Source organism: Pagrus pagrus, assembly GCF_965226575.1.
Source record: "Pagrus pagrus genome assembly, chromosome: 3".
Lineage (NCBI taxonomy): Eukaryota > Metazoa > Chordata > Actinopteri > Spariformes > Sparidae > Pagrus > Pagrus pagrus.
The window spans coordinates 8701627-8971834 of record NC_140187.1 but is presented as its reverse complement, the minus strand read 5'-3'; the positions used below and the strand labels follow the sequence as shown (position 1 = coordinate 8971834).

At 39.9% G+C, this 270208-nt stretch overlaps 3 protein-coding genes and 2 long non-coding RNA genes across 9 annotated transcripts; 2 read left to right on the top strand and 3 right to left on the bottom strand.

Moving 5' to 3' along the window:
- Positions 1-11422: 11422 nt before the first annotated feature.
- Positions 11423-15510, top strand: LOC311255329. The gene is made up of 4 exons (XR_014622355.1): positions 11423-11489; positions 11618-11741; positions 13012-13085; positions 15046-15510. It is a non-coding gene; the product is annotated as an uncharacterized lncRNA (long non-coding RNA).
- Positions 15511-45788: 30278 nt separating this feature from the next.
- On the bottom strand, positions 45789-240455 carry LOC311254554 (metabotropic glutamate receptor 4-like). Of its 3 annotated transcripts, XM_084348390.1 has the most exons (12): positions 208498-208905; positions 194486-194899; positions 193834-194405; positions 134901-135117; positions 90407-90542; positions 90047-90201; positions 89588-89728; positions 77092-77292; positions 63803-63939; positions 61555-62490; positions 51619-51865; positions 45789-48063 (listed from the first exon to the last, which is right to left on the bottom strand). In XM_084348390.1, the coding sequence occupies exons 3-12, from the start codon at positions 194398-194400 to the stop codon at positions 48014-48016; spliced, it is 2787 nt and encodes a 928-aa protein (XP_084204516.1). In that variant the 5' UTR covers positions 194401-194405; positions 194486-194899; positions 208498-208905; the 3' UTR covers positions 45789-48013. The 3 variants fall into 3 exon arrangements, with proteins under 3 accessions (XP_084204516.1, XP_084204515.1, XP_084204517.1); XM_084348389.1 differs by lacking the exon at positions 208498-208905 and adding an exon at positions 240022-240455 and having other exon boundaries at positions 193834-194899; XM_084348391.1 differs by lacking the exons at positions 194486-194899; positions 208498-208905 and adding an exon at positions 148827-148884 and having other exon boundaries at positions 193834-194060.
- Positions 240456-248549: 8094 nt separating this feature from the next.
- LOC311254567 lies at positions 248550-252491 on the bottom strand. Of its 2 annotated transcripts, none has more exons than XR_014622266.1 (3): positions 252410-252491; positions 248836-248930; positions 248550-248704 (listed from the first exon to the last, which is right to left on the bottom strand). It is a non-coding gene; the product is annotated as an uncharacterized lncRNA (long non-coding RNA). The 2 variants fall into 2 exon arrangements; XR_014622267.1 differs by lacking the exon at positions 252410-252491 and adding an exon at positions 251697-251785.
- Positions 251935-263241, top strand: nudt3b (nudix (nucleoside diphosphate linked moiety X)-type motif 3b). Its single transcript, XM_084348409.1, has 5 exons — positions 251935-252199; positions 253589-253699; positions 256906-256950; positions 257058-257142; positions 257438-263241. Exons 1-5 carry the CDS (start codon positions 252101-252103, stop codon positions 257632-257634), a joined length of 537 nt encoding a protein of 178 aa, XP_084204535.1. The 5' UTR covers positions 251935-252100; the 3' UTR covers positions 257635-263241.
- A 1443-nt stretch (positions 263242-264684) lies between these two features.
- rps10 (ribosomal protein S10) lies at positions 264685-268800 on the bottom strand. 2 transcript variants are annotated; one of them, XM_084349972.1, is made up of 6 exons: positions 268692-268800; positions 268071-268220; positions 266880-267054; positions 265435-265512; positions 265073-265128; positions 264685-264769 (listed from the first exon to the last, which is right to left on the bottom strand). In XM_084349972.1, exons 2-6 carry the CDS (start codon positions 268218-268220, stop codon positions 264728-264730), a joined length of 501 nt encoding a protein of 166 aa, XP_084206098.1. In that variant the 5' UTR covers positions 268692-268800; the 3' UTR covers positions 264685-264727. The 2 variants fall into 2 exon arrangements, with proteins under 2 accessions (XP_084206098.1, XP_084206097.1); XM_084349971.1 differs by lacking the exon at positions 268692-268800 and adding an exon at positions 268441-268465.
- Positions 268801-270208: the final 1408 nt, after the last annotated feature.

The following is a 270208-nucleotide window of genomic DNA, read 5'->3' as shown; positions in this document are numbered from 1 at the left end:
GGGTGTCGTGAGAAAAGCGCTGCAGCTGTTACGAGTTTATGTTCTTATGACAATCTGAAACATGATCAAGAGTATTAGCCTGTGCTAATAACGCCAATGAAAACATCCTTACCAGAAATACACTTGGATTGGATTACTGGTGGCACTTTTACAGGAAAACGCCGCCATCTTTCTATTAACGTTGTGTTTTTATGTATGTTGGCCAAATAAACCAAATTTATACCGAACAAATTTATTTCCTGAACAGACAGGTACAACCGACCTCCCTGAAAAGTGTTTTCTACCACATGCCGGTTGTCACGACGACCCAAACCTTTCCTGCCCTGACAGTTAAGGCAGTGAACTTTACCCCCGGCAATAACAACAGCCATAAACATGTCACACGTAAAGAAACACAGCCTCAGCTATCATTTCGATCCTGGATCTTTAACTGTTTACGTCATACAGTATGTAAAGTAAACATAAAGATCATGTGCTGATCTGCTTTTATGTTTTATTTTGAAATAAAATGTTTTAGAGAAGATTTGTTGTTGTTTTTTTTTTTCTAAGGAACCTTTGTTTATTCTGTTTTGATGTCGATGGTGTTTAATGACTCCGCCATCTGTATATCAGAATCTACACCAGTAGCTTACATGTTTCTACATTTCATACAATCATAAGTGCTTAACACTCAAGCTTACATACATTTTCACCAGCTACTTAACTGGCTTACTGGTTCACTTACACGGTAATATGACACCGAAGGCATGTCATGGTCCATTGGCCGGAGGTTTAGCCATGTCATCTGGTCAGGTCGAGGTCTGGGAGGAGTTGATGGAGAGCATAAAAACTGTCCCAGGCTATATTTGGGTTAGTGTGATGTCGTTAACCACAAAAAAGTCATGATGGTGTCGGATACCAAGATGCCTGTAGATAATGTTTGAGGAGTAAGGCTTGCAACAGTTTTCAAAACAATTGAGTTATTTTATTAAATCATTATATAGTATAAGTGAATCTAACATGAATATTGAGAGTTGATTGTGATTTTAATCGTTTTGTAAGAAAGTCTTCTTTTCTTCAATTTGTTGTTTTCAAAAAACTTTTGGCCACTGAGCCGTACTCACAGGCACATAAGTAATAATAATAACCAGTTTCCTGGGGACAGCTAGCTTAAACTAATGCAGTCTAATACAACAGTCATGCAGTAAATCCAATCTTCATGAAGGCTGTAATATTATCATAGAGGTGAGGATCCAACTGTGTGGTTATTTTGGAGGCTGCAGCTTGTGGTGATGTTGAATTGCATTGTTAAAGAACAGTGGCATAGTGTTACCAAGGAGTGATTCGTCAAGTGGCAGCATTTTTTTATTCACATTGTGAACTTTCACGTGTTAAAGTACTGGGCCACATTTTTGTGGTCTGTTTTAAAACATTACGTGCCCACAAGTACAGTTTTTGTACTTGTGGTTGCTGTAATCATACCGGCCATAATGAGATTCTCTCCGAACATACTTGGTAAACTAAATGGAGGAAATGGGGGACAAAAGGTTCTCCTTATTGGTTCTGGTAAGTTTAAGTTGATGTGCGTATCAAATACCTCATATGGTCCTCATGCATTTCCAATCTTTTGCATCCTTATTCTACCTCTAGTAAGCAAGTAAGTAAACTTTATTTAATTAGGCACCTTTCACAGAACAAGGCCACAAAGTGCCTGACAGGTAGAACTATTGAACATATTGAACAACAGTAAGCAGAACATTCAATTAAAACATAGACAGCAACATATGTTAGCCAGACACCATGCTGTGATGGGATCACACCAGCTGTGGCGCCTGTCAACATGGTCATGTTCTGACCCATGCATAGGCTACTCAGTAGTTACGTCATTACTCAGTACTCATGGGACGGACAACTCCCGTCTTCGAACTCAGCCTTTAATTTTTATCTCAACTGCACACTTGTAAAGTTTTTTGACTGCATCTTGTACGGTGGGTACGATGTACGAGGGACAACCAGTTCCCGCCTGTGAGAACAGCTGACTGTGTATACAGCTAAAAAAACCTTCCATTTCTACCAACTTGTCATATGTAGTTTTAATTTTCTCTATCTGTATCCTGCTCAGCACTTTGTAACTGCTTTAAAAGGTGCTATCGTGATAAAATCTCACTCACGGGGTCGTCGTTCTGTGAAAAATGTATTCCAAAGTTTATTTAAAGCCATTATGAGTCTGCAGCCGCCTGAGTGAGACAAATCAAGCTGATATCTGCCAAAGTTTTCAGTACCAAAATCCCTGTTTTTGTTTCCCCAGACAGCGCTTGCCTGCTGAACCGCGGTGGATGGATAGGAACACAAAGAAGGGATTTGCAGTAAAAAAGACTGCTCGTCTTAGATAACATGCTTGTCCAAGTTCTGTCCTCGTGTGCCGTGTCTCTGCTGTTAACTGTGTTCCTGACTAAAGCTTTCAGGTATATGTGTACCGTGAAGACTTAGTATTCTCCAAATTCCTTGACCTACTTGCCAGCTGGCTTCTCACAACTGTCTGCATCTGTTTCTAATGGTCTTTCTCATCATTCACACTCCACCTCTTCTGGCTCCCTGTTGCCTCCCTTCCACTTCATTTACCGTCTGTATCTACCTATTCTTTGATATTCCAGTCCTTCCTTTGAGTCTGTTCCTTCGAGCCATGTCTTATCTCACTCTTTCATTTTGATTCTCCTCCGTCGATGTAGTATTTTACCGCCACATTATTGCCACACATAGGGAGCTTTATTTGATATTGGTCTGTGGCTCATCGATTGCTTTGCATCATTTTGACACGAAACTGCTTTGTGAGTTGCCAGTTGTAATTTTTTGAGTGTTTCTTTGCGTTAAGAGCAGCAGGCAACTGCAGACATTCAATTTTCCCAGGCATCAGTGCGCGGGCCACCAAACTCTCCTGCTCACATGTCTGTGGCTGCACTATTTTCATCCAGATAGTGTCAGTATCAGGGAGACATTTTTATCAACTGTGGATAATGTTTTGGAGCTTCGGGGAGTGCACCATGCGATCAGGAAAGGTAATGCCCCCAATCCTTGTAAAGGGCGAGTGGCTGATGAGGTCACACCATGTGTCTGATTTACTGCTCTAAGAGCTTTGCTATGCTGATACACCCTGGTCAGAACTAAGCCCACAGCAGCATATATAAATCAGGAGATATATTTGATACCTTTGGATGCAAAATGCCTCAGTTTTGCTCCTTTTTCAGCGCTCAGTTCATAGCTTTGTACAGGCTTGTCAGGGAGTTTTCTCTTTTCTAAGCGCACCACACATGGCTTTCTGTAGTTTTTGGCGCACGTAAATGTTGTCAAGAAGGTGAAAAAAAGTGTTCTTATGTTATTTTTGAGTTTTATTGGCAACAGTCACACAAGAGAGAAAATGGTTTTGTCTCCGACTCTGGCGTCTTGTTGAGACTGGCTTCTATCTGACCTCTGAACCAAGTAAATAAAACCTTTTCAAAACACTTTACACCTCTTCAAAGCTTGCACACACACGCACGTCCAGCCAGTGAGGTAGAAGAGGCAGCTAGACTTCTTCCTTTTCCTCCAGAGTAATTGAATGCTTACTTTTCACACTTCTCTGACTCTAAAGTGGCGTTCATCATGTCCCCGTCATGGACTCAACAGCGTGGAAAACTCAATTTTGGCTGAATTATACTTTCAGAGGAATACTTAAACTGGAAAATGTACAGGGAGACATTGAGTCGCTCTCATAGCGAAATGCTTATCGCACCCAGAAAACCTGTGGTCTGATGTGAATCAAGCAGAAGCAAGTGGTACTGTACATGCGATAGTACCTTCACCTGACTGTCAGTTAAGCACAAATTCAGAAAGGCAGGGGGACAGATTTCAGCTGCCATCATAACTCTTAAGAGTAGTCAGCCTTATATTGTATTATCACTGTGATCAATGGTGCAGTGAGAAACATGCTGTTCAGTCTCAGATAGATGTGAAGCTGCTGAGTGGAGCCAGTCTCGTGGAGTCTAAATATGTTAACCACTGCAGAATAAACCACAGAAGGCTTTCTCTTTTCTTTTAATAAAATAAAACTGACCCAGGTGAAAGAAGTGCTCGGATCCTTTAAGAGAGTAAAAGCGGGAAGACCTAAAAATACTCCATTACAAGATGAGGTCCTGCATTTGAATAATATTTAAAGGTCCCATACTATAGAATTGATTATGAGGCAGCGCTATATAAATACTGTTAAACTATCAAAATGCTCCATCCCCAGAGAAATACGCACTGCACGTTGTCAGAATCTGTGCCTTCAAACGAGCTGTAAGGTTATGATGTCACAAATATATAGTCACTGCCCTCAGCCACGCCCCCAGCATGGCCATGGTTAAGAAAACACTGGCCGAACTGATATGGAAATATGGTGGGCAGTGCCCTCTCAGGCCTGTGAGAAGTGACCAATCAGAGCAGACTGAGCTTTTTTAGGATGGACGTTTCCCCCCCAGCATTTTTAAGTAGTATTATCGTTGGCGCCACTGTTGCAAAGACAACTGGATCATTTCTTTTCCTTTAGAGTTGCAAAGAACAACAACACAGAACAAAAGGGTAAAAGGAGGTTAGTCAATCATTTAGTCTATGATAGAAATGGATCTCCAGTCGACCTTACTTTTTCCTGGGTGACAGCGTTTCCAGATAGTGACGTTTATAGGGAACCATTGTAGACGCAGATGGTTTCGATATTCTTGTGGAAGCAGCAATTATTTCATAACAATACGTTGAAGCGAGTCTATTCTAATTGATGCTAAAGATGGCACTATATTAGGTGTTAAATATATTGCACAATTTAAAGATATGGCTGTGCCAAGGTGTGAACCTTTGAATCATTCATTGAAACTTTTACACCCACGAGGAGACAAGTGTGTGAAGCAGAAACTGAAATCTCTCAGCCTGTATGGCCCATACACAGCCCTGGCATGATGCAGTTAACAGATGGTTGAACAGACGTGTGCAGCGCTCCGATGTTAGAGATAATGCCGTCTTCATACATGTTAATTGACAATTTAGCAGGACTGTGAAATGGTCACATCTTGGCGTGTTGCCCTCACAGGAGTGGGGGCTGGTGTCAACCTGTCAACATAGCATGTTGAGCTAAATTGGTTTTCACAGCACTGTTGGCGCACAAATGAATTTTAACGAACTTGAAATTAGGTATTAATAACACGGTGGGTGTGATCAAGGCTATGGTAATTAGATGTTCTTTAAAGAGCAACTGCTGTGTTGAACTTGAAGAGTTGAAGAGCTGTATAGATGTGCTTTTAGAGAAAAAAAAAATCACTTTATCAGACTTTTATAAGTGTTGTTTTCGATTCCTGCACATAATAAGAGCTGCAGATGAATTATACTTTATGCACAAGACCCGCTTATCACCTCTGCAATAATTTATTAAAAAAGCTTGACTTTTCAGTCACAGGGATCGTTCCCAAGACACATCCAAACTGACCGAAATGCTGACCCTCCGTGCAGAAGTGGTAAGTGTGTTAGGAATTGACTTTTTTCAGTCTTTGGAAAAAAAATTTGGGGGGGCATCTGATTCCCTGCGCCGCACAAGAGACAAAGCTAGTGGTGTGCTTTTTGCCTTTTACTCATGTAGTATTTCTTTGATCAGGCAAGTGTTTTGAACTTGAGTCACTCACTCAACAGCAGAGATGGATATGAGTGTGGATATGGGTCAGCTCAGCCTGCAGTGTCAGGAGTAATTGAGCTTGACCTCTTCTGTCAGGATTGCGTCCTACATTTGATGAATATTCAAGTCACTACAGCCTCATCCATCGCAAAATATAAATTCAAATCTGTTGAACTGTCAGAATGAAGTGATACTTGAAGTGATGCTTGTTATTTTGTTCATCTGTGGACAAGAAAATCCATGAACTCTAACTGGTGGAGGTGGATGTTGTACGCTGACTAAAGTATAATGCTCATTTCTTTGCAGGTCAAAAGGAATTAAGAGTTGTGATTGGTTGAGACTCCCCGGAGTCGTCCCACTGGCTTGAGTCACGATCACGGGCTCTTTTAGCTCAGAGGGAGGCGTGGGGTCGAGGTTAGCGTGGCCTCCCTGGAATTCTCTGTCCATCATGTGATTCGGCTGCTGAGGGAGCGTTTGGAATAACTGAGAAGTCTCTATTTCCAGCTGAGGAGTGATCTGCCTCATCCCTTCACACCATAATTGAAAAGAGAAAGTAATGCTTAAAACTTTTTTTTTTTTTTCTTCAGACGCCATTTGTCTCTCCTTATCTCTCACACCTTGCTATGTCACACTTGTACTGTCTCATCCACTGACATTCAACTCCCGTTCCCTCGCCCCCTCGCCTGTCTGTCCCCTTGACCATGGTGATAAACCCATAGCTGTCGCTGTCATGCAACACCCAGAGCGCTCATGAAGGCGCCACCTGTCGCTGGTGCATGCCGGGTCGCTTAACTTGGAATACTGCAAACTTGGCGCTCCTCAGTCGTTTACCCCCACCTCACCTCCCTCAACCCAGGATCGTTTTACTGGTGACATGTGTCCAATTAATTTTGCTCAATCTTCTGCGAACAGAAGGTAGGTATAATTCAGAAAAGCAGGAGGAAGGTGACTCAAGCTACAAAGTTTAGGATCAACACAGTGTTTGTCTTGAATCTTCATTGTGTCATACTAGTGCTTTACAGTATAGTGGGTTGTATTCAAAGCTTACATGACAATAATATACATAGGGCTTTCCTACTGCACCATCTGACTCTGCTGTAACACCAACAGGCTGTTAAATGCACCATTGTATTCCACAATAAAGAAAATATGTAGGTTTCTTGGGTTGTTTATCTTTCTGTCTACTGCACCCACTTAAATCTGCCAGATGAAATTACTTAACAAGAAAAATGACGGTGTTTGTTGTTTGTTACAATGCCATATACAACCTGTGTGTACATTTACCTCACAAGGACCTCTAGGGCCTGCGTGAATTATGACTGTCAGGGTTAACGGCGGGACAAAACCATGACATCGTTTTTAGCAGCGGCAGACGTCATAGCTCAGGGAGGATGGGTTGGGGAACAAACCATGTGAGTCAATCATAGAAGAGCACTGTGAGTTTCTTCGCTGGTTTGCCAATAACTGTGTCCTGTGTTAACCTTAACCAGTCACCTCTAGCTTTAACCATGACCTGTGTTATTTCTTAACAATAACCAAGTAGTTTTTGAGCCGAAATCTAACCAAACCTGTACCATGATGGCAGCAGATCAACAAACCTCTAAACCTCTGCGGGTCGGAAAGTGAGATCAGATAATGATCACTTGTCATTTTTGAAAGCGATGATAAATGATGATTGTCATATAGTTTGGAGGACTTGTACTGAACTGCCAAACACTGCAATGAACAACAAATTAAATTATTTAGTTGTTAAAAAACTGCTAGGAGGGTAAAATTAAATGTACAGTGAAGATTATAAACGATAGAAATAATCACCAACACTCACTTAGGGCCAAAGAGCAGATCAACAGCTTAAATTAATAAATGTAATTTAAATAGTTGCCACAATATTCACTTCCCTGATGCCTCTGACCTTGCCATTAGTCGGCTAAGTCTTCATAATTTATCCAAGCTGCTCTTTCTTTGAGGCCGTACTGATGAGGATGTTGTTGTAATTTACCGGTGTAATGTTTTAATGCTCAGCGGGCTCAATGAACTTAACGTGGATACCCAAGATTAGATTGAGCTAAATTGTTTTGCAAAAGCTTTTAGCAACGGGGGAAACATGTTTTTGAAAGTGAATTAGGAGTTGAATTTGTATTTCACAGCTGCTGGGGAGTAATTATGATTACCTTAGGTAAATTCCTAAGTAGAAAATGTGTTTACAAATCAAAATAGATCTGAAGTGGCTCTCACAATTTGTCCCCCTTGCTCTGTTTTCCGTCGCATTTGATAAGTTTACAAAGGGCACTTGATGTGAAATACTAAAGTGTAATTGCACGTGAAATCCTATATACTTCAGATCCTCAGCTCAGCTTTAATTGTACGCTCTGTCGCCCAGCCTCAGTGATAATCACAGTACGTTTGGTTGTAATTATTCATCTCGGATCCATTGAAACATTAAAGCTAGTAATACAAGCCTGTCCAGTGAAAAGCTCCCATCCAACTGTTAATTAATGGCCATTAATCATGCTGCAGGGATGTAATTTACTGTAGGACCCGGTGGCTTATGGCCACTGCCATCGACCATATTCGCACGGCAACTATTTACCTGTGACGTCACAGTCGAGGTGGGAAGCTCAATTGTTGGGATAATGTTATGCTGCTGTGTTTCAAGGAGCCTAAAAGAGAAGGAAGGGTCATTATGTCACCAAATCTTGCGTAGGTGCCAGCTGTATTGAAGTCTATGGGAGATGCATGAAGAAACACAGTAAAACCCAACATATCTATGTCTTATGACTTCTGATGAAGAAATGCCTCCAGAAAATGAAAGAACACTCTTTAGAGAGAAGGTTAATGACCTGATGAGACTGCAATTACACTGCCAACAGGAGCCTTTCCCAAACTAAATGGGGGAGGAACGAACAACGTGTCGATGAAAAACAAATCGGTAACCTACTCTCTGAAGTGTGTTCTTTCATTTGCTGGTGTTTCTTCATCAGAAGTCAAACGATGTAGAGATGTCAGGTTTTAGTGTGTTTCTCCATGCATCTCCTATAGACTTCAATTATTACATCCAATGTTTTTCACTTCCAAGATTTAATAAATCTGTCCAAGATGTGCGTTGATATTTTAGGATTAATTTATGCTTTTTCTATTGAATCAAGTAACACTGTCATATGGAAATGTCGGCTGGAAAGCGGTTGAATGCAACGTTGGTTGTTGTCGAACAAAAGCTAATAGATTATAAACCTTGAAGTACAGCCTCCATCAGAAAGCAGTGAAATGAAACAGTTTATCAGATTCCCAGTGCTTATAGGACTCGCAACCTGTAACACAGCAGTACGACATTTGAGCTTCCCACACTGAGCATGACGGTAGAGGGAAGTGGCTGCTGTGTGACTATGGTCTGTAAGGTGACCATGAGAATTAGTTTGAACTCCAGCCATACAACAAGAAAACTATTACCTGGAAAGGCTTCGTTGTGCTCTCGTTTCTCTCTCAGGTGCTGTGAGAGAAATTAAGTTTTAATTGCATCTTATTTCATACAGTTATCGTCACCCCCTCCCTCCTCAAAAGGCCAAATTTAGAATGACTCCTCTCCACATAATATGAACCAGTTCAGAACCACTCTTAGCAAATAATATCAATTAATATGCTTTAGCAAGCCGTCTTTGTTAATACAGTTATGTTCAGTCAATAGACCTCCCAAAGAAATCTGCTCTTTTTGCCATGCTGCTGTACACATTGGCCCCAACAAGCTTCACACATTCATTGATCTTACTGTATGTTATTGTAAACATCTCCAGCCGCTTCATTGATGGAGGATGCTGAGAGTTTGCTCAGTCACACCTTTACAGAAAACTGGCATCAGAGCAGAATGCTCACAGACTGGTCGTTTTTATCTACAACAATAAAATATTTTTTGCTCATACTTTTGTTTTGTTCTTCTATTTGTTATCTCTGGGGGGTTTTTTATAGCTTCTTCCCCACTGGCCTGCCGTTTCTAAACAAACAGTTATGGAGTGATTAATCTTTTGGCATCTTGATGATTTTTTATCATCAGCTGGAATAGCCCGGGTGTCACCAGTTTCCCCTTGTCCTACCCTCCCCAGTAGATGATGGATGATCTGCTGGTCTAAAGCGTCTGACCCGTTTCAACCTGACTCTTCTGCAACAGTAAACAGAGACGCCTTCAGTCACTGGAGCCGCCAGCACATTCTCACATGAAGGGCCTCCATTTTTCTGCAGGATTTCTTTAAGATGCTGCCACAGAGTTAAAGTGAAAACCATCAACGTTTTTCTTCGAAATGAGTGTACTGTCAAGCATTTTCAGATGTTGGGTGGTCCAGTCTATGTCCAGTTCACGACAGCTTTTGTTGGTACTGCTTAGCAGCCTCTGCTGTTTCATCTTCCATGTATACATTTCTTCAAGTTTTCTGATTTTTATGAGCGAGGCATTAGTAGCGAGTGTGGTCGATCAGACATAGAATTTACAAATCATCAATGGATAATCAATGGAAAGAAAGGTCCCAATATTGACACAGTGTTTATGTTCTTTCCTTTGGAAGAGGAGTGTAAAACAAGTCTGCAAAGTCTGAAGTCTCCTCGATGCTTATATACTGTACAACTTAACATTTACTTGCCATTAACAAAGAAAAATATCCACCTAAAAGTGCTTAGATAGCATTTATTTCCTCATGATCTAATTTAGGGTTTCTGCTTCAACGTATCATTATGAAGTAAATGTTTATTACACATTGTAATGGATATAGAATAATGACACTATCTGCGTTTATATTATGTTCCCTATAAACCTCCCTATCATTATACAGTTTTGTCTGCACGCAGTCACTCAGGAAAAGGAAGTTTAACTTGGGATCCATTCTATTCTATTTTATTATAGTGTTGTGTTATTTGTTATTTGTGACTCTGAGGCAAACAGAAACGATCCAGTTGTCTTTGCAGCAGCGGCAACAATAATTCCACTTGGAAACAAGATGGAGCGAAAGTTGTCTGTTGCCGCTTTTAACGATTAATCTGCAAATTATCTGCAAAAATTGGTCATCATCACTTCTTCCCAAACTGATGTCTTCATATTGCTTCTTTTGTCCAAACAACTCTAAAACCCAAAGACTTTTCATTTTCTATCATAAATGACAAAAAGGTAGCAAATCACAACATTGCAGAAGCTGGAACCAGCAAATATTTGACATTTTTACTGAAACGTATAATCAATTTTCAAATCAGCTGACGATGATTTTCTTTTGACCAACTAATCGATCAATTGACTAATCATTGCAGCTTCAATCTAATTCTGTGAACAGCAGATTAAACCGTTCTGTGAAATGATTAGACAGAGAAAATTAGTTATTTTGCCTTAAAGTCACAATCTGTGGTCCAAATGTGACAAAATGGCGGCTCTTGGCAAAGTGTTATATATATATATATATATATATATATATATAATATTTACATCAGTCAGTTTAAGGTGATCTGGAAACCACACAAAATCAATTCAGATGTACAGTTAACGCAAAAACATTTGTATCTTTCATTATCAAAAGATGTGATTTGAGCTGTTTTGACTGTCTGGCCCTTGAAACAAACACAGTCTGGCCTTGTGTTTCACTGTAACAGGCAGCAGTTCACTATTCGAATATTGTTCCTCTTCTTATTATTAAATTACATATCACATCTTTCTCTTTAACTCCTCTCAGTCTCCATGGCTACATGTCACACTCCTCATCCCCTTGTCTTTTTCTCACAGACTTAATTAGGCAGAAATACAGATGAATGTACAGAAGAGAGGCAGACAAATACAGATGAGTAGAAACAACTTCTGAATTTTCTCAGGGTACAATTCTCTTCTTAATTCTGTACTATATACTGTGTAATACAAAATGTATAATGTATTGCACATTAAAGCCCTGATGGACATGAAAATGTTTTTGAACTTTGGAACTGATCTGGCTGTTGATGCAGGTCACCAGATCCTGGAGGTTCAGGAGGAACTGAAGATGACCCCATGTGACTCGTCAGGATTAACTCGTGCATTTGGGAAACATTCATCTCTGTGTGGCCTCATCCATCACGCGCTTACATAAACGTAAGATCTGTTTTGTGTCGTATCTGTGGTATTTCATTTCATCGATTGCCCCGTCATCCCTAGATGGCAACATCAACAGACATTAAACCTGATGTGGAGAAAATGGATGAATGCTTTCATAAAGAACAAACTCAGGCGTTGAACCTGCAGAGTTGCGACCTATCAGCACCAGACGAGGGCCCGAGGCATGTCCTGGTGTCGGTGGCCTGTGTGTGGCCAGCAGGGTTTAAAATAGGTCCTGTGAAACTGATCGTCAGTGCTGAGCTGCAGCGAAAACCACATGGATCATATTTCTACTCCATATTAGAGTGTGGACAAGACATAAAGGGCCTTGTCAGCGTTATGAAACAACATTGCGGATTACTTGTTGAAGCGGAGTGATTGAAAGATGATTAATTTATCTTTTCTTTTCAGTGACGATCTCACCACACAGACTCACAGGACTGACTTGATTCCTTGAGATGTACTGCTCAGTGTTATATTGTGTATGGTGTAGCCACTAGATGGCATTGTTACACTTTATTGTGGCACCGCCCTCTGAGGACAGGCCTCCCTTAAAAACAGGGCATAAGCTAAATAAATTAAAAAATATATAAAGTTGTGGAGTCATCTGGAGCACCCGGTTTGGATTTATAGACCCTGGATTGCAATGCAGTATTGAGGTTCAACTCCCATTGTGTTGATGCAGACTTGTGACCATGAAGTATTGATTGCATTATGAAATTCACTTAGATGATAAGTGGTGTCTCGGAATATGTTTATTCATAAACAGAGAGACCTCCATTTCTTAATGGCCATCCATTTCTTAGCAGTGTGTTTGAAGGCAGAGGTAAAATTGGATTGCATCGCCAGGGGGAAATCTTTTTATTTTTCCTACTGTTCTGAGCCTTCATCGAGGGGAAACTAACACAATTACTTTTTTTTTATATCACCTTAACCATTTCTCATGTGGATGACATACTGGAGGCGGCATTGAATGACAATTTATGAATTAAGTTTGAATAAAATGAAAATATGAAGATTACCAGCTGTCGCAGAACATTTCTGTCTTCATAATGGGAAGAAAGCGACAAAAGAATAAAACATACTTTACTGAAAGAGACAAAAGCTTTAATTGTCAAAGTCTCAATCAGTGATACAAGTGTTTTAACATTTGTAAACATGTCTATTCATGATTTGTGCATTAGGAACATCCTTTCCAGCTACAGTAAGGGCTTAGATGGATTGGATGAAAGGATTTTCTTTTATATGTTTTTATTTTTTTATTTAGTTTTCGGAGACTCTCGAGGCAACATTTTGAAGCATGAAGCTTCAAAGCGGGGGCCATCCGGGGACGTGACAGAGGTACAAGTAAAGATGCTTTTTGAGAGCACTCAAATGTGGTCATGCATTCATCCTAATGTGTGAGCAAACAATAGGATGATTCACAGACGCATCATGAATTACCCTACAGCGCACTTTTAAGAAGATTAGCATATTATTTTCTAAGAAGCTGATTTTAAGCATGAACTCCAAAATTGCCTCCTCTGAAAAGCGAGCGTTGAATAGAAAATATGACATATTTCTCTTCACCTGAAACAGCAGTTTGCTGATGTTTTATTAGGCCAAAGAAAGTTCTTCTCTGAACTTCAAGGTACGAATGTCCAACTTGAAGAAATGTAATTATATTAAAAATAGCAACATATTCAGACTCTAGAAGTATTTTACACTGCCTACCAATATAGTGTTGTCTCTCTTCAAGATGACATAATAAAGCCACAGCTACTCCATTTTGTTGAACTGTTTGGTGACATGTTCCCGTCATACGATCTCAATCTCAACTGATGGTGTGTTTCAACAGTCAATGTTGGTTTATTTCATTCACGACCTGTTAATGCTCATATGTGATGATTGTACTGTATGGTGAACGCATTAAACGCTGATAATAACTGGTATATTTCAAAGTATGAATACACAGAGATGTAATGAAGTATAAATACTTTGTTACTTAAGTAGATTTGTCAGGAGTTTGTGCTTTACTCGACTATTCTATTTATTTTTCTCACAACTTTGTACGTTTACTCCATACAATTTTAACACAAGTATCTGTACTCTCTACTACTACTGGGTGCTTTATTAACCCAAAATGTCAGAATATTAGACGTCCGGGGAATGTAAGTCAATAATCAACTATCCTTCTGGTGTGTTTCCGTGTCTACCTTTGAGTTTAATAGCCTTTTAAGTATATTAATACGATGTGAGGTTCAGTTAGTTTTACACAGAAATGGCCGGTAGTTTACACTTAGAGTACATTTCAGTGCCTGTACTTTCTTACTTTTACTTGGGTAAATAAGTTGAAGCAGTACTTCTACTTTTACCAGTCTTTTTTTTTTACACAAGTATCTGCACTTTAAAGAATGTGTGTACTTTTGCCACTTCTGTATATACAGCAAATATGTAAATAAATGCATGCCAGTATAACAAATCTGTTTACACTATACTCGGTGCCAAAAGTTGCATTTCCATCCACCTGCTTTAATGAGCATTCTCAATTTGTTCTTGAAAAACATCCAGAAAAAGTCAAAATATCGCAAAAACTTTTTGTTTATGCTTGGCTGGAGTAGAAAAGTTGATGTATGGATAAAAATGCAAAGTACCATGGAGAAAAAAAAGCAAATAAGTCGTGATGAACGTGACTTAATCATCCATTAAAGCCTCCCACTCTATTGGCATAAATATTAAATAGCGTCAGACAAAAACACAAGACCTGTGAGGAAACTTCGACATTCCTCACATGTTGCATTTTCCACATTGTTCTCCATCATCTGAGGTTTGACTGGTGCTCTTCTAACTGCATCATCTCATTACGCCTTTCTTCTGGCACCCAACTGGAGATTCAGGTGCTGGATGGAAACACACTGTAATTTGCATTTTCTTCTGCCTTATTTCCCTGTAAATTCTGTTCTACTTTGTGCTCCATTTAGATTGAAACCTGACCAGTAATATATATATTTTCTGTAATACATTGCACATACATTATTCAGTACGAGTCGGTATACTGTATCTGATCAAAAAATATCCACCTGTCCATTTTTCACACTTATTCTCTGCATGACTAGAAGGAAATATACATTTATGGAAAATAAAGTATGTCTTGACGCTTTAGTATAATGGTCATATGTATGAATCTCCACTAAAGTGTTGTACATTTTCTGTATGGTTTAGTGATGGATGACAGGATTAGAAGAAAGATTACACTTGTTATGTTGTGTGAACCAAAAATAATCATCATGTTCTGTTTTTCTCATCTTCCTCTTTCTCATAGCTCAGCAGCCTGTCTGATACCCAACTACCCTGACAGACTACCTCAAACTGCCCCCATATCAGCCCACAGCTTTTTGGTATATATCACAGCCAACCCTAAGTACTAACAAATAAGCCCAGGCAAAGCAGTAATTCATCATGTGATGCGTGCCTGTAATATCTCTCTCAGTCTTGGTCACCATAACTCTTCCTTATAGTAGCCGTTTGAACACTGCAGTGTTACCAGGGACAGGAGTGATAACTCTGGCTGTAATAATGGACCTCTGCACAGCCATGATGATGGACGAGCCCCCCTTGTAGGAATATATTCTTAATAAAACACACTTCTTTAATAAAGGTCTTTTCTGTTGGAGGTCTCATGTGGTATAAAGCTCAGGAGGCTGAAGTCCCCGCACACCTCCGCTGTGTGCCTGAGCTGCCCAAGGTTGTCTCTGTGCAGGATAATATGATGTCCAATAGCAATGAAGAGATGAAAGTGTCAATGTATTTCATTCAACAGTCGATGGCACCTCGCAATGCCAGAGGTCAACTTTAGAAAAAGCTCAGCCGTAGTCATGCGAGCAGTGTCCGTCCACGCATCGGTCCACACTGAAATGTCTCAACAACTATAACATGGATGGACCGCCATTAAAACTTGTACACATCTTCACTGTGCTCAGAGGACGGACTGCATGAACTTTGGTCATCTCTGACTTTTCATTTCGAGGCATCATCGGGTCAACATTTTTATTTCTGTAACACTACGGTTTATGACTAAATACCTCCAAAACTAATGACATTCCTGTCATCCTCAGCTTGGACTGTTTGTTAAACATGTCATCGTGTTCAACATTTATGAAAGTGACAAAATTAATTATTAATATTGTCACAATCTCGATATTGAGGTATCTGGTCAAAAATACTCTATGTGATTTATGTGACCTAGTCTTTACATTCATAAAGTGCTTGAGAGGAGATTTAATGCAGTGTATCGTGTATCGTGATATAGGCTAAAATATAAAATATTGCAATATTTTAAGGCCTTAAGTTACTTTCTATTTAGTTCTAATTTGCTAATGTTAGGATGTCAACACACTAAACTAAGCACTTTTACTTTATCATTGTAAGCGTGTCAGCTTGCTGAGGTTCACATTTGGTTCAGCCTCACAGAGCTGCTTGTGTGACTGCAGACTGTTTTATTGCATTTGTGTGCTGTAGGAAAGGTCGGAGAAAATGAGTTCCCGAGTGGCAAATTTCAAGTAAACACGTCTTCAAATAGGAACAACAACGCTGAAAATTTCAGCCGGTTGTCAGCTGTGACATCAGATATGCAGCTGGTTGGTTGATGTTTGGAAACTTTTCATGTTAAGCATAAATTTTTAGCTCACATGTAATTTGCAATATGGTTTGAAGTTTTAACCATTAATTGCTGACTACACAGACTGACCAAGATTAGTTAGAAAAGTTAATAGCATTAGCTTTAACCCTGACAAGTCCGGCAAACAGGGTTTGAGCATTAAGCACTGCCAAGGGAGGTGAAATCCTACTTGGGTTTGGTAAATCCAGCGTTTGCCAGATCATACAAGCTGTAAAGTAGTTAAGCGCTGAACAAACCAGCTTCCTTCTCAGCTCTCTTGACAGTTTATATGTGCGGTACTGAGAAAACAATCATGAGAAATTGGCAATGATTAGCGATGTTTATTAGCTGGAGCGCAAACAAACATTACAATAACAGGAGTTAACATTTCTGATATGCAAGAATGTTTGTCGCTCAGCATATATGACACACTGTGTCCTTGTTCTGTTTGTATTGGGGCAGGTAAAAGTGGATTTCTGGACCGCTTTCTCAACAGGGCAAGTGGAAAAAAAACATTAATATTGAACCCTGGGTAAAGCAATAATTTAATGGTTTGGGGGAACGTACTGGTGCAGTAACAGCTGAAGAAGCACCTGAATGCAGGCTTTGTCTTCTTATTTCTAAATCCTGTTTGTGATCATTTCAGTGGTCCTTTTTGTTTTTAAATGTAGGCCTATTCTTCTAAACATACATTGTCATTGCAAAATATTTAAGCAGCCCATTTGCCAGGATAAAATGTTTCCATTTAATATTCCTGCAAACTGATTCATTCACATTCACATCACATCCACGTTACATGTTTATGAACTGACGGTCATAACATCAGGTGGAGGGGGTGGCGGTGGAGTTGCAGGAGAGAAGGCTGCCAAGCCAGTGACCACAGCTCGAGACTGTGTTTCAACATTTGTAAGCGTGAAACCACTGAATATTTCTCAGGAGACCTCAGGACAGTATCCAGATGCGTTTTGGGTGACAAAACCAGGTATTGTAAGCCCAAACATGATGTTTCCTGACCATAACCAAGTGGTTTTTGTGTGCAGTGTTATTATAACATAAAATAGAAAATTCAACCTAAAGAACATAAAGTTGCAGGTTTGCAGAAACATTGCCAACATCAATTCTGGCAATTAGGTTGATATAAAAACATTCATTATCCTTCCATCGTTGTCAAAACATAGGAGGAAGTATGCCAAACTCCTCTGCAGTCATTTCTTGTTTTTGCTGCTGTTGCCTTTAGTCCTCTGCAGGGGAAATAATGGTCATCATTTAGGTGAATATCTTAAAGTCCCCATCTCAGACTTTGCTTACGCTGAATGCCATTCATCTGCCTGCCTGATAAGCCTCATAGTAATGGCTCTGTGAGATACTTCCCCCACCTCTGCTTCTTGCTGTGGATCAGGTGGAGAAAAGGGCAATTAGAATGTGAATGAGAAATCAGACGGCCCTTTTGTTGCTTGACCTGTGATCCCTATTGAGCAATTCAGGCATTTGAGTCATTTTTTTTTTTTTGGTAGTTACAGAGTTTGTAGCACGGCAAAAAAGGCTGAAATAACCATACAGTACAGAAGCTCGGATTAGATTGTACATTTACTCTTAAGAAGAAAGCAAAGAAATAAAACCTTGACGAAAGTGGAAGTCTCCTTTTGCCTGAAGTGTGATTGATTACTGCTCTAAAAGAGTAACTCTGGTATGCGGAAAGAATTAGACAGGAAGAAAAAAAACTCACGCACAAGTTGAGTTCTTATATGTGAAGTAGAATTGCTCATTTAATGCTTTCTGCTGTCTGTGCTGTTTCTGACCTTGGAAACAGCCAATAAGGAAGAAAAACTAACTATGTTTGTGCAGACTATCACCTCCCATCATAACAGCCATTCATCCTCCAGTCGGGCCGATCCAACCCAAACTTCTCCCACTGTATCTAACAAAACAAACCGAAAAAAAAAAAAAAGCCACAAGTTCCACAATAATATACAATCGCAGTAAGTCAGAGGAAGCAGAGCAAAAGATGTGTGCAGAATATGATCAGCCAAGCTCTTACTCAGATGAACTACTGTGTGCATACATTTTAGACATTAAATATATATATGACATCCACGTCTATTCAGTAGGTGAGAGTGGCAAGTGTAGCCCCGAGGTCGGAGCGTAAGAAGCCACGATATTACGTTATTGTAGACAGCAGCGAGAAAGTAATCTCTCCAGGCTCTCCACTTGTCACAACGTACGAGCAGCGGTGCTTCACTTATTTTAAGCTCCTCCAGCTAAAAAGAAAAAGAAAAGAAGAAAAAGGGTAACATTAATACAGAAACTCCCCCAAATCCAGGATTCCAATGGATGATTCCCCCGCGAGAAAGTGACTTTGACTCATCGCAGGAATATGATATTGGCGGCGCTGCTCAGACTGATAACTCAGTGTGTATAAGAAGCAGGAGGCTGCACCGCCTTCAGTGTCGACCCTTTCACTATCACTCACATTTCCTCTACATTACCTTGTTATCAGTGTGTGGGCATCATGTTACCAGTCTGCAGTGCATGCACTTACCATAATTGTTTGGTATTTTCCGTTTTTTTTATGCTCTCTCAGCCTTGATACTCGGCTCTGACACATTTACTGTGAAGCACAATTTCAGGATGTGAGACGTGAAAATTGTGAGTGAGTCTTGTGACACCTTTTAGCAGGTTCACGGTGCAGGGATTTACAACGTATTATTAGCCTTAATGTTTGAAATGCTCAGTTTGCGCTTTGGAAATGGTTGGCCATTACCCTGTTAAAAAAACATTATTTTATCAGCTTGGTATTTCCTGGCGTTTCATAATTTCAAAAGATTATAAACATGATTGTGAACTGATCTCTGAGGTCTTATTAACCCCTAACATAATGCCACCAAGTACGAATGCCAGACGCACCAGACCAATAAACACTCCTGCTGATGGATGATGTACTGCTACTGAATCGGGCGGTGCTTGGTTTTGGCTTTGCGTTTTCAGGCGAGAAATAGACAATGATCAGGATTAGGGTTCATATTTGATCAGCGTTGCCTTGTTTTACAATACAGAAACAACATGGCAGCCACTTCTGGTTCAAAATCTTCTTCTATTGCAGATAAACAGTGTGCTTAATTATGTTTCTGAAGGCATCGGTGAGAAATAGGCAGTATAGTAACAGAATCTCGGTTTATAGTTTATCATCACTGCCTAGCTTAGTTTGGCGAGAGACACCGAACTCGATCCAAGAGAGAGTGAGAGCGGCGGCTCTCTCTCTCGACCCGAGTATACTCTTTGTGTCCGTGGATGCGGCATAAAATAAATGAACACAATCTGTAGTTGATACAGACAATAGCCCCGAGATCCTCCAGATGATGCAGTGTGCATTGTCTGGAGGATTTTTACCAGAAAACGAGTGGAGGGCTCTGGGTGAAGGCCGAGTGGAGAGAACTTTAACAGTGTTCAGCTGCATATACGACCAACACTGTAGTGATACAAAGCTGGTTGAGATAGATTATCAGTTAAAGCATTAGCATGAAAATATACTTTAAGTACGTATTTCAGAATAATGTGTATGATGTTAGTGGATCCTAACCATTGATGGATAATGTTTTCATCACTTAAATGTTGAAGCTGGTCATTTCTAGCCCTGTTTGTGGCGGCCAAAGCAGGTATTTTAACCGAAAACACGATCTTTTCAGAAGACTAACCCAGAATATCTATGAGTTGCAGAAACATACATTGCCAACATTTATTGTGGCAATTGGGTTGAGCATACAGTGTACCTCATATAACATAACATTAGCAAACAAGACAGATTTGAAAGTATTCAGTGTGGGGTAAAGGGATTCTCACATTTTTTCTAGGTTGAGTAGTTACGCAATATACTCGATTCCAGATCAAGTAATTGCACGGAGAAGAAATCTACTGAATTTTCTCCATTATTACATGACTTAAGTTATGTGAGATGAAAAAGTAAAATATGAAACACTTGTCACATATCTGTAGCCTATAACACCTCAAACAAACTCTCCTGTCAGGCTCTTTAAAGCAGTCAGGATGATTTTTGCTGACAGTTTCCATTTTTTAGACTGTCTTTTAAAGCTTCTCGTCGTCTGTGACAGTGGTAATTTGACAGACGATCCGGTCCTCAGTCTATTTCTACAGTTAAGACATCTGCCGACTATTTTCACTCATTTTCACTCATGAGGAATTTTGTGATTTAGGGCCGGCTCAGGAGGCAGAGCGGTCCACTAATCACAGGGCTGGCGGTTCGATCCCAACCTCCCACTGTCCACGTCTCAAAGCGTGTCCTTCGGCAAGACACTCGACCCCAAATTGCTCCCGATGGTCAAGGCCAGCGCCTTTTGCACCAGATCACCGCTCTCAGCGTGAGCGTGTGCTTGAATGGGCGATAGAGCAGCCGAAACCTTGTAAAGCGCTTTGGATAAAAGCACTACATAAATGTATTCATTAACATTGTTCCTCCATGGAAGTAAAGTTATTACAGGAACCATCACAAACATCTGTACGTTGACCTGGACTTCCTGTACATTTTGGCTGAATAACTCTAATAATTGTCTAGTCCCCAAACATAATTTCTTGGAAACAATAACATCATATATTCAGGCCAGTCCAGTATGTTTAGAAAGGCATCTTGGCTGTGTGTTACCATGTTTTCCCGACCTGTTCTCACTCCCACTGTGTCAGATACAGCTGCCTGGGCAGTGGCCCTACACTTACACATTTGACGCTGTAGTTAACCACTTAGCACCACTTCTTGAAGCCCCTTTCTAGTGTGGCAGAGAAAAGTCTGGGGTGGTCGGGGTTGTTGGATGGGTCATACGCTGGGCTTTCCCCACAGGAAAGTTTGCACTCCAAGGCCCAATCCCAATGTCACCCTAAAGCCTTGAATCCTGAGCTGACATCCCCGGTAAGTGTTTGAGTGAGAGAGTCTGCAAGGGGCTGAAATGGTAAAATAGGTACGCGTTTAATCTTCCCCTTTAGATTTTGGACTTTTTATTTCATGTTTTTGAAATATATAGCCTTATAATAAATACAAACACCAGGAGTAGACATAAATACAAATAGAAACACAGAGTCAGAGGTTTATTTCTTTTTTCTTGTTTAATAAACTGAGCGATTTAAGGAAAGAATCAGTTCTAAGAGAAAATGCCAGCTTTTAGGTCATGACTTAGAAATCTTCCATTTGTTAATAAAAAAAATGTTGCATATAGAATAATGAAAGCAACCGGATTATCGTTGGTTTCTGGGGAGTTTTTTTAAAATCTTTTCATTCAGTTTTTGCAGACGGTACAGAATACTGTGCCAAATACAGGGTGCACCAGAGCGTCTGCATAAACCCTCCCAACATCCACCCTCTAAACTTCCCATGGTGGTAGTGGCCACAGTAGGTGACAGATTAGATAAATGAACATACAGACTGTTGTTTTTATTAAACACGGTGGTAACCCACCCCGAGTATTTAACATTACAACACTATGAACTGTGGGTAATGTCCCTGAAGAAATGCAGACTTACAGAAAGTGCCCATAAAGGGCTCAAGATGTCTGTGAGTGAGCTGTCATGGACTTAACAGTTTGACAGTTGGACAGCCCTAAACCCTCAAAGACTTACCGGGAACGCACCTCAAAGTCTGTCAGTCTGTGAGTGTGGACATTTGGATTGGGCCCTGATGTGACGAAAAGGAGTCAAGATTGATTTGCACAAGTAAGTTAAAGTATGTAAACGATGTAACTAGTATTATGTGAGTTTTGTGAGTGAACGTAGTTATTTTATTCCAAAGTATGATCTTCTCCTGAAGCTAACCAAGTAGTATTTTGTATCTTACCCTATTCAACTGCAACGTTTTCACAACGTTAATAAGTCCAAAAGTCAAAATGTGTAAATACCTTGCAGGTGTTGCATATTTATTAATGCTAACTTGACCGCAGAGCCTTTCACATACTAAACTGACACTAGAGGGGGAGGTAAGGCATTATAGATCGAAGCCTAAGGACACTGACCAAGCATCCGTATTTGACGAGTTGAGAGTGAGAAGGTTTTGCTTTTTTCCATACATGTGTGCATGCTCACAATCCATCGACACTTAAAAATAAACTCAAATAGCAGAAAGAATGATCAGTCAGGTGCTGTGTGATTAGTTATTGATTGTCAATTAGTTATATCTATCCTTAGAAACCTCTTCAGTACTTCATACGGTTTTCATTAATAGACAATTTGTTTTCTTTTCTTATTATTCTCACACATACAGTGGAGTCTGTGTGGCTCCAAACAATAAGAAACAGAGGAAAATGGGTGAATATTGAGTAGTCGGTGCAGTTTAGTTTTACTGATTCGGTTCATTGTTTTTTGGTCACAATCCTCGTTGTCAGTGATTATTCAGTTTTTTTAACAAAAGATATTCCCTGTGCTCTGCACCACTAATTACCACAACAGTGATATTAATCACACATGCAAGTTTTGTTTTTCAACACGGTCGTTTTTCAAATTTAACAGTGCAGAGGAAATAAAATCACCCTGGAGACCTCATCACTGTGTACTGTGGCCTCCCTGATGAATACGGACTTCAGTGCCTTCATCAAGGGCAATTTGACAGTAATTTGCGAGGAAAGGGACAGTATTACTCACTCACCTCACCCACCTATGTCTGTAGATTATGAATCATGACCCCGCGTGATGAGGTTCATTCATTTCACTGTACTTGCAAGACGGAGGTGCACCTTCCTCTCGTGTTGTTTGTTTCCTTGTCGACTTGTCTTCCGTCATTAGAGGCGGATGGAGGCAGTTTGTCAGCCTCAAGGACTCATGATTGTACTAAAACAAAAGCAGCGGGGAGGCTCTCCAAAGAGCTGACAGGCAGTGCGGTGAATTACCCAAACACCTGCAGGCTGTTAAAGTGATATACTCCACCCAGAGCCAGAGTATCTTCTGAGTATGAAACACTTAAAGTGTAGACTTCAGACGTGGTTGTAAAAAAGTTTGCCTTTTCGTGGAGAAGAGGCTGTGGTCATCTTAAAAGTTTACACTTTTTTCCTCCTGCAGCATATTCTACTTCTGTCTATCCTGTATGTTCAACTCGTCCTCAGCTACTCCTTTCACCAGTATCTGTTTAATCACTCTGCTTCCTTCTCATTCCTGACACAAAGCACTGCTGATCTCACAAGCAGGCGTGTGCATGGTTGGATTAACCCATCCTCCACTGCCCAGGGCAAAAATGAGCTGCAGGTCCCCCCTGACATCCCTCCTCTTCCCACTCTCTGTGCACTGTGTATGTAACCCAGTCACCTTCAAATACCTATTATGTGTAGTGCACACAGCACACTTCACATGATAGCTTCATTATGTTTGCCAGAAGCTCAAGATACTCCTTTGCTGGGATATTACTGTACCTATCACCAAGGTAAGATTGGTTCTTGATACGTGGGTTAAACAAAATGTATTTAAGAATGTTTACCATCTAAGCACAATTTCAACTAAAACAATGAAGGTTGTGTGACACAGGGCCTCGGTAAAGGGCGAGAAATAATGACACATCCGCATATACAGTAGATTGGTCCCTGTGAACCTCACATTCACTGTGCTGTTCGATCTGCCATCGGGCTTGAATTTTCCTGGAAAAATGAAGGTTACATTATGGCATGAAGGAAGCTCGTCTGTCACCGCGCAGCCGAAACAGGAAGATGTATGAAGATGTGGAAACTCTACCCTGCAAATGAAAAAGAACCCCGCTGATGGAGGCGAAGAGGGAAAGTATGAGATCCGAGGTAATACAAGAGTGAACGGACGGGCATTCACTCAACGGAGAGCACTGGTGTTGTGTCAAAGTCTGTTCCCCTGCCGATATGTGTTTCGCCTCACCAGCGGGACTAGAGACAATTCAATACCAGCATTCTTTGTACTTCAGTAAGTAACAAAACCTCTCTATTTATTAATACAACCGGGTGTTTTACTCTGCCTTTTTGAAAACCTGAGATCAGGATTTCTGGGTCAAATTGGGATTCCTTTGTTTATTTTTTGCTTTGTGAAGTAGCCATGTTGCTAACCGCACCAACAACAGGGAAGCGCGGGGGGAATTTAAAAAGTTGTCTATTGTCTCCCTCCAATCAAACATGGGTTTCGTTTGCTGTCGGTCCACATGGATGTTTGAGCTTCACTCTGCAGAACGATGTCCGTGCAGATTTTGTTTTCAGGTTCATCTGCTGAAGAGGGAAAGTTTCTTCATGAGTTTAAGACAATGGTGGTCTAAAATGCAGCCTGCCCAAGTTTGACGTGGAAATTTGAAATGTCCTGTCTGTAATCACCGAGCGTACACCTTTCATTAAAGTAGGAACCATTTTGCGTCTAGCAGTGAGAGTTTAAACTGAAAATTTCTGCTTATTGATCGATTCTAATTAAAGGAGGAGGGAATAGTGTTTCTGGAAAAACCCCAAAAGACACAAGTGTTCATTCCAGAGTACTTTTATACGTCTTAAAAACACGTCTGATGAGGATCCTTTGAATCACAAATCAAGGGACACACAGCCGAGCATCGAGCTTTTGGGGGTCCCGATGCTGCTGCCTGCTGTGCCAAGTTTTGGGTTTGTGCACGTCACAGCGCTTTTCTGCTGGTTAGAACCTTTCAATCTTAACCCACTTATTGAATAAACAGTTTCATGCCTTCAAAAACAAAATGGAGTGTGAGGATTTTCATTTTTAACCAACCAAGAAAAATTATGAATTATCTCTCAAGAGCGTCATGGTTTTTGCTTTTAGTAAAACAATACTGCTGCTGTGTGTTTCTGTGAATTATTTGTCATTTCTAGCCTCTAATTGGAGGATGAGGATGCTTTTAGACTACTGGCTGTTTTTCCTCAGCTGGTTTAATCTGTTCTTCTATCGGCAGGACTTGTTGTCGAAGTCGGCTGACACACATTTTATCACCTGTCCACCAATTACTGTATCAGTCAGCAGGCCGGACGTGTCAGATCCCAGAAGATAGAGGTTCTGTTGTGAAGGCAGACGGAGACAGGAAGGAAGGGAGGAAGAGCTGGAGGAAAACAGGAATAGAAAACATTTATTTTGTTTGGCCTTAGAACAGATACTTCTGTGTCTCTTTGACACGTACTCCCTGTGCGAGTCTCTAAAGCAGGTCTTTAGGACTTAATTTCTATTGGCAGCACAATTTTCAGACTGAAATCAGACGGATAGAGTGCCAGGAAAACATGTGTAGGTTGTCACACCATATAAGAGGGAGTGGAGTGAGCTGCAATGATTTCCTATGCTGTCTCAACTTTCGCACACATGCAGAGCAGGTCCCTGGACTCATTTCCTTGAGTGCTCTCAACAATTCTGTAAGATTTGTTTGGCTTGTAGAGTGCATGTTTTGAACCGCTCCAGAGGCGTCGTTTGACTCTTCTGCACTGCATAAGAACTTGGCTCAGAACCTGTTGAAATGCTGAAGATCGTTGCCGTGAACATTATTTACAGGCTCACGGGATGCTTAATATATACAATGGGACCAATTTTTGAATTGTGAAACATCGTAGACATTATGTTGCAAATACATTTCTGTTATGCGCTTCCCCTTCTTCTCCTTTCTTTGCGTATGGGTCTTTGTAGGAGCACTGATATTATAGTCATAAAGAAATGGTTAATTTTGGGCAAAATATGCCTATTTATCTTCTTTCCAAGAGTTAGGTGTTGCATTAATACCAATCTCATGTCTGTGAGTTAACTGTGGAACAGGAGCCATGAGACAATTGGCTTAGCATAAAGACTGTAAGCAGGGGGAAACAGTTAGTCTGGCTTTTAGCATTTTAGCATCTTTCAGCTTGTAGTTTTGGTTTGCATTAAGCAGCTTCCTGTATTCTTTAATCTTATGTTGTTCTCCATAAGCTTCCACAAACTGGTTGCTACACTTCCTTGGTTCCTAATTAACATAGCAGCCACAAAAAGTGCACATTAAAATTGCACAGTATCAGGGTGTTTTAACACTCTGGGTCTTTTCAGCCCTCCAAATGAACTCAAAGCAGTAAGTCAACATGTTTTGCACATATTTGAAAGAACTCAGGTGGTGCGCTTTAAGTCTGGTCTGTCTGTCTTGGTTTGCTCAACCTGTGCATTGAGAACACAAGTGTTTGCTTGGCCTTTTTGCCATTGTGTTGTAGCCCTCTAGCCCTGCCGAAGGCAACACTGGGACGCTGGCAAAAAAACAGAAAACACATAACCATGGCCACTAACGCAAGCAAGGTTTGTGCTGGAGTAGTAGTTTAGTCCAAGGATGAAACTACTACACTTCTTTAGATATGGAGCAAAGAACACATTCAACAGCAACCGTCAACAACACACAGAAACGTGAAGGTTTACCTCCAATTTTCTGTAAATATGAAAGCGAGAGATTTCGCGGGACCATGTTGCACTGTCGCAGTTCGATCCACTTTAAGAGGACTGGGTTTGGTTAATTTAAAAAGGACTATATATATGAACCCTCAATCAGTGTAATAACTCTACACATGAAACAACCAACAAAATTGTGTATCTATGCACAAACAATAACCTGAAACAAAAGGAACATTCTCAAAATCTCATGACTCAAAAAATAAATCAAAACAAACAAAAAGATAACAAAACTACTCTGACAACAGTAATATCTATGTTGGCTTTTTCAGTATTTGTTGCCGTAAACACGCCTCGAAATTAATGCTAACGTTGCTTAGTGTCTTCTGACACGTTACAATCCAGCCACTTGCTGTCAATTAGCCTCCTTTCACCCATTTCATGATGTGGCGTGCATCACTTTCTTCACATGGACAGCAGCAGCATGGATCTTTATTGTGATATTAATATCTTATGAATGCAGTAGCACACATCTAAAATATATTATTGGTTTTCTATGTGCCACAGTTTGTTTCTATGGGCTCATTGTTTTGGATTCCCCAAACAAATCTTCATAATCCCTCAGACACTATGCAGATGGCGGTTGATAATTAGGAGGCGGAAATATGTCACTTTTATGAGCATTGTATTTGGCTCTGCTGTAGAAGTGTTGCACTCACTGGATGAAGCAGACTGCACCTTCGTATTCCTCACAATTAATTGACACATCGGTGAGAACTGGTGTGGTTAAGATCGTGATGAAAGATACTGTGTGGTTACCTCGAGTATGCCCATTACCTCCACAGTAGATTTCTCATTTTGGCTCAGCACCTCAGCTTATAGCCTAATCAGCTGTTTGTATTGGCCTTTGATTGGTGCAGGATATCTGCTTTCATGAGACATTATGAGCCCAGAATTCTGGTTGTTTTGTTCAGTACTGAATGTCTTCCCATGTGAGAAGAAATAGAAACAATCCAGCTCTCTTATTTTTATATTTTTTTTCCCCCGCCATGATCCTAAGAGCTCAGTGTGTGGCCTCAAGGCAACAAATAAAGTGAGCGGGAAGGAGGCAGTTTGCGGCTTTGTGCACTCATCAAGACTTAAAACTCCAAGAGATTCAGTTCGATAAGGCCTGATGAGACCCTGTATCAGACCCTCTACATCAGAGGGACTTTGTGACTAATAGCATTTGTCACAGGTTGTTGAACGTGCATTTGGTTTCGCATTTGGAGAATTTGTTCAGACCCAGTGGTGAATTTAAAATTTGCCTTGAGGCTGAAAGCAATAGTATCGTGTGTTTTTTTGCAGCACTGGGAACAAAATTACAGTATAAATTGTGATTCCCAGCAGCTATGTTAACTTAGGTTTGACAGTTGCATTGAGATTATATTATCGTGGAAAAGGAAAAGTTAAAGTTGTCACTTTTGTTCAGCATGAGGTTTAGCAGGTCCATTAGGAATGGAGTGTCAGGTCCATTAGGAATGGAGCTGTACCCCGAGGGAGAGGTCATGAAACCACAGGCCACCGGTGGAGTATTGTTGGGTTGACTGTACTCAGAAAATCACAAAGCAGATTTTAAAAGTTTGGTTAAGAATTTGAAAGGTCATGAAAGCTTCAGCTTTAATTCGAAATATAATGAATAGGATTTTGAATGTTTGTGTTGATTCAACATACAACAGGGTTCCCACGCATCCTGCAAACCTGAAAGATCATTGAAAACTTAATGTCTTGTGTTGTTCTGGAACATTATTTAAAACTCCAAACTACACAATGCAGTACAGTATTAGTAGTATACTGTATTATAAAGACATAGATTTTGAGTTGTTCATTTTAAGAGACTTGCCTTATTTTGTCTTTTGTATATTCACTATTGATCTTGATGAAAGCAAAACTTTCAGTAACCCTTGGTTACCGGTGTTCATGCTATTCAATTATTAATGTTTGGGCAGCCATGGATACAACACTAATTCACAAGAGAAAAAGGCAGTGGGGTTATAAATTGATTAATTAAGGAACATATTAGTGTAGTTGTCGCTGAACATGGAGCTCACCTCTGCAGATCACTGCTAGAGTCAGGTTGATAAATAGGAGGGAGGATAAATCCACTTTTTAATCCCATCTGGATCAGAGCCGAATCCGAAGCGACTCCAGGTGTTTATTCTTCCAGAAGGTCCAGCTCTTCATCCGACTCTGTCACCCAGAGTTGCCAAAGTTCGATATTTTGAACTCGCATGAATATGGGAATTAGGCGAATTGTGCGCGATCTCATCGTCCATGTTGCCCGGCATGAATCGAATCAAATTTGCGTCTGTTTCCCTCTTTGAATTGACTCTGTGTGTAATTTATATGAGTAAAAAATGGCCTTTCTGTAGGATTACACGGTGATAGAGCTCTGCTGCTCCCATCCTCCTCCAAATAAAAGAGTCGGCTTGTGTAGATCTATTTATGTTGAATTGGTCATTTGAACTATGTCACTTTACCTTTATAGTACACATTTTGATATGATATGAAACATAGACATTGAATGTATCAGAGGTTTCAGATGTGTACAATACCAACATTTCATTCTGGTGACTGGGCTGAACAGTTACCTAAATAAAGTATAAATCAGTAACCTAATGTTTAGTTTCTCGCCAAAATCTACATAAACATTTGCGTATTGTTTGTCATGCCTTGGGGACGGGTTGTGAGGAGGACTTGTAAGATTAGTATTTTTTAAATCCTGGGAATGTTCAAACAACATAAAAAAAGGATTTGCAGTAAAGAACAGAACAGACCAATCACTTGTGCTCCACTGAAGTAAAACATCTACAAACGTTTGGGTTTTAATATTTCAAAGCACAGATTAAAGTTGCAAAACTGTATTTCAACTGTGCATATCTTCAGTTTAGTTTTATGAATTGTGAATGTGATTTTCTTCTCTCTCTTTTTTTTTTTTTTCTTCTTGCTGCCACACTCAGAAACAGACGCAAACGCATAGACCGAGTCAAAAACGAAAAACTTTTGGGTTTTTTTTAGTTGATTTTGATTAAGAGTGGAGAATAATCATCACAGATATATTTTTCTCCCAACAAAAATCCTGTATCAACACTTTTTGGCTTGAAGAGTGATGTACTAAGCCATTTTAAGTTGATCTTTATTAATGGGTACAAGACTCTCCTGGTTCTGAAAATATGTGTATTTAATATTAATCTCAATAGAAGGTTTAACAGCCCAATTGCTCCTGTGAAATTATAGTTTCTGTGGTAGAAAAGCGAGTCTGCTGGAGATAAACATTCCCCGGTAGCTCATAATCTTTGCATTTTGTTGACAACTTGCCTCAAAGGACAAGCAGATATTCTCAGTCGTTGGTTGTTTCCGATGGGAAGAAACAACGAATCATGGACATAATCAAAGCAAGTGTTGCTCAGCGTGGACCATATTTGTTGAAATGTGAGTGGTCATACAGCATTAGGAAGGGCCGTGCGGACTATCTGCCTGCAAACTGGAAGTGCATTAAGAATGAGGAGCAATTTCCTCTCCTGCATCTTCTGCTTTCTGTTCAGATCTATTACAGTATGAGCTCTCATCCTGTGTGTGACCAGACACCCTTCTGTGCTTATAAAAAGTAGAATGTTTTTAGCCTATGCATCACATTTACCTACAGTGTCATCCGCAGTGTCACTGTGGTGAGGGGGTTTGAATGGCTCGCAATAAATCATGATTTTTAACAGCTTCAGGGATTGAGTTCACCTCTGTCTAGACTTGACCTACTTCTCGGCAAAGTCGGCCTGAACTAAGTCGATGTGGAGTCTCTCATGGGAAAAGACAAATGTGGATCTTCCCCGATACTTAATATCCACTTTGTCATTTCATTTGTTATACAAACCGTGCAATCACCGCCCCGATCCAGCTCCCTTTTGCTATTTTAACTCACATCCTTACTGGATCTAACCACTACTTGTGTTACCTGAAGCATGGCTGATTGTACAAATCGTTTTTTAGACATTTAAACAGAATTTGTAATGAAATCAAATGTGATGTTAACCTGAGACGATTCAATGGAGAAAGGAAGGTGGCAAATGTGACTTCACATAAAAATCAAACTTTAATACATTACCCTGTCTGTGAACATGATTTCTGTCTGGATCTGGAAGACTTCAACTCCCATAATCCCACACTGCTTCACAACATCATCAAGCTACGTCTGTCGATTTCATTGTTTTGATTGAGGGTGTCAGAAAATATACACTGTGCGTTGGCTTGTTCAACTGTCGCGACAATTATTTTCATTGTAGATCTAGAAAAATAGTTAGTTGTAGTTTCTCAGGGTAGAAGAAAATGTCCTGTTCGTGTTCCCAACAAACTAAAAATCCAAAGATATTCCTGCAAATGTTGTCAGAATTGTTGCTTGTTCATTCTCAGTTGCTCGACTCATTGCTTAAATGTGCATTCATCATCTTCACTGCAGTTAAGGTTATTTTGTCAAACTATTGCTGCCTTTAAAGGGCATCGTGTTAGCTGCGCTCATGTGGACGTCTCCCTCTGATGGTATTCACAACCTCAGATTTTCAGAAAGCTCCGAGTTCACGAGTTGTGACATGTTTGCTGACATTTTTGGAAACGGCAGAGGCCGTGGAAGTTCATCTTTTTGTGGATCTCAAGTTCATACATTCACACCTCTAATGGCCTCATCCTTTTCCTCTGGCATTATACTTTTGCACTTCCTGCATCATATTACCCGCTCACTAGCCTGCTTAATTGTTTCCCTCATCTGTCTATGGTAGCACGTTGGTTCTCAACTTGGGGGTCGGATCATTTCCAGGGGTCACCAGATAGTAGTGTAGAAAGAAATAAACTATTTTAGACCAGAGATTAGTTTTTACATTACATTGCCTGTACCAGTGATATAATTTGTTTTGAGTGTGTTTGTAAGAGTGAAACTGTGCGCACAAAAAAAGAAATCCTCTTTTTTTCACTTTCAGGATGTTGTGAGTTAAAATCCCAGTGCAAGGGGTTCGTGAAAACCAACCTGATTTTTCTTTCAGGACTTAACAATGTTAAGCATAACGTGTACATGACTTCCCATGTCTGACCACGAGCTCCACTAGTACTGTATACGTGAGTTTTAGTTTTGCTCCAGGGCCTCCTGGAAGATATTACCACTATTGGCCACTTCCAAGATTGCTAGAAAAAATCTAAATAAAAAATGTGCCTAGGATATTCCTTATAGCCCTCGAAAGGGCCGTTTTATTACTTTCTCTTGGTTGTAAAAAAGATCAATTTTATGTAAAGCAGCAAGAAGACATATGATTTTTAATGCTCCATAGCACCATCTCTGGGGTAGGACTGCTGATCAATACCAGTGCCTCAACAGTTTCTTCACCTGGCTTTTCTGGGTTTAGACTTCTGAAACAACTCCCTCCTTCCAGCAGCTCCTGTTATTTTCACCGTGCTCAGCAAAGACGGGAAGTGCAACAGAAGAACGAGAGACGTCCTGAGAGACTTCAACAAGAAAAGCAAAAAATAAAAATCCATGTTCTCCAGCCGGTCGACGGTATTATACTAAGAGGAAAGTGTTTGCATGCTGATACTCTGTGCTACTGTACTCTGACTGAAGGCTTCTGTCGGAGCTTAAATAAGGTTGTCTAATCTTGTAAAAGTGTGGATGTAGTTTTCTGTCAGTTACATAATTCTGTAATACAGTGAGGGAAGTTGTTGAAATAACTGTAATACTGCTGACCAAAACAGGACAGGAAGAACAATGCTCATCTGCTCTTTTCATCGCGTTTATGTAATATTTTTATGCGTTTCGTCTGAACATCTGGTCTGTTTCTCCAGTCTTTTCCTCGAGGCCAGCGGATATAATAAGTCAGTGAGATGATGACTCACTGTTTCTGCAATTGCAGCCTTTCAAGACTTCTGGCTGGTTTGCTGAATCACTGGTTCAGTCTTGTTGGTAAATCAAACAGTAGTTCAACGATTCAGAATATGTGAATAAATTGAATATGTGTGACGTCAGGGTCTACAGCCCTGCTAGTGACTCTACTATGAGGAAAGAGCTGACAATAGCATGTGGACAATGACGATGCTACTGTAACATGCTGATGTCCAGCAGCTGTAATGTTTTGTTAGTTTAGGTTGAGATAACAGTGGTCTAATGAATGAAAGTCCTGTGCTTGTTAACCCCAACTATCCACCCTGACCTCCTCTCTATGCAGACTGTTTCGTTCTTTCTGTGCGTTCATGTGCCGCCAGGATTACAGGACAAAACGTTTACGCGACTGGGAACAACAACTCGGAAAGTCTGAGAACATTTTGAGAACATGGCGGACGAAAAGTAAAGATCGGGTTCATGGTGAGAAGCTTTTACCAAAGTCATGTATTGTACCGTCATTGCGTTGTTTCCTTTGGTCGTCCTTGCCGCTCAAATACTGGAAACAGCTGTCAGCGCGTTGTTTAAACATCTGAGTGATAAAATGAAAAACAACTTCTTTTTGGCGTCCATGTTGTTCCCAAATTCCAACGTTACGCACATGAGGACACCGAAGAATGAGTACATGAATGCAGCATTTATACCACTAGAGGTCGTCGCCTAACAAGAAGCGTCAATATGAGTCGCAAAAAGATGCTTTTACAGTCGAGCTGTATGGTTATTTTCCTGATGAAAGTTTTAAGTTGCTGCAAATTTAAAAGCTTGTTCCAAGCTGACTGGAGAATTATTGTTATTTACAAGTGTAGAACAATTAAAAAAAATATATGTTGGTTATGTCACACTCGATACCATGCGGCCTCTCTTTTAAAAGAAGAATTTAAAAAAGGTAAATGAGAGCTGTCAGTTAAAAACTTGATCGAATCACGACCTTTAATCTTGGATTTGTAGAATCGTGACACCCCTGTGTAAGGTGTCATTTCTCCAATCCACATGAGTAAATGTCGGATACCCAAAAAGAGAAGTGGAAGTTCAGAAATGTGAAGTCAGTTGTTATTAAATATGAATATTGAAGCAGGAAACATCTTAGAAATGAATAAAATATTAGAAAAAAAGATTTAAGGAACACCATACCTCTGTTGTCAAATCAGTCACATTTCTCCGCAATGATTTGAAAAAAACAAGATCCAGATACTTGAAGTGAAACAGCACCCTGACAGAACGCCTAAAGAAATAATTCACCATACGACATCCTAATGCATTTGAGGTCGGCAGAGCTTAAAGCAGAGAGTGAAATGGTGCATGGCAAATGAAAGCAATATTGGCAGTGAATATGAGAGACCCTGGCTGCGGTACGCTCGGCTCTGTATTCTACTGTCACAGTGTTTCCCAGTCCTTGTTAGGATGGCCTACTTTCATTGTAAAGGCTCTACCCACCTCCTCGCACTTGTTTCGTTAGCTCCCTGAAGGAAACATGTTACCCAAGCGTCTCTCTAACCTGGGGAGCTCTACATGCAGCACTCGTCTGGTTCCCCGTGCCTTCCCTCGGGCTCAATTAGAAGCGTCGTTCAGTGGACTTCACAGTCGAGATGATCGCCGGCTGCGTGTTACAGACGGCAGAGTGTGTTCTCTTTAAAAACACAACCTTGGAGATAACATGACTAATGACATCTTCGTCTGCAGTGGGTGACAGTTACATATTGTTCATTGCGACGGAAGCAGACAAGTGCCTCAGCACACTTAATGAAATAAATTCAATCTGAATCAACTTTATTGGTTAAGTGAAAGGAGAAGTAAATTGTTATGACTCATCACACACAGGAACGCAGTGTCTGAACAACAAGTATTGGATGGTGATCACTTATTTGTGTTGTCTACAAGCATCAGGAGTGATCGAGTTACAGTTTTAATGATCATCATGAAAATGCTTCCACTTCTACAAGAGGATAAGATGGAAACGCATTTATCCCAAAGGTTATTTTTGGCCCTAAAACCACAGTACATACTGGTGTGAATCCTTGGAAAGGGTGATCTTGTGCCCTGGAGATCCGCTTTCTAAGTCTGATCTAAATTGTTTTCTCTCTTGCTGTTTTGCCAGGATCATCTTTCTAGGTTACTAAAAAAAGATTTCCATCTGTGAAAACGTTTTTTCAAGAGATTTTTTTTTTGTTGCAATGTGTAAACAAAACTGTTTGTTTTTTTGGGAAATACATTTTTTGGTAAGGCTCATTTTGTGCTTGTTTTTGTATTATCTGCCTGAATTTTTTTTTTTTTTTTTTTTTTTTTTTAAATTGCACCTGAACATATTTTTTGCTATTTAGTTTTCACAGATGGAAACTAAATCTAAGGAACACAGAAAGATTATCCTAGTAAAACTTGACAATTGAACAACAGAACAAAAAAAGTCTTCACCAGCCTCTCAGGGCTTCCGTACTTTAAACACAACTATGTACATTCAATAATATCAATAACACACAATAAAAGCAGTAGTGTCCTTATAGCCCTAACCGAATACAATGAAATACATTTACAATCATCACCTGTCTTCATTTGCTCTCCTCTGAGTTACAGATCAGTCTTCATGATGCTATGGTTAGCTGACGTTTGGTAGCGAGCCACAGTAACTCTGTGTTGCAGTTACAAAAGCAGCACTGTAGTTTTCCTTCGGCTTGGCAGGTTGATGGAGTGTTTGTTAGCAGAGTCACAGAATTACTTTTGGTGTTCCCCTCAGGAATTGCTCTTGAGAAAATGTGATGTAAGGTTTTCGCCCCTGATGGCACACATTGTAAATATGTGTAATTGCACCGCTGCCTGTGAGCACTTTCCAGGAAAATCTGGTGATATTCTATTTTTATTTTTTTTTCTTGCCAGCTAATCCCATTAAAAGACCAAAACTAAAACTGAGCCCGGTGCAGCTAATCCCTCTGTTCCTCTGACCTTCATTGTTGTCCAGTAAACACATTAATGAGCAACTCTTCACTGGGTGCCGTGCTCCTTCATCACAATGAACAGGCGAACTGTAGTTTATGTGGAGTCAAGCCTACAAACATCGTCCTGCTGCCTTTAAAGGCACATTATGTCACTTCCGTCTCTTAATCACGGGAGTTGTTCACTTCATTGTAAAATAACCACCATTCCCGATGGCAATCTATAAAAAAAACTTTCAAATGTTGTTGAAGTACTGACTTTAGATCCGTTACACAAAAAAATTATTCACTGTGCGAACATTAACTGTAGAATCTTGTGAAGTGTACAGAAGTAGCCTTAATTGTCCTCGTCACGATTTTGCAATTGCAAGATTAATGTGATGTAATTTTACCCATATGTAACAACCCAACAGTAAAAGACATGATTTCTGATTTCTGGACTAAAATGTGTAAAAACAACTCCACCTTTGTTATACAGTTTGTTGAGTTTTCTCATTATCACAAATGTTTCCAATAATGTTCAAACCCAGAGAAATCCACAAGTTTACTCATGATAACATGTGACCTGACACTATAACTGCTGGGATAACATAAAACATTTAAAAAAAAAAAAAAAAAGAAAATTCTGGAGAGCAAACTCTTTTTCTCGTGTGTGAAACCGAATAAAAAATATTTTTTCAAGGAGAAAAAAAAAGTTTTGGCAGGAGAAAAAGAAATGATGTGTATTATTTTGTTGTCAAAATTTGTATTGCAAAAACTTTAAAAAATGCACCTTACAAATAAAAAAAAAAACTCAGTTGAAGGAATTTAAAAAGATTATCCTGGCAAAACCTTTTTTCCCACCCGTTCTCAAATTATAGACACAAGAGAGAAAATAAATAGATCAGATTTTGAAAATGGATCACCAGAAAAAAAAAAAAAGTTAAAAGATTTTCTTTAGGAAAAAAAGATTTTTTTTAGGGAAACAAAAAACCTAGGAAAAAAGTTTTTAAAAAAATAGGAAAAAAAGATTTTTTGGGGGGGCAAAAAAGCTTTTTTTTTAGGAAAAAAAGTTATTTTTTTAGGAAAAAAGTTTTTTTTTTAGGGAAAAAAGTTTCTTTTTAGGAAAAAAGATTTTTTTAGGAAAAAAAGATTTTTTTAGGAAAAAAAGATTTTTTAGGAAAAAAAGGTTTTTTTTTTGGCAAAAAATTCTTTTTTTTAGGAAAAAAAAATCTTTTTTTAGGCAAAAAAATGTTTTGGGGGGGTTTAGGAAAAAAAGGGTTTTTCAGGATTTTTTTTTTCTTTTGGAAAAAAAGTCTTTTTTTTTAGGAAAAAATATTTTTTTTTAGGAAAAAATATTTTTTTTTTAGGAAAAAATATTTTTTTTTTAGGAAAAAAAGTTTTTTTTTTTAGGAAAAAAGTTTTTTTTTTTAGGAAAAAAAGTTTCTTTTTAGGAAAAAAGATTTTTTTAGGAAAAAAAGATTTTTTTAGGAAAAAAAGATTTTTTAGGAAAAAAAGGTTTTTTTTTTGGCAAAAAAATCTTTTTTTAGGCAAAAAAATGTTTTGGGGGGGTTTAGGAAAAAAAGGGTTTTTTAGGATTTTTTTTTTCTTTTGGAAAAAAAGTTTTTTTTAGGAAAAAAAGTTTTTTTTTTTTAGGAAAAAAAGTTTTTTTTTTTAGGAAAAAAGTTTTTTTTTTAGGAAAAAAAGTTTCTTTTTAGGAAAAAAGATTTTTTTAGGAAAAAAAGATTTTTTTAGGAAAAAAAGATTTTTTAGGAAAAAAAGGTTTTTTTTTTGGCAAAAAAATCTTTTTTTTAGGAAAAAAAAATCTTATTTTTAGGAAAAAAAAATCTTTTTTTAGGCAAAAAAATGTTTTGGGGGGGTTTAGGAAAAAAAGGGTTTTTTAGGATTTTTTTTTTCTTTTGGAAAAAAAGTTTTTTTTAGGAAAAAAAGTTTTTTTCAGGAAAAAAAAAAAAAAAAAGGACAAAAAGAATTTTTTAGGAAAAAAAGTTTTTTTTTTTTTAGGAAAAACAATTTTTTTTAGGAAAAAAAGAATTTTTAAAACTTAGTTTCAGACATGACAAAAAAAATCTTTGGAATTTTTAAATTTCACGTTTTCACAGATGTTTTCCCTACCCGTTCTCAAGTCATAGACACAGAAGAGAAAACAAATTAGATCAGATTTTGAAAATGGATCACCAGAAAAATCTATCTATGTCCCACAGGGCTCAGCACTCACCAGAGACGCCGGTTGTCTCTTCTTTTTTCACTCTCCTTTCTGTGACATTATGTTCATGAAGTAAAGCACATTTCTCTTCCAGCTCCAGTCAACAGTACAGAACATAAACACCTCGACGGACGACTGCTGTGGTCAGGTTGATAAACTGGAGTGAAGATGAATAAAATAAATGAATCCACTTTTTTTGTATGGCTTTATTGATAGGACAGCTTCAGAGAGATGACGGGAAACAGGGTGAGAGAGAGGGGGTTGGACATGCCAGCAAAGGGCCCAGGCTGGACTCAAACCCTGGGCTGCTGCTGCAGTGAGGGCTAAGCCTCTACACATAGGACGCCTGTTCTACCAACTGAGCTAATGGGCGCCCCATTAATCCACTTTTTAATCCCAAAAGTTCAAAAAGTAGCTCTCTGGATCAGAACAGAATCTAATGTCACTGCGGGTGTTTATTCCTCCAGAACGTCTGGCTCTGCACCCAGCTCTCTCTTCAGGAGCTGCACTAATGAGCATTCAGCAAACATTCTGGTTTTGTTCTGATATTACATATTGCATATTGAGTGTTTAACGGGTATAAATGTGGCCAAGACATCCTGAAATAAAATAGAACAAATGGAAACGTAGAAAATGTACGAATGATGGTGAAAAGCAGAATACTGGTAAGAGTGTATCACAAAGACAAACTGTACAGAAAGGTTAATCTGTACTGTATGTATAAAATACTATGTGACAACCGCATTGAAATGTGCATTTGTGTATGTTCACAAAGAAGTATATGTGCGTTTCATTATTCCTCAGCGTTGTTCCTTCAGGGAGGAACCCTTCCAACATTTTGCTTTTACGCAGTCACTGAACTATCAGAACATTACTCCTTTGATTGTGCAATAACTGCAGGATATTCATGAGGTACTGTTTCCTAGCAACATAGTGTATGCACTGTGTATAAGCTACAGTACCGCCTCATCTCTGATCACTCATCACTATCAAAGACAATAGGTGAATGAAATATTAATTGAATATTCGTGAAAATGTTCGGCTGTGATTCTCCGTGTCGTCCTGAGCGCCTGCACTGTTTTCTTTCTTGTTTTTTTCTTTGTGTTTGTGCTTCATGCATACGTTAAGAGTCACTTCTCTCCCTTTAAGCTCCCTCTCCTATCGCCGTCCACAGTGAATTGTTTGAGGCTTTGCGACTGGCGCTGTCTCTTCTCTCAGAAAATCACTCCTCTCCATCAGACTTTTTTCTTTTTTAAAAAAAAAAAAAGCAAAGCAGGCGCTGTCAGTGTTGAGTCTGTTTATGATGGTTCGCAGTGCTGCACAGCTGAGAGAGCTCAGTCAAAGGACCCTTGAGAGGAGCACCGCTGCATTGCTTCTCTCGATCCTGCTGTATGTCGGTGCTCAGTTCTGGACAAATGTGCTCCAGTGCTCTTTCTGTCACATGAGGGCAGTTGTGTTGTATTATCTTTAGGCGCATTCGAGAAAGGTCTCCACTGTGTGGACTCATCTGTCCGCGCAGATCGTCCAAGCGTCGGTGCTTTACTGCTGCAGTTAGCTTTGACTCAGTTCCCATCCTCTGCAATAAGCTACAGTTGAAGTGGTTAATGAAATTAAATTGTTATTTAATGACCAAAACCAAATTTAAATTACTTTTTAAAAAGCTTTCTCGCAAGAAGAGACGTTTCCGGACTCTGACACGGTCCAATTGTCTTAGGACGGTGCGCTAACACCATTCGAAGACCACATGAAAGGATTAATAATTGGACCGCGTGTGATGGGTTTTGTGGGTGTGTATCATAATATTCCCCTCTGTGGGCAAGCAGTATTTGAATTAATCCACTCCACTCTCGCTCTAATCTGAAGGGGCTGTCATTGTCACTGTGATCACAGAGCAGATGAGGACGCCCAGGAGGAATATGGATTTTGTTGTCTGCCATCACATCATGACCACCTCATCGACAACGTGGTGTAGTAGCAACGTTTATAGTGTCATCAGTTCATGTGGATAAACCTCTTCACCTCTATCGGAGCATTTGCATTTCCCTATCTGCAATTACACAGTCGAGTAGATCGCATTGAACCCTTTAATACTCGTGTCGTCACGAGCGCCCGCAGAAATTTGTTTCTCAATGTATTTTGCCATTACGCCGCCGAACAACATCTCAAGTCGTCCTAAATTCTTCTTCACTTTTATTGAAAATTGCCGGCTTTCAGGCTCGGAGTCACTGAAGCGAGGAGACGCCAGGTGTTGGAGGAAAAAAAATACACACTCACCTGTCTTCTCCACAATCGAGAGGGAAGCCCTCAGTTATAGAAACTGAATGTCTCTGCTGGCTGGAGCTGATGAGCACAGTGAGAATTCTGGTGGAAGTCATTTCAGGAAAAGTAGTTTTTTCTCCTGTTTTTAAATCTGATATTTCACGTTATACGTTACAGGATCCCTTCATCCATCTGTCGTGTCTATTGTTTCTCACCCAGAATGAATTGTTTCCTTGTCGAGTGTGTTTTCCTTCCTCATCAAAAATTTATAGATCAGATTCTTGGAATAATTTGAAAACTAAATTGTTTACATCAGCACGTAGCCATACTCCACATCTGGAGAAAGAGCTGACTCAACCCTTTATCATTCTGGTTCAGGGTATAAAAAAGCAAGCACTTAACAGTGTCCCTGTGAAACAGCATCATGCGGGCAGGTGTTTTGCAGGTGTGGAGTCGAGTCCTGGCACTAAACTGACTCAGTCTCGGCAAAAGAATAGAAAAGGTAAGAGCTGCAGGCTTGTTTGGGTTTTTACCAACTAAGTTGGGGTTAGGATAACTTGACATTTTCAGCATTGTAGGTTGCTTGCCTACACACTTGTTGTTGTTGTTGTTGTTGTTGTTGTTGTTGTTTGCCATAGCTACATGGATTTTTGAAAACAGTAACACTGAGATAACAGCAGGGAGAAGAATGCTGACAATGGCAGGCTCACACCAACTCAAACTACATCTGTATTTATACTGCAACACACTGCAAGTCGAAAGTTTATAAATATTTCCGACTTCCAGCATCACAGTTCATCTGCCCGAGAAAGCATCGACGCCCACAGCAAACTGAAGTCTCTGAACTTCACAAGCAGCTACAGCTGACTGTACAGATTACAAGAGAGGGGAGGAGTTGTTTCCAAGTAATTACTAAACGCTTGCAAAGACTTGAATCAGGCATGAACCACCTGAATGAAAATGAAAATACACACTTCACAACACAAACACCACATTAATACTGCTGTGGCATCATGTACAGTGGAACGCAGCAGTAGGCCGCGAAATAAACATTTGGATCACTTTCATTCAGTGCGCACAGAAAAAAAAGCAATTTGCATCTGGTGGTGAAGCGAATCTTTGACCAGCGAAGTCGCGACCAGAACCGACAGTGAAGACGTGTGTGTGGTCGACCGTGCAAACTGAGCAGCAAACTGAGATCTGACGTCCTCACAGAAGCCCTGAGGGGGCTGATCTGAAAGATCTGATCTAAAGTGTGTTAATGAGAAACACACTTAGAGGCAAAAGGTTTTTTTCTTGTGTGAATGTGTATATTTTCATGCGTAGAAATGTTTTTTTCATGTGTAGAAATGTTTTTTTCATGTGAAAAAAACAAAAATGTATGTGATTTTTTTTTTTTTTTGTGAAAAAAGGTTTTTCATGTGTTAAACTGGGTGATTTTTTTTATGAGGAAGGAAAAATCAAGGTGAAGCTGAAAAAAAGGTGATTTTTTGTTGGCCTGCAATTTGTACGTGTCACTGCGACCTTGCTCACTTCTTCTTCGATGCCTTAGTCGGCAAATTGAGAAGTTTACTGGCATGATTCTCTCATTAGTTTTCAATAAATAGAGTAGCATGACTGTGCAGGACTGTGCATTGGGTCAAAAATTAATTGAGTCCAACAGACAAAATGTGCACCCACACATGAGAACTTTTCTTTTTTTTTTTCCATGTGTAAACATTTTTTTTTCATGTAAAATTTTTTTTATTTTTCATGTGAAAAATGTTTTTTTTTTATGTGTAAAAAATTCATTTTTTCATATGTAGAAATTAAACTAAACTTTTTGGGTCTAAAACAAATTGGGTCAAACAGACAAAATGTGGACCCAATCATGAAAACTTTCCCCCATTAAGAAAAAAATGTACCTTTAATGTATTTTGAGTCCCTGTAAGATTTTGTGAAATATACAGTAAACACTCAAATAAAGAATGGTCACAGATAATAGACGTCAGTAACTGCAGAAGAAGTGACTTTAGGTTTTTAACATCCTGTACAGTTCTACTGATTCATCATGATCTGGTCCCATTTGCTGCTTCACGGTTAAAGATTGTCGGCAGGATTCAGAAACTGCAGGGTTTGCATTGACATTATGGGAGAGGATCATCTGAATGATTAATCAGTAGTAGTAGTCCATCAGTGTGGTTCTCCTATGTTGGGTTATTTAGTGTTGTCATATGGAAAATGTTGGAGTTGTTGAATCTAATGAGTGGAGCGATAGATGGAGTAAACATCACAGGAAATCTAGATTTTTTAAAAATGTTTAACTTTCAAGATCTGGCAAAAGATGTTACAGATGTTTCATCTGCGTTGCCTGTTGGTAAATTCAAGCCTTTCTACTGAGCTGAAGTTACATAAACTGTAATTAGTTCTTTAATTTATTAACACACAGCTATGCATTTGTATAAATCTACATGCAGTATGTGTTGTTTGTTAGTAGCGTAATAATGTGGTATTCTCCTCATTATGTCTTGATATTTTGTTTGTGGATGTCTTCCAGAGAGGCAACTACTAATTCACACGTTTGAGCCAATAACCACAAAAAAAAACCCCCTTCAGTAAGATCCAGGTGGGACTGATTACTGCAGTTTGTAGGTCTCGAGGAAACAACATTGAAATTATTTGCAGCTTGTGTTAGCCGTAGCCAAGTGTTGTTTATTAATAATGTATTGATTTGCTGATTTATTCAGCCGGTATCCCACATCAGCGTCCTGTGCTGTCTCCCATACATAGATTTGATTTGGCAGCCGACCAAAAAGTGTGTCTGTTTTTGTTTTAATAATTTTCGGTGTGGTCTAGCAGTGGAAAGAGAAGATGAACTGAAGTGTTTGCTTCATATTGAATTCTCAATACTGTTTGACGCATTAGTATTGAAATATGATACTGAGGCTTCCTTTTTTTTTGACGATTGTGATTCTGATAAGATACTTTAAATGCTCTGGACTTACTTTTTATATTTAAATAATCTTTCATTCATTTTGTGAGTAGCACAAACTAGGGGTGCTGAGGGAGCTGCATTATACAAACCATCAAGCGATAAAAAAGTGTGATGCAGACTCACTGTGGAGAGAGAGTGACCACTTGTGATCAGATCTCACTTTCCTGCTCTATATTCCAAACACATATAACATATGCCGAATTTACAAGAAGGCCCAAATAATTAAGAATTTGTCACAGAAAGCGTTTCACAAAGTTGTCAAAGCTCCTCCAAACTCAACAACTCGCAAAATTGAGTGATTTTGTAAGGGAGTCTGGGGAAATTCTCTCCCTCTTCATCTCCTTGCTGTTGTTGACTGTAGTTGCTGTGGCTTCTTTGACCTAAAGTATGTTGGCGTTCTCAAATTGTCATAAATGTGTCACTAACTGTTAGATATAACTAATCCTGGCGTTTTAAATTAAAACAAAAAGTATGAGCCCTCAACTGTGACAGACTTCCCGAGCTGCTCAGGGACTACCACTAATATCTCATTGTACAGCCTGTCCTACATGAATCTTGTGTCTTAAAAGGCTTCATCATTTTCTGATATTGTGTGTTCTTTATTGTTGCTGCCACAGTAGCATGATATACTTGTTCAAGGAAAAAGGGGAAAAAAAGCATGTTTCATGCAAAGCCTGGTAATCTCAGGAGACTACACGTTGCAGACACCTCATTCTGTCTCCGCCGTGTGAAGATGATGTATACCCTGCTCTCCACGTTGCAGTAATCTGGTACTTGGACGTGCATTTAGCACACTTGCTATGCAACAACTGTTATTTTCGGAGCCTTTTGTACAGTGGGCTGCGGGTATCAGGGAGGCGTGGTGAAGATGATAGATCCTGAGAGCTCGCTGCACACAGAGGCCTTGGATTCAAGTAGCTGCAAACCATTCATTTAAAATAATTTCATGTTTCCCTCCACCAATTCTCCGTCCTTCCAGTGTTATTATCAGAGCAACTGTGGCACCATATTATTCAGAGGAAGGCAGCCATTGTCTTTTTTTTCTTGAGGGCTGACAAACTGGTTTTTAATTAGTATTATTATTCACAACAGGAATAAAAAACAGTCAGACAGAAGGTACCGAGCTGAAGATTGTGTACGCTTTCTGACGAATTACTTGTTTTTTCTAATCATGTATTGAAAGTTTTTCCTCCCTTTCATTTTTAAAGAGGCGTCACATTGTTTAAAGCAACATTATGTAGAAATAGAAATAGTAAACACAAATTCCAGGCATGTAACAATTTGTCAGATGTAATGTAGGTGTTGACTGTATGTAACGCTGTGATCCTAGCCTCTCACTGAAGTTACATACTGCAGAAACAAGTGATGGCGGGATGAAGATGCTGAGACAGAGACACTGTACCATCACAATGAATTTGAAGCCGTTATTTTAGGTAAAAATGTTACATAATGTTGCTTTAATGATAATAATCCTGACCAAAAGTTGTTGTAATCCTGTGGGGGAACTCCGACTGTCAAAGTTACGTCCAGTAAGTGCTTATTTTTGCGACTGACAGGCTGACGTTGTTATTTTACGTGTCTGATGATGTTACGATAAAATTATTCCCACAGAGCTTTTTGTTACACAAGATTATTTTTGTCACCAGGGACACAAGTCTCACTCTGACATGTCATGAGATGTGAGCTGTTGCAAGAAGACGACGGTGGAGAAGTCACCAGCACTAGTTTATAGCCAAAGTCAAGATGGCTGACTATTTCATTTCATTTTTTTCATTTCAACATCCAAGATGAGGCAACAAGTGAACATGTAACACCTCACCTCTCGTGATATTTTAGAGCGAGACTTCTCCTTAAACGACAGCTGTACCAAGGCAGCTAGACTTGCTTGAGTTTCTTGAAGACGTTTCACCTCTCATCCAAAAGGCTTCACTGACTGGTGGGGAGTTTCAAGCTTTTAACCCTTGTGGGGTCATCGCCCTTTCAGAGTCGTTGAGCACTTAGATATGCCCTGACCTGGATGACTATCAAATCTCCAAAAACAACCTTGAACAAGGCTTGTTTTTTCGGTTACACACGGTTGCAGAAAGGTCTATCTCCATAGGAATCTTCTCTGTAATGTTGTCAGACACTGAGGATAACAATGGCAGCCTGTCACAAAAACAAGCACTTACGGTGGAAGTAACTTTGACGGTCCGAGTTGCAAAGTATCCTTCTGATTACGTTGGAGCTGAGGCGATCTACTGAACCGATTCCAAAACTTTAGTATGAATCATCTACATAATAAAACATGTAAATACAGGGCCCAGGCTTAAAAATACTGGAATTACCCTTTAAACATGGAAGGAAACTACTTCTGGTTTCCGTCATGGGACCTTATTTTCGGAAAAAAATATGAATGGTAGTGAATGAAGAGAGAAATAATATTTTGATCTCGCCTGAATGGTGACAGTATTTACACGTGAGGTTTGTCAATTTAAAAGATAATTTTTCATCTTGAGACTACACAGCCAACAGTTGCGTTAGTGATGTCATCCCATTGAACAGCTTAACTTAAACCTCGTGCAGCTGGTCCTGTATATTAGCAGCTCGCAGAGCTGACAAACTAACCTTACTACATAACTGCAGTTGTCAATATGAGCAGATTTAATGTGATTTTCATCCTTTTTAGTACCTTTTCTGTGTCGAGTTGGTGACCATGTTCGTGTTGGTGACGTGTGCTGAGCGTTTAACACAAAACCAGATGGTATTTTACTTTATTTACAACAAACTGACTTTATTGACTTGAAAAAAATATCTTTTAAATTGACAAACATCATTTGTGTGATTCATGGAACAATTCAAACAAAAACTCTTTCTCCATTCTCTACCGTACAAAGATCTTCCGAAATAAGGCCCCATGAGGGAAACCAGAGAGGGCGTGACTTCAGCGCTCCATAACAGATTTATAAGAGCAATCCATGATTCAAATAACAGATTGGTACAGAAAAATCTTCAACTCGGTGATTGGCAGCGGTTCTGAGTTGCCCCGAAGAATTACGCTGCAGCTGCGATGAGGCTGCCGGCTGAGGCTGGATCTACTGGACCAAGAATTTTGGTAAGAATGAATCATTTACACACCTGGACATGTAAATATACAGGGCCCGGTTTGAAAATACAAATAATCCCAGAAGTTATCTTTAATGTAAGGGTTGCAACCAAGAACAAACTGATCGATTTTCCACACAAACCTGAAAAAAAAAAAATGTCTGTTGGAAGTTTGAAAACATTTTTAATAGAAATAAAATTTTGTATAAAAAAAACTAAACATGCTTCACACACTTCATTAGTTTTTCATGAGGTTTTACAAATACATAGTCAGATAGCCAGGCACTGTATCTTTTTGTACATTTTCCCCAATTTTAGGATATGTCAGGACATAAAGCAGACATCATCAATCTATTTAATAACATACATTAACTTGCCATTTAATTTGGTCAGCACTCACATTTTATTCTGCAACACAAATGGTGTTGAAAGTAATACAGAGGGAGGCATGAAAAGCAGCATTGAATTCACAACACAAATGACCCCACAATGTTTTTCCCCCCCAAGACATTAGAGGGCTTTTATACTGCACGAAGCCAACTATTAATCTGTTCAGCGAGCTCTGGGTGATTGATAGATATATTGTATACTTTTGCAATTAGATTTTCATTTGTTGAAGAGCCTTACAACTTCCTGACACCTCCTTCTTATCATGAGACTGCCCGGGGAGGACATGTATAGTAATGAATTTCCTCAGTAGCTTCCCCATTATGGATATCACCTTAAGGGCGTATCGCACAAGCCTCTCAAGGGCATACTTCATCTTAATTCCCCTGCTAATGGATCTGTACAGCTAAGCTTTACCCTTACACTATGTGTGACCAAGAGAATAGCTGGTGGCAGTGATGGGGGGGCAGGGTCATCCTGGATGACAGCTTACAGTAAGATCTCCTGGTTAGAATACCGTCTATTTTAACCACGAGCCTGTTTCAAAGCACATACAGGTATGCGGAGGGCAGTGGCAGCCTTAGGCTAGCTGGTAATACAAATCATGGCCTCACTTAAGCACAGATAAATAATCACTCACTAGACCTTCACCATTTGAGAACAGTTTTTAACGCACAATAGGCCCGGGCCCAAACAATTGTTAACAACGCTGCAACAGAGTTTAAACGCATTCCAAAGATATTATTTTTTCTTTTTCTTATATATTTTTTTTAACAACACAACACAGGATGTTGAAACTGGCATGCTCAAAATCGGCAGAGACCATCTTATACGTGGAGTCATTTCTTTTTAACTGAGCTGCAAGAGGGTTTTTAAAAAAAAAAAAAAAAATTAATACATGTCTGGTACAGATTTGTTGCATTGTTGAGATGATCACCAGTCGTTTGACTCATGAGGCCGGAATAAAAACAAACACGAGCTCCTCTTAGAAATCCATGGACCATGTTTTCATGCCTTTTTGGTGTTGATTAATCCCTTGTGATGCCTTGGAGGTTTGAAGATTAATTATAGTTTGAGAAAAAAACTGGCAGACAACATTGAGAACACCTGAACAGATTTCTTGATTTTTAGTTCAGTTTCAGTCAGCGCTGCTCGAGATGACAGAGAAGTCTTTGAAAGAGGGCATAGCTGAAATGTAAACACTCAAAAGGAAAGCTCCATCCTTCAATCCTCAGGCCTCTGCCATGCAAGTATTTTTCATTTTTCATTTTTTTTTTTTTCTGTGTGTATTCTTGTGAGGCAGACAGAAGATGGAACTTTACAATTGCGCTGTTATCTGCTCTGGTCCCCTGTTTTGTCCGTCCCTGTGGTCTCCCCTCGCCGTGTCACGTCTTTGGGCAACGCTTCTGTGATCTCCGCGCGAACAATAACACATCCATTTTTTCTGTGTGTGTATGTGAAATCCCACTTTGTGTTTTTTCCTCCATCAGGGTGAAAATCCTGAATTATGATAAGAGCGCCTTTGTCCCTTAGATTGCGTGGTTGCTGTAGCTGATGTAGGTCTGCTTTGTCGAGAAAGCTGAAAGAGAAGAATGAGAGGGGAGATTGAGAGTCCAATGGAGTCAAGGTTAAGTATTGTGACACATGAGATGAGGCAGGCGAGGGTGTTTGTTTGGACATGTTTTCCCAGTGTAACTAAGGGTAAGATAGAGTATAATGGCTAAAACTGAGTGTTCAGGTGCTGTTTAGTCTTCGTGCTGCAGTGTAGCAGAAACGCCAATAATTCCCATAAATTCTTGAGTCTCTAGCTACATTTCTACCCTGTATTACTTTCACCAGAGGTTTCAGTAAAGCCCGCTGCCCACCCCACCACAACAACCACCATCACAACAACCACCACCCTTTCCTTCAGCTATCAGGCCTCAACTTTCCAGTTGTCTCCCCAGACTGTGTTAGCTGATTCGCTGAGGTGGAGCAGATAAATCCTGACATATCACCACCAGATCTCGGCAGTTGCGGGGAGCTGGCCCAGACAGGAATTTTTCAATTTCATCAAGCCGTATATTCACAGCGGCGATGACAATGACAAATGGCGCTTATTCAAATAGCCATGCACTGTGCGGGCCCCTGTAAACGCTAACCCCATCAGGATAAATTGCTGCTGGCTATCAATTCTGTGCCTTTGCCTTCTCGCCACTTATTGTAACAAAAGGCCCTATTAACCCTCCACAGAAATTTAAAGTAAGATGGGAATTAATGTATGTTTACACGTCGCTATTTTGATGGCCTTCACTGCAGTGCGCCATTGTTACTCCAGCGCATTGTCACATATCGATTTCAGTTTTCTGTGTTAACAGTAAATACAATGTTGGCTCTATTATTCTCCCATGAAGGGAAAGATTTCTCACGACTGTTCGGTATGAAAAGTGAGGAGTAAACACAGCTTTAAAATGAGTGACAACAGGCTCGATTCCTGGTTAGTGCGAGCCAGATGGAAGGGCTGTATCTCTGGTGACAGACGTGACCGATTGAAACCTGTTCCTGCCCGAGGCGAGCCGGGTGGGGAGAGCATTCTGGACGTCACATGAGTAATTTCTGCTGACTCAATCGCCAAAATCATTATTTACTTCACTTGTATAAATCCAGGGTGTGTTACTGATACAGTAGAGCCAAGCACTTTTATTGGTATTGAGAGTAGGAGGAGGCACACGCTGGGAGGTGCAGCTGCCTCAGAAAGGAGAGTCGGATGCCTCGTGATTATTTACAGCGTGTTAAAGCTCTGGCTGCAACCAGTGTTTTTCATGACTGATGTCTCGATTGTTATTTCAATTGATTGGTTAATGTCAATAAACTGTGAAAAATGCCAGTTTCCCAGAACACAAGATGAGGTCTAGAAATTGAGTGTTTTGTTCAAAGATATTTAACGTACTGAAAGAAACTTTTAACTGGTTATGAAACAGTCGCAGATTAATACTGATGTCTCTCTATGACCACAAGACCATCAGAGAGTAGATTGTTTTGTTCTTTATGGTTATTATACTACCCTATGAATGCTAACCACAGTAACTAGGCTACCTGTGAAACTGAGAAAAATAGCTTTTTTGACAGTTCAGCCAAAAGTGTTATACGTAGAGCAGCGGTTATCTTATTAAATAAGTTATTAAAAATCATGTCCAATTATTTGACATATGACCCTAAAAATGCAGATACTGCACTCTATCTTTGTATTACCTGAAAACAATATATAGGTAATGTAATGACAAAGTGCAGCACCTACAATCTTCATCTTGTCTTCTTCCTGAGAAAATCTAAATCTGAGATATTTAAGAAAAAATCCTGCAATCCTCAAGTGATGTCTCACTTACTAAGATGGCTTGATATATTTAGTGTCATTGCAACATTTATGTAAACCTATTTTTAGAATTGTATGTAAGATTGAAAAAGAAATTTAAGATAGAGATAAAGACAAACAGGCATTTAAAAGTTCAATTTCAGCTGTATAATTTTGGTCAAAATTGTGATTACAGTGCTTTGGCCCTGTGGGACAGTATAGTTGTTCCTAATGCCTGTCACTGGGTTGGACACCAACCTTTTGGGTGCAGTGCTGTGGATGAACTGAGGCGTCTCACAGCTTTAGGTTTCATTTGTTTCATGGTCTTCACAGAAGCAGCCAGAATCAACAAAATCTGCAGCTGCTTTGAATTCATATCAGTGTTGGACCAAGACGATATTTGACTTCAGAGTAGTTTCCCTGTTATTGAGATCAATTAATTAGTGACTTAAACTCATTAAAGTTGGAAGTCATTTATCTTGACTGCAAATTAGTTTCTTCTTTTTTAGTTATGAATTAATTTTCTATCAAAGAAACGTTCTCTTTATTTCTAAACTAGAAGGAAACCGAGTAGAGCGCATACCTCTGCCAAGGGCCAACAGTCACCTTTAATTCAATCAGACCTAATCCGATATCAAACTCAATCGCCCCGTAACAATAATTTAAAGCTCACCATGTATAGGATCTACATCAAATTTAACTCACTTATAGATACCAGCCACCTAAATATGTTTTTTATATCAAGATCGATGCATTATTCCCTGAGAAATGAAGAAAAAATGTCTTGCTTTGTTGAAGAAAGTGAGTAAAAATTCCTGGATCCATCTCTTTATCTGAATCTGCACCAAAAGTTAATGAGGTCTATGGGGTTAAACAATTAGTCGATTCATTGATTTGTTGACCGTCAAAAACTGAAAGGACAATTATTCTGATAGATTCATTGTTTCAGTCGTTTTTCCAGCAAAAAGTCACACTCTGGCAGCTGGTTTAAGCTGCTGAAATGTGATTATTAGTTGGTTCTCTTTATCAAAGTATATGACAGTAAAGTACATATCTTTAGGGGTTTAGCTGTCAAATAGAAACAAGCCACTTGAATAGGTCACCTTAAGCTCTGGGAGATTTCAATGGCCATTTTTCAGACTTCTGACACTTCATCAACAAAACGATCGATTGTCTCGTCAACATAGCGCCTTTAGCTACGACCAACAGCGCTGTAGAGCGCAGTGCACCAAACTGTCTCTATCTATACCGGAAAGAAAGGTCACACAGGTGAGAACGAGTTTGCGACACATGATTTCAAAAAAGTATGCAGTTACCAAATTTGTGAGTTTCCTCAGTCAAGTCAATTAATCAACTGTTTGCTACAGTGCCAGCTGATACAGTTCTGGGCGTAAATATAGAGACACAGTCAAAGAAGGAAGGTACATTTCACATGTCGCCACTAAATTCAGTAAAATAGTGATGGAAAAGAAAATTACAATGAACAGCAGAATATGTTCTGTGTTCACAACCGATTTCCACTTCGTGACTTCTCTCCCCACACACACATAATTGAGATCCCTGTAATGTTTCCCTCTGACTCACATTCAAATGAACAGTGGCACATTTACTGGATTCAATGAAGTGTTAAATAACATGCTACACATCTGTTAATAAGTAATTATTTTTTACTCTACGCTTCCAATCTCTGCACCGATGTGTTTGATTTACAGACACTGAAGGACAAAACATTACCAAGAAAAGATAAACAGTGTTTTTTTTTTTTAAGTCAACAGCTTTCCTCATTAGCATTTCTGCTCTTACATTGTGTTTCCAGGCTTTCACACAGCTCTGTCTTGGCTTCTCCGTTGGGTCTGAGTCCGGCCTTGGGGTTGAACTTGTTGGACATGGTGGCTGCGGTAACCACGGCCTTGAGGCTGCGTGTGCGCTTGGGCACATTCTGCTCGGGGTGGAAGAGAACCACGTAGACCTTCGGCATGTAGAGCAACCCGAGGGACACTGAAGCGCTCAGGCTCACAGAGATGGTCAGAGTGGTTGTTTGGATGTACATCTGCAAGAGGCAAGCACAAAACATGCAGAATACAAACAGTTTAGCCCTTTATTTGGCTCTGGATCGTGCAGATTCTTTTATATGGGTAGTGGCCTGTACAGTGCAAGCGACATCTGCTGTGTATCATTATAATTAGAGCACCCAATGACCCGTTTGTTGGCCAAGCTGTTGTTGAAGTAGTTTCTACTGCGTCCAATCGAGGCTTCAAAACTACTCGATGCGTGTGATGTTATAAAACTTGTTTTAAATCACCATCTCATCTGCTTTTACGGCGAGTCTGCCAAACCAGCCAAGGCCACCTTGTTTGTTTAATTTTCTGCCGTACTAGTTTTAATATGGCCGTCACGTCAACCTGAGCACACATTTCAAAGCGCCAGTCGATAGGATCCTTTTCTGACTCATAACAAGCAGGTCCGTAAAAAAATATAAACAAGCTCGTGAAAATTTTACACATGGTCAAATCCTTTGAATGCAGGGGGATGATACTCCGAGTATCGTTCTCACTCGTTCCATTTTAATTGTTTCCGAAGCCGTAGCGGAATTAATGAGTCATCCTCGGAGAAGCATTATTGACGGAGAGCTTGTGTAATTTCTTTACATCGTACTACGTTGTGACTGCTTGACTGGCCGGCTGAGAAGAATTAACTTGTAAGTTGTGTCACAGAAGTTACAATTTAAAGAGACTGCAGACTTGAATGCAACAACAACGTTTCTCTACAGGGGGAGGTTCCTACCTTTTGTAGACTGACTGAAAAGGGGAGGTGAGTCAAGCATTTGCATGTTAAAACACACTTTAGTCAACAGTATATGCTGCAGTAACATCATATTGTTTAGATCATAACAGTGAGTGTTAATCTTAGCCTCTGTCTGTCAATGATATTGGGGATTTCCGTTTAGGAGTGCCAAATCAACTCGTCGATTAAATGTTGCAACCCTCGCTAGTCGGCACCAGAAATACTAATCAGTTAAACTATTATTTTATTTATGTACACATTTAAATGATGTATTGACATAATTTGCGCTTAGATGCCGTGTCTTCCTGGTCCAATATTGCTTTAAAGAAAACAAACATCTTCATTAATGTTAACAACAATGTCTTACTGTCGCATCTCAGATATTATGCAGCCAACCGCAACAAGGGTGACGGGGCTGTTAAAAATATGATTTGGTTATTGAAGGATGTGATTAACGGTTTCAAAGAGCATGCATAATATATACTTTGCTGTTTCTGACAATGATTAACCTCATAGATATATTTGTGCTCAAGACTGCTTTCTGAGTGTTTTCTTACTTTTAGATTGTTCAACTCGTTGTAAGTACAAACTATTTAAACGTCAGGGAAGTACATTGTTGAGAACATGCATTTTTTTTATGTCCACAACTTGATGAAAAGAACAAAAGAACCGTGAAAGTGTTACAAAACGGCTGGCAGGTTATGTCTACTACCTTCCTAACTTAAAGGGACAAATCCACTTATACGTAAATACACACACAAAAAAACAATTTAGGGTATTTATCATGTGTGACTACAAGTTTGGCTGAGGGAATAATGAGTTCCTGGATTAAACAGTTCCTTTTCTTCCGATCTGACTATTGATGGCGTACCTCTGACCTACTTTAGTTCAGAATCAGTATTTCGATGTAAGCTTGAGAGGGAGGTTTGAGGAAAGATGCAACAAAGACCAACACCTTCTTACTCCCAGCGTCAGTTTTGCACAGAAAGGGCTCTGTGTTCAAGTTAAGCACAAAAATGACCTCCAAGTTAGACTTTTAACAAGCACTTTACATATTACAAGATATTATGACTTTTGTACTGTTGCTGATGTTGTCAAACGGTTGCGGTTTGGTTAGATTAAGGCTCCAAAACAAGATGGTTATTGTTATTGTTGGGAAAAGATCACATTTTGGGTTAAAATACCTACATTTAGGCTCATCACTTAAGTAACGTAAGTAAGCTGTGTCACTAACCTACGTTAACTTACTTGCGTGACATAAGTTAAAAACAAATCACTCTTTCTTCTTAGTCACAAACTCTACACCGACCCAAGTCTTCTGATGAAAAGTCCAGTGTGTGACCCCTCCAACCACCCCAATCACTCCCGACTCTGACTTCTCTCGTTTTTTAAACCACTGCACTATAGGAGCACTTGAGGAAGTGACACCAGAGGGTTAAACACAGCATCAGACTTAAAATCACAGTGACACTGACCAGACAGCTGTGTTTAACGTGTTGGGAGTGAGAATGGATTGCAAAGACAGACCAGACCATGTTTAAGGTAATACCTGCGCAAACTGCAAATCAATAGCCTATGAAATTATCTAATTATTATTCAGCCATTTTGGTGAAATAATATCCAATAATAAATATGTGGCCAAGATAAAATCCTGCTCCACAGGACATTAACACTCTCATTTACATGTAGATCCCTTTGTGCTCACCACCTAATAAGAAAGTCACAATATAGGACCAGATATCAATTATTAAACATGTAGGTGACAATAATAATCGAGGCAGAGCTTTCCACTTCCTGTCATGTGTTCCCATTCACGAGGGCCACAACACAGCGTTGCAGTTTATTCGCTCTAACATGGGCTCGAGCTGGCAGATACAATTTTATTTGAGAATACAAAAGGCTGTTATTACTGGGCTTTACCAGGCAGATAACTGCATTGTCTTCCAGTAAACAGCGCGATAATCATCCAAGTGTGAAAATAAACAATGTTTCTACGTCTTGCTTGTCAACTCCTTCGTATGTCAAAAACACGCCTGATCCAAATCTGATCAGTTAGCAACAAATGCAATCCTGCTCAAACGCCTGACGTTCAAACATCTGGGCTGTGTATTCTGCAACATACTGTAAACTGTCAGTGCAGGCGTTCCTGTCTTCTAAAGGTGGTTTACTATTAAGGAAGCCTTCAAGGTGCAACTATGTTTTTATCACTGTCATCTTGAGATCATGAGATGAGAGTATGTAATGGTCCACTCTTCTGAATCTCATGAAGTCATTTTCTTATAATGACCTTGTTATCTCCAGAAAACAACATGACAGTGACATATTTACCTTGTGATCTCGAGAAAACAAATTAAATTTAACTGAGGTAACACTATGTTTGACTCATGACCATTCAGGGCTTCCACATAATGAACGACTGAGAAACAGAAATATTTCTTCAGATTAAAAAATAATGTGTCTTATTTTCTCTGTAGGATGTGACAGGCAGGTTTCAATTTAAACCTGCCTGTCAATTTAAAAGTGAAAATGAGTGGGTGCAGGATTAAAAAATATATATAGTATTCCAGTAAACCATCTTGACATGCACTGGCGCATTTTCCTGGGCCATGATGTAAGACTCAACTAACACAGGCTCTCACTCACAGGCTTTGTACCTTAAACTATAAATATTTGATATGAACTGACTGTATAATACTATCTCTTCCTTTTGACTGGGTGAGTTTTCATCAGCTGCCGAGTGACCCTCACTACATCCCTGCTGTTTTTTTTACACCAAAGCGAGTAACATTTAGCTCTCCAGATGTGACCCGTGCTTGAATATCTTGTTTGTTTTTATTATTTGTGACTCTCCGCGGTGCTTTCCCTCCAGACTGGCTGCATCTCATCGCAGCCAGTCGTGGTGCAATGTGGGGCTGCTGGCTGGAGAGAACAATGGGAGAATTGAGGCAGTATGAGAGAGGGACATCTGCAGTGGTCCCTCTCCCAGCTGTAGGGAGTGTTCACCAGTGAACTGCTCTGGGCTCACTGCTGCCTAAGGGACCGACTGTTGAACCCAAGCTGTTACTCACTTGAACAGGAAGAGAAAGTTCTGTATTTCAACCCAGAATAGCCGTCTTCAAAGCAACCCTTGCTGTCAATTAATTAAACGTACTGCAAGGAGTTTCTGACTGGTTGTGAAACAGTCTCAATTTAATACTGATGCCTCTATATGACCTACATAGGCAAACGAGACCATCAGCAGGAAGATTGGTTATTTCTGCATGGTTATGCTTAATGCCTGGCACCGGGTCAGATTCCCCACAAAATCAGATGAAAAGATTTATGGAGTGGAAGAGCAAAACATTTTGCAGTTTGGAGTTCATTAGCCAGTTAAAAGGAAGCAGGAGGAGATTTTTCTGAAGGGAATTTAATTTTTGGCATTTTGGGCAGAGTCAGCAAAGAGGAAAGGAAAGGAAATAACTGAAGGACAACAACAACAACAACAACAACATCGAAAAGACAGTGGAGGAAGACAGTGATAGAGCACTGTGGGCAAAAACACGAGTCAACCTCGCTCAGCCAATTAACGGATGGAAAGTAGATGATGACATAAACACATATAAATCTAGGGGTGTAGATCTTTGGCATTCTCACGTTTCGATTTGTCGGGGTGTCCGATTCGATTCAGAGTCGATCTTCGATTTTAAAACGATTCTCAAATCAAAATCAGGTGTGTGTTTGTTAGCTGGTTAGTGTTTGACAGCTGGTCTTGTTTGTTACTGCTGACCACTGCTGAGCTACGTTAACAGTAAGTCGTAACGTCTCATCACGGCATAAAAAGTAATCACACACGTGGCCTACTTAATGTTCGTCTTGCAATGGTAATTACGCCGTCAATAAATAAAAGAAAAGCTTGCAACCGCTGGCTTGTTTGAAGATTAACTTCAACATAACTCTAGCATGTGAGCGCTGTAAATTGTCCGGGTGCTGCACTACCCTCGCACTTTAGTTCCACCTTTTTTGTTCTGTCAACATCACGCTACTAATTAAAATTTAGAAATTGATTTTTGACAATTGTAATATGAATCACGATTCTTACGTGAATGGATTTTTTTTTACCCATCCCTACCTCACTCTCCACTGCACTGGTTGGCAGCATGTCTCAGTGGACCCATTCACACATCCTCCCCCTGGCTTAGCAGCGACGTGCTCTTTGTCCGTGACCCATCATTGGACATGGCAGCAGTGTTTTTATTCTTAATGTGGTACAGAATAGCGCTTCAGTACAGTACAACTACACTAAAGAGTGGCATCACACATTTTTGCCTTTCTGGAGGAAATGTTCCCAGCCTCTTTTTAGTACACTTCACCTTTTACCTTGGACAGGTAATATTTAATTATGGCCCAGCCAGTATTTGATCATCAGTGTATTTTATCATACTGAAAACGAAAACCTCCAATGCCCACTGCACTGCTCAAATGGAGTCCTGTTTTCAGTGTCAGACCAACTCCGGTGTTCAATCCATTAATTTGTTTCCTCCTGATTGCAGTGCACCTGAGCATGCACAGACCGGAGCTCATAAAAGCGAGTTGCTGTGTATCTCACACACCTATCATCACACCGCTATTAGCAGATCGCGCCTGAGGCAAAACATAACATAGGAGAAGCACTGTATGGCATCCTTAATGACTTGACTAGATGCAAGGAAAACATTCTATCAGTACATATATGATGAGAGGAGTCAATATGAATCCCGCATCGCTGCCTACAGAGTGCAGCACAACTGAGCGACTGATATCGTAAGATTAATTTGAGGGTTAATAAATGTAAACAGATTCTATTTTCAACCGGGGACTCTAGAGTGCTTCTGCTTCTGAACGCAAACTATCAAATTCATTTAAACTGCACAATTCCCTCTCTACATTAAGCTTCAGCGTTATTTCTCAGCATGATATGGAATCGTTCAGCAGAGGAGCTTGCTGCATGAGAATTCACTATAATTGCACTCTAATTAAGCTAATAAACAAATAGAAGCCTTAGGGGACGCAATAATAAAGCTTCACGGGAGAATGTCATTTATAAAGATCACAATTCTTTGGCCTTGATTAGCTTCACGGCTTGTTCACCCATTATTGGCGCACCCAGAGGTCAACGGGCAGGACCCAGATGACTGCTGTGCTGTAGGCCTAATGAATGCAAAGACTGCTCTCTTAAGTCCGCGACGATGCTGAGCTCCCTCTGCTCTGTAGCGTCTATCTTCATTATGAATTATTGGGCCCGCGGGACATGAGAATGTGAATAATGCTGTTTATCTTTGGACTGAAAAGAGACAAAGAGAGAAACAGAAAGGATCGGAGGGGGGTGTTAACAGGTAGCGGGGAAGAACATCGAGCCAACACAGTCATGAGCACACTCCTGTCTGACATCTGGTCTCGTTGAACTCACTGCAACTCCCACTCTTTGTCTGACTAGTGCACTAACAGCAGTTTTTTGTCGTCGAGTTGGCAGTGCCAATAGTGTGATGGAGACTTCATAGAGAAATAAACAACACCACTCAATTCATCAGTCCATTCATGCACTGTAAAAGCAGGACCTCTTTGTGTGGGTTGATTGTGTTTGAACTGAGCCTATTGTGCTGAAGCCTCATTCCCATGCATGCTATTGTCCGACGCCTCTCCTCCTGCCTCTGTCTTTGAGGCAGCCGCTGATTTACACCGTTTCTCCAGGTAAGCAGGTGTCACTTCTATTCCTACAGCTCGCATAAAGCCCCGTGATCACACTCCATAGATAGACCAGATGTCCCTGTTTGAATGATAGAGAAAGCCTCCCATGGCATTTGTTACATTTATCCTGGCACCAGATGACAAATAAATGACTGTGCTTGTACTGCTGAGGCAGAGGCCCGCTGTAAACTGGTGATGAGCGCATAGGCGGCGAGATAAGGTAAATCAAGACCCGGAGGAAGTGGAGCATTTAATTGCTCTGAAAGACATGTCAACGTGGGCTGCGAGGCTTTGTGGGGCCTGTCATTTACAGTACGATGATTATGAGGTGTGTTTGCTTTGACATGTTAATTCCTTAAATAAGAACATTGTTTATGTAACAGCGCAGAGAATCACTCACAGGGTTTGTTTTTTACATGAAGCCTCGCACAGCAAAACTGGTTACTTCATTGTTAGGCAATGAAAGCCTTGAAGGACAATACATTTAAGTGCTATCCAATCCGGGTCCCCAAGGCGGGGATGACATCTTTCGTCAGTGCGTTTCAAAAACTGTTACAAATTACTGTTAAAAATCTGTTTTACGATCTGACAACACTATGGTTAAATATACTGCAGGGAGCATTTGACTTGTTATGAAACCGTCTCAATTTAATACTGATGCCTCTATATGACCTGCATAAGCAAACGAGCCCATCAACAGGAACATTTGCTATTTTTTATATATATTTATTCTTCATGCCTGTCACTGAGATTCTCCACGAAATCAGATTAAACTATTTACAGCACAGAGACCGGAAGAGCCTCGGTTTACATTTTTCCAGGCAAAGTTTTAAAGCGAGCAGTACGTCAGCCAGTTAATCAGAAGCAGGAGGCATCTTTGGTGTTGTCAAAGGGGACAGAATCACCACCATCAAAATGTTGTTTTTAGGGACACAGTTAAAAGATTGATGCTGTCTGTTTTCTCGGGGACTCTTAGTCTAAAATCGCAGTCTAAAATAACAAAGTACCTTGTCTCTGACTAGACTAAACCATATTAGAGCGTGAGTTAAAGCAAGTTTTTCAGAGTCGACACTTAAAGGCCGCTTTGGTTATATTATATTAAATACGATTATTCTCTCTCAAATGAGGAAAGAAGAAATGTAGGACATTTCCCTGAAGCAAGGTTTCCATTTTGTGTTCCATTTCATGTCCTACCTTAACAACGCTCAGGGCAATGGTAGAAGTTTTCCAAATGATAAAAGTGGAACTCTCTCCCAGCCTTTGTGTGTACAGCCTTCTACAGGAAATAATAATTAATAAGTGACTAATATATATTTAGAACAGAGCGTCTTGAGGGTGAGAGAAGTTTTTAAGAGCTTGTAAATTAAATTAATGTGAGGTACGAAAGACGAAGAAGAAGAAAAAGAAGAAGAAGAAACCAAAAGTAGGGCTTAACTTACCCTTCAAAGATTTTTATTCACTTCTGTTTTACTATTCAAAGCCATGCTAGCTAATGGATTACCTCATCCTCCAAAAAAGCTGTTCAATCTCCCTGTGATTGTATAATTCTCTTTCATCTTCAGAGAGAGGAGATGGAATGATTAAACAAAGAACTCACTGATATCCATGGCTGCTGTTGACATGCGACTTAAGATGTGCAACACTCGCATTAAAAAATAATGTGGACTCGGTCTGCTTTTTCCGTACAGTGTGTGCTGTGGGTCTGATGATCAAGAACTTACAGTGATGACGGATGACATTTCAGTGCATTTACCTGAATATATTTCAGTGAATGTAACGTATATAAAGCAGCATGCATTTAGCTCAGCAGGTCTGTTATTGTTTTCATCATGTAGGTGCTGTTGCTCAGTTTAAAAGTTAGCATCAGGAGATTTATGGGGTAAAAGGAGGCCAATATGCAGATTCACACTAGTTTAGACTTTGTGGTGTTAACACAACATGCAGGGTGTGAAAATAAGTTATTGCACTGCTGGTCACATCCTGCATTATTAATGTAATTCAATTGGCTGCAGTCATATGCAGATTTTCTGCAATGCTGTAGACTGTAGAGATTATTTTGGGATGTTGAGCGTGACACAATGCACAACTCCGTCCCTCAAGAACGTTTTTCCACAAAGGTAACTATCACAGCCAGTTTTTCCAGGCCAGCATTTTGATGCATTGTTTTGTTTAATCCCAAAGGGGAGGGAGGTAAGGATTAATTTGTTGCATCTGTCAGACCCATGCTGGCACCACTGATAGTGTCCATGCCAGTGTGAGGCTTTTCCCCCACCACTGTCCTCTCTTGTAGCCACTGAGCTTTTGTTACGCTGCCAAAAGAACTCTTTCAACTAGATCTACACATTTCTACTGTGCCATTGTTGTAGCCCTTTGGCTTTTTACCCAGGCTGTCTCCGCTGAATGCGAGTTCCAAGCCAAGCCGCCATTTGGATGTCCCTTTTGGATCCCTCTTGACCTGTAGCCTCCTAGTGCTCCCACTGGATGTGATCCAGGTCCACGGTTCACGAGGTCAGGCACATTGATTTGACATGGGAATATGAGTGTGAGCTTGTGTTTGGGTAAACAGCTCATGGGTCCCTAATTCGCCGTGGCATACAACAGTCACATGCATGTGAGTCACAGTCTTGCGTGCTGCCTGCAGAGTTATTAGAGAATGCTCTCATAAAACTGTGCTCACACTTGTCACAGTTGTTAGTTTATTTAAAATATGAGGCTCTCACATGACATCCCCTTTTTAGTTGTTGTTGTTGTAGCTGCTGAGTTTTATTAACTTCATTTCTAAAATTGCTCATCATGAAAAAAAAGGCTGGTTTAATTTGTAACAACGCATCATATTTTACTTGTTGTGTTTTTATATGTAAAACTTATTCTGAAAAGTCACTAATAGCTACAGATGTAAGATAAATGTAGGAGTCAAAAAGACGTGCAAAGTATCTCACAATTTTACTTAATCACCATTCTTGAGTAGATGTAGTTAATAACTTCCTACCACTGCTAATGTGTAGTTTTGTTTTGTCATTTTTATCTGCACGCTCCTGCAATCATTTTCATTATTAAAACATTCTGGTGAACAAAACAAGAGAACAGAAAGAAACAAAGACAGAAATTAAGAAGCAAAGCAAATTTGATTTGGAATTAAAGAAACTGTTGAGTGGCTGTGAAGATTTGTAAAAACCTTGAAGTATCACTGTGACTTGAAAAAGAAAGGTGGCAGACAAAAGGGAAAAAGTGGTTGTGTAGTTGTAAGCTTACCTTTTCTGTGGATTGTGAGGTGCCAAAGAAGATTGGGATGAATGCGAGCCAAATAATGCAGGTGGTGTACATTGTAAAACCAATGGGTTTGGCCTCATTGAAGGTCTCCGGCACCCCTCTGGTTTTAATGGCGTAGACTGTACAGGTGACCATGAGCAGCATGCTGTAGCCCAGCAGGCAGATCAGAGACAGGTCAGAGATGTCACACTTGAGCACACCGCGGGCCATGGTCGGGTTAGATGTCCTCTGGTCCTCATAGTCAATAATGGCCTTGGAGGGATCAACTCCGAACCAGATGCAGACTCCGAGCAGCTGCACTGAGGCCAGGGTGAAGGTGATGGCGAGCTGGGAGGCAGGAGAGATGAACCTGGGTGCACTGACAGACATGCTGCCCTGCTCAAAGATGCGATAAATGCGGTTGGTTTTGGTGAGCAGGGCAGCATAACTGATGCTCATGCCCAGACCCAAGAAGATCCTCCGGAGGGAACAGATCCCTACATCAGGGGTCGAAATCATCAGGAATGTTGTGGCGTAACAGAGGAAGATGCCAGTTAGCAGCACATAGCTCAGCTCTCTGCCCGACGCCTTCACAATGGGAGTGTCGTTGTAGCGGATGAATGTGACCACCACGAACACGGTGGCCATGATGCCAACGACCGCAATGAGCACGGGGAAGACTGCCCATGGAGAGCTCCACTCCAGTTTAACAATGGGGATTGGAACGCAGCCCGTGTGATTCTCGTTGGGCCGCAAATCAAAGCGACACATCTTACACGTGTAGGTGTCTGCCTGGTACTGATAGCCATCACAACGCTCGCAGTGCCAACAGCAAGGGATGCCCTTCACGATCTTCTTGCGCTCGCCAGGCTGACAGGGATGACTGCAGATTGAAGAAGGGATCTGACGGACACCGCCGGGCCACTGCATCGAACGAACCTGCGAGGGAGGCAAGGGGACACAGATAGACATGAATGGACTCAGAGAGTGAGACAAAGACAGAGGAGAAGAGATTTGTAGAGTATTAAACTGCCCGTGTCCTATAAAGTGGTGGCGTGTAGAGGTGGTGATGCTTTATTGATCCAAAATATCCCTGGCACCCCCGGAGGTCAAGGACAATCTGCCCTGTGGTTACTTGCTGTTTGGGTGTTTGAACCAGGCCTGAAATACCATTCTGTTTGCTCACACGCCTCTTGGTTTTATTTTTTTATTTGAGTCCGGGGGCGGAAAGGGCAAGCTAGGGGTCATATAAATCATTCCTCAAAGACTCAGCAAAATTTACCAGCGGGAGGTCAAATTATCTGAAGGGCAAGACACGAGAGGAAGGAGGAAATCCATTGTTTGCTCTACAGGGAACTGACAATGTTATTCTTTTTTTCTGTTTTGGTAAATAGTTGTTTGTGTTAAAAAAAATCAATACTCAGTTGTCAACGTTCTGAGGAACAAAAGATAAATTCTGTTTCAGGATGCTCCTCTCCTCGGTGGATTTTCCCCTCCTTCTACGAGCACACTTGTAAAGATAAATTAAATTCATCATTTCAAACGGCTCTGCTCCCTTTAATGTTATGTTATCAATTTTATTCAATTGTGGCAGTTCATTCAAAGCCGTTAAAATTTTCTCCAAATGTGCATTCAATTAAGAACTCAAAGAACACTAATTAAATACAGCCAGCTTAAGAGTCAGAGCTGGCGAACGCAGTAGGTGACTACCACAAGCCTCCTTCCTTTTTCTTCCACAGCACATGTTGAAAGAGGTAAAGACGGCAAAGCTCCTCTCAAGCTGCTTCATGTGTTCACTTGTACTCTGTTTTGCCTGCCCTAGGCTTCCTCTTCATTTTGTCAAAACACAATTTGTTTGGTTCCTTTATGTAATTTACTGTTATAATACCGATTCTTCATCACGGCGTCTGCTCGCTGTATTGTTTTTGGAAGTCAGTGATGCCGTCTGGAGAGATGATATTAAATGTGTCTGTCCTTAAGCTCTCATGGCTTTCTTTTCATCACAGTCCGCCCCGTTAATCATTTAAAGCGCCCTCTGGATATTTACACCTTTGAAGATGGCAGTAAGCGCTATCAAATGGTTTGGGAGGAGTTAGTGAGCAAACACACGGTTGCAGAGCTGCAGAATACAACTTTTCAGAGAAGGATTTTCAGTGCAAACACTAATGCGAGCACAGCGCTTGTAGGTTAAATGCAGTCAATCCGTTTGTGTAGATATGTGTGGGCATGGGATAGAAGAGGCGATGCTCACGGTGAGATGGAGTTGATCAGTCCAGTGGCCGATTATTTTGTACTCGGCCGTTCGGTTTCTGATTTGGTATTGGTAGATCTCGTAGCGTCCAGGGGCATCTCCATTTTCATTGAAGAGCACGGGGTTGCCAGCTATGCCTAAATGAGAGAACAATCATCATAATTTACTGCACAACACTGAGTTAATGTACTGAGCATGAATCTGATCTCTGAAAGCAAACCAAGCCAATTAACGACATTGAAAACCAAAATGATCATTGTTAATGTGAGACATTTTCCATTTTCTTCCTTTTAAACAAAAAACATATGTCTCCTTATGAAGACATACAGTATACACCAAGGATTGCATTCATAGTAGACCATCCTTAGGCAAATGATGTAGAGCTGCAACGAGTGGACGTTTAATCAATTAGTTGCTGACCATTAAATTAATCGCCCACTATAGTGATTGTCAATGAGTCGTCTTTTTATTAAGGAAAAAACTCAAAATCCTCCAGTATAAGCTTTTGAAATGTGAATATTTTCTGGTTTCTGTGCTCTTCTTTCTCCTCAGCAAACTGAATTTCTTTGTGTTGAGGACAAAAGAAGTCTTTTCAGGATGTTACCTTGGGATTGGGATAAAGGAGCAACATGTTTCACCATTTTCTGCCATTTTATGGACCAAACAACCGATAGACTCATCGAGAAACGACTGGCATCAATTGATAATGAAAAAAAAATCATTACAGCCTTGATAGAATGTTTGTTCAATACCAACTTCCAAGGCCTTTAACCTGGCGTGTTGTGAAGTGTGTGTGGTATGGGGGTTGGGGTGGTGAATGGGTGCATCGTTGGTTTGATTTTCATGCCGGAGACTGCAGTTCACATCCCATCACAGATGTACAAAGGCGGTCTTCAAGGTTAAAAAAGTATTTTTTTAGATGGCAATTTCATACTGAAATTCCTACAAATATTGACATGAGCTGAGTAACACCTGGTCGCTACTTAGCTCATTTGTCACATTTTTTAAAGAATCTCAGTATCTAAAAAAGGCTTTTTCAACCTTTTTGTAAGAAGAATGACTGGAATTTCCCTTTTTTTAACTTCAATGTTCCCTACGAGCACCTTTATCACACTTTGTTTGAGCTTACTGGTCTTTTTGTTGCCTTTTTTGAATTGCTTTATGAATGTTTTCTGAAGCATATCATTGTTTGTTAACAGCTAAATAACTATTCACTCAAAATGAATTAACTATAAATGTATCATTTATTAATGATGATTATGATAAGTGTTACCGCTAAATTTAACAATACTTGTGTTACCATGTGCAAATATTGTATCAAGAAATCATTCTCAAAACTTGGTGCTCACACTTGGTGCAATTATGAGGACCCGAACTACCTTTTGCAACCAGCTTTGTTTTGCTAGCTACCGAGCAGCATTCATTAAGATGTTGTATTTTGCACTTGCAAGCATCTTTGGACAGTGACAAACTGACTCTGAACAGCTGGAACTTCACAGGAGGTCCAGAGGTTGACAACTGACCTCCTCCTGACTTCACACACACTTTCCTCACCACTCATACAGTCTAATCAAGGTCTTCTCCCCTTTATCATCGTGAAAACAATTGTTATCACAGTGATGAAGATGATGTATTCCTGTGTGCTGTTTTAGGACGAGCTGTAATGATGTGTCACAAAGAAAGCACACCAAAGATTTCTCTGTAAGCTCCCCTGTGGAAACTAGATGAGCCACACTTTTAGTCTGACGATCCATTTAATCATGGTAGAACGTGGAAAGGTTCTCCTCAGAGGGAGAACGAGGGAACTTCATGTCTAATTGCTTTTCACATCAACTTCCACAAACATCCATACCTTCAAACACTGATGAAAGCTGTAAGCCCCTGTGTTTTTCTTGCGCAGCCTGGTTTATTAAGTCCCCCCCAAAACACGAGCATCCCAGTTAAGAACAAAAGCTAAACGTGGCCAATTGCTTCTGATGGATTTCTGCTGATGAGTATTTTTTTTCTTGCTCTTTGTTTCGATGCTTGAGGACGCAGTGCCCTAATCCACATCTCGATGAGTCAGCCCTGCTGGATTACAGCATTACCGTTTTACTCGCCTCGCCTCTGTGACAATACCGCCCACATCACAAAGCAGTGAGTGATCATGGGAGGATTACAGTGACTTCACCAAGCAGAGAGGCATTATGTTTATATAAACATATAAAGCACATCAACACCAGGACTACTGTCATATTTTCTATCTAAGATTTTTATCGTGCCAAGCTTTCCCCCTCTTTCCCTCCAGTTTCCAAAGCTTTTAAAAGTGCTTTGAAGCTCTCTGCCTTCCGCTGTCACGGCTGGGGTCATGTGCTCGAGCCTGTAAGTGCTCACATGGACCCCCACTGCAGCTGAAAGAGGCAAATGGACTCTGAATACCACACTGGTGGCTTTGAGAGAATAATGCAGCATCAGTAGCAGCATTACACTAACGACACAGTGTGATTATATTCAACAGCTTTATGGGTCTTTTGGTAATTCATGCTTCTGATAGATTTACAGCTGTCTTTGTGTGGCTTTCAGCGACTGCACATTTAGGTGAGGAAGATTTAGGTAGTGATTAAAAAAAATATTTCAAAGGCTAATCTGATCTTTATTTTTGGACCATATTATTTATAGATTTTCATCAGCAGTGGTGGTTGTTTAAGGGTGTTTTCACCACCAGCCCAGGATCATTTGGGTTTATTTTTGTTTATAATGCAAATTTTTATTTGCCCCAAACAGCCAGATTACTTAACATTAGCCGTAAGATAGCGAGCAACAGCACACATCGAGGGTGTGTAAGTGTGCGTGTTTGAATTCAGGTCAACTCTCACAGAATTCAGAGACTCCGGTTCTTTCTCTTCTTGTCACCCTCTCCTCTCTGTAACATTACATTCATGAAGTTAAGTTCATTCCCCTCCAGTTTCAGCCAGTAGTCAACTTTACAGCACAGATACACCAAAAACAATGGAGGTCACCTCTGCAAATTGCTCAACATTATTAAGGTTGTTTTCCAATTTCACTGATTGTGTTATTATCTTGGAGTCAGTGTTCGACAGAGTGTCCTATATTCACTCTGAGGTGCAGTTAATTTGATGTTTTTTATATGTACATATATATATATATATATATATATATATATATATATATATATATATATATATATATATATATATATCTTATTTACGTTGGAGCCATCACTTCCCTGTTAATGATGTCTTCAGCTGATCCTGAATTGTTTCAATATTAACTTTGAACATGAATCAGTTATCTTCCTTCTGACGTTTAATAAAGATGTCTGAGATATTACCTCGATGATGGTTCACCTGTGATGAATCAGGTGTACATGTGCTATAAATAGCCACAGCCTTGAGCAATGTTGCTGCTGTGATGTTGATGGAACAGATAATCGGTTAAATTGCACTTTTTTATTCTTTGATGTTCTTCATATCAGCACAAGTATCTATATGCAAAGAGGGTTTCTACATCATCTTTTATGTAAAATTGTGGGAGTTGGAGGTGAAGCCATTTCTACAATGACTGATTAACGAGTACATAAAACAGAATCAATTGCATATTGCATATTTCTGTCTTTGTGCGTACAAATAGTTTTAGTAATGCAATGTTTAGCAATGTCCGCCCCCAGATGGGCCTTTAAAATACATAAAACTCAACCATACATAAAAAACTGTACAAACACAAACTCTGCAAAAATGTTTTTATACAAGAAATAAAGAAAGAACAAGTAACCAGATCGTCAGAGCATCATACCGCTCAAGTGGTGCACATTACGGTAAAACAAATGGAAAAGTCTGCAAAATCTGGCCTTTTAGTCTTTGTTAATGAAATGACACATTAGGGCACTATGGGGAAATATTTGTGTGTGTCTGTCGTCCTCTCTGAGGCGAATGTGTGCAGTGTGTCGTCTTCATTAAGGGTGAAGAGAGCGGTACATTTTGGGCCAGTGTGGTCAACGTTTGAGTTGCAGATGAGGAATTACGCCTGTCATGTGGCACAAACTGCTTGTCTAAACAGTCCTCACACTAGTCGGGGGCATAATGAGTTCCACAGAGGCCTCTGCCACCGCTGCATTGTGCTGTGCACTAATGTGACAAGGTAGCCCGAGGCCACACGTGCACCAGAGGCTACTCGTTTACTCGTTGCTTTGTGTGCTCTCAAAGAAAGGTTGGGGTTAATGGAGGGCTTGTAATTATGTGTAATAGTTAATGACTGTGGTATTGGGCCCTCTTCCACCACACACATACACACCTTAAGAATTACCCGAGTATGATCATTAATCCAACGTGTGTTTGTTCTGCATGGATGCACAACCGGGACACCTTGGTGAATGGCAGCACAGCTTGCTGCCCTCTACACCGGTCATTAACTCTTAATGACCTGTACGCAGGCAAGTCATGCAGAATTTACCACAGATCCACTTCACTTTTGAAGTGTGTGTGTGCGCGTCTTTTCCGCCCCTCTGTCACTGTCATGACATTAGCATGATTACTCAATCACAGCATGTAAGCTTCTGCTATCTACAAGTGCTCTCTAACTGGGCTTTAAGTGTTGTAAGCAAACAAGGGGCATGCTTTGAAAAACAAGTGCAATGCATTTGGGTTCCGGTGCTACAAAGGAGAGAATACAAATAATGCAGATTGTCCCATAGACACCAGTATTCAGTTAATGAGTCTCCTATAATATCCAGCATGAACAAATAAAGGGCAGGTTAAGACACTGAGGAGGGTTTAGCAGTTCTCAATAAGCTAACATGATAAATTCACCATAATGTACACCTTCACAGCACTAATTCTTTTAGTACAATGACGGAGTCATGGCATATTCACCAATTTGCTGCTCTTAGTTTCTCCTTTTCAAACAGAAATACTGTTTTCATTTATTGAATAACTCCAGCTGGGTCTGTTGTGTTTGCAAGTGTGATTCAGTACGACTTCAACTCTTTTGTGAATTTTAACTCTGAGATGCCCTCACAAATAAAGGCTTTTTAACATCCTTGGCTCAGTGCAAGTGTGCCTTATGTTAGCCTTACGTGCTTCCCTTTTCTAATGCCGTTTTTCCAATCACATCTAAAGGCCTAGCCCTACTCGGTTTTGGATTGATTTGGCATTTTCACCACTGTGACTGTAACTGGACAAATGAAAAACAAAAAAAAAAGAAACAACTTAAATTAAGTGAGTAAAAACAGCATTTCTGTTCCACAACACAATTCAGAGCAGTGAGTATGACATGATGAGTAGTGGTGTGGAAATGAACATTATCCTGAATTTATCAAGACAACAGATAACAATGGATGAATTTTCCTTTCATTTTTCCAAGGTTCATTTTCATCAGTTGCTTGTTCAACTTTTGTGATGAAACCATTCAACATTGTGACGTGAAACATAGTGTAACAGTAGCACAAGTCAAGAGAAGTCATGAAGTCAGCAAACTGACTGAGGCCTCATTCATCAAATTAGATGTAGCGTTGTGCCATTAATGTATCCATAAATCAGCAGCTGAAAGACAATCAACTTTTGGAGAACCGCACCCAAACGTCACACTGCATTGTCCAGTCACATAAGCCATCAGACTGGCTGGTCAACAGCATTGTTATTTAGGCTGTTCACACTAAATATATAAAATGACACAATAAATACAGCCTGATGCTATACGTATGATGGAAGTTTTTCATGTTTTCCCATAAGCGCTGGTCTTGCGAATTTGTTGCAGATGGAGGAAGCTTCTATCCCCCTGATTCCACTTGGTACTTTCTCTGCTACCTGGCATGTCCGAAGCTGTTTTGTTCCATTCTCCACGCGGCTTTCTATCCCACTGGGAGTGTTTGAGGAGCATGCGGATGAGCATGAGGGGCGTCATGCCTGCTTGATGTTGTTGACGTGCTCAGACTGTGTTTATTTTGCCATTTTTCCTTGATTTTTGTGCTTCTACTGTGGTTGAGGCTACATAGTTAAATAGTCTAGTTTTGTGTCTGTTTTAAGTGTGTTTATTGTTAACATGTCTGAGTTTGTTGTGCTGTAGATCCCGATATTTTGAAAATTGAGCAGATGCGCTATCTCAATTTTCATAGTGTAGGCTATTACAAAAGAAACAGGGTCACAAAACATGGTGATGCATAACTGATTCAGCTTAAGAAAATAAAGGCCTGTCTTAGTCACTATTTGTTATTCACATAGCCTATCTATTTCTTTTTGTACTTGGAAATCTTACAGTATCTGTACAACAGGTGACAGAAGTAGATACAGTACCATGCTATGATGAAGAGGCTTTGTGGTGAGAGCGGTACATCCTTATCATGCCAAGGTGCTGACAGTCAGATTATTGTGAATAACAGGGCTGGGCGTCAAGCCATTAAAAGAAAAACTGACATTTTGCGTTATTCAAAAACCATGTTTCAAAAACACTCTAGAAGTAACTTTTGAATTGCACACCAATGAAGACTTAGCACATCCTTGAGAAGAGGTCGTGAGCAGTGATGGAAAACCCACAGAGCTCACCTTTATTCCACACTCATAACCGCCGTCCCAGGTGAGCGCAACAGCGTAAAGGCCACAGCTTGTTTGTCTGCAGCAAAGCAAAAAACACTTTCCCTGATGTGATAGCAAGAGACATGAAACACTGTGGGAAGCTTCATTCAATTGTGGCCTACTGAAGTCTAAAAAACTCTTAGATGCATCTGAGGTGGGAACCAGAAAGTGAGAGGCTCTAAAGAGTGTCAAACTGTGCATAAAGATGGGCTGGAGGTGTTTCATTCTTCTGCTTTGTTGGCCGCAGCGCTGGTGGCTGCTGAATGAGCTTAAGAGGTTTCTGATTTGGAATAAATAAACAGCTATAACTTGAGATCCATCTGTGTGAAAAAGCAAGGTTGAGCAAGCGCTCCTGACAGAAATCCTGACCAAGGAAATACTTTTGTCAGATTGCTTTTCATCTTTTCTCAAAGGTTATCTGTCATCAGCGAGCTAACTGTGTCCCCTGGTGAGACCCTGACAGCCCGCTGAGATATCATAGATACATGGCTTTTTGAGCCTGCCAAGGGGTATGACCACTGTGAACTCTTTTTGAAAAGCTCTTAGACATTTGACCTTTATCAGCTGAGTTTCATTACATATGCAACCTAAGACATAATACATTTGCTATGGATATGGTCTGGCTGGACTCTTGAGAGCAGTGCAGCCCTGCAGAGGATGAAATGTGAATTATTTTTAGCAGATGTCCGCGGAAACTGCTGACAACAAACAGAAATCTGTAACAATAGATTCTTGCTGGCTCAGCCTCAAGAATGATTCATCACGACAAAAAAATGACCTACTTTTACATTTTGTTTGTAAGAAAAATAGAGATGATTGCCCTGTGTGCTTACTGGTGCACAACATACTAATATCACACAGCACAGAGATAAATACTGTCTTTGAAAATATATAATACACAGTCCAGGCTTAGCTGTTGTTTTATGTATGTAGACAAGTTCAATATACTGCTGTGTGCTGACGCAATTAGACGCGGAGTGCAGTGTAACCTCAAGGCAACCCCTCTGGTCAGATGGTGTTGTAACATTAATACAGTTTGCTGCCGAGAACAAAATTCAGCTGAAAACGACCAACTGCAATGGAGCTTCAAGTCCCTGCTTCAGGCTGAAAACCTTGTTGAAGCCACTTGTCAAAAAGCACCACTCAGGCCTCACTGTGCAAACAATCTTTTTAAATGTTGATCTCTTTTGGGGGTGTAATGCCAATCTACATACATAAATAAGACTTTTATTTCCACTCTTACAAAGGATATTTAACATGAGTACCTGGTGCTATTGTAATATCTGTTTTATTAATATTGAGAATATTTTATCCATCATACACTGACTTCATTTATATAGCACCTTTAAAAACTGAGTTTACAAAGTGCTTTACCAATCAAGAAAAAGCAGGAAACTCAGGAAGATAATATTACAGAATAAACCCTCAACAGTCAAGCCAAACACAAGGAAGTCTAGTCTAAGGTGAGTTCAAACAAAAGGGCAGAACAGAAAATGTTAGTAAAAACACAAAAAGTCAATAAGTCCATCCAAAACTCCAACCATCAGTACCAAAAGGAGGAATAAAAGCTGCCATGTGTTCCCACAGTGTTTGCATTTAAAACTCAAACTCTGAATTTGATGCCAGGCTCAGGACTGTCTTTAATGTACAAAAAAATTAAATCTATATATACATATTTAGAGATGGAGTTAAACATCAGTATGTGCCAAGGGGAAACTAACATATTCTTCAGTTGACAACTGTATAAACCAAATTTACCCAGACTATCAGATGTAGAAGTTTAAAAAGAGAAGACAGGCGCTGCTTCAAACAGACCATGAGAACCAGTGAACCCAGGAGTGCCTGTTGTGAACAGCAGTCCATCAGTTGTTTTTCACACATGCTCTTGTATTCTGGGCAGCTCCACTGCTGCAGTTGGGGATTTAGGGCATCTTAATGACCAAACAGACTGTTAACTCTTTCCACCTGGTTTCTATCAAGTCATGGGATGTATTTCATTGATAAACTCAGGTTACCGAGGGCAGTTAAATTCCTATTCCCCATTCTGACCTAAACGTACGTACCTGTATACATTGTTAATGTAGTAAAAAACAGAAGAGAGCTTGGTTGCCACAGCAACAACCTCTTAAAAGGAAGTAACCCGATAAGCTAAGTAATAACTTAAACTAATGGCTTGTTGTTATAAGTGAGAGCAATTCTTGAAAAAACTAGAATGGCATTCAGTAGAGTGCATACCTCCATAAAGGCCCAACAGTCCCCTTTAATTCAATCAAGCCTAATCCAATATCAAAGTCAAACCAGCCATAACAGCTTACCTATAATTTAAGCTGATCTCGTTGGGTAAAAGATTTAAAACTCTGCTAAACGTTCGCCTGCTGAGCGTAGTCTAGTTTACTCTCCCCACAGATCTGGATCCGCACCAAAATCTGTCAAATCCGTTTGGATACGTTTCTAAAACCTCTCTGAATCCCCATTATCTCAGCTGCAGGTGGTAGCTGCAGGTTTCTATCCCTAGGATACCCTGTATGAAAACACATTCAAATCCACTAGATCCGGATTGTTTTTTTTTTGGACCTGCATCAAACCGTACTCAGTCATAGATACCAGCCTCCTCTATAAACCTGATCTTTCTTTCTTTTCTTTTTTTTTTTAAATCAAGATCAATGCATTATTCTCTGAGAAATTAACGGGACGGGACAGGCTACCACAAAGAGAAGTTCAGCGGAGCCTATGACACCACCATGACACGTTGGTAGTGTTTATGTTTTTACTCCCACCACCAGAGGAGGGAGATAAAAATTTAAGCGCTGCAGGTTTAATATCAAAATCCGAAAATCAGTTTAAAGTGATATTTTGTTTTTCTTACTTGATATAGTCTGACATTGTGTTAATATTAGCTAATTGTTAATTTGTATTTTTTAACTGTATAAATCATCCAACAGATGTTACAGTAGAGGTTACACCCGGGCTTAATTTGTCCTTCTTCTATTTCCCACTGAAGTTTCTCAAAGATAGCCTGTGTTTCTGTTTTGCAGGTATTTTAAATAATATTTTATGCTAAGATGGCATGTGATTTATGCTTTCCAGTGTATTTTGGTACACCATTACTGTAAACCTCCCCATGTCACCTAGTTTGGTGTCTTAGCCTGCTGCTTTCTGTAGCTGTTTGTAGATCTTTTGGCCATAATTCCATTATTCCCCATTGTAGCTGCCCACAAACAGGAAAGACGAGTCGTCAGGGAGGTGAAGGGACAGTCAAGGAGAGACAGAGAAAAAGAGGAAAGAGAGGACGAGCAAAGTTATTTTAATCCGCTTTTACTACACACCTCTCTGGCTGATTTTGAGTGATTATTGTGAACGCCCTGATTAATAAATAATGCTCACTTTGTCACAACAGTTTTAGTTTTGTTAACTGCTAGCCCCCAGACGTTGTCCACTGTGCTGCAGGCACAGCAAGGATGTTATATTAAATTTTTCATGTGTTCCCTCACTTTTTTGCTCCTCCTGACTTGCTGGAACAGCACCCTGTCTGTGTTCCAGGACCTTTTAATTTACAATTTAAGCACTGGGTTACACGAAGCAGGAAACTAAAGGTCCTGCAGGTTGATCAGACACGTGTCAATTTAAGAGTTGTTTTTTCTTGAAGTCAACTTAACAACGTGGATAAAACCTGCATTGATCTCATCCTGATTCTCACCATTTTAGTGGTATTTTTTCAGTTATTTTAAGGATGCGGGATGCAAGTTGGTCTGACAAAAACAAACTGCACATGTTCTGCTCATGTGTTCAGTAATCAACACCACCTCGGGCAGAATGATTGGGATTGGCTCTGGCAGCAGTGGTTCAGCCCAGGCATGAGTTAGTTTGTACTCACTAAACAGAATAGTAATATATGTCCCGACCTGAACATGCCTCGTGTACAAAACCATTTATTAACTGTGGCACCCTCCCTGTCATAATAAAAATGTCCCTGATCTTCTGTAAGACGAAAGCCTGCACAGCAAAGGAAAATATTTTCTTTTACTTCTCAATATGAATAAAACATTGAATTGACATTCTGCCAATGCAACAAGTAGTTATTAGAATGAAAGATTAGCTTGAAGAGTTAGTGTTCAAATGAATAATTTATCTGTGCAAACACTGCATACTCAAGTCTCTGAGAAAGAATTTTAATTGTCTTAAATTGCTTTGCTTTAAAAAGAAATTGTCTACATAATGAAACTCTGGATCACTGCGCCCAGTGTGAAAGCAGTTAATTTTTAATATGCTAGTCTTGAATGTGAACTTGAGTGATAGCTGGGTATAATGTAAAGCCACGTGGAGGAAATGGAAAGTGGGTCATACAGCAGAAGAAGCAGCATAGCTCTGAGGAATGCAATCTCAGCCTGTTGGTTCGTCCACCACTTCGGTCCGGACTGAACTATCTAACTAATGTTTGATGGACTATAATTCAATTTTGTCAAACATTCATAGTTGCAAGGAGAAAATCCTCATGACTTTGGTGGTTCTCTGAGTTTTCCTGTTGCGCAAGCAGCATGTTGATATTTTCGGCTCAAGGTGAAATGTCTCAACAACTACTGGATGGATTGCTAAGAAATTTGGTGCAAAAGCCAAGTGGAAAAGTGAGTGCAGCCCATCAAACATGTCTCTTTTCTGGACATAAAGGTCGATTAATATGTGACCTTCACTGAAACTTTCTGTATGTAAGTACACCCTTCGCTTCAGTAACTAGTATTCAGCATTAATAACTCATTGCATGTGAAACCTGTTTCATATCAACATAAGGCCTGCATTCCTCCTTTTTCAGACATTTTTTTGCAGATTCACTTCTGTTGGAAGGTCCAATTCTTCAGTTTTGACTTCTTAACAGATGGCCTCACATCTGAACAGGTCCCGAGGCAGTAAATGAAGCTGCAGACCATGACACGGTCACCAATATTGACGTCTTGGGAACAATTTGCTGGGTCAGCCTGGTCTGGACAAGTTGGCAGTAATCTGAAATCTCCCTCATTTGTATACGATTTTCTGAGCAGTGGAATAATTTTTTTCCAGATATTTTCTTACAGCCTTTGCTAGATTTATACACATCTTACCCTTTTTCCTTAGCTCCTTAGAGAGCTCATTGGATTTTGGCATTGAGACAGCACCTGATAACAAATATACCTGTGTATGCATAGCTGTAGTGCTAATGTTAGCATGAAGACCTTAGCATGTAGCTGGAAGCAGTCCTTGTTTTTCCATAATAGTGAAATGGTAATTTCGATTTTTTGAACCTGACTATCAATTGTACACAAACGATGTCAGTAATGTTTCACAGCAAACTGACCCTGGATCTGCCATAAATGATCCAATCACATCTCATATGAGATCTTGTGCGATAGTGTTACAGGCCCAGTAATATTTGTATCGTCTATCGTGTATATTTTGGTAAAACGCTGTTGAGAGCGAGATTAATCTTTCTCTTTCAACGACTGGCAGGTACCAGATAACAATCGATGCTGCCAATCCAGGGGCTTCGTCTTCATAACTTTATAACTTTTGGTGTTAGAAGTGAATGTGTTTAGCGAGCCTTTCTACCTGTGCTCGTGATAGCACACTAGCTTTGCTAAACGACTTTGATACTGCTTGGGTTGGATCTAGATATAGTATATGGCACAAAGTGTAGGGATGAACTGACATTTTTTGAGCACCTGTTTTTTTTTTCTTCCTTTTTCCAGCTTAGCTAGTTAGGTTAAGTGAATTTTTTTTTCTGTTTGGGTTTAGGTAGTTTTCATTGGAGGGATAGTTCGGCTTTTGTTTGTTACTTTGGTTTACCTTGAAGTCTTTTGAACTGATTTACACTCTCCGACTCTCGTCTTTATGTTTCACACCCACACCCCTAGACCGGGGGGGAACACATAGTCTCTTAAAAAGTCTTTGTGACCCCCTTTTAGATAGACATCTCGCAATACTGCTGTGACGAAGACCATTCCTTACGCCTGCTTTGTTTTTTGTCTTTTTAAACTGAATCAACAGCACTGGCATAATGCCACCTCCTTCTGTGATCATTCAACGGTGAGGCAGATAAATGGTGCAACATTCCCACCTTGAACGGGCTGAATACACAGAGCTTGTGTTTCACTGTCCAGGTTTCATTTAAGTATCAAATCATTTCACAAGAAAACTCCAAGGCACTCTCTTCTGAACTAGTAAAATGTCTTTATTGTCACGGCATGACATTATGTAAGACCTCCATGTCCTTACAAAGCTTGTTTTACGTCTTACATGACCATGCCGTGACAATAAAGGCATTGTATTTGTTCAAAAGAGTGTGCGTTACATGTGTATCTCCATCCAAAAAGCACCTCTAACAAACTGAATTTGAGTTCAGGGAGCACTCATACCCTTTTTTTCCCTTCCTTTCTTCACTTTTTGATCAAACCATGTCAGTTTAATACGACTATCCTCAGTTTTTGTTTGGTTTTTAGTACAGAAAAGCTGCAACTGTAACCTGTTGGCTTACACTCCAGTGGACAGTGTGTCCTCTAGCCCGTTTCAAAAAGCAATTGCACAAAAAACACTTGCTTGTAATCTCAGCCCATTGTAGTCTACTTGGTAAACTTTTGGGTGTATTGTGAACATGAACATGTTGCAGACTCAGTTCTTGGTGCACGCTGTCTGGATTTAAAAGAACAAAAAAGCTCACATTATGAGGCCTCTTGAGTTGAGACAAACGTGACTGACCTGCAAAGTTTAGACGGCGGATGTGCTTCAGCAGATGAGTGCCGTTGATGGGATCCATTCTAGCGCAGAGGCCCACCTTCCCCGGGCAGAGCTCCTGGTGCATGTTGTGCAGGGCATGAGCCATGGCATAGACTGCATCAATCACAAACTGCACCTTTCCTTCCTGCTCATAGTTCGAGTCCTTTCCTATCCGCTCCTGATCTGTAAAAAAAAAAACAGAGTAAATCCGACATTAGATGCATAATTATACTGAAAGTGTGCTGTTTAGTAAATAGGTACATGCGCTCAAAACATGGAAAATGCATCCTCTCTGTTCACCCGTTCGGCTCATTGTTAGCTATGTCAAGTGTGAGGTTGAGCCAGATTTGTGTCCATGTAGTTAAACAATCGTGAGGGAGACTAAAGTGGATTTGAAACACTCAATCAAGAAGAAGATCTGTAACACACGCAATCAAGCAAAATTTATTCAGATTCAAGTGTTTTTTTATGAATGGTTCAGTCTTTAAGAATTAGCTACTTGTGAGTTTGCGCGACCCCTGTTTGAAGTAGGCTGATGATGAAGCAGCATATTAAGTGCTAGTTCCAGACAACCAATATGCATAATAACACCAAAAAGAGGGTTTGAGAAGATCCATCTTGAAACTCAATTAGAGAATAACTGCCAACAGTCTCTAAAACTTGTCTTTTCAACACTTCTGGCGTCGTGTCGCCCCCACTTTGGAACGCAGCTCAGGTTAAACGGGACAAATCTGTGCAAACAACTTGGAATGAGCGGAGACTTTTAAATGGAGGGTGTGGCATGTGTCCAAAAGAAATAGAAAGAAAATGCATTGCTCCTCGGTGAGTCTTATTCTTTCTATACTGAATGGCTCTTGCCGCTTGCAATTAGCTAGAAGGTAAATATCTGGATCGCTGCAGTGGGGTAAATCAATTCCAATATCTGGAGTGCAAGGTTTTCTCCTCTGGGAAATCTCATCAGTTAAAAACAAAAACTCTTTCTTGTCTCTCCAGAAGGAATACATGAATTTCCCTGGGTGAGATTTTGCTCACATTAGGTCTTTGACTCACATGTCAGTGCCAGTCGCTATTACATGCACTGCCATTTTCCATTAGCGACTTTACAAAATTGATACACCATCCAATGTGATCGAATCCAGGAAACCAGACCTGCTTGACTGAGTGTCCGACTGTGAATTAAGTCTTTATTGCCTGGGTGTATTTAGAAGCCAATACAGTGAGGAGCCAGAGAAGCAGGAAATGGAGACATCCATTCACAGGACAGGGATAATCCGCTCACAGGCTCAATGTAATAACTTGTGATAGGGCTTTATTAATCCTGGCCCAGGTTGTTCCGTAGGTTTTTGTGATTGTTAATTGCTATGAGGAGGTGGGGTCTTTGCGGGATATACAACATGTAAATCCTAACTTTCTCCTCACGAGCCTCAAATCTTAAAGCTGTCTCGATGTAACTCCACTGTATGTGGAAGAGAGATTATAAAAAGCAGGTGTGTTCAATTTAGAATAACAATAGACTAATTACCAGGGATGAGCTAATGATAGAGCAGCATATATTTATTTACCTGCTAAATGGAATTCAATTAAGCTTAGCGAGTTAATTAGCACATAGTGGGGGGATCTCCTGCGGAAATTTCCCGAATAATAACTGTTGGGTGCAAAATTACCTGATGATGCTGTTATAGCTGTGCAACTGAATTGCTTGCAAGTGCATTTAGTAAAAAAAAAAGTGAAATAGTGGCAACTGTGATTACAATTAAAAACAATTTGGTTTGGATAATATGTTTTCCTGCATTTATATTGTTAAAAAAACCCAAAGCATACAGGATACAACAGAACAAAAAGTACCTACAAAAAAAAAATACGTCTAGTTTGAAATATATGTCTTTTATTTTAAGAGCAATAATTATTTTTCAAGCTCAACATATGGACGGCCAAAATGTGGGCAAAAAAACATCCACACCACCAGAGTTTGATTCTTGATTGCACTGTGGCTCTACCCAGGAACAATATGCCGCACTTCTTCTTCTTCATTTTTGTGTTTATTGACTGACTGCACCAACTTTAAAGGTACACACTAAAGTCCAATCAATATATCAATCAACCAATTCTATTGGCTGATGTTGGCCTATCACAGATTTAACGGCTTCAGTCTACATGTTATTCAATATGAGTGGTTATGAAAACATTTTCTTTCAACAGAGCGATGCAGGAAAAAATTCTTGGGGTGATTTAGTCATTCTTTTACTGGCAACAGTTTGGACTGAAGCCCTGCAGTACAGAGTCAACAGTAAATGCTCTAATCAGCCCTAAATTAAAATGTGTGTTTTTGAGGAATAACACATCTACTGATTCATCTTGTTGAGTAACACTGATTTAGAGCCCAAATATTGAATGGAACAAGGACACACCAGAAGAAACATCTATTTTAAATCAGTGTTCAACCCTGTACCTGCTAGTGTATAATTACCATAATTACCCTTAATCATGATCTTACCTGTGGCGAGATATTAAGTGATTTCATTCATTATTATGATATATTGAGGGTTTCTGAGGGAAAACTGTAGTGATATTTTCAGGCCCAGAGCCTTGAACAAGTAATTTGCTTTTTTCACCAATGCAGACCATGTAAACAACCTCCTCGACAACACTAGCTAATGCCAGTGGTCCCCCCTGCAGGACAACGCGCCCTGACGCACCACAATAACTGCTCAGGAATGGCCCAAGGATAGTGACAAAGAGCTCAAGGCGTTAATCCGATCCCAAAAGTCCACAGATCCCAATCTGACAAGCATCTGTGGGCTGTGCAGGAACCAGTGTGATCCATGGAGGCCCCAGCACCCAACCCACAGGACCTGAAGGATCCACTACAAATGTCCCAGTGTCAGACACCACAGGAAACCCCAAGAAGTCATGAGTCTCTCTGCCAAGATTTATCAGAGCTGTTTTGGCGACACAAACCTGCGCAATACAAAGCAGGTGGTTTAAATGTTATGGCTGATCGGTGTATGTAAATGTTCAATAACACACACACGCACAGCATGATGTTTTCTATTCAACTGCACCAGGGGACAAGAAAAATGGCCCTCAAATGTTGAATAATGACACAGTCATGTATATTTATGTATTATATATGTGGTCGTCTTAACAGGTTATCAGCTTCGGTTAAAGTGTTGGATACGAGCGAACCATAATAAAACATTCTGTGACAGAGCAGTCATTTATCATGCAACATCTGTCCTCTTATGGTTCAAGCAATTTTCAACAGCCACTTCAATCTGAAAGAGTTCTAGCCCCCGAATCAGCAAAAGGTCTCTCTCTGTTAGCCATCTTTCATTTACTACATCTCCAGCTCCTCGCCGAAGACCAGAGGCGTTTTAATGTCCCCGATTATCTCATGAGCTTTTGAAATGCATGAATTATTGTTGGAGGTTACGGCTCAGTAATTAAGGGCCACAGGGCCTTGATTGGACCGAGATTGTCACAGTTTGGCCGACATGCTTATGCCATGGGGAATCCTGCGAGCCAGAATGGGTGTGAGAGTGATATTTCTCTCGCAGGCTTGGCAGGCCACCCACACTAACTTTGTATTGTCTCTTCTCCATAAGACCATTTCCCTTTTCGCCCCCCGCCAGTCTCTCTCCGGCTCCCTCCTCGTTGGCATTTTGGCTCTTTCACACACATTTTCCAGGCTGGCGTTTTGCTTGCAGTGAAATCCATTCAGATTAAGCAAAGCAGAGGCAAAGTGTGGGTGTTTTCCACTCTGAGGTGTCACACAAGACATTTTGTGACAGTGTGTGTGGGCTCAGACCTTTGACCATTTTTTTCTGCTTGCAGTTGGCCATGGGCCATCCCGTCTTTTCCTGCCAAGGCAGTTGGGCTGCCCCTTAAATGAATGTGACAGTGGCGCTGTATATGCTCTTTCATAATTTATTTCATAATTTGGTTCATCTTAAAATTTGACTCAGATTTTATAGCTGAACATACTATTTTTGTCTTTTTTTACAGCTTGAACTATCAACTATTTTCATCATTGATTAATCTGCGAAATATGTTTTTGATTAAATGGATATTCTTATATAAAATCAGGATACAGTAAAATAATAAATGTCCATCACAACTTAAGCCCAAGATGATGTCTTTTTCCAACTAAAACCCAAAAGAAGATATTGAATTTACAGGATTTAAAAGACAGAAAGAAGCAAATCTTCGCATTTGAGAACCTGGAATTGTAATTCAACAAACTGACTGATTAGACTTCTACTTCAGAGCAAAAAGGATAATTGTTTAACATCAAAATTGTGAACTTTCAAATTCTAAGAGCCCTTCATTTAAATATAAATTACAGCACTTATGTCTTTACAAGCTCTGAGAAGTTTACTCAGATTTTGGTCGCTTACTGTTGATTTTATCAGTGCTCTCGTCTGTCCTACGTTCTCCGTACACTGTTGTCTGTACTTTTTTTTTTTCAATCACAACACTACAGTCTGTATTGTTTTGATCTCTAGACGGAAAAGGTAAAAAATTAAGCGTGTTTTGTTGCTGTCCAGAGTGAACTTTTATCTTATATCTAAAGGCTCCTGGTGTTTGGATCATGTTAGACAGCGGTACACTGACAGAAGCTCTGCCTTTTCCTGAACTAGTGTTCAGTTCAACAATCCCTGGCTGTTTGCCTGTGGATACTCCCTGCAGACTTTCTCTTGCTGCAGTTTGGTTGATCTGAGACAACTTTTACTTCCTGTTAGTGATAATAATGATTAGATTTTTTAAATTTAATTTAGACAATTTTTCTGCCCCGAGGTCATTTGTTGCTTCTGCTACTGTCATTACAAAATTGCTATGGTTTCATCGTCATCTTTATGAAGCCTGCAGCTTAATTGCTCCACATACAGTACAATGTTAATGTGCCCTGAAGGTGTGCAACAACAAATACCCAAAAACTCAATACTGGAACCACATTTAGAGGTCCAGACCTGATTATATTAAGGCAATATAACATCGAACTTCCAGCAAATAGTGCAGAGCAGTTATAACTAATAAACTAAGTAGCCAATCAGTATTAACCAGTTTTACTAGTTTTAGTCGGCTACTATGCATCCTCATAATTGATCTGTCTTTTGTTTTGTTTTCTTATTATTTTCATGTATGAATAAGTTTGATTATGCTAAATATAAAAGTATCTTGTTTAATACTATGAAGACAAGTTGGTGGGACGTCATAACCCTTAGGGACCCCAATGCATCATTGTTCACATCATTTTACAACCTTGTTGTATCTGTACTTTTTTAAAATTCTGATATTTTCTTGCTAATTCTCCTGTGTTGCCTGTCCTCTTCCAGGTCACCATGGTGGAGAGGAGGTTGTGTGGCTCGGACCTCCTCAGTCGTCGTCCTGGATCCTCATTCTTTACATATATTTTATATAATCTACTTGTATCAGATATTTTGTCATTGAAATATGTATACGCTGTTTAATCTGTTATGTACACACATCTTTTGCATGCGTGTACATCCTGGGAGAGGGATCCTTCCTGGCTCTTCTTGAGGTTTCCTTATTTTTTTCCCCTCTGCAACAAGGATTTGTGTGGGAGTTTTTCCCTCACTCGAATCGAGGCTTTCAAGACAGAGGATGTTGTTCACTGTACAGATTGTAAAGCCCACTTATGATTTTTGGGCGAACTGAATAAAATTGACCTTCAAAGTTGGTTTGTGATCCACCAATAAACACAAAGAAAAGAGGGAGGAGGAGAACAACAACAACAAGCACAGCATGACTTTGTCACTTAATGACATCAAACTGCTGCACCTGGAAAGAGCCGCGCCGTGTAGGCTAGAGAGTCAGACATGTTTTTGCTGGTGTGGACGTTTTTTGTTTTTTGTTTTTTCAGTTTCAGAGGAAAACAATACTGTTGCAATTTACAACACGTTCTGCGAGGGTTCAGAGAGGACGGGGAGAGTTTGCTTTGCTCACTCCATATTAGTCTTTCCAACCCTCTAATATGCACAAACTACAGGTTAGGAAAATACAAAAATGTGGAGTTATCAGTTATCTTGAGAAGAGGTAATTGGTGTCTGCTAACGGCTGAAAAAATCCACATCATGAATCCTTAATTTAATTTCTATAAATTAATCACAGTTTTAAATCCAACTCACAATGGGCAGAAAAATAACAATAATAAGATATTTTCATCAAAGCATTATTCTATGTTCTATTTATTTTCATTGTGCAAAAGAAAATCCCCCTTGTAACAAACTGGCACAAAACCTCTAACCCAGTGCATGCTGGGAAAGGCTCCAGCCCCCTGCCACCCTGAACAGGATAAGCGGTTTAAAAAATAGATGCTTGGATGAAAAAGCAGAGCATGTTTGCTTTATCTGCATTGCTGTGTTTCCTGCTGCTCCCCCACATCATTAAGACGCTGGAGGAATAAGCAGCCTATGAGCTGGGTCCTTGCTCTACCTTGCCTCTCCTTTCCAAATTAATCAATATCACTTTTACATCTCCTTCATTCACAGATAAAAGACAAGTCATACTTTTTTTCCAAGTCACTCATGCCCTCCTTATCCTTTGATCACGCTGAGGAGACTAACCCTCTCAGGACACTGATAATTCTGAGGTACGCCCCGTGAGCTTCTCTCACAGTGGCCTCAGAGACAATGAAAAGCTCTCCACCAGTGATGAGGCACGAGTGTCCCACTTTAACCTCAAACAAATGCTGCGAGACTCCATCACCCCGTGATGCAGAGCCAAACACTAAAACATCCGTAATGAGATAGGCGAGCTACTGGCTGCATTATATAGGTGCCTACCGCATTCACTCCCACTATAGCGAGTCTTTACTATGTTTATGTGGGCACCTCTGCACCAGGAGAGTTAAAATTTGTACCTTGAGCATTTAGAGTACAAACACTTAGGTAAAGTATTTGTATTGTATTAACTTTGACTGGGTTTTTGATGTCTTACAGTATTATGATCACTTCAGTCAATTATTTGGTTGACTGCTTCCTGTCTTACTTGTTTACAAGCCCACAAATAAAATAGAAACCTTGTGAACAGACTCACATTTTCAAGCAGCCCAAGTCTGCCGATATTTTATAATTTTCCTAAGACCCTTGAAACAATGAACTTTCAATATTTCTACTAAAAAGTGCTGCCCATTTAGCCAATCTCTGATATTTAAACCCTATCACTGAGACACATTGTTTCGCTGGGTGATGTGTTTTTTGGCTCCGGCGATTGATGTTTATTTTGAGTTTTCACCTGCTACCTGCCTGATGTTGTTAAAGGGACACACCACTGATTTACACATCAAAGTATGTTGACAAAATTGGGGAGTACGACTGCATATGCGAAAAAAAAAAAAAAGTATAAAGCATTGTGTGGCTTCAGAGGGAAATTAGCAGACCTCTGTAGCCTGCTCCACATCTCTGCTTGAGGCGAACAGCTCCAGGCCACTTCAGCTGCTACGAGCATAACACACCTGAATGTCCAAACAAACTGTAGCATTGTTTGTTTTGGTCATTTTATGGGATTTATTGGCAAAAAGAATAATAAAGATTATTGCCCCCCTTCATTTTTATGTTGGAGTGTTGAGGATGAGTTCAGGAGGAGAAGCTGCGTCATAGTCTGGTGGAACAGCAGCGGATACTTCTGTATCTTTTACCACATGGCAGCAGGGAGAACAGACTGTGGCTGGTGTGGGAATTGTAAAATACTATTAATCTTCAGTTACATGTCCTGCTTCCACATCTTTTATCCATATATGTATTTGTTATTGTTTTTAAAACAGATTTTTTTTTCAGCTTAAAGAGGAAACTGACACCCACAGTGTCAGTGGTCAGTATTAATTTTTATGGTAGTTTTCGTGCCCGTGCTAGACCAAATTGCAGTGCAGGCAAGGATTATAGGAACCACGGTGTCATTATTCTATAGCCATTTTATTATTTTTATTATTTCATTAACGTTTACTTCATAATAATACATTAAACTAAAAAACCTTTACTCTTTGTCGCTTTGTCTGCTTTTGTCCTCATATCAGTCCTGTGTCTCCTGTTTTTGTTGCCCGGTCCTCGTGTGCCCCCTGCGTTCCCCATGGCTTTATGATTTATCCTCCATTTTTGCGTTACTCTTTAGTTTTCTTGGATTCTCCTTTTTGCAAGCTTTTTTGTCACCAGCCTTTTTGTTGCTTGCATTTTGCATTTTTGAGACTTCTGCTTGTTATTAAAGCTCGCTTTTTGTTTTTCTATCTACCTGCCTCTGCTTGTATTGTGTTTGGGTCCCCTTGGTAAAACATACTGTACATAACCTTCTGTATTATTACTCCAAGGACAGATTCATAAAAAATAATTCCTCTCTTTAGACTCAAGACCAAAAGATCATGGATGCACAACAACAGAAATACCAGCTACGCACACTGTTCCATATTTTACACCTCAGCTAATGTAAACAAATGATCCAAGTATTATTCAGGATGCTGATAAGATGTCCTAAACCGTCTCTTGAGCTCTTCAAGGAGATCTCTGTTCTCGCCGGCATTTCCTTTGGCAGGTAACCAGGGGTCACTTCATCCAAATCTGAGACTAACTCATCTATCAGTATTATCTTAGCCACCTGAGTGTTACCCTACATAAAACCCTCTGTGTTCTTTCTTGTACTTAGTGTCACTGCCTGTGAAGACGTTGCCAGCTGTTGGTTTTACAGTCCACCTCTTGAGTAAAAGTTGTAGTTTCTCTCAAGTGCTTTAAGTGAGTCTGTACTGTTTCAGCAGTGCTGTGTTAGTTGTTTAGTGTTGTGCCAAGACCTTTCTTTGTTAAATCCTGATTATATAAATACATGAGCATCAAGCTTCTCCTGAGATTTGAGTCTCTACACTGGGGTCCTCCTACATCAAACATATGAGCGTGTCGATCACTCCCACACTTATATAAAAATGCACATCAACAGTTATTACTGGACGTAATATATCAAAATCTCTGTGCTTTGTCTGGCACTGGTAACATTGTCCTGGCAGGATCTGAGTAGTTCTGCACAGTAGGGATGGGCAATATACTTTTAATATTCTTTACAGTTTATAGTTATTAGAGCTGGGTATTGCTACTGACTTCCCGGCTTGATTTGATTTCATCACAAGGTCCCAATTCGGTTTACGATCCAATTTGAGTCTGTATTGATTCATTACGGGATATTTCAGTTACAACCAATTTTGTTTGGATATGAGAACACTTCTGGGAGAACTAATGCTGTAAATTGTAGATGGAGCTCTCTAATGTGGAGCATTATTAAAAGTATTTAATTATGTTTAGGAATTTAATGGTTTCAGATATTTGTGGTTGAAATCTGCCTACAGAGTAATGAATAGAAGAAATGACTGATTTTGTTATGATTTCAGCATCTAGTTTTTAATAATGTTGTACTGAAAGAACAAGAAAGTAATGACAAATGTGGGACTATATATTTCAACAAAGAGAAATAATGCAGATTTTAATGCAGCACTTTACAATGTGCACTTGAGTATACCATAAAGTGCCTGTCCTTGTACTGTGCGAGCGAAACTCAGACAAAGACAGACAGCACAGGACAGAAGCCTCTTCAAATCTTCTGATATTTATGACAAAATACCCTCTGTATCCATATTTTAGGGATGACGTAACATTAATACAATGACATTTTTTATCAATAATCATTAGTTATGTGGATATAGTATCTAAATAGGTAAAGGCAGGTATTAGAAAAATCAGAATGGTCTGTTAAATTCAGGAAATGACATCACTTTACTGTAATGCAGCCTTTAAAACCAGGAAACATGTATGGCATATTGCGATATAACATTATCTAAATTCTAAAACTGTAAAGTCTCACATCATGATAACGATAAAATACTGATTTATCGCCCAGCTCTACTTTGCAAACGTTAATTTTGGAACCTCATCCATAGTAAAAGGCATCAATTAAAAGAAGATTGATTTGAATCAGAAAATCATTTGTTTTCTAACCCAGCCCTAATAGTGATATATTACACTTTCCATAGACTTGACTGAGAAACCTTTTCATAAACATATTTAGATGGGAACTGCTCGTGGAATATCCAGTGAATTAACTACTGTACCTGACAAATTAAGGTTTACCTTCAAATTGATAAAAATATGCTGAAAATCCAATAGTGCTATGAAGCAGCTCTGCACAGTGAGTCATCTATTACAGCTCGAGATGTTAAAGGGATAGCTACCCATGGTATAAATGTTATGTTATGTTTTTAGCAAAACCTCTGATATTTCACACATTTCTGTAAGAGTTCATGCTATCTACATGCTATCACCAAACCATAATGCACAGCTGTTACTGGCATATACGTATTGTTGTTCACTCAGCTACTAGTTTATTACAGTAGCTACAGCGAGCCAAAACAGTTCTGCATTTAATCCTGCCTCCAGGAAGGATGCAATGTACTGGTTCAACTTTATTGTCCTTTTTGAAGCTGTAGATTGAGCTGTGTTTAATTTTACTGACACTGAGCATGAACACATTGTGTATTTCGTTTAAAAGGTACAATAAGATCATAATTGCAGAAGACGAATTTTACACATTCATAAATGCGACTGAATATGGAACTCAATAAAGGCAAATAAGACTAAAACATTTTGACCAGATTCTCTTTTTCATGTTTTCTTTTTCTTCGCTAAAATGCTGCCTTATGTGAAACTCAGCTCGGTCACTGAAGTCTTGGAAACTATTGTGTAATGCATGTGTTGATGTCCTGTTGGCATACTGTCACGACACGTTGGTGCTTTTAAATACCAATGTCTGTAGCGTATGTACATTTTGTGCATACAGACATCTGCCTCCAGGGCAGCGTGGTGGCTCAGCGGTTATCACTGTCACCTCACAGCAAGAAGATTGTTGCTTTGGTTCTCTGGAGTGTGTGTGTGGTTCCTGCCAAAAGGCATATTATTCAGTCATTCAAGAGACTGAAAATTGCCCTTAAGTATGAATGTGAGAGTGAATGATTTTGCGACTTTGTGTCCTTTAATGATATGCTAATCTATCTGGGATGTCTTCCTGCTTTTCCTCCCTGTGGATACCCAACAACCCATCTCCCAATGTTACGTAACTTAATCTTGTACTGCTTTACATTTTCTTATTTGTTGCACATTAATGTAAAGTAAGCCATCTTTAAATTTCAAATAAACAGTGCTTGTGTGTGCATTATTTAGGGTTCAATGACATATGGCATGATCCTGCCATATTTGAAATATAAACAGAATCTGAATGGAGCTGTTGTTTATAAATGTAAACTTGATAATACGAATTTTTGCATTAGATTGTGATATGAGCTATGTCCTCAGCTGGCCTCATCACTTCGGGAGAGCAAACGTTCCCAACTGCAGATAAAAAGTCTGGTCCCTTGAAATAAGTCATACATACATAATATGAAAATGTATTTAATGTATTTATTTAGTACACACGTAATTGTACTTAAATGTATAAATATGTTTTTGGGAGCATCTATTCAGTGTGCAGGGGCCATTTTATTTTATCTTTGTAGTTTTACTCAAGATTAAATTCTGTAGATGCTCAACGGACAAGTAGGTTATTTTTTTGTAATATTTTTTAGAGCCTGACAAGATAATCGACAATTTTGGAGGGTATATAAATATCATTGTAACTATAAACATTAGCTGCCCTGTTAGCTTCAAGCTGATCATCTTAAATGTCTTGGGGAAACTGCAGGAAACAAAAAATACTTCTATCTAAATTCTTCTGATTGGTATATCAATAAGCTGTTTTAACCCGCTTTTACTACAAATATACATTAGTGGCCAGGCACTAATGCAAAAAAGACCGTCAACCTGGCAAAATACTGTATCAAGAATATCTTGAATGCACACCCAATAGCCTGTGTATAACTGTTCAAAATGTATATAATCATTGGAAGCATCATTTAAATTGATTTCTATTAGTGCAGCAAGCTGTTACTGATCTCTGTAGATTTTTAGAAAGTAATTAAACTTAAAAATGATGAAGGTAAGCAAGTCTTATGTAAGGAAAACCTGCAGACAACAGTAGTTTAACCCTCATCTGTTGTAAAACTTACATGTAATTGGTTTTTAAATCTTAATAAAGAAGGGGGAGTGTTTTTCTGCCTTGAGACAGATTGTGCCATCCACAGCTGGATAACGTATGGCATTGAGCCTGAAGCTTTAACCATGCTGCACAGCTAAGCCACTCACTTGTTATAGCCATGTGGGTAAACACACTAGACTCAGCAGAAATTCAGCACAGCCCTGAAATGAGCTGTGAGATTGATTCTGAATATTGAACGTATAGCGTTTCCACTTTTTACAGGTGGGCAGCGCTGTCATAACACTTTCACCATGAGCCCAATGTGTCGTCTTCCTCCAGACATCAAAAGAATTCAAGGCGCTTAAAATTTTGAACAAAAACAACATTAAACAGTTTCCCCCACAACAGGAGAATATCTTACTTGTGCACTTTTTGAGGCCGGACCCTTTCTTCACGGCGTGACGGCTGAGTTTGCAGTTGAAGTTGTTCTCCCAGAACTCAGCAAACCAGATATTCCTTCTGTTGTTTTCCAGAGTTCGGCTGATGAAGTAACGATCAAACCCTAGGACAGATCAATGGGTTCATTGTCATTGACACAGTCAGTGTCAGTGTAAACAACAGTGAGCCAGAGCTCTGATGTGTTCTACAGTATAATTGATTGAATATTGCGTATGCTCAATTTACTTGTGGCTTTGTTTTATTGAATTTTAGTTTGTGGACCTTTGATCAAATGATTAATGGTTAAGCATTACAAAGCAACTCTTTTTCTCCTGCAAACAGACAGAGCTCTGTATCACATGAAAAGAATATTTCAATGAAATATGCACAAGCTTTTATTATACAGGGACATCTGATGTATGCATAGTGCTCTTCTCTGTACCTTTGATGGACTGCCGCTTGGGCAGGATGGTGACTGCTCCCTCTGCCATCTCCTCCTGGTGCACAACCGGAGAGATCTTTGAGCCCCAGCTGTCCGAACCCACCCAGATGAAATGACCTGTCTGGTTGGCCTTCTTAGCTGCATGGAGTAGCCGCCTGCAAAGGTGAAGAAACAGATGTTGCCGTGGATAAGGTCAGCATCCTGACCAGCTCCACTTTGATTTTGTTTTGCAATTCATTACAGTGGTCTGGCAGAGCTGGACCGAAACGGCTGTGTTCCCATATGTTTCTGTGCAGTCTGCCTGCGGTCGTGTTATTCTAATCTTCAAAGGAGTGTTGTGTAGCCACCACAGGGTCCTACCTGATATCGTCTTCGTTGGCAAACATTATGACGACTCTTGCGTTTGGGTTTTCTCTGAGACGCCTGATGACCTTGTCAAACTCTAATTGTTTGGGCTCCCGGGGAATCTTCACGGACTGGGAGATGCACACACCTCCTAAACAAACAGACGTTTATAGAAGTCAGTATGATAATTTAGAGAAAGAAAACAGAACATACAGTGAATTAGGGCTGCACAATGAATTGCAATGTAATCAAAACCTCCATATGGCCGAGTGTAAATCGCAAGAAGCCACTTTTTTTTTTTTCTTTCAAATGTGTGACAAGCAGCATTAAAATGAAGTGCTGTAGTGCTGCAGAGATGCCCTGCCCTAAAAATCTGGTTCTCCAGATGTAAGACAACGTATCTGTTTGGCACAGACTCCAGATGAATTGAATAGTTTTTATAGTGAAAATGAAAACTGTGATGCAAAAATGATCATTACCACTAATCCTGAATCATACAGGAATCTCATTATCTGTTAAAATAATCCCAATATGATTTTCTCAACATATCAGGCACCCCAACAGTGATTTAAACATCAAAAATGGTACTCTACATATCTTTTGTTTGAATACATTTCAAATACAATTTGGTGCAAATAGACAATCATGGGTGGTATAAAGAAATGGAGGGCTTTGTGGCTACTTCATCAGTTTGCCAGGGACTTCTTGGGAGAATGAAACTCAGATGGTGAAAGGCTGTATTTCCCTGAAGAGTGATTGATCATCAGGATGATAATTTACTTTCAAAAGAAAGAAACAGCCTGGCTGGTTTTGAGAGTTTCTTTAGGTCAGACCTTTTATCTACAGTATGTGTGTTTGACATCAGGTTTGTCTCACTTGGAACACATTTTTAGCAGTATTGTGGGACGTGAAATGAAGTGACATCATGCAATAGTGTGTATGTTGTTGCTCTATGATTTTCAAGTGGCCATTGTGTGAGTTATTATGGCAAAACACTACAGAAACTACCACAGAAGCTAATCTGAGTATCTGGCCTTTTATATTTCTGTCTGTCTGTTGGTCTGTGGAAAGATTTGGTCGGCGCAATAGCATCAAAAGCATGAAAGATACAGTCACGAAACTTCTTAGGTGTGTAGTTGAGATCAAAACGAGGTGTGATCCAACTTACAAAATGGTCTCTAGCTTTGTATGTTTCACTTCCTCTTATTCTTCTGGATTTTCCCTGGGATGGTTCACATTTTCTTTACTCAATTTACTTTCACTGTATTGTAAATGTATTGATATCTCAAATGTTTTGGAGCTAAAGATTTACATATTTTCATGAATAAAATGTCGTTAATTAGATGTCGAGGCTTGTGTGGCTCAGCTGCTGTGTAGCTAGAGTTTACTGTCATGGCCATGTTGGCTCGTCGGGACCATTTAGTGTTCATGGTACTGCACAGGCACACAGAACATTTGTGCAAGATGCTGTGAATACTTTGTTTTCCTGAGATTGCACGGAGGTTATACTGTTGCCCCGTGTCTTGCAATGAAGTGCTGTAAGGCAGTCCTGGTCAGGGTGATTCTTACCCACAATACAACACAACACAGACTCTGACTGCATTCAGGCCGACTTGACCATTTTGTAAAATAACACAGCCCTCTCTCTGGCCTTTGAATGGAGCCTGTCTTTCTGAGCGGCAGGGGGTACCGACGGGTGTCAGCAGGAAAAAATATTTGAACCAGGTTCAACTTTTGCTGTGACGCAATGCCATCTGGAAAGGCACTTCTCTGGCTCATTCCTGGTGGATCATTGGAACATTAAACAACAACTGAGACCCTATTATTTGAAACAAAAAACTAAACAAATATGATGTATTTTGTGCAGCTGAAGCAACACGTCCAGTGCTTCTTTAACAGGATTTCTTGTGTGAGTGCCTCAGTGGGGCATGTTTGTCAGAAGGATTGATTTGTAGCATCCTGCAGCTCTCAGGACAGCAGGGACACCACCAAGAAATGTCTCTGTAGATCATGTGCAAAGTATATCCTATACAGATATATACTGTACCAATCCCTGAACAGCTTAGCATCGGGGAAGCTTAACTTTGCAAACAACTCTGCCAAAGTGAGTCTGTGTTTATTTACTGTGTCTGAACTGTTCAGCCTGAAAAGTTGACTTCTGAAAAGCAGTGAGAGGAAACAACCACTATGAGTTAGACAACTGAACAATTAGCTGCAAATTAATCACATTAAACACATTCCTCTCCATCTGCTGAGTCATATGTTTACGCACCACCTACACATTCAACAACCTGCTGCATAAAGCTCACACAGATGAGAAATCCAACAGCAAAAAGGCTTCTACCATTGTCATTTCAGGACTTGTAGATAGTTGTCCTCTGTGTGTGACTGGCAAATCTGTGGAGGTCTAGACTCCATTAATTCTGCGTTCTTCCACCCTGATGCCCTGCTCAATAAGGGGGCAGCCAAATCCCGATTTAGCTGTCTAAAAAAAGTTTGGAGGTCTGAGACAGTCTCCTTCTTGCACAGCTGTCACTGAACCTCGTTAAGTTTGAGAAGGTCAGACAGAATTTCTGACCCAATCCTCAGACATGCAAAGATTTCAAATTTTGTCAGAAAAAAAAATGCAGTAGAAAGATGATGTAAAGACAAGTTTCCATAATGGTAGGCTGCAATAACCAGTAAAAGTTTATGATAAAATAAATCAACACATTCTGTGTATCTCACTTATTTCCTTTGAATGTATCATCTGGCCTTGTTAAAACATTTTTTTTTTATCCAGCATTAATTAGTTAATCTTCGTAAGATTTCTTTACTCTTCAGCTCAGTCACGACACGAAAGGAAAAATAAAACAAGGATGGCGGCAAGACAGCAGGAAATCCCCCTGACCAAGACATAAAAGCACAAAATCTTTTAATTTGTGACCCCTACCTGTGCCGTGTCTTTTCAGTTTCTTTGTCACAGAGAGAAGAAACTAGGTTTGAAAGCCCTCAAAGATCAGCTGTGAAGATGTGTTTGGTTTTTGTTAAGTGTGGTTTTTAAAGTTTCTAGTTTGTTAATTTCCAATAAAGATACTTTTACTATTTCACCTCCTCAACTAAAACAATGAATTTGCAAACCTGTTAAATTACCACTGCGAATACGTGTGACATCTGACTGTTGCTCTTTTAGTCTCTTAGTACAATACATTTAATTTGTTTGTTACGACAGTGGAAACCAAGCACATTTATACCAGTACTATAGCAGTACTATAAGCAGACACATTTTTAGCATGGTTCACCGTACTGGAATAAAATTTCCTACCAGAATTTATGCCAAGATGTTGAGAATTTCAAGGCACCTTGCAGTTTGATTCAGAGGGCTGTGATGTGATTATAAAACAATTATCAAAATATAATCATCAAAATCATATCTCATCAATCATAATGGCAAGAAATGGGTTTTCAAATTACAATTATTGATTTCTGCAGTTTATTATAGTGAAGTGCAATTTTGTCTTCTGTCTACTGTGTTTTAATTCAGTCTTCACCAAGGAGGTTATGTTTTCACCCGTGCCTGTTTGTTTGCTAATTGGTTTATTAGTTTGTCAGCAGGATGACACAAAAACTACAGAATGGACTTCCACAAAACTTGGATGGACAATGTGTCTCGGCCCAGAATAGACCCCATTAGCTTTTGGTGTGGATCCGGAGAAAGGGACGGATCCAGAGATTTCTTCCAACAATGTCAGATAGGGCATTTTTTGACATCATGGATCATGATGAAAAAAATCAGGCTTATTTATGTGGCTGGTATGAGTACAATTTCACGAAACTGATGCTACTAAATTGGTAGTAAGCCATGTATCCCCCTGTCAACATATTTTTCCATAAAATCAGAAGCTGGGATAGCGACTGCTAACAGTGTGTTTTGGAATGATAAAAAAAACCAAAACTGTACAGCTGAAACGATTTCAACCTCACTTCAATTCATGTGTCAGTTGTTCCCTTTCAAGAAGAAGATTTGGTCGGTGACTCATTGGTGAAGCCAGGTTAGAGGATTTGAACATGAAAGCCTAGATTATGGATTAATGGTTCCCAGTGCATCACTATCAAGTCTCATGTTGTGATGAGCACTTGTTGTTCCAGTTTTTCTGAAAGGTCTGTAACCTGTAGGTTAGATCAGGAGCGGGGAGTGCATCGCGTGTCTGACCCTAGAAGTGATGTGTGGTTTCCCGAAGAATCACACTTGAACTGTCTGGATACTTTACATCATCTTTTTAGTTTACTGCTGCAGGGAGTGTGAGTCCTGACTGCAGTTGTGAGAGCGTTTCATCACTTCAGCCATTTGTGTGTGATGACCCACTTGTCCAGTTGACTCAAACAGGCTCTATTATCGACCATTTTCGATGTTTACTGAAATTGATGGTTTTAGATAAGTGAGAGGCATGCAACGCCGTGCCATCACTTTGCAGTTTCTCACAGTCGGACGGAGGACAATTCTGGCGTTATCTTAAAAATGTGTTCACTAAAATTAATGGAAATAGTGGCAAGTATCCACCTCACCATCAGGATAGCCACAGTCACGTAATATGTCTTTGCCACAATAGCCACGCAGCTTTCTTTCCCTGCCGTTTATTCATATTCAGATGCCTTCAAGATAAAAACAGACATACTATATCTGAGATCATGACAATCTCATACAATTTTCACGTCAAGACATCAACAAGCATTGCATTTTTTGTTGTCTCTGAATTATGTGAACACTGATTCCACCACCGCAAAATCGGATTATGTCACAGCCGCACAAAGAACACACACAACACTTTCATGTTTGCCACATGAACAAATAAGCTAACGATTTGATTTAGACTGCAGAGAGAAGGCGCGTTTGTATAGAAAAGAAGATGAGAAACTGTCAAAATGAGAGCTGATTCATGTTTTTAATGGCACATCAAATTGAGGTCACTGCGTTGATTGGGCAGTAAAGCAGCATCTCGGCTTCTTATAGCATGAGATCCTCACTCGTCCACTGTTTGGTATAGATTTTTTTAACTGCAGTGACTCAGTGTGATACTGAATGTATTCTTCTTCCCATTTGGTGCCCTGTCTTTAGGAGGCTTCTCCTCTGCTTCCTGTATATTTCTTGCAATTTCACCTGACAGGGGTATCAAATACATATCTACATAAAAATGACAACCAGTAACCATTTTTCTGTTTAATGCAGTTTTTCAATTGCAAGATAATACACATAATAAATGCTTTTATAATAATGCTACTGTATATTGCTTAACAGAAAATTTGACTTATTGTGTGTCCTCCACACAATCATTTTGGAGAGGGATTTGTCATTTTCTATCCAAATGTAAGACGTCAATATGGTGGCCAGAGAAAAGCTGCTACTTAAAGTTGCTGTAAGCGTTATTTTCTTATTAAAATGAGTGTTAAACAGCTCTATATTCCAATGGTAATAACTGTTATAGAGTGTTTGGTCAGTGATCCATATCTATCCTCCTCCTGCTCATGCCGTAAAAGAGAAAATACATTTTCTGGTTTCCCTGCCGACTTTATCCAATCAGGACAGAGAACTCCATAAAGAGGCAGTCCTGTCGTACAGAGCAGAGGATCCTCCTGTTTACCGGTAACAGCAGGACAAGGTAAGCTACCAGTTCCAGTACTCCCGACTTACCAAACAGGACAAGTTGCCTATGATACAGCACTTAGAATTATAATGACCTGGATGACTGAGAACCTTCATCTACATCTAAGTAAATACTGTAATTTTCCAACATCCATGGCAAGTGGTCGACGTGTTTATCCGTTTTTAGTTTGATGTGTTCGACAGGCAGCTTTTCTCTAATTGAAAATAATCACAATATGATTTTTCTTTGCATATCATTTAGCCCTTATTTTATGTAGTATATATATATAATTGGTCCATTTTTACATTGACTACAAGTAACAAGATGAGGGCTGCAGCAGTATACCGATAATAAGGTATACCATGGTATGACAACTGACAATTATCATACAGTGTACATTTGCTCATCTAAGGTATTGAATTCTACTGTATTAGTGTAAAAAACTTTCAAGTTTATATCAAGTTTCAGGACATTATTTGTGAAAACCCTTCTGTTTTAATGTAATACTCCAGGGTTACAGTGAGGGTTTAATACAAAAAATATATAACCATGACATTTTCAAGATGGCTATCATGCCATGAAAATCTCATACCGTACGTGGCTCACAAAACCACAGAGACCACCAGCTCTGCAGTTTCCCTCAGCTCTAGAAACTGTTTTATTGATTTTCAGCTCAATGTTTTGGTTTCACAGCCCACAGCTTTACTGTTTGGTTTCAGTCTCATTGCTCTCACCAGCTGCTGTGGGTAGCTTTTATAAGCATGATGAAAATCCAATGTACGCTACCTGCTCAGCAGCAAGCAAAAGACAGAGTTAGCAACTAACTAGTGAACATAGTGGAACATTTAGCAGCTAACTGAGCCAGATAATTCCCCTTTAGGAGTTGAGACGGAGACACAGTTTAGAAAAATGTGAGTGCTGGATTTACAGCAGGTTGATAGACGTGTATGCTGAACTCTTAAATAAGCAACTACAGTAATTGCTAACAACTTTTTAAGGTGATACAGTTTAAATGTTGTGTTTACAGCTGGTTTCCCCCACTGCGTTAAGTTTCAGAGCAAATTTTTTTGCTTTAACTTATACTTTCTGAAGTCAGAAAAACGTTTTCCCTATAATTCCGACAGCACATGAACACACCATCATGTCTGTAGAAAAATCATACCATCTGCATATAGATGAGATTTGGCCTGTCTGTCAAAGAAGGTAAAGAAGGAGAGTGATAGAAACCGAGGTAAAACAAAAGGGACAGGCATTCACTCCACTGTGTTTTACTGAATGTTTTACTCTGCTGTTGTTTTTGTTTTGGACAGTAGTCAGGCTGCTTCCGTTAGCCATGTTGTTAACACTGCCTTTGAGACAGCGGCACCATCAGTAACACCACAGGGAAACACAAGGAAGTCGTCTGTTTCCTAGACTTGTGCGACACAGACTGTACACATGACACTGTCTATAATCAGTAAAACTAAAATGAAGACACATATGACTACACATAAATATATATGCACGTGTTAACATTAGAGTTATATCTTGCATGAAATGTGCAGTATACTGTACACATCAGCTCCATGTGGTGTAATACTGTAAGCACCAAAAATACAGAATTAAGTCTTAATCCTCCACCTGAGCCGACAAAAGCTTCGTACTTAACCAATTTTAGTGTCACTTCCTTCAGTCTGACTGTATTTTACATTAGCAACATCCCATTTCCAATTTCATGGCTTTCATGTGATATTTCAAAGTAAAACATACTGTAATTTCCTACTCAAGTCAGGACTTGTAAAAACAGCAGCCAGCCTGCTAACCTTGCAGCAGACCTATTGAAAAAAAAGACTTATTTTCTATTCCACTGCAAACTAAAGCATTCCTGCTCTGTGCTTCAATTTGAATACATTATGAAAAGACCTCTTTGAGGAAAAAAAATACAAGAAGCTGAATGCTGACAGCACTAAATCGCCAATAATGTTCAGTTGTTGCTGGATGAGGATGTCTGTTCGCAGGCAGTTTGATTGAGGTCAGAACTGAATGGGATCATGTTTAGATCTTATGTGAAAAGTGGTAACTAACGATGTTAAAAAAAAAAACCCACACGTTCACTATAATAAAAATGTTCTCAGCAGCTTTGCTGTAGTTTCACAAATGAAATGTGAACTGCAGAAAAGTCACAAAAGTTCATGGAAGACTTTAAGTACTGAACTGACAAAGGGGAAAACCAGATCCTGAGAAACACTGTTTGATGCTGGAAAAGTAACTGCCTGTGACGGTTTTACCTTCCTGCTGCATTTACAATACAAAGACAAATCTTCTAGGTTAGCTGTTGGCTTGCTTTGCGTCATGAGGTTGTTTTCATGGATATGTGAGGAGATTTTAAATAATCTCTTCTTGCAAATTATTCTCTTTTCTTGCCAAGTGTATCCTGTGTAACTTTAACTGCCTATATGCTCTGACGTGCCAGGAAAGACTGCCCAACGAAGCCATTTGCTATTTCCAAATATATTTCCTCGACATGTTTTCCATAGCGAGCCCCGTCAGCGTGGCTTGTTGTACACTTTAATCTGTTATGCTGTGTCCATGCTCAGTTCATGTTCAATTAAACCAACAAAATACAATAGTATTAGGTCTGAAAACACAATTTGTTGTTTCTCTGCTCCACTGACTTTCCTAATTGTACATCTTTCCCCCGTTATTTTTTCACACATGTCTTTTTGTGTGTTTAGTCTATGGAGCCACTCAAGTAAATAATTAACATGTGGGATGCACCATCTTCATCTTTGTTTTATCTTTTTCTATTTATTTTATTTATTTATTTATTTTTTTCAGATCTAGATGCTTCTGACTTTAAAGGGCTGTTTTATTTTTGTGCTTTCAGAGGGAACAAAGTTGTTTGATCTCACACTTCAGCCTGAAACATTGTGTTGAATCAAGCGAGAGCACACATACCAGTTCAATGCCAGTCATGCACAATGAAAATAATTACTTTAGTTTTAGTCAGTGGTGTGTGGCATATACTGTAAAATGATATCTGAAAGAGAACAATTTAGGGTGTATAACAGAGGGAAGATAGACAGTGATACTTGTAGGCTAAAATTTCTGGAACAGGATAGTGAACCTTAGAAAAAAATACTATAAAATAATGTTGGTCAACCTATTAAGAGTGTAACCTGTTTGCTCCAACATTTGGTCATGTTTAAAACAATATCAATATTTATTTGGCTATCCCACAGACATGGTGTCAGAGTTCAACAGCTACTTTAAAAAACACCCCCCAGTAAAATAAGCGCTAACTAAAAAAATCAATACTAGATCTAGTGATTTTTACTTCTGCCAGGGAGGCTGTGTTTTAAGCTGGCTCTCCAAAACTCAACAGATTTCAATGAAACTTGGTAAAAACTTTAACAATGGGCCAAGGGACGATTATTCTTTGGTGATGGTCCAGGCACAGAACCAGGAAGTTTTTTAAACGGACTGTTTAACATTGCAAGAGGGGCCATTTTTTTTTTACATTCTCACTACTTTCTCATGAACTACTGCACTTACTTCAATGGGAAATAAAGGGGTGACTGCACAATTAATCAACATATTGTGGGAATCGCAACATCCAAATCACAAAAGCTGCCATTTTTGATAAAGGTAAAATTTATGACAAAATAGCAGTAGTAAGTATTGTAGAGTAGATGTACTGGTATACAAATCTTGTTATCCAGATCTATTGAGATGATGTTTTTTTGTTTGATACAGACCCCGACAAAAGTCACGAATCAGTCATCAAGATTTAAAAAAATGTTTGCAGTGAAAATGAAAATTGTGATACGAAAATGATCATTTTTATGTATTGTGAAACATATCGCAATCACAATAGCTGTCAAAATAGTCGTAATATGATTTTTCACCATATCATGCAGCCCTGATTTCCAGCAAAAAATGCTCTACAACTGATTGTAGCAAACAATGGTAGTAAACATAATGAGAGAAAATGTTTCAAATGTAGAGCAAAATAGAGCAAAATAATAATTCAATACAGCAACACTCTGTTTCACACCTCAAAAATTACAACAGAACTGAATCAACACTTTTCTATCAAATTCTTAACAAAAGACATTTTTTGTTCATAGACTATTGACTATTGTGTCGTCTGTCCATTTTCTGTAATAAAAAAAAATTTTTTGTTCGTTGAATGGGAAGAATTAATGTATTATGTCATCACAAGGTTAGGACAGATGGCAAGCACGAAAATACCGCTGTGCTACTTTTAACTATTATCTGCAGAGGGTTTTTTAGGGCCCGAGCAGGGAACCTGCAAGGACCCTATTGTTTTTGTAGTGAGCATTTTTTGTCCAAAATGATCGCATTTTTCACTGCCTGAACATGCCCCAAAACTCACCAAACTTGGAATATATGTCCCACCTAGCGAAAAATGTTATAATCTGTTGTCGTTGTGAATTTCCATCACTAGGTGGCGCTATAATCAAGGAAAGTGTGTTTTGGCTAATAAATCCCATATACTTTGTTGCAAATTCAAAAACCTCATATCCACACGTTCAGTGAATTCTGTTGAATCTCGTGATGTAGGCCACGCTAATTTGCGCCCTAGGTTTTTTTTCCGCAAATTCGCTAAATTTCGCAAACCTACTTTTTCTAACTCCTCCCAGCCTATGTCACCGATTTGCACCAAACTTTGCAGGCAGCATTTATTATTAACAGAATTTTGACATTCCAAAGAATACTCAACTTATTAAATAACAACTTCCTGCAGATTTCGTTCAAAACAGGAAGTGTTGCATATCTCCACATTGGTTTGTCCCAATGACATGAAACTCAGGATACTACTTCCCCATGTGCAATATCTTTGCGGCTGACCACTAGGTGGTGCTCTTAAAATTAAGTATTTTATATCTCCACATCGGTTGCTCAGATTAACACGAAACTTGGTAGAATTATTGTCAATGCACTCCTGAGGATATCTGTTGAAGGTTTTACCGATCCGCCACTAGCTGGCGCTCTGGTGGCAGTCTAATTTTATATTTGACACTGTGCCCACACCATAACACTTATGGATATGAAATTGATAGGGGTGGTATAGACTGGCACCGTTACTCACACACCAAAAATTACCAACAGGTGGCGCTATTAACAACACAAAACCGTTTTTGGTGAAAAACTCCCACATAATATGCCGCACATTGTTAAACCTTATATCTATGTGTTCCCTGCATTCAGCTGCATTGTGTGATGTAGGCCACGCCCACTTTCACGCTAAATTTCCATTCACAAATTCACAAAATGTCACAAACCTACTTTTTCGACTCCCAGGCAATTTCTCCCATTTGCACGAAACTTTGCACACAGCATCTGTGGACCCTCCTGACAAAAAGTTATTAAAAGAATTGTGATAGTCTAAAGAACGCCCAAAATATGAATATGATTTTCCAGCACATTGTGGTCAAACAGACAGTCTTCCATATCTTGGTGGAATACGATCCCATTACCACTAAACTTTTGCTAATTGTGTTCCATGGCCCGGTGACAGTTTCTGCAAAATTTGGTGCCAGTCGGCCAATAGGTGGCGCTTTTATTGCTAAATGACCAAAAAAACGCTTCAATGCCTTCACTTTTGATGGTAAATTCAGGCTTTCTCCAACAGATGGCAGTGCTGCCTTGCTAATGGATACAAACCTCTGTTTAAGAGTCTGTAGGGTCACGCAGTGTAGCTGTCTCATTATTTGTTCTTCATGTAGATTGCAGGGAGTTCTTCGAACTTCAGCGTACATTATTTACTATAGGCAGGAGAAGCCCACCCAAACACGGACAGTTAAGACATGTGTACACAATAATTGGGCAATGGGGCCGGGTAAGCAGCACGCCCAGACAGCAGCACACCCAGACGTGTGTGGACTGCGAGGGCCCGTTCATCGCTGTTTGCAGCTTTAAATTAAGCTTTTAATTATTTTTTTTAATTAATTTTTATATGTAAATATTAGCATGTTAGCTCAATAGCTTCCAGGCCATGTGATCAGTTGACTCAAAATCAGTGTGGGATCATGTAACTACACTGGCTGCATGAGATACACCTCTTGTTTTTACATTTTACATCTCTAAATATTTTTTATTAATTTTTATATGTAAATATTAGCATTTTAGCTCAATAGCTCCCAGGTCATGTCATCAATTCACTCAAAATCATGTTGGGATCATATAACTACACTGGCTGCATGAGATACACCTCTTGTTTTTACATTTTACATCTTTTCATATTTTTTATTATTTTTTATTAATTTTTATATGTAAATATTAGCATTTTAGCTCAATAGCTCCCAGGTCATGTGATCAATTGACTCAAAATCATGTTGGAATCATGTAACTACACTGGCTGCATGAGATACGCCTCTTGTTTTTAAATTTTACATCTGTTGATTATTTTTATTAAATTTTATTAGCAAATATAAGCATTTTTAGCAAATATTAGCATTTTAGCTCAATAGCTTCCAGGCCATGTGATCAGTTGACTCAAAATCAGTGTGGGATCATGTAACTACACTGGCTGCATGAGATACACCTCTTGTTTTTACATTTTACATCTCTAAATATTTTTTATTAATTTTTATATGTAAATATTAGCATTTTAGCTCAATAGCTCCCAGGTCATGTCATCAATTCACTCAAAATCATGTTGGGATCATATAACTACACTGGCTGTATGAGATACACCTCTTGTTTTTACATTTTACATCTTTTCATATTTTTTATTATTTTTTATTAATTTTTATATGTAAATATTAGCATTTTAGCTCAATAGCTCCCAGGTCATGTGATCAATTGACTCAAAATCATGTTGGAATCATGTAACTACACTGGCTGCATGAGATACGCCTCTTGTTTTTAAATTTTACATCTGTTGATTATTTTTATTAAATTTTATTAGCAAATATAAGCATTTTTAGCAAATATTAGCATTTTAGCTCAATAGCTTCCAGGTCATGTGATCAATTCACTCAAAATCAGTGTGGGATCATGTAACTACACTGGCTGCATGAGATACACCTCTTGTTTTTACATTTTACATCTGTTGATTATTTTTATTAAATTTTATTAGCAAATATAAGCATTTTTAGCAAATATTAGCATTTTAGCTCAATAGCTTCCAGGTCATGTGATCAATTCACTCAAAATCAGTGTGGGATCATGTAACTACACCGGCTGCATGAGATACACCTCTTTTTTTTTACATTTTACATCTCTAAATATTTTTTATTAATATTTATTATTTCTTATTAATTTTTATATGTAAATATTAGCATGTTAGCTCAATAGCTTCCAGGTCATGTGATCAATCAACTCAAAATCAGTGTGGGATCATGTAACTACACTGGCTGCATGAGTCATGGGTCACCAGATTTGGCCCGTAGCTCGTTACACATGAGTACGTTAAGTCGATACTACAACTGCCCTCATGTGCAGCACGATAGCTCAGTAGCGCCCCCTAACGCCCTCTTATGGCTTTTCCCCTTAAGTTTTTTTCATTTCTACGCCTCGTACTTTATTTCACTAGTCCTACAGATTTAACGCCACAGACTTCACACTCACTAAATATCATCTTCAGACCTTGATGATGACACCTTGTCAAAAGCTTTTGCCTCTGATATACATATGTATCATGACCAGACGCACAAAATAGCCCTCGGTACCGAAACCCACTTTGGTTCACAGCGGCCATTTTGTCAAACTTGAAGCCCCGCCTCCTACATGCACATACACTAACGAATTTCGGCACGCATAAGTATCGTGACCAAATGCACAAAAAAGCCTCCTGGACCCACAACCTCAGTCCAACAGGAAGTTTGCCATTTTGGTTCAAAGTTGAGATGTTGCCGCCATTTCCACCCATTTCCATGGCTCGTACTTTAATTAACTTGCCCTACAGATTTAACGCCACAGACTTCACAGTCACTAAGACTCATCCTCATACCTTGATGATGAAAAGTTGTAAAAAGCTTTCGCCTACGTTATTCCTGGTGGGCATGACAGTCTGAACTTTCAATGCTTGGCCACTGTATGAGCCATGTCAATGTATGGTGTGTGTTGGACACAAACTGTCCACTAGGTGGCTATGTTGTGTTGTGGGTCAGCCTGATATCAATCAATCAGACGTCATTTATATCGCACATTTAATACAAATACAATGTAGCACAAAGAGCTTCACACAATAAAAGCAAGCACAACAAAACAGAAGTGAAACTAAAAGACACACACACACACACACACTTTCTCTCACACATAACACACACATACATTTCTGACAGAAGCTTACTGAGGCGCTATCTTTCGCTCAGCTATGTGCTGTGACGACAAACATCATCCAATTTACATGACATTCACAGGCTGTTTTCTCCAATTCATACACTACAACATCACATATAATTGATGGGTGAGCTCTAGGGCCACATAGTGGACAAACTTGCCCTCTGCGTCTGCCCTCCGACGGCGCCAGGGCCCGACGTACGTGGGGTGGCGAGGGCCCGTTCAGCGCTGCTTGTAGCTTTAATTTTTGTTTGTTTTTCTATTACAGGCCAATGTCCCAATACTTACAATTCAACATTTTTGTGAATTGCAGCTGAGATGAGACATCAAAATAAAATATTTCCTGGAATGGCTGATTTGCTGAAGCACAAATTATGGAGGACAACAGGCTTCAGGCCTTTTCACATGACAGTGTAAAAACTGGTGAAGGCTGACAGCATAGTAGGCTTTTTTCAATTTGGTGTTTTGTCTATTGTTGAATGGTTTCTCATCATTTTTTGAAATAAAGACTTTAAAAATAAAAATAAAGACAATAAAAAGTACTTTTCCGTAAAAAAATAGCATGTAGAGAGTTTCTGAAATGAATTCACCAGCCAATGTGAGTACTACCTATCATTACCTGGCACACTAGGCGAAAAAAGTTTGAGCTAACAGAAATTTGGCATGCCAAACTTGTTGTGAACTAAAATGACCTACTTTTTCTCGCATGTTTTGGATCAGGGCATGTGGGTTGAGTCAAAACCTGTCATCATTTAAAATTTGACCTTTAGTTAGTATCGCCTCCATCAAGCTAATCACTGTAATGTTTTTAAACACCAGGACACAGTGCCGGAATGAATCACCCCTCAAAGTTTTAGCGACATTAATGGAGGTGGTGTCTGTCATATCACATTTAAGTTGAAAAAAATGTTGACAGAGCCCCTCCATCAGGCAAGCCAGTCTACTCCTCTGAGATATCGCCAGAGATATCCCATTAACAGATGGATTGACACGAGCCCTTCAACCACAATCGCTCTTCAAAGAGCAAGACTAAAAAAAAACTACATGGCTTCATAAAGTCCCATTTTATTTTTCACCCTTCCTCTAAAGCAAGGGCAGCGGTTTCAATCAAACCAATTGACTTCTGCCTGACCCCTTTCCTATGACTACAGTCCAGAGGCGCCTTAGGCAGAGCTGAATCCGCACACTAAACCCTAAGAATAGGAGTGCTTTAGAGTGTGGCCTACCTAATTGACTCTGTAATAGTGTCATAGTTCAGTGCCACCAAATTGACTGAATTTTCAAGCATGCTTTGGCACTTCTGATACCCTAAAAAAATGACAAAAAGGCCTGCCAGTGCAACTCCAAGTTTATCGCCTAAAATATCAAGGAGAAACAAGGAGCAACAAAACAGTAGCGATTTATCACTCAATTTTACCCTCTGCTTTAGAATTGATCGCTCCAGGCCAATTACATTAACATGTTAATGAATGTAAAATACTGTATTACTATCCATCATGCTGTAACCTTAAACCTTCACTTACAATATCTTTATATAAACAGTAGATCAAATGACTATATGTATGTAAAAAGATTCTGTGGTTCCCACTTAAGCGGTATAAAGCAATTTAGCATCTTTCAGCTCATTCTTTCAGTTTTCTGCCTGGGACAGACAAAGTTGGCAAAGAACATGATGAATATGATGAAGTATTAAGCAAGCTAAAAAAAGCCAGAAAGTGAGTAAATACTGATAATAAACAACTATATACCAATACACTTCACATGGGACCCAAATCTGTGTCTCCTGAGGAAGAGTCCTGTGCCTTGACCTATTCAACCATGACCTGCTCCCTAAACGTGCATGGCGATATCATAAACCGAATAAGAAATGTGATGCTAACATGTTAGCTATATGTGCTTTATAAGGCCATAATTAAGGATAACAACAAAGGTGATGTTCAACTTGTTGTTGAAGCGGTAATGAACATGTTTTGGTTCTCATTACGTGTAAGTGAGTTTTTAATTCCTCAAACTGAGGGCTTGAGACACTTCGGACTGGGATATTCCTGTTAGTTCATTCTGGGCAGGCTGTACCTCTTCCAGAGAGTGTTTTTCACACCTCCGACCTGCCCTGTGTGAAAAAGGACTGCTGCTTACTTTCAAAAGGTGTTAATTAAAAAGAAGAAAAAAGAATCCAGGCACCATATGGAGGAGGCTCCCTGACAGCCGGCTCCTACTGTTTTGGAATTTCACTTTGCTGCTCTTCTTTGTGTTTCTGTGGAGATGAGGTCATCTGCAGTGGCAGGATGACAATGATTAGGTAATAGGCCTTCACAAGCCGCTGGTGCTTCATAAATTTGTTCTGTTGGATCACACAAGGTTCACTCACAAATTTGGCCACACTGGTTTGCTTTTTTCCTTCTTGTAAAATTGCGAAATTAAATGTCTCTGTCGCTGAAGAGAAAAGTCATTTGTCATTTTATTGAAAAGTATTTCTCTCTGAGTGAACTCAGAGGGAATATTTGCTGCTGTATATTCTTTTTTTGCTTAATATTTTATTGGTGCTATTGTGAGAGATACTGTGAGTGGGAGGGGAAGGGACCTGCAATAGCACAGAAAACCTCTTATGAGAAAATGCTAAGCCTCAAGAAATGATACACAGCTGCTCGGGAGTATTTTTGCACCATAATTGACGTGCCACAAGCATAATTTCCCATCATTAGAGAGACCTGTTGCCTTGGAGCACAGGAGCTTCCAAGGAGGAAAAATCCAAGCCCTTAAGCTGCCAGGCTTGTGAGATAACAGAGCTGCACTATCACAACTGCAGAGATATGGACAAAATATGCAGACCACAAACAAGCCCATTTTGCCCATTCATTACGCCGGGTTGCAGAAATCATATCAAGCATTCTGTTATACATAATAAATGCAGACCTGGAGGAACATTTTCATAAAACTCTGCAAAGCAGTACAAAATAAGTGCAACCTCAAGACTGTTGCTTAAAGTGTCAAAATGGCTGAATAATACACCCGAGTCCCTTTCCTCAAAAACCGGATCCTGACTGTCTTTGCCTTCTCGTCCTTGAGACGAAGCCTGTGATTGTGCCTGTCCTGAAGAAAACCTCTGCAGGACATGAATGACCTCTGTCCATCCGTCATCATCACCCCCTCACCAATTAAACGCCAACAAAACACTGCAGAGGCAGCAGCTGCTTTCATCTCCTAATTGACTGATTGATTTGCCTGTTTTTCTATCACCCTATAAGATGTTTTTATGATGCAACCCAACAGTAGTTCATTTGATTTATAGAATGCAGCTTTTTAGCGGGCGCACTGATGTGGGAAGGTGATCTAAACACCATTTGTGAATTCATATGGCACAAAAAAACACTGCCTGCCGAGGAAACGAAGCACAAAAAAAGTCAAGTGTTTTGTTTTGCTAATTTGTTGTTGGAGTCCCTGCAGAATAGACATAAATGTGGACAGAAATAATTCAAAACTGGGTACATTTTCAATAAGTTTATAAATATCCAAAACCTGAAGCTACAAAAGACTGACTACCCAGTGTGGGAGTTGTTTAAAAAGATTTTGTCTGGTTCATGTTTTGAGAGACGTGTCCAGCCCTCAGGATGTGCTATTGTTTAGGTATTTTCTATTCATCTGGGATCAACATTCACCCCACCCTTCAGGATAACTGGTGTTCATGAAAGACATTTATCATTAGAGAGCTTCGTGGTTAGGATTTTGTGGAAGACTCTTCTCAGTTTTGACACAAGTTTGATATCATGTGGAGCATAAAAGAGCTTTGTTTTTCAGTTTTCCCTCTGAGGCAAAAAGGGAAAACAACATTTTTTTCTATTGAATTAGGGTTTGACTAAGATTGTTTTTTAAGACTACTGTGACTGCTGATATTTAGCATCTGTAAATTTGATCATCTTTGCTGAAGTTCACGTTTCCCCGACAATGTTATGTCAAAATTCAGTGCTCAATTTAGTCATCTGTGAAATCATGGGAATTAGAGTGTTTCCATTTAATCAACACTGATTACAGAAGACAGGAAATAAATACCCATATCATATCAAACCGTTCTCCCTTTCAAAGATAAAATAGATTTTGGCAAGTATATTTCTGTATAGGAAGTTAGACACAAAATACCAATCTGATTTCATAGCAACCGGATACATTAACAAACAAACATACAGGTAGGGGGAAAATAATTGGAACATCTCACAAACAATACAGTCTAATACCACAGCTGACAATAAACTGTGAATGTCAGAAAAAGTAAAATAAACTAAAAATAATTTTGTTTTTCACAGTATTGTTGATGCTCTAACAACTCTCAGCCCAACTCTTATTTTGCAAGATTCATTCTAATTAACTCCTCTAAATACTGCATTGGACTTGCTGAAAACTTGATCGACCTTCCACCTCGTTCGTACAGTACGTGTGTATTTGAGCAGTCACAATGCCTGCTTACTTAAAAAAGCTGTTACATGTGCCAGCAGGAAAACCAGCAGGGCAGACAGTAGCAGCCCATTTCAGCACAGAATACCCACAAAGCATTTTGGCAGATCCTTCACTCCAGCATGAACGGAGCTTAACAGTGAGAATACCAGCAGCGTGCAGAGACCTGACGCATAAAGCGAGTTCATCATGCGGTATTTGGGCTTTCTATGAATTTTTGGGGGGTTTTCCTGGTTGAAAAGAACTGGCTGTTAAGGCGCTCTGTGGGACACATCCGGGCCTAACCTGATAACTCTACGAAAGCCTGACTGTGTGATTTTCAGTAATGCTAGCAGCACAGCTCTTGGCATGGCAATATCGGTCAGGTGGTCCACCAATTCGGTCCAAACTGAATTGTCTCAATAGCTATTGAAGGATTGCCCTGGAATTTGGTGCAAACATTCATTTTCCACAGAGGACGAATCGTGATTACTTTTGTGATCCCCTGAATTATCTTCCAATGCCACCCATGGGTCAAAGTTTTCTCTTATTCAGTGAAATATCCAAACATTCACTGGTTGTATTTGCGTAGACATGAATGGATGAATCCTACTGATTTTAGTGACCCTCTGGCTTTTTCTCTGGTACCACTGTAAGGTTGTCATTTGTAGCTCCTTGTGAAATGTCTTGATATCATGTGAGCAGGCTAACCTTGCTCTGCTCCGAATAAATGTGAAGCACATTAGCATTTCCACTGAGCGCATGTTAGCCTGCTGAAGTTAGCATTAGGCTCCAAGCACCACAGTGCCCAAGTGCAGTCTCAAAGGTCTGCTGAGGAGTCCCTTATATGTCTTTTAAGATGATTTATTTATTTTATTTTTTGCCTTTATTTGATGGATGATTGTAGCGAAGCAGGCTGGAACCTTACTGTGGATATTTTGGGTATGCACCTTCACCATTACTGGCTATTCAAACACAATTTGAATACATTATTGAGGTGGGGTGCCTGCCGTGCATCTTGTGCGAGTTAAAAATATTTCAACTTGAGTAAAGAAATTGGCACTAATCGCAGCACTTTGTGAGCCTACTTGATAGAGTGACTGGAGGACAAAGAAAGACCGGAAGGAAAAAACAGAAATAAGTAGAATCCCTGCTGAGTTCTGAGTTTCGTCAGGGGCTTAGTAAAAAAAAACACACAAAGTAACACATATGGTTGGTGCATCCGTCACAGCTAACACGTGTGTAGCTGAAACACTTGTTGTTTGGAATCGAACAAACATGAAAGGTCCAGAGGTCATATTTTTCAGAATTGCACCATACTGTCTGAGCACACCTTGTTCTCTCTGAGACTGGCCCCCCGGTTAGAATACTGGTAAAAACAAACTGTGGGTGGTTTATTTTGGATGCTTTTAAGTGGTTCTGTTCAAATGTTTTTGTGCGCATCTTTGTGCTTGCATGAATTTGACATTCACTGATAATAAAGATTGACTCATTAACATTTCCTAAATGTCCTCACAAAGTCTCAGTTTGCCCCCAGACAAAACAATTTTCTTTCTTTTAAAAAAAGATTTCTCAATTACTGGTAGTCTAAGAACAGTCTCTAATGAAAAGTCCTTTTCATGTTAAATTGTCTTTGGAAAATAGCAATCCTACACGCTGATCTTAATACTGCACTTAAGAGATAACAGCATTAAACAAAGAAGTATGTGTTGCCTTTCACAAAAACAATCCCTGGAAGAGGATTGTGTGCAGAAAGGAAAAATATTTCACACACCCTGTGAACACCCTGATGTTGTTAAGTGCTCGGCTGCACCAAACCAATTTTGCATCAAAGAAGCAAGATGAAAAGAATTCAAAGCGACAGTGATATAATTTTCCCTGAAATCTCATGCAGCAACATTTTCTCCGCAAATGCAGCATTCTTGATTTGGCACAATTCAAAACATGTTTTTCTGCTTGCAAAAAGTCAATAGATACCACAGTGCTCAACAAAAATGAACCAATCATAAACACTGTCTTCTTAATCACTTTTCAAGCCTGACCTTTGCTTCATAATAGAAAATCAATTTTTTAAATGTTTGTATTAGTTATGTGCTGATGTCCCTTTTAATTATGAATTACCTGCCAAACCTGTTTGCATATTTTAAATTACATTTTTTATGCTTAGAAAGTGTTTCTTTAGAAATCATAACAGCACTTTACAGTCTGTGTGCATACATGACCTCTGAATGATAAACAACACTTCACAAAGTGAAAACTTAATATGCAAGTCCATGTGTGCTCTTTTTGTCTTTATTTTTATGGTTAAGATGAAAATTACGATAATGGAAGCTGGTATAAAATTATTCATCATATGCCTCATGTCGCTGCGTACAATATATGTGACAGATACATACAGATATGTTAAAGTAAGAGATTCTGTAGCTGTCAGATCAGGCTTTGTTGTAGTATTTTGGCTACACTGGTTTGGTTTGGTTTGGTTTGGTTTGGTTTGGTTTCAGAGGTGTTGAGGGTGAGGGAAGATAAGTCAGACATTCTAAGAAAAAAAAAAGAACTGAGAATTTTATGTCCTGCATCTCTATAATATATATAAATGTATATCATTGTAGCAAATAACAAATTATGAATGGTTATTGTGCTTTCTGATTAAATTGCAAAAAATGTTTGCAATTTTACACATGTAGGTGTGTTTACAGGTCTTGGGGACCTGGGGAAATTAAGTTTTCGTGCAAACGAAATGCTATGCTGAAGAAACAGTTGCGGTCAAAAGTTGAGAAAATGTTTATCATTGCAATCTTCAGTTTCAATTTTTCTACAGCTCTCATTTTTCTGTGATGGGTTGAGTGGAACACAGACTACTTTGTCACAAAAAACATTCATGAAGTTTGGTTCAGTAATTAATTTATTATAGGTCTGAAAATGTGACCAAATCTACTGGCTCAAAAATATACACAGTCACCTAAATAACCAATTTGATGATTATAGACAGTTGTGTGAATCTTTTTTTTCTTTTTTGTAGCATGGCCTCTTAACTTCTTCTGAGTGATTGAACAGCTGGTGACTTTTCTGTGCCCATTTTAATAGGGCTTGTTTGATACACCTATTAGTCTCAGCCACAAACACTACAATGGGAAAGTCTAAGGAGCTCAGCATTGATCTGAAAGAGTGCATTATTTAATTGGACAAGTCAGGAAAGTCACTTGGAGCCATTTCAAAGCAGCGACATGTCCCAAGATAAACTGCATAAACAACTGTAATTCTAAAAACTGGAAAACTGGCCAGGATAGTCAAGAGTCAACCAAAAAACATCATAAAGCAAGTCTGCAATGAAGACAGGTGTCAGTGTCCAAGTGTGCTTTGCATCAACATGGCTGCCGTGTAAGAAAGAAGCCCATTCTCCAGACGTGGCACCTTGAAGCTTGACTGAAGTTTGCTGCTGATCACATGGACAAAGAAAAGGCCTTCTGGAGGAAAACTCTGTGGTTAGATGAAACAAAAATTGAGTTGTTTGGCCACACTGAGCAGCAATATGTTTGGAGGAGAGAAGGTGAGGCCTTTAATCCCAAGGACACCATACCTACTGTCAAGCATGGTGGTGGTAGTATTATGCTGTGGGGCTTTTTTGCTGCCAGTGGATCTGCTGCTCTAAAGAAAGTAAATGGAATAATAAAGAGGATTATCACCAAAAACCTAAAATCATCAGCCAGAAGATTGGGTCTCGGGTGCAGTTGGGTGTTCCAACAGGACAATGATCACAAACACACATCAAAAGTGGTAAAGAAATGGCTAAATCAGGCTAGAATTGAGGTTTTGAAATGTTCTTCCCAAATCCTGACTTGAACCCCATCGAGGACTGTGCAGAGGAAACAAGTCTGTGCCAGGAAGCCAACAAATTTAGTTGAACTTCACTGATTCTGTCAAGAGGAGTGGTTGAAAATTCAGCAGAGGCCTACTCGAAGCTTGTGGATGGCTATCAAAAGCCCCTAATTGAGGTGAAAATGGCCAAGGGACATTTAACCAAATGTTAGAATAACTGTATGTATAGCCTTCACATTTTCAGAAGACCTATAATAAATTAATTACTGAACCAAAATTCATGAATGTTTTTTTTTTGTGACAAATTGTGAATTCTAGCTATGTTAGGAGAATATTAACTGTACTGTAAATAAACTAAGAGTTCACTGCTGTGAGCACACAGTAATAATAAAAGTAACATCACAGTGTATCAATACTTCTTTTTTTATCACACCAGAGCTCCTTTTATCTGGCAGCTAGACTGTTTAGAGAGATTTTAGTGAGTACATCAAACTGAAACTGTAGAGAACTGTAGAGGAACAACAAAAGGATTTTCAGATTTCAGGGTTCCCTTCCATCTCTTGCTCATTTATGAGTATTTGCTGAGTGTAAATTCTAATCTGTAAGTCCTCTGGTGTTTTATTACTTATATATCTTCATATTTTGTCTGTTCTTATCAGAAGAAATGGCCTCAGGTTCAGAACCAGGTGAACATGAGAGCTGCCCAACACTGCTACAGTGAATTTCCACTGGGTCAACTACAGAAGCACCGAAATGGCCCGCAGTGCCGCGAGAGCACACATTTTTATACATGCATATATTTTCACTAGTCCAGCCTTCAGGGCCAAAGACTCTGGCTTCAGTGCCCAGCTCAGTGGCATGCTGACAGTAGTTACAAAGTCAATTCAGCCCCCCACAGCCAGCCTCTCCCAGCTCAAATGAGTCTTAAACTGGGAAACTTTCTGTTACAAGTCGGACTCTTTCACCTCCAGGCTACCACTGTACCCCAGATAATTAATTAATTTATTTTCTAATGCACGCTGGCACATTAACTAGCGCCCACAGCGAGAAACGGCTCACCCGTTCCTTACAGACACAATCCCACTCATTTCATATGGCATAAACAATATGAGCAAAGTCAGATAATGATGAGACTTTAATTTGCCTGTGGCCTCAGGGATCGCTACTAGAAGATTTTGATGTTCTCCTGAAGACATGGCATATCAACCACTCAGCCAGACCAGTTTATTTTCATGTGCTAATTTGTGTTTAGTATGCATAATGTAGTTAATATTGTGACTGAAGGCAAACTGTGAATGAGCGTTGTGTTTAACGATAATTTGGATTAGCTAATGTGCAAAATAGATTTGCTGCAGCTGTGTTTAAAACGGGGGTTTAAACACGTTGCAGTCTCTTCTTAAATATTAGTAAAACAGGCTGTCTGTCATATGAAGCCAGCATTACTTCCTGGACATAATGTTAATGCAATATGCCACCACTCAAATTCTTTTGTTGGACTAAAAAACAATATCTCTTTTCATTCATTTTCAAATTGCTTTGTATGATTCCTGTAGATGGAGATTTATGGGCAAAACTCCAACTTTACAGTAAGAGACAAAAGTGTGGAGAAAAAAAAGGAAGTCTCATTTGCATGCACAGACAGAAATTCCACTTCCACAATCAAACACATGAAGATCTGACTATTCGATGCCTGCTTTATCTTTCAAGCCTTGTCAAGGATTCTGTGGAGAATTCACAGCAGAGTGCACACATTGTTCATTTCCCAGTTCTACAATAAAGGAGCACTTGATGGAGGAATACGGGCCAAATATAAAATGAATAACGCACGACTCCATGACATCTTTGTCCCGTGGCAAATTACTTTAAAGACAGGAGATTCTCATACCTTAAAATATACATGAAGCACAGAACAGCTTCGTGATCATGTTATATGATGTTTTTAATTAAAGCGTTTGTCTTGTGTGACTTGTCAGATGGACGAAGTGACAGTGTAACTGCAGTTACCACCATATAGTATGTTAAAATATGAATACCCTTTAGACAGAGACTGCTTTACAGACTCCTACATCCCTATTTTGCTGCAGATAGTCTTAGACAAGGTGATGCACATTTTCTTCAGCTTTCTACGGCAGCATAAAGATGATAGTGAAAGACAAGACGAGGTTGAGGCTGTTCAGCACCAAAACATGCCTGAGTTTATCTCCAAGCATTCGTTTGAAAAATCCCATTAGCCACTTACATTTCAAAATGGCTGCCATTGTTGAAGATGGCTGCCTTTATTTCCACCCGATTTGTCATTGTTTAGGCTAATTTTGATAATTGTGGATTCGAACTGAACTAGAAAATTTAAATGTATCCACAAAAAGTCCCTTTTGTTATCGCCATTAAGTCAGAATATAAAGTAGAGCAATGTGAAAAATATGCATGAACACAACATTATTTTTTGCAAAACTTTTCTTCAAAATATGTTCAAAAACGGTCAATAGAAGTTGCCGATCTACACAATTCACAAGAATGACCTGGTTGACAATAATAATATCAATGGCCGTAATATGGTAGGACGGAAAATAATTGATAACATTTCAGAAGGTTGCCCCCAAATATTCCTTCCTGGCTGGAAATGGTGGCCATCTTGAAAAAAAAAATGGCAGCCATCTTCATTTTTGAAGATGTGTTGGCTGATGGATGAACAATGCCCAAGAATGTCTGACACTTTTGATACTTCTTTCCACTTGTGAAAGATTTTCAAGCAAAAATGCAATTAGCTGCTACACCATGATATGTTCATGCAGGACACCAGAGAAAAAGGCATTATTAAAAGTGTGTGTGTGTTCAGCTCTCAGTACTTTTGTAGCTTCTAACTGAATCTCTCTCGTTTCTCTCCAGTGTCCCAGTTGGTACAGTTACATATCTGCTTTATTTTACAATTTCATCATGTTCGCCTTCAGCTTTTGCGGGAGTCTTGTTAAGTTACTGCTGGCGAAACCCGACATTTTCTGATTTTGACGTTTCATAATTGTGAAGAATTTATTGAAAATTACGTGTTTGATCTCCGAATAAACAAAGCTTTGTTCGGGTAATTCTTTGTTAATACTTCGGGGTGGAAGAGTATTTACAGCCGCTCCACTGACCACTACTTAAGACAAGGGCATCATCAGTTAAAGGCCCAGTTTGTAAGAAGGTTGATTCCCAACTCGTCAAATACTGACACTTTGGGGATGCCAACCGACCCAACCTACAATCCCAAAGCATCAATATTGGACAAGTTGGGAATGAGACTCAAAAATCAACTCTCTTACAAATTGAAGACACAACTTCAAGTGGGTATCCCTGTTGTAATGAAAATGCAAATCCCTGCTGCACTGGGCTGACTTGCCGAGTCAAACCGTGTCAAGCCGAACTAGCACATGTATGAAAAAGCCCCAGGGGATCACCCCTAGATCTTTGCAGCAGCACCGTTCATGTCAGTGTGCTTCATAGCTCTGGGCCCAAATATGGTAATCTTGGCTGTGGTAGCCGGGCCTGTAGAGCAGACCTTGTCAAGCAGGACTACAATTTCAAGTCTGCGGGTCAGCACAGTGGGAGTTGTGTTAAAGCGGGCTAATCCCATGGACATGGTGCTGTACCCCGAGGCCACACCGCTGTCTAATCTTTGTAGAGACTGAAGAGCAGAGACCCGTACAGAAGATGAACCAGGATAAGCTTGCACGGTCAGCAAAATTCATCAGCTGACACCTTCATGGATCATAAGAAGTGATAATCCCACCATCATTTTTTTGTCTTGAAAACCCTACAACATTCAGTTAAAGGCTTATGTCATTGCTTTTGGTTGATTGCTTGGGGATTGAATTACACCGAGTCCACATACATTCTTAATCATATATCATCTTCCATATTAATCAGAAATCCTCAATAATCTTTCTGTGAGCTCTGACACAGCAGACATTCATGTCTTTTTTCGTTCATCTATCACCCAGAGTTCAACAGTTTTATTTGACAGCAGGAAAAATGGATTTGTTCATTTGCTTTACACCGCCATGATATTTGACTTGAACAGAACCTATTCTTCAACAGAATAGCTGCCACATACTGTAGAAACAATTCAACCAGCATGAAAAGCACCTACTCTTTTTTTTTTTTCTCTGCTGTCTGACGTGGCAGATGACATGTTCTGTAGTCTCTAAATAGGAAGGCGTTTTACCAATGTGAAACTTCCTGTCTACCACAAGAATAAGCAGAAACTGTTGTCAGGAACGCAGCAAGTGTTGTCGGAAACGCTCTTTGCCTTACGGCTGTTTCCTGTGTGACTGATGCTGCTGTCACCTGTCGTGAAAAGGTGAACATACCTTTGGAATTTCATGAAAACTCAATTGAGCCACGGCGATGAGCAGAGAGAAAGAAAGTGAATTAAACCAAGCCTCGCAGAGTCACTTCTGCTAGCCTTTAGACTATGACCCACACTGAATCATTTGTATATCCTGGCAGCCTGGCCACATAATTGATGCCATTCATTACATGATTGAAGTGGGTGTTTCTGTGAGGTGAGTGGAGGCAGCCAGACCATTGCTGAGAGCAACTTAGACTGTGATGATTGATAGGAGGCGAGCTGCATAAACACTGGAGTGTTGGTTCCCTAAATGCAAGTGAGTGTTACTCTCATTGACGGCTTGAGGCGAAGCCATTAATAAACCCTGCAAATGATGATAGCTGTTGTATTGATTCTGGTTTGCACCCTTTATTCCACCGGCCCCTCTTACTCCAATACCTTGCCTCAGTAAACACAGGCATCGAAATTGTTGACCCGGCCTGTCTCTGCCATTGATCACAGTGTTGATGTTGGGACACCACATTCTCTTTGTTTGCGTGGTAGCTTAATCCATTCACAAAGCTTGCTGATGGTACAAAACGGATCAATGCGAGAGGAAAAATGGAAGTATGAGATTAAAAATTATAGATTTATCCCTGAAAAATGTTGCAATATCCCACCCCGCTCCTTTGCAACTGATTGACCTGGATTCTACAAGAAACCAGGAAATGTATGTTAACGTTCAAAACAAACTCCTGCAGGGAAATGGTGCAGTCTGCCGTGTGATCGCAATATAGTGCACGTTTGTTTTCTAATAGAAACAGTAAAGGATGAACTGTTCATTTTGATCAGATCTTCAGCAGACTGACAAAACAACAAATAAGTAATGAAATCCCAGTTGCAGCAGCTCACTCACTACTGGCTGATCAAACAACTGTTTCTCTGCATTCTGCAAAAAATTCCTTTCTTTTTCAAACCCTCAAATCCGATCCTACTTTGTCTCACCCACACGCCTCTCCATCCTTCCCCCTCTCCCTGTTTCAGCTGACTGTTAAGAGTCTTGTCATTTGTAATAGAAATGACACGCCCTGAGTCAAAGTGACATTATGTCAAAAATGTATCCTGTGATTCCTGCCAGGCTATATCGCTCTTGCTCTACTCTTCATTCAGAATCAAATTAGAAACAGTCTTGCAGGGCCCCCATAACTTTTCCAGTGTAATGTCTTCAATAACACTTGAAATCCTGAATGCTAGCTGATGTCTTTCACTCACATTTCACTGAGAAAGTTGCAACTTGCAACTTCAGTACCTCTGGTGAGTTTGAAATCTGCCAGAGAAAATGGGGGATTATCTTCAACTTTTAAATGGCAACAGAAAAATAAAAGGTTGTTTGTTTTTCCTCCCATCCACTGAAATGGCTGCCTCTTCTTATACTTCAACAAAGAAATGACTGTTATGGCATTTCCTATGCCTCCTGCTGTTCGTCTTGGAGACTGATGGGCAGCGTCACATTTGTATGAAGCTGTGAAATGTCTTTTTTTCCCCTTTTTAAATCAAGGTTATGTTACGTTTTACAGGTGAATAAGGAATGGAATAAGGAAAGCCCAGAAGGGAAAATGCATCGTTGGTCAAAAATTCAAACCACCCAGACTTGGTTTAAAAAATACATTAATCAGCATATTGTGGAACATAAATCCCAATGGTGTGTGCTTATCCTCAAAAAAGATATTTTTTTAACTGAATGCTTTGAGGAAAATCCCTGCCCACAATACACTGATGCATGGCAGAACACTTTATATTTGCAGCTGTAGTTGCAAAAGCTAATGCTTTTGGTCAGGAATAACTATAATTCCTCCGACATCCCCTTCAATCAATACTGGATGTTTAGCCAAGCCTAGACATTTTCCTGATTTCATCAGAGCTAATGGGACAATTGGAATCCTATTTGTGTCTCACTGTGCAGCCTATTACCATATGGAAATCTTGTTCAAAATAGAGCTGCTTTTTTTTTTTTTTTTTGCTAAATCAAATTCAGTTTCCACCATCAAGGTTATTTCATCATACTGTGTATGGAGATTGCTTGTCCTCGATAGTCAGTGGTTGGTTCAGGCCAATGTTTGCCTCTCACATGAGGCACCAAAGCCCCTGTCCCCCCCCCCTGCGCCTCATGACAGTGGTCTCCCTGCCTCGCTAACACAAGGGTGCCTTTCCCATCGCATCCAAATTGATCCTTCAAGGTCCTTGTGCAGGGAGGAAATTGCATTTATCCCCCATTAGAGGAAGCAAACGGTTTTAAGAAATTGTTGGGACTGTGCCGGTGGTGAACACCTCGGAGTAATAAAGTTATTATGGAAACGATACAAAAGGTTGGTTTTCTTTGTAACAAGAGACCAAGGACTCACTTCAGAGTCTTTCAACAGATGTGTGAATACTCTGCTTGGGATATTAATACTCTTTTCACAGTCTTTAAACTTTAAATGCAGATACAGGGACAGATCATTCATATGTGAATGGTAATTCACTGAGGTGTTGAGTTTGGCTCCTCACAGAATCAAATAATGACTTCATAGAGGGATATGAAAAATGTCCAGATATATAATTGGTGCGGATGAATTGTGGTTCGCATTGGTTTTTGAATCCCGATCTGTTTCTAGCCAGTTTCATTTAATGGCTGGGTGCTGCTCTTTTAAAGGTCATTTCCAACTCAAAAGAATAAAGTTGTGCTCCTCTATTTTGAGGTGAAGCTGTGGTGTGAGTGGAAAGGAGGGATCACCTTTATAGTCAGTGCCTTTTTGTTAAATCTAGAGACTGTGATAGACAAAGTAAATAATGATAGTTGTTTGCTTTGAGTCCTCAGAGCCGTGTCACAGCCATTCAGTGTTCAAACACTCTTGTCAACTCAGAAAAAATGCCAGCACATATACAAGTTACCTAGTGAGCCAGCTATCTGGCAAATGGGAAATGTAGTGAGGTAACCTGCTTGCAAGAAAGCTAATTAGTTCACAAGTACAACATACCTCAGGCACAAGTTCTAACTTAATGAAAATAGAGAACAAATGAGACTTTGACCTGGCTGTTAGGACTATATATAATGTGTGGTGTGTAGGCCTGTTTGCTCAGTTTAAACTGAGGAGTGTAGTAGCTAGCTGGAAAGGTACAGTAAGAAATTTTGCTTGCTAACTAGTTAGCTCACTCATTCAAAGGCATTATTGGCAACAGCATCAGAGATGTTTAAGAGATCCTGTATTGTTGAATCACTGTAGACTGGAGTTTATGTAAGCAAAAAGCCACCAAAATAAATTCAAGCTGAAATACCCATCTTTTTAAAGAAGTAAGTAAATGACATTGGGCATAAAATCTTTTCAAACCCAGATGCGAGTAGGCTTGGGCCAATATTAGATATAATCAATTATCAATTATCACAATATTTGCAGTGACTTGTGATTATTCCCAAAACATTTGGATATCAAACAGCTGTCATGGCATCATTGGGCTTTTACTTTGAAAAGAAAATAAGCCAAGCTACCAAGGCAGCGGAGGCAAAGTGCAACAATTTTGGCGAGGTAGGAGGGAGACTGGGCCGGTGGAGGTTACTGCAGGCTAACTGGCCTGATGAAGACGCATTCACGCAGTGCTTTAACATACCAATATAGAAGACTTAGTTTCTAAGAGGAACACCAGCTCCCTGGTTTGGCAATATTTTGGGTTTCAAGCAGGAGAAAAGGGGGAGCCAAGGGATCTGAATGAGGCTACATGTGGTCTTTGCCATAAGAGGATTAAAGATCGTCTATCGCGATATTTGGCCAATATTTGGACATAGCCCAAGCCTAGATGGAGTCTAACAAGAGCATGGACAAATTTGTTCAAGGATTTGGAGAATCGTAACACCGCTACTCAAGTTAGCTTTGGGTGGGCAATTACTTGTCTGCACTCTGCACTCTTGCTTTCAGGACACCAATTTGAGTTCTGTCCTTACTAATTGCTTTGCTTTGACTTGGTTTGCTTCTCTTACTTTTTAAGAGAAAAAAGCACATGGAGGAAAATCCTTCAGAAAACAAACACATCCTAACTCTGTGACATTTAGATTTGTTTTTTAAGAATGGTTAACTAATTGTTTGTGAAATGTAATGTTAAAGGCTACAATGTGCATACAAGTATTTAGTCCGAAAGACTTCTTGTCAGGTTTACCGTTATCTTATCTGGCGAAATATTGGGAGTCTGCTGAGGTTTATATACTGTAAACATGTTTGTGACAAAGGATGATTAGTGTACTTTGCCCTGTCTTTGTAGATGAAACTACATCAATCAAAGAGTGTGTCCTGCCCACACAGTTCTGAGAAAAGGTCTAATCAAAATACCACCACCACTTCAACACCCTGAAAAACTGCTTATTGCTGGGAAACAATACATCTTTGCTGTTGATCTCATGCTGTGCTTATAGGTTTAACTCAAAAGACCAAACAAAATACACACAAATCTTTCAACAATCACACCTTTCTGCATATGCTGTTAAATCAAATCGCTTTTCTCTCCGTAAGGAATATCCATCGGTTTACAACAAAGATTAAACTCCTTCTGTTTCAACTGGAAATGCTTAAATAGGGGTTACAGTAGAAGTTTGTGGGCTTTAGCTAAAAGCTGGTGTCTTTGAAAGAGGGTAGAAGATTGAGGTTAGATGAAACGCTGACTAAATAATATTATCTTCCACCTGCTCATTAGCAGGAACCATCTTGAAAGGAACAATAGTTCTGAAGGAAAATGTACTGACAGATGTGTTTGCTTTCTTTTGGACTTTGTCATACAGGGCTCCACGCTGAGCAGTGCTATACACTGTAGACAGTTTACAAGCGAGTTGTGAAGTCTGCTCGGATGCAGGTAGCGTACATGACAGAATCTCCCCTGCATTACCAAAAACTTTACCGCTTTACGGTTGTATGCCTCCGCTTACCAGTCAAGTTGTAATTTAAATCCATGTTTCCACATTTTAACAAAATGTCTTAAGCCTATTTTCACTATATTAACATGTATAATTCCAGTGAATAATTTTTCACATAGAGACTATTTTTACAGAGGAGTACAGAGGATTGACAGAGAGTTTCATCACATTGTGCAACAACAATCACCTGAGGCTCAATATCAGCAAAACTAATGAGCTTGTAACAATAGGGCCCCTGTCCTGGATGTCATACATAGAGTGGAGAGGGTTGACTCATACAAGTACCTTGGGATCCATATCAGTACAAGCTGAAATGGGCTCAACACTGAGGCCCTATTCAGGAAAAGACAAAGCAGACTGTTCTTCCTGAGGAGACTTGAATCCTCCAGTGTGTGCAACAGGCTCCTGGAGATCTTCTATCAGTCTTGAAGGCTAATAGTCTCAATAAGCTGTTAAAAAAAGGCCAGCAAGGGGATCAGGTTGGAACTACTGTATACAGTGCGGAGGCAGTGACGGAGAAGACGAGGGACAAGATAAGGGGCATCTTTGATAACCTCTTTCACCGTCTCTACAGCCAGTTGTGGCAGATGAGCTGCCAGTTGTGGCATTAAGCTACCAGATCATCTCACATCACCATCTCACCCAGGGGTCACATTTTTGACAAACCTTTCTTAAGCAGGTTTTAAGAATCCTATTTGTAAACGTTTGTAAAACAAAACAAAATATGTAGTTTGAGTGCGAGTTGCTGATGCACTCTGTTCACCAAGCTCATTCAAAGCTCACCACAGGCTTGGACACATGTATCCCAAACTGTAATGCTCCTATATAACCATATTTACTTAGAGATACGATTTCCATCAAGACTGGACAACAGCAGCTGAGACCACTAACTATAAGACAAACCAGTATGTATCATATGTTCCAAACCATGGTGTTTGATTAAAAGAGGCAATGTGAGGCACCACTATGAGATGAAGCACACGTCTGAGCAAACATACCCACTCAAATCTGAACTAAGGGCACTGAAAATAAACATTAGAGCTCAGTTCTCTCACTAAACAAGACAAAGTGGGGGAGTGGGAAATAAGAAAAGGAGGTGTTAAAGCTGTTCAGTTGCTAAGTTGTTGAGATTGTTTATTATGAAGCTGGCTGAGTGTTAACACGTCCTCTTTTTTATGTACTATGTGTTTTATTTTTAAAAACGCAGCCCTTAAGATGTCAACAGACCTGATTAGGGCTTTGTATAGAACCCTGATACGTTTATGGCACAGACCGGATTGTCTCAAAACTGTCGAGTATCTAAAAATGTCTTGAATTTCAAGACCTGAAGATTTAATCTCATCAGCGTCATTGAGCCAATAAACATGCAGCATGCTTGATTTGCAAAGATCTAATAGTGCTGGTGATAGTCGTTATGGACAATATCGAAGTGAAGGTATCTGTACCGGTGTCAAATGTTTTTAACGACCAAGAGACATGATTGGCAAAAACAGATGACTGAATAATTCCCACTTTGTTATATATATATATATTTCCATTCTGTCAAAATGTGCTCAAATATACCTCAACTCCATTTTTGATGATTTCAGATCTATGTGATTGTTCTTGCCCATGCTAAATCTGATCACTTTTGCTGCTGGAATGACCTAATTATCCCGTAAGAATCAATACCTCCAACTGAATGACCTAATTTACAGATGAATGCCGCTCTACTCAGCCACTGGCTACATGGGTTTGGGAAAAATTAGACAATGTTTGATTTCAGTTTCAGTTTTAAATAAAATCACAAAACATACTTCTCCTGGGAGGGCGTCCAGATGTGATAATTTGCATTGTCCAGACCCACATTTAATGCTGCCCAGATAGAAATCCCAGCACTGACAACTGAATTCCTGGAAAATGTAGACACTTGGAACACTGAACAACAATCAGGTTTGGGGGCTGTTCCCAGAAAACAGTTCTGTCTGTTAGTGTTTTTGTCTGTTGAAGCATTGGGGTTGTCACCTGGCACACAGAAAGCGATATGTTTTATTTCCAAAGTTTACAAGATTATTTTCAGATGCAATAACATCGATTTGTGTGGATTAATCAATTAACAATTCAGTATCCTAGCCTGAGCAGCAACAGCCAACCCTGCGGACCAGAAAATGATTTTCTGTTGATGTAAAGCAACAAAAAGCTGAGGAAACAGATGTCACATTTCTGCCCACACTGATTAATTGCCAAGTGATCTCTGGGGGTGTGTGGTGCATAAATACCATGGCTAAAAATGTTGCCAAAGAAAAACAAACTATAGGATAAATATTTAATAAAGTTTCTTACTCATAGCAGAACTGTACGGGTAAATGGGCAATGAATAAAATGCTGTGCTATCAACTGACTAAAGAGTGAGGCATAAAATGGAGCCACAAATGGTCTCTACAATCTCTTTAATGACTTGTTCTGTTATTTGCAGATTCTTGAGATGACACATCAAGTTTAAGGGTGTTATGTGAATTTTGGTAAGAGGCTACTGTATTAGACTTGGTAGACATGCACTTCAGATGTGCTCATTGGACACACAGCTTAACAGCTCTTCCAATAAGGACAGATGCAGTAAATGTCTTTTTTGGTAGAAGCAAAGCCTTATGACACACCGCCCCTTTGGGGAATCAGTGTCCCATATTCAGAGTATAAAGGCAGCTAGAAACTGATATCGATCAGCCTGATAATGAGAAACTTATATTATTATGTATTATTCTGATAATGAAATTATAGCTGATAGAGCAAGCCAGAAAGACGAAGCCGAATTTCTTTCACTGACTCGTCTACTATATGCCTTTTGTCACTGCGTTTTATCTGCAGACTAAGCAGTCATAGGCTTTCGGTTCTATAAAAGCCTTTATTATTGTATCTGGTATATGACACATTGACATGTCTGGTTTGAGGGGTTATGAAAGTGCTTGAATTCTTAAGCAAAGTGCTTTACAAAATCCAAATTATGTTTGTGAAGTTTTTTTGTTTTTTTTTTTTAATGTAACATAAGAAACGTTTGAAGTCAGAACTGATCTCCTGTTGTGATTTTTACAATGTTGTCAGATGTGGTTCGGTCAGAGCTATGGAATATCATCTCTGCAGCCTTTCTCACAACTATATTATATGAACTAAAAATAAAATACAGAAATATAAAATTATCAGTGGTTGGGGCCAGGGTTATCTGTTTCGGATGAGAGTCCACATTGTGCAACCCTATTTTTTCTTCCTTTCACAGGACAAAGAGTACAGACCAAGAGCAATACCATCACAAATAGCAGATACAAAAGAGCAATTTTGAAACGATGTCTCAGTACAGTGTATGTAGTGGCCAATTCATAAGTCACAGCTGATCCATATGTTGAGGTTGTGATCAGAGTTCTTTTTATATCATGTCAAAAAACACAAGAGGGGAAGAATATTGCAGTTACACAGCTACGACTGACCAGGATCGGCGAGATTCACTATTAGATTTATTGACTTAGTTTGCTCAAAATGTCATCATTGTTGTAAGAAATTTTAAAAAGCTAAATAATTATTCTGCAGTTGAAGATGTCAGAGTCTGAAACAGGTGTTCATCAAGTCTTTATAATATTGAGCAATACAATATGTAAACCCAGTCTAATGATGATAACATGAAGCCGTATGAAAAGTGCTTAGTGGAAGCTGAGAAAATCTTATCCCTCTGACAAAAGTGATATTGATATATTCTAGGGAAGAGGAGCTGTATGGATTAGTTGCAGAATTGTAATCCAGATTAGTTGCATGAGCTGTCCAATTTACATTGTTGTCTTATGTTGTCTAATTGAATTCCTTTCCTTCCTAACGGTTGGGAGAGACAAAGGCAGATTTAAGGATCTTTCAGAATCCAATCCTGTATCCTCGAAACCTTGGTAGTAATTGTAAAGTAGCTTTTTTCCAAATTACAGAGCTATTACACACCTGCATTTTCTTGCAACAAATCATTACAAATTTGTTAACAAATTTATTTTTACTTTGTTGCTTTTTATCATTCTTGTACTGTTAATTGGTTATCTCCTGCTTTTGGATACAACGTGACACCCAATGAATGTCATTTAAGCTCCGTTTGTAGGCATGTGACATCACACTGGCACCCTACAGACTAAAAGCAAAGTGGTATTGATCTTCTTTTAGTCAGCATCCTCTTTTTTTTAATCTTTTTTAAATTATCCATGTAATTATATATATACTGTACTAGCTTAGCAGCCGCTAACCTTATCTGTTCCAATTCACATTGCTTTTTGTGGCTAATTTGTGCAGCATGCACCGAGTACTTCAGGATAAATTAAACTGCAGCATCCCCCGTAACCTCCCCCACACCCTAATCCATTGCTTTGGTTTTTCTGCTCTCTTGATTGGATCGGCACCACATTGTTCCTTACATTTTCTTCTTCATTTGAATTTTACCAACGTACATTTACATTACAAAGTACATGCTCCCATATGCAAAAATGTCATCGTCTGCATTTACCTTTAGGTACAGCATGATGTGACCTGAAGTGCTGATGCTACCCACCGTCTCTGCAGAGTACTGTATCTAGCACTAAAGATCGAAGTTCAAGCAGCAGTACTTGCTTAAGAAAATTGGCTTTTACGATATCTTTGCATTAAGAGTGATTCATAACCATTATGTCACTGACTGAAAGCCCCTGAGTGAAAGAGAGAGAGAGGAAAGCGAGAGGAGGCGAGTGATGATTATTCAGCCATTCGCCCTGCCCAATTAAGCAATGACAAGTAATTGTTTAAACAAATTGCAACCGGACATATCTGAGCCACTCAGGGGTCATTTGCGTGATGTCAAATAATAAATAAAGACATAACTGCCTGACGTGCCACACACAGGTGTGAACTAGAGATTAAAAGGCCATATGGATGGGAGCAGGAACATCGCTGAGTGTGCTGTGATCTCTTCCCCTGGTGACTGTGGTCATTTAGAATACAGATGTTCACATGTCTCCCTGGTCCTCCGGGGGGGGACATGCTTCTCTCTAATGCAATCACATCCTGCAATGTTTTTCCATTAATTTACCTTAATTTACCAAGGAACATGGATATTTATTAGAGATATGTTTGATGATATGCTTCTCAATGTCATCAGATTTACCTGAAAAAAACAAAACCAAAAAAACTTTTAAAACCACATCATCTTGCTGCCGTAAACACCAGAGAACCAAATATGTATCCATCCACAGCAGAAAATAGTCCCCACAAATACACTAATTATAGAGGAATGAGTCCCAAAACCGGGAAATAATAATGTCGAAGTCAATGGGTTTTCATTAAATGCCTAAAATAAAGTCTGTGGGTCACACAAGCTTAAAGGATAAGTTCACCCAAAAATGTGGTCAGTATCTACTCATTCTTATGCTGATGGGTGAATAAAGTTGGATGAATTAGATAGTCCACAAAACATTTCTGGAGCTTCAAAGCAGAAATGGCACAATACAGCTTATCCAGTGTAGTCCAAGTCTCCAGTTGGAAGGACTTTTTTTACATATTTTTTTTCAAGCCATATTCTTCACTGTAGCTGCTAAGCTAAAAGCACACACTCTGTTTGTGAAGTGGGTGCACAGCCTGACTGCCCGTTGAGAGTGTAGTGCATCTCTTCAAATCAATCTCAGGGATCTCAGGGTTTCTGGAGACTTGAAGTACACTGTACAAGCTGCATGGAGCCATTTTATTGTTTTATTGTTTGTTGTTGTTGTTGTTGTTGTTTTGCTGTGGAGCTCCACAAATGTTTTGTGGACCTCACCTTACTTTCCATCGACATGAGGGTGAGTAGATAATGAGTGTATTATTATTTTTGGGTGAATTTATCCTTTAAGAGATTTTCACATTTGGTTCAATTACATAAAACGCGTCAGTAATTTCTCCACACGTGAATAATAATGCATTAAAGGCAGCTACTAACAAGTGGCCAAATGAGACTGCAGAGATTGTCGAGGATATTAAACGTCCTTACGCCAAATTCAGAGACTCATCGACTCATAGTGCGTCTTTACAGGCATGTAAAAATAATGTGTAATATAATAATGTAAAATGTGTATAGTGTAGCAGGAAGCTTAGTGGTGGTGAACCTGAAGTAATGCGACCTGGATATAGTTTGCTTATAGCCCAGTGGTAGCTTTTATATTGCATTCACACTGCAAAAATTAAAAGTGGTGTTCACTTGTGAAGATTATCTTGCTGAACAAAATGTGTAAGTATCAAACTTGTTTGCCACAGAGCTTCTTTTGGGCAATGATCCAAAATAGAAAATGTAAAAATCTGGCAGGCTTTTTGTCGAGGGAACCAGGGTTGTTGCTAACTTAGCCCACAAAAATAAGTCATCCCAGCACTCCAGCTCTCTATTCCTGTTTGAGTAACATTTGCTAAAAATTGCAGTGCCAGGCTGTTTTATTTTTTTAAAGAGGAAGGCTTTTTGAAAAGTACGATGATACATTTCTGATCTGCTTTTGAAGCTTTACGTCATCAGTAACAATGAAAGGGCTTTGAGCTGAAAGCAACATAAAGTTCAGGGATGTAGAAGGTATTCAGAGATGGATTACCACTTTGCTGGTTTTGGTCTATTCATGGGTTTTTTTTCATTACAAGAAAGAATGTTGACTATCGCCTTGTTCTTAAAATAAATTATTTAAAGAAAGAATTTCTGATGAAATTAAAAGATCTATGTTTGTACGAATCCATTAATACAGTTTAATTAGGCTCTACTTTCTTCTATCATAGTTCATATTTTACTTTCTGCTACCAGGCATAACCTCAACCCAGTCTAATATTGTCTGTTCTCTGCATCTCCAAATAAATCACCCAGGAGCAATGCAGAGTTGTTTGTGTTCTCCTTCTCTTCTTCGTCTTCATTTTACATTCCCCACATGCGCTCATTCATCCCAACTCTGTGGCTAATGCTTGTAATCCTCCTCGTCAAGCAGGGACGGCAGTTACTCCATTAGCAGGGTTTCTCATGTTGATGTCAGGCAGGCCATTGGTTTGCAAGGGAATCTTGTTAGGGTTCTTATTGACATTGTGTTTCATTAACTTGATTAATGACATCTATTGGGGCATGCTCCACAGTAATCAACATCTCTGCAGAGAGAAGGGCTGTCTGCAGTCGAGGATGGGCCTCTCTGGACTTCTTCTGGCCACACTTGACTGGCCTCTCCGTGTCCTGTTTGTTTCCTAAAGGCTGCTCTCAAAAAGAGCCTTATATTCATAAATACCAAAACAGCAAGCAGTGAGAGACCATGAAGTAGACTCCAGATGACCATTATGAGCTTTCCATTTCAGAAACTGTGTGTGTTCCAGAAAACAGGCCCCTGAAATTAAGGAAATAAAGCATCTTGTGTCCATATCAGCTGGGAATACATCATTTTAGATGTTCCTACAAAATTATTTGGCAATATACTATAAATGCTTATTCTATAGCTCATTATCGTATCTCCTATTTAAATATTATTGAAAGATGTACATTGCCAGATGAAAGACTGGTACTATTGGTATATTGTCTATGTAAACAGTTCAAGGATGACGTACACATTCTCACAAATCTGATGTTTCCTCGAGTGGTTTTTCCAAAGCAAAGTGATTTCTTTCTCTATCTTTGTGTATCGTCCATCCTTGTCTTATCTCTCCCTTTAGGAGGGACCACATCCTGGGTCAGTACATGGGAGATGAGAAGCTGCTCACCTCAAGTACCCCACGAAGAGGAACACTTAAGGACACCGATTCCAAGCTTTAGGATACTGTATGCCAACAAAGAGACACACAAAAGCAGAGATAAAAAAAATAAAAAATAAACCCACCTGGAATTCATATTTACCTTTTATCATCTGCTTTTTATCCACACTGTACCGAGTTATATTTGCGAGCTCTCTTAAGGGGGAAAAGCTGTTCTGGTGCAACTCCAAGCAGGTGGCTGCTGGGCTGCCAGGGTTGTTGCTGTGGGATCTGACTCAGATAATTTGCCTTTTCCGCTTACTTTCTTGGTACATTTGGTTCAAAACAATGCTATCTGGCAAAGTAAGTGCACAAGTGCAGCAGTAAATTCATGACAGTGTGTTTGCAATATATCAATATAAAATCTTTTCACTGTCAAGAGATTTGCTGGTTTAATACCGTTTGAGTACACCATGGAGAGCATTTCAATTAAGAGATCAAACTGATATAATCACTTGGCAGGCAAATATCTAATAACTAATATCGGTTGCTTTTTCAGAGCCAATTACTTTGATTTGATATGTCTTGGTTGGAGAGATGTGTATCCAGTCAGAGCTGGAACTGGCCTGGAGTGAACTAAATGATGAAAACAATGACAAAGCCTGGCTCATTTTTTATGTATATACGTGGATAAAAATAGAAAGTTAAAGGGTTATTTTCACCAACTAAAATTACCTTAAAAATTACATGTATAGAACATAAAAATAACACATGAAAATCAGTCACTACAAAGAACAATACAACCACCAATAGAGTGCAAGGTACCACAGGTTACAACTGCAACAAACGATGATTGTCATCTGATCCGTCAGACATTTTCTTGATTAATCAATTTAAAAATCATGAGATAAAAGTGATAAATGTGCAACATTTCATTCAAGTCCAACGAAACTTCATCCAAAACCAGTTTACCATCACACATGACGAAGAAAGGAATTCAACTAACCCTAAAAAAACAAAAAATGTCAAAACAGGGAGATGTTTGGTATTTTTGTATTTAAAAAAGACAAACTAGTGTCAAAATATTAGCTGATATTTTCCTGTTGACTGATTGTTTGGTGACTGATAATTGTTTAATCAGCTAAAGCTATGTTGTCACAGTTTTGGCTATGTTCACACTACCAGCCCAACTCTGTTTTGTGGCATAACCAGAATGTATCCGCATTGATTTTAGGAAGTCTCAGTCAGCCTGACTTCAATTTTTGCAAATAAAAATTGAAATACACTGTCGGCTCTGTGACTTGACTAGTGTGCGTTTGCAGAGCGAGATGATTGATCATGCTTCTGTGTTGGTAACGCCATAGCCGTCAGCATTACTGACGGCTATGGCAACCCAACCCATGCAAATATTAGGTGACGTCTGCATCCAAATAACCGATCTGATCACTTACAAATAATAACAGTAATATAACAGTAATGACACTCCATCTTTCAGATCCAATTTGAGAAATAAATCGGACTTGGCTGCTGCTAGCCTAAATGTATCTATTGGAGTTTATTGGGACTTACCCAATAAAAGAAACACTAATTAATTAACTAACGATTAACAAGGAACATGTTGAGGAAGTTATTGTTGTTGATAATATTCATATCATGTTTCTCAATCGTGTTAATAAAAGATACAGATTTTGTATGACTGAAAGTGTAACAAGACTCTTCAGATTGCAATGGACTCTATATATCTTTGCAGATATGGGCCAAGGATTTATTCAAAGTCTTTTCCGCAAACTAAGAACATTCCAGACCAAACTCTTGACAATAATGTCCCATGCGAAATGTATTCAAATAAATTTGTGGCTTGGAATATGTTCAAATATCATTTCTTCATTACTGTTGGTTTCCACAAGCCTTATGTCTATAAGTGATGTGCATATAATAATTCTGCTCGGCAAATGAGTTCCATGATTTGGAAATGGGACAAAAAGTTATTTAAAAAGCCAGAAATTCCTCATGGATTTACCATTTCTAGCTCTAGAGTTGTCTTTGATTACAATGAACATGACCTCTAGGTTGTCCTTGAATCTAAATCATGCAACAGTGCAGTATGGATGACACTGTAAGTTATTGGCAGTGTTTTTATTGTTTTCTCACACCCCATATGTGACACTATCAAATAATTGCACCTTAGCTTGGGTAATGTATTCTACAGTACTAATCAGATGGGATCTGTCTATCCTTGTAAACAATTTTATGAGACATGCATTACCTGATTTTTCTGCCTTGATAAAATCCTGAGCATGTTTGACCCAGCATCAGTTATTTTCCATCCCTAAGCTGTGCCTGATGTCTGCCCGACCGATTAAGTGATCAGAGAGTGACAGACATAATTGATGAGCAACCGGAGCCAAGCTCGTCTCATTCTGTCCACGCACAGTGCAAGCCAGAGACATGACCGAGGCACCTTTAAGTCTCATCCTTTTAATTACACTCGTACTTAGCCAACCAAAACACTCCTTAGGAACTCCTTCAGTACAGTATTTTTTTTGGAAAAGGGTTAACACAAAAGGAGGGTGATCCAAAAACTGAAATGGAAAAAGTTAATACCTCTAATGTGGGAGAAACTCAGCAACATTTTCTCTCTCCACCACAAAATGCTGTTTGAGCCTGTACATTTAGCTCCCGAGTTGATTTTCTAACAGATTGAGATCTGTCACTCCCAAAACGACATGACTGTTGCAGCGTACTAGCAACAGGCGAACTTAACATTCATCACGTCACGATACTACGTCAGTAACTACCCAATCATCTGTCCCTGACCTGCTTCCAATCTGACTTTGTTACTCTTTACTGTATACTACTTCACCTGACTTCCTCCTTTGCTGCCGTAATAATTACAGCAGCCAACAGCCTTGTGTTTTACTGGAATTAATAACTTTGAAGTATAATCTAGTAGCACAGACATAATTCTAATCAGTTCTAATCCTGAAACCTAAATTTCATTTTGAAATTAAGCAAATGTGCTGAAATTAAGAAAAGAAAAATATTTGTACTCTTTATTTCAGGTATGAAATCAACATTATGTAGAATTTAGCAATCTGTGCGATGTGGCGCCCCCACAGTTTCTGAGTGCAACATCACTGTTGCAAATACAAATCCCAGGTCTGTAACAATTTGTCAGGCGCTAACTACAAACAAAACTCATTACGTCATAACATGTAATGTGTTGAAAACTTGTACGGTGAAGTAAACATGTATGTAATGCTGTGATCCTACAGTTACATATGAAGTTACATCGTGCAGAAACAAGTGATGGGGGGGTGGAGTGGCTGAGACAGAGACACCGTTCATCCTATTACAAGACACTGTACCATCAAAATGATTTTGAAGCTGCTTTTTTTTAGGTAAAACAGTTACATAATGCTGTTGTCAAAAAGAACTCCAAAACAAACCCTAACATGCTGTCAACCTGTCATGTTATCCTGCCTACTTACACATTCAGCAGACACAGAGAAACACGAGCATCCCGTTGGAGTCGATCTTCTCCATCTCCTCAAAAAACATCTGCTAGATGCTCAACTTGGTTAAACAAACACCAGTTTCACTCGGCCTTCTGCAGTTTCTGGGGAGGTAACATTACTTTCGCCTGTCTGAGCTCTGTGCTTTGGAAAAAAAGCGTGCCTGCAGTTTGTTTTGGTGGTTTTGGTGATGAGCACCATGGCACTCAAATATATAGTTTATGTTTGGGCCAGAGACCCAAAACAATGACTTTAAAGACACCCTGCTACACTGGACACAAAAAAATAATCAGAATTTTTCAGTTGTTATCCGACTTCACCCTGACAGAACAGGAAAGCTTTCAGTTTAACAACTGTGACAACAACCTCGTAACCGCTCGTGCTTCACTCACACTGTCAGGGCTCGATAGTGCGAGCATTTCACTGCATATGAGAGTGAAAGTCAGTGTGAGTGTGAAAATGTGAAACAATATTTAGGGGCACAGGTGCAGCTGACTCTGAGCTCTGACACCTGGATTGGCAGACACACATATTTGTTGAGCTGTTATGAAATCGGTTTTCTCTCCTCTCTCTTACTTATTAGCACAGAGTGGTGTGCAACACATTCAGGTAGCAGCTTCTCATTTTTAGCCGGTCATGGCCGTGAATTCACAAGTAAGCTGTCATTAACATTAATTCCAAAAGTAAGTTGATGAGAGCCAAAAATTATCTTTAGTGCCACTAATAATGGGTGTAGAGCAAGTGTAGAGCCCTGACTTTGTGTGCATAATTCTGGCCTGGAGTGTTTGTTCGGATGTTTTGGTCTGTTTTGTTTCCATGTAGATATTTACAGTAAGCACCAAATTGTGTTTACTGCTGTGAATACTGTGAAGTTATGTTTAGAGCTGAGATTATGTTAATTATCGATTAATCCGCTATTATTACTTTATTATTTTAACAATTAACTTATTATTCCTTTGGTCGACAATATATGTCAAAACATTGAGATAAATGCAATCCCAAAGTGAATACTTCAAATTGCTTCTTTTGTCAAACCAACAGTCCAAAACCCAAAGACTCTTCATTTACTATCATAAATGACAAAGAAAAAACAGCAAATCCTCACATTTAAGTGGGTAAAACTGGCAAACAATTGACATTTTGGCTAAAAAATGACTGAAATAATCAATCACATCATAATAGCTGCCGATCAATTTTCTTTCAATCCACTAATCGATTGAGTAATAGTTCCAGCTCTTGTTATGTGTCTGGTTTTTGACAGCTATTTGTTTGAAAGTGCTATTAAGGTTTTCTTCAGGAATTAATCTTTTTACATGATTGTATTACAAATGTTATTCATGATTATTTACATTTCTGTTTAATTGTGATTTTTTTGGGGCAGGGTTATTCTTTCTTATATTGTGTCTTCAACTCTGTTATTGTTTCCTTTCTTGACCAAGACAATCCTAAAAAAGCTTTGTTGTTTACCAACAATGAGGCTTCAACAGTTACATAAAAGATAAATGAATACAATTTTAATACAGCAGCATTGTGTCAAAACAGATCCAGTGTAGACACTGACGGGATTTTAACTGCTGGTGAAAAGAAGGCGTAGAAGTTGAGGAAGGCTGCAGTGAATCTTTGTATATTTTAATGCTTTAAAGCCATTCACATCATAAGCAAATGTGTATTTGTAACAAACAGACAACCTGTGGCTGTACTGAGATGATACATGTTAAAAGTTTGTAATCGACCTTTTGCTGTTTGCATGTCCCGGGATCAAATCTAACATTTGACCTTACTAATTGATTTTTGCTTGCATGTCTGCGAGCTTCACCGATTTTCTCCTGTACAGAAAGTTCGCTAGGAATAATATCTTCCCACGCCTGGTGCAAGACAGGCAGAAATGATATATGAGGCCAAGTGTACTCACCATCCTCCCGAGACTTCTGGATGAAAGCATCGACGCCGCTTTCTCCATAGTTCCCCTCTGAGGCCACTGTGGAGACATAGTTCCAGCGCATGGCCTTTACAATGTCCACCATGGCCTGGGCCTGGTAGGTGTCTGGAGGCACCACGCGTGAGAAGAAGTCGTAGCGGGTATTGTCACTGAGCTCTGGAGCTGTGGAGGCGTAGCTCACCTGGGGGATCTGCAGGGAGGAATATTGATAATATTATAAGCTTGAAAACAGTAATGGGAAGGGAATGCAAAAGGGGAGAAGGCACCTTTCAGCAACAATGCAATTTAAAGTGCTTTATATAAGACACAAAGGCATTAAAAAAGATATAAAAGAGACATAAATCTCTATAAAAACAGACAATAGGATAAAATAAGAAGATTAAATAAGATTAAATAAAGTTAAAAAAGAAGAAGATAAGTTAAACAGGAGAGTAAATATTTCAGTGCAGCTACAGTGCAGAGGAAGATAGGCACAAATTTGATTGAACAAAAGGTGGTGACAAACACAAAAGTCTCTTGCCTTTATTTGAGAAAAGTTTGGGAGTTTGTCTCACATATGTGGGGCATAATAACTAAAAGCTGCTTCTCTGTGTTTAGTTTTGTCTCAGGGGAGAGTAAGCAGACCTGTTCCAGACGATCTAAGAGGTCTGGACGGTTCATAACAGAGCAGCAAAATTCTTTCACAAACAGGAAGCCAGTCTAACGATCTGAGAACTAGAGTGATGTGATCCACTTTGCTGGTTTCAGTAAGGGCTCTAGCAGCAGCACTCTGATTCAGCCTTTAACAATGGACAAAAAAATCCACTAACGTCTGGCTTTTGTCTTCAGCGGGAAGGGGTACAATCATTCGTTCCCAAGTCAAATGAACTCTGCAGTAGTCAAAAGTATTTATCGGCTCCAGCTACAATAGGCAGTGATGGAAACACCTGGATGACACCTGGGTGGACATGCTACTTTACGGTCCTTTTCTGGCGCCATTTTGTAACGTATGTTGACGTTTCAGACCATGGCTAATCAATACTTTTTCATCTGTCTCCGTTGAAGCAGCACTCGAACATTGATAGCAAGAGAATTGAGAGAAACTAAAGTAAAATATATTAATAAAGTAACTACTGTTATGTTGTCACTGGCCTCCGAACTGCTTTGTACTGTTTTCCAGTGGGCTTGTGACATCCAAGGAGGCACAACAGAAAAAGAAAAAAAGTCAAAATCATCAACTGGCAATGTGAAAGGAGTCAATACGCAGTCAATACACACCCTAATTTTGGTGTCAAAATGCTATGAATATGTTGCAATCTGATCAACCTTTTACAGAGACCCATGAAGATACCATTACAATAGCGAATAAATGGAAATGTTAATCGTCAATTAAGTCCTTTAATTGTTAAAAAGTTCTGGAGGTGATCAGTAGGCTAATTTAATAATGATCTTAATGCGGCTAATGAAATTTAGGTCAGAGTCCATGATGACGCCACATTTTCGGGCCTGGTTTGTGATCTTTAACGTTGGCCACTGAAGCTAAAGCGCTGACTTTAATCATCCTGCTTTGGCTCCACAAACAATCAGGCCTATTTCCGTTTAGTCTTAGAAATACTGCAGATATAACACCCAGATTTTCAGGGAGAGGTCCGATGGCATCCAACAAGCTGTCGTCCTTTTGAGACTCAAAACAGAGCGACTGATCCTGAACCCCCGCCGAGCCTTTTAACACCCTGCCTCAGTGCTCCCTTATGCTGCAGCCGGCTGGCCAGGTCACAAGCTGAGATGATGAGAATGTCAGACTCATGAGTACGGGTCACTTGCTAAACATAAAAAGGTCTCTTAGCATCTTATCATCGCATGTTATACACACTGCAGAATAGTGCCCTCTTAGCTGTAGCTTCTTACTGTGATAAACACAGTAGAAAAGAAACATGTAATTGTATTTTTTTTTATCATACTTCTGACATTTTCCATTGCTACAGGGTACACAGTACACAGTAGTAGCTTTTAGAATAGTAAAGCTTTATAAATGCAAGACCTTGCATCATGGCAGGCTTCTGTTGCTCCCACTGCTCCAAAGATTTTACTGATGTGTATGCATGAAAGGGAGAAACATTACATAAGAAACTTAAATAAAAAATAAATAGGTCAGCTAAAGCACAAAGCCTTTTCTTGAGTGTCCATAATGGTAGATTATGTTGGTGGTAGTTGTTGTGTTTCTCAGCACAGGGGATTTTTTGTTATGGGATTGCACCGTGTCAGTTTTTGTAATGGGCAAACTGTGTTTGTGAAAATGGAATTTTTTCCTCCCTTTGGCACACAGTGATTCACAAAACAGAAGGCAGGGGTGTTTCCTGGTAATGATACACGGTGTGCCTTTTTGGTGAGGAACCGTCGTCATGTTTTTGTGTGTCTAAACAGAATGACGAGAAGGTGTGCTCAGCGAAACATTATCCTGATGAAAAACAGCCCTGTTTTCCCTCTAGATGCCTCTTTGCCACATGCAGCATTTCATTATCACAGACTGCAGACCTGTAGGCTGGCACACGCACAGGCACACATACACACACAGATAACCCTTGATATTAAACATCTGACTTCAGGGCAACCTCCTCTCACCGAGATGAACAGCACTGTTGGCCTAGCTCTCTTATTTGTGTAAAAATATATAAATAAAACTCGAGTTTTATCTTGACTTTATCCCTCGGCCACAGATTGTCTGTGATACAGTGCATATACATAGAGAGTACAGGATAGAAAAGAAGAAATAAAAACATGTAGAAGGTGGTTAGTTTGTGGTTTATGCTGCATTTTGTGTTAAAAATATTAAGGCATCACAATAAGAGTTAAAAGGGGGTCAGTGTTTAGCTACAAGCATTGTGTATAAAAGCCTAAATGGCCTCTTGGCACCAATATTAACAAGTGTTTGACTGGACCAGAGAGCAGAATAGGTATAACACAAGAAATGAAAGGATATGCTCTTCTGAATCCAAATCCTTTCACTGTGTGGGGGCTAAAATTCAGCTTTTTTGGCAAACATTTGTATTTAATGAAATGGAAAGAGAAGAGATGAGTAAATAGACCTATGTGGCATTTTAGTAAAACTGTACAGTTTCTATAATGAGTAATACTCTACAGAAATAACGTTTCACATCAACATAGGTGCATGCAGATGCTACAGTGGGAAGCTCCCTCAAATTTCGCTACATTTTTGTATTTTTAAACTATCAATTTTTTTTGCTGAAACACATATTGCCAATGGCAGAAATGGCTTTATCAGCACTGGAGAAGAAAGTGCAGATTTTGGATTAAGTGCAGCAGACTTGGAGACGATCACTGCCCACAGCATCTTTTGACCAACACCAAGGGAGTAGAGGAAGATAGTTCAGATAAGAGCCACGCTAATCCATCTTGGATTTAAGGTTGCTCCTGGCTTATGTCCTGTAGCAGGAAAATGAAATGGACAAAATTGGATTCAGGCTGGCCAAACAATGGGAAATTAAACACCATTACAGAGACCTGTCTCCACCACAAAATCCCAGATCAAGCTGTGGCACTCAACGGGCCGACCTTGTTTCCGCAGGACTAAAGCGGGACGAGGAGACGTGGACTGTGTTTTCAGCATGGATGCTTGCTGCTCACACGCAGTCAAAGTCGATGGACAGTGTTTACCTGATGTCGAGCTTTCAATGTGAAGATGCCGAACATATTATCATCACGATCTTGTTGTCCAGATGCAAATTTAAAAAATGCACCGCAAAAGTATTTCTTGGGTGTATACATGTTTATGAATATATGTATAGATGTTTATAGCCTATATCACTGTATATATGTTACACATTTATGTAGCATGAAGGAGTCCCAAACTATCGCTTCATTATGCTACCCTATAATGACAATTAAATCCTCGTGAACATTTAAGTCAGTAATAAAGCAGAGGTTTAATAGTCTTTGTTGTTATCTTAGTTTGGAGCGAGCCAATATGACCACCATGAAAATAAGTTATACACATGTGTACTTATATATATATATATACATACATATATACGTATATATATATGTACACATACATGTGCTGATTTTCTAGACCTACACATGGGAAAAAAATGTTTTCCTCATTGTGCGGTACATGGGGTTTGTTTGTGGTATTTTCTTACTCTCTTCCACCACAGCCTTTTCCATGCTTGTCCGAGAGGCCCCGGCTCGGTTTGAAATGTATTCATGAAGACAGGTTAGAGTCCGGAGTCACTGAGGTACTTCACTTCAGTACCCGAGACCTTAAGCTGATCCCCAGAGCATGCCTCAGTGGGGGGAAAACATTAAATAATGATATGGAAAACATTATGATGGAACTGAGTGTATTCATGGCCTGGGATTTTTCAGAGCTTAACAAAGCTTAACATACTACTTATAGAGGTTATTTAAGGATTTTAAAAAGACAGAAACATTTTCATGTAACCCAAAGGCTCCTTTAGAAATATTCAGTACCAGAACTTTCTAATTCACAGGGATTCCTGTATATAGTTTTTAAATACTGAAAAATGCTTTGTTCAGTGTGATTAACCCCACATGAGGTATCTGTGTCTCTATAATTGAAGTTATTGTTTTGTGCTAATTAATTACTTGTTTTGTTGCCAGGTGTGTTGTTCTCCTCGTCACACAGCTGTTCTTTATTTGTTCCCTTCCATATTAGGGATCACAAAGACAGACTGATGGATAAATAGACAGATGGACAAACAGAGTATCAATATAGACCTGCAATGCGCCAAATGAGCAAGGGTTTCTACACATTATTAAACTGAGAGAAACCAGGCAGGGTGGTCTGCTGAATATTGGATACGTTTTTAAGTATGCACAACATGATGCATGCTGATTAAGGTCTAGGTCATCTTGTTATTTACCTTGAATTTGAAATGAACAAAAGTTCATTATTTGAAGAAGGCCTTTCAATAGAGAATAAATCATAAGTACGAGTATGCTCGCCTGCCTGGCATGTGACTTTCTCAGCTCTGACACCCCACATGTTCTCTGCTGAGGACGCAGCAGAGTGCAAAGCTGTTTAATTGTTGTGAGTATTAGCAGGTACATTTCTGGGCCAGGAATAGCAGATTTCTGTAACACTGTGTCAGTTGCTGTGAAGGTGACAAGTTGCTGTTTGCTGAGATAGAGGTGCAAATATTCCATTCTGTCCAGAATATTGCATGATCTCACTCGTCAACGTTCATTTGTGATGTTATCACTTAGCAGCTGAGTTTGAGGGTGCAGTGGGAAAAACTTATTTCAATCATTTTGGAAAAATAGTTACGCATCTGTTGGAATTTCACTTTATTTGCATATCGGTGAGAATCACACCTCAGTGAAACATGATATGATATTTTGCAGCACCGTTCTCTGCTTCTTATTCAAATTACATCTAAGTCTCAAGACTCTACTTGAATATACTCCAGCACAAATAACTCACATTAAATATGACAAACTATTCCCTGAATCTGTGTGGCGATGTAAAGATATTTGGGCACACAGTTTTGTGTATCAGTCCCATCTGGGCTCTCTCTACGATTGGACACCACATTCTGAAAAGCCTTGTTTATACTCCAAATTTTGCCCTGTTGATATCAAGACATTTGATTGTAACATTTTCAAATGATCAATCAGGTCAATTAGGTCCTAAAGCCTCTCGAAAAATCATAATTTGTCAAAGAAATATTGTGTTGCTTCCCTTTATGTTTTACAGCATCATTTAAGTCCTTTTAGTGACTGTCTGGTGCCACATTTATCTCAACTGCTGTTTGCTTTGTTGAGCATCCTGTTGAGATGAGGAGCAACTTAATGATGATAATGTTGGGACCCGAGGTGGAGGTGCAGTACTTTCTGTGCAAATTATGCTGGAATACAAAATAGCTGACTCTATTTGCATCCGTAATTCAGACACCTGACAGATCTTTGCAACCTGCAGTGCAGACCAAATGCAGAGCATCTGCTTCAATCAAGTTTCACATGAAAAACATGGATGGGTAAACATAGTTTATACTTCCTCACTATTTGGCAATCCCATTTCACCACAGAGGAACTCTGACTTTCAAAATAGATAAGCGCAGTCAAGCTGTGTTCCTTTATGTCTCATATGTATGTATATATATATATACATACACACACACACACACACACACACACATATATATATACATATCAGCGATACACTAAACTAAAAAAACAGTGACTGGTTTCCAATTTCATGAGTCTCAATTTCAAAACAAATCCTGATAATTATTCAAACATAATTAAAAGAAATAAGACATTTACACTGTAATTAAAGCTGAAACAATTAATGGATTAATTGATTGATCAGTCAACACAACATTAATCAGCAAGAATTTTGATCAATGATCTGAGGAACCCTGTGGAGTTTTCCCTCTCGTAGCACTGTGTTTCTTTATAGGGCTTGTTTGTCTCACGCCTGCACATGAGGATATGTACACACACTATGGTGTCATAATATTCTAGCAATTTACAGGTGGTGGTGATACGTCAAGTTACACAGAAATGTGTCAGCAAAGGCTGGGAAAAAGAACACAGCTAGCTAGTAAACAAGGAAGTAATCAAATGCAGTTTTCAAACTTTGCAGAAAAACACAGCTTTGTCAGTGTTGTATGTCAAAGGAAAATGATTCAATATGTTTGACAGGCCTCAAGGATAGTCACAATGTGTTACAGTGAACACTGAATATAAACCAAAATTAATCCAAATTAACTGTGCATCAAAATTCAAGTACTAAATCAGATCAGAACTAAAAAAAATAGATCGGTTTATCTCTACTTAGTTTCAGCCCTTATTGTAATTGCATTTTCTGCATCAAGGACAGGAACAGCTTCTTAAAACTTTGTGCTTCATCAATGTGCTTTGTGATTCAATACAGGAGACAAATATCACTTTCATCACTGTGTACTGTATGAAAATGTGCTGCTCACTCGCAACATGAAGAAGGGTACTTTCTATTGTGTTTTTCGTAAAGGTCTCTTGCAAAAGTTGCAGTTCTCTTCTGAAATTTTAAACCACTAAAGAATATCTCAGGTATGTTTAACTCTAGTTACCCCTTAGGTAAATCCTGAATACTACTTCAAAGACTTCCTCTTATTTGCACCTTAACAATGGACTGAATTACAGAGGGTAGTAAAACCTAAATGTTTCACCCCACTGGCTGATTTTAAACTTTTAACTTAGAATTTATATGCTAATGGCTGCAACTGTCTGACACTTTATGGTCTTTTGTCATGTCTGATTATGTTTGTTTTCTCTCTCTCTCTGCTGTTTCATTTTGTTTTGGCTAAGAAGTAACATTAGTTTTTTATTAAGTTTGAGCTAAACTAGCTGAATGTTTTTGGTTCACGACATCTCTTCATAAAAAAAAAATCATTACTAAATGAAAATTCGCCTCAAACTGCTCAAAAGCAAGGCTGCCCCCCAGCTTCCTCATTAGATTAGCATATTTTTCACACAGCAACATGAAAACATTTTGGTGAAACATGGGAACATGTTTTAACCCACAGTGGGCATTGGACTGTTGACATCATCAACAATTAGCAGCTCTGCCTGCTGTCTTTAGACAAGCGTAAATGTGGAAACAAACAGACGTGATAATCATACACTAAAACATCTGCCAGGCTCCAGAGTCTAAACAGTTCAAGGTTTGCTTTTGCACTCCATGAACAGTGGGTTTTGGCTTTGTTTTGCTCTGTGTCAGAGAGCTACAGAACAGCAGAGCTCACTGTGCAAAAAGCTCCTCACTCTCACACAGCAGGAGCTTTGTGTGTTGGCTGCAGTACAGAAAGAGCTGCATTATACCTAAGAGTCAGTGGGCAAAACGGCAGTCTACTCACTATATTCAGGCAGAGATAATGCCTGCAGTTTGCTGCTCCAGCTTGAAGCAGATTAGATTTACTGAAATTACAGCATCTAATTTGTGTTGTTTAACTATATAATGGCCACTTACAATCTGCAATGAAAACAACAGTAATATTTTGTTTTCATAAGACATCTGCACAGACACAGACAATATAGACGTTCATAATTATTTCGTTCACATAGCTTCTTAATTCAATTTGAGGCCTGAAAAGAAATTTGGGTCTGGACAGCGGCTGCAAACATAAAGAGAAGTCATTTAGACTTTTGCTGTGAGGCATGGGGGGTGAACTCTTTGAGTCAAACGCACCACTTCAGTATCCAGGCTTTCTCCTTAATTGCTATCAGCTGCTGTTGACACTGAAGGGAGATTAAAGTTTCACTTTGTTACTGTCAGGGTAAGTGGAGCAGCAAATAGCTGAGCCTCCTGAATAGAAAACCAATTCCTGCATAATGATATAACAAAACAGATTCTCACTGCTCTGGGAATGAACAACGTAGCACTGAAAACAATGGGGACATCTGGCCATGATTCAGACTGAAGTAATATTGTATTAAGTGTCTGAATGGTGGTGGAAATAAATTTGTTATCTCAATTATTTTTCTTGGACTGTCACAAAGCCAGCACCTCATCTCTTCTGTCATCTGTGTTTGGGTGTTTATTTGCTGCTCTGCATACTCATAATGGGTTAAGGTCAACAGTTAATTGAGCTTCAATGGTAAACTGTGGACTGTGAGGTAATGGTGCCTAATTTCAGTGCAGTCAGTTACAGCCATGCAGTGTGGCCATATTGTACACTGTCAAATGTTCACCCCCGAGAGGATGATGATAAAATCTCTGAGCATGCTTTAGACCTTTTCATAATATTTCCATCTCTCAGATTTGACCTTTAATATTTTGACATTCGACTGAATTGAGAGAAGAAGGCAGAAGCCAATAACACTGAGCTCATCCTGCTTTGTCTTCCAGGCTGACATCATCTCTGCTTCAATCATGCAGATCACTCTGGGGAACCGAACTCTCTCTCTGCTGTCGACTCCAGCTCTACTGAAGTGATGGTAACTCCCCAGTTCAAAGAGGATTTGTGAACTGAGCTAAACCTGCTGGTGATGTGACCGTTAAGGATGAGGAAAGATGAAGCGTTTGCCTCAAGATGTTTGTCCCAAAACATGGAAATCCCCCCATCTAACTCAGGGATGTCAAAATAACTGTAGAGCTAGCCTCGTTTGTGGGATACTCCCCAGCAGAAATGTCGACCCAACTCAGGCCAATCAAAGCTTTAGTATATTTCAGACAAATCGATGTGCTTTTCTCCAGATTATGAATTGTTGTAACAGAGAAGTGGTTGCAACAGATGACAACTGTTTGGACCATCACGCATGAGCTAGTGTTGTTTTACTTGAGATTGGTCTTAAAGGTCTGGGTCTCGAAAGCGATCGTATTTTTACTCGGTTTTAGAAAAAGAGGACTCTGGATTTTATTTCAAGACTGGTCCAGACTAGGCATGGGACCATATGAACATTTCTCGCCACGGTTATCCTGAACAAAATAATTGTGATTCACAATATCATCCCAATAATCATCAAATTAAAACGGCATAAAACTCCGCTTAAATCATTTGACCTGAAATTTTGTGAAGAATTAATATTGTGTGAACAAAGATGAAAGTGCAAACTGGACGTGTGGAACAGATTTTCACCAGTCCGATTTTAACTTTTTTTTTTAATATCTTTTATTATGCCATCTCTGGTCGAGACCACAACTGCAGGGATATTGATGTATTGAACAATTGTTTGGTACATTCAGTACTGTATGATGGCTTGACTTGGAAGACAAGAGTCACCCAGAAAACATAATAGCACAACTGTTTCCAGTTAGGTAGCTGGTAGAACATGGGTAAGGAGTGTTGAATAACAATGGCGAGGTTGATGTTGTCTTGGTCTTGACTCGGTCTCGATACACTCTCGTCTTGGTCATGACTTGGTCTCGGTTTACATGGTCCCGACTACAACACTGGCATGAGCAACCCAGATAGTAAAATGCTGTCTACCACACTGAGCATGTGTGGGTGTTCCTGTGTGCTCGTTTGTGCATGCATGTCAGTTTTCTGTTGAATGATTTCCACATATTGATTTCTGTGTCACACTTGTGCCCTGCATGCTGAAATCAGCTCCACATCTCTTGTCATCCCTTTGATTTTGTCTGGAATTGATGAGACAAATGACCTTACTGAGCAGAGCTTTGTTGACCGGAGTTTGCATGAAAGATACTAAAGACAAACATAAATGTTACTCACACTAGCCTGCTAACTAGACCCACTGGCTGATGTGAAGCAATCTAAGTTAAGTATGTGTATGTGATAGAGCCTTTTGGAGAAACTCCAGGAATTCATTGGAAAAAAGTTCCTAAATGGAAACCTGCTTTGTGCTGCAAGAAAAGCTGAACTTGGAGAACTTTTAAATGTTATTTAAACGTGTGGCAGAACCCCATAGACCTCTTAATGAGTTGTTCAATTCTTCCGCTCTATGAAGGAGGAAGTCAATTAACCCCAACAATAATGACGGATAAATCAAGTTGTCACAGTGCAGTAATATTTAATGTAGTTTATTGTTTCAGCCTGTAAGAGAATGTTGTTTCTGTTCATGCCAGTCAGTGATAATGTGTCAGTGCTGCAGCATATATACTCCAGCCTAAAAATGTGTCCTGTACAGGGGTTGAAAGTAACTACATGCAGGTAATTACGGTTCTCTTTCACAGGAAAACCTTTTATACATTTTATGCGCAACTGGACTGTTGATTGTAATCAACACTTTTAGAAATGGAAGGACAATAGAGCAGGGTCCATTTGTGGATTTATTCATTTATTTTATTTATTAAGTGTAATATCCAAAATCGCAAGAAGGTGCAATTTGTTGATAAAGGTAAGATGTGTGACAAAACAGCACTGTAGTGCTGCAGTGATGTCCTGGCCTACAAATCTTCTTCTCTAAATGTAAGAAAACATGTTTGTTTAGTACAAACCCCAACAAATGTCACATCATCATGATTTTGACTCAAAAGTGATCATTCCCACTAATTGTGAACCATATTGCACTCACAATATCTGCCAAAATAATCACAGTATGATTGTTTACAATTATTATGCAGCCATAATCTAATATCAACACAGGTGCTGGGTTGGTTTTATACTGATATGTGTCTAAAAAGAGCACGCTAATCTCATCATTTTTAAAGCCGTGACCAGCAAATACTTTCTTCTTGATAAAAATTGATAGGCAACATAGTAATTATATAATTTCCTGCTGTGATAATTTGATAGTTAGAGGTAGAGTAGAAGCACCTTGGAGTGCCTTGGGAGCCAAATGGTTACAGCTCATGTCACATAATCGCAACATCACCAGGGACTGTGTTGAATTGTCCAAAAATTTCCTAAAAAATCATCTTAAAAAGCAGTATTAGGAGCAGTGCCTCTACAGCTTTTATATTAATAAGGTCAAATCAATTTAAAAAGTTCTTACCTTTTGCTCTCACCAGAAAATATTCTAAAAAACACTTTTGACATCACTAACACCTGGCTAAAAACTCTCAATGTCAATACGGAACCACAATGCCATGTAATGTGGTATGTGCTGAAAGTTCAAACTCTGTCACACGGGTTCTCTCGGGTCTCTTTGGATATCGAAGATGCTCCAAGGTTCTTTGAGGCATTTCTCATCTGTTCTAAACATAGCATCCCCCATCTGTTAAAGACTTTAAGACAGAGTGTGTGAGGAATCGACTTCCTGCTATCTGGGTCTCTATCTCTCTGCTCTCCCCTCTGTGTTCACCAGAGATGGCACCTCTGGTGACCCTTTATTCAAGCTGCTGAAGAAAACACAACCAAGTCCGTCGATGGTACATAAGAGGACTGTTTTAAGTGAGCCAAAAACAAGTTAATGTACTCACTATAGTGCGGACGAGGACTGATTTTCCCCAAAAAATCCACAGTATCATCTCTATGTGTAATCATGTGAACACAAACGAGCACTTCAAATTTTTTGTGAAAACAGGATGAGTCTATCTCTAATGTGACCACAGAGGATGTTTCTCCAGCACCGTTTTTGGCAGCTCACTGTGTCACAGTCAGTCCCGGTCCCGTCCTACAGATCCATCATTGAAAGCATCCTCACACCATCCATCACAGTCTGATATGGCTCTGCCTCCCACCGCTCCAAGGGAAGCGTGTCATTCAAACCTCTGAGGGGGGTTTTAGAGACCTGGCTGCACTGCATCACACGCACACACACCTGCACTATAGCAGGGTGAGGAAAAAGGCAAAGAAGATTTTTGCCGACGGGGACGGCCACCTGTTTGGTTTACTTAAATCACACACATGGGCTGACACTCTTCTTTTTAAACATGAGAGTCAAAATGCAGAGATTGCTGACACATCACGCTTTAAATATTTACATTATAGCTCCAGGTTTCAGACTGCATTTAGGCATTAGTGAAGATGGCTGAATGTCCAGCATTAAAACTCATAAAAGTACACCATATATTAGCCTGGAAGCAGTCGTCAATTTTCTGTACGTAGCACCTTTTGATAAGGCTACATGTCGAGCTACTGAGTGACTACGTCATCTTCCTGAGGTGATTTTTTTTTTAATGGTAATGTCATAGTTTTGTTTGTTTAAATTTTAATACTCTAAGACAATTCAATGTAGACCAAGGAGGACAGACTTATTATTAGAAACATCTTTCAGTGCACATCCTCTAAGTAACCATTAAGTTGAATGAACACCTCTCTAAAACAGCTCATATTCATATTTTATAACATCTGTGAAGGCAGGATTTATTACCGGACTGTTGCATTTGACTGCATTAGTTTTATCTAGGAGTGTCTTATAAACTGGCAACTCGATGTTTTGTTTTAATTACAATGATGTTTGTCTTAATGAAACATTTTTTAAAGAACACATAAGGTTGAAATAATTTCAATTTAAATACGTCTATTGAAATTGGAACGCAACATACTTTCAAAACCATCTACCAGAGTTTGTATAATCTCCTTTTCTAAAAATCAGGAGAAGGTCATTTCAAGTGGTGCAATTCAAATATGTGGTTTCAGTTACACATATTCAGATAGAAAACTCAAGAGCCACTCAAGAGCTATATTTTAAAAGCTGTAATGTATTAAATTGTCTAACGTACAAAGAGGAGTAAGTACCCTCAGTGCTTGAATGTTCCAAGCTTGAATTTTTTATCATAAACTTTGGTGTCTGAATTTCCACCTTCTGATTTAGCAAGCCACATTTTTAAACTGAACTTGCTTTTTTTTTTTAACTGGGCAACAACTCTAACAACAACAGTGTTTTTGAATACTGATAGGGCTCTTATAATCAAGATATTATCGCAAACACAATATGAACAAAAGCACTATCCAAACTGCCACAACATACCATTATAAATAAAGCATTCTGACGCACAAGAGATGCCCCTGCCTATAGATCATGTTTTTCAGATGTACAAGGAACTAGGGTTGGTCGACGTCTACCAAACAGGCATATGACGCTGTTCACTGTGAAACATCATGTCGGAGGATGACGTCCTTTATGGATGATGGCAGGGTTTACTATGTGTACCTTACAGTCGCTGTAAGACAGGAGTTGCCAATCAGCTCTCCACTGTTGACACAAACGCCTCCCACTGTCACTCTGACGGCAACCTCCAACTCTCTCACCCAGCTGAGAAAAGTGTGTTCCCTTAGATTCCAGCTGGGCGAGCATCCTACATACATCCCCATGTTGGCTTCAAAAGCGCCTTTGTCTCCACGCCACATGTTCATAACTTAGCTGTGTTCAGTCTCTGAAGCTAGAAACACAGAGGAAGCTGAGCAAAAGAACATCGATACGATTGAAATGAACACACTAACAAAGATGGAACCGAGAATCTTGGGTCCATCTAACTGAGCTGTTTTCATAAGAAAAGAAAAAGCAGGACGTGGCATCAGAGTGCACAGACTGGCATTAACAACTAACCCTTGTTATATTGTCTCCATGACAAGATGACGTTAGAGGATCAGCCATCAGATCAACCCTACAGGGAACACGCAAAAGTCACATTATCATCATTTGTATTGTTATACTGACTTACAAAAAAAACACACAATCTTGACTCATATCGCAATGGCAATAACTGTCAAAATAATCACAATATGTTGTTTTAATCTTTGCATATCCTTTATTCCAAGTATTGGACCACTTAAGTATTTTCTATCTAAGTTTGTGAAACCAAACAACTTAAATCCGATTTTTTTTTAAACGTCAAAACAATTTCAAAATCTATCGTTGCCGTAAATTCAGTGGTTCTTACACATGAGTAATTACTTTTTTAATGGCAAACATAAAGACTTGTCTTCGCTGTGAAAGCACAGGTGGAACTGGTAACATTTACAATGCTCAAGTGCATTTAAGTGTCAGAGGAAGCCATCCCAGTGAGTTAGTATGCATAGTACTAGGGCCATGAAATTAAACTAAATGGGATGCGACCATCATCAATGTTATTAATTACACCTGTGCTTTTCATGACAAGTCAAACCCCCTGCTGTGAAGACGGCCATAAAAGGTGAGCAGCACACAGATTCACTGCTGAGATAAATTACAGCTACGACTAAAAGGTGAGGTGAATATTTGTGCAGTGGCCAGCTCCTTCTCTGGTCACGAGTCGACTCTGACAGTAGCCAGTACTTGATTTTATTTGCCAGAGTAAAAACCAGAAACAGCAACCAGACATGCTTGAATCGCTTCCAGGATTTCTACTACAAAGCAAAACAAATCCAAGCAGTCAGGGTACAAAATATACACCAGCCACATCCCTGTGTCCTCCTCCACGACACACAGCACATGGGGGAATCCTCTCTGCTGTGCATGGCTGATCATCTGTCACTAACACTGATGCAACCGGTAAGACATCAACATGGCTCTCACATGATGAAAAATAGCCACAAGCATGAAAGATAACACCCCGCCCAACACAGTAGTAGCCTCGGTTCACAAGTCCACAGAGACATGCAACAACACGTGACAACCCCCCATTTGAAACCATATGGTTGCAGAGAAAACACACACACACACACACACACACATACACATATCCTCTGCCAACACCTCCACCAGGTAGTTAATGAGGAGGAAGTTTTAGGGATGGTTTGGGCACGATAAAAGATGAAACAAAAAAAACTTGAAGATGAACAGTGGAGGCAAAACTTTGAAGATAAATGCTGGAGACAGAATTTTATCCTCTCCTCTTTGGCTTCTGAAAGACCCACCGGCTTCCAACAAAATGTTAATCGTGCAGTGTGATGACGCTCCAAACTTAAATACAAGTGACTCATCTTTCCCAACAATTGGCAGAAATTATTAATCATGGTTGTAAAATAAAAAGACAGAAAGAAGGGGGTAAGCTTCCCTCTGCCAGGTTTCTTTCTCTGCAGTGTGCTTAAAAACACCCCAAGATAAAACCTCACAATCCAATAAAATGCCACTTAATAACAAAGGTACTGAATGTCCTCATAAAGATCCTGAGATATCATCAATACCCAGCCATCAAGGTTATTGCACTGCAGGGTGTAGAATGACAGCAAGAGGCAAGATGTTTTCCTTCAACCTAAAATAATTTTTCTTGAACTGAGCAGGCCACAACGCATTTCAGAGCGTCACATTCAGTGACCCTTAAAAAGGCCCCGTCGCTTGTATGTCATCCTTTAATCCGCCCGACTTTAAACACACAATCTTGAGTGAATCGGGCGTCTTATCAGAACTGGCAGGTTATGTTCTGAGGTTATGTTCGCCTTTTGTGTGGGCTTATATCTGTTCATTTCAACTTGCAGCTATCCATCCAACAGAGGGGAATATAAATGGAGCAGCTGCATTTGAGGGCTTATTTAAAATTCTGTGTGATTCTCTGTTCTTTAATGTCGATACGCCGTCTTCCTGAACAAACAAAAAAAAAGTGTCACCGTCTTCCTTTGCTTCAAACGTAAAAAGGGCAAGAAGTCACAACATTGTGCTCAAAGAGTCTCTGGTGCATATAAAAGAACAAGCACGGACAGATTTATGCACACAGCACATATGCAAAAAGCATTTGTGATCCAATTAATTAAATCTTTTCATGATCATTTGTTAGAGTTGCAACGATTAGTCTGTTAAAGGGGCTCTTTGGAGCTTCTGTGTTGTGCTGGAAGTTGGTCATTATTGTGTGTTTATGTTAGCCGTTGCTCTCCGTTAACGGTGTACTAGAAAACGTGCATGAAGTCACATCCTTTGAGAGTGTCGAGGAAAATCTAATCTGAGTCTTTCACAAAGAAATCCACAGTACGGCAGCATTAAAAAACTTAAACAAATTGTCCACAAGCTTCCCACAAGCAGGGGAAGATCTCATTATTCATGTCACGTTACAATCTGCTCACATATGACCAATAAAAAAGTGATGTATACATGTACATTGCGACAAATTGTTACATAGTGCCCCTTTCATCGATTAGTCAATTGAAAAAAAATTGTCGCCGACTATTAAGATAATCAAATCTCATGGTTTTGGTTTTTGATCAGTTATTTTCTGTTTTATGTTGTAGTTGTATCATCTTGTGTCTTGTCACTTTCAGCGTACTGCTCACCTGTGACCCAAGTGTTCATGTTTCCCCATCTGTGTCCCCATGATCGTGACAAAAGAAGCAATCTGAAGATGTCTGAGAAATTGGGCTCTGAGAAATTGTTATGAGAACTCTCACAAGTTTTTTTTATTTTTACATTTTGAAGACTGAATTATTAATCAATCAAGATAATAATTGCTGGAAGTAGCCCTAAATTTTGTAAAATAAAAAAATAAATGAGTGGATGTGACGTTGACATTTAGAGTTTGCAATTAGGAATGCCTTCACTACAACTTCAGTCTCACTTCACTGTCGCTCAATAACCTATTAAAGTCCTCCTTTGAAATAGCTGGTTATGCACGATTGCTCATGATTATTACCCTACCCTCCTGTTTTCAGTGACTTTTGGACATTCTCAAAACTGTGTCTATATTCTAAGTTAATTGATGAATAGCTGTCAGGCATTGAATAAAAACAAGGCAGGAGCAAATTAAAACCAAGTCCCCATGCTGCACAATGAAGTGAAGTTTAAGAAAAACATTTAGTAGGTGGGTTTCGTTCACTTACATCCATTAGTTTCTGGGAATGTCAGAAGAGAGTGGATTAACTGTCAAGTCTAGTCAAGTGTATGATTTTACAATGATTGATCCACAATACCACATATTTAAAGCCTGTAGTTTCTCCAGCTGTGAATGAAGCTTTTAAAGTTACAACTGATTATATAATTGCACTCGGACGCCAACCATGCACGGTTTTCAGCTGTTTGGTTTGTCAACTAATCATCTCATCTCAACGCATTTGAAAAAGCATCAATCAACAGCACATAAACAACCAACTATTTTGATAATGACATTTTTAACATTGTCAACATTGATTTTCTTTGTTTATATCATTGTAAAGTAAATATCGTTTGTACTGCTGGGACAAAAGGAGACATTTGGCTTTAGGATATTGTAGCAGGTACTTTCTAACACTCTATAGACCAAACGATTAATCTATTAATTGAGAAAACCATCTGTATTCATCCCTGACATGTATACAGTATATATAAACTTTACGCAGACAATTGATTTTTGTAAATATATGCTTATTTTGCATTTGATGCCAGCAACATGTTTCAAAAACGTTGGGACAGGGGCAACAGAAGACTGGGAGAGAACACCTGTAGAAACACCTTGGTAACAGGTCACAGTATCATGACTGGGTATGAAAGGTGCATCCTCGAAAGGCTCAGTCATTCACAAGCAAGGATGGGGCGAGGTTCACCACTTTGTGAAACACGATTGTGTTTTAGAACGCGACTGCTAAATAGATATCACAACATGAACTCAAGGCATTAGCTATATTGGTATCTGAACAACCCTAGTAACGTTGCAGCCCTACTGAATACTATAATTGGTGCATCTTGTGTCACAAGCAATGGTATTAAACCGTTTACAAATACAACAGCAAACCTAGCCCACTCCACAAACCACACACACACTGCTTGACGCATACACAAGTGCTCAATGAAAATAAATAGCCTGAGAAGAATCTAATAGGAACGGTCAGTGAGTCTGTTTGTCATGATTTAGGGTGTGTGACTGAAATCATGTATGGCTGTACTCAGGAAAGTGATTTTTTTCTCTCTCTCAAGTCACTGACATTAATCACAATTACAATGGTCTTATTAGAAGTTCTGACCTTTTTGCAGAAAACAGGTGACACTATAGACAATAACCATATGGTAATATCTGCATTACGTTATACAACAAGAACAGCTTTAGTGTTTCCTGTTTTGAATTCAATCAAACAAAAACCATCAAGGGCAGATTGCTGCACACCTCCACCCACACATTCAAGCATGGTCTTTTGAGAAGCTGTCTATCTCGGATTTATCTCTGAAAGAATCGCAAATTAATTAATTCAACAAAACAACATTGCCCGGATTTCACTTCAAATTTAAGTATCACTTTGTGCAGGCAGGTGCAGACAAAGCTTAAAGTATAAACGGCTGCTTTATTTATTTATTATTTTCTTCTTTTCATGGGATGGGTAGCTTCTAGCTGTTAATAGTGCATAAATTGGGAGGGCAATAATAGAAATTCTTCCCATGGTTTTCATTAGTATGCAGGGTGCTGATGGCAGCAGCTCTGTATTTGTTAACAATATCCACACAGAGTCTGCAAAGCAAGGGAAAAATGCAGCAAAAAGACTTGAAAAACACAAACTAATGGAAGGATAGTTGCAGTCTTCTGTTTCCTGTCTGGCATTGTTCAGCTTTAAAATCATGGTCAGGGCTGGCTTTTGTCTTGATTGTGATCAGGAGAAGGTGGGTGGAGGTAGAGTACTCTCACTTGTATCTTTTAGAGAATAAAATTCAAACAAAAATTCAGGATATTATACAAAGAAAAAGCTGAAATCCTCAAGAACATGAACTTCTTGGTCTAACGCAAATTGTTGCGCCACGCTAATCTCCATTTTGTTAACGTCTGCGTCCCCGTGAGATTCAGATTGAGCTTCGGTCTGCAGAGCCATGAAGTCACGCCCCTGCTGCTGTGAAGAGCTGTGTTTGCTGTTTACTCAAAATGTACTGATATTGAACGTGTCTCATATCCAAATGGCACCAAATTCGACATTGTACTTCCTTGGGTCGTCGGCAACAAACCTGCAAAGTGCGAAGTTGATCAGATGAACGGTTTTCGAGGTATGCTAATAATATATAGACAGACAGACAGAGATTTCTTGCTTTATAGCTAGATATTTAACCCCAAGCAATTTTTTCCTTAATCTGTAAATATAAAAACAAATGCTTTAAAAGATTTTAAAAAGCCAAACTAATGGAGTTAAACTTGTTTCCTTTCTATCATTGTTCAGCTTTAAAATCATGGTCATGAGCAGCTTTTGTCTTGATTGTGATCAGGAAAAGGTAGGCAGAGGTAGAGTACTCTCGCTTGTATTTTCTTTCAGAATAAAAATCACAAAAATAAAAAGGAACTGAAATGGTGAGCAAGCGAAAAGCCTAAAAACAAACATTATATATTTCAAGCTGTAATTGACAGCCTGATCTGCTACATCTTCATAAATGTATGTAGAGGGAGTAAAATACTGGGTAGCCCTAACTGAGCTGTCAAACTAAAAGCTGATTATCTTCATTAAGTGGCCAGATGACAGTTATCTTCGGCCCAATTAGCCATACCACATATCTGTCATCCTACTGGAGAACCTGTCTGCAAACCACAAGAGACCTGACTCCCACTTTCTAATTCATAAAGTTGTTTAGTCCAATCTACAGCCTAAGGATCAGGCTTCCCTGTCAGCTCAGAATAAACTGTGCAGAGTCTACTTTACTGACTCTGCCCCTGTTGCTTCCCTTTTGCTGTTTAATGAATAAACGACTCAATTATTGATGATCTCAGAGTTCCTTAATTATTAAAATGTGCCTGTAGTTGAAAGCGCTGGGGTTAATGCAGGCAATATGGCGGCTTCGAGAAAAAAACACCTCCTGCTTAATTGTGATGATTAGCGCCAGGTGCCCTCTGTTCTGGTTCATCGTGTCACAAGGTGGAACACTGGAGGAAAAGTACAGATAGTGTAACAGTGTAAACATTTTTATAAGCTTATCTTTGCAGTAAGGGATGGATAATTATTTGGTGTTAAGTCTAAACTCGTTTTTTTTCTTGGGTTTGAGAATGCACCTTGAGGTCAAAGTGGAACAAGCTTTAAACACAACATTAACATATTATTATCTTATGAGGTCTTATTGATACGACAAACAGGTTAGCAAACAGTTGCCTATTTACACCTCCAGCAGACCCAGAAGATCATTTGCCTTTATTTGGAGTCACGTTTCTGTCCACCTGATAAATTAAAGTCCAATATTCTCACTCAGCTCTGTTTTGCTCTTATTTCCTGGGGGAAATATCTGGCTTGTTCATGCTTAATGCTCCACCATGTTTACCAGCTAGTCAATAACCTTGTCAGTCTACCGTTTGGTGCTGGGCAGGTAGTGTGCAGTGGGTTTAGCAGAATGTTTTTGATGAAAACATCTACATGCTGTGGCTGCTTACAACAACAACAACAGTTGCAGGCCGGGAAATAAAAATTATGAGCTGAAAGAGGCTGAAACTCTGCAGAGCTGATAATTCTCTGTGGGCTTATCATTACACAACCACTTTCACATTAAACATTGTTATTTCATCCATAAAAATATTGATCAGCGCATCTTTTAAAGATTATGCACAATGTTTGTATGTGTATTCATTTTAAATAAACAGATGCATTTGAATGCAGAATCTGTAGGAAAGGGACAAGATTTTGGTATCGGAAGTGTTCTGGTTTCCACTTGCATTTGGAGTGGTATTGACTTATTGACTTATCATGTTTGAGTGGGCTTTGGCTACATGCAGGTAAACAATGTATGTGGAGAGCAAAAGAGGTGGAACAAACTGACTGTAATGCAATCTCAGAACCCATTAGTTATCATCTGACAAAGATGCAGCTTTCCATTAGCTTTTTGTTTGAAAAATGTATCTGCATTCATATGCAGATAAATTAAGAGTCATCTCTCAACTTCATGCTTGAGTCTGAAGTTGCTAATCAGACTGTAAACATTGATCAGTGAATAACAAAGGAAGTCTTGGCCCAGATATCAGTTATCTGGGATCCACATGGCTACACCAGAAGCCCCCAAACAATGGCAGTTTCCCCCAGAGGCTTAATTGTCATCAGGTCTCCGATTCAGGTTAAATCAATCGGAGCCAAATTTCGTATATGTATGTATATGTATATGTGTGTATGTATATGTGTGTAGTAATATCTTTTTTTTAGTTCAGTACTGTGCTGATATTCTACCAGTTTTGTCATTTTAATCCAGGTTGAGAAAAGTGCACAAAGTAAAAACAGTTTCTCCAGTTGCTTCCAGGTCTTTGAACAGCTTCCTCCTTTGAAGCAATGCTGTAGTATTTGGTGAAATTTTTACGACCAAGATGACATTTTTGTTGTTATGAAGAGACTAAAGTACCGAAAAGAGTAGCATTGGGTACCAGTACCAGTATCACTTCAAATGTGAAGGGTACCCAAAACTACTGTATATACAGGGCAAGATGAACTCAATATGCATTGTATCACAATATCGCTATATTTTCAGCCAATGCTAGCTCGTAGTATCACAGTATTTTTAGCCAGTGTTACATTCTCTCTGTGAAGCAGGCAGGTGCTGTGTGCCTGTGTGCTAATTGGCATTTTGGCAGCATTACGAGCCAACAGGCAGCTTCTCAATTACTGGGTAGTTTCCCTTACAAACCTGCCAGTATGGGCACCTCAGTGTGCTCAGTTTGCCTCAATCTAAAAAACATTTGCAACTAAATATTGTTTCCCTCTTTATAATATTAGATTTGAGTCACTACAATGTAAGAGGCTCAAAGTGTATATGACAGGTAATGAATTTAGATGCCACTGAAGCAACAATGCATAATCTCTCTTCTGACATCTTAAGGAACTGTTGCACATCAAGGCAGGTGGAGAGACAATATTTCAGAGAGCAAGGAACACCAGCGAGCAGCACCAGCAATAGAAAACAGCTGCCTTTGAATGGTGGATCAGACTGTTGGATTTATCATGCTCTCAACATGACCTCTTTCGACTTGAAATACACAAGTCCTTTGATTGCTTCAGCCTCCCTGACATGAGCTTTCAATCAGAGTCTTTGAGAGCAATTCCCTGGCCAGGCTTTGTCATCTATATTTCCACAATTGTTTGGAGTTCTGATTTTGAGGAGCACTGAGGGGGCGATTGGTATTACCTCGCCTGACCTCCTCTCTTGTCTCCAGAGATGAAGAGATATGCAGTCCTTGTCAAATCCTGCATGTGCACTCAATTATGTCCAAGAATGTTGATATTAAGTGAACGCCTTTGCAGTAAAGAGACAGAATCAAATCAAAGGGTTATTAAAATGTGTTTTGATGTATAATTGAATCTTCTGAACACTAATTTGTCGCTCTTTGATAATTGGGGACAGACAACAATTAAAGGAACGAGTAGACCTTTAACTTTTGTCTCCCAAAGCGCAGTTACTTGTTTTAACTTTGTCTGATGTCTCTGTTAAAAACCTCTGCTCGATAATGTATTTTCAGTAATTGACTAGCTTCTTTATGTGCATGTGCAGAGGGAGGATGGGGCAAAAGAAAACAATGAAAAACTGCAATGAAAAAGAAATGGGAAGAAGCATGAAGTCAGCAGAGGCATGTTTAAGGTAGATAAGGTGAAACCAATTGACGATTCCTGCTCTTTCCCAGTGGCAACAGACATTTTATTGGCAAGTCAGTGAGATAGTCTCCCCGGCCCCGAGAATAAGCTAGAGAATTGCAACAGCTGGAGCAAATGCTATTGGTCACAGCAAGTCATTGAAAATGGAAGTCTCAGAGCTGTGAGCTTCTCCCATGAAATCCTGCTTTTCCTTTTAAGAAAGGTGTGGCATATTTCTAATGAGATCCCACTATCACGCTTCAAGAGAGAATTCAGAAGTAATTAACACATTCAGTATGATGTACAGACTGTTCACTTGTCAAGATGTGTGAGTTCGCAACCCGTTCAGTTCTTATTTGATAGTGAGAAGACTGTCGATTCAATAGAGTGTATTATTTTTTAGCTCTTGTCATGACCTATGAGAGCAAGGCTCAAACCTAAAGACTGCACTCAGTATTTTAGTGGATGTCAGAGAGGCAGACCTCCTGCCACACCATGCAGGGAAACATCTTATCATACATGTGTTAGATGCTACAGCGGACAGTTTAGTGAAGGGTGGTTGAGGAAATGTGTCACAGCAACCCTCAAATATCCCTGGGACGGTGCCCCTGGACACTCCGTTTCTGGCATGTGCTCCTTGATCAGTGGGTTTGGGCAACCTAACACACGGTGGGAAGGATTGGCAGTTCACAGCTTGCTTTCAGGACTGGTTGGATAAATGATTAAAACAGCATGATGGGCAGCTTTATAACACAGACAGGGTCACAGAAGGCTGGCGAGTCACTCCCTGACAGGAAGAAGAAGAAGGGGGGGGGGAAAACGAACCCACTCACAGAGCTACCCATGGCTAATTGGATCCGACGGGCAGTAGAAAGAGAGTTAAAATGTAATCTATGATCATAATCATAATTTTAGGATGAATATTGGATGTGACATGTTGCAGTGGATTCAGTCATGTCTGCAAAGGTGAGGAATAAAGGTGACAACAGGAGTCGCTTCACAAGGATAGATACCTTTCCCCATCACAGCAATTACGTCATGGACTTACTGTACATTTCTTATATGTGCATATCTTATTTCATCAATCGATGAACGTACATGACCTTGATCATTAATTCTGACTTTGCCTTAGCCGTTGTTGGCAATGGCTAAGGCATGCCTGTTTACATGCCTGTTTGTTTACATAAGAATGTCACCAACATTTTAGTCAATATGATACTAGAATAACTAGCAGAGTTTCCCTTACCATTATAGGACTTGGGTAAACCACCCAAGCATTTTTTTCACATTTTATTTATAATTTTGGTTGTGTGATACTCTTTGCAATGTCTGTATATTAAGAACTGAAAGTTTATGGCTCTTTGAAAGGGTGTACTTTCAAAGAGCGCCAATCCACAACAAAAGTTATCTCATGACACTTTCCACAATATTAACATCACTTTAAAAGGTGATGTTAATATTGTGTTTCTCCTGATCTTAACTGGCTTAAAATAAATCAATTAATGCAGGATTCAGTCGGGGTTTCCGTCCAATTTGCAGTGAAAAAACCCAAATAAAAGAAAATCTTTATACTACAGAAGCTAGACCCAGTTAATGTTTGTAATTTTGCTTAATAAATCACAGTAATGATTACTCAATGATCAAAACTGTTGATGTTGATTGGCAAATCGATTGATCATTAATGAAATGCAGTAGTCCTAGTTTCCTTATATAATCCAGGAGATGCTTCTAAGATTCTGTTCCTACGTTGTTTGACTTATAAATACAACCTAATTACTCTACCTAATTATACACACTGCCTCTCAATCTTGCCGTCTTTGACCACCCACACCACCCCCACTCACACATACACACACACACACCAATCTCACTTTCTCTCCCATCTCACTGACCCTGCCCCAAATCACTCGTATTGTCTCTCCTCTCTCTAATATGAAGCAGGCAGAGGGGAGGATCTGCGATGGTTGTCAGCCGTAACAAAAAGAAATACATCCAAACCTTGAGATAGAGTGTAGTTTATCCTCATATTTAATTTCATATCCTAAATCAGCTCGGGGTTTGTTCATTAATATTGAGCGCTGTTCCTGCCAGGAACTTATGATTTTCATAAGCTCATTAGTGACTGCACCACAGATCATCGGGGTCGGGGTGAGCAATTACCATGCTACAAGTGGAGAAGCCAGCTTATGAAAAATATGTTAATCAATAACGGCTTTAAGCAAACTGGTTTAAGCTCTTAAAGGCTAATAATGTAACAAATTTAGTTATGTTTCACCGTATTAATTACATCACGATATAGAATATAGACACTCTAAGCCCACCCTCAATTTCCCACCGTTTAGGGTAACTAGAGGAACAATTTTCAAAAAGTATTGTAGCAAAGATTGGCCGTGAAGTCCAAATTAGAGCCAGAGAGGGCATTTCTTTTCCCATTTCATCCATTTAGACAACATGACCTGGAGAAGGATTCAAATTAGGCACAAGAGCAGCAGTAACAAGGAGGAGCATGGGAGGATTTCTGCCGGTCGGCCTGTCTGAATGATTAGTGGAGGTGGTCAAGGAAACACTAAAGGTCCATGTGGAAGTTAAACCTGATTAGAAGGTAAATAATATCATTGGTGATCCTAAGTACGCCTCCTCTATGGAGTCACTAATGAACGGAAAATGAATTCATGACAGTTTTTGCAGTGTGGAGTGTTTCTAAGGTTCAGGTGTTTCTATGAATAGCAAGTGTTGATTTGGTATTTCATTCTTAATTCTGTGTGTGTGTGTGTGTGTGTGTGTGTGTGTGTGTGTGTGTGTGTGTGTGTGTGTGTGTGTATGTGTGTGTACGGTTGGATTTAATAAGGCGAAATGAGAAGATTGCGCATAACAGTGTTATTCTGGCTTCTGTTTTCATTCGTTTTAAAATGTGGAAGCTCACTGGAGAGAGCATGTTGCTTGTATTCCCTTCATCAGCTGCTGATCTTTTCTGTGCTCGTATATGAGAGCACATTAACTTTTCATGAGGATGAATTCAAGGGTAAAAAAGCATGCAGTGTGTGAACTATAGAGTTTTTCTTTTATTATAAAACCCAAATGTCAGATCTAAATTTCATCAGGGAAGCAGAATAGTAAACGTATGCTAAACCCTGGAGAAGTAGCAACATGGTGCATGCTGTATTATGTTTTGTTCTTGCACAGTGATGCACCTTTTTATGCGGTGGAAATTAGTCTTCACTGTCACATTTAAAATTCACCTCATTAGGTCCACACAAGTCTGACTCAGCTGATGTAGACTGTTGGTATATGCCTGCCATTGGGTATCTATTTCAGGCCAACCTCTAAGCTAGAAAACCACATGCTAAAAATGGCAAGTTACTATAAAACTAACCTGGCCGTTAACGGAACAAACATAGACAAATTAGCAGCTGTAACCTTTTCTTTTGCTAGGATTTAGCCATTTTAATGCCAGGAATCGCCTCTCCACACCCAAAAGAAAAGAGACACCATCTCTGTATCTTGGGTTTAGCGCTGCCCAAGATGATTGTGATTGGTATTAGAAATACAATCAAGCCTGAGCGTTTTACTTCCCCATACCAGAATGAGAATTGGTGCAGCTAGACCATTCTCCAGGGCTATGGAGACAGGTCAGTATATGCATCTAATTTCAAGTCAAAAATGTCTCATTACCCTTAATCTAAGCCACAAACACCTAGAGATTAACATTTCAGAGAAAAAGTTTGGACTTTTTTGGGAGAATTTTCCCTTGTTTCTTTTTATTTTATACTTATTTTTGAAGTGGCATTTTCTTTCCAAAAAGAAAAAAAAAAGATAAATAAATTGTTTTGACCTTTTAGTTCTGGCCCAGTTTGAGGCCACAATGGGTTTTTACAAACAAACTGCAAGAATGAAGTCTTACGGACTGACGAGTAACTCATTCGTGAGGCAGTTATGGTGACTTCCATCCAGCATCATCAGTGCTACATGGATCCTCATGGGGAAATCAAATTCTGGGAACTGAAAGTGAGTCATGCAGCACTTTAAATGTTTTTTTGTGTTTGTGTCCTCTGGTATCACTGATAATTACTGTGTGGTTGTTTCACTTGCTTTTTAATGAGAAACTACGAAAACACATAGAGGGGGACACAAGTACTTTTAACTGTCTGAAGAACAGAGAAAATCCCTGAACTCACATGGTGAAGTGCATACACATCAGCAGAGGGATTTAATAGTAGTGTTACTTTTGAATTCAACTCACAAATGTTTTATCATAACATCCTGTGGTTGGTCTGTTTTGCTTTCATACCACAAACTACAGTAACCACAACGGTGTTCACTTGAAGTGGACAAAGTCAAACGAAGACCTTGAAAAGTTGGGTCTCCCAAGAAAATCCTAGTTTTGCTTGTCTGTGGTGTAATAAAGGATTTTATGATAGTAGTTAAGTGATTATGCTCTGCACTCAAAAGCTGAACTAATCAACTAAGTAACTGTAAAAACAGCAGCCTGTATGAGCTCTGTACACAAACAGAGGTGTTTTGTTTTTTGTCCATTATCATTTAATTTGGTAGTTTCTCATTAAGAGTCCATAGTTTATAATTTAGGGGGGTTTAGGGAGATATATTGGCAGAAACATAATAGAATAATCATCATATTTTTGTTAGTATTTAATCCCATTAAACTAAGAATTATTGTGTTTTCTTTTCCTTAGAGTGAGCCTTTCATATCTACAGAGGGAGTCTGCCATGGTACACCCCCACATTTCTACAGTAGCAACCTGTGCTAAGAGAATGAATTTAAATACAACAAAATGAGGAGCTGTAACGCACAAATTACTAATAACAAAGTGACGATAGCTAGCTAGCTAGTTAGCTTCCCGAGACATCAGCAAACTAGGAGTGATTGTTTTATGTTTGTTATCTGAAAAGGCCCATAATACATTGGAACGACGGAAAGTTTTCTTAGCCCTCAGTTGGAAGTGTGCCTCTGAAAAACCTCCGTTTGTAGGGCGCAACAACCTACCCCTCTATCCCAACAAGAATCAGGACACCCTAACCCTAAAATGTGAAAGGGCACAACTGGACTTGTAGGGGCAAGGGGTGGAGTGGGATTGGGCCAAGCAATTAATCAAACTACAGGTGCTTGTAGTCAGAAAATTAGTATTTAGTCAATGCCTCTCTGTCTTTTTTTTCTCTCTTTCTATCTATTTTGTACCAGCTGCTTGTATATAGATCACTGTGAATTATGCAACATACATACGAATGACATATTGTGACCTTCGACAAGATCCGCAGATGCTAAACCTTTTCATTGAAGACTTAAGGAACGCATGTATATGCTGTGTAGATTCAGCACTTCAGGATTGTATTTCCTTATGCTACATACACTGAGACGGAGCTGAGCCGCAGGACCAGCTGAAGGAGGATATTCAATACCAGCCATGCAGCCCCATAAAAATGGTTGTTCCTGTGTACTGTAGTTACTAATCTCATTACAGTTCATTCAGCCCTTTGGTTCATATAGCTACACCCACCAGCTCCAGTAGGATATCTCAAGAGATTGGGCTGAGAGAATTAGAGAGGGGCACTTAGCTCTGCTTACTCACTCTCCTCCCTTCCCTGTCAAATCCCTGTTCTTTAGAAACCCGCTGTGAAAAGATCAAATGACATAATGTGAAGACCATGAGAGTGAAAGGCTCTTTTTGATTCTCATCTGACAGACTCCATAAAAGCGTCACTGTTTCATAATTATTTTTGACAGAAGCTTCTCAAGAAAGGGAAAAAACTGTGCAAAACTAGCCTGTTTTTATGCTTTGGTGAGATAATGCTGATGATGTGTACTGGCAAGATCGTTAAAAGGCAACATGTCCCGTGTCAAAACAATTCACAACAAACAATTCTTCCTCGAATGACCATGTCCTGTGTTTTTTTTTTTTCAGGCCTGCTACTGCTTTGACAGTTGTAGCTGCAGGGCAGAGCCATTGATCCGGGGTCTGAATGTTTGAAATGGAAAAGATCAATCAAAAGCAAAAGGGTTATCAGATTCTATGAAATCTAATAATATGACTCGCACAAGGAGAGCTCTCTGCACCAGTGTATGCATCGATCCCTTTCTCAACCTTGCTGTTTCAATTAGACACCTCTTATCAATGGCCTGCCCATATGGAATAATACCAGCCTAAACAGATCAGTATCTTTTATGTGCTGTCCAATATAACAAATATGTTCAATATTGTGAACAGGACCACCTGGGATGCAAATCTTTGTACAATATTGTGGTCTGTGTGTCAAATTGTGGTACAAACAGTTCGCTCGACAGGGTAGAGCAAACATTAATATTGGCAAGTGAGAACTTTCCAGGTTGTTGCGGTGTCCCCTGCTGTAACATCAAAGATTTCTTCCTTTATTCTCCGAGTGATGGGAAGCTTTACGGATTTTGACAGTTACAACGAAGGGCTCAGGTTGCAGGAAGATTTATTTTGGGGGGCAGAAATGCCGGTTTAGTTGAGTCCTTTTAGCATAGGCATCCATTAGACATTTTGAAAGCATTGGTCCCTGAAGATGGTGTAATGACATCATCTCTTCTACCACGTAACAAAACGGCGCACACTTCAACAAGCAATACTAACAGACAAGATGGGAAAGTGTCTTGCTACAGATTCCTCAATCATCTTGTCTCCGATTAATTTTTGATGGTTCTCCAAAAGCATTTGTGTGCCTTTTCAAATCTGCCATAATAGCGTGGGAATTCATAGTTGTGCAGATAGCCTTATGTAAATCCCCATTTAATGTGACCTTCTTTTCCTTTCATGGAAACAGGGATGAGTCACCAAAAAGGGCGGCTCAAAATCCATTACCAAGGAGGCTTTGGGCATGAGCTAAAAGTGAAAGCATGGCAACACCCAGCCGAAATGAGCCCCAAAATAATTAGGTTGACTTGGATTACAAAAGAAAATGTGAAAATTAGGTCCTTCTGTGGTAAAAAAAAAAGAAGAAAAAATTATATTCATGACACTTTTTGCCAGCTGATTAAAGAAACATGCCCGACAGCTTAACATATGGATTTGCTGACATTTTGTAGAAATGTAATGTAGCATTCTGCTAACAACAATAACTCTTCATCCTTTCAAGTTAATTTTATTCCTCTCACCTCACTAACTCGCTGTTGGTCCCTTGATTCTTAATATCTGTCCGTTTTCATTTGCTTCCCTTTCATGGATAATGTCTGGCACAGCAACTCCTCTACGCCTCCCAATTGGCTTTCCTCACCTCCCGTAGTTACATCTTGTATCATTGTGGGACCAAACATGTACCGGCAAAGTTATCAGCTCAGTGCGGTCTGGTTAAAATAGACCATGACTATCAGCTTTAGAGGGGAAACGGGCTTAACATTGGCCTGTTAGCTGTTCCTGTCTTTCATGTGAGCATGACTCTGGCTTATCAGCGCCCCGTGCCGTGACACCCCTGTGATGACCGTGACCACAAAACGGCATTACAGGAAGACATTACAAGAATTAATTTATTGCCTTGTTTCATACTTCAATCGCTCAATTTGATTTAGAGGCCCTTGTTTTGGAGAATTGAGGTAAAGGTTCAAGATTGAAAGGTCGTATTTCATAAAGCGCTAAAGCGTCGCAATTATAGTCCTAATCGGCTGAGGCTCACTGGGGGAATACAAAGCAACATGTGCCACTCGGGATGAGTGAATTATCGCAAACTCATCTTCATCGTCTGTCACTGACAATTGATCAAACACTGCTGCCGTTTCATGATTTGCTCCATCTTCCATCTACATCCAAAACATTATCTTAGGACTATATGGGAAGCCTGGTTCAAGGAAAAGAATAATAATTTACTCTTTGAGTGGGTTTTATTGGTCTTTTGTCTGATCTCATGATGTTGAATTCAAAGACACGGGGGGAAGATGGAGTCTAACAATCTCTGATTTAACATGTATCTAGAACAAGAGGCAGCCTGAGTGTTTCCTCTTGTACATGTTTTGGGTTATTGTACTCAGAGTTGGAGCTGCAGCCGAGAGAATACCTCTGAGGTTTAGTCGTACAACAGTCTGCGCCTAAGGGACTGTGACCGGCCCCGCTGAGTCTGTAATATACATATAAGCATGCAACACACCCACACATTCGTTCAGATACTCCTCTTCCTTGTAGTAACGCTGACATATCAGACCATTGTTTGTCACTGTCATATTTTCCGAGCCTCAGCTTAAGGGAGCATCCATGTGCAGTCGCCACTCATGCATTTTTCATGAATACCCACTGGAGTTCCTTTGAAAGAATACGTTCTATAGTTGCCATCAGAGTTCGGTTTTCTGTGCCTGTGATATGTGGTCGAGGGGAGAAAATTACATTGCCCCCTGATAAAAGCCACAGAAGATGACTACGCCTGACGGAAGTGGAACCTTTCAGAGTACGGCAGATTAATTAGAATAACTATGGCCAACTTATCAGAAATAGAGGGAGAAATTCACCACTCGAGGTTCATCCTCTTTTTTTTTTTTGAATATAATCGCTCTTCTTCTCTTAGTGGTGTATTTCAAATAATACCCTTGCTGACACACCAGACTTTTATTATTTCACAGCAGAAGTTATGGTTCAACAAATGCTATCAATTGCTATAATACGGAGGTCTGCATCAGACACCCGGCTTCACCGCCTGGCCCCTCGGAGACTCCTCTGCTGAATGGGACACAGTCAGCAGAAGAAAGTGAGGATAACAGAATGGGAGTGAACTCATTCACCCACTGGAAGCCCTATCAACAACAAGATGGAAAATACTATGAAATAGAAAGGGATGGGGGATGTCGATTTAAATGGAAACGGAAACTGACAAAACACATTATCAGATAAAGACAACAAAAAGGCCGGCTTAGAAGACACAAAAACGAGGGAGAAAAATGAAGGCGGTGATGCAGAAGTGGAGGAGAAGAGGGATTTTCTTGTCGTTAAAAGTCACATTCCTCGTTCTTTCACTCTCACAGGTTCAGATACACGCTGTAAGGAGGAGACGCTTAATTAACTTCATCTTGTTCACCTCTGAGCTCAATTTTTAAAAAATAAGCTCTCCCTGCAAAACGTCAAAAATACAATTATATGCTACACTTATTTCTGACAATTCAATTATCATTAAACATAAAAGCCTTAATTTCACCCACAGAACATTTTCAACGGCTCCATCCGTTAAAATGCTATGTGATGCACACAAAGAAAAAAACAGCCAAATTAGGATCTTAAGAGTCATACCCCTCAGCAAAATACTCAAAAAAGTTTTGCTCTGGCTTCAAGGCCTGTATGTGACTGACTTTAAGCCTGCAGGCTTTGAGGGCTGTAGGGGACAGATAGCATTCCCACCTCAGATCATTTTTGCAAATGTCAGAGCAGAGGTAGCCTGGGTCAGGAGCGACTAAAGGAAAATCTTCTTCCTCGGCATCACATCACACAAATTTACTGTTGCGTGTATCTGCAGGAAAGTGATAAACATGTCTCCTTACAGCTATTCAGGATATTCCTCCTCTTGTCCTTACAGTGGAAAATTGAAGAGGACCACGGAGAATGAGCAAACGACTGTGGCAAACGCATTAAACTGGGTTAGTTTTAAGGCTTAGCGATGCTCTGTGATGAAGCTGACCAATCATCGTTTGGTATGCTGACTTTGAATTTCCACTAAGCAGAAAAGTTTCCATCGCTTCTTTTTTTAGAGCTCACTTCCGTTTGGCACGGTTGTGAAACAGATACCACATAATACATGGATATCTCTTGTTGTGGTTGATAATCAATTAAAAATGTATGTTTCATTATTTATTATTACATATTTGGATATGGATGATTTGGATGATTACACAGCAAGTTTAAAATACATTTCATGCTGAGAAAGTGTAACTTTAGCTGATTAAAATTACATGACTTCAGAGAGAAAAATAAAACTAATTAATATTTAACTGCGGACAAATTAAAAATTAATGTTTCTTCTTGTCAGTGGAATACACCATTCACTTTAAGTTGTATATGAGACCCACTGTCTGCATTTATACATCCTATACAATTATTTGTATTTCAATTAATTGCAATTGAGAAAGACCTGTTAGCATAAAGAGCATAAAAAAAATCATAAATAGTACAAAAGCTATTAACAGAAAGAGTGTATTTCTAAAGAAACTTGAATAAACTCTGCCTATACTTAAAAGGCAACACATACACACACACACACACACACACAGACACCATCCTTTGCGAAATGAGCTCACTCAGGCACAAATTATGTGAACACCACATTTCTCCACCACCAATCGGACTGTGTGACAGTTGCACAATCTGGACACCACTTCACCCGTTTGTCATGTCAAAAACTAGAAGTTAAAGGATACACATTGGCACCATTCCAATAATTTCTCAGCACATGACAAGATAAAATCACGCTGCCCATTACAAGCATGTTGGCATCATTGACGGATGATTTGTGTACATTTTTTGTCATGTTGTTACAACTGGAATAGCTTTGTTGATATATTTTAATTGGAAAGGTCAACTTTGTGCTCGTTTGTGCTGATTCTGATAATGCTGCTGTCACTGGATGATTTTGTTTTCTACCACTTGTCATACCTAATTTAGAGGGGTGGCAAGATAGTCATCATTATATTGTTTTAATTGCTGTCTGGGTGGTTGTGCTTTCTCACTGATGTAGTGCTGCTGCACCTATGTTATTTCATGTTTGTTCATTTCTTTTTTGGTTACATTTTATGCTACAAAACTTGGGGGACAAATAAAGTTGATCTTGAACTTGAAAACCAACCATGTGTTTGTTCATCTCTCAATAATTTACAGCCTTCCCCACCTGTCTGTGGCACTGGCCTGTTGATTCCTGCTGAAGAAATATATCTTTTAAAACAGGTCACAAATATAACCAAAGACAGCAATTTAATTTTCTTTTTAAAGACAAGGCAGTTTTCTTAAATTGCTGGCAACTGTAGTTTCTAGCACAAAATACATAAACATACGTAAATAGTGCCATTATTGGGGAATATTTTCATCTGCAGATAAATCCAAATTTGGTACACCAGTGAGAATTTACAACAGCAGGACTATATGATTACAGCGATTATATTTCATGAGGAAGCTTCGACAGTTTAGAGTGGATTTTAACTTTCTGCTTCATTGCTGGTATATTTCACTGTCTGTGGTAAAAAAGAACAAACTTCGTGAGATTGTTTATATGTCTAGCAAGAATGCAGGTCAACAACAGCACAGTATATCATTGTTTTGTGAGACCAGACTGGCAGGGAAAGGACAGGCAATCCTCAGTGATGTATCACACTCTCTCCATGGTGAATATAAGTTGTAGCCAGGATGGAGGTAAAGTGCACCACCTTTGCAGACTTCCGGCGCCAAGAGATCCTTTATACCTTCCAGTATAGGTGTTACATTGAATAAGTTGAATCAAGCTTTGACTACACAGACAATACTTGTTAGTAGGATCAATTGATTGTTGTTTGTTGGTCTTTTCATGTGATTGATGACAAAACAAAATAAGGTCAGATTTAGGTAAGAACAACGAATTGATTCATTTAATTGAAAGTGTTCAATGATTGTTAAATAAGGCAAATTTTAGCAACTAAAGTTTTCCATAATCCTCTGGATGAGTTGGATTTATTTGCTGTTCTCCGTCTGCTTGCCCACTTCACTTAGAGAGATAGTTAGAGAGCGCAGCTTATTTCTCTGGCTTTTGTTTGCTTCATGAATAGGCCAATTATTTTGATTACTTATTTAGCATTAGTGAGGCCAATGTTTTGTTTTTTCTTCTCCCGACGGATGTACTTCTGCATTCTTCCAAAATACTCATGGAGATTGAAGCTGTATGTGTGGGATGAAGGGGATTGTTGAAGATGTAAATAGCACTTAAGATGTTTATAATTTCATAAGTAGCTAATCAGAGACTCCCTGTTATTAGCGAGGTCTTGTCAGTTGGGTCCATCTGATCCCATATACTTCAAGGGTAAGGCTAATATCTTCAGTCATAAAAATATAAACATCTGTTTAGCAGTGATGTGCTATGATTCAAATATGGAAGTAAAGATGCCCAACCGGTTTAAACTTAACATGGTTTTATCTCTCAATTTCACCGCTAATGAATCCCACTGTACACAGTAATTACTGCGGGTAAGTAAGATATGCAATTAAGCTTACTTCAAAGCATTTCATTATATTACTGGATAATTTGGATTTATTACAAGTGGGATCTTATTTTTCTACTTTACCATAGTTTTTTTTTAACAATTATGTTATTCTGATTAAGATAATGCCAGTTCTGGGAATGTGGTAAATTCTCCAGACTAGCCAAATGCATTTGGAAGACAAAATGAAGGTGAACAGTAAAACTTTAACTTTAACTTTAACTAGCCGACCGCTCTTGCCATAGATGTACAAGCGATAAAGTGGCAGATAATGTGCTTTAACTGTTACCTTACAACCTGTCTGAATATCTGACTTCTCAGGTGTCTTGCCTCATCAGACACTGTTGGAGCAATGCCAGCGTGTTCACAGATCTTAGTAATTATCTTGGTCAGTATCAGGTTCCATGAGTATAGTAAGGATTTAGTCAGGGAGGGAACCCAACAAATCTGCGAGCTCTGGCAGATTTTCCTGGTTCCTCTCCTGTTCAGACAGATTTCTATCCATCCTGGTTTGTGACAGACCAATCACAACTGTATATCTAATATTGAGGCAGGCTTGATACCTTAAACTATGGTCTCTAAATAAGTGACCCGGTTGCTGAATCTTCATTCATATTAGATCGACAAGAGTGACTACGTGACCAGTTACACCACAATACGATATTGATTCTTTGGACAGTGACACGATATTTGCCAATATCACAAAGTCTGGCTTGATACAGTTTCAATTCATTGAATTCAGGGTCCATCTGCCCATTCTGCTTGTATCGCTCAGTGCTACATCGTACAAGTTTTGTAGCTCTGACTGGTTGTAGGTCCATCCAATTGCATCCAGAAGCAGTTTTGTCTGTAGCGGTTGATGACGACCCTTGAAAAACGTTAATGAACTGAGAGGTTGGTCTGGCAATGCCAATGTAGGAGAATTTAATCCTTATTTTAAATTCTGAGGTTTATATTCTTGATTAGCATCTAACACATCTCAGTCATACGAAATAAATATTAAATCAGTCTTAATAGTCAGCAATATTATGAGCCTCAAGCTAAAAAACCTGAAAAGTGACATATTTTGCATATTTTGTCAGAAATGAAAGCTCTCTTTTTACACTCACTCTTATTGCTCAACTGTGTTTTCGCTTTATTCTTATAAAAAATTATACTCTGGCACAAAAATCTTCTTCAGGATGAATAAACTTCTATCTTATCTTATTTTGTCTCATAAAACCATTTATTAGAGGAAGCATAAGAGGAGTTTCAGATTTAAAAGTTTCACTAATATACAGAAAGAGTCATAAACAACTTACATACAGATACAAAAATACATCATCTCTGTTCACCCTTACCTTACATCCACCACTATAACCACTACAGTTGTTATGATCTGTTCCTAGTTGTTCCATATGTCATATAAACCCTATCATCCCTCACATGTTTCTCAGCTGGTGAAGCATTATCCAAGCGCTTCACAGCCAAACACTTGAACTATGAATACAGGCCTACATCTACTCCATCATCTCTTATATTTAGCTCACTTACAAAGGCCTTTTTTAATAGAGTTGTGAACAATCGCACACCTTGTTGCATCATCCCGCAGCGCTCTGCCAGAAGCTTTTTTGCATGCTGTGGTAAGCTGCTCGTTGTGTGGTGTGTGTGTGTTTGACAGTGTGCTGAAACTAGGGAACTAAAACACCTTTGATACACAACTATGCACACCCTTCAATTAACACTTGGGAGAAACAGAGACAAGCTTCACTTAGGCAATGAGAGTTGATAGGGCTGTTTCATCATCTCATCTAAATTCAGGCTTTAAGACATTTTCTTATTAGTTTAAAAGATAATTCGGGTTTATGAAGACTTCGATCTTATTTTATGACATGCTTTTTGTTCGTTATAATAACATGTACTCAGACAATTCCTGAGTGTGCAATGACAGTGCTAAAAAGAAATCAGGCGAGGTGAGAAACACAGGCAGATCACACAGCTTTAGATAAACTTATTTGGAAAAGACAACCAGAAACACAACTGTCAGTTGTTTACATCTTTAGAGATTACAAATTAACTTCCTCAGTCAATTTATTATCAACAATTGAATTTTAACTTTCTTTTCTACCTCCAAACAAAGTGGTTTCAATCTGGCTAACTGTATTTCTCAACTTGTCTGACTTTGCTGTAGGGATGCCACTCTCAGATGTCTGCAATTAAATTGGTAAGAACTACGACAATCTAAGATCTAACTTGTAATTAAATGGAATCATCCTTTAAAAAGGGGGTGTTCCAGTTAAGTATTTTTCATCCATAAAGTTCGGGGACTTGTAAAATACAGATCAAAAGGCTTGGTCTTAATCAAAGCAACACAGGTAATGGTATCCTAACTTTTGTTCCAATGAAACCGGCTACAAGAACCCTAAATTTAACCTGGTAATCTACCGAGTCTTTAGAACGCTACACCTCCAGTTTGCAACAGAGCAATATAACCTCCAAGGTGTGGATGCATTATGGACGCCAAAAAACATTTCTAGCTTCCAGATATACTTCTTGGTTAATCTGCCTCAGCCATGAGTTCCCACTCAGCCCACAGGCTTTACATTGTGATGATGTCATGGATTTTTAAATCATCTTCCTCACCCTGTCCTCCCCCTTTACAAATATAAAACCTCCATCAAAGATTCCTGAATTAAGCTATAACTGATCTTGTTTGCAGGTTGAGGTGTCCTGGCAACAGTTTTACAGACGTTTCTTTAACAATGTGGAAAATGCTTTTTGGGCCACAAGGTAATTTTCTGCTGTAATAACGCGAGTGGCCACAGGGCAAAATTGAAAGCAAGGCTCAGCAACGCCACTGTATCCAGCTCTACAATACATTCATGCTTCAATCCCAAACTGAGATAATGATGATAACATCCCTAAAAATGGGGTTAGCATTGTCATGTGTAGCACATGTCAGAAAAGCTTTGATACATCATTACAAAGTAAATGTCAATTGCAAAATGCCTGGCTGTAGAATAAGATTGGTTCCTTATAAACCTTGCAATCATTGTGCAATTGTGTCACCATTTATCTGCTTTCACTTCTTTGCTATAGACTTAATTAACTAATACAGTCTTGTTTTGTCCTGTGTTGCTGTTAGTTATAAGAGGGAAACAGAGAGTGACCCAGTTGTATTTGTGACAGCGGCGCCAATAATTACACCACTTGTTAATGCTAGGGGCGGAAAGTTGTCTGTTACCACTTTAAATTTATGATAATGATACCTCCTACGCATCATCATCGTCATCATCATCATCAATCCAATGAGGAAGGCCTTTTTTTAACAACTGAGCATCAGTTTTAAACGAACAGACGGAAGGTTTCACTGAAATGTGTCGAATCGTGCCTTTCCATGCAGTCCCCTTCTTTTTGTTTTTTTGTTCAATATGGTCGTGACGTTGAAAGATTAAATCCTTCTTTCATGTTCTTATTTTTGTGCACAGGGCAGTAGATTGTTTTCATAGCATATGTCGGGATTTGGAACTAGTCATTTTCCCTTCCAGCCTGACTGACCAGAGCTTTTGTCCCTCCTGAAGAGAAGCCCACAGCATGGCGCTTTCATCATACTGCCTACCAGCAGACACAATATTCGGTGGATTTGAAGGGTGTGAAATGATGCATCTTTAGTGGTGCACCCGCTGAGTTACAGTGCACAAAAGGGCTCGATGCCACACTTTTCTTTAGTAATTAATACCAAAAAGTCTTTTATCCTGGTTTCATCAGGCTAAAGAGCATGCTCCTTCCCTTGTTGAGGCTGACAATGTCTTCCTGCACAATTAAGACAGGACCAGCCTCCATTTTCAATCGTACCCCTCAGCCCAAAACAACACAAGACACTCTAAAGGGTTTTTGAACAAAGAGTGGACAGACTCTACCATACAGTGCTGCCCTAGTTCTAAGGTTATTGTGGCCTCTTGGCTTCCCTGATGAGTCTCACTCGTGCACTATCATCCATCTTGGAGGGACAGTCTGATCTAGGTGAGGTCCTGATGGTGACATATAATCTCCAATTTTTGATTATGTTGCCCACTCTGTTCCAGGGTGTATTTGTGGTCTTTGAGATCTTTCTTTGTCCATCTTTCTCTTAATGGAACATCTTACACTGCTCAGATCAAAAACATCCCGTGTTAGCTCGGTACTTGACTGCATGCTGACACTAAGTCTAAAACAGTGATTTTAGTCATTCTAATGAGAATTAGTTTAGCTCATGTCAGCTGAGATGTACATGGGCCTAAATGTTGTGTTTTATATTTAATCCTTTAGTTAAAGACAGATGTTACATTTTCAGTATATTAGCATATACTGTGAACATGTATCTACAGTATGTCTTACATGACCACTTACTTTTTATATGTCTAGTTTCATTAAAAATGAAATCTGTATTTTTGGCCTTTGGAAAGAATGGCGCCTGGTCACAAAATTTCTATGCTATGTAGTAACATAATCTTGATTTATAGTTGATCAAAACTGCCTAGTTTGACAGTTTGATTTGAGTTGTATGAGTCTGATGCACTGCTGGGCGGACCTGTAAGCTGGACTCTTTTGGATAGCTCCTCAACCAGTCAGAGAAATTCAATGTGTTACATGTGACTTTTCAAATATGGGCCAGTAATGCCTCTCCATCAGTTATTGTAACCAACCCGCCTTATATTAACAATTGTGACTGACTACATAGGATGTACTGTAAATCTGACTGGGAGGGAGACTAGACGTATCTGACGGAGAAAATGAGCTCAGCAGATTCATCTGGTTTCCAGGCAACTGCAATGCCAAAAATATGTATTTTTTTCCACCTATGGACGAAATAAAGAAAGTTAACGTGATGGATATTTTGCCATTCTATTCCATTTCTTACTAATTTAAGGTAAATTAATGCTTAGTTGCAAGTTATGCCGTTTTAGAGTTGTACCAAACAAATCCAAGGATACAGAGCACGTAAGCTCTAGTCTCTCACAGTTTACTTTAATCTCTCAGTCTCACTGCTCCTCCTCTTTCTCACCCTCCGTTAAGTTGATGTCTGAGGTTTTTTTTTTTAATTAAAGAGGAGGCATGAGCAGCAACAGTCTACAGCTGTTTGATCAGACTGAGACTGAGCTGTCAACTGCAGGCTGGGCGATTGTCGGTCTGTTGCTCCATCTTGTCCAGTCGTGTACATGTATATACATGACGTAGCACAACACAGTGTCTCTAGGAGTGACAGCTGAGCGGTGACAGTCACCGTCGTTCAGACAGCTAGGAAACTAGCGAGCGATAATGAGTAAACAGCTTGATGAAAAATAAGTTCAAAGACGACAGCTGCACTGACTTTGTTTAATCAAGGTTCATAATATTGCCACAGCAACGGGCTAATTTCTCTCACTGAATGGAGGAGTTAACACGCCATGCCATGCTAGTGCCAGTTGGCATACTTTCGTTGTGCTAATAAATGATAACACCTTTGCAGAGAATGTGACCGTGCAGTTGACCATGCGTACTACTCGGGGGATTGTCATGTAATTTATTCATTATGAGAGCAAATCAGTTGTGCAAGAAGTTTGAAACAAATTCATTTCATAAAATATGTTGAATTTATATTGCTTCACTTTACAACTGGTTCACGTTTGAAAAGCTGATAAATAAACCTTGATTGTTATAACTGCTCACTCTGCCACAAAGTGTAGTTTGTCTTAATTGGTTTCTAATACTAGATAAACCCGTAAGAACTGCAGAGGTTTTAACACTGGAAAAAAAATCGAGATGTAATCGTCTCCCTGAAGACACTTCTCTTTTGTTTGGCTGCTTCCCATCCAGTTTGATGAGACCTGATAATTAACAGATATAAGAAAGTGTTGATTCTGTCAATTGCCACCGTCTTTCGCGGTATCAAAGCACCCCTCTGAGACCCCCCCCAATTTCAAAGATTCCCACCCTTTGCTCTCCCAGCCACATAGGACAGATGTTGCCTCCAACCAAGCAGCTGACAAGATATTGGTCAGAATTGATCAGGCAGACACGCTATGTGGCTACTTAACATTCCCGAGCAGTCCAGTTTCCCCTAATTGCTTCATTGATGTGGTTTGCTCACACAGAACATGAGCCTGGCATTCAACATGACCTGAAAAGTAAGTGAGACACAGGACATTGTTTTAATGGGTATTCTCTTTCACTATAAACATGATATTTCAACAACTGACGTCCATTTTTTTATTTGAAAGGTAGATAAGTTAGTATGTTGTAAGATGACTGAAATATGTGAACTTCAGCATCTAGAAATTATCGAATATGACATCAGCAAACTACATACAACTCACTGATGCCAATCAGGTCGATGCTAACATGACAACAAATAGCGCCCGACCAACACTGGATTTTCAGGGGTTGATACCAATATCAGAAAAAAAAACACTGATACTGATATATCCGTGATAGGCCAATAACAGCCAATAACATTAGTGAACCAATTTATCGGTCAGGCTCTAATAACAAGTATTCTTTAACTATAATTATTTATACTGCACCAAATATTTGAGGTTTAGGTTTAAATGTGATTCTAGCCATTTGTGGACAGAGTATTTTCTCAACCAGTTCTGCACAATTAATCAAATTATTACGCAAATAGCAATATCAGTAATTATAATACAAATTCAATTCATTATCATGCTTTTTGAGCAGGTTTAATAAATTGACCAATATTATAATTATAAGACAGGTACTAATGCCTTGTCTTTTCTCTTTGATATGACTTTGGACATGTTTTTCCTTAACTAGGAACGCGACTTGACTTAACTTGCCCAAGAAAAAAATAACTTGGAACCCTAACCCTGACCAAATGACTTGAGTCACATGTCTGCAAAACAGCATTATAATGAAGTATTGTAGTGCTGCAGATATTCTTTGGCCCTCAAATCTTTTTTTCCAGATGTAAGATATGTTTTATTAGGTACAGACTCAAGCAAATGTCACCATAGAACATTTCTTTAGTAACATAGATGCAATTTATGATGCAAAAATGATCATTCCACCTACCATGAATCATATTGAAATCATAATATATTTTCAAAATAATCAAAAAATGATTTTTATTCTAAATTCTGCTTTTGTAGTCTCTTTTTCTACTGTTTCTTCAAAACCTTTATAAAGACATCCTTTGTATTTCCTTTGTCCTCCAGTAGTGAGAACACTGTTCGTTTCATTGCATTATTAACACTTGAATGTGACATAAAGTCTTCTCGGGTTGGCTCCACCATGTGTAGGTTATGTCAGCAGAGCCTGGCAAGGTTTGGCTGGGGCCTGTATCCTCTCCTCTGCATGCAGCCTCGTGGCCAGAGGCAGTTTTCATGGGAGGATAGGTTCCCAGATCTCTTCATCATCTAGAGCGTGCTAGACATGTGTGTAATGGTCTCTCTCATGCCTCACTGCAGACTGTCGTCAGTCTGCGAAAACTACATACAGAATGAGTTGGTGGGTGGGGGTTGACAAATGCTCTTCGACAATTCCCGACAGGTCCAGTGGCCTTTTCACAAATAGACGGCCCAGACTGCACACACACACACAGGTTGGCAGCACTTAGGCACAAACACGAGGACCCACATGCCCACATTGCTAATATGTGCGTGTACGTGCACAGGAAGGAAAAACACACAAGCAGAGTTTGTTTGCAGTTTCTCCGCACTGTTTGGCATTTGTCTACTTCACTGTCAGACTGACAATCACTATAGGTCAAACCAAATTGCCTGTTGTCCAAGGTGTCTTGAAAACAAACTTGCCTAAATAATTACTCACTCAACCGTAATCTAGCAGCCCCAGGAGAAACACGGGTCTTTTTTTATGTTCAGAGAGGTTATGAAATGTCCGATTTCATGAACCAGGTGTCACAGAGGAAAAAATAAAATAAAATGCCACAACAGGATTCAACTTCTCTCTTCAGTCTGGTGAATCTGATGTTACAGCATCTTGACAATCGATCTGTGCTGCTCAGCCAAGCTGCTTGATAAGAAGTGCTCAGACTTCCCATAGACAGCTGATTATGTTTTGTGGGCTCAACCTGGCCCTCTGCCTGTCTGACACCAGTCTATTACAGCACTGATCAGTAAGCAGCTGTAATCACCTGTATAGGTGTTGTGGGAATGATAAGGATGAAAGGAGTATGGCTGAGCCACCAAAGGCTGGCCCTGACCATCAAAGATCGATAAATCATCTTGTCCAATAATAAACCACACCGACCTTTAACTGTCAACAGATATATTAGAGCTCAGTGTGATATGGACCTTTCAAGATAAACTGACACCTGCAATCAACAGTTCGGCTACATCAGCACGTTTCCCCATCAAAGGCATTTGATATCATGTATTTACCTTGATATGGTATCATGAAACATACTGCTGTGCTCTTTAGTTTTTTTCACTAATGCACAGGTACCGGCCTTGTGATGCAATCATATAGTTCACTGATCTGTAAATCCTGCCATGAAAATATTTAATCAAGCTTGTGTAGCTCAATATCAAATCAATACACTTCCATTTCCTTCACAGCCAGATTAGCACATGCCAAAGATCACCATGACTACAGGCAGGGCACCCATGAAGGGATGGGTAGTTAAGTGTAAGGGCCAATGGCAGTTCAGCTCTGCCGCGTCAACATCACGCTATTAAGTAACTTTAAGAATATCGAATTTTGACATTCCTGAACAGATTCTGAATCGTAGGAGATTTTTATGTGATCTGATTTTTTTACCCACCCCTAATTGTGATAATACCAGGATTGCCACAGTAACGCAAAAGAAATCACCACGCCGAAGACAGCATATTAGAAATGTCCGGTCGGTTCTGTTTACAATAGTGCCACGACAACTGATGACGTAAAAGGGTCTTGAAGGGTTGTCCCATGTCATAATTGGAGATATCATCCGCTTTCCTCGAACTCTGTAATGAGGCACGAAGGGGCACTCGAAAACAAGGTGTAGGGGTAGAACTTGTAAATACGATTGGGCCTAATTGTTTTGTCCATATAAGTAAGAAAATAGTGAAAAATGCCAATCACAATTTGCCAGCAATCAGCAGTTTTAAACCCTCAAGATATTCAGTTGAAGTTTTGTTTGCTGCCGAGTCCAACCACAGTGAAAGTACCCAAAACTGTCTCAGTAGTACCAAGTTAACCAAGTAGCAGCAAGTGAACAATCCCCTTTTTACACTGCTACATTGTGAGACATCAACAATTTATGATGTTCTGAGCATTTTGTGATGAATTGTTGTAATTTATGTTCATGTATGCTGGGCCAACGTTCCCTCAGCCTGCCTTGCTTCCCAGAACAACCTTTGTAGCATTGTTTAGGAAAAAAGTAGGTTTCCTGTGTATGACACATGTACAATAGATGAAGGGAAGAAAACAGAGTGAAGGGGAGTGTGTGGGGCATGTACTCTAGCTATGAAAATGCAGGTCACAGAACAATGCCATGCTCTGCTTTCCCTGTTGCTCAGATTACAAAAATATACCTTGAAAACCTCATATGATGCATTAAGAGCTGGGCAGTACCGCTGAAATCTATGGCTGCAAATAACTTTCATCCTGGAATAATCACTGAATTAATTTGTGTGACATATATACACTTCACAACAGTATACTGTTCAACAGTTCAACAGTATACTCCTGAAGTTATCTCAGTGCTTTTTCATCCACAACTTGGGTAAAATACTTTTCACAGTTCGCTTGTATATATTGTTAACAGCTTACCATGCATTTTGTATATAATGATTGTAGCATTTTTGACTGTTAAGATAGTTTACAAGCTAACATTAAGTCCATATGGCTCTTTTTCTCGGGGCTTGGAAGAGCTGCCAAAATAAAAAGTGACTGACATACACTGTCGTGAAAGCAAGCAGTAAAGCTCCAACCTCATTGCTGGACAAGGGATTAAAATCACAAGTCAGAGAGAAGCGTGACTGGCTCTTCTATAGTATGTGTATATGCAGAGCTTTTAGTAAGTGATACGTTTTCTGTTGCTTGACTAAGAACCTTCTTGTTGTCGTGGGTTTGATTCCTGGCTGGAGCTTGGCCCTTCTGTGTGGAGTTTGCATGTTCTCGCCATGCTTGAGTGGGTTTCCTCTGCGTGCTGCGGTTTCACCCACCATCGAAACATGGATATTAGGTAAATTCTCTGCTCAGTGCCCTTGACCAAAGCACTGGCTCAGATCTGGAGTTGGTCCCAGGGTGCCGTGTGTTGGCTGCCCACTGCTCCTCGGGGATGGAGTTAAATGCAGAGAACAAGTTACACTACATTCTACATTGTGTGATTGTATGTGATAAATAAAGATTCTTCTTCTCTGTCAAAAATGATGTATGTAGAATCACATAAAGTAATCAAACTGGAGTCATTCATTTTGATGACAGAATACTTTAAACGATAAGACAATGTGGCTGGAATTACTGCTCAGATAAAGATGCATTTCACACGCTAATTCACAAACATGGTTCCGCCTTGAATTGAATTGCAGTCTATTGAAGCGACAATCAATAGAGAAATGAGTATATCCACTTCCTCTGTTAGATCATTGCAACTGTCAAATACAAAATGATGAGTCCTGAAGGGCTAAACGAAACCTGACATTTACCGCTCATATTTATTTCAAATAATCAATACATGATTTTCCATGCCTGCATATTCCTATCAAGGGTCTTACAGCGTCATCAGGCATCAGACATGAGGTAAAGACTATCGTCTAACACATAACGCTGACAGACTCACACCAAGATGCAATTTAGAGTGTCCAAACTGACGTGACCTACATCTCCTCAGACAGTGGGAGGAAACTGGAGACTCATGAGGTGAACAGACAGAGGACCAGGACTGCTCCCCACAATAAAACGGATGAAAGGCCTTCGCACAGTTGATTGTTTTTGAGGGAAATTAAATGCACTCTCGTGTTAAGTCAAATCTGTTTATAAGATATGCGTTTTTCACATTCGGAAAGAATCTCAAACATAAAGTAGACGTATGTAGTAAAAGGCTTTCAGCCGAGTCACAATTCAAAAGTATAACTTAGGACATAAATCAAACATAGTGTTAGTTAAATAATTAAAATTGTGTATAAAAATATCAATGAAATAAAAAAGATGCTTGCTACTCCTAGGCTATACTACATTATTTAACTAATATTATAATCTATTGATGTATTCAGTTATATTTGTGACTTCTCTCATAACCTTCGACTACATTTTATCAGTTTTGAGACTCTGTACAAAAGAAAAGTGAAATTTGCCCTTTCAAAGAAACAAACATGAGCATTTTGTTTTAAAATAATGTTTCACCCTGGGCAACACTGCAGCCATGGTGTGTGTGCGTGTGTGTGTGTGTGTGTGTGTGTGTGTGTGTGTGTGTGAGTGTGAGTGTGAGTGTGAGAGAGAATCACAATGCCAGCTGCTGTGCGGGATCAGCTGGATTGTAATTGGTCCAGTTCTTTTTGATGTGTGCTTTCAGCATTTTGAATAACTTATCTAACCAGATTCCCAACATCAGAAAGTGGATCCTCAAGTGATTCGACAGCTCCAGTATATTCTGATATCTTCTGGGATATGCTCTCGACACTTTATGCCCTCGTTTGGAGGAACGGAAACATTGGTAGGGATGCGTCAATAGTTTAATATCTGGTCGATGTTTAAAATAGCAATTTGGCCGATAGCCGATGCCCATACCAATGTTTGTAGATGTTGTTTATTATGTTTTTGTTGTTATTGTTTCCCACTTTTGTGCCAGGGAAACAAATAAATCTACAGTAAAAAAATAACTGAACTGTTTATAGTCATTTGGCCCTTCATTACACCATCTTTGCAAGTCTACAAATTCGATCATACAAATTTATCAAACAATCTCTAGTAAAACATTTTGCTGTGATGGCCTTTCCGGTCTAATTTCCTCCAAAATCTCCTCAAGCATGTCATCCAGAATGGACCGTGCCCTCTCTGTTTGTGCCCTCCTCCTCTTTGGGTGATCAGCTTGTGCGCATTGTTTATCATCCTGATCAAAGCAGCAGTCGAGCAGATAATTGGGTCAGACTTTATTTGAGCAAAGTGCTTGTTTATAGCCTCTAATTATGCGTCTTTGTTGTTTTAACAACATGACCCGTGTCAACCTCCTCTTAAAAGACATCTCAGGGCTCTCACCGAGGGGATGATGTCAGTAAATGTCACTCGAATATCTCGCAAACTGCAACTTGCTGATCTTTCTCAGAGACGGTGTCACACTCCCACACGGTGCAATTTTCTTTCAGCTCTGTTTGAAATCAAAACACACATGCCCACAGCACGTCGCTCGGTCCATGCGCACGCCATGTTGCCAGAGTCGTAAAGAAAGTGATGGCTGCGGTCTACAGGAAGTCGGGATTGGATAGCGTGTGCACCCAGCTTAACGTCGGCCGTTGCCATCAGTGATCGCCATCTTAATTGTCAATAGGCTGATACCAGTCAGCAAGGCGAATATCGACCAGTATCAGTTTTCAGCTATTTAATCAGCGCATCCCTAGTGAGGCTGAATATCATTTTTTGAGCTTTGCTTGTGATCAACAGTGAATATTAGTGGCCTGTATTGCCTGTATTGAAAGCCTTTATTTTAATTAAAAAAACATCCGAATAGCAAATTTGAAAAACAGAATACCTAATGAACGATTATCCAAATATTCAGGTCTAGTGTTTTGAGGTGGATTTTGCTGTAATAGCAATAGCTGAAAAATTCAAATTACCATCTCAATATTGATAAAAATTAAATATTCAATCTATAATTATCCGTCCAAATTCAACATTAATTGTGTATAAGCTCAGAAGGGTCATGCCACCAGCAAGGAGTGTTTGTTTGTCAAAATCCCTGACTCCTTTTATCTAAAGCAGGCTCTCCTGCACTTTTAATAACCCTAACAATTATTCTTCCCTTTGTCACACAAACAAATAATCATGACATCAAACCATCCGTGAAGTAATGAGCAGTTTGGAGTCAACACCATAGATGGAAGAAATGTGGATAAGGATGAGGCTTTTTGCTGCTTTTTAAAAATGCAACTGCCTGCAGTAACATTACCACAAAAATAAATCTGAAGTCCCCTGTTAGCGGCCTGATAATAAGACTGAATTTCCATTTCATTTCACTTCAAATCACTAAAGAAATCAAAGATTCAAACAGTGTTTCAGAGGTCTACAACAGGGCTCACTTGTTCGCTTGTGAGGCAGCTGAGGAATTGCAGATGAACTGAACAGTTCTACATGATTGTTCAGAATTAGCCGACGTGGTTTACTAAAAGCAACACAAATACGCACGACTACAGCCATCACTTTTTCAACAAAAGCAACATCGGTGGGTTCTGTGTCGTTAAAATTAGCTTTCCATGCCAGCATGTTGAGTCAGGAGGGAAGACAGGAGGTTTTCACACTGTTTGTTTTCATGATTTAATATGAACATGTGTCCATTTTAGGATTGAGGAATTAAAAATGTAAATAAACAGCCTGTAAGAGACACATGCACATATGTGTTCAAACACACCCACCCACACACATACAGACAACACCAGAGTGCCTGGCGTGTGAAGGAGACTGACAGATGGTACGAGGTCTGTATTTGAATTCTGGACGGACGTTTTGTCAGCTCCCAAAGATAAAGAAAGGTAGTTACATCCGATGTGCACGGACAACCAGTCGCTTGAATTCGGTGAGATGAGATCACATCTAAGGCAAAATATAATTATAGAGTAAAACAATATAATTATAAAAGGAATCCACAACACGCAGCGCGCAAAAAATGTTCAGAGGCGGCCAACACCTGCCACCAGTAATTTGTGTTTTTAATGCAGGTACAACAAACAGAGCAAGGAGAGAAAAAACACAACCATCATGAAGAATTGTAATCAGGAATGGTTGCTGGAATGGTTTTAACATTATTTAAATCACTTCCAATGTGTGTCATGAATTCTTACATTTGTTATCATAAAGTGTCTGTCTTGTGGCCTTGTGCAATGTCAGAACTTATCTTTTTCTAGACAAATGAGTCACCATGAATCAACACTTGCTCATCCAGCTGCAAAATAACACAAGTGGAGAATCAAGCCATAATAAAGACTGCAGAGCAGCCGCAGATAAAACTCTTTGCCACCGTCACTTCCTCAATACACTGTTGTTGTTTTTGCTGCACAATGCCTTTGTTACGCCACCATTTTTTCTTTTGTTTTTTGTTTTTTAAAAAAAGACTTATCGTGTTTTATCTCCGCTGGTGCTCAAGATTAAAATATTCTTATTCTCCCAGTGGAAAAGTGGCAGTTCAAGGACACTTGTGGCATCTTTTAATGTAGGTTTTTGATTTGTCTGGAACAATTCATTTATAAAATGACATCATGCAAATGTAAATAGCTAGAGACGAAAGCATTACATCAGCTCTAAGGTTGATTTAGGATGCATTCCATGCCATTAGGTCCATAAACTAAAAGATTAGTTGTCATTATGATTTGATATGACTCTTGTCAAACAAGTGCGCCCTGTTAAGATTCCATCTACAAAGTATGCAAATAATTTTAAAGCGTTATTTAGTAAAACCTGAACTTAAGTTAAGGTTTCCATGACAGGCTGTTGTTTAAAATAACAATCTAAATTAACATGAACTACAAAATTTAGGGTAGAAAACTGATTTCTGAGCCATTTTCATGACTTGTGAACATATACAGCTGAACGAAAAAAGACAGTGCTTTCATTTAAGTGGTCACAAGGCAGAAAGATTGGGAATCATCGATTTATAAAATTGACATGAATCAACAGCCATGTCGAATGCCCACTCGTCTTCACACCAAAACGACTGAAGAGGTCGGTGCCAATGTCTCCCAAAACAACCCATTCAGTGAAAAGCTGAGATGTTTGGTGCTCTGATTTAGGATCAGGAAATCAGGATAAAAAAACACTTTCCACAAAATGCCCCTCTCATGTGTTGAGACAGGTAGGGCCTTGCACGGTAGGAGGAGGAAGTGTGCATGAGCAGAATAAGATGACAAGGATGATTCTGAAGCCCCTGTGGTGGTCCAAGAACAACAGGCTACCAAATGTAATAATGTCTGACTGGTAAAAGCCAAAAACTGAGACAGATCAATACTATTACTGTAAATTAAATATCAAAGAAGGGAGAAACAAAGTGTTGGCTTCACAATCGGACAGTCAGCATTTCGTTAATGGAGTAGTTGGAGGACAGACAGGGCAGAGGAGGGAGGAGGGACAAAACATGGCATAGGAAAATACAGAAAATGGAAAAATATCACCTCCCTGAACTGAGCAGTATCATTATCTGCAGCTCCCACAATGACTTACAGTACTGTGGCCAAAATGGCTCTCATTTTAAAATTACAAAGTAACAATGCTCTATACTATCTATCCATTTGGGCTGCAGCTTCCCTTTTGGAAGCAATAATGATACAGTCTACCAAACAAAGAATGTAATATATTCTCACTGGAAATGTGCTTACACTGAAACCTATGAGGAAATCTGACAAGCATTGCTCTTTTTTTCAGAGTCTGACCACATGTGTCTCTGTAAATTATATAACTTTGTCACTATAATATATATCTGCATCAAGCATCCCATTGCATTACTACACAATATATGGTATAATGTTCTCACCTAGAAGTTTAATCATGTCACCTTGTTGCATGAAAGTACATTTAAAGAGCGCAGTCTTTAATGGCTTCAGAGTGAAGCAGCCAATGTTAACTATGGTGTTGTCACAGGCTCACTGAATGAATGGGCTTGGTTGAAGTGAGATGCCTCGATAGGCTGATACTAGTTTATCTTGATTTAGCTGTCATTCCCACGAAATGGGCTGCTAAATCAATTGTGACACAGGGCCGTCATTTTACTGTGTCACTGGAGGGTTTATTGGGGAATAAAATCCACCAGAACAAGGTTAGATTGAGCATGAAATTTCATGACATTAACCTGTTTTTTATCGTTCAAAAAACTCCCCATATGACGACCGTAACAAGGTTAAAATGAAACGAAATGTACCGGATATTTGAGGATTGTCGACTATTAAAGAAACCATGTGGTATTATCAGGTCGATCCAGACTCATTAAAAGTGTGGGCAGACACAATGATGAAATGCTATAAACAGGGTAACTAATTTTCAACCAAGCAGTGATGAAACTCGGTGTAAAGGATATGATAAGTGCCATTTCAAAATAAAACCTCTCATACTAAATTTCAAGGACTGTCAAACTTTATATTCCCTTAGAAAACACATGAACAGAAATAAAACACAAATCTGAAGCAAGATTAATACCCTGCTATTCAAGTGGATTTCTTTTTACCTCTGATCCAATTCTGTCTGAGCTGAAATTGTAAATTAACAACAAAGAGCATGCATTTAAAATTGTAGATTTGATTAAATTTTCTATAGAGGCTCTGCTCAGGTTATTGCTTCATTCCTAATGAGTACGAGCCCGGCGGCTAAAAGATAAAATGCTGCTCAAATAATATGTTTTGAAAAGCTGACAAGGAGGAGATGGTTCTCACAGAAACTTTTAATGAACATAATGTTAATTAAGATCCACTTTTATGAAATGGATGGATAGCTTTTTGCTACAAAGGTTACACTTGAATTGCAGTTTCAAAGCCAAACCAAACAGCTTTTCTGTCTTTTGTAAACCAAAGCTTATTCACTGTTGGCACACACACACAGAGAGAAGAGGAAATGTGCATTAACCAATCACACTAACCGAACATTAACAGATTTTACCAAACTGGTCTGAAGCTAAAATGTTTACAGTGCAGAGGATCAACTGGAGAGAAATAACCATTAACTCACTAAGAGAGGTTGCAACAAAGCAGATGGCGAGCACCTCTGGGAGAGAGGGATGTGGTGGAGCTTTGACCACAACAGCTGCAGAATGGATCGGCTCGCTCATTCAAGGAATCGTGAAAGAAACTGTCAACTGCTAATGACGTCTGACATCCTCCTGACAGTTTGCTGTGTGACTGGGTTTTGCAGCTATATGCATATACTTTAAATGAGATCGACACTGATAGCTTTTACCTTGCAAACTGTCATGTAATTGCAGCTTCTCTAAAATTTTAATTATTTCCCCAAGCGCGCACACACGCTCAGAAATGACTCAGAGTCACGATAGTAGTAAAAGCAAACATTAGATACTTCAGGCTATGAATCTGATTTCAAAAGCCTGTTTTGACTCTGTCTTTTTTATCCCTAAAATGTGTTTCCATTCCTGGACCAACCCTTTCCCACAAATAACAGCAAGAATCTCTACTTAAATCTGAGATGTCTTGATCCATTGTATTAGATCACACTACTTGGAATAACAGACAGGATATTTATAATTGCTAAAAAATAAATTGCCTTACAAGATGTATTATTCAACACTGTAGTTCATTATTTACATGCTTTTCCCAGCAATGTTACCATGTACAAAATCCCAAAAGGATTCCTGAAAAAATAAAGCTCAGAGATGGCAGCTCAGGGCAATCTCTAATAAACTATTCATAATCTATCCTGTTTATTCAGCACTAAATATTATTTGCTTTACTTGCTATTGACAGTTTAGAAGCAGTTACCCCACGGAGGGTTCGGACCAATTAAACTGCTTAACACTAATTACCTTCATGTCATGCGAGAGCAGTATAGTAACCGGTCAGGATCAAATGTGAAGGAGATGATCGCAACAGTATTGAAGTTGTTTGTTCCGGAGGTCTTTACAAACCAAAGGCAGATGATTTGTCTTTGCACGTTAGCTTTGAGGGTTCCTACACAATGTGAAGGCGCATAAACAGTTACTCAGTGGGTCAGCTGCGTTTCCAATGTAAAACTTGGAAACAAGAGCATGACCTGAGGGTGAGGGAAATGTCAGAATGAGTGGGATGCTGAAGGCCTGGGTGCTCTTGCATGAAAAATCATGTTCTTCTACTTTTCTTCCACTGAATTGATTTTTATTTTTTACTCTTCTGTGGTCTGTTTGCTACTGAAACTGCTACAGTGAATGTGAAATGCTTTGTCCAGCCAGCCAGTAAAGTGTAATGTCAGAACAAGGAGCCACCAAAATGTTTTCCAGTGAGCATTAAAGGCTAGATGGCTGTGAGCTCCTTATTGCTGGGTCAGTGGCTTTCGATTGTGCCACTCATCTGCACCACATTATGAAACAAATGAAAGTTATGATAAAATACTTTTTCTTTTCTCTGAACAAGAGCCAAACTTTTGCCACAGCTGCGTTGAAAAGGAAATCCCTGTCAGGACCTCCTGCTGAGATAAACACTAGTGAAAAGGGACAGACCTGGTAGTACAATCTGTGTTGGACGTGATGCGTGTCAACTTTACGAACGCATCTGCAATACGCAAATGAATAATGTAATCATCTGACATAGCTTCTCTGTGATCATGAGTTATCATTTCCCCCGACTGCTTGTCACAGCATCTCCCACTTCTCAGTCAACTACACAAAAATGTTCTAGAGCTGCAGCTCCTGGTACCCGTGTTACCGTTACATAAGGTTGGAGTGAAATATTCATCAAGCTGCTCTGGACCACATCTGTATGCAGCCGAGTGCTGAGGAAACACTTTGCTCTAAACCTGCTAACTACATCGGGGCGGCTGCTGCTGGGTTTAAAGTGGTTTGCGTGCAAATGTGCTTGATTGCTTTTGTGTATATGCTTGTGTTTCCGTGTGAAGTGTTTATATACATGCTTGTCTGAGTGGTGCGATATTGCACGTGGCATGTGTGTGTGCGGTTGTACAAGCATACAGTAATGCACCCGTCTAAGGGTCTGCCTGTCTTCATCAGTATGCTGAGTTTGTACTCGTGTGCATGCATTGCCTCCATTTAAAGCAAACATTTATGTCTAGCCGCAGTGCTTGTAGATGTGGTTGTCCCTCTCCTCTCTGCAGGCTAGATCATGCAGCAAATGATGTCTTGCTGGCACAGGGCGTGTTATGATACGGCTGTAAAGTTAAGTCAGCTTGCCTTCCTGGGGGCAGCAGCAGGCCCATCATGACCAGTAGAACCAGCAAGCATCTGGCTGACCCGTGGTTCCATGGGAAGCCATAACTCAAGACCCCACCTGAATGACCACCACCACTCTCCATTAAAGGTTTACTGTTAAATCTATATAAAAGACGAGACTGCTTTACATCATTACAGGAGCATTTTCTCTTATTTGATTGTTGTAATGACCGCTGTTCAATTAGAGTGGATGTTGACTGATTGGGGAGCGCCATTAAAAGTGTTTGATTTTCAATAGTGAAACGCAAAGAAGGCCAAGTGACAGAAACCGAAGATGAACTGGAGAAAAAAAATCTCACTGTGTTGATCTACTCAGCCTGCCGTCCGACTGAAGCTGCTTTCTTAACCTCCAGCTGTCTGAGCGTAAAAAGGAAGGAGAGGGGAATGCTAATATATACATTGAGGATAAAGAGAAGGGAGATCAGAGAAATCCAAATTAAATATGCAAGGACACCACTTACGTGCATTAATGAAGAGGGAACGAGCGCTGTGTTAATGACGAAGGATTTGAGGCTTCCATGTGAGAGTGGGATCAAGAACACGCTGCTGGAGAGGCTCATTACTGTGGCACACACCGACTCCTACCTGTGTGAGCGTGCATATAGGCATATTTTATGTGTTGGAGACAGAAAGAAATGTAGAGTTCATGCGCCGGGCTTTGCGTGCTCGTCTCGAGTATTTTTATGTGTATTACCAACAGGTATAGATAAAGCACACCCATGCACAAAGGCATACATATAATGAAGAATATAACATACATACATTAGAGCATATAAAAGATGCAGAAAACTTCAGTGTGTGTGTGTTCTGTCATACTGGGTTCAGCCGGTTATCGCTTGGGGCCTCGACAAGCAAGATGCATCCCGTGTGGTTTGTAAGACTCTGGAATCTGGGAGCTTATCAAATTATACATATACTGCACTGGAGGCTGTTGCTGGGGAGTATTAGATAAACTAACATGCAAAAAAAGCACAATTCCCACTCACCGCTTTGGGATGATACTTCATAGTGATTATATTCAGTGAGGTGGTTCCTACTTTGTCATCTGTAATCTTAATTATTTGCCTACCAACGATTATGAAAACAAGATAATCGAGATAAAGCTATTATTGTACAACAATGATGCTCTTGTTTAGTCTTGTATTAAATCTAACGCACCCCTTTCCTTTACAGAGGTAGGCTTTGGTCTTCCCTAAAAGCCCAAACTTACTCTCAGCCAGGCTGTGGCATGTTAAGTTCATTTCAATGACAGAAAGAGAACCATCAGTCAAAAAGACATGTAAGACAAAATCAGCTGTGAGACAGGATGACACACCATATTCATACTCCTTACGAGTGTTGCTCCTGGCTTTACATGCCTTACATGACTGATGCTTGGACCACTCAAAAACGCAAAAAACTATTTCCAGAGTAGACACTGGCTCTGAACCAGCACCTGAACCGCCTTGGTCCAAAAGGGTTAACAGTGATCTTATGTTGGGGGAGTGGGCAGGAACGGTCATTACACACTTTGGCAGACCAAAAATCTTGTACAAAGAAGCTAAAAGACAGCTTGCAACACTACAGTGATCACTACGTGCATAATATGCCCAGAGCTGCCAGTATATCACTGGTCACCAAGCACTTTCAATACTGAATGAACTCGAGATGTATCAAGCCGAGAGATTATGACGAATAATATAATAATTACAGCATTTGCCCAATTACACTGCTGTGCAGCACAACTACAAACAAGGCACCCCAAACAACATGTGTATAACATGTGAAGTCTCATGTTCGACATTAAGACTAACATTTTACTAGCTGTACAGACAGCTAGTATCTGACGTGATTATCTTTTTGATGTGAAAAAAGAAACTGATGTCACTCATTAAACATTAAGAAACACATTAAAAATAGGAAGTCTGTGTCATCATCATAGTTCTGTAATAATATCCAGACACACTGCAGAGTGTCTGTCTTCCATGGTGTTGGCATAGATGGCTCAGTGTTGATCACACTGGAAGGCAGTAGAGGAGGCAGTGCCAGAGTCTGGTCTGGTTCAAAAGCAGTCTAGCATTCAGCACCAGAGCTGAGAGCTTTAGTGTCGAGAGCAGAAACAAGGGTGAAACATCATTTCCATCGCCTGTGGCTGCAACTAATGATTACTTTTCATTACTGATTAACCAGTAAGTTATTTTTTATATTATTTTTTTGGCCATTAAAAGAGGTTTAAATGGTCTTGACAATTTTCCGGAGCCTAAGGGAAATTTTCAGATTGTTTGTTTTGTCAAAGCCACAAGCAAAATGACTTAAAGCAACATTATGTGACTTTTTAACCTTAAAATAACAAGTTCAAATTAATTTTGATGATACAGTGTCTTGTAATAGGGAGAATTGTGTCTCTGTCTCAGCCACTCCAGCCCTCATTTCTTGTTTCTGCTCTATGTAACTTTAGTAAGAGGGTAGGATTACAGCATTACATACATTTTTACATCAACATACATACATACATGCATGCATACAACATAAGTTTTCAAGACATAACATTGTTAAGACTTAATGAGGTTTTTTGTAGTTAGCACCTACAAATTAGCTGACAAATTGTTACGGACCTGCGATTTGTATTTACGACATCGGTGTTGCACTAAGAAATTGTAGGGGACACCAAATCGCACAAAATGCCAATTTCTACATAATGTTGCTGTAGCGGCTGCTGAAAACTCAGTTCCATAGGTTAGCGTTTTTATGAATACTCCCTTTTTCGCCCCCCTTTTTGTCTGTTTTTTTGTCCGTGTATCATGATTGTGTTTGTGCATGTTTGTATGTTTCTTTTTACGTTTTCATACTTTTTCCTGTATGTAAGTGCTATACAAATAAAATTACTATAATTATAAAAATGACTTTCTTGTGTTGCTCTTGAAAACGACAGCAAAAAGAAATAAGGTGCAATCTTGCGACGCCTCAATTAGGTTAGAGCCCATTTTGGTGAGAGTTCACACCTGGTCTGTTGATGTGTCCTTATGTAAGACACTGAGTCAGCTGCAGGGACAGTTTTGTGACTGAGCCACCACCTGACCTCCCAGTACTTTTAAGCAAGACAAGAGGGAATTTTTGTCTGGATTAGGCATGAATTTTCATGTGAGATCAAGGTGAAAGTAGTACTTTGGAGCCAGGATTATAATCAGCTTTTTAGGTAAAGGCAGGACACAGAGGATCTGAAATACATTTTGAAGTCTGGGTGTTATCTGAGGAAAAATCCCTCTTTTTAATTACCATTGAATTTAAATAAGCCACCACCTCGCCGATCCCAGTGAAAGAGATTTGAGTAATATGTGTGCTAAAATGTGTAATTGCCCATGAAACAATTTCAAACACATGACAGTACTTTATAAAAAGTCATTCTTTTGAAAGTCAAAGAAAGGTGTATTATTTTTGCAGTGAGCCGAGCAGTAAACAGCAATCACACCTTCAGTAAAGTAGAAAGAGCTATTACATTCACCATTGCTGGCTGGCTGGAAAATAAAATGTGTTCAATAATTCATCAAATGTCCTAATGTACATGAACAGGACATAATTTCTTTCAATAGTGTAAGCAGACGTAAACACAAGACTGATTGGAGGAAAGGCTATGAGGTAAATATGAAATCGAGTAGTAGTGCTATTAATCACTTCTGTATTATGACAGGCAATACCTCTCACTGCTTAGCAACCGACTCCTGCAGGGCAACAGTCAGAGTGATGAGATTTACCCAGAGATCTCCTCTCCAAACTTATGAAAGTGTCCATTGCGTGGCAGCAGATAACTAACCCATATTGTTCTCTCACAATCTTCAGCAGCTCCTGTTGTTTTTCCAGCCGGCGTTATTAATTATTCAAACTAATATATAAGGAGGATCGATAAAGCGAGAACATCACAAATCACAGGTTTTATGTTTTACGCAGTATTAAACAGCAGACGCAGCTCCTGTTCTTTGGTCTGTGCATTTCATACTTACAACCCCCGATTCCCAAAGAAGTTGGGACACTGTGTAGAACAAATACAACAACATGGATATACTCAACTGAAAACCTCAACAATAGCTACAAACAAGTTGGGACAGGAGCTGGTAACAGGTCATAGAATCATGATTGGGTATGAAGGAAGCATCCTCAAAGGCTCAGTCTGTCACAAGCAACGCTGGGGCAAAAAACCTCTTTCATGAAGACTACAATACGTTATTAAGTGTAATGTTCTCTATTTTGAAATAAATTGCTAGTGATGTTGAATACACCGTGAATCTGGAGATTATTTACAGCAATCATGTCCACAGATGAGTGTGTTTTAATGTGGCTTATTTCCCTGTTGTTGACAATGTGGCGATGTTAACTGCTGGGGAGAGTTTTGTGTGTTGCTGCCGCTGAGTTCATGCATTAACATTACACCAGAGAGTTTGCTGTCAGAGTCTACCAAGCTCTAAATTTAGGCATATTTTCTTTTTGGCAAGAAAATCTTGTAAGGCTCTCCGCCACCTTGGCAATGAATGTTCGTACCGAAACAGTCATGAAATAAAAGATGTCTTTGCTTCGCTTTGGTGTTATTTATCCACACAGAACTATGAGTTTGACACTCATGATGCATTAATGGAAATGTCGTAAACTCTTTCTACAAAGGGAGATAACATTTCTATTAAAAAAATCTTCATCAGCAAACTCAACCATATTTTTGTAAACACGTCGTCAAGTAGCATATAACTGGTAACGTTCAAGGTTGTCTACCGGAGATTTTTTTATTATTACTTACTAAAGACATGATATGTGAGAGATGTGACATTAATGAAGTTACTAATTAATAACTGTCCTTAAATAAAAAATCAGAAGTGGACCTTTGAGTACCCCTGATACAGAGGATAGTACTACATGGTCTCTGAGACATTTAATTAAACTGAGTAAACTTAGTTTGTTTGCAAATGATTTAATTCTTGTCCTAAGAAACCAACACAAACTAGTGTGCTGTTTTCTTACCTTGAACAGGCGAAGTATGTTGGCCACCATAATTGAGACGGAGCTGGAAGAGGCTCCAATGACGCCCACCACCCGCTCAGGTTTAGTGATGATTGGCGATCCCCCACCAAGACATTTGACATCCGTCCCGTCCTTCTCTATCAGAGCCTGCACGAAGGTGAGCGACTGCTCCAAGGCGTGAGTGTCCCTGGAACAGGTGTCTAGCACACGTGCCCCCAGTGTGATGTTAGGCAGTAGATTATTGTCATTATTGATGCGGTCAAGGGCAAAGAGCATGGCCTCCAGTCTGTGTATACCCTTCTCCTTCTTCAGCTCTCCACATGGCTTGCCATCGTGGCCCCTGGCGTGTACCGGGAAGAGCCCACCTAAGGAGATATCCCCGTCAATGCGGATGGAGTTCAAATGTGTGTGTCCCGGCCCTTTGGGTTTGGCAGCCTGAGCGGCCTTGAGGGAGCTGTTTAGAAGCAGCAGCAGCAGCAGCGGCACAATCAGGCTGTTTCGTTGACAGCCGGTCCGATCCGGTCTACACGCCGGGGGCTGAAACATGACCACGGCACGAGCACACATCCACACTGTACAACCAAATCCAGCAATCAGAAAACAACAGAAGCCAGGTATTATTTTATGATGGCCAGAGGGTTAATTGCAATACCTCTTGAAGCAGCTGGCACAGAAAAGGCTTCCTCTCATGTCTCTCCTCTCTCGCAGGCATTCAATTAATGTAGAATACGAGTTTGGCTCTTTCACAGGATGTAATCCCGCTCTCTTCTCCTCTTTCACTGCCTCACTCCATCATCTGACCACCGTGGTGGGCAGCGGCTCTTGTGTCTGCTGTTATTCACAGACTTGCCTATGGAGATCCTTCACTTGGGGCATTAGGAAGAACAAAGGTGAAACGATAAGCTTTCTCTCTCGGTCTCTCCCCTCTTCTCTTCCTCTCCCTCTGTGTTTCTTTCCTCTCCACCTCAATCAGAAGTTTTTAATCTCCCCCGTTCCCCTGGGCAGGGATTTGGTATATGTCAGAGCCCTCAGGCCTGCTTAGGTCCACAGGCTTCAGAGTGTATTCCTGAAAGATGAAAAAGAGAAGAGCAGTGAGACAGTGCACAGAGAAAACAGAAAAAGGGCATTTGTATTGGTATGAGCTTTTCAATGCCTTTTTTTCTTGCTTAACCTTTTTACTGCAGCATTATGTGGAATGAAGAGACAGTTCCACTCCCAAACTCATTTCTTTCTCTTATATACTTTTCGTACATCAACCTCTTTGAATTCAAAAGGTTTCTATGAACTCTCAAGGTTGACATGGCTGAGTGTCATCGCTCGATGCTCCGTTTTCACCTATCAGCCTCGTCTGCAAGCAAACTCAGCCTCTGTCACAATATTTTGATAATCGTGGACTGTTATGTTTCATAAAAAACATTTGTGTGGTTCCAATAACACAAGACTGTCGGCGCTGGCAGTAGTCGTTGGAACGCTGTTGTGTGTTGGTATTTTGCTGAGAAATTATTACTCTCTAGAAAATGTATCACCATTGCTGCCAGAATACTTCTTCAGCCCCTGTCAAATTGTTTAAATTTTAAGTTTAAAAGGGAGGTTCAAAAGGACCAAAGAGGCTAATGATGAAGCTGATATCTCTTTGTGCCAAATGGACAAGGTATTTCTGCTTAAAAAAACAGGCTAAATCAATTACCTATATTACAATGGATTTCACATGTGGGTCTCAGAGTCTCTTAAGCATGTCTGAGTCTACGCCTTGCAGGGTAGAAGAGTACAACAACCCAACGGGAGTATGGTCTAAGAAATGGGCTTGAAATTGTAATTATGCTATTACAGATAGAGAGCAGCTTTAATATCCAAAGTTGGCAAGAAGAAAAATATCCACCTGAAGAAATCACTGCATTAAGAAGGCACACTCTGATTTTAAGCAGCCATTAACACAGCAGAAGATACTTTAAGGTTCCAAAATTGACTGATATATCATCCAGATCACTGGTGCCTGTAATTTAGCCGGGGATATTTGATACATATTTTTATATTTCATACAATATTCTACACATACTGATCTGATATAGAAACAGCGCTTCGACATATTGAAAACTTGAAGCCCAAAGCTCGGCTCTATTATTACAGCTGTAGCTCATGAGGGCTGCAACTAATGATTATTTTCATTATCGCTTGCTTTGTTGAGTTCTTTGATCTATAAAACATGAAAAAATAGTGAAATTTTGAGATAATCATTTCCCAGAGCGCAAAGTGAGTTCTTCAAATTAAGAATAGATCGATAATCGGCCTGCCTGATTATCGGATCAAATGCTTAGCGCTTTTATTGTGTCTGTGTATGTGTGTGTGTGATGAAATTATTTCATTTCAAAATGTGCTACTTTGGCTCTGATGCAGCATCCTCTCTCTGTCTGCAGTCATCATTCTGCAAGGCTATCCAGCTGCAGCAAATATGGTTCGTGCAGGGTTCATAGGTGGATTTGGTCACATAGAGGTCAAAAACTACATCTCATGGGGCGCGCCATGGGTCTCAGTTTGTAGAGCGAGGCTGGGTCTTTGCCACAGTGGCACCCAGGGTTCGAATCCAGCCTGTGGCCCTCTGCTGCATGCCATCACCCCTCTCTCTCTCATTCTCATTTCCTGTTACTCTTCAGGCTGTCCTACAAAATAAAGCTGTGAAAAAGGCCAGAAAAACCTACATTTTATTTTCATAAATATTGTAGTCAAGAGTAATATGTAGCGCCTATACAGTACATATGTAGATGCAGAACTGCTTATCGGGTTGCTAAAATACCTATATTTATACTTATTTTTCAAAATATTTTGTTTTTTTCCAAGCCATCTTTTGTGAGCTTTTACTCATACATTCAGAAGAGGTAGTTATAGTTATTTATTTGCCTCATTGTTGATAAATCGCTACCTTTCATATTAACATTTTCCATTTATTTTTGATCTGCTGTGGTGTACTGTCTTCCTCAACCACCGCGGTGGTGTACAAGTTGCCGTGTTATGTAGGGGGCGCCCACAACACTGATTGGTTACATGTCAGGCTAAATCTGCAAACGAATTAGTCATCAAATAAATGTGGTGGAATATAAAGTAACAAAAGTGAAAATACTCGAGTAAAGAACAAGTGCCTCAAAATTGTACTTAAGTAGAGCACGTGAGTATACTGGAGTAATTTATGTTCCATCACTGGTTATTTTTTTAATTTTTAATTTAAAAAAAAGTTTTGACACTAAGATTTTCATTTTTACAGCAAATGTACATCAGTTTCAATTAAAGGTTATCTTTTCCTTTTACTAATAATACTGTCAGCCATGAAAACCTACTAATCTACTAATAAACGACTAATCCTCACAGTTGAGACTCAAATGAGGCATTTTTCCATATTTGATGGTCAAAAACAGTTGCAGATTATGTTCTGTCTACCAACTCAGTGTTTCAGCTCTATGCCTACATCTGTTTTCATGTGGTTCTGTTTATTGTTTCACTGCTGTGATGGTTATACGATGCAGATCCTGCACAGATTCAACTGTTGTAAACAAGCTGCTGAGGTTCAGGTGGAGATTTACAGCTGGATTTTAAATTTCTAATCTCCATCTTGTAACACACGTCTACACACTATGACAGTTTCATTCCCTCCCTTCTCTTTTCTTTTCCCTCTGACACACACAATACATGCATACCTTACAGACACAAAATATTCCACTACAAGCTATCTTGTATGTACATATCTACACCCTGCTCATTCCTGAAGCTTTAATAGGCTCTGAAGGAACAATCTCCCTGCACACAGTCACAGAATAGGGCTGTAGACATTGGATTTCCAGCAGAGTGGGTGGAAGCCTTGGATCGGCAATGGCTGAGATTCATTGAGAGCATATTGGAAGTGACAAGGTCCTTTGAATACACCCAACTATCTCCTACTGAGCAAGAAGTAATTTTTCAGAGTTGATTCACTGCAGGTCCACTTTAACTGCCGCAGCACAGATGACAACTGGAAATCCAGCCAACTCACCTTAGCCCCCATAACCACATACAAACCATGCACCAGCATATCTCATATCAGAGCAGTCACTGAGGAGAAGGCAGCGAGCTGCCAACACAGCGCAGTATAGATAGGCAAAAGGGAAAAAAATACAGCTGTAAACATTGAACGGTTCAAATAAGAAATTGTTCTGCAAGACTGCAGATTTCAAGACAGATGTCATCAAACTTCATGTTTGTACAAAAGAAGAGCTGGTGGGGAGACAGCTTATATGTCTCCCTCAGACTGAAAAACAGGGAGCCAATCTGAAGGAGTATCTCGAGTGCAGCTGAAGGAAAAAGGATCTCACACCTCGCAAGATTACATCATGCATTATCATGTTAATCAGCTTGTTTTGTCTTGTTCCACATGAATATCTTATAGTGTTTCCTTTTTGGCCAGGATGTAGGTAATTCATTCTTTAATCTTAAAGATCTCAGTGCTATGCGGGTGGGCTGGCTTTATCTACTGAATAAATCATTTTAGAAACTACCGCCACTGTTGGAAAAAAAAAATCCCATTTTAATCAAGACCACCTTTCAGAGCTCTATTCAACATGACATGTAGTGATGTAGTTACTGAATGGAAAATGCAGTATTAGCATACTCAGTGTGAATTCTGGTTAGACACCATCACTGTTTTCAGCTTGAGGAAATTTACTGTATGTCACACAGACTCAATTCTGTGATTCATCTTAAATTTTCAAGTCTGACACACTGCACCTTAGTTTTCGTCTGATTTTCAAAAGAGGTGTGGAAAATTCTCGATTGCAGGATGCATCTTGATGCCGATGGGGAAGATTCTGTATGAATGCAGGGATGGAGCATAATTGGGAGTTTGCAGCCTATGTTGATTGTTGATTTTCGATTTTCTCAGCTTGACAAAAAGTGGTTAAGTTACGTTGTGCTCTTGAATGTAATTGCTGGAGAACATAACACTAAAATTGCAAAAGTGAGGGAGATATCAGCAGTGAGTAAAAAAAACAGGGATGCGGACATTTAGGATTTTCTGAACATACTGGGAAGAACAAACTTATTACAATCCAGCAAGGCTGCCAGATGGCGGACTGCAGTTCGAGTCACGCTACTGGATATTTTGAAGACATCTGCGGACATTTCCAGCTGTCTTTGTGGGGACAAAACCCAGAGACCTGCAGATATTTTCAGCCATTTATGTAGTGATCAAAATCAGCTATTTATCACAGGAAGTCAGACCATTTCAATCCATGATTATATCATCAAAAACAGGTATTTGAAGCCAAACGATGATTTTTTTTCCAACTCTAACCAAGTGGTTTCTGTGTGTAAACCTAACCAGAGCATAAGCTCATAGTTGTGCAAAAGAGAAATAGAATGCGCTGAATGAGAAGACAAAATGTGATTATATCTACAGATCAACCTATAATGGTGTACCTCAATAACCATGTACAACAGAGACACGAGAAAAACAGAGAAGCTATTTACCAGCTTACAAATGTCACAGACAGCTGCAGGAATAAGGAGAGATTCATATCAGGAGAACAACCTTTCCTCAGGTGCAAAAGCATGTTTTGCAATAGACTATGCATTGTTTCAAAAGGCCATACAATAACCTTCAGGCAAATAAGTGTTTGTTGTTACAAGGCCATACAAGCTACACCAGCATACAGAAACACCTTTAATCTGAAAAGCACAATTTATATTCACCAATTTTCCTTTCTGCACATTAAATGTGTCTGTTTTTGGCAACTTTATTATCAAAGATTCAACTTACTGAGGATTCTCAACTGAAAGACTATCAAAAAAAATGGTGATTTTTAATGTGCACAGGAAGCGACAGCGTGGGTGGTGTTTTACATTGTGTCGGTCTCGCTTCGCCTACACATCTGTCACAAAGACTAGTTTTCAAGAACGCAGGCCATTTTAATATTTAGGAAGTGTTGCAGCCGTTTTGTTGATGTTTGAGGGAGGTCTAGAGACAGATTGTCCTCTAAAAGAACATAAATAGAGATGTCATGGGGATGATGTGATCCAAAAAGAACTGCAAATATTCGGTTTGCAAAGAACAATGCTACGAACAGAATATCTTTTCACTGAGAAAAGGTGTCCCTCAACAAGCCTACCCTTACAAATACACTTCACTTGATGTGTTGTCTTTGAAGATGAAGTGTTTTGCAGGCCAGCCCCTTCACCTTGAAAGCCTCACATTTTTTCAACGCTTCGCATTAGAAATTTTACAGCTCAAGCCCGAGCATTTCACAATCCAATCAGTATTGCATAAGGAACATAATAAATACAAACAAGGACACATCTGAGATAAATGTATATTTATTTTCAGCAGATTATTCCCCTCTTCATCTTCACAGACCTGAGCATCTGCTGGTTGGCAAAGCCAGCCAGGGAAACTTTTAGAGAAGTGCTGTAGCTCTCTTCTCACAGATGGGCAGGAGGGGCTCTCTAATTGACACTCCAGCATGTTGATGCTGCACAGCAGATCAATAGGAAGGTAGAGGGAGGCTGCCCTGAGGAAAATGAATGGAGAGAGCAGAGCTAAGCTGCACACAAGGACCGGAGAGTTTAGAAGAGGCTGCCACAATGTTTCTATAGTAAAGAAAAAATGACTAAAATTAGCCTCAAAGAGATGCATCAATAAGAATGGATCAAATTTCCGGTGTTGTTCTTTGTTCACATTTGTAACTGGTCTGAGGGTGATACCTTAATTTCTGAGCAGCAACACCAGAGAACTGCAATGCAATTAGTGCAATACACTAAAACTGAGCCCACCATCTGTCACTGATCTGCTTTTTCAGCACATCAACACAGCTTTTCCCAGCCTGAGAAATTCTGACACTGTTCTCAGTGAAAGCACTTAATGTTTTATTTTGCCAGCAGTTTTATAATCATTGTCAGCTGTATTGTGCAGCATTATAGTGCCTTTGTACCAAACGGATTGGTTAAAAATAGTAAATCTTTTAGGGCTGCATTGAAAACTGATTTACCTTCCTTCTCAACAATTCGATTAAACTCAACTAAATTTCAGAAAGTTGTTAAAAATGCTCATTATAAATTCCCCAAAATCCAAAGTGATGTCCTCAAATGTCATATTATTTCATCTGCTAATAGTCAAAACCCAGGTACATTCAGTTTACAATGATATCAACAGACAAAAACAGCAAATCCTCACACTGGAGAAACAAAAACTAGATGATGACTGATGTTTTTGTAATCAGAATTCAGCGTTCCCCCTAGCACTGCCTTGAGGGGGCAGCCCACCCACCCAAAGGGTCCCCAAGCCACCCCTGAAAGAAACTCAATATATCATTGCCAGCCGCAACAGCTTCAGCAGGTAATGTTTTCACCTTGAGAGTGTGTGTGTCTGTGTGTGTCATCGTGGCAAAATGTGGTCCTGGAGACACCTTTGTACCGAGAACAACCACAGAAGAACTATTGAGTGTTTTGTCAGCAGTCTATCTGTCGTCACAACTGTGCAAGATGCAGTCACGAAACCTTAAAGGCTTGTAAGTGAGATCAACATGAAGGCTGAGTTCAAAGATGGGCATTGTCTGACCCATGTGTACGGATGGTCTCTATTTTATGCTGTGAATCCTTTGCATTCAGAAAAACTAATGTTCAGAGACTTTTAATTTTCAAAATATTTTGAAATCACTGGCTTTCTTTCCTTCCTCTGCTTTGTGTGTCTGCCGTCATTACGGGAGATACTGACAATGTAAATATTAATATTACTACTGTAAGGTCCATGTAGCACAATAACTCAAGTCTCTGTATTTCATGTTGCACTGTCCAGTCGATGTTAAATGTATTTATTATACCGCTGCATAGTCGGTTAATACTCATTTCAGTAATAAGCCTGTTTGGAAATTAGCCTTTTTAAGTGTTAAGCTACCTGGCTAGCCTACATAGCTTGCCCTGTATTACTGTGAACACACAGTTTTGTGGTTTTCAGTGTGATGTTATATTAATAGCAGCTACAGCAGCAGTTGATGTTTACCATTCAAACAACCTTACAAAAAAGAAGTACACTTTCACTTCCTTTTATCAAGTAAACATAGGTTCAAGTATATTTCCCAGGTGTACTTTATGTTGTAAGTGTATTAATATCAATGTACTGGTAGTATACTTGCAAGTGTACTTCAATACTTCTTGGGACTAACTTTTTAGTTTATAAAAGTATATATCTGAGCATACTTGAAATGTAAGATTAGTAAAGTTTGAGTAAACAACTAGTTTACAACAAAGTGTCATTTTGTACTGTTACTATATTTTGAAGTATACTATACTATGAGTGAACATATAGGTACTTCTTGCGACCTGCTGTCGCAAAGAGTATGCCAAACACATTTTACATACTTAAAATGCTTTAAGTTAATGCTGGCTATCAATATAACTCACAAATGCATGCATTTGTACGATTGTAATATTTCCATTCTGCAAGTATTCATCCACATCACCCCTGCCCCGCAAAGCAGCCAACCGAACACTGGAATTATCAAAAGTAGTATTAATTTTTCATCGATGGACAACTCAATCAGTACATTTTTTCTCTCTTAAGTTCTTAGATGGTGATGAATTTAAGATAATACTGTATATCAGCAGTACAATTATGCAATTGTTATTATCCAAATGTCACAAAGCATAGGGTTTTATAGGACATTTTCAAGTATCAAAATTTCCGTTGCTGCTACAATATGTGCATAATTTTGACAGCAAATCTTCAGGCGCCCCTTCGTACGCCCCCATGCATCAGTACAGAAAAAGTCTTGATGAACACAGTCTTTATTGCCAGCTGTCAAACTATGCATTTGAGACATAAAGAAATCTTTATACCAGTTTGTGTCATACTTCACAATAGTGAGAAGCCTCCACACGCTCAGATCTGTGCAGCCTGAACATGGGGTTTCTTCTCTCTTATGTTTCAAAGTGTTTTCGAGCAGCAGCACCTCATCCAAACCTCGCAGAGTCTGAGTCGTGTTTCCCTGCATTTCTGAATACTTCACAATAATAACTGATTACAGTTGTCAAAGTAAACAGTCGCCAAAGAGCAAAGTATCTCTCACAGCAGAGCTTGCTATAAACTGCAACAAAGTGGACCAAATTGTAGAAAATTACAGCTCAAGCTTTCAACACAATTGTCATATAAGCTGACCATGTATTTCGGTTTGCTCTAATTACGACAGTTGTTTGGTTTAGTGTGGCCCCATTTTTATTCGATACCACTTAAAGCAGTTTTACACAACTGAGCGAGGTGAAAAATAGTGCTGAAAAGCCAGAATACAATCAATCAAAATCAATTTCAACAGTAATTCCTTATCCATCCTTTACTTAGTATGATCGTCTTTAGAATCTGGAGGAAATCAGCAGGAATAAGCATTTCTCATGCAATAATTATCAGTATATCAGTATCAATTTAAGAGAATTTCTGCAGCACACTGCTCAGAGCACTCCAGTTTCTGACTTTTAATAATACTTTAAAGATCTTTTCAGGAGTGAAATTTAATACAGAGGACAGCTAATTATGACTAGTTACTGCAATAAAGTTATTGCCAATGTCACAGAGTAAGAAGATGTCCTAATTGCTTGGTTTCTTACTAAATTTGCAACAATATTGTTTAAGAACTTGTGTCTCAACTTTTTATACACCAGAATTCACCTTGAAAGAGTGTTATTATGCAACTAATGATTATTTTCATTATTGATTCATCAATTGATTATTATTTCAATTAATCAGCAATTATTTTATGCAGAAAAAAACATCAGAAAATTAAGAAAACTCTAATAACAATTTCCCAGAAACACCAGATTAATTTGTCCATGCAGCAGTCCAAAACTCAAAGATATCCAATTTAGAGTGATTTAATAACAGAGAAATGCAGCAAAAGAGCAGAAGAAGAAGAACCTTTTGAAGACGTTTTTTAGAGTTTTAAGTTAATTTTGATGTTGATAGACTAATGATTTATTGATCAACTAATCAACACCCATTGAGTGTGAGGATTTAAAACAAATCATTGAAAGACAAAACTAAGTGGCTGTTGGCGTTGGGTAGGTCTCTGGTTTTGCTGGTCCAGTCTGGTGTATGAGCTCTGGTGTTAAGTCTTGCAAACAGAATGAACTGCAGGTGTAGGTGAAAAAATCTTACAGCTTGCAGCTAGTAAGCAGGAGGCCCACGACAGTGGAGTAGCTAGCTCCACAGGCTCGTGTCTCCCTACGTTTTGTTGTGATGTACTGGAGTTTACAGTCGTGTACACAGTGCTGCTACATTACTCTACTCTATTACCAACAACCACATTAGAAAACGCTGAACAGTAACAAGTTGTTGCAGATTGCCTATTTCAGATTTAAACCTGATGCTAACAGGAAGCCTGATATCGTTAATGAGGGAAAAGGGGTTGGTTACCTCACTGAGAAGTTGGAGGGTGCAGCTGCCCCCATCAAACAGTTCCCTCTTGCTCTCCCACAGACTGAATACAATTAATTTATTAAAATAAAAACGCGCGTCACAGCTGCCCTAATGGTGTCACGACTATGTCATTCAGCGGCTCTCATTATGATCCTATCAGGGAAGGTTGAGTAACGTCCAACACCTTGTGGTAACATTCGGTATCTCTGGTATAGTCTAGTTTCTGGGCTTAATATCTAAACAGTTTGAACATTTTTACACGAGCCCTACCTTTGTGGCTACATGTGAATTCTTCAAAAATGAAGTAGCAAACAGGTTAATAGCCGTGTTCATTCAAAATGGATGGGATCACGTTCAGCATGATGTCTGTATTTTTCACATCACTGCCAGATGTGTCTACTGGGAAAAGCATTTTTACAGACAACAAAATGAATCAAATGATCCCAATCTTTTCCCCTTGTCATCTAAAGTGTTTTGTCACTGTTGGATATAAACAGAGATGGGAGCAGGGAGCTTTAATATTTTAACTCAAGGGCACGTTAATTACAGAAATAGCAAAACGCAGTTGACAGTTGTGATTTATTTAGAACCCTGAGATATGTGGTAAATCTTGCTAAGATATGACATTATGCAATAGCTGACTGTGGCCATTTGATTTCCCTTCGCTGAGAACCCTGAGGACGCACGGGTGTAATTTATCTCTTGAAACATCAACTTTATGACAACCACACCAGAGAGTTGCCCCATTTCTGTGCCAGCTACAGAAATTTTAGGACATACAAACAAGGCCTATTAACATGAGGCCAGAGTTGGGTTGTTGTTGTTTTTTTCAACACGGCAAATTGTAATGTGTTGTTTTGAAGATACAGTAAGTCATTTGGATGACAAGGTTGAGAACAGTGGGAGGAAAGAAGAAATGGGCCATTCCTAAATTTTTTGTTTACTTGCACTGGATGCTTTTCTGATCACTGAGCTGCAGCTAGCAGGAGATAAATGGGCTGAAATGGGAGAACAAGCTCTGATTCTCCTGCCTTGGAAAGAGCAGGGAGAGAAATCTCATGCTGCTTGAAAAGGATGAAGATGCTATGAGGGGGAAGCCATCGGGGAATCAGAGGAGCATATTAAAAACTGTTGACTTCCCATTCACTGACTGACTGATTCAATGACTAACATCTCGCTATAATGATGAAATATACACCCACATATTCCTCGGTTCCTCTCCTTCGTCTTTACAGAGTCTTATCCTTTATTCACTGACTCTACTCTTGTTTAGGCTTCTCGTGGGGTGAATAAAGGCCCCAACTCTACTTGTTATTCATCACTGATACTAGGTTTGCTCCCTATAAAGCTTTGAATTCCCATCTATCATCACAGGCACACCTTGAGGTTGGGATTGAATATGAGTCAGAGGGCAGGCTTGAATCTTGAATCTACAGGTTAAAATATATCCCAACGTCCGGGCCTCTCAAAGCCTCTGGCGCTGAAGGCTGCTCTCTCACTCGCCAGCTCTCCGAGGCTGGTTAATGGTCCGATGAAAAGATGGCATGAGGTGAACCATCTCCAGCCTCCTGTTGACTCTAAGCGGGGCTTGGTAATGATGCCTAGCATACTTCATCTTGCAGGTCAAATACACATTTTTTTTTCAACATTGTTTTTTAGAATACAACCTAAAAAGGCTTAGCATGTTCAGAGCTGTGAACGTGAAGACAGATTGTATCACGAGCCATCACTCTGTAGCGTGTCCTAGAATGTGTCTGTGTAGGGGGAGTGGGGTCACAGTCGATACAGAGCTGCTACTTCTCAGACACATTGATTGATTTACTGTATCTGTTGAGCTAGACCTGCCTGTCTGTCAGGATTAAAGAATTTGTCTTATCAAACCTGTGCCCCTGGGAGACCTGTTTCCAGCAGAATCACTTGAAGCTGCAACATATGGAAAACTAGGGCATATCAGCGTGAGTGAGTGGTTTGGAAGTACAGTCTATGATTGTTAGGATAATTCAAGATAATGGGAACAACTCTCACACAAACATCAAGTATCTGAGTGGACGCTGTTGAGATTCGAGTCTCAATCTGACCTCAGATCTGCTTATTTACTCTGAATATGATCCCGTCTCTCATCCAACCATTTTATATAAACTATTTGGGAAAAAGAAAAATGCATGGCAGAGTTAGGTCCAAGTCCATCTGGGCAAGTCTTGCCATCTTGGCAACAACCCTTTGGCAGTTATTTCTGGCTTACAAGACCAGGCCCCTATCTAAATGAATGGGGAGAGAGCCATGTCTTCATTTTCAATGTTCACCAGGACATAAAAACTTCATGTTAAGAGTCACCAGTCAAATCAGATAAAATTCACTTAAAATTGGAGTGACTTTGCCCCAAAATAAGGTTTTAAATCCACAGGATATATTTCTACGACCAATGTGCGCGGTTTCACAAGACGAACTCAATCCAGAGATCTGTGAGTGACGCCGTCAGCTCATCCCACCAGAGCACTTGAACAAATGCAAGTTTAATGTCTAATCTTTAAATAACCTCACCTTTCTTCTTAGTAATCCTGTGCATTAGAGTTATATCCTCCTCTTTCATGCCTATAAGAAGTTTGTCTGCAGCCACACCAAATCAGTGTTGTTTATCTCAACTGTGCACTTGCGTCAGTGCAAGAACATGATTCGCTGATATCTTTCCCGGTTCGGCTATGATAAAAAAGGCGATTGTGCAAGATAAGTGTCATACGACCGCCAGCTCTGGCGTTACGAACTTTTCTATTCAAAATGCGAGAAGTGGATTGTCTCCTCTCTTATAATGGCGCTGGGAAAGTCTGCTAATCTCCCGCATCACTTTCACAAAACTCAATACACACTATTTATCTCCTGCAGCTAATACAAAATGCATAAGACCCAGGACTCCAGGAAGGAGATCCAGAAACAGAAGGCCTCCCTCCTGAGTACAATTTTGTCATAATCTCTAGCACGTCTGGAGAAAAGAACTGTTCTGTTCCAAGGTATCTGACAAAATGTGCAGAAAGGCTGAAAATTCAAGTGTCTGCATCTATCATGTTATTTGGAATCACACAAAATCTACAACCAAAGATGATAAGACAAGTTAATGGGTCATTTTACGAAATTAACTAACACTGGAAGAGAACAAGGGGACAAGTTATTCAAGTATTTCAAATGTCAAATTAATCTTTAAAACTCTCACATAACCATCTTTCCTCAAATTCAGCATAAAACAGTGAGAAAATATGCCAAACCAAAATATGTTAGAGTTGAGCTTTAGTCCAACTTTCAGAGCCTCTGCCCATCAATTTTTATTCAGTTACCTGCTGAAGCTGTCTCACATTGCTCCAGTACACCCAAGAGAGCCCCTGCCCCTTTACTTAAAAAGGTGGAAAATACTTTAATCTGAAGTCATGAGCCTGAGGAACAAAACTACATAATATGCTGTTTCTTGTGCAACTCAGAGTTATGTTTAAATCAGTAAGAAGAAAATGCGCATATCTATCTCTCATTTCATCTTAAAATACAAAAAACACATAAAAACAAATCGGGCTGAATTATATGGTAAAAAACAAAATCATAGTGATTATTTTGACATATACTATGATTGCAAAATGATTCACAATTAGTGCAACTGATCATTTCTGCAACTTGACTTCAACCAACTAATAAACTAATAACATGATGAAGTGACTAGGCATGAGAAGACACAAAAATTTCATGTCAGAAATATCAAATAATAATAAAAAATAACTGCAATTCATGGCATTTAATCAAACAAACCCTGGAGAAAAAGATTTGCAGGCCAGGGCATCTCTGCAGCACAGCAGCACTTTAATATAATGCTGCTTTGTCACATAATTTACCTTTATCAAAAAGTTGCAGCTTCTTGCAATTTGGATATTGCACTTGGCCATATTGTGATGTTGCTAATATTTCTAATGGGCATCTCTCATCTCTATTAGCCAACTTTACACAACCAGAGCCAAGGAATGTAACTAAGTACATTTACTCAAGTATTGTAATTGATTGTACAATGTTGAGGCAGGCCTACTTGTATTTTAACCAAAGAAATTGTTCACTACGGCTGTTATGTCATCTGTGTTTATGTCGGAGGACTCGGGCTATTGACTTGGAGGTTTCCCGAATTCCGACTGCAATGGAACGCACCATAATAATAACCTCGACAACGTCCAAAAATTCACAGAAACGACACTTAAAAAGCGGTGAATTTCACTTACCAACTATCTGTAGATGAAGATTAATGTCCTTCATGGCGGATAATAGTTGAACAGTCTCGTAATTTCTCCCTGGTTGGACTTGAATTCGGCTAAAACAGCTAAAACCATTGTGTTAATGTTAGCTAGCTAACTAACCGTTAACCTCTTCTTCTACGCACCTGTTGTCCCTCTGCTAACGTTCGCGTAAAAAAAACCTGCTAACTTTCCCTTTGTTGACTTAACTACTGAAATAACTTCAGACAAGTAAGCTTGACTTAACTTTGCTGAGCATTTACAGTCTCGAAGCAGCCACCTCCTCTGGTTTGATACTCCCTCAAAGATGCTGATGCCACCTGCCGTCCTGTGACTTCAGGAGTGTCTCTGAACGTAGATTGACTGGCAGCAGTGACCAGACGTGTTCCTGTAGGGGGCGCTGTTTCCCCACCAACATCAACTCAATGGAAACTGTGAGCGCCACAAAACAATGGCATGAATGTTGTATGTAAATTTTTAATACGATCAGTGTTATCAAGGTACTCAAAAGTTCAACTTAAGTAAAAGAAAATACATTGTTTTAAAATATTACTTTACTAAAAGTAAATGGTAAATAATATATATATAAGTAAATTTTATATATATATATATATATATATATATATATAAGCACTTCTCAAAATACGTGCTTATGTTACTTTCTGATTAGTCGATCAATCAATTGGTCCGTCAGTTGAAAGTTAGTAACTAATTTGATAATCGGTTAAAGCTTTCAGTCACTTTTGCAGCAAAAAATGCCAAACGTTTTGTGATTTCAGCTACATTTGTGTGAGGATTTTTGCTCTGATTGTAGATTGTATTTGGGTTTTTGGCTATTTTTGAATAAAACAAGGAATTTGGATTATAATGGCCATTTCATTGACAAAGTAATCAATCGATTGACATTTAATCGTTAGTGAAAATAATGAGTTGAAGCCCTATTTATGTCTTGATGAGGTTGAAGTAGCGATAACAACTTTATAAGCTAGCGTTGTTATTTCTGTCTCAGCTAGATTTGATGTATACCTGCCCCCTAGTGACCAAAATTAAACATTGCAGCGAGGATTAAAAAGGTTTTTGATGTGTCGCAGATCATGCTCTGAACTTTGATGGTCTAACCTTTTGTTTAGTGGAGCTATATTATTCTTGTTTCTTTCAGTCAAAGCCAGAAGATATCTAAAGACATGTCAAAGGAGTCCTCTTTTGGTGCGCACACAGAGCAGCTCTGAGACTTGTAGAGTCATTACAACACATGCAAATGCTCTTTTGATCTAATGACTCTAATGCCCTGAAAAAGCAGACCTCTACTAGTAATGATCAAACCCATAATGCCCATCAATAAGGATGGAAAATAAATAAAAATGTCTGAGACAAGAATTCATCACCACAACGAAATTGAAGCAAAAACGGCACCATCGCCCCCATCAGAACATCTATTGACCAATGTCTCATTACTTTGCAGTGCTGTGTTTTAAATCAGAGACAACTATTTAACCTGTATTGACAATGCGTGTTGAAAATGTGTGTTATGTTGTGTAGGATGGAGCCTCTTCTTGCAGCAGCAGATGCTAGATCTATAGGCTGCTCCACAGAGAGACTTTATCATGCATGTGGGGAAGCTATTCAATGCATAATTGATCAAATTATTCTGCCAGCTCGTGAGTGTGAACACCTGTTCCTTAACCTACAAATGTACCTGTCAGACGGCTTCAGGATGAATTCTTGGTCCGGTAAAATATTTTTTTTTCTGCATTGAGAAAATGAATGTCGATTTTCGACAACAAAGCTCTTTTTATCCTTCAAGCTCTCATGTGAAGACAAAGACAAACAGACTCAGAAGTGCAGATGAGCGGTCTGCAGCCCACAGGTCCAGTGAGACCTCAGCAGATGTTGGCAGTGCGGGGTCCCCTTCCAAAGCTGCAGGTGGGCATGAGCACTCAGCGTGTAATGCATGGTCAGTGTGTAGGCTGGAAAGCTTTCTGTTCACCAGCATCAGCAGCAAAATGGTGACTGGAAACAGTCTCTAAGTGATGGCTGATGTCTTTGTTACGATGAAACAGCAATGGGAAACTTTGACAGCGCTTGTCAATGAGGACCTGGAAAATTTCTGCTGAAATGTGACAGCAACTCAACCAGACTGTATTCGAGCTCAGAGAGTTTGGGGGGTTGCAGCAGAAAATCCTGCATTGCAGACCATTAATGTAAGCCACTGACATTACTGGTTCTGTAGGGACAGGTGATTGGATAAGAGGAGGGTTTTGCCTGAGTGGGGATTAGCAAATCTTTGCCAAAGACCTCTGTGCAGTGATTTAACAGCAATTTTACAGGTTATTTGCTTGTCACACTGTGAGAGATGAGCCTAATTAAATCTTGTTTTTTTCTTCACATACAGTATGTGTTATATAATTTACTTGTCTCAGACATTCTGTCAATGAAATTTGCAAACTGTGATAACTATTGCATGTCTGTCCCTCCTCTGTGGCTCTTCCTGAGGTTTCTTTCATCTTTTTTCCCCTGTTAGGAGGGCATTTTTTTCATTTTGGCAAGGTTTTCCTCACTTGAATCGAGGGTCTGAGGACAGAGGATATCATTCACTTTAAATATTGTGAAGCCCACTGAGGCAATGTGTTTGTGATTTTGGGCAACATAAATAAAATTGATTTGATTTTAACTTGATTTCCATTTTGTCAAAACTGTCAAAATGTGCAATGAATCGCTGATTAAAGGAACCTAATAAAGAAGGAAAGGTCATTATGTCACCAAATCTCCCTTCGGTGCCAGCTGTATTGAAGTCTATGGGAGAAACACACTAAAACCCAACATATTTACGTCGTATGCCTCCAAAAAAAGAAAGAACACACTTCAGAGCGTACGTTACCAACTGATGTTTTTATCAACATGTTGTTCATCCCTTGTGTTCTTTTGGGAAAACTCCTGTTCGCTGTGTAATTGCAGTCTCATCAGCAATATTTGCCCCGTTTGGTCACAGTATTATCAGGCCTGTCAATCATTTGGGGAAAACGACAGTTGTTAACCTACTCTCTGAAGTGTGTCCTTTCATTCACTGGAGGCGTTTCTTCATCAGAAGTCATATGACGTAGAAATGTCAGGGTTTCAGTGTGTTTCTCCATGCATCTCACAAAGACTTCAATACAGCTGTCACCACAGTCTGGCACAAAAGTAAGATTCAGTGACGTAACAACCCTTCCTTCTTTCTTAGATTTCTTGCTTTGCTCCCCTTGTGATTACCATGGCCAGGCAGCAGTCTCCTGGATGAAAGTCTAGAGGTCAGCATGCTTTTTTTTATAACATAACTGATAAGTTGTTGTGAAGACAGCGATCGTAGCAGCAGCCGTTTCAAACTGATAACCAAAGATTTCCCCGTTTCTCTTCAGACGGTCGGTTTTTCCTCTGTGACAGCCCAACACTGCACGGTGCGTAGGAGCCTTAAGTTAGAATCTGTTCCAAAATGTAGCCGGGTTGTCAGTCCTCAACCCCAGACAGATTAATACAGTTGTGACTGTTGTTAGAGATCCTTACAAACAGGACAAAAGGAGCACAACTTAAGCAATTCCACTGCATCTTCTGGAAGAAGAGGCAGCCGCAAAGAAAAAAAAACAAACATCAGAAATTTCCAACATATCAGCCTACAAATGAGAATAATCCACACTTGTCTGAACTCTGCAGGTCTTTACAAGTGTGTAATTGCTATGTGACACTTTGGAAGACGGCACAACAATGTAATCTCAATTGAGATTATCTGAATGAAAGAGAAAGGGACATTGTTAGAGGAGAAAGATGTCTCTTCCAGAAAATAACGCCGCCTCTCTGTCTGCATTCATGTCACAATTCAAACATCAGTTTACACTGCCATGACTTCACAAGTTGCCCTGAACACTGTAACAAGTCTTCGGGGGCAGGAGAGAAGGATGTCACTGACAGATTTATAGAGTGCATAGCTTGACTGCTAATGAGGTTTTTTTCTTCTACCAGTGGCAAATACACCAACTCATTTCCTGGACAAAATCACTTCCTATAAAAGAGAAAAAAACAAGGACAACAACACGGCAGTGTTTCTGATTACGACTTACTTTGTGCTCTCCTTGCGCACAGCTAAATGGACATTAACATAAACTCTATGTACTTATTTTTGTTTACCAAAGTTTTGTGGATTTTGTGCTTTGTTTTCTTCCGACATTGTGCAGCCTAATAATCTCTCCTTTCACTTCAAACAGTTTTTGTTAATGGTGCTCACAGCCTCACCCCACAGCAGTAAGTGGACATCTCCACTGACCGTTTAATCAGGTGCTAATTAACTGGCACAACCTTAAAAACCAATTTGTGATTACCTCTCTTCTCCCGCTCATAGCCCATTATGTCTAACAAAGATATATTCAGAAATGCATTCGGAAGATGACGCCAAATTGTCGGTATCTGAGGTAATAACAACTAAGCAAGGAAATGACAGTGTCAGTTCAATCAATTTTAATTTTAAAAAGTATGCGCCGCTTATTAGACAGCCATCCCATTTGCTGTGATGAGTGTAAGCGTCTAACTACACGAGCACACCAACTCAAGCCCCGCGTCCACATGCAAAACAATAGCGTCGGTGAGTAGGAAAGGTGCTTCTTGTGCGACGAAGTGTGGCTGATGAGACATGCATAAATTCATGAACAGGTGTAATGTGTTCAGTAAAAACTTGAAATGGCCTTTCAGCACAAAGTGAGAGTGATTGCTAATTATTTATGCTAATTTTTAAATACATGCAAACTCACAGTAACACAAAGGACTCCATTACAACAACCTTGTCTCCAGAATAGCACCTGTAACCTGACCTGTAATTTAGGACACCAGCGCCATTGTTGTGATATAAAATAGAACCCGAACGTTTTACACTTTCATCTGAATGAACTAATAAAGCCAGAAATAATTTAGAAACTAGACTTATCGTGAAACCTTGTCCAAGCTCAGACATCAGTTCTGCTTCTCTGGAGCCACAACTCTTTAAATAATGTGAGCCTTGAAATACTGGACAATAAATATTCATCCTGATGGGAACATGGACGTCAAAATGTCAGGGCCAAATTTCAATATTTGCTGAGAAACTTCACTCAAAACCAAAACTGTGGACATCGTGGTGGAAAAGTGAGGTGATCAAAAAAGCCATTATAAGAATCCTGTCTGGTAATAATGAAGGTCTGGACAAACATCTAGTTTATGTTGAGATATTTCACAGGATGAGAGAAGAATTTGACCAATTTTAAGCAAGATTATACGTAAGTCAAGGGTCCTTCATTGTCTATAAAAACCATACGGCAATCCATCCTTTATTTAAAGGGTAACTCCACCAATTTAGCACATTAAAATGTGTTTATGTGTGATACAGTGTGTGACAAGTTGCATTGTGGGTAATGTAGGCACCAGGTTTTGAAAAGGAAGAAGACTGCGCTCAATAAAAGAGGCGATATGTCTGGTTCTGCTGTATTGATTGGGCCATAATGAGTCCAACAGTGTCAAAGGAGTGCAATGTTAGACTAGCTTTCAAAACTTGGCGCCTACATTGCCAACAATGCAATTTAGCCATTGAGTGACATCACTTGAGACAGATCAGATTACATGCAGCTTCGCCTGGAGCCAAGAAAAGATGTATACTACTTTTTCTACGTTGTTTATTCCATTCCATGTTTAAATAAAGGTTTGAATGAATATATAAATTAATCTCTAGAGCCACGCAGACGCTGTAAGTAAAGATACTATCAAAACAAATCTTACTTATAGTCTGTGTAAAACAAAAGCTCAATTAAGCTATTTATATACAGTATCAATAATCACATTATCATGCCATGAGAGAACACCACTTAGCCACAAATTGATCAATTATTAAGACATTAAGACAACAACTATTCTTGAATGGTCTCTGTGAATGCCTGTACACTCAACACGAGTCACTCCAACAATGCTGTCTCTCGCTAAGAGCATCATCATACAAACATTCACAGCACAGTGCACATGAGTCTCACCTTACTCACATTACCGTCTTAATTACATTACAAGTGCATTTTCCATACGCATGTAAACAAGATGTACGGCCCTTAAAGTGCTGTGCCATCATAACAGCCAAATGGAATAAGTGCAGTCAGTGATGAATGTTGTCAAAGATACACGAGGGCCTCAAATATATTCACAAAATAGGGCTGCACAAAGTTAAAATTGTCACAATATGTGAGTATGACAGCCCCAAATCTTTCGTTCAACTGAAGACATACTGACGATCTTCATCACAAAAAGGGAGACTTTGCTTTAGGAAACACAGAGAGAGTTAAATCTCTACGAGGACTACCGGGGTGCCGTGACAAGCAAAACAAAGCCTTTTCTCATTTATTTTGAAAGGGTGCACTTTTCTTCCAAGTGGAGTCCTTCCTCTTGTGTAAAAACATTAACGTCTGGGATTTCCACAACAGCAGTAATATGTTAATTTATCCATTTAAAATTCTTTGCATCCTCTTTTTTAATGCATTTTAATTATCTGATAATAAAATGATATCTTATTTTGCAGTTGTTTTCTTCCACTTTCCTACCCTTTATACAGTGCACCTTGCAAGCTTATAAAATACCCAGCAGGACGACAAAGGAAGAGGGGGAAAAAATCAATGTAATTGAACACTGTGTGGTCACCGAGAAAGCAAGTGTAGATAGAATCCTCTGATGTTAAAATGTGCAGAAGCATCATCGTCCCGGACGGCTGAAACTGCACATCCTGAAGTATTTGATGATATAAAGTTTCAGGGTATGAAACCTGCAGCAGACAAAGGAAAGAGGAAGTGCCGGTGACGGATCGCTCTTTTTCTGCAATCCCAGTTGTCATGGAGATGGTAGTAAGTTGTCGTAATGTCAGGGTTTGATGTCGCTCATTAGGCCGGTAATGATTTGTGGATAGATTGTAGGTGTGGGAGCTGTGTCTCATTTGAAGCCGTGCGCTGGCATCCAGGGTACTTCAGACACTAGTGTTTACTGAGAGATCCGAGCTAATGTCATGATTTACATTCTGCTCTTGGACACTAATGGATCCATTGCTATGCATCTTCCCCTTTTTGTTGAGCTGAATAATCAATGCAAATGTAGGTTTCAGGCTTTTTGATCAGACGGTGAGCTATATCTGTGTTTATGATGGCTTCGCCCCACTTTCACCGAGAAAAGACAGTCACTGTGTCCTGACACGGCATGTGAACTTTCTGACAATAAACTGACTTTCTGGTGAGAAAGTATAAGTATTTTTAATTTGAACTGACAAAGTTGAAGTTTGTATTATTTACTCGTATTACATGATGTAAAAAGTGGAGGCATTTCATCTATGCAAATTTAAAGCCACCATGCTGTGACAGTGAGCTAAACAAGTGTCTTCCAAGGTTGGGGGTGGTTGTAACTCCTTTTCAAAAAAGTGTTACTAATAAAATTATAATTAAAACAAAACACGTTTGTTACACTCCTCTTTTTCAGCATGCAACGACAGCGGGTGAGAAAAACCGACAGGTACCAAAGCATACAAAGAATACTCTCTCCGGTGACACTGAGCAGATACTGCAAGACATTACAAAACCTCAGAGAACAAGGATCAAGACAGCTGTACCCGTGTGGATTATCACAGTGGGCCAAAAGCATCTGACAGCTACAGGTTGGAGGAACGTCAGTGGTTACAGGTAAGGTATGTATCACTTTTCATCCTAATCGACAGAATAAACGTCAGCATTGTACATTTCCAACATAGCTGCTGAGATTAGTCAGTAAGTAATTGGCAACTATTTTGATGATCGATGAACATTTCAGTCGTTTTTCTTAGGCTACGTACCATATAGACTTTTCTACAATACGTGTCAGATCACGTTCACATTACATGTTTATGACCGGACTGTCATATCGGGATGAGGAGGAGATGGTGGTGGAGTTACATGTGACCGCGGTGTGAGACTGTGTTTCAACATTTGTAAGTGAAACCACTGAATATTTTGAAGGAGACCTTCGGGACACTTTCCAGACATGTGCTGGCGACAAATCCGGTGTGTAGTTTTTGTGTAATCCTCCTGACAAACCAACAAACGGACACGGGCGAAAACGTGACCTACTTGGCGGAGGTAATAATCGTTAGTTTTCTGCAAACCACAGATGCTGAATGTGAAAACGTTACTGTTTCTTCTAATTTCAAATTTCAGATTTGATGTTTTTTTTAACATTGTGGTTAGGGCAAGGCACAAAAACCACTTGGTTAGGGTTAAAGATAATGTTAAAGATCACGTTTTGGCTTAAATTACAGAGTTTCGCCACCTCAACCTCAACTGGAAAATGTCCAACGGTTGCTCAAGGTGCTCGGTTTTGTCAGCTGTAACAGGAAGTGAACGGTGGTCTCAGAGTGGTCTGGAAGAGCGGTCGTTTAAGACAGGAAGTCGCCGTATCAACTTACAGCAGAGTGCAACATCAATCATCCGTCATGCGATGAGAACAACATGGCCGGTCCGGATTGGTTCTCAGGTGCATTAAAATTGTGCTGTGTTACAAGTGAGCCGAGTATTGGAGCAGCAGATAATGAATCTCCTTACATCTGAAATCATCAAATGAATTCTGTGATAGTTGGAAACATTTCTGTGTGTAGTAGACAAACGAGGGTACTTTGTGTCAAAATCTGAGAGCTCGAACACAAAAACTCGGTGAGTCACTCCTGCTGACACAGAAAGTGCTACAAGCATCGCCAGTCTCCCTACTAGAGGTTTGAGTGGTAGTACTGTCGCTATTATCATAATTATTATTGTTACTGTTGTGTGTTTTGGACTCATGATGGAACATTTATAGCAGGTGGTTCATCTTTTTTTTTGCCTGTGATGAGCCGTTGTGTGAAATCCTGGCAGGGGATTTGCTTTTGTGCCACACAGTTTGACTCCTTAACTCCATAACAGATTCTGAACATCTGTCAAAAATTCTCAGCAGTGTGACAGTGTGATGGCGAAAAAACAGCCGGTATTTTTAGCTACAGTATACAGTATTTATTCAAAAACCTAATGGGAGCGCTGCATTATATTTTGAAGCTACAGCAGGCGAGGACTTTCTTTATGAAAACATGTTTGTTTTTCGTGATAATACGGCTGCAATCCAACGCTCCATCCAGGGTTACTGAGACTGCATTGATTAACCTTGTTTATTAAATTAAAATCTGGTGTTGGGGACAGACGTGTGAATCAAAGTTTGAGTCTTAGATGCTTCTTAATTAGCAGGAAGCAAGTGCTGTGATCAGAGAAAACTGGACACTGTTTTTTTCCTGCTAGTTATGAGCTGTTGCCTCTCCTGGGCCAGTATTGCTGTGTCTAGTTTAATGACTACTCGAGCCATGGTTTTTCTTAGAAGTGAACTTAAAGGGGCACTAAGAAGTTTTGGAGAAGAAATTCAAACTCTATTATTTACAGTATTAAAAGTCAGTGGTCAGTTTGCTTATTCAGTTTATTCGATCATGAAAACAAAGAGAGCTTGTTTATTTAGGAGCTGAAAAGATTTCAGTCAATGAGGATCTTTCTCTTCTGATCAAAATTTCTCCATAGTGCACCTTTAAAACTGTCGAAGTAGTCGCCTCCTGCTGTAGTGCAGCTTTAAGCACCATAAATCCACATTTTATACGTTGACTGCTGCACTGACAATGTTGACAGCTTGTGACAGGATTCAAACAATTTTCGTGGGAGTGCTCCAATCCGAGCAGGAATGCAACTCTGATTCCGTCCTATGAATTTCTGAGTGTGCATCGCGGTGTCACGAAGGAGTTCATGGCATGTCCTAGAAATCATACAGAGTTTGGACCCCCAAGGCTTTCTGTTCCAGCCTCGATCCTTTCCCTTTGACATTAAGACCAGAACATGCTCCCTCACAGGAAAAGCCCAGCCTCTGCCTTTTAATGAAAGGTGTTCATCATCACCTTGTCAGCAACAGTGTGTGACTACGACAGGTTGACGCCACTTAGTCTCCCTAAGGGGAGCTTCGGCTGTCATGCAGAATTTGCAGTGCTGCCATTTTACCTTGACAGACGAACCAACCTGGACAGGACATGGAGCGTGGGGCCACATAATGGGCCCTCCAGTTGTCTTCCTCCTTAAAAAAAAATGGAATTGGATGACATTTGTGTCTTATTTGTGTCCTTCGCTGCATCTTGTTCTGCTGTGCTAGTCATTCTGTGTTTACGCCAACAGTTGAATCAGAGCATTGCTTTCACCATCTTTCATCGCCCAAGCCATCACTTCACAATCCTCGAAAGGCCCTCAAAGGTCATTGTGGCGGAGATGACCGGTCTCTCCCTTTTTGCCTGTTACGAGCGAGTGCCTTCGCTTTGCCCCAGTTCCCCTGCATGGGTGAGCCCTGATTGCAGGCGTAAGGGGGGTTACAGTAATGCTAGCTGACATGCTGAGAAGCTGTGATTGCTTAGAGGGCTTTGTGGGCGGACTGGGTGGACGGTGTGGGTGGCGGCGGAGGGATAGGGGCCGTGTCTCACAAGGACCTTTAACAGCCTTTTAAAAGCTCTGAGAGGGCCGGCCTGACGCCAGCCACTCACAAGAGAGAAACTGCTGACAGAGCTAAAGGCGGAGGGAGGGAGGGAGGGAGGCAGGAGGAGAGCCGGAGCACGCAGCAGTTTCCTGGAATGCCTTTTGAGTTCATCACATAGTCCTGTGATCCCTGCGAAGATCTAGACACACCACAACCCTAAACGCCCTCACTGTAGTCACTGTGTAATTACAACCATTTGTGCTAAATAATTCACCAGGTGCAACCGCTGAAATAACATCAAGCACTCATGGAATGCACTTCTGTGAGCTTTTCCTCTGCTGCCTATTACACCACTTTAGGCTCTCTCGGGTCAGCCCGGCCACTGAGATAGAAACATCCAACATTGCGATCCCGTGACCCGGTCCCACTCACACGGCGAGCTCACAGAGTGCTGTGTTTGACCTATAAAGGTACGACTAAATTGGCTAATAGCGAGCTCTGTGCCGCTGAATCCTCTGTTTCTGTGGCCAATCATCCATCGGCAGACGGGAAATAAAAGACATTATCCAAAAAGAACACTAAAGTCCCGGGAAGCTTTATTACTCTCATTTCTTCAATAACTCCCTCAGACTTCCAGTTGCGTGCCATATTTCATCTCGGCACTGAAGAATGAGTTTTCTGACAGCGAACATGAGAAATGCAAGAAACTCAATGGGCACGGCTGGAGGGGGGCAGCCTACCCACTGAACATCACAGCAGTGGCAATGAATGCATCAGAAAACACTGCTGTAGGCGAGCATAAGTCAACAGCGCCTAATGTGAGCCTTTGGTATGCATGATGTTAAATAGATTGTGAAAATGCTCTTTTCATGACTAAGATGGAGCTTTTCATTAATCCTGGAGCTGAACCTGCCTCCGCAAAACAACGAGCATCCCTCGCGGGAAAGACAAAACACCCACGGTGGGCTAGAGAGATCTCAGAAGAGCTCTCATACAGCTCATGGACTCGCTCTCTTTGCATCCGCCCCCTTAGCTCCTGCGTGCATTTGTGATTTGCATGTTTGTAGATGTATGTGATACGTCATGTGTATAGCACGCTGTAATAAGTGCCTTTATTCCAGAGCACGTATCATTTTCTCTGTGTGCCTTTCAACACCATGTGCATATGCTTTTCCCGCTCTGCGTGTTTAGTGTGGGTGGATGTGGTTGAGACGGATATTCACAGAACTTAAATCATATTCTGCCTTTTATGCGTGTGTGCACAGCAGTTGGTCAGAGAAGATATAGGTTTATGATTTTATTTTAAGACGCCCATGTTAATGATACCCTCATGCAGGGGATTAAGGCAATATTAGCGCAGAGATTCAGTAAATATTAACATGTGTGAGCCCTGATAAGTCCGCTTGACTTTTTTTAATTGCTGTGATATGAAAAACACTACAAGAATAACTGGCGCTCACCTCAATTTAGCACAAATCCCCCTCTGCGTGTTCCTCGCCTTCTCTCCACCTTCCTTCTTTAGTTAATTCTTCCATAAATCAAAAGTCATCGTTGGGAGAATGTTGAATGAAAAGAGGACCTAAATGCAGAAATCTGAGCATCTTTATGTTGCAACTTTACATTTGTTTAGGTTGAATTGTCTTTTTCTCTTTTGTCACAACGCTGTGCTTATGCTCTGTTTAGCTTTAGGCACAAAACCCACTTTGTTAGGATTAGGAAAGCATCATGGTTTGGCTTAAAATACCAGTTTTGTGCTCACGGATAGAGATGGTTCGACTTCCCGTAACGAAAAGCTGTTTTTGGTCACCACAAAAATGGCTGGAAATGTCTCCAGGTTTCCTTAAAAATATCCAGTGGTGTGACTCAAACTCTGGTCACCCATTTGGCAGACTTGTTGGAAGTAATAACGCCACCACCTTCGCCTCCACCTCCACCTCCTGTTGCAACAGGCGGCTAGTAAGCATTATGTAGACGTGATATGCCACATTGGGTACACGTCAGCCTCAGATATTAAAGGTGTTAACGTTAACTGCTAACATGCCGTAATATCCTGGCGACTGGGCTGCAAAATGGCGGGCAACGAAATGGGAGTAATCCATAAGCAAAAAGACTAAACAAAGTACAGAAAGGACTGAAAAAACAGGAGCCACAAATGAACTGAACTCCACAGGATCCGACATTTTCATGCCTCCCATTCATTGGCTCTGTAGCTTTTCATTTCCCGTTGACAGTCATCTACTGCAGGTAACACACTTGACTAGAGATAAGTACCTAACCCCACATCAAAAGACCCAAACTATCACTTTAAGTGTACAAGGGCAAATGAACCAATGAAACACAGGTGTAAACACAGAAAAAACGGCGGGAAAAGCACAAAGACAGGAAGAAGAAAGTCTCAACAAGCCAGATGAGGATAAATCCACCAAAATAAAACAGGAAACAACTAAAACCAAAACCATGTGTGCAAAAACATTCCTGCTCATTCATTTGCAACTACAATTTGAAACCTAAATTGCTGCGATTAGAGTTTGATTATCACATACGTTTATGCCAGTTTGCCTTTGTATGCCTGCATACATCTGCGCCAGTGATGGAAAGTTTCACGTTAATACGTCAATGCCACTGTTAGCTGTAAACGGTGCACTGCAGATTCAAAATAAAACAGGTCTCTATCAAACTGTCATCCTGTCATGCTTTGTTAAAATGACAGCAGAGACAGTTTAATCAGCCGCTGCAAAGCTAAATGAATCACCGCAGGACATCAGAGGATTCAGGCTTCACTTTGGTGCCCATAGACACTAATGCCAGGGCACATCAGCCATATAGCAGCTATAAAGCTCTCTTCATGTTCTGTCGATTCTCCAGAACCTGCACCACACTAATCTCATCCCAGCGAGCTCGGAAATCTATTTCTGAGGAGAGAGTCATTTTTTTGAATCAAACACCTTCCTCCAGCAGGCGGACTGAGAATGTGAGAGCCGGAGCTGTCCGCAGGTATCCTTTGTAATGCCGACGTCAGAGCCAATAACTGCAGCCACACTATCGGCACCACTGTTTTTAAATGAGGGCTGCATAGACATCTTCTGCTACGGAGGGAGTCATTGTAGAAACCAACTCCACCTGCACCAAACACCATTAAAACAACAGATTTTTTTTTTATGGTGTCCCAATTGGCAGTGAAGCAACAGAGCAGAAGGACAGCCAAAAGTAGCACATCTGCAAGGCTTCATTATAAATGACTGTAACTACCTGACCTGGAATCCACTCAACAAGCCTGTCACCTTCACCTTGAATGGGTTGGTTCATGCACAGTCTTAAAAAAAGTGGAATGTATAATTCAATGTATAATTCATACTGTGCTCATTACACGGGAAAACATTTGGGAAGATAGAAGAAGATATTCCACTGCCCCTTCCTCCAACCCGTGTGCACTGAAGACACTTGGACACCTCATTTAGGGTGTTATTTTCACTGGAATGGATCCTATTGGACCCCTGACTGCAATACGTAGGATAAAAGCAGCATTTTAAAGTACAAGAGAAGCATTTGCCATATGGATGTGTAACAAACAGCTAATCTGGAGGTACAGCTTCTTATACATTTAAGTGAGAAATTAAATGAAAAAGCCCCATAAAGTGATTTAAAAATGGCCGTCACAAGCAGCCAGAAGAGCGTCAGTGCTCCTTCACTGAAGTCCGTGAACTCTCATCATTTCTCCCAAAAGATATTCTCTCATTCTGTGTTTTGGTGATAATGTCGGGGAGTGCTGTTGATCACATTGCTCGAAAATCTACTGTTTGCAACATCGTCTCCTGGAAACACAGGCGGAGTTTGATATTTGTGCTGGGGGAGGCAAAGATTTTATGAAGAAGAAGAAGAAGAATCTTTATTTGATCACATATCATATAATGTACGACATAGTGAAAGTGGTACTCTGCATTTAACCAGTCCCGAGGGAGCAGTGGGCGCAGGTTAACCCTCGCACTAACTCCAGATCGTAGCCAGTGCCTTTGATCAAGGGTACTGGGTGGAGAATCAACCTATTTGTGCATGTTTTGATGGTGGGAGAAACCCCGAGGAAAACAAAGCAAAGCAAACAAAAGCAAAACAACATCCATTCATAGCAAACTAAAGGATTATTAAACTTTTTATTATTTTTTTTTCTGTTCAGGCACTAAAAGCGCTGGATTAAGGTAAGGGAAAGGAAAAAGTGAGCTCAATAAAGCTTGAGATCTGCCACATTCAACCTGAAAATGTATTTGGTACATCAAATTGTTAAGCTAGTATATAAATGGAAATGTTTCTGGAATACAGGGTTTCCTATAGGTGTATAAGTGGTTTAAGACCTGTTGACTGTGACAGCCGCATGATTTACATTATTTTCATACTCAACACACCGTTCAGCGCCAAGACTTTTGGAAGCTTTACAGCTATATTTTTTCGCATTTAGTCTGTCGGTGCCGTGTCCGCCAAGGCCCAACAGTCCCCTTTAATTCAATCAAGCCTAATCCAATATCAAATAAAATATATTCAAATCCGCTAGATCCGGATTTTTATTTGGATGTGCATTGAATTGTACTCACTCGTAGATACCAGCCACCTAAGATGCCTGATTTTTTAAATTAAGATCCGTGCATCTCTCCCTAAGAATGATCTTTTTAAAAAAAAAAAAAAAAAAGCTTTGTCTCACAATATTAAAGGAAGTGAGAAACACCGTCCCTTTATCCAGATTCACACCAGAAGTTAATGGGGTCTATGCTGTGCTGAGACACAGCCTCCTTCCAGTTTTATGGAAATCTGTTCAGTAGTTTTTATGTAATGCTGCTGACAAACCAACCAGCAACAAACAGGAGGAGGTAATATCATCTATGAGGATTTGAGGTAAGTACTGGTGCATGTATCAAATGACTACAGTAATAGGGGGGACCTCTGCATTAGTTATGTCTTTTTAATCTTCCCTTACATGTCCCTTCCGGTATTATAATGTGAGCACGGTTCCTTATAGTGACGAACCCCTCAGCAAATGACCATCTGACTCTTCAGTCGGAGCTTTAAGCATCTTTCAACAGAGCGCCAAACGACAGTGTTACGACTGTGGATGTATTTTGTTGTGCTATGAATGTGTGCTCAGTTTGACTGATGGTGTTTGATGTGTGACAGGTGTGCCGGTTATCAGCTCATTCCTGATACCACTTGACTATATGCGGGGCCAAGATTGAGGTGGTTGTTTCTCGGGCACAACTCATCTCCCTCTGCTCCCAGCCAATCCTGTTTGCATTGTAGTCTGTAAGATATTTGCCACGCTTGTGATGCTTTCCTGTTTCCAGAGAGTGTTGTTAGGGGAGCTACAGTAAGTCATTTTACTTAGTTTGTCATACCTTCCTCGTCAGATATGTTTGTTTGTTTGTTTGCTTCTTATTGTGGACTTCGCCGACCCTGAACCTAAATCCTCTAGCTGCATTCCAAAATAAATTGTGAAAACACGATTCACAAACATTTGGGACACTATGTAAAATAATATTATAAACTTTCCACAGACCTGATCCAGAAAGACTTTGATTGTGGCTGATCGCTCTTCCTCTGAATCTCAGCTCTGAATCCCTCCGTGCAGTCTGCAGGTGTTGTGAACACTTAGCACCGCAGGATTAACGTCCAAAAATGCATGGAGCAAGTGTACACTTGTTTGAGCCTGTGTAACCACTTCAGGTAGGGCGTCTGCTCCAGAAATATTTTGTGGACTGCAAAACTTCACCTGACTTTCCTTCTACATGGGGATGATCGTACAATGACTGAGTTTTCATTTTTATGTTTCTTTAAAGGTGCACTATGCTGTTTTGGGGAAGAAATTAAAATCAGAAGAGAAAGATCTTCATTGACTGATGCCTAAACAAACTAAATAAACAAACTCATTGTTTTCATGACTGAATACACAAACTGACCTTAAAGGACAACACAGCTTCATACGGTTTTACTTTGTTTATATGTGGCGGACCCTGCCACCTTACTAACTTCAAACAGTGTTCTGGGGGACCTTATTTCTTTGAGTTTATTCAGTAGTGGAAAAAATAAATACTTTCTAGTTTGTATTATTATTTCATTAATGTTGTAAATATAAAAATTTGAAGTTTGAATTTCTTCCCCAAATCTACATAGCGCCCCTTTAAGATACACTCACGACTTTTGCAGAAAACTGAGAGGTTATCTTGTCATTTCTACGCCTGGAAACGATTTTTAGTCCACGTTATCATGGATTTTTACTTGGATCTGGAGGCAAGAACACTGACAAAAACCCAACTATGCAGGCCTGCACACAAAAAACATGAACTTTAAATAATAAAATAACCTCTTGATATATATTTTTGAAAAAGGAGCTGGTAAAAATACATTTTTAAACTACCTCTGGAGGTTTCAAGGGAAAAGTGAGCACAAGTGGGATATATAGGAGTGCAGTGCAGCGTGATCACAGTGGACTGGTGCCTCTGTCCGGTTACACCCACATTCAGAGGTGGAAAGAATATCTGAGCAGCAGTGTTGCTGTGTTGTTAAATTTTACTCAGGCCACACTTGAGCTCAGCTAGAAGAACAGAATCAGAAAGTCTGCCTTTCTATCTATCTATCTATCTATCTATCTATCTATCTATCTATCTATCTATCTATGTAAGAGGACAAATAAAGTAGATTTAAATATGGTCTGTGAATTGCTGCTACATGACAGCAGCTCCTTTTTCCATTATTTTATTATGCAGATGGAATACAGGAAAAAGCACTGAAATCAGCAAACATGGCACAACCCTACATAAATAGCAGGAGAAGAAATCACAGGCGATAGTTTGGGAAAATAGGAGGCAACTGTTACTGGTAACACCAGAGCTGTCAGAGCTCTCGTTCTGAGCCGAGGCTCTCGTCTCCGGTATCATTGTAACTGTCACTCTATGGGTGGAAAAGAAGGGAACACAAGAGGCTGCGGCTCGCTTTTTTTATGGCAGCCATAATTTCATGTCCGCGGAAAAAAAGAACGCATTCAGGTGCTGAGCATTAATATATATTGTCTTGGAGATGCCCAGGTCTATATGTTAATGCAGCCTGAGGGGAGCTGAGGGCCGTGGGAGGTTCGGGGAGGGAAGGCACGGCTCATATTTTGTGGCTTTAAGTCGGTTTGATGTGTGATTACCGAAAGGCTCATTCTTCACACATTTGTTTTCTCCCTCTGCGGTATAATGAAATCTCTACTTTGTCTGATTTATGTCAATTAAAACGTCACCATGGAAAAGGTGAAATCTCTCAGTGACATATCAGTTGTACTTGTCAGCATTTTTCAGGAAGCCCTGAGAGGAAAATTAACATAAAGAAGTGCCCCATCACTCGACGTTCTTACCAGGAATACAATCACTCATGTTTCCTTCCAGGTGTAGCTGTTGGTTAGCTATTGACAATATATTTTTCACTTGTTAGCTGGCAGGCTAACGGTTAATGTCAGTGTAGCTAATGCTAACGGCAGATTAGCGCCAATTACAATACATTTCTTGCCAAAAGACAGACATGACAGCAATGTTACATAACTTGCTAACACACAATACCTGTACATATACATTGTGTTTGGAGAAATGAAAACTCACCTGGAAGAAAACACATGCTTTTAGTCAAATTTATAACATGGGGTCGAGGTTTAATTAAGAATATAACAATAAACACTCAGAAACTTGATCCTAACAAAAGAACATCTTACCAGACAACACTTCAAGGAGTTTTAGAAACTTGGAAAGATTATCCTCGCAAGACGTCTTTTGACTTATTCTAACAATAGATTAAATAAATGTGTGATGTGAAAGGTGTTACCTGTTATCACGAACCAACAGATAATTATCACCTGATTCTTCTCATTGTTTTGTTTTTTGCCCTAACTTTACTGTTTTGGTTCACTCTCATAACACCGCTTTAAGGCCACTGTAGTCAGCTGTTTACACCCAAAAAGCTTTACTGACTCACTGTTTGCAACTTGCCCGAACCGAACAGCTGACAGAGTTAAGCTGTTTTTCCACTGCATGGTAAAACTCGACTCACTTTTTGTCTTTTGGATTCTGTATACCTAGTATATTTTCCTTGGTCGAGGCACTGATTGATCAGAGAATTGCCACTTGAGCAACTTGGGGCATCCTGCACATACTCAGCATTTTTAAATTGCCAAGCTACCATCAATAGCAGCTGCAATCTTTTTATTCTCCTGACCCAGATTTTAAAAATGGCAGCCCCGAAAAAAACCCCACACCAAACACATCAATTGACAAAGTGCAGACGCATCAAGAACACCATCCTTTCGATATCCCGTTATGAGAGTAGCCTCTTCATATGTTTGTGTGTATTAAGTGTGTAGTTGAGACAAAAAAGAAAGAGGAAAGGGTCTGCAGTGAAGTTGTCAGTTTAGCAGTAAATGCACCGTGTGATTACAGTTTGTTGGTGAGTAAAGGCTGCAGCTTATGAAGAGCAAAGTAAAGCTTCTGTGTGTTGTTGAGGCACAACGCCGTGAGACGATCAGCTCAGAATCCTGCTTACGTTGAAGAGTAACTATCTGCAGTGAGAAACAAAGTCGATAAAGAACCTGGTACTAAAAGTGAGTACAGTCGAGTCTAGCCATACACTGCCGTGGAAAATTACTTTAGCGACCAGCTGGTGAGGTATGTAGCAGCCAAAGAACCAAAAACAGAGCTAAAAGAGAGTAAATGGTGGTCTCACAGTCACAAGGTGGAAAGAAATACAACTCCAAATCAATGATAATGTTGCTCCGTTCCTGCTGAATCTGTGAAAAGGCAGATGTTTGCCAAATCAATTTAATGGGTGATGATACTTTCAACATGCCAGGAAATCAATCAGTGTAAGTTTTTCACATCATCAGCGTCTGATACTTGATGCATTGGTGGTTGAGATTTATGATGAAATGGTGAAATTTCATTTCTGTGAGCTCGTTTTCAATCCAGCTGTTTCTATTACTCATCTTTTACAGTTTATGGTTCTCTACAGTCTCGCGTTCCCAGAGCTATGTTACACTCATTTCCAGCAAAAATGAACCTGTGGGCACACGTGGCTGTAACTGTGATCCCTGTTCTTCCTTTTACTCTTGGAAAGCAGCACTTTTCCCAGCTGCATTTCTGGTCTGTCAAGGCCACTTACGGTGGAGAAAGTAAAAGTGAGGGAGTGAAACCTCGACAGTACCAGACTGTGACGTGGGACCACTGATCTCCATAAGGAGTTGCTCTTCTTGTTTTGTATCTTTCCACTACTTTAACTTGATCCTAGTGGTCATTTCCTATTTGCACTAAACGTCATCATCAGATATGTTTACATTGTTTACAACATGCTGCAATTTTAAGCGTTTCACTGATTATCAGAATCAGTGTGTTTTCTAATCTGACTGTCAATACAATAAATTAAAGGAAACCTTTTATACTTTTTCATTTTTTCTCCTTTCTTTCAGTTTATTATTTAGGTTCTTATGCATGTAAAAGATCTTGAAACAGGAGCTCCTCTCTCCCACAGAAAACACTGCTCCTGAAACACCTCGTCAGTAGTCCCACCTCTAATTCTGTGACTTCTTGACATCACGCTACGTCACCATGTCACACATTTGCTTATATTTTGTCTATTTTCACGATAGAAGTGAAGCAAACTGGAAGCTGAAAACATAACAGAGATGATCACTGACACGGTGAGCTGTGCTGGCTCAGGCGTGTGTGAGCTGACCAATCAGAGGAGACTGGGTATGTGGGAGGAGGGGCCTTAAAGAGACAGGAGCTCAAACAGAGCGTTTCAGACAGTAGGAGAATACAGTGCTGCAGGATGAGAAAACTGATGCGTTCTTTGAGCATTAAAGCCTGTAAACCAGTTCTAGTAGTAACCCAAAATAAATGTATGAATCTGAAAATTGAATCTGCAATAATACCAAAGCAACATGATGTAACTTATTTCCCTTAAAATAACAGCTTCAAAATCATGTTGATGGTACAGTGTCTTGTAATGGGGTGAATGGTGTCTCTGTCACTTGTTTCTGCACTATGTAACTTCAGTGAGAGGGTAGGATCACAACGTTACATACATGTTTACTTCAACATATAACATTGTTATGACATCATGAGTTTTGTTTGTAGTTAGTTACATTACCTCTAACAAATTGTTACACACCTGGGATTTGTATTTATGACGGTGGTGTTGCACTCAGAAACTGTAGGGGGCGCCAAATCACACAAAATGGCAATTTTCTACATAGTGTTGCTTTAATGTGCCACTATGTTGTCTATATTCGGCCAGTTATCCAAATGGAAAAAGAAAAATCACAAACAAACAAAACAAACCCAAACTGCACAGTGCATTAGCTGCTTTTATGGGTGTCAAAGTGCTTTGAGTTGAATTTGCTGCTTCAGTAGAGGTGTTCATTTATTATTCATATAAATGAGCACAAAAGCACATTTCCCTTCTATCATTAAGACAGGCATAGTACCACCTCTAGATGAGTATATAGTTTGTAATAAAGGGCAAACTGAGGAGCAGAAGAAAGTTTAAACAGGTTAAAAAGTCAGTGTAAGCGTTGTGGGTGCGGGTGTGTAAATGGAGTCCAACTACGTACTGGGTTCTTACTCCAATCTTTCAGTAAGTCTCAACACAACAGGTGAACAGACCGCCATCCTTTTCCCTCCTCCCCACAATTCCTCCCTCCTCTCTTCTTCTCCTTCCTCTCCTCACCATCCCTCTTGTCCCACTAGCGCCGCCTAGCGGCTGACCGCGATAACACCATAATGAACAATTCTCCAAAACAATACATTAAACCCGTTATGTAACCTTAACTTTTTGCACCTAAAACATAACTTTCATCTTACATATCTTCCCCCCCTTACAAAAAGAAGCGTCCTCGCTTCAAATGGAGTCATAAAGACAATTACTACTGTATCAACACAGCAAGTAGAACAGTGTATAACAGTTACAGCAGAACAGGGTACTTGTTATTTTTGTTTGTTTGTCTGTTTTTTTTTTCTCTGTGTGCGTGTATGTTTGTGTGTATGTGTTGGGTGAGTGTCAACAGTCATTCTCAGTTTCTTTTTTATTTTTTTTTTGTCTTGAGTACAGGTCCATGTCGATCCAACATCCGACGTGAGAAACAGTTCAGTTATCGTGCATGTAGCGCACTGGGGGACGCACACAACGACCAGACTTGGTCCTCACCCCCATGAGAGGCTGCAACACTGGAGAAAGTTCACTATGACATCCTGTCGCCACATTGTCCCCTGCCTGTGGCGTCACAGTAACAGGCCTTGGCGGTGACGAGGAAACATTTGTCTGAGATGGAGTACCAGGGCATGTGTGTGTGGCAGGGTGCCTGTACACATATGGTCTGGAGCCTGACAGTGCAGTTAAAAGTGGGGGACTTGGATTTTGTCTAGCTAGGGCAGGGAGGTCAACCCACACTATATCACCTGGCTCATAGGCTGTATGTTTCATCCGACGATCATAGTAGTGCTTTTGCTGCGCACCAGCTACCTCAATGTTATGTGCAACAGAGTGAAAAGCAGTACAAAGTCTCTGTAATACTGAACTGGCATAGTCACTTGGAGTACCGGGAGTGGCATTTGAAGCTCTCGGGGGGTCTCCAAGGAGAAGATCAGCTGGTAGACGAGCTGCTTGACAATGGACCAAGAAGAAGAGAGTGTATTTGGTGGAGGAGTGAACAGTTGTGTTATATGCAAACTCGACCTGTCGCAGATGGTCATCCCATTCACCTCCTCTGGTGTACAGGAATTTTGCCAACTGGTCCTTTATAGTCCTGTTTGCTTGCTCCACCATGCCATCTGACATAGCATGATAGGGCGCTGTCCGTGTTTTGTGTATTCCCAGCCGGGAACACAATTCTTTGACAAGATCTGATTCAAATTGATGGCCTTGGTCAGTGTGCAAACTTTGTGGCACCTTCACAACTTCGTGGTGGCTGATGTAATCTTCAAACAGACATTTAGCCACCGTAGTTGCTCGTTGATCAGGGAGAGCATATAGGTTGAGGTACTTAGTAAAATAGTCCATTACAACAAGTACGTACCGATTACCACGGCGTGTGAGTGGCAGTTCAGTCAGGTCTGCTGCAATCTTCTCAAAAGGCCTGGATGTGACTATGTTTTGCATAGGGGCCTGTTGGTGTGGTGTCTGTGGTCGTCGTGCTTCACAGGCTGAACATTTGAGACACCAATCAGTTATGTCGCGTGACATGTGTGGCCAGAAGCATCTGAACCGTGCCCCTTGTAACGTCTTTTGTGTACTGAAATGTCCAGAGAGTGAATGTCCGTGTAAGGTCTGGAACACCTCCTTCTGCAGGCTGCTGGGTACAACAGTCTGTAAAACAAGGTCACCTGGTGGGGGTCTGACTCTGCGACACAAAAGATCATCAATAAGAGTGAGTTTCGGAAACTCCCTCCAGTGCTGTCTAATTTCAGGTGACACTGCTTTCACGTCTGAGAATGGTGGCCTACAGTCAGTCAACAGCCAATTCTGGACTATTTTCAACTCGGGGTCAGCTTTTTGAGTCTGGATGAGAAACTGTCTGTCAATGTCCAGGGGGAAAGTGTCCATAGTCACAACTGCAACATTTGGTTTGGCAGACTGCGCAGGTGATGTTACATTCGTAGTGACTGAAAAAGTGGGGGCAGCCTCCGGCTAAATTTCCAGTCCTGTGGCTGAGGTGCATGAAGATAGCTCTACTGGGTCTGTTTGCGTGTGACTTGAAACACATCCCACCTGATTGGTTGCCACGACCGGGGTGGCATCTTCAGCTGTCTCAGGACGACGAGACATGGAGTCAGCATTTGCATGTTTTGTGCCTTGCCTATATTCAATTGTCCAGTCATAGGGATCAATTTCCAGAGCCCACCGGGCGCTGCGACCTGTAGGATCACAATCCAGAGCCATCGTCCTTAAGGAGAGAAGAGGTTTGTGGTCTGTGATGATGCGAAAAGGGTAACCTGTCAAATATTGACAAAAGTGCCTGATTGCCCATACAATAGCCCATAGTTCCCGGTCATATGTGGGCCACCGGGTCTCTGTTCTGTACAGCCATTTATAGCAGTAGACAGTGTGCGGGCAACTGAAATACCATCCATCTCCAGTTGCCTGGGTTCCAAATAGCCGCTGTAGCTGAGTGGTATGCCTAGACCGGCTATAGGGGGTAGTTGTGCAACTTTGCATCTTTTTTTTTAACCATCACCACAGGTGCTGCCCAGGGGCTGTGGCTGACCTCCACTATTCCTTTTTCCAACATCTCTTCCACGTGTGACTGAATCACTGTTTGCATCTTTGGGGAAGTGCGGTATGCAAGCTTCCTAACTGGAGGAGCTTGGTTTGTGAAGATTTTGTGTTTGACGATGTCTGTGTTACCAACGTCTGTACTGGTTTTACTGAATACATCCTGATAAGATGAGAGCAGGTTATGCAGGTCAGAACTCTCCACATCTGTCAGATTTCCACATTTAACATTAAAAGGTGGTTTGGTTGGCTGTGTAACATTAGGTGGGAGGCCAGGTGGTGTTGTTGGACAGGTAGATACCTTACATACAGGGACTGAATCCTGACTTATCTCAGTGTCAGATATAGGGGCAAACTGTCCCAGCTGCATACCTGAATACAGCACCATAGGTCCAAGTGTGGGGTTAATAATGCGTGCAACAGTACAGCCATTTATAGCAGTAGACAGTGTGCAGGCAACTGAAATACCATCCATCTCCAGTTGCCTGGGTTCCAAATAGCCGCTGTAGCTGAGTGGTATGCCTAGACCGGCTATAGGGGGGATTAGTGCAACTTTGCAGATGATTTCACAGGAGGGATGGTGGTGTTCTCTATTACTTGGGCAGTACAACTAGCAGGTGCTAATTCTAATATGAAGCCTTGGGTAACACTTCTGATCACCTGCACTTCATGTTGCAGAGTTTGAGACCCCAGCCTAAATGTGATGTCTACCATACCCAGTGTGTCCAGACCTTGGCCAGTTACAGTCTGGGACACGATGTACTCCTTGTTAAGAGGTCTTTTTGCTAATGAGGGGATTGACATTTTGGTGTGCTCACTGATAAATGAAATAGTGGCACCTGAATCTAGCATGATGTGCATATCTGTGCCCTCAACAATGCCATTCACATAGGAGGCTAAGTCTGTTCTGACAGTGGCCTCAGTGTTCTCTGATTCAATTAAGGGGATTGACATATCTGTACTACCACTAGGGGTCTGCGGTGCATTGATGTTGTCTGGTGTGTCAGTGAGGCAGACACCTGGGGCACCAGCTAGTGGCTAGGGGCTTGGGCTTCGACGGTGAGAGTCATAGTATGGTCTGCTGGGAGAGGGTTTTCTCCCTCTGTGTTCTTCATAAGGGCTAGAGGCCTGGTCTGAGTAACGTGGCTCTCTATAAGGCTGCCGATACCTGTCAGATTCCCTGTGGGTATACTCCTGATGGTGGCGAGCCGTCTGAAGGGAATAGCGTTCTGGAGATGGGCATATGAATACCTGGATGGGGAACGTCCATAGCCTGAGCTCCTTACATTTGTGGATCTCTCAGGGCTCCTCCCATATGGGGAGGGAGATCTTGGAGTGCGCATGTGCCTGTCATAGTGATGGATGTCATTGCGCCCCTCCAGTTTCAATTTCAGTGCAGCAAGATCCTGGCTTAAGTCTTTGACAGTAGCAGTGAGGTTTTGGACTATTTATCTTAGTTCAATGTTGGTTTCACTTGCAGAGTTTACTGACTGTACAATGCCCATGTCTCCGACGGCTACATTAGCTGAAGATGCTGGCATCATTAATTTAGCTGCTTGGCTGGCCCGTTCAGCTTGGGAGGCAACCTCTAACGCCTCAGTGAAAGTTTTCACCCCTCTTTCATGGCACTTGACCTGAAGCTCCTGATCCAGACCAGCGATGAAATGAGACATTTTCATATATTCTGAAGCATTATGTTCAAAATCAGGGAAAGCTTCTTTTACAAGCCTACATATATCTGCAGCATACACTTCCATAGCTTCATTGGGCAGTCTGTGACGAGCATTGGGGAAAGTCTGGAAAGATGCAATCACATCCTTTTGACCAAAAGCATTCTGCAAGTGCCTCTTTGTTTCCGTATAACAGACCTGGGTTTCCTGCGGCAGGTTATCCCATACAATGAACAGCTCCGGTGGTAGCCTAGTGGGTAGCTCAGCTGCTAACACAGTGTCCAGGTCCACACCACTGTCTTTATAGCGTGCAGCTTGCATTACTTCGTAGCAGCGAGCCCATAACTGGAACGACTCACGGCCATCGTTGAGAAAAGGTGGCGGCAGCAAAATGCCCCGCGGTGCTCCCTGTGTACTGCTGGGCGGCTGCACAATCTGCGCTGGAGCTCCCGTGGAGCTGGAGCTGGTGCTGGCACTCTGATGTCCAGCTGCGGCCGCCTCCTCGACAGACATGATGGATTACTCTTCCCCTCTTTGGGTGTTTACTGCAGCTTCCCGACGGAATCAGAGGACCGAAACGCGGTTTCTAATTTCACTGAAGCTATCAAAACACAAAAAACGCGATGGTAGTGACTAAACTAACTCACTGCTCTTCCGGCTAATATACGCTAGCAACGTTAGCCTATAGTTTCGGAGACTCACAAAACTTGAGTAGAATCCCAACGGCCGATTCTCCAGAGATTAATCCCACCGCTGCCACCAGTGTAAGCGACGTGGGTGCGGGTGTGTAAATGAAGGAGTCCAACAATGTACTGGGTTCTTACTCCAATCTTTTAGTAAGTCTCAACACAACAGGTGAACAGACCGCCATCCTTTTCCCTCCTCTCTTCTTCTCCTTCCTCTCCTCACCATCCCTCTTGTCCCACTTTCATCTTACATCAGTTTGAAAACTTTCCGTTGATCGATGTACGAGACACTAACGAAGCGAGTCCTGTGTGATGCTCAGAGTGAGTTCAGATAAATGTAAAGAATTATTTGAAGATACTGTTTCACTCGCGTCTTGAACTCCTGCATGGCACGGATTGATCGAACAAATGGACTCAGGCATGTAGGAAACATTAAATGGACTGGAGTAAAGGTGAGCGTAACTTGATGACAGATTCACGGGAGAGAGGCAAGATGCTCTCGAACCCTAGTGTAAGATAATGTGTATAATCCACTGCAGGGATGTTAAGTGCACTCATTTCACACTCCATTTCACACAACGCTGCCCCAGGAAGAATCTGTATGTATGATGACTCAGGAAATGCACAACATCACTCTTCTGGATCTTTTCTGTTGTTGTTTCCCTCCATTGTTAATAAAAATCCAATCGTTTTTCCACACTGTTTCAGAATTAATGATATGTCAGGAATATAATAAGGGCCCAAATCCGTGTTCTTTGTGAAATTCATACTCGTCAATGGAAGTCAATATTTAGAGGCAAATTACTTCAAAAGATGTATTACCGACATTAAAATGCTATTCGGAGGTCTAATTTCTACCTGTTGCTTTGCTCTAAATTTACAACCCTGATGCACAAAAAGTGAAACAGCCGAACCTCGAGAGATAATAGCGTCTGTTTGGATGTGATTACCTGTTACAAGGACAAACATTAAATTTACATCCATCAGCCTAAGAATGGGACATCCTCTCGCTGTCAGAGTACCTGTTATTACCTTTATTTTAGTAATTGGTTATCATCCTTTATTCTCCAACTGTAGGACTTCTAAAACTCAAGTTTGGTCTTACAAACTGCTATTTCTGGTATCAAGTAATCTGTCGTTGTTTATAAGCCTGTAGTAAGTAGCACAGTGCTCCTTAAAATACAGAATAAATGGTTTTCTTAAACTCCTCCTCATGTATCTATGAGCTTAAATATCACAAAGACTTTCACTGTCAACATATATAACCCTAAAAAACACTTCATTTTACAGGACTGGAAATTTTATTGTCAGAAGGTGGTAATTACCAGCAACATATTTGAAATGTATTTAAAATTACCTCCAAATTACCACAATAATTCCCTCAAAATGTATTGAAAATGACCCCAGCATGATTTAATAATAATATTCTGCTCTTTTCCAACAAGCACATAAATTGCTGGTAATTTCTTTGATTAGTTTCCAGGAAACTTCCAAGTAGTTTGTGTTTATCTCCTCAGCTCAGCAGGCCATTACATTGAAATCACGAGTTGTTGCAGCTTTAAGGAGCTCCATGTAAAAAGACTGCAGCTATTTATACACATTAATCACTTTTTTATTGTCCATATGTGGGCAGATTGTAACATGACGTGAATAATGAGACCTTCCTCGTCTCTTTCGGTTGCCTACACGAGCCTGTGGATGATTTGTTGATGTTGTTTGACGCTGCTGGACTGTGGATTTCTTTGTGAAGAACTCGGGTTGTAATTTTCGCAATAGTCCAAAGGATGTGAGTTTATGTACGTTCTCGAGTGGCTCGTCTCAGTGCCTTTTTCCGCTTGGCTAAGAGAGAGCTAACGTTAGTTGGTTTTGGAGTTACAGGCGACAAGGCTGTCAAACGATCGATCGCAGTTTGAGTCTGTGTTCCATCATTTGTAAGCGTCACACCACTGGATATTTTTAAGGAGAGCTGAGATGCTTGTGGCGACAAACCGGGCTGTTTTGAAGGAGACCTCGGGACATTTCCAACTGTGTGTTTGTGGTGATCAGGACCGGCTATTTTTCCCGGGAAGTCTGGTCATCTCCAGATGTTTTCGTGACACAGAAGCGAGAGTTTATAAGGAGACCTCAGGAAATTTCCAGCCATGTTCGTTGCAAGAAATACTGGATATTTTTCATGGAGAGGCGGGCCATCTCCAGCCATGTTTGTGGGGATATAAGCAAATGTTTTTGAGGAGACTCCATTCCAGCTGTTTGTGGAGACCAAAAATTGTATTTTTCAGCCAAACCACTTTGTTACCTCACCATAACCAAGTGAATTTTGTGCCTTAACCTAACCAGAGCATAACCACAGTGTTGTGACATGACAGAAATACAAAATTGAACCTAAACGAAACTTAGTTGCAACATCAAGAAACGTACAGCTTGAACTTATGTGGTTTTGCAGAAACGTACTTTGCTAACACACACGTCCTCAGAGACCCTTTAACGTCGTAGTTTCTGCTCAACTTGTGCAGGTCAATAAATCAAAGCACATTATTTTAATACACTTCACTTAAGTGTCCTGCTAAGGGGAAGTTAGACGGGAAGTAGTAGGAAATTAACTTGGCGTGATCAGCAGATGTTAACCAGAAAACTTGTTGGAAATTGAGCTGCAATGACTCACTTCGATTCAGTGGCCTGTTGAGGGGAAATTGGAGAGAAACCCGTTGGAAATCAAAACGGCACCATTAGCAGAAGTTAAGCAGAAACCAGTGGGAAGTTTCCTTGAAATGAATTACAGAAATTACCTGCTATTTAGGAACTGCTTGTTGGAAAATAGCAGAATATTATCATGAAACCATGTTGGAGGCATTTTCAATAAATATTGTGGTAATCCGGTGGTAATTTCAAAGAAATTTCAAATATGTCGCTTGGTAATTACCACCTGCTAACCATGAAACCTGCAGACCTGTAAAATGAAGTGTTACCTCAGAGGGACATGCCGTCCATTAATGATATGTTTTCCCGTAACCCTGACATACCACCAAGAATTTAATGGATGCTTCTGGATGAACAGGAAGGAAAATAAATCTGTAAGTGTGCTAATGCAACATGAGGGCACAAACTAGGGCAGGGGTTTTTTATTTACTCATGTATTTATACGCTCGTTTATGTCTTCTTTTAGATTAAGTGACCTGTTTTTCATTTTAAAGAGAGAGGGGGGGGAAGAAAGAAGAAAAAACCTGAGCGTGCTGTGTTTGTAGTGTAGCCATGTTTCTCATTTCCCCCGTCTTTACTATGGGATTGTTTGGAAAACCTCCCCAGCGAGCAGATGGCGTCTGCCGGGAGGAGACTGAAGCTGGAACCTGGGCTCTATACGCTGCACACACACACACACACACACACACACATATCTCCATTTCCAGCACAAGCCTTTGTAAAAAAAAAAAAAAAAGGGGGAACAACGGAGGTCTGTTGGGAATTTCTCCACAGGTCTGTTTTGGGAAACAGTGCACATGTTTGTTTATTGCAGACTTGCTAGTGTAAGAGATGTGGATACTGGAGAGCAGGCATCAAGCCTCCCCTCCTCCGCTGGAATGATTCCAGTCACTTTGATCGTTCATCATTTGAATGTGATGTCTTATAGGACCCCTATAGCAACAGGGCGAAATAAAGAAGAAGCATTTGTATTCCACGGTGTGCCGGCGCGTCCTCATGTATTATGAAGCACAGAATGAGGCAATGCTACAGTCTCTCCTCACAGCTGCTTACACTCTGGCCCGTGACGTATTAACAAGAACTTAGCAGCAGGCAAACCAGGGGTCTTACGCTGAGTCTGCACTTGCTAAACTAACTCAGAGGACAAGATAAGCCAGGCAAAGCTGGGAAAAGTAAATCTAAGGCTGTTTGAATAAGCCCTGCTGCACCTCGCTGCCAGCTACCAGTATTCCTCCCAATCTCTCTCTGGGGGAGATTTCTTAAGCATGCTTTGTAGCCAGATCCAGGTAGGCTATCAGTCACTGCAGTTGTGAAGAACATGCCAACAAGAATAACCCAACGTAAGACATAAAATCTATCTCGTGGGAGAGCTCAGAGGCTGGCCGAGATTGAATTAAAATTTCTCTTTTGCTGAGTCAGACTCTTTAGATAATTACCCACTGATATGAGGAACATTTCCCCTCTTGGCTGTAAGTTCAGAGGGAAATGCAGACAATGGCATACTTGGCTGCAATCATAGCACCCCACCTCCTCCTCCTCTTCCTCCTCCTCCTCCTCTCCTCATCATCATGAATTGAAGCCATGAGAGTAAGATAGCACAAAGCTAATCTCTGGCCCCACAAAAGAAAAAAAAAAAAAAGGCCAGAGGGAGCAGCCTGGAAGAGAAGCAGCAGTGTTGATACCAAGGCTGCTTTGTGTGTCAGGTACCTTGTGCTTGACCACCGCCTCTGGTCATGTTTCATATGCCAGCATGCATGCAAAGCAAGGGCGTCATACACATACTCCTGTCAACACAATAACAAGCATGCACGCCCAAGTAACCCATTAAAGTTTTGCTCAGGGGTACAACAGCAGCAGTCTCACATCAGCAGCTCTACCACTGCCTCCAATCTGGCTTCCACTGCCAGGAGGCTGCACATCTGCACAGCACAGTGACTGACAATCGATGGTTCACACACCGTTCACTCCCCAACACACACACTTACAAGACACCACCCAGCCGGGGTGCTCCCCACCCCCCTCCCCTCCAACCCTACGTGACTCAACTTGTTTCAGGGCTGAGGGGGGGGAGACACGGGGATGAGAGGAGAGAGAGGTGGAGATGAGATAAATCTGTGGGAGCTGGTGATGAAGAAGGAAAAGAAGAAGAAGAAGAGGCTGGTTCTTTTTTTTTTTTTAATTCTTTCTTCTTTTGCAAAGATGTCCCCACGGTCCGATCCGTGCTTACAAAAACTGTCACTATAACTACACGTCAACCCCCCCCTGTGGCTCCAGCAGTTTGGATATTGAGTCATTCTTTTATCATATTTCGTGAGACTTCGGGCGCCTCTGCAGCGCAGCACGGGAGGCACACAGCTCCACGCAAAAAACGCAGCGCCTTAACGCGTAAATACAACCAATGCACCTCCGGTCCTGGGCGTTGCACTGCGCGTTACAGGCGATGCACTTTTCAAAACTGTCCTAACATTATGAGTCATTGATTGGTTGATGCAAAAATGATACTAATAATGATAATAAAAATGCAGATTTGCATCAATGTGGGTATCTTTCCGTTTCCCCGCCTTGGCACTTAAGTAAATTTAAGTCACGATGTTTTTTTTTTTCCTCTCCTCTCCAAACAATTGATTGCCGTGGATGACCCATTTTTTTTTTGCAGCCTGGGTGGCTGTACTTACCCCTCTCTCCTACCCGCGAAGGATCCTCTCATAAGAAGTGACCCATATCCAAAGCAAAACCGCGTCTCGTTGAGTCCATCAAGCTGTGAACGGAGGGTTGTCCCCAACATCTAAACACTGTTATAGTATCCAAAGGGAATCCGCACGCGTTTCGAGGCTGCGTCGATCCAACGAGACCATTGCGAGCGCCGTCCGCGAGAAAAGTGGTGCTGGAAAGAAAAAGAAGAAGAAGAAAAAAGTCTCAAGTCCCCAACTTTAGGGCTCCTCTCTGTGCAGACTGTGGGGGATAGATGTCCGCGTCCGGCAGGGCCACTCGCTCACACATTACACGGCTCCCTGCGATGAGAGGATCAGATTTGAACGGGATAATAGAGCGGAGCGGCGCACATCCCGCACCCGAGGCGTGAGCACTTTCCAGCTGATAGACGGGGAGAGAGTGTATGCGCCCCGTGCACTGGATGTGATTGATGTTAAATGCATCGCAGCACACACACACACATTTACGCACACACACACACACACACACACACACCGCCTTTATCAGGGAAGAAATGCAGCATCAATGCATGTGGGGGGAGAAAAAGGTGTGAATGCCAGATTACAGCACGTTAGATGAAGCCTTTTGCAGCCATTTGTTTAAAAGACAGACTTCAGTGTCAGGGTCTGGAAATCACACTGCATGTCTCTTTTTTAAAAATGGAAATGGAAATCTCACTATTTAAGGCAGTTAATGGGTGTTTTTGGGGACTTGCAAGACAAGGTGGAACTAAAATTATGCTCCTAAATCCACTCAGTCCTCACAGGATCACGCTGACAGCAGGCAGACGTGGTGTGATTGTTGGAAATATGACGCTTCTGGCTCCTCGACTCTTACAGGTGCTGTTGCGCAGCCTTTGCAGTGCGTATAGGATGCTGTGCGTAGATATTGACGAGCACATCAAGTCCAATCACCGAGTGCAAGAACTCAATCTTATTTTGTGTGTGTGTGTGTGTGTGTGTGTGTGTGTGTGTCACAGACGGACGGCACTCTGCAGCAGAGTACATGAAATCATGTCCAAGGGCATGCCTGTAAATGTCCGACATTCTTCAGCCAAAAAAGCGAGAAATTAGTTTTAAACCAGGCATGGAGTGTTATTATTTGAGACTCTCATGCGATTGATGGATCAATCTTTTGGCTATTAACCTTCACAAAGTCTACAAAGTGTGTTGCAAAGAAGAGGAAGAGGAAGAAGAAGAAGAATCTCCTCATCAATCAGGTTGAACTGTGGCATCGGTGCAACCTCCAGTCCTGCATGAGGAGGAGGAGGAGGAGGAGGAGGGATTGATTAATTTTCCATGATGTCCAATAGACGCCTCGTGCTGATAATACCGCCTTTGCTTCCTGCATATGCGCAGCTGCTCGCTCTTTCTGCCTTCCTGATCACAGGACCAAGTGGTGTGTGGAGGCTTTCACAGGTCTGAGTGGGTCACACCTGTGGAGTGTTGGACCGACTCCACCACATCAATGGAAAGTGGATGAGTGTGTGTGTGGGGAGAGAAATGAGGGGGGTGGAGGGGGTCCTTGGAGGGTGTGTGCCCTGTCTCTGTGGGCCTTGGAGGCAGCTGAGCCTCTGAATATTCATCCCCACCTCTGCTGGAGCAAATTCCAGCTACACGACTAGACTGACTGGCAGTCTTGTGGGCTGTCAGGGGACTGTATAAACCGTGCAACAACAAAAAAAAAAACCAAAAAAAATGAATTCAGATCTCACTTGTGCATATTATTGAACAGAGTGTTTTACATCTCTTTATTACCCTACAAAGCATCGACGCTCTCCCATCTGTCAGCTCCTCAAACCACTGTTCTATTTCTGTTTAGCACAGTTAGCATAATAAGTGAATTATTTAGCTGTGCAGAAAAGATGCAAAAGTTATTTCTACCAGGGGACCCATTTCCACTCCTGCTTTGCTTTTTTTCTGCAGCAGGGCACTGGGAGACGGTGACGGTCTTGTTGAACGTGTCTGCTGTGAGGATAACATGTTACGCCGCTGAGTCCTCCCCGTCCCTCTGTGCAAGGCGAACTCCGGAGATTACTTGTTTCAATTAGCTATGGGGCGGAGAGAATTTAAGCCATGTTAATTCCGGTGACTAGTGAAAATCCCAGTGAAAAAGACTAGCCACTGAGGCATAATCGCCTGCCCCCAGACGTCTCTCATTTCATGGATACATTAGGGGAATTACTCAAAATGCAAATGCCGAGGTCACGAGATTTTCGCTTTGTTGATGGGATTCATTAGAGCTCCCGCAGAACTTGTATGATTTAGAGTGACCCCACTGCTTATGACAGCTCGGACCTGTTTTTGGTTGTTTTGTCCACTCACTCATTCCCCTACAAAGAGCCCGTGTGCCTCTTTTTTTCCGACCCAATCTACAGAATAAATGTTGGAACCGTACGTTTCTGCGAAACCACAGATAAGTTAGGACTTTGAGTTTCTTTATGTTGTGGCTCTCCGTTTGGTTACGTATTAGGTTTAGGCACAAAAAAACACTTGGTTGTGGTTAGGAAAACATCCTGGTTTGGCTTAAAATACCTCTTTTGGTCGCTACGATCAGGGCTGGAAATGCCCCGAGGTCTCCTTCAAAACACTTGCTTCTGTTGCCACAAACACGGTTGGCGGTGGCCTGATTTCCTGTGAAAAATACCTGGTTTTGGTCTCCACAGATAGAAATGTCCCGAGGTCTCCTTTAAAACACCTGGTTTTGTCACCAAATTCATGGCTGGAATACGTCCCAAGGTCTCCTTCGGAACACCTTGTGTTGGTCGCCACAGCTGGAAATGTGCCAAGGTCTCCTTAAAAAAACGTGCTTCTGTCACCACAAACGCAGCTGGAGATAGCCCAAGGTCTTCTTCAAAATACCCAGTTTTGTCACCACGAACATGGCTCGAAATGTCCTGAGGTCTTCTTAAAAACACCTGGATTTGTCACCACAAACATGGCTGGAGATGGCTGGACTCTGGCTTGCCAGCCTCGTCACCTGTAACTCCACCACCATCTGCACCTCCTGATATGGGAGTCAGGTAATAAACAAGTAACGTGGAGGTGATATAACTGCAAAAATGTAATCCTTGCGACTGGGCTGCTTATTCAAGACTTTACTATAAAAGTCCTCCTTTGCTAAACAAATGTTGAATCAAACTGATGGAGGAAGATTTAAAGAGCTGAAGAATAACAATGATGATAAGTGGAAGAAGAAGACAGCGGAGGAGGGGGGCACATGGAAATCCCTCTGTCTGAAATAAACTATAATCTAATGGTTGTGACAAAATATGATGTTCGTGTCTCGCATCTTTTCATCAGTGTGTCATCTTTTTATTGAACTCTGGGGGTACACAGACTATCTGCTGACATTTGATTATATAAAATTGAGCTTGTGACTGTCTAAAAACGCCCACAAGTTGGTAGACACAGAAATGAGTCAGTTTGTCACCGTCTGTTTGAAGCAATATCGTGCAAAGATGAAACGGGTCAGCCAGGGCAGAGAGAGATTGGCCATATGCTCCACGTGTGAGTGATATATTTGTTTGAGACGCTGGCCGGCTGACAGTTGTCACAGGTGTGACCTTTGAACTCCTTTATATAAGGGGCTGGCTACAGTGCAGATTACATCTGAGGTACAGAGTGTGCACAAGGGAAAACTGGACCTACAGCGTTCTGTTAAACACAAACTATTACGTTAACGCCTTTTCCTCAGAGTTCAGAAGTCGTCGTGTGAACAAAAGAAAGTGTCGCTAATAAAAGTGATCACAAAAACCAGTATAAAGAGGTTTTTATTTATGACGTTTCTTTTTGTCGCTGTATAGAACAAGCAGCCTGATATCATGTTTGCATTAAGTTTAGCCACTGAAATACGCTGCGTATGCCTGGATTCCCTCTGGCACAGCCCAAAGACATGCAGGTTAATTGGTTACGTTAAAATGCCCGTAGCCACGTGAATGTGAGTGTTTGTCCCTGTATGTCAGCCCAGTGATGAACTGGAGACCTGTCCAAGGTGTACCCCCTCGCCCAATGTCAGCTGGGATTGGCTCCAGCTCCCCCGCGACCCTGCACAAGAACAAGCACTCATAATGGATAATGGATGGATGGATTTTTGTCTCAGAAATTGTGATTGGCATTTTTCATAGTTTTTTGATGTTTTCTACACCAAACTATGGAGAAAATAACTGGCACTTTAGAGAGACCATCACATGATGGGATCACACCAGCCTTAACTCCCAACAACAAGTTCTGACTGGGGGTGTCGCTGATAACTGGTACTGACTCTATTTATACAAATTATATTGAAATATCCATAATGTGTCAATAAAGAAGACTATGATAATAGTGTTTAAATAATCCAGCTGCTTTAAATTGTTTCTGTTTCTTTCTGTTGTCGCTGTCTTATAGTAGGTGGCGGGAATGCGCTTTAACACTGATTGCCAACTGCCACCTAACAGAGAAGAAGAGCAAAAAGCGCAGTAACAGTTAACTGTTAACTAGCAAAAACTAACAAAACACACAATAATAAATTTTTTTATTTATTTATATATATATATATAAATATCATGTTATCGTGAATCCTTTTGGCTGCAATGATCGTCCAGTGAAACTCAGATATCGTGACAGCCCTCGTTCTAGTCATTACAACATTATTGCATGAGCACTCGGTACTGATGGGCCGGATCAGACTTATCCTCCGTAAAGTTTCGTGACTGCATCAAAACAAATGTAGACCGGGGGTGTAAAGTGAGGGGGGCCATCCCTCTACTTCTGGCCTCCTTGCTCGCACCACAGCCATCTTCAAGATCCACCTTCATTTTTATCTCAACTACACACCTGTGAAGTCTTGTGACTACATCTCACATGGTTGTCAGCCACAGGCCGACGGACATAAAAACACCTGCCAAGATCCTCAGAAATGATTCTGTGGATCGTTCCCGCTACAAAGGTTGTCTCCAGGAACACATTTTGCCTTGACGACACACACAGACTCACTAGGTGAAAAAATTACTAGCCGGCTGGTAATAAAAAATGATTATTATCGGCATTGAAATCGCTGCTGATAATGAAGAACTGCAAAATAGTTTTAAAAAGTTTATTTATGACAAATGTCTATCCAGTAAATCATTTGTGTGTGTGTGTGTGTGTGTGTGTGTGTGTGTGTGTGTGTGTGTGTGGAGGGACAGAGTTATGTTGAATTTTGGCATTCAGAGATGATAGAAAAGTCTGCTTCTAGTGGGAAGCCACAATCACAAAAAAAAGGGCATTAAAGCACATTATGTGGATGTTATACGTACCTTTGATCTAAAAATATCAATCCTCTGTGGGTGTCTGCTGAGTAGACTGAAAGCAGTCCACATTTTCTCACTAAAACCTCATGTGTGCTTTTTATTTTACCATTTCTGAAATGATGCAGACATAAACTAAGGAAAAAACTAATTATTTTCATGGAACAGTTTCCTGATTTAGCGTGACGGATGTTTGTGCAGTTATAAGCCTGATACTGGAAACACAGAAGGGAAATAAAAATAAGGTATTCTGTACAGCAACAAGTATATTATGCACCTATTGTGTATCACTGCTTATATTTCACCGATTACATATTCTATAAATACACTGTTTACATGATCTTTTTGCTCTCAAGCCATTAAATAACAGGTTGTTGTTGAATTGTTGAATGTCACTGGAAATATGAGTTTGAGCCGGTTGTTACTGGCATGACAGCAGCCCCTGGTGGTTATGACATTTAACTTCCTGAGATGTTAAATGGTTTGCTATGTGAGGTAGGTGTTTGAGCCTTTTACAGCACTTTACATCAAAACATAACATAGTTTTTCACATCAGACTTCAATCTTAGCCTTTTATTAAAAAAACAACACAGCAGAGAAAAGTGACGACACATATTTATTAATGGATAAAGTATAATCACAGTGATTTATGTGATAATTACACATCTAAAGCAGATTTTCTCAACTGAAAGGATGGATTTGAAGTGCTTTTTTCACAGTATTCAATGCAACTGATTTTGTGTAATAATATATATTAGAAACTGTTGATTTTAGATGATGTCTGCTTGCAGGCACCTCTTAACAAAAAGAAACCATACGCGCAGAGAGAGGGGCAGTGTCACTTTAAGCCGAGACAACCACAACATCGTAAATTGCTTCTCTTATGTGTGCAGCCGAGCACAATCTATTCTGGCCTTGGGCAGAACAACACAATCTCCTGCTTATTTAGTCATTAACGTGCATATTTACCTGGAGAAAAAAAGGTGCTCGAAAGGTTAATGTTGCCAATATCTTTTTAGTCTTCGATTAACCAAACCTCAGCCGCTGCATAGCCTTTGGTTGTGTGTCATACATCTTCACAGGGATTGCCGTATTAAGAGACATAGCACTCAAGCTAAACTAAATTCACCTGCTCATTTGCTGTTGCCACAGTGAAGCTCTGGGTGTGACTTCTCTGTCTGGCTGCTACTAAAGTGGACGAAATGAATAGATTATGTCCATTTAAAAGTCAGACTCCTGTTCTTTTCTAAATATTGACTGGGTTGCACCAGCTAATCATGAATCCATCAATAAGTTTGAGTGGGAGGTCTCTCCTGAATAGACAACGAGCTAATTTGAAAGTAGTGACTTTAGCCAACTAAACCATTAAAACCTAACATATGTCTTAGCTAGTGAAGACGTTAGACCTAGCAGCTAATCCACTGTAAATTCCCTGCATTTATACATGCATACATAGAGGAATATATGTGTTTTAGAGTTAGCAGTGTTCACACAGTTTAGAGTTATAGGGAAATATATGATTATGCTAACCGAGCTAACGTTAGAAGGTAATTTTAGCAAAGATTTATAAACATAATGTTTCATTATTTGAGGTTTGTTGTTATTTTTGAGGAACGTAATTTGTAATCTTCCAAATTCACCTCATTATTAAAGGCGCACTATGTAGTTTTGGGGAAGAAATTGTAATCAGAAGAGACAAACTAAATAAACTGTCTTTGTTTTCATGACTGAATAAACAAACGGACCTTAAAGGACTGACTTGATTTGGCGGACCCTGCCACCTCTCTGGCTTATCTTCCTTATTTTCCTCTAAGAACAGCTTGTTCATTCAGTCATACGTACATATTTCTAACTTTGTGTTATCACCTCATTAATATTGTAAATAGCGCCCCTTTAAAGTGTCAATCATATAATATGGTGTACTTATGTATGCTCATTCTGAATGGTCCACATGTTAGCAAGCTAACGTTAGCTGTATCAGGGTCGAGTTTATCATGTTAGCTGGAAGAGTCCTTATTAACACCCACTTCATTATTAACAGTCGATGAGTAAGTTTAGTTAATGAGTTCTTTATTGGTAATTTTCTCTTTGTAAAGATTATTAGTTAATGAGTAATGTGTATTTACATACAATAATGAGCTAATGGGTTAATATATATGTAAAAGAGAGAGTTAATTTGTATGTATAGGAGAAACTTCATGAGTACTTAGTGTACTGTATGTGATGTGGTATATTTATATATGTAGATGTATATCTGATGTGATGTGTCTTAATCCTGTGGACATGTTTGTGTTTGTATTTTCCTGGGTGAGACCAGAGACAATTTTCCTGCTCCGGCTGGACAACAAAGCTATTCTATTTTATGTAAGTGTGTAATATGTTAAATTGAAATGTTTTTATTGAATTTGTTGTACAGGCTCACTCTTCTTTCTCTTTCCTTTTGAAAGCTTTTATTTTACTGTTGCCTTGTTCCTTGTTCGAAATAAAACTATACCAGTCAATCAATCAATTAAGATGCCTGAGGCATATTGATGATGACATTCAGAACTTTTTAATGCTTTTTTTATGCCTTACTAGCTTGCTAGATTGCTAGACTCGGTGGCATCAGGAGACGCCGTTGCCACCGATCCAGGCAGCATCGCCCTCAGTAATAATTTAACCATTCTTGAATGATTTGAATCTCACATCCTGCCAGTTTTATTCACTGTTTTTATCAATACACATTATGAAATGTGCCAAAAGTTGGAGGATGAGCTCTCCTACTGCAGCTCAGCATTAATGTTAATAAATGTTTTGACCTATAATCTGACATTAGCCGGCCCCACTGGTTTGATAGGCAGTTTCATTTGATGCCTTGCTACCAGCTGTGCAGTTGCCATCACTGTTTATTCAGCTCCACAAATATAGCCACTATTTAGCAACCTATCTGGTACCAAAAACCTTTGACCTGATCAATACGAAGCTACCAGCAACCTTTTTAAATGCACCCACACACTTGGCACCAGCCCCCGAAGCATGCTAACGCGCTTTGGCCAAAATCGGTTTGAGCCCATACAGCCCTCAAAGCATCCATGACGGAGGCAACATCACGAGCATGTGTTCGCAAGTGACCACCAGGCTTTACAACGCCATCAATCAAATAACTCATACAAGAATTTGGATGTGTTTAGAGTCATGTCAGATGTATTTATACAGCCTAAAGTCATACATTAGCCTGGGGGTGCTTTAAAATCTGAGTAACAAACACCTGCAACCTTTGGACCTCATATTGAACAGGAAAACTCAATAAAAACAACCCTTCAACAGGAATAAAGAGAGATCCTCAGAACAAAGGACGGCCAGGTTGTTTATAGACACCAGCCAGAAGTAGAGGATGCCTAAAATAAACGAGGGAGATGTTATGACTGAATAGTTACTAGACAGTTTTTATATGCTTTTATAAATAATTTACAAGCATTTTTACAATTGATCTCTACCCCTTCCTCAAAAAACCTGTTTCATGCCGTACATGTCCTGAAAGAAGTGAGCGCCCTCTTTTGGTCATGACAGGGACGGCAGGCCATCTCTGCTCCTCCCGCTCCGTGTTAACGGTTCACCAGAGACCTGGAAAGAGAATGGGTTGCCGTAGCAACAGCAGATAGTAAAAGTGCAACCTCTTGAGTGTGACCCTATACAGATATGTGTTTAATTGTGTGACGCCTGCTCACATCCTCCTGAAAGAAGAGAGAGGCAGAAAGCACTGGATGAAACCCAAGAGAGGATGTTTTTTGTTTTTTTTCTGTGACCGATCCATTTTATAGTTTACCTTAACGTCACGACACATGAAAAAAAATGTTATGTTTTATTTTTGATTAGATTTATTCTTGGATTTAACAAAATGCGTGTCTTTATTTAAAAAAATCATAATTTATGCCTCTCTACAGCCTCAACAGTGCTCAAAAAAATTAACTACAACTGAGAATATGTCGACTTGACACTGACCCCTTTTTTTTGTATTTACTGTGTTATATACATATATATACTGTGCTGTATACTGTTGTTAGCATAGTTTAATTATATGTTAATGCTGCACACTGCTCCCAGATGGCCTGCAGCAACACGTCCACCTGGTTACATTTTCTCTCTTGCATCTTATAGCAGCTAAGCTACACACACAGGGGTTGATGGCCACAATATCAGGAACACCTGCAGAGCATAATGCTGTCCAATTCAATACCTTTGCAAAAAGTTAAATTTTGTTAAATTTACTTTTAAATCTGAAACTGGGGGACATTTTTAGGCACACACACACAAATCCAAGCACAGAAGGGAACAAAAATGCTACATCTTGAAAATATAATCCAAAAGAGTCCAGATGGGTTGGACTTTTGTACAGCGACTGTGTTAGATTGCAATGTTGTATGTTTGTGTTATTGTTTTAAATGATAAATTCAACTAAAAAAAGGAAAACTCAGTCGGCTCAAAGTCGGGGGAGGTTTTGTAGTCCACAAAACATTTCTGGAGCCTCAACAAGAAAAACAGCGCTGCAGCATTCTCCTAGATCAGGACTTAAAAAAAAAACGAGCATAAAATGGTCCCATTCAGCTTGTTCAGCGTAATCCGATTCTCCAGAAGCCATGAGTTCATAAATTGTTTGGAAAAGATGTTTTTTACATCCTTCTTTAAGATGAAGTCTGCACTGTAGCTGCTAAGCTAAAAGAGTTAGTCCGCACCCTGTCTGAAGTTGCTGCACAAGCTCATTTTAGTTTTTGGGTGAACTTATCCTTTAACCTCCGGGATGTTTATGTTTATTCTTGTAATGGGTGTAATCGACCAATGCTTTATAAAAAAATATGAAGAGTGAAGTGATATTATTGTAGTAAAAATAAAGATAAGATAAAAGAGACCTTTCTAATTCTTAAAATATGACCTACACACGGTATGTCATACAATACCATCATTGGGACATTTGAAAAGATGATTTTCTGAAGGGAACAGCAGGGATTTTCAGATTAATGACAGAAGAGGAAAGTGAGATCCACTTCAAATATCAGCATCTGTTGAGAAAACCCTCTAGAGGGAACATAAGTACAGAAATCGTATTGATCCCTGGCGGGCGATTGGATTGTTGCAGCAGTAACAACGATGGGACTTCTACATAGAAAAGACAATGCCCTGAAAATCTAGTGTGAAACGGAGCTAAAGTAAACTGAGTCGAACACAACATTACAGCGTTAACATTAGTGTTTCAACAGATATTTAACCCAGAGCTAGTAGAAGTGCAGTGTGAGTCTTATAGCCCTGGGCTTAGATTAATCCTAGGTTAACAATCTGTATTTGAAAAGGGGGCTATGTTATCCCAGGATCGTCTCTTAGCCTACGGCTAAGGACAGCCCTTCATTAAACAGAACTGAGCTCGTTGTTGTGGCCCCCAAAGGTGCTGCTCCAGAAGGCTGGAGATCTCCTCTTTGAGGTAGAAGGCTGCTCCATCTCTCCCCGAGGTCAGCAACTTGTGAGTCATCACGGATCCTACTTTCTCTTTTCAGGCCCACTTTAAATCCATACCAAATCCACTTTTTTACCATCTAAACAACATCTCCAGACACCAGCCATCACTCTCCAACAACCCTCATCCATTCTTTCATTACCTCCCATCTTGACTTCTGCAGTGGTGTCCTGTTTGGTGTCCCCAGCACGGCCTGTAGAGGCTCCAATATGTGCTAAACCCATCATCACCACCCTCATTCAACTCCACTGGCTCCCCATTAAGTCCTGCATCGACCACAAAATCCTCCTTCTCACCTACAAATCCCTCCATGCCCTTGCGCCCAAGTACCCGACAGACCTCCTCCACCCCTCCGCCCCATCCCAGGAGCTGCGGTCCTCAGACTCTAGCTTCCTCTCCAACCCGACCAAACCCCTGGCTGCAAACTTCTGGAGACAGAGCCCTCAGTGTCGCAGCCTCCACCCTCCTGAAGCACCACCTGTTCACCAAGGCCTACAACTCTGTCTACCCTCCATCAATCCAACCTACTCTGTCATCCGCCCAACCAATTCCTCTTCTCTGACTTCAGCTCCTGCTTCTTGATTATTTATTTAATGTGTCATTTATTTCTTAATGCAAAGCATCCTTGGGTTCCTTGAAAGCTGATATATAAAACCATGATATTATAATTATTGTTATTGTTATTACTACTAATAATAATAACTACTTGAGTGTTATACTGTTGTTTATTATAGGGTTATATGTTAAGTCTACCATTTTACTTCACATTATTGCATCAGTTTTGAGGATCATGCGGGCGCTGTCCATTACCTGCAGTGCTGAAATCCATAAATCAGCATTACATACATTTTTTTTTTAAATGTTGATAACATATTAAATATTACCTGGATCACCTCACGTGTGATTTTTATAAGTAAGCTGCTCAGACAAGTGGCCGCGACAAGCTAGTTGGAGCCAAAAGTGCCAGTTTTCCCGCACCGGCTCGCTCCAGTCAGAGCGTGGTTGTTGCGTTTTCCACGCATCCGCTGCCCCAATTCTTCAACGCCGGTTACGTCATTTTGTTACGCACGCCGAGCCGTTAACGGTTAAATTACGTCCGAGGCGTAGCGGCTCCTTGTAATGGCGACCGTGCCGTAGATGTGCCCAGGTTTGTGAAAATGAAGCGAAGAAGAAGTTATTTCTTTTAAGTGAAACGCCGAGGTTCCCCCGAGGAGGACTTTGCGTCTACAACCGTCATCTTACTAACTGGTAAACTTCGCTGTACTTTTGAACTTCTGTGCCCTTTGAAATGATGAAGCTCAAGTCGAACCAAACCCGGACGTACGACGGGGATGGGTACAAGAAGCGGGCCGCCTGTCTGTGCTTCAGGAGCGAGACGGAGGAGGAGGTGAGTCCGGTGATGATGCCGTCTGGAGGGCCAAGCTAGCATTAGCAGCTGTAGCTGCTTTCACTGTCTTTTCTGTCTGTAAATCGGTGTGTTTATCAACACAGCTGTGCTTTAATGTCAGTTTGAAACGACGACTCACTCTTTTCTAAAAAAATACTGTGTCGACTCCTGAGTTTGTGCAGTAAACATTGTTTTTCAGCTCGTACTTACCCAGGTGTTATGTAAGCCTCTTTAGCTGTGCATATAGCAGCCTCGGGTTTTTCTACCGACCGTTACTTGGAGTCAACCTGTTAGCTGCATGCTAATGTTAGCTCGCTAACTAGCCGTGTTGCTGCTGTGGGCAGCCGGCTCTCGGCCAGCGACCACAGCCCACAGTACAGGCTGTGAGTGAGGGGTGACTTTATCAAAATGAGATGTGTGTGGATTGAAATCACTCTTTATGTCTCGAAAGTGACTGACTAAGATGTGTATCTGTTCATATTACAGACGGTTTGATGAGTCGAGTAACTGTTAACTGTGTTAGCGTTAATGCAACTGGTACTGCTAGCCAAACATTGGACTGATATGTAGCTGTACGCTAGCTGTTAGCTGAGCTAGCTTTAGCCAAAAGACAACACTGGTACCGGGTTAGCTTAACGTTAAAACATCACTACGTATTTGTTCGCTTTTTACTTAATGAAATAACATTCATGATACTGAATTTTTGATGATTTACTCGGCTTGGTGTCAAACTCGAAACCTGTTAAGTTGTGTACACATTTTACCATTAGCTACCTTCGTGCGCTCTCCCTTAAAAAACACTCAAAGTAGCCTGTAAAAGGTTATTTGAGATCAGAGGCGATTTTGTGAGGCTGATGTCCAGTCAACAGCACGCACAAAGATGTCTTTGTAGTGGGAACATTTTACCATTGAAGGAGACGAATTGAGACTAAACTAATTCCTCATTTTGGCCAAAGAGGCCAGATTGTGAACAACATCGGCTGTTGATGACAGGAAACACATCTGTATGATCTGATAGAAACTTCTGTACCTCTTGGCTCACTCAGCCAAGCCCTCAAATTGTTGACACCATGAACTCACCACCCTTATGTGGAAAAACAAGTTAACTCAGTGACTCACACACCAGCTATTTTTTTTTAAAAAAAGTATGATTTGCATGCAGGCAAACAGAATGAACTGCATTCACACAATTATCCAGCTGATTTATGGTGTCATAGTTGACAGGTAGCTGTTGGCTCTTGCCTGCATCTATAACTAACCAAGATCTCTGAATATCTCCCTATAGCAGCAACACTTGTGCAGTGTAAACACAAGCCAATGATCACTATTAACAAACAACATTTATTTAGACTTTAAGGCCTAACCAGTCTTGTGTGGGATGCTTCGCAGGTGCTCCTGGTGAGCAGTAGTCGACATCCTGATAAGTGGATAGTTCCTGGAGGGGGAATGGAGCCAGAGGAGGAGCCCAATGTTGCTGCAGCTCGAGAAGTGTGTGAAGAGGTTGGTTCTGTTGCTGTTTTTCATCATTATTATATGTAATCTATGCCTAAAATGTGTGTGTATTGTATGTTTTTTCTTGTAATTGACTGTGCAGCGGCAAACGTCAGTTGACCCTTGTATCCAAAACGTGGATGTGAAAGGTGCCTTTCTAGACTGAGTTCATAGCCAGGAATATTTTTCTGAGAATGGATTTCCATTTTCAGGGTGGCACATAAGATGTATTGTGTTTCATCTCTATTAAATCATGTCTGTATTTAACACCGGGAGTAATACCTCGCTCTGAAAACCCATTTCGTCAGTGCAGTCATCCTGTTTGCATGGACAGAGAGAGCCTAGCAACATGTAAGCTGTATCATAGCATCATGTTACAAAGCAGTGTTTAGGTGTCAAAGGAGGACACACTGAGATTGAACACTGGCTGCCCAGCGGTTGCACTGCAGCAATATCCAATCCTGCGAATACTGAAGGAAAACAATCCGCTTTCATTCTTTGTATGTTTTTAGACAGGTCTATTTTTACAACAGCAGCCTTGTTACAGAGGCATTTTGAAGGGCAAAATGCATCTTTTTTTAGAAGAAGATGCGTAGCAATTAATAAACAGTTGGATTGGAAATCAATATCCTGCTTAAACCATCTACATCCATCCCTTAAGTAGGATATTCCTCTTTTGTACATTTGGTTGACCGTTTGGGCTTTTCGATCAGGGTGGCGACAGGGCGCTGACGACATTGAATCTCACCCGGCTGTCGGCTCTTGGCGGGTCACTGACCAAATAAAGCCTATTCTCTATGTGTGATCCATCACACTGATGGATGCTGATATCATCCCTTATCCTGGCTCCTGCTGTTTGGTAGCCTTGACGGTTGCAGGACACTGTGGCTTGCCAACAGAGGGTCAAAAGCAATGTCACATCACTACTGACGAAGCTTGTTAAAAGTCCTAAAAGGCCACATTTAGAAAGTTTGTGGTGACTTTGAGTGGTACTCAATCCATCACCACGTTCTGTGGCTTCCTAAGCCTCTTATTGGACGGTGGTGTAACAGGACATATCCTAATCCTGGTGAGCTTATTCTGATGACCATATGAGCGGTGAGAGATTGCTTATGTTTATTGGTTTGGACTCTTGCCAGGGATGATGGTGTAGACACAGCACTCAGGATCAGGCCAAAGGTTACAGAGGGCTCCTTTGTCTATCCGACTGGTCACAACCTCTGCTAATGCCTGGGAATCATATGCCCTGACCCTGCATCGAGAGGACTCAGGACAGCGTTGCATTAGTTGTAACGCTGCTGTACATCTCCTTTCAAGATGATGCCCACCAGTCTTTAGTTACATGAAAGAGTTGGGAGACATTTTCCATCTCATAAAAACATACGCGTTGACTTTTGACCTATTACTTAATCCCTGGCACATCTTTGTGGTTTCTAGTGGTGAGCCTGTTCTTTTACATATGAACTTAGGGCCTGAGGAGTCCAATGGTACAGAGCGTGCTGTCAACATTTTATTTATAGAATGAAACTGGAACCTGAAGAAGAAGAAGAAGCTGCAAAGATGTCAGCAAGTGTTCTGGCCCTGCATCTAAACTTGACCCACTATTCACCTCTGGGAGTTTAGACTGCCTTGGAGATTATGTTATTATAATTTGTTTACAGGTAACCGCAGTGTTCACATTGTCCTCTCTCTAGGAAAGTTTGACATTGGTTCGGCTTTGGATTTGGGATCATGGGAAGAGTATGAGTTGATAGCAAAGCGGTCATTCCGTTGTTCGCTTCTGACCTTTTATATGATCTTTTATGATGCGCAAAACATCTTGTAGAGTGGGCGTCAGTATGTGACAGTAAGTGCTAGCCAAGCAGAGCTGTTTACATGTATTTTGCGGCTGTAACTTTTGTAAATGCAACAATTTGTAGATCATTTAACGTTTTTCCTTTTTAATCAGCTGATATAGAAAATGACTGAATAATGAAAATAATCCTGTAGGGCCACCCACACTAAATGCTTTAAATTTAACAATAACTAAAAATAAATATTTTTTAAAAAATCTTTCCAACTCAAGTGGATTTCTGAGTCCACACCACAACAATAGTGATGAACTATATTGTTGGCATTGCTGTCAGAGCAATAAGATGAATGATAGAAACACACCCAGCCAATCAAAATTCATCTGAATTTACAGGGCCATCAGTTAGCTTGATTATAGGGAGATTTTCTTACAAAATAATGTTTAAAAAGTGCTTAAAATATTGGTTCCTAACTGTAGTCAACCTCTTTTATGTAAGCAAATTGATGGCAAGACAAAGGCAAATTATACATAAAAACCCGATTTACCCGAGACACACTGCTAAATGATCTTTGCCGCTGGTGAGATGTCTGAAGTTCGTTTAAATGGACATCAAAGTCCATTTGAACAATCACCAGGATAATTGATGTTGACTCAGCCAAAAGAAGGAATAAAACTTGTCTTCTAAAGATGACAACTCTCCTTTTTACTGTTCTCATCTGTGAAAGATTTAGTAAAACCATATCCTTCAGGGGGTTTTCTTTGTTTGTTTCTCTGTGCAGCGTAGGCCCACAGCAGTAACTAATATCCATTTTCCTAAGCTGTCGATACAGTTAGAGTGTTATCATTCATCAGTATGGATGATCTTATCCTCATAGTTATGGTACAAGAAAGTTCATGAATGTTAAAAACCTGATTTCAAACTAAGGCTTTGTGACTGTAAATGTTTTTAGCAGTTTAATTGTTAAACAAATTGTATCTTACTGTTGGCTGAACAACTTTACTTCAGTAAAGTGTGAGAGAATCAGTACATGCAGGACATGATGTCAACATCTGGTCAAATTAAGTGAGTGTTTTTGTAAATTTTACTCGAGCACTATTTGGAGAATTCAAGAAACAACACAGGACTTAGAGCTGTGAATTTGCAGAGGACAAAAACAATAAAATTGTAATGTAATTTAATCCACTACAACCACAGTTTCAAAATTACCATACAAATTAAATCCATACCTGACTGACACAGTCTCAATTTAACACTACAAGGTTAAAGAAAATGTAGTTCATTTCTAGGCATTTCATTACCCAGGTGTTTGTGTAGACCTCCCTCTGCCTCTTCATATTCAAGAAAAGCCCTCAGTTGTCAGTTGTAACTTAACTCTGTCGTGTGTATTTGCTCACTATTTTAATCATTTTCCTGTCTTTACAGGCCGGTGTGAAGGGGACTCTAGGTCGCTTAGTTGGAGTATTTGAGGTGACGCTTGTTTGCTTACTTTTTTTTCAAATATCAACATACTGTGCTGCGTGTTTGTGAACGAGAGCTGAAAATATGCTAAGGCAAAATGTTTTTCCCTCCTGCAGAACCAAGAGAGGAAACACAGAACATACGTCTATGTTCTTATTGTAACAGAGGTGCTGGAGGACTGGGAGGACTCGGTCAACATTGGTAAAGCATTTGTTTACTTGTCAAAATGGGGATCATACGGACAAAGTTCTCAGACAGTCACATGCTGTCTGTAGCTTTAGTTTTCTTTCCCAGGCCTCAGCGATACTGCAGTTGAGGGATTTTATTGTAAGGGAGATAATAACACCAGCTTTGTTCCTGCCCTTTAGATTTTCACCGTAATGTTGTGTACAGTACTGATAATTAGTCAGAACCTAATTTCACAATGTGTTTTTCTGTCCTGCTGTCCCTCACATGTCTAAACTTGCTCCACAATGGTGTCTCGTTCTGTCAACAGGGAGAAAAAGGGAATGGTTTAAAATAGACGATGCCATACAAGTGTTGCAGTGTCACAAGCCTGTGCAGGCCACCTACTTCGAGGCTCTCCAGGAGAGTTGCCTGACCAGTAACGGAACACCTTTGGTGGCCACGATAGGTGGGGACCTCTCCCCTACCTACAGCATCAATCAGAGCTCCGTCTCGGGTATCAGATAACTAAAACCATAACTCTGATACCCCCAGGAGCTTTCGCCACCACTTGCGCTCTTACTTGTGTCATTTCTCTTCTCTTCTTTCTTTTTTGTCTCAATAACATGGTTTGCCTTGCCAACTCCTTTGTGCCAGAACTGTGGCACAGACTTGATGACAAGTGTCGGGTGAATAGTCTGAAACACTTTGTAAATGTAAATGTAATTTTTGACCCCTCTCTTTTTTTCTTTTTACTGACAACTGCATGAAATGTCCCCCTCGCTCCCCCTCATTCTCTTTCCTTAACGCGCCCTTAGCGTGGTGTTTATTGAATGCAAGAACTACTTTTTACCGTTGTAATGTAAAAGTGTATACTTAGTGCTTAAGCTGAAGGCTTTTGGTGGTCTTTTTAATGTTTCCTCCATTTTTCTTTTTACTTTCCTGTGAATGAATGTGCCCATTAGTGTACTCCCGCCCCTGTTATAAGGATAGGAAAATGTTGTCTGTATCTGAATGAACAGAGTTGTGGGAAGTGACTTGTCTTGCATGAGCACTGTTTTGTTGTGTCTCACTCATTCGAGTGACCTGATGCTGACTGTGCAACAGACTTGTGGTAAGGTCTTTGGGTTCTCTTCATTTTTGGTCCTTATCGTGGTTATCGATGTCTCTTTAACAAGAAGGATACGGCCCCTCACTAGTCATTCAATATCAAGTGTCAAGTGTGTTTCTCTCTCATTGGGGAAGCTAGCCAAGCACTACAAGCTTCACTCTCGAACGGAGCATAATATACTGTAAAGAGAGTAGGGCTGCCACGATTAGTCGACTAGTCACGATTACGTCGACTATTAAAATCGTCGACAACTAATTTAATAGTCGACGCGTCGTTTTTTTTTTTTTTTAACTTTGTTTTCTCTCTCTGCTGCGGCACCTTCCACTGCCGCGTCTGCCTTTCTGTCCTTGACACACATGCGCAGTAGTGGTAATCTGGGTCAGCCGTGGTGTCACCTGAAGTTATACCAGACGGGCTCTCTGGTATCATGGCTACCCGGCGGCAACGGAGCTCAAAAGTGTGGGAGCATTTTAAGAAAACAAAAGAAAAAAGTGTGCGATGCAATATCTGCAAGACAGAACTCGCCTTTCACGGCAGCACAAGTGTGATGCACGAGCTCCTGAAAAGGAAGCACGTTGTTGCTGACAACGACGATGAAGAGGGACAGTCGTCTCGTTAAGCTAACTGGCTAGTTAGCTGCTAACATTAGCGTAAACAGAGAGCTAACTTACTACTTACTCATATTGATAGCTGTAAACGTTAACATTAGCGATGACGATTTGATTCATTAGCCTTAGGAACAAGAGCGTTCTGCAGTTTGGGATTATATAGAGTCAGAGTGTAGTAAAGTTGAATACAGTTCGTTGTGAGCACTGAGCACAAAATGCACTGTTGTTATATTCAGGGATGCAAACAGCGCGCCGAAAAGCGCAACTCGCTTTTTTCGTGGCCAATTAGGTGACTTGTGTGAATCGTTCAGATCCGAAGACTTTTGTTTTGGGGGGTTCGTCTCAGCTCGGGTCAGTAAAATTAACAGGCTGACAGTGACAAACACGTGAATCTGAGGCGAACTCATTCATGGTTGCCTCTGATTATACTGATAATAGTCTACCTATTAGCTTCCAATGTAGACGCGCAACCCAAAGCAGCGCCGTTTTTTCCCCGGACGTGCACGGTTCCCTACGTTACTGCGTCAGGCAGGCGTTTCCCACGGAGCTCTGCCCCGTTTCAACGGTGAGGGAAGCCCTGAGTGGAAAGACGTTGCCTCCGCGATGTAGAATGTGTTTTATAGAAGAGAAACACACATTTCAGGAGCTGACTTGTATCATCAGAACAGACACATGTAAACACAGAGAGCTGAAATCACTGGACATGTCTGTTGGGATTATACAAATCAACAGTGTAAAGTAGAGCTGTCAAGATGTATGCAGTAGTTAATTATTGCATATCCTACTGTACCTATCACTCCTATTGTTTCTGATGTACAGGTGCATGAGAATGTCATGGGAGAGTTTATTAAGGCCTATGTCACTAGTAGTTAGCATATACCTTAAACACTTCAAGCTGAAAGCTAATGATTGTTATATAAGAGCAGCTGCATGCTGGTGCGATAAACTGTATGTTATACATTCAATTTAGGTATGATCCGATTAGTCGACTAATCGAAAAAATAGTCGGTGATTAGTCGACTATCAAAATAATCGTTTGTGGCAGCCCTAAAAGAGAGTGAAAGAATGTCAACGTACAATGTAAAACAAACCACCTTTTCTCCTCAGTGTCTTTACCTCCTTTAATCCCTTTTTTTGTTTTCTTTTTTAAAAATGCTTTCTTGTGACTGACTACCAAGTCTTCCTCCACATACTGAGAGGGTAGAAGTAGTAGATGTCAGAATCATGAACTTGTAATTTCAAAATCCAACACATATCACTTAAGTTATTAAAACCCATTTCCATATTTTACTCCTCACATTCAGTTTGGTTAAAAAGCAATTGTTTACATTGTGTCCGTAACATAGCACAGTTGACTTCAGTGGGCACTTTTCATTATGGTCACTTTTTTTTTTAACCCTTCCTTTAGTATTTAATCTGCATCCCCAAAAACACTCAAAAACACCTGCTTGACATTGAAAGTAATGGAATCTATAATGCTGTCTTTGGCAAGATGCAGAACAAACAAGCCTTGTACAGTTTGAGACCTCGTTTTTAACATGTAAAATGCTTTTGGATACTAGTTTCTTTCTCTTTTTTTTTTCCTTTTTTTTGGTTTTGCTCTCTAACGTCTGGCAAAAGTCTCTTTAGCCGAGCTGCGTCACTTTGGCCTCGATGTGGCGTGAGGCAGCTGGCTCAATACTGTGAAACTGGAGGCGCTGTAGATAGCATGTTAGAGGTTTTTATTGTAAATTGTTTATTTCTGTATAGATCAAAGGTGAGAGTACAAATGACAAAATACCCTCTTACACATCTGTGAGTTGTACATGTCATTTCAACTGAGGCTGGAAGAACCGATTGAACTCAAGGCGTTGGCTTTGGAGCTGTAGGGGAAGTTTTCTCTCGAGATAGCATTTAAGGCTAAAGAACAAGGAATGTGGATTTGGTCGTAGGTGAGAGTGAAGAACTGATTTATAACTTAATATTCCCAAACATTTTTTTAGACCAAAACAAAATTGTAACAGTGAAGGATTACTTTTATTTTGGTTTCCATCTACAACTAAGATTAGGAGTAAAGTAGACCTGAAAATTCCTAGTAGCTGCTCCACTATCCCCAGTCAGTGTATATTCTCATGGAGGGCTTCTTTTAGTGGCCTCTTATACATGATACTGTAGTTTTCTGTCCATATTAAAACCTGTAATAACTTCACGCTGTAATAATACACATCTGGTAAAGATGGTGTGACATTGATCGAGCATTGTGTTTACATTAGTGTTGTCAAGATACTGGAATTTCTAACTTGGATACAGAACCGTGTAAAATATTGATATGTTCGATACCATGAGAAAAAATGGACAACATTTAGGGCATAAATTGTTAGAGTTTTATTTAAAGACGAGTTTATTAAGGCTTGTTTACCGTGTGTTAAGAACAACAGCGTTTAAGTTATCTACTTCTGGAGGAGGTGGACCTGTGTGTGGACTACAGCGGTGCATCTGTCAACTCGCTGTTAGAGAGGAGAGCAAAAAAACCTGAGCTATTACTGTCGTATCGATACTGTAAAAATGAACATTGATATGAATCAATATTTGTTATTTTTGACAATAGTTTAGTCCAATTTTAATGATTCTCTTAGCTCCGATGTTGTCCCCACCAACCTGAGGGGAAATATCAAACTGCTCCACTTTGTTTACCAGCTAGTTGCTGACTTTGAATGCATCTCATGCCAGGCAGGTAGCGGTACAGGTACAGTTAGGTTTTTATAGCCTACAGTCGAGATGCTAAAAGATGCTCCACAGCTAAGAGAAACCCTTTCATTCACAAGTAGTCATGTTATAACGGTTATTTGGAAATACTGGTACTGATTATAGCCGATTTAAAGTTAAAGTATAGTGTAAGGACAGTAAACCTCTGATCACGTTCGAACACAATGCTAATAATATAAGTAATTATATTTTGGTTAGGATGACGCAGTGCTCAAAGCTTACTTTCGGGTTCTGTAGCAGATGTATATTTAACTTTGAGCGAGGACAGCAAACTTCAGTATCATGGTTCAGCCCTGTAAATCTGTAAACTAGCAGATCAGAAGCGAATGAAGAAAAGGGGCAGAAAGATGCTACAGTGACAGCAGTTATGGTTGTCTTTCTTCATGGTATTTATTGTTTGAGGGGGTCACAGCTGCCAGCAAATCGAGCTTTAGACAAACTCTCAATATTATAATATTGGCCTCTTTACGATCCCTGAATGAAAACGTATTTTTCCTGAATGACAGTATAGTGAATGAAGTCCAAAGTCTCCTTCGTAACAGTTTGAGACTTTAAACAGATTTTATTGCTGTGTATCAGAAAGGTGTGGCGGCCAAAGTTTCGCTTTATGATGCCCTACCTGGCACTTCATATGAGATTTCGTGTCGATCGGACCTTTTTAGTCTTCATTGAAATGTGCAATTGGATGTTAAGGGGATGAACCTGTATATGGTTAAAGGAAAAGAAATACTATCCCAGAATAATTGGCGATGATTTTATTCGCTCTAGACGGTTTGACACAGGTGACAGGTACTGTCAAAATGAATGTGAGGAGGATTTTCCACAAGTAACAGCCAGTGACTTAATTATTAATGACCACTTGTTCTTTATCCATTTTTTTTTTTCTGTTTGTTCTTTAATCTGTTGTGTTATTGACAAGCTAATGTCATGTATATAGCTAACACAGCACCCTTACAGCCAGAGGACGCACTTTGGCTTTGGTCAATAAGGATTAGTGTCCCTTTTTTTTTCTTTATTTTTATAACGACTCCCTTCTAACTCAAAATTAAGGCAGTTCTTGTCATAAGTAAAATGAGATCAGGAGGGAATTTATGAAGTAAACGTCTCCACATACGCACATTGGAGTTAATGTGGAGTTACAATGGAGCAAACACATCTATCCCCCTTTCTCTCTGCTATTGTAATTGGTTTGTTTGTAAATCACATTGAAGCTTCAGAACTTGTCAAAAATATGACGAATTAAAGAATTCGAGCTTCACATAAAGTCACTTTCTTAAATTTACCAAAGGTGATGGTTTAAATATGTATAGCCCCATCTGGTGGTCAAAGAAAAAATAAATTAAAAGCACATCACTGTGCAGCAGAGGATTGTAAACATTGAGTTTCCTTTAGCGTGACAGCATAATTGTAAATTGACTGAAACGGCTGTTCAAAGATTACCCCCACAGATATTTTGCAATTGAATAACAAACCAAACGTATGTGCACTTGTAGCCGTTGACCTCAGCCTTGAAGTTACATACTCGTAATTGTGTTCTCCAAGGTGTATGTGTCACTGGAATTTTCTTTTCCTCTCTTTTGTCATTTGGGACTGTGGAATAAAACCAGTGCGAGAAGACTGAAGATTGTAATATAAATGTGCCAACAAATAAACACCAGTATTTCACATTCAGGCCTGTGTCATTGTGTTCATGTCGGTGAGGTTGTTTTTTTTTATTAATGTTTGTACCTGCAGTACTTTCACACAGTGTTCATACAGCTCATTTCATACAGTAATACTACTCTATAATTCAGATTAGAAGATTAAACACGGATATTTATACCCAAAGGTTACACCTGAGTAAAAGTAGTACTTGTACTTTACTAGTATGTCTTTTTATCTGAAAGACGTACATGCAGATGAAAAGTTGGACGAAGATTTGTTGCCTACAAAACATATCCATCTTCATAACCCATTGATTCAAAATCTGTGACAAAATGTCTTCGTGTTCTGGTTGAATGAGACACACCTCTTTTTATTAGAGTATAGTGGTACTTATATTTCATTTTTTTAAAGAAAAATCTGCAAGGTCATGTCAGTCACGTGGCATGGAAGCTATTGAAAAAAGTCAGATGAAGTTTTGTAGATATGTCTACAAAACTTTCCATTAGGATGGAGGTGAACAGATAATGAGCAGATATTTCTTTGTCTGTAAACTTATCCTTTAACACATTCAGCATGTACACTAAAAATCTTTTATTTTTGAGTTTGCTGTTGATGCTGTCTGTTCTTCCACAATGCAAAGCACAAAGGAAGTGGTGAAGCTCCACACAGCTGGAAAATATTTAATTGTGGATGGTGGTGAAGCAGCTCTGGAAACAAGTCAACAAAACAACAAAATAGTGAAGCTTAATTAGCATCTGAATTTCAGTTGCATCAAACCTTATCGTTTCTTCTTTCCTGTGCCATGATAGAAATTACACTGGGTCATCAAATCAGTAAAGCTCGCTCATAAAAATGGTTTGTGTAATTTCTCCCACCCTAAGAGTGCTACAAAAGGTAAGATGTGTAGGGTCCTGTAGTGGCCTTATCGATCCACCACCCCCTCAGCCATGACGAGCACAAATGCTAATAAATGCTCAAGTTCACACAAGACATTCTGACATGTCATGGTAAATGAGCACAGGTATAAATTGCATCAATTATTGTTGAATTGCCATTCAGCTTCTTCAGTTTCAGCCTGTGCCAGCTGATTGACTGGAACATTTGATGAGAACAGAGCCAGTGACTCAACACCCTGAATGCAATTTGGCAAGTACTTCCTGCCTTCTGTTGGTTAGATTTAGGCAAGAGGAGTGTGGTTGTTGAGGGTAAGAAAGGCTGGTCATATCTTTGCCATTCTCGGGGGGGAAAAGTGCATCCAGTATCATTAGCAGATAAATGCTTGTAAGAACAAATACATTTCCTCTTTTTACCATCTAATTAATGATAATTTTACATGAAGTCTCATTGACTGACTTGATGTAGTTGTATAGTACACACATCTGCTCATTTGAGCGTTTGAAACCAACTGTTCACTTTTAAAATTCATCATTAACCCACAGCCTCCTATGAATAAATGATACTGAGACAAGATGTATTTTGTTTTTCTTTATTGTACAGAAAGAGCGTGTGAAATTTACTGAGGCTGCTGTCCTCTGCCGCGTCCGAAGCCACCTCTCTGCAACAGGGAAAAGATTTTGTCAGTACATCAGCCAGCCCGAGTTCAACAGAAGAAATGAGTTTTATAATGGCACTATACACATTCAGTTTAGCCTGCAGGCATTCCTTATTGAACCCATTGTTAAAAACCGCAGCCACAAGCTAACAGTTTCAGGAAGACTGTTGTATAATTACTGTAAAAAGCATTCCTCATTTGCCACCAAAAAATAAAAAATCTATTCGAGAGCAAAAGAATAGTCATCTTGGAAACAAATAAAAAAAACCTCCACAGTGAAATTTGAGAAAACGCAGCAATACTTACGAACTGGAACTCTGTGGCAGCTCCAGCACCGGCCTCTGCTTTCTTGTCAGCACCAGCTGATGGAGAAAATACGAATTACCATGTCAGCCAGCAATTTTCATATCATCAGCTTCAAACTAGGAAAGTTAAAAGGCTCTTTTACATAAACAATGTTAAGTTTGTTTGAGAAAGTACTCCACTACATTAAAGGGAGGATGTCAAAAAGGTTAATAACTTTTTCAGCCATTTTGAAACCAATGCTTAAAAAAAAAAAGAATAAATTCAATGACTTATAATATTTAAGCCTCACTTTAAGACTGTGTTGCTAACTTCAACTATTAACGCAGCACAAGACCACATATAGTAGTTACACGTATACTCACGGGGTGCAGCAGATCGCCTGTATGCATCTCTGTCAGCCTCACCACGGTTGAGGCGGGCGGGCCTCTCTCCTTCCATTCCTGAGGAAAAACAAAGAAAATTCAGCTCAGGACCACTTTGGTTGAAAGTTATTTTCTTGCAATAAAGATGTAAATCAGAAGACAACCACTACACTCTAAAAAGGGAGGAAATGCTCAGTTTTAATGAGAACAACTAAATCAGTATGCTTAGGGGGTAAACAGATGTAGCATGGTCACATTTTATACTGCACTTAACTGTTGTGAGCTCTAAAGCTGCACAATATAATAGTGGCCAAGAAGCAAGAAAATTAAATCTTTGCCATTCCGATAATGGGATTTCAGTTGATAATGCTTAGGAGGACTTCAGATGGGATGAGTGAGGATTTTATTCTTGCCGACTCTAAAATTTGTCTGAGGGTGAGGCTGAGCTCCACACGTGGACTACACAGAAGCCACAGCAAAGAGAATGAAACAGGCTTTTGGGTTCACATCCGGTGTGTTCGACACAGACATACAGAGCTCGTCATGCGAACAGAGAATTTTTAATCAATGAGCCAGAAAGGACGACTGTAAAGAACTGTTGAGCCAAATTAACTATGCATCTGAACATGTTTTACAGTAATTAGTTAAATTGTTGTAGACTTTGAGGTTGAGACCACCCAGCCTCTCTACCAGCAGTGCCTTCCACTCAGCAGGAGAAGATCAATGACGCCACAGGGCGGTGGTAAACATGGAGTCCAAGAGCTGTAGGTAACCATTAACCGGTCCAACAGTAGGTAGAGATATTCTGCTGGTTTTTGTAGCATTACATGCTTTATTAGAAAAAAAATTGTTTTAAATTTAAGACTCAGTGTAATCATCAACTTTACCTGAATAAACCCAGAACAAGATGATGAACACATCTTCCACATGCCATATCACCAGTGACATGTGACAGAAGAAAAGGCACATTGTCTTATTTGACAGCCAATTCAATTCCTTGATGATTATGTGGCTTGTGATAGAAGTCCCAGCACTTCTAACTAAATGACTAAAAGCTCTTATTAAGACTTGACTGGTGGTTTTTCATTTCTACAGATTATATAATAATTCACATGCAGGTCATCTCAAGCCAATACACACCTGGGACTTATCTACTATCAGAGCTGCTGAACTCTGAATGACTGCAGTCTTTTGACTCCATGATGTTAATCTCTTTGGAATGCATCCACTCAGCAGGTTTACATCATCAGCTTATGACTTGTGATCTCTTTTGTGAAAACTAAAAACTAGACGCAAATTAATGTATTATGCATTGGTTGATACTAACTTTAAGAGGGAAAATCAGTAGTTATTTTCACTGCTAGTATTCGGCAGATTGCGACACTGGCTCCACTCCCAGCAACATTCAACCAACACCAGAATCATGTATTCATTAGCGAGCTCACCCTTGGGCCTGGGCCTTGCGGTCTCAGGGCGGGTCTGGCGGCGCAGGGTGGCGGGCACGATCTCAGGGGGAAGGTGGAGGAAGTCTCTCAGGTACTGGATACCCTCATTGGTGAGGTACCAGTAAAAGTGACGCCAGGCGAATTGCTCCTTGACATACCCACAGGACTTCAAGGACTGGAAGAAAAAAGACATTACACATTATGTAGTTTTCCCACTGAGAATGGAGCACTACCAACTCGTCAACTGTAAGCATTTACTGTGTTGACCACCAAGTATCCTTTCAGGTAATTACTGCTAAAAGAGTTTATAAAAAAAAGGAGCCCAATGAGTTTAAGTACCCTCACTGAGAACATTAACCGTTTCTTTACTCCCATTACTGTCATTATGTTCTGTTGTGCAAGTGAAAAACAAGACAAAACTCTTCTAATACTGACGGACGCAGTGCTTGATGATCATCCACTTCTCTTTTCTCCCTCATAAAACACAACATTTGTAATCTACATGTTTTTCTTTCCTGATAAATCCCACAGACCTGAATTAGAAAGCCGTGTAACACCATTAACTTCTGTTCTGATGGTATTTCGAGGATGTTCAAAGACTCTCCTAACCATCTGCATGCAATAAAAATCCATCAACTGAAAGATACCGAATGTTGTTAATAGTTTTATTAAATTAACAAATCCGACTGAGGATTCTGAATGAACACAACAGCAGCAAGTATTTCCATTAACCTTTACAGTCTTTCCTAATTTGCCCTTTGGTGAGGAGGATGTGAACTTGACTCTGCTGTGTATTGAATCTAAATATTGTCAAATCAGAGGCAGAAATATAATATTTACATAATGCAAGAGTGGATGTTGCTCTCATTTTTTGTGGCGTCTGTCTGTTACACTTAAGTGAAGCCATCTGAACTTGAGGTAGTGCTTCTGCAAGTGCAATACACAGTGAATGCCTGTACTTATCGCCTAACATAATTTTTCCTTCATATTATTCAACAAGCAGACCGACAGCATTAAAAACGACCCTGAATACATGATGTCAGTACTACCCAGACACTGAAGTCAAGCTTGGGCCACCTACTACAGGAAACTGATGACCAAGTGTCTATACAACTGGGTTTCAGGCTACATCCACGTAAAAAATATAAAGTAATAATATCAGTTTTCAACCTTCATCACCCAGTTTCTCACCTGCATCGCTTTCATCACATGAAGGTTGGGCACATTCTTGTCAGCAAGCTCGGGATGCTTGGCCAAGTGGACATCTTTCTTGGCCACCATGACTCCCTCCTTGAAGAGGAGCTCATAGATAGCAATGCGGTTCTTCTTGGGCATCAGCATCTGTGTTGAGTGACAGGTTGTACATCAATTTCCACATGTTCATGACAAGACAGCTCGCAGCAGCAGCAGCGTCCACTGTGATAGCATGCTAACTGGCTAGCCTGATAGCTAACATGGCTACATCTCCTGATAAGCCTCAGAGTAGCAGAAAGAGACATATCTTAAGCTTAATTAATTAATACATTGGGGATGTTTTCAATGCTCGCATTAGTAGCCATACTTTTACAAACATTAACTGTCACAAAGCCGCCCGCGTTAACAGAGAAAAATGGCAGTCGCCAGTGGGCACCACAGCCGGGGCAACTTCCCCACTTTAACGGCTAATATCTACGATTGTAACATATTTAACGCGAACATACGTTCACGGGGTATATTATGATATTAAACACTATCTAACATCAAAGATTATTGTTTAATAGAACATGAGATGGTGAAGATATATTTAGATTACGACGCCGGGTCTGTCTTTACCTTTCCACTTGATATGGGACCGGAGCCGGAAGGAACGACGGTCGTCGATCAGGAAGGTTTATCCCCTCGGCCCGGGCCCGCTGGAGCACTGTCGCCCCCTGCCGGTGCGGAGGGGAACACCAGCTGGGTCAATATACGGTGCTGTGCTAGTGGTATTCAAGAGTATAACAGATTGCATTTATTTGGCTATATGACAGCATTTTAAAGTTATTATTAATATATCAAGTTTTCCAAAAACTATGTTGACATTATGACATCATTGGGCTACAATCAAAATACAAGGGCAAACATAGAAACAAAAAAATACTATATACAATATAAAAAACAATAAATACTCTTTACAATAAAATGTTCATGTAGCTATAAAATAAGAGGTAGTAAGTAAAATAGAATAAAATAAAATAAAATACTGAGGTATAAAAGGTGGGTGGAACATAAGGTGCGAGAGGATAAGGTGCAGTATTTACAGTAATACTAATTTAAAGCACATTATTTGAGTGATTAGACAAATTTCAGTAAAATAAAAACATTCATGGGCCCATTCTACAAATCACTGGTATCAAAACATTGGATAAAATCTATTAATTTGAATATTTTTTAATTAACTTTATCCAATTCTCTTTATTCTCCTTATTAAACTAGTCACAGAGTCACTATTCAACACGCTCTAGTGATTGTATAATCCTCCCCAGGTAAACACTAAATTTGGGAAAACTGCTTTCTGTTTCTGTGCTCCATACACTTAGAACATTTTACAACGTACATTTAAACTTGATACTGTTATATCTATAGGTCAGTTTAAGACTTTGATTTCAAACTAATCAGCATTTGAATGTTACTGTTTTTAACTACGTGCTGTCCTGTATGGTTGTCTGCCATTTATCTTTTATGCACCTCTGTTTTATTTCTGTTTTTGTCTGTTAGCATTTTTATATACCCATTCTGTTTATTCGCTCTGTGATTGTGTTCGTTGTTTCTGTTTGTTATCAAATTTTTGCACCTATTCTGTTTTTTGTGCTCTTGACATCATTGAAAATGAAGGCTTGCCCTCAATGATTTTTTGAGATTTAAATAAAGGTTGGATGAATGAATGAATGAATGAACGAATGAATGAAAACTCTGGAATAATCAGTGGTAGAATCTTGCTTAGGTAGACCTACATTTATTCAAGTGCAATTATATATAACATTACTTCTATGTTTGATAATAGTTCACGTTGCTACTTAATACTTACATACTTTAACTGTGATATTCTAAATCAACATTCAGGACCTGTACCTATAATGGTCTATCTTTAAAATGTAGTATTGCTATTTTTGTTTTATAAAAGATCTGAACATTTCTTCCACCACTAGGAATAATAAACAATAATTGTGCATGGAGAAGCCAAGTATAGGACAACAAAGATATACATATATAGAATATACTTTCATGAATTGTAAAGTCTGCACAAATTGTGCCAATTAAAAGTTTAATCTTCAAAATGAAAAATTCATATCCCTCAAGTGTTTAATGAT

Excerpts from the sequence above, each read along its gene's own strand:
- LOC311254554 (XM_084348389.1), bottom strand. The coding sequence starts at position 194,400 with ATGTGTGCTCGTGCCGTGGTCATGTTTCAGCCCCCGGCGTGTAGACCG. Across the intron at positions 62,491-63,802 it reads CTGATCAACTCCATCTCACC|GTTCGTTCGATGCAGTGGCC; the intron begins GTGAGCATCGCC and ends CCTCCCTCGCAG. Across the intron at positions 48,064-51,618 it reads TGAAAGCCTGGAAACACAAT|CTTTCTCGACAAAGCAGACC; the intron begins GTAAGAGCAGAA and ends CTTCTCTTTCAG.
- nudt3b (XM_084348409.1), top strand. The coding sequence starts at position 252,101 with ATGATGAAGCTCAAGTCGAACCAAACCCGGACGTACGACGGGGATGGG. Across the intron at positions 252,200-253,588 it reads GGAGCGAGACGGAGGAGGAG|GTGCTCCTGGTGAGCAGTAG; the intron begins GTGAGTCCGGTG and ends GATGCTTCGCAG. Across the intron at positions 253,700-256,905 it reads CTCGAGAAGTGTGTGAAGAG|GCCGGTGTGAAGGGGACTCT; the intron begins GTTGGTTCTGTT and ends CTGTCTTTACAG.
- rps10 (XM_084349971.1), bottom strand. Across the intron at positions 267,055-268,070 it reads ATGTGATGAAAGCGATGCAG|TCCTTGAAGTCCTGTGGGTA; the intron begins GTGAGAAACTGG and ends TTTTTCTTCCAG. Across the intron at positions 265,129-265,434 it reads CAGGCGATCTGCTGCACCCC|CTGGTGCTGACAAGAAAGCA; the intron begins GTGAGTATACGT and ends TTTCTCCATCAG.